Source organism: Porites lutea, chromosome 2, assembly GCF_958299795.1.
Source record: "Porites lutea chromosome 2, jaPorLute2.1, whole genome shotgun sequence".
Taxonomy (NCBI): Eukaryota; Metazoa; Cnidaria; class Anthozoa; order Scleractinia; family Poritidae; genus Porites; species Porites lutea.
In genome coordinates, this window is record NC_133202.1 from 42654240 (window position 1) to 42939931 (window position 285692).

The 285692-nt window shown below is 38.7% G+C and overlaps 23 protein-coding genes across 26 annotated transcripts in view; 15 read left to right on the top strand and 8 right to left on the bottom strand.

Moving 5' to 3' along the window:
- The window catches only part of LOC140928673 (uncharacterized), a 25632-nt gene extending 23069 nt beyond the window's left edge, over window positions 1-2563 (bottom strand). The window contains exon 1 of the mRNA XM_073378450.1: window positions 2464-2563. The gene's annotated coding sequence lies outside the window, so the exon portion shown is untranslated. The remainder of the gene's footprint in view (window positions 1-2463) is intronic.
- An 11437-nt stretch (window positions 2564-14000) lies between these two features.
- On the top strand, window positions 14001-19711 carry LOC140926241 (fibromodulin-like). The gene is made up of 8 exons (XM_073376015.1): window positions 14001-14290; window positions 14829-14894; window positions 16410-16481; window positions 16823-16888; window positions 17753-17824; window positions 18296-18364; window positions 18780-18851; window positions 19624-19711. The coding sequence occupies exons 1-8, from the start codon at window positions 14001-14003 to the stop codon at window positions 19709-19711; spliced, it is 795 nt and encodes a 264-aa protein (XP_073232116.1).
- Window positions 19712-25784: 6073 nt separating this feature from the next.
- LOC140928674 (uncharacterized) lies at window positions 25785-72003 on the top strand. Its single transcript, XM_073378451.1, has 66 exons — window positions 25785-25856; window positions 26260-26337; window positions 26853-26933; window positions 27052-27105; window positions 27220-27291; window positions 28824-28901; window positions 29534-29611; window positions 30410-30481; window positions 30586-30651; window positions 31803-31874; window positions 32527-32598; window positions 32862-32933; window positions 33865-33936; window positions 34484-34555; window positions 34698-34799; window positions 35521-35595; window positions 36884-36961; window positions 37049-37120; window positions 37389-37457; window positions 38276-38353; window positions 39043-39114; window positions 39231-39299; window positions 40069-40140; window positions 40268-40339; window positions 40853-40924; window positions 41770-41835; window positions 41941-42012; window positions 42521-42699; window positions 43066-43199; window positions 45195-45447; window positions 45573-45639; window positions 45850-46173; window positions 46593-46768; window positions 48462-48559; window positions 49172-49342; window positions 49665-49887; window positions 50605-50753; window positions 51404-51576; window positions 51947-52194; window positions 52496-52647; window positions 53052-53114; window positions 53258-53354; window positions 53670-53864; window positions 54586-54713; window positions 55272-55487; window positions 56058-56207; window positions 56854-56958; window positions 57390-57497; window positions 58248-58407; window positions 59000-59121; window positions 60796-60851; window positions 62253-62338; window positions 63000-63113; window positions 63287-63462; window positions 63962-64013; window positions 65114-65304; window positions 66193-66267; window positions 66700-66797; window positions 67467-67610; window positions 69129-69209; window positions 69320-69424; window positions 69771-69868; window positions 70514-70584; window positions 70687-70752; window positions 70935-71129; window positions 71826-72003. Exons 1-66 carry the CDS (start codon window positions 25786-25788, stop codon window positions 71940-71942), a joined length of 7395 nt encoding a protein of 2464 aa, XP_073234552.1. The 5' UTR covers window position 25785; the 3' UTR covers window positions 71943-72003.
- A 4720-nt stretch (window positions 72004-76723) lies between these two features.
- LOC140927049 (membrane-associated tyrosine- and threonine-specific cdc2-inhibitory kinase-like) lies at window positions 76724-89361 on the bottom strand. The gene is made up of 18 exons (XM_073376713.1): window positions 89033-89361; window positions 87075-87127; window positions 86712-86756; window positions 86466-86548; window positions 86297-86383; window positions 85298-85336; window positions 84929-85004; window positions 84663-84785; window positions 83675-83766; window positions 83379-83485; window positions 81867-81927; window positions 81430-81514; window positions 81092-81182; window positions 80755-80829; window positions 80568-80670; window positions 79161-79253; window positions 78577-78712; window positions 76724-78002 (listed from the first exon to the last, which is right to left on the bottom strand). The coding sequence occupies exons 1-18, from the start codon at window positions 89259-89261 to the stop codon at window positions 77967-77969; spliced, it is 1614 nt and encodes a 537-aa protein (XP_073232814.1). The 5' UTR covers window positions 89262-89361; the 3' UTR covers window positions 76724-77966.
- Window positions 89362-90123: 762 nt separating this feature from the next.
- On the bottom strand, window positions 90124-106095 carry LOC140928675 (1,4-alpha-glucan-branching enzyme-like). Of its 2 annotated transcripts, XM_073378452.1 has the most exons (14): window positions 105991-106095; window positions 104165-104247; window positions 101461-101549; window positions 100627-100793; window positions 99664-99779; window positions 98507-98862; window positions 97415-97624; window positions 96197-96440; window positions 95465-95563; window positions 95080-95315; window positions 94193-94424; window positions 92824-92954; window positions 91496-91613; window positions 90124-90916 (listed from the first exon to the last, which is right to left on the bottom strand). In XM_073378452.1, exons 2-14 carry the CDS (start codon window positions 104216-104218, stop codon window positions 90872-90874), a joined length of 2097 nt encoding a protein of 698 aa, XP_073234553.1. In that variant the 5' UTR covers window positions 104219-104247; window positions 105991-106095; the 3' UTR covers window positions 90124-90871. The 2 variants fall into 2 exon arrangements, with proteins under 2 accessions (XP_073234553.1, XP_073234554.1); XM_073378453.1 differs by lacking the exons at window positions 104165-104247; window positions 105991-106095 and adding an exon at window positions 102836-102990.
- Window positions 106096-108118: 2023 nt separating this feature from the next.
- LOC140927050 (transforming growth factor-beta receptor-associated protein 1 homolog) lies at window positions 108119-133554 on the bottom strand. The gene is made up of 31 exons (XM_073376715.1): window positions 133396-133554; window positions 132917-132969; window positions 128536-128629; window positions 127355-127418; window positions 127209-127243; window positions 126466-126501; window positions 126123-126179; window positions 125628-125735; window positions 124794-124871; window positions 124265-124327; window positions 123022-123185; window positions 122658-122706; window positions 121928-122020; window positions 121434-121529; window positions 121250-121354; window positions 119820-119901; window positions 119112-119167; window positions 118943-118984; window positions 117924-118046; window positions 117082-117152; window positions 116572-116640; window positions 116312-116384; window positions 115414-115551; window positions 114753-114853; window positions 113799-113913; window positions 112720-112809; window positions 112455-112522; window positions 111256-111328; window positions 110566-110700; window positions 109742-109797; window positions 108119-109286 (listed from the first exon to the last, which is right to left on the bottom strand). The coding sequence occupies exons 1-31, from the start codon at window positions 133522-133524 to the stop codon at window positions 109121-109123; spliced, it is 2682 nt and encodes an 893-aa protein (XP_073232816.1). The 5' UTR covers window positions 133525-133554; the 3' UTR covers window positions 108119-109120.
- A 552-nt stretch (window positions 133555-134106) lies between these two features.
- On the top strand, window positions 134107-136612 carry LOC140928676 (uncharacterized). The gene has a single exon (XM_073378454.1). It carries the CDS (start codon window positions 134240-134242, stop codon window positions 135080-135082), a length of 843 nt encoding a protein of 280 aa, XP_073234555.1. The 5' UTR covers window positions 134107-134239; the 3' UTR covers window positions 135083-136612.
- A 2985-nt stretch (window positions 136613-139597) lies between these two features.
- LOC140927051 (retinol dehydrogenase 8-like) lies at window positions 139598-142904 on the top strand. The gene is made up of 3 exons (XM_073376716.1): window positions 139598-139983; window positions 141188-141461; window positions 142132-142904. The coding sequence occupies exons 1-3, from the start codon at window positions 139662-139664 to the stop codon at window positions 142469-142471; spliced, it is 936 nt and encodes a 311-aa protein (XP_073232817.1). The 5' UTR covers window positions 139598-139661; the 3' UTR covers window positions 142472-142904.
- A 3591-nt stretch (window positions 142905-146495) lies between these two features.
- On the top strand, window positions 146496-152115 carry LOC140928678 (40S small subunit processome assembly factor 1-like). The gene is made up of 8 exons (XM_073378456.1): window positions 146496-146637; window positions 147900-147997; window positions 148096-148136; window positions 148280-148335; window positions 149509-149579; window positions 150299-150385; window positions 150716-150774; window positions 151380-152115. The coding sequence occupies exons 1-8, from the start codon at window positions 146577-146579 to the stop codon at window positions 151504-151506; spliced, it is 600 nt and encodes a 199-aa protein (XP_073234557.1). The 5' UTR covers window positions 146496-146576; the 3' UTR covers window positions 151507-152115.
- LOC140928677 (2-hydroxyacyl-CoA lyase 2-like) lies at window positions 152067-167496 on the bottom strand. The gene is made up of 19 exons (XM_073378455.1): window positions 167380-167496; window positions 165014-165067; window positions 164252-164356; window positions 164036-164114; window positions 163389-163480; window positions 163229-163305; window positions 162942-163003; window positions 161623-161696; window positions 160867-160904; window positions 160411-160511; window positions 159979-160088; window positions 159014-159137; window positions 158295-158389; window positions 157596-157635; window positions 157288-157402; window positions 156020-156157; window positions 155599-155773; window positions 155027-155125; window positions 152067-154074 (listed from the first exon to the last, which is right to left on the bottom strand). Exons 1-19 carry the CDS (start codon window positions 167494-167496, stop codon window positions 153889-153891), a joined length of 1881 nt encoding a protein of 626 aa, XP_073234556.1. The 3' UTR covers window positions 152067-153888.
- Window positions 167497-167675: 179 nt separating this feature from the next.
- On the top strand, window positions 167676-171248 carry LOC140927052 (tRNA wybutosine-synthesizing protein 2 homolog). Its single transcript, XM_073376717.1, has 4 exons — window positions 167676-167735; window positions 169215-170001; window positions 170407-170644; window positions 170750-171248. The coding sequence occupies exons 1-4, from the start codon at window positions 167689-167691 to the stop codon at window positions 171004-171006; spliced, it is 1329 nt and encodes a 442-aa protein (XP_073232818.1). The 5' UTR covers window positions 167676-167688; the 3' UTR covers window positions 171007-171248.
- A 2155-nt stretch (window positions 171249-173403) lies between these two features.
- Window positions 173404-177916, top strand: LOC140928679 (3-ketoacyl-CoA thiolase, mitochondrial-like). The gene is made up of 6 exons (XM_073378457.1): window positions 173404-173622; window positions 174879-175124; window positions 175666-175813; window positions 176070-176245; window positions 176757-176957; window positions 177264-177916. Exons 1-6 carry the CDS (start codon window positions 173437-173439, stop codon window positions 177501-177503), a joined length of 1197 nt encoding a protein of 398 aa, XP_073234558.1. The 5' UTR covers window positions 173404-173436; the 3' UTR covers window positions 177504-177916.
- A 3801-nt stretch (window positions 177917-181717) lies between these two features.
- LOC140928680 (uncharacterized) lies at window positions 181718-195618 on the top strand. Its single transcript, XM_073378458.1, has 13 exons — window positions 181718-181855; window positions 181953-181997; window positions 182537-182592; window positions 183910-183949; window positions 184835-184928; window positions 185422-185496; window positions 186047-186103; window positions 186581-186719; window positions 187748-187781; window positions 187943-188249; window positions 192711-193688; window positions 194399-194600; window positions 194910-195618. Exons 1-13 carry the CDS (start codon window positions 181718-181720, stop codon window positions 195160-195162), a joined length of 2418 nt encoding a protein of 805 aa, XP_073234559.1. The 3' UTR covers window positions 195163-195618.
- Window positions 195619-200157: 4539 nt separating this feature from the next.
- On the top strand, window positions 200158-223257 carry LOC140928681 (dnaJ homolog subfamily C member 5-like). 3 transcript variants are annotated; one of them, XM_073378460.1, is made up of 6 exons: window positions 200158-200284; window positions 208678-208759; window positions 209453-209509; window positions 211397-211507; window positions 216820-216861; window positions 218300-223257. In XM_073378460.1, the coding sequence occupies exons 1-6, from the start codon at window positions 200256-200258 to the stop codon at window positions 218573-218575; spliced, it is 597 nt and encodes a 198-aa protein (XP_073234561.1). In that variant the 5' UTR covers window positions 200158-200255; the 3' UTR covers window positions 218576-223257. The 3 variants fall into 3 exon arrangements, with proteins under 3 accessions (XP_073234561.1, XP_073234560.1, XP_073234562.1); XM_073378459.1 differs by lacking the exon at window positions 200158-200284 and adding an exon at window positions 205945-206090; XM_073378461.1 differs by lacking the exons at window positions 200158-200284; window positions 209453-209509 and adding an exon at window positions 205945-206090.
- LOC140927053 (uncharacterized) lies at window positions 212845-214795 on the top strand. Its single transcript, XM_073376718.1, has one exon. It carries the CDS (start codon window positions 213514-213516, stop codon window positions 214774-214776), a length of 1263 nt encoding a protein of 420 aa, XP_073232819.1. The 5' UTR covers window positions 212845-213513; the 3' UTR covers window positions 214777-214795.
- Window positions 223258-225605: 2348 nt separating the features above from the next.
- Window positions 225606-226932, top strand: LOC140927054 (uncharacterized). The gene has a single exon (XM_073376719.1). It carries the CDS (start codon window positions 225699-225701, stop codon window positions 226869-226871), a length of 1173 nt encoding a protein of 390 aa, XP_073232820.1. The 5' UTR covers window positions 225606-225698; the 3' UTR covers window positions 226872-226932.
- Window positions 226933-228694: 1762 nt separating this feature from the next.
- On the top strand, window positions 228695-232196 carry LOC140927055 (von Hippel-Lindau disease tumor suppressor-like). The gene is made up of 2 exons (XM_073376720.1): window positions 228695-229142; window positions 231866-232196. The coding sequence occupies exons 1-2, from the start codon at window positions 228791-228793 to the stop codon at window positions 231982-231984; spliced, it is 471 nt and encodes a 156-aa protein (XP_073232821.1). The 5' UTR covers window positions 228695-228790; the 3' UTR covers window positions 231985-232196.
- A 5847-nt stretch (window positions 232197-238043) lies between these two features.
- LOC140927056 (von Hippel-Lindau disease tumor suppressor-like) lies at window positions 238044-241404 on the top strand. The gene is made up of 2 exons (XM_073376721.1): window positions 238044-238434; window positions 241065-241404. Exons 1-2 carry the CDS (start codon window positions 238083-238085, stop codon window positions 241181-241183), a joined length of 471 nt encoding a protein of 156 aa, XP_073232822.1. The 5' UTR covers window positions 238044-238082; the 3' UTR covers window positions 241184-241404.
- A 534-nt stretch (window positions 241405-241938) lies between these two features.
- LOC140928682 (uncharacterized) lies at window positions 241939-244041 on the top strand. Its single transcript, XM_073378462.1, has 2 exons — window positions 241939-242009; window positions 242307-244041. Exon 2 carries the CDS (start codon window positions 242369-242371, stop codon window positions 243542-243544), a length of 1176 nt encoding a protein of 391 aa, XP_073234563.1. The 5' UTR covers window positions 241939-242009; window positions 242307-242368; the 3' UTR covers window positions 243545-244041.
- A 1111-nt stretch (window positions 244042-245152) lies between these two features.
- LOC140926242 (uncharacterized) lies at window positions 245153-250002 on the bottom strand. Its single transcript, XM_073376016.1, has 4 exons — window positions 249814-250002; window positions 249199-249264; window positions 247144-248384; window positions 245153-246434 (listed from the first exon to the last, which is right to left on the bottom strand). The coding sequence occupies exons 1-4, from the start codon at window positions 249853-249855 to the stop codon at window positions 245153-245155; spliced, it is 2631 nt and encodes an 876-aa protein (XP_073232117.1). The 5' UTR covers window positions 249856-250002.
- Window positions 250003-252922: 2920 nt separating this feature from the next.
- LOC140928684 (pleckstrin homology domain-containing family F member 2-like) lies at window positions 252923-261346 on the top strand. Its single transcript, XM_073378464.1, has 9 exons — window positions 252923-252978; window positions 253455-253519; window positions 255789-255926; window positions 256094-256157; window positions 256379-256504; window positions 256917-257023; window positions 257916-258078; window positions 259221-259348; window positions 260598-261346. Exons 1-9 carry the CDS (start codon window positions 252963-252965, stop codon window positions 260691-260693), a joined length of 903 nt encoding a protein of 300 aa, XP_073234565.1. The 5' UTR covers window positions 252923-252962; the 3' UTR covers window positions 260694-261346.
- Window positions 261347-261991: 645 nt separating this feature from the next.
- LOC140928683 (uncharacterized) lies at window positions 261992-263995 on the bottom strand. The gene has a single exon (XM_073378463.1). The coding sequence runs from the start codon at window positions 263820-263822 to the stop codon at window positions 262872-262874; it is 951 nt and encodes a 316-aa protein (XP_073234564.1). The 5' UTR covers window positions 263823-263995; the 3' UTR covers window positions 261992-262871.
- Window positions 263996-281338: 17343 nt separating this feature from the next.
- LOC140927058 (uncharacterized) lies at window positions 281339-284365 on the bottom strand. The gene is made up of 3 exons (XM_073376722.1): window positions 283981-284365; window positions 283129-283180; window positions 281339-281664 (listed from the first exon to the last, which is right to left on the bottom strand). Exons 1-3 carry the CDS (start codon window positions 284293-284295, stop codon window positions 281339-281341), a joined length of 693 nt encoding a protein of 230 aa, XP_073232823.1. The 5' UTR covers window positions 284296-284365.
- Window positions 284366-285692: the final 1327 nt, after the last annotated feature.

Sequence of the window (285692 nt, forward strand, 5' to 3'; positions counted from 1 at the left end):
AACAGTCATTCGCGTCACTTGTGGGTTTTTAGTCGCTTAGTTGGTTTGTTTACAACTATGTAATTGACAAGTCATGCAAATGACCTCGTAACGCTCAAAGCCATGCTAGAAAGAAACCTCTGTTCGCAGGGAAATCTCAGCTGCCTTTTTATTCCATTTTATTTTAGTCTGCTATATCCATTTTTCTTTTCCTTGGTATGCAACACCATCTAGTGTAGATGGTAATGCAATTACCAAAAACTGACATTTATACCTGTAAATCCGCAAAGATTTTGCAATATCCAGTAAGTCTGCATTTTTATTAAACCATCATTTGGGAAGCATTTCTTTGATTTGATGCACCAAGTCAAAAAATACGAATACGAATATGTAGTGTTGAATGACGTTCGCATGGCAAGACATTCGCCTTGCCTCGCTTGTTTACTTGCCTTGTTTACGTTAGCACGTATTGCGTGCCTATTGCACTTTTGCGTCAAAACAAGCCGTTTCGATTACTCTATTTGGGCCACGCCCAAATAATAAGGACTGCATGCAACTGAGTCTCAAGTCTCAATCGTTATGCATGCCGCTTATGAAACTTAGCATCATGAGTGATTAAAAGTTTTACTTCCTAACACGGAGAGGGGAGGGAGCTGTTAAAAGGCCACACAGACAACTCTCTCAAAGATGGAGACCTTCAATGATACAAAGATGACTTCACGATGACATCCCTGAGATTTTTCTAATAGCTTCAAATGCTTAATCCTTCTGGTCATTCTTTTTTCCTAATCCTTTTGGCAAATTCTTGGTCTTCAAATTGCATACCAAAACTACCGTTCTTTTTCGCTAAATTAAGAGAAACGTTGTCTTTCGTCACGATATTTTCAAATTGCGCTGTCGCTACCTTACAGGACCTGTCGCTTGTCGGATTTATCTTAACAAGGCATCTAGAGAGATGTCCTCCTTTGATGAACAGCTTTTTTCACGGCGCGGAAATTTTCGAAAAAACAGCTTAACCTTTGATCAGGCATCAATATATTTATTTTGTAGCCTGAATGCTAAAGCTGGCGTAGTGCGAAAGGGTCATTGCGGTTAAAAGATTGGGTATTTCATGTCAATAAACGCAAAACGTAATAAACTGATTTGGCTGTAGAAGAAGACAATGCGTAACACATCACAGGGGATAATATGATTATTACGCGGTCTAGCTTTATTTGTTTACATTCACAATAAATAAAATACAAATACAGACTCCCCACAAAATAGCGGAACTAATCGAGGCAGGTAGTATGGAGACGTGTCTATTACCCAATATATTATACAATATTCAATTTGACTACGGCGCCGTTGTAATACCATTTGTCACACATAACACGTTTATTTTATCACTGCAATTCTATTCAAGTTTCAGCAACAAAGAAGGGCCGACATGCTTGTGGCTTAAAGACACAAGCATTAAACACCCAAAACAAACAGTTAACATATAACGGAGTATAAATTTAGCTCTTGGTCCTCTGACGTAACGCTTGAACATCCTTCTGCTTCTTTCGGGATAATAGGGAGCTAAGCAGCCATGACCACGACGAAAGTCAAAACGTCACGACAAATTGAATCTGCATTCTACTTTATCGCGTCTATTTAGCATCTCATCAATTTGAAAAAATGTAGACGAAATTTCCTGGAGTTGAAATCTTAAGCGCTGTTATAAGCTCATAAGCTCGTCGTCCAAAAAACGTCGCAGGAGGCAGCTGTACACACGCAAGCGAAAACTTTTCACGTTGCAGCCGTGCAGTACACGTCAAAGAAATTTACCAAAAAGAGCTATAAGGTGTATTAGATCACAGTACTGCAAGCGCAGAGTTTTTGTTCTACTTAGAAACCGATTCTTTTTTACCTTCTCGTTGCCATCTTTGTGTTGTTTGCCGATAAGCTCCCTAACAGTAAATCAGCTTCCACTTGTTTCGCTAGGGCATTGCTTGAATATAACAGCCTGCCTGCAGACGTCCCCAGAGAGAGGGCTTGATGTGCGAGATTGCGGAAAATAAATTCCAAGCTTCAAAGAACGCAGGGGCGTATGACAAATGTGCTGTTTTTATTTTTTTATTCTTTTGTCACTTATTTTTAAAGGAATAAAAATGAGTGTGGGGTGTTTTGTCTACATTCTGACACCTTGAATTGCTTAGCAGACTGCCTTTATAATTAGTATTGCCTTTCTGTGCTCTGTCAGGGCGCTTTAAAGCGAAAAACCCATAAATACTGTGATTCATATTAACTCAAAAAGTATGTTATCTCATTTTTACGTCGCGTCTAAGTGATTTTGTATAATTTTTGCATGCTAGATCAGAACAAATTTGCAAGCAAAATAACTTGATTAATTAGGTGCCTACGCGAACCGGCTCTATTCAGGCCATGATACAACCACTGACATTAACACATCATCAGATCAAGCGTGAGAAGTTCAAGTTTAAGTTAAGACATAAATACCTTTTAAACTGGAGCTTGAAAGTGTATCTTCGCAGACGATATTATCACGCAACTAATAAAATAACATCTTACTCATTTGAATGCCGTGACTTGATGCATTACTCATCAGGCATGTAATCGATATTGGTTTGAAGCTGAGTCATGCATGACAGAAGATCATGTATGGCTAGCCTGCGTGGCAGGCGTTTGAAAGGGAAGGGAAAGGGAGTTTTAGGTGCGAGAGGAAAGCGAGCCACGCTGGCTAATGTATGGCCGATTTCTGCTTTCTCCAAAAAGAAGAAAACGAATTTAACAATAAGGAGCTGACGCTTATAAAAATAGCAACAAGATATCTGTAGGCTTCTCTGTTTCCCGTCATCTTTTGTTTCATCATATTTTTTTTTTCTTTTTTTGTCGTTCTTTTTTTTTTTCTTTTCCCTGCTTCCACGGCCTTAAATTCAGTCCTAAGTCAAATGTCAACAAATCTAACAAACAAACAAAAAAAACAGGGTTGCCCGTGGAAGTCTTTTTCAGTGGCAGACTGTGGAGGGGAAGTTAAAAAGCTCAGTCTCTCCTCATCTCGTTTCCAGTCCTCTTCGGGTTTTGTCTTGTTCAAACAAGACACAGATCCCATATTACTGGCTACCAAATGGTTCGACTCTAAACTGCCTTCTATACGCAGATGACGTGGTCTTCACAATGGGCAAATGAATACATACATACATTATTAAAGTATCTAATCGTTCTAGAGCCTATTGGCTCTAATTGGGGACACCTTTAAAACTAAATTACCTCATTAAATGAAACTAATTAAATACTATAAAACATATAAAAAAGCCGGAAATTAACACTATTCAAGCTAAGTACTCTTTTACACTTAAAAACTAAGTTCTAAATTTACTCTGTAACACTTTGAAGCTAAGTTCTAAATTTACAGTATAAAAACTAAATGCATATATGAGCTCGGACGCTGAAATGAATAAGTAAATATGCGTACGTCCAGTTAACCTAGGCATAAGCGGCATTCACTCTCACATCCTTCAACTGATGTTACATCCTTTTAACGTATCATTGTCCTAAAAGTTGCCAAAGTTCCAATATTTCTCTCCTCCTTGCTTAATTTTGACAACAATTGTGGTCCGAGAAATCTGAGAGAATGCCTTCCATAAGTAACAGTTTTAAACCGAGGTAAGACAAAATCTGCATTTCTTAGGTTAGGATTGCAAAACGTTTAAGGTATCAGCCACCCTTCAGGACCGTCCGCACGCGGATCGCTGTAGCGTTAGTTGTTTTTATAAAAACCCCTATAAACCATATATTTTTTAAAAGCTTAATAATTCCAGATTATGGATTTGAGCTAACAAAAACGATTTACTTAAATGTGTTCCGAAATTGGAACGCTTTGTGTACAAGTACACGTCTCTATAAATCATGTTCCACTCCCGCCGAAAATAAACGGAAGAAAACAATTAACACCGCATTCGCTTCTCAACACGTTCCACTAAAAAACTGTGTCTCGGATTTCTGACAAGTGCGTTTGTTTTTCTTTTATTAACAAATGAAGTTGGGGAAGGCAATTAGTCAACACTCCCTGTGGAAAAAAAGCTCTAGCTTTAAAATGAAAAGGAGTATTAAAATTCGCAGACACGGTTTTGTAGAAGAGATATATGGCATCACTCTGGCCAAATTTTAGCCAAATTGATTGAAAGGCTGCCGACTTGGAGTTCAAAACGTACGAGTCGATCGGCAAAATTTGCGTTCGGAGATAAGATAGAAAATACATTTTTGGCGGCATCCTACCTGGAATGAGATTATAACACCTGAATGTTTATTTTGATCGATATCAGAGAGGGATCAATTTTCTCTAACAATAGGACTATGACAGGTAACATGTAACAGTAACAAACTTTCGCGGCAAGCAAGTGAACAGTTTAATTATCCGTTGGAAAACTTCCACTCTTTTACACCACGAGAAGCACGGTTTAATTCTTTCTCGAGCAAAAGTTTTGCCTCTCCTTCGATATTTTTTGTATGATCCGCCCAGGCGTTTTTGTTAATCGGCGCCAGGCCAAGGAAACTAAAAAACTTTGAAGGCGCCGAATGTCCACCACCGATTGCTCGAAGGCCAAGAACTGAGGCCCGGTTATTTCAAACGCTATGCTCTTCTTGGAAGAATTAAAAACAGAATTTGTGTTGTGCGACGAACAGCTTTCATTCTCGCACTGGATTCTCCAGGTAGAACCAAGTCCATGCTTAGTCGCTACATTTTCCATGACTTGGACTCTTCCCTGGCAAAATCGACAAGATACAGACTCGTCCAGTTTCTCAAGCAGCTTTTTGCTCGATACGATACCTCGACTGCTTATTGTTTTCCACGTTCTATCAGCAGATGGGGTCGATGAGCTTAACTGGCTTTCTTCATCTGGCTCTTCAAGCTGGATTTTGGAGCGGCTTGCACTCTCAGCAACTGCAGCATTTTCGGTTTTCTGAATATCCAACCCCTCGAGCCACTTCTCTTGCTGATAAAATGAGCCTTTGTCGCTCTCTGCCAATTTTGCGGTCCATTCTTTGTCAAACTCGCTCTTCGATTTCTTTTTCGCTCTCGGTTTCGATGACGAAAACGGACACGACCTTTTCTTTTTTTTGGCGGCATTTTCACCGAAGCAAACGCTAAATCTAAAGGCTATAAACAACGCGAAGACAATTCGCACGTGTTGTGTCGAAGCACGCACTCGGTATCACGTTACTAGTTAACAGGGAAGTTAATTGATATATGACACTAGTATGAAAGATCTTGTCAAAGATCAATTAAGATAATTAACGAGAAAAAATCTTTTACCCTCGATATCTTTCGACAAAAATAATAGTTTTTTCTAATTTTTTTTAAAAGAATGCACTGAAGCATATCTATTTGAAAACGTTGAAACCTCAAATATGGAAAAATGGCAATTTTAAGGGTGGCTGATACCTTAAGATTCTACTTTTGACATTTAAGTGCTTATATGGTCAAGCTCATAATTATTTAATTGATTTAATTACTATCAAGAAGCAATCCAGGTACTCTCTAAGGTCAAATGAGTCTATATTCCTCGAGTTACCAGGCATTAAGACCCATCCAACTCTTGGCGATCGTGCATTCCAGTCAGCTGCACCTTATCTCTGGAATGCATTACCTTCGGCAATTCGCAACATGAAGACATTGGATACTTTTAAGACTGCTGTTAAAATTCATTTTTTTGTAATTTAGCTTTTAAATAGATTTAATTGTTGGCTTTTATTGTAGGTTTTTTTTATAGTTTTTAATACTTTTTATTGTAGTTCTTAATAGTTTCTCACGCTTTAGTCACCTTTAACATAAATATTGTAAAGCGCAACCGAATATATTCATATAGAGGTTTGCGCTATATAAATGTAAATTATTATTATTATTATTATTGTGCACACTTTCCAAATTCTGTAACAACTGGATGATGAATATAAACATCAAGAAAACAAAAATTGTAATCTTCCGGGAGAGAGCCCTGGGAACGAGGTTGGACCACTTTAAATTTAAGCACCAATTTTACATTAACAATGAAAAAATCGAAATCACTAATAGTTACACTTACCTTGGGGTAAAATTGTCTACAAATAGTTAAAGTTCCTAAAAGACAAAGCCAAGAGATCCATATTTGCAACTCGTCAGCAGGTTAACTTTCTTATACTTCCAATAGGTATTTCTAACAAATTTTTTTAATTCACTGTATCTCCAATCCTGATGTATGGATCTCAGGTTTGGAGCATCTACGATAAAGATGATTATAACTCATAGGAGAATGATATAATAGAGAAAACACAAATTCAGTTCTGTAAACAGGTTCTAGGTGTGAATAAACAGTGTCCAAATGTTGCATACAGAAATTAATTTGTACGACTACCACTGAAGGAAATAACTAACGTAAATATTATCAAATTTTGAAGACATTTAGAAAACAAACAAGATGATAATTATGCCGAGCATTGTTTAAAAATATCAAAAGATATGGCTGAGAAAAACCAGACGAGTCTTATGAAAAAAGTTAATACCCTATGCAACAATTCAAATCTCAATGAATTGTATTTAAATTATAACAACTCCTCAACATATATAAAGAGTATCCAATTAACTATTCGTGTAGAACTGACTTCACACCAATATAAACTAATAAGAAATAACTAGAAACTAAAATTTTACTCAATATTCAAAAATTACCGTCACAAAAGTCATTGCTTGAACATAATCACCAATATAAGCTAATATAAATCGCAAAAATTCAGACTTGGCAACCACCGATTACAAATTAAATGGGCAGACATACAGTACCGAAAACTCCAGAATTTGCCCCAGCTGTCATAAATGAAGTTGAACACTTTCTATTCAATTGTAATCTTTACGATCATGTCTTCGATCTAACTTGTCCAGAAACATTAGTAATAGATACCCTCTTTTTAATAATTTTGACAACAATGAAAAAACCGTCTTCATAACAATGTCGATCCTCATATCTACAGACTTACAGCTGCTTAGATACATTCATGTATGGAATATAGACAGAAACTTGTTCCTTAGTTACAGCCTTTATTTTGATTTAAGATTTATAACATAAATAATGTAGGTAATACCATGTACCCACGTGGGAATACTGAAATAAAAAAAGTTGTTGTTTGCTTGTTGTTGTTGTTGCTTTTTTTTCAACCTGTGGTAAGCCCCCCCCCCCCCTTCCCCCCACCCGGGAAGCTGCCCACCTTGGGTTGAAAAGAGCTATGTCACGCTATTTGCTATCTTTTCAGGGGCGGATCCAGGATTTTTTACGGGGGGTGCACTCGTCTCTTGCTCTACTTCAACACCAATAAACCACATAGTTTTTTTTTTGTTTTGCAGAATACCAGTTGTATTAGAAAACCGCAGGTCATCTCGGGGGGGGGGGTGCGCACCCCCTGCACTTTCCCCCTAGATCCGCCCCTGCTTTTTAAAAAGTGTACTTAAAACGTGTCTTCGCATCAGTTATTAAAAGTCTAAAACTAATGGTCCAGTTTGAGGAGTATGCTCTAATTGGGCCAATTTTTTTCAAGGTTCAATGCTATGCCGCAAAAATAAATAAAAGATGATTTATTATGGTTGGTGCTCCCTAATAAAATTGTGTTTGATATCTTCTTCCCCCGGGGGTACTCCCTAAAATAGCCAATAGGACCCCAATACGGGGCAGCCTCCCGGGAGGCTCCGCCAAAAGGGTACCTTTTTTAGGTACACTTCTTCACTTGTTAGAGTATATTAGCGGGTAGTAAAAAGGCCCAAAAGAGCTAACAGGTGCATTACAAATGGTTGTGAAAAAGTCGAGTTAACGTTCTGTTTTTGTGATTTATTCATATTTTAAAAACAGTGCCGTTACAGCAGTTAAAAGGGATGCAAAGTTCTAAACAAAGTATGTGAAAGGGGTATTATCAGTCAATAGAAGGTAGACGAAAGAAGTACAAAAATGGTATACTAAGGGGGTTGCATTTCGGGGCGGAACCCCCGGGGGGGGCACTTGGGTATTTTTTGGGTGGGTATGTGCCGTCCGGGACTCCAAATTGGCACCCCGTTCTCAAAAAAATTTCCCCTAAAATTGATACCCCCTTCTAGAAATGAGCCAATTTTTTATACCCCGTTCTAGAATTCGCCCTAAAACTGATATCCCGTTCTAGAAATAAGCCAATTTTTTATACTCCGTTCTAGGGTGCAATAAGAGTACAACAGTTTGCTTGTTAACGCATTGAACCGTATTTTTAAAAACAATCTGTCCTTGAATAATTTCAAATGGCTGCTTACAAAAACTGGAGCTTTCGTGCGTTCGAAATATTATACCCCGCTCTAGAAAACGCCTCTGAAATGGATACCCCGTTCTAGATCAGGAGCTTCAAAATCACGACCCCGTTGGGCGGCACATACCCGTATAGGTAATGTATGGGAGTACCCCCCCCCCCCCGGGGCGGAACCTAACCGTATAAAACTTCTTTTTAGTGCCTCCCCCTTCCGGTTTTCATAGCGGCATTGCGTACTTCCAGCCTGTTCTAACGTCATGTGATGCCGTCGTTTTGTATTCCTTCCTGCGATTTATTTCACCGATTCGTTTAGGCCCGTTTCAAACGTCGTGCTACTACCGTGCCAAACTCAATTGATCGAATTAAATTCGACTTAAGCACGGCTTTAGCGCGACGTTTGAACCAAGTCGTGCTACTGCCGTGTAGCACAGCAAGCCTTGCCGTTCTACACGGCAGTAGCTCGACTTGGTTTCAAACGTCGCGCTGCCGCCTTGCCGAACTCAATTCATACATGTAAATTACAAATGCATTAGAATACATTTAAAAGTTTGCTGAACCGTTTCTTTATCACTGTATTTTGTTTTCGGCAACAGCCGTTCTATTCGACTGAATTAAATTCGGCGTCTGAAATCAAGTCGTCCTGCTAGTGTCGTGCTGCAGTCGAGTTACAGTCGAGCCAGCTTAGCACGACGTTTGAAACAGGCCTTAGTAAGAATTGACAGGAGCCGATTACTTTAGTAATCGGCTACTGGAATTGATTAATTACCTCTAGTTTAATATTATATGCAGGGCATTATGCACCCTAATCTTTCAAATCACAAGGTTATCTACAATTTGCAAGAAAATGTTCCTTGATTAATTTCAGTTTTGATTTTACGCATATAAATATCAATATTGCAATATGATCGAGCTTTGGGAACTTTTAAAAAGATACCATTACCATTATTATCTGGCCTGGTTAATAATCTAACCTGTTGACACATACAATAATCGATCTGTCCATTTATTTACACGCGATGACAGCTTTGCTGTTATCAACAAAAAAACATGAAAGTTCTATTAACCTTTGCCACAGCGGATAGCAACGCAAGAATCCTGTCATGTTTGTTTAAGACATGAAAACTAGATTCTCCGAAGCTAAGCTATTCTTCAACTGCTTAGCCGTTTATCGGAACAATTACTTGATTTTTACAAGGAAGCAATGGCATTGTTCTTTCATTTAGGGATTTTGATAGCGGTTTATACAGTAGTAGCCACAGCTATTCCGTACCATGGTCCACAAAGATATCTGGGTTACGATTACTGGACTCGCAGATATCCTTCATTGGGCTACACAGACTGGGATGGTTTTTGGAATAATCACTACAGTGGAAGAACTAAGTACAACAGGGGTTCTTCACAAACGTCTGGCCAGGCATGCACCGGATGTCTGTGCGATACTTTAAAGGAAGAATTACAGTGCTCTGGTAACCCAACAGAATTGTAAGTACAGTTTAATCGTAGTGTTTACCGGCTCAAGACTATAAGTAATCAAATTTTAAACAGAAGAAAAAAGATCAACATAGACTAGTCGTGGCCACTTATTTCAGAGGCCGTGCAATATACCGCGTCTTACGGCATCAGACTCAAACAATTAGTTTTGTATGTAACTTGAGCAGTTTCTTCACTTTTTCACCTCGCTGCCACAGGCTGAGATGTGCATTAGCATATCAATTTTAAATACAACCGCTTGAAATTTTGTATTTTTCAAAATATAGCATTCTCTGCGAGGCATCTGGAGGCGTTTCAATTTTCGAACGCCGGATAATCTCGAAAAGGCCCTTTTTGCGTCAAGAAATTCCTTATTCTTCACCTTATTGCGGCGCTGACATCGGAATCCTTCTATTCATCGCCCTGATAAATTTTATCTTCTCTCATTTGTGCTTTCCTGGCTCGGTTATAACAATCAGTATGCCGACGAGAGGTAAAACATTGAGAGAAAAATGCTAATACTCTACTTGACTCCAGCAGTTTCTGATCACAGCTAGATCTGCGTTCGTTGCAGAGAAGTTTTTTTAATCTTTCAGGACCCCTGCTCCAGAGGTAGGTGAAATCCAGGGGTGAAATATACATTCCTTTCCCTACACGGCATTATATATTGTTATAAACACTTGTGAAAATCACTTCCCAGACGGCCAGCCCAGTATTCCACGGAAACTCTTTTTACTTTTTACGGTCTCCGCTTAATGCTTTAGTAATTTTCTGGAGCATGCCATTTAAATTCTCTGGAAAAAGAAAGAAAAGGGGAAATAGCAAACTCTACTATTGTAGCTTTTTACGCGGCAAAGTCCTTACTCAATCTCACTGAGGTATTAAGATGCACCTCCGTATGGCTCAATCTTTCTTTAGCTTAAGAGTAAGCCTGCTAGCCTCCGGCCTCGACGGATAACACCGTCCTCGATCTCCATAATTCTTCATAAGATACTCAGCCTCATTCATTAACTGTTAAATAATGTAATATGCCGGTTAGTTGCATCTCTTTAGAACTCTTTACTACTGGGCATGTACACGTTCTCTGATTGAACTTGGATTTTAATTAGCTTTAATTATACATAAAGGAGTACTTTATATATCTAAATTCTTAATTTTTATAAAATTCCTTTTAGCTATAAACCAGTTGTTAACTTAAGCAAATTCAGCTTAGTCCGGAAGCACTGTAGCTTGCCCGGTGAATTACGTTTCTGGCACCGCGCTCCAACAAAAGTGCCGGCTAGCAGGCTTACTCTTAAGCTAAAGAAAGATTGAGCTATACGGAGGTGCATCTTAATACCTCAGTGAGATTGAGTAAGGACTTTGCCGCGTAAAAAGCTCAATAGTAGAGTTTGCTATTTCCCCTTTTCTTTCTTTTTCCAGGGAATTTAAATGGCATGCTCCAGAAAATTACTAAAGCATTAAGCGGAGACCCTAAAAAGTAAAAAGAGTTTCCGTGGAATACTGGGCTGGCCGCCTAGGAAGTGATTTTCACAAGTGTTTATAATAATATATACTGCCGTGTAGGGAAAGGAATGTATATTTCACCCCTGGATTTCACCTACCTCTGGAGCAGGGGTCCTGAAAGATTAAAAAAAACTTCTCTGCAACGAACGCAGATCTAGCTGTGATCAGAAACTGCTGGAGTCAAGTAGAGTATTAGAGTATTAGAGATGCAACTAACCGGCTTATTACATTATTTAACAATTAATGAATGAGGCTGAGTATCTTATGAAGAATTATGGAGATCGAGGACGGTGTTATCCGTCGAGGCCGGAGGCCGAGGCGGATGACACCCTCCGAGATCTCCATAATTCTTCATAAGATACTCAGCCTCATTCATTAACTGTTAAATAATGTTATAAGCCGGTTAGTTGCATCTCTTTAGAACTCATTAAATTATTCATTCAAAATAATTCGTAGTTTAAAAGCATAGCTAAAACATGCTTACCTGCATCGATGTTAAGTTTATCTTCGATAGTTTACGTTTAGGTTTGTCCAGCTCCGCAAATATTCTCCACACAGCATATGTCGCCCTCCGAGTTGTCTTCTTGCTGTTTTTGCTATGTTTTTAGCCATTATTTCGCCTAGTTCCAGCCGTAGTTCTTACTCTTGAAACGAGTGAAGTGTCCGCCATTTTAGTTTTTACAACGAAAACAACTCAGTCTCGTTCCCAGGTCTTCTCAGTTAACGGTGCATTAACCTGTAGAAGGCTGCATTTTTGCTGTCATTTCCTCGTTTAACACAAAATTCTTCCAAATGTGGTCATCAGTAACTGGTTATGGTGAATTATGCGTGTGCTTTTAGCCAATCAGAATTGGGGAAATATCCATCTGATTCTGATTTTAACCAATCAGAATTGGGGAAATATCCATCGCAGTTAACTAATTTTAAGAATTCATGGCATTGTATGAGTTACTGTTAACAATTTTATCAAGCAATTTCTTGGTCAAAGATTTTCTGCGATCAAACAGACTCGTGATTTTCCCGTTGGGGAGATTTGCTACAAATAAAGCTAGCGAATAGTAGATATCAATCAGGAATAATAGTGAGTCTGACAGGTACTTCGGTAGATTGCGTAGCAAACGTTTCCAGGTCAGTTCGTCGAGAAAGTTGGAACGAGAACGAAAAAGAGGAAAAGCTTGTTACCCAGGCTATTACTGCGGTAATGATTAGTAAGAAACTTCGCAAGCGTATTCAATGACCGAACATAGAAAACAGAGCGAGAGGCACTTTCCAACTGCAGGAGGAAATCGAAGCGCAAGTGCGAAGTAGCATTTCCACAAACGGCTTTCACGTTTTCGTTCCATCTGAGATCGACAGAGATGTTAAGGCCAAGGACTTTTCAAGATGAGATTTTCTCAATCTGCTTTCCATTTAGTACAATGGGATCAAACACATCACTTGATTTTGAGAAACAGCTAACACGGATTTCCTCGCACTTATAAAACAACTTCCGATATTCTATTGCATTTTCCATTGCACATGCTTGACGAAACAGGCGTAGAAGGTCCGATTCACTAGGGGACGGACCATTAGAAAAATTATGGGGGGGAGGGGAATTTTTCGAGCGGCAGGAATATTTTTTCGTTATCAAATTCCTTGTATGAATTTTTAGGCCATAGCATGAATATTTTTTAGGATTAATTGGCGTGCAAGAATTTTTTTTCATTTAATTTCCACTTGCGCGAATATTTTTTCTGTACTTCGCCCGCCCCCGCCCCCCATGTTTTCTAATGGTCCGTCCCTAAGAGCGGATACTGACGGAAACACCCAACCTATCAATACTTGTTTCCTTTGTCTATTACCTCTTAATTGCATCAACGGTGCCTTATGGCTTATTTAAGTGCGCTACATTATACCCGTAATGGCGGGCTAGGATTCGTGAACTAAGGTTTGAGGAATTTGTAAAAAAATGAAGTTAAAGCCATGTCATTTCAACCAACTCCATGGCAAGTTCAAGACCTTTCAGTCAATCGACGGGCAAGCACTAAAGAGAAAGAACTTACTTAGTGCTGTCCCCACACACTTTTCCTCTCTTTTTGGAAACGATATTGCATTTATTTTATTTTAATATTTATTTAATATATTTTAATATTTTAATATTTATTTAATATATTTTAATATAAAATAAATGCAATAATGGCCTTTACTGGGTTTTTCAAGTCGCATAAAGTAAACCCATATACTGACACTTCACTTTTACTAGGAAGTTGAAAAGGTAAAATACACATCAGAGAGGAGTGATAGCGTGATTCAAAGGGCCTGCACACTCTTTCCCAAAAACACGATGCATCGAGCTGTTAGTTGTATAGCAATAACAACAATAACAACTTTAAGGTGGTTCGATACAGTTTTTCAGGGTCAATACTTATCGGATTTGTAAATCCGATAAGATATTCAAAAAAAAGATCCTATGTATATTTATTAAACTCTCCAAGGAAGTGTTAGTAGGGTTAAACACACAGCATGTTTGACAAAGTCAAAACCGTAATGGAAAATTCAAATATTTATGGAAAGTTTGACATTTTTGCTCTTATTCAATCAACTAACGCCTTTTTTGTGTGTGCCGCTAAATAGTAAGTAAATCACATTAGTTTGTGTCAATTAAACGTAGCAACCAAGGAATCTTCTATTTAAGCTCGGGTCGTGATACAGATCAGTACAAGATCGTGGTAAAAAGGAACGCAAAAAGTTCCATTTAAACAGAGCTACTTCATCTCTAAGTAATGTCTTGCATTCAAGTAACAGGACTACTGGTCATTTTCATTGCATCATCAAAGCTGGTGAAATCCTTCCCTAACCATGGTCCTCAGAAGTTCGTAGGGCATTCATATTGGGCAAATAGATATCCTACCTTAGGATATACAGAATGGGATGGCTTTTGGAATAACAAAGACTTGTATAGAGAGAAATACAAGCGTGCACGGTCAGAGATATCGGAGCAGGTTTGCCAAGGTTGTGATTGTGATACTGTCACAGAGGAATTAAAATGTGATGGGTCTTCATCAACAGTCGTGTGAGTAATACTTTAAGTATATAAGGCGCTAACGATTCAAAAACAGCGCCTTTTGCAATGTTTTTCTTAACTGCTTTTCGATACTGCGTCCTCAGAAACGTTCCTTACTCGCGTTTGAAACTGTAAAAAGATTGCATTTGAAAAATAAGTCTGATAGCTGTCGTAATCATGGTTGAGAATCAAGATATTGTGTGAGCCGATTTAGCCTGTCGAGTCCTTCTTGATACTACGTTATCCTTATCACTTTCTTTTGATCGATGTCCGTTACATACTACCGACGTCATTTTGTTCTCCCTTAGCAATGCCCTTCTCTTGTCAAACTTACAGTGAATTACTGGTCATGTTTTTACAATTCACTATGATTGATCTACTAAATACAAAGGACAATGATATGACGAAGGACTAATGCTCGAGACGAGAGCTTTCATATCAGTTCTCTGAATGCTGGCCAATTAGAATAAAGAAGTACTGCAGATAACTATGTACTATGTAGTTAATACGCTAGTAACTCAATGAATTAGGTTTTGTTTTGTTACAGGGAGGTAAGGAATAAAGTGATCAAGATTGTTAGAAGTGGACAGTTGCCCAAGAGGTTAACGCAGATGTAAGAACTGACTTTTTAACTTTTGTTTGATTTTTTTTTCATGGACTATACATGGCTTACTATAGGAGGAAATAAGGAGAGGAAAAATAGCTAAGGCCCGTTTCAAACGTCGTGCTACTGCCGCGTCGAACTCAATTGATCGAATTAAATTCGACTTTAGCACGGCAGTAGTGCGACGTTTGAAACCAAGTCGTGCTACTGCCATGTAGCACGGCAAAGCTTGCCGTGCTACGCGGCAGTAGCTCGACTTGGTTTCAAACGTCGTGCTACCGCCATGCCGAACTCAATTCATAAATTATAAATACATTAGAATATATTTAAAAGTTTGCTGAACCGTTTCTTTATTTCTGTGTTTTGTTTTCGGCAACAGCCGTTCTATTCGACTGAATTAAATACGACGTCTGAAACCAAGTCGTGCTAGTGTCGTGCTGCAGGCGAGCCTCAGTCGAGCCAGCTTAGCACGGCAATAGCACGACGTTTGAAACAGGCCCAAGTGAGAATAAAGGTGCTAGGAGAGGGAGTGAATCAAAATAATCGGTGAATAAAGGACACACGATTTAATGCAGAAATAGATAGATATACGGACCGGACCGGGACAGAGGGAGGGATGGAAGATCTTGTCTTTAAAGAGATACTTTGGAAATTTCATCCCGATCGATTCTGAATTTACGCCGAAGACAGTGTAGACATTAGGGCCGTTTATACGAGAGAAAATAAGCCGTGGCTTACATAAGACGCGAACCCCCCGTATAAATGGTACAAAATCTATGTTCACGGCTTATTCAACCCAAGGCCAGCTCAGGCCGCGGCTTATCCTGGCCGAGGGGTTTTGGGATGGGCTTATCCAAGCCGTGGCTTACCTTGGACGTGAAAGCGTTCGTATAAATGCACTCAAACGTTGTCCGCGGCTTGCTGAAGCCGTGAACGACTGCTGCGCATGCTCTGTTTTCAATTACATCCCAGACCTTCACGGCCAAGAGACGCGCGTTGCAATGGCGGGAAAATGAGTTTTGTTTACATTTACACCGTGGAAAATGGCGGATAGAGATTCATGTAAAAAAAGAAATGTGTGGAGTCCCCCAAAAGAAAAACAAATCCTGCTCATATGCGGCGAGCTTGAGATTGCGGGGCAGCTCGATGTCTGTGCTACTTCGACAAGCGTAAGTTTGCTGATTTTGATTTTAAATCTACGCTTATTAAAAGTACAACCTGGCCGCGAACTAAGCCGTGAACCATTTATACGAGCAGTTCGCGTCTAATATAAGCCGTACTCGTATAAATGGTTCCTTTCGCGTCTTATGTAAGCCGCGGCCAGAGTAAGCCGCGGCTTATTTTCTCTCGTATAAACGGCCCTATTGACAACTGATCTTGGCTATACTTCAGATAGATTGTAATGTATTGGTGAACTCTCGAGGTGACAAATACTATATTTTTGTCCTAACGACTCATTTGCTGATTAAATCGATGTGAATTGAAACTGTAATTTGAAACGTATTCTAACTTTTTTTGTGGCAGTAAGATTTTTAAGTCACAACTTAAAGACATCGAAGAGGAAGCTTTTCACAACTTGACGCAATTACGAAAAATGTAAGTGTTCCTTCTGAAATATTAAACATTTTATAAATGTTAAATCAACAGATGAAAGCATGTGGGGATTTGACCTTTTCAATACAATATTTTTTTTTTACCTTTGGTGTTTTTGCTGAAAATTAAGCAAAAACAGTCTAAGCGGTTTTAAATCTTGAGTGGACGAAAATGAACAGTCTTCAGTCGATTCATCGTCTTTGTCATTTACCTTTTCAAGCACAGTCGTTCTGAAAGTGATAACGAAAAACATTATAGGATATTGATGTAAACGCAGCAAAGTCATTGTATTATGGCTACTTTAAATCCCTGAATTTTTGTCTTTTTACCATTTTCTTTAATAGAAATCTTGCCATGAATGAACTGGATGACTTTCCTGACCTGTCCACAAACACAGCTCTGCAAGAACTGTAAGCTTAAAGCCGTAGCTCTAAGTACATGAGGAACCTCACGATCGAGGGCGACGGCATCGAGAACGGCATTCCCAGGGGCCCCACTCACATATTTTAATGACGGGGGGGGTCCGAAGGATTTTTTTGGGTCTGACATTTTGGCCAAAAGGGATTTTTTTGGGTCTATGAAAGACGACGGGATTTTTTTGGGTCGCGAAAACAACAGAGGGATTTTTTTGGGTATTGTATTTTTCATCAGCTCAAATCAAAAATAACATAAGCGTAATTTATAGTTTTGTTTTTGACCAAAACCAAAGTTGAAGTTGGCATGTTCTAGCTTTCCAGAAGATAAATAATAAAATTTGCTGATGCAAAAACACTGAGGGATTTTTTTGGGTAGACAAATTCTGAAGTTGGGATTTTTTGGGGTATAAAATATGAACCTCTGTAGGACCCCCCCGTCATTAAAATATGTGAGTGGGGCCCCTGGGACGGCATTACACTTTTTTGTACATTTCTTTGCCGTTGTTGGACGACTAGGACGAGAAACTTCCTAGTTTCACGTATGACGTGATTACAAGACAACTTTTTTCTTTTTCTTAACTTAACTACAGTCCTTTAAAATAAACTCAATAAACATTCCTCAACATTAAACAAATTATATGAAATGGAACAAGAGTAACAGGATTGAAAGAGCGTGAATTCGCTTTTCAGGTGACGTCGTTTTCGTTACCGTTGCCGTCCTGGTTGCTTAAGCTCCCAAAAATTAAACAACTAACTGCAACGTTTAGCCAAGAAAATTTAAGATTAGTCATGGTGTTATCTGCTCGAGCTCTATCAAACCCTTAAAATGCTGATTATTATAAATTACCTTTTTTTCAGAGATCTGTACAACAACAAGATTAAGCTATGGCGTCACAACTATACAGCTTTACCAAAGAATCTTGTTAAAATGTAAGTCCGAGAGGCAGGTTGCTGATGACTAACTGTGCATTTATTGTAGGAAACCTAATATTTAACAGAAAAATTCCCCTGCAAACCTGTCGGGTGCTGAGACCCGTTCATGCGGCGCCTCTCAAATCAATGCTATTCATTCGCAGAGTGATAACGTTGAAGGTATAACGGTAAAGGTATACCAATACCCCATTTTAGATAGTAAGACGTATAAAATGTCTTTCACGTCAGTTTGCAAGGCTTCCGTTCCTTTTCTTTGATTGTACATTGATGTATGTGAAAATGGTTGGAAGATTATCACTGCTCCTCTTTTATTTCAATGTCAATCGAAAAAAACAATCGCTGCTTGATTCGATTTCTAAGTAGAAGCGTCCAGATAGTTGATAGGGTCGAGAACTGACTTCAAGGTCTTGGATACTAGGAAGCCGTTTCTAGGCCATATTGGAGAGTTATTGTTTGCTTCTTTTTCAGAATTCTCATCGACAATGAGTTGGAATGGATTCCTGATAAGTGGTTTGATCTGCCGAATCTAAAGTACATGTAAGAAATTTTTATTATCTTTAGTTACTACTACTATTATCATCAGTAATGGTATTATTATTACTTTTTTTATCATTATCATTATTAATTGACCACTCCAGAAATACCATAACATACCATAATGCTCTTTGTTTGTCACTCCAAAATTTTGCATAAGCTTTGTCTTAAGTTTCTCTTGGGAGTTAAAATGGCCCCAAGAGAAACTGAAAACAATGCTTATGCAAAATTTGGGGTGACAAACAAAGAGCATTATGGTATGTTATGGTATTTTCTGGAGTGGTCAATTAGGTTTTCGTGTTGCAACAACTTTGTCGCCATTAACTGACAAACGTCCTAGTTTATTATAATCAAATTTAGTTGGTTACAATGATGTTTTTAGTGTTTTTCTAATGGAGTTACCTTGGTTTTTAATCAGAGCTTTAAGCATGAACAAGTTAAAAACGTTCCCTGGGTCAGCTTTTATCAACTGCAAATCCTTGACGTACTTGTAAGTATGAAGGCTATTCTTGTGTGATCATCTTAAAATGTAACAGTAAATAACTTAAACCGTTTTAGTCCCCAAGAGTGACCAAGGTCAACTTTCTCAACGTTACCAATACAATGTCAAAGGAGAGTTTATTGGATTTTGAAAATCAGCAACGGAAATATGCTTTAATCTATTATCAGATTTCCTCAACTAAATCTTTAAGAAAATATGTGGAGATCAATCTGAAGAATTTGCATGGGCATATTAGGAGTTAACTTCCATAAAAAAAATTGTGCTCCTTTTGTAAGGGAAAAAACACGAAAATGTTGTTATATATGCTAAGATGATAATTATTTGGTAACCGTAAGGTGAAGAGGCTGAAGGTTTGAGCACCTCGCAATGGTGGAGGGCATGGGCTCGAAACGTCAGCTTTTCAATTTCTCTACGTATACGGTGGCCAAATTACTTTATCAACTTAGTTGATGAAACCTCGTGTGTTTGGGCAAATTAAGTAGTGCACAGGGGCGGCGATGCAGGTTTCAGGGTTGTGGATGAGGGCCTAATCCAAACCCAAAAGGGTTGCAATCTAAGAGGTCTGGGGGCATATTACATCAGAAAGACTTTAAAATTTAGGTATTTTGAAATGGCTAGAAATGCATTTAGAATATTATGCTTTAATAACAATTCAGTGATAATAACAGTAATTCACTGGCAGTAATCGGGGATGCACTAATGCTGGGATGGTCCAATGAAATTCTTGCGTCATAACCATCTTTTTTCCTGTGTTTTTTAGATCCGTCGACTATAATAAAATAGAATCAATCACTTTTCCGAATTTGAAACCATTTTTTGGCAACGACTCTCAACTTTTGCATTTGTAAGTACTGCTTGAAATTTTATTTCCTAATTTTTCGTCTAACAATTCCCCACTGGTGCAGTGATCTCTGAGATCGTTTGGGTGGACAAGGGGTAGTCATGATTGCTCGATTGTATTCAAGAAATTATTAAGTAATCATAAGTAACGCTTTTCCACCCAAATGAAACTAGAAATCGGTTTGCCGAAAACCCATTCCCCTTACGGTTTCTGGAGTGGGAAATTCATCGGAGGCGCAGTGGCCTAATTGCTGATGCGCTGAATTTCGGATCGACAGGTCAGGATAGCGAGTCCTGGCCAGGGTAGGTAACTGGGCAAAACGCTCTTTCACACACTCTCACTCCACGGCTATGGGCAACCTGTGATAAACTAGCCACCCTGTCTATTTCCTCTCCCCTCTGGCCCAATCGACCTCTCGACTCGAACGTACACTCTGCCTACGTTACCATTCCTAACAATTATAAGATTGTTCTTACTATTGTCATTATTATAATGATTGCAGAAACTTGAGCAACAACAAAATTCACAGCATAGCCTCAGAAGCATTTCAGCATTTAAGTCACTTACAAGTCTTGTAAGTACCACTTCGTGTATGTCTAAATAATCTGAGTGTGTGTATATTTGTGTGTGTAATAAAGAAGTTGTAATTAGTCCCCCCGATTAATGGTGCAATAGTAGCCCGTGTTCAGGTATTTTGTTTTTACCATGCTCGATATTGTTTTTCATTATTAGTCTGGGAGCAAATGTGGTCCCGTGTGAAGTTCGTGCTGAAAGCAAGCACCTAGTGTAAAAGTGTTCATTAGGACCTACTAAACATGAAAAGTTTTGGTGCCAGCTTTGCAACTTGCTCAGACAGCTTTTTAAGGGGGGTTAAATTCTGACCCATGAAATCCAGCACGGAAACGAGGCTAAAACACATAATTCCTCATAACTTTGTTAATAACAGACGAAAATACACCAAACTTGCTCACATGATTGGACATGATCCTCCCTGTTGATTTATGCTAATTTACATAGGTCACGTGACCTTACGCATGAAAGCGAGGCTGAACACATAATTTCCATAAATTTGTCAAAAAAATCCTTATCATGCCAAACTTGCTCACCTTAGTCAGTTAGACATCTTGCATCGATTGGTGCCACTTTGTAGTGTCAAGTGACCCCATACATGGAAACGAGGCTGGATATATCTGGTAGCATCGTGTAGGATGGCATTTGTCTTGCCAAATGTATTAACAACTACTAGGCAGATACATATCTGGTTATCCGAGTTCAGATATATAAACTTCAACTAATCATTGTCCTATGGCCCATAGCACAGGGACAAGACGGATAAAGCAAATACTGCGGAGGCTCCCTTTGAGAATCTATCTTGTACACATAATCAATAATTTTGCCAACTTATGATACTCGGTTCCATGTATTCATTTTCGCATGTATATTGGAACAAGGGCAGAAAATGAAAATAGCGACTACTGCTATTTTATATATACAGTCATGAAAGTCTTACTGAATATCTATATACATTGTTCTGTTGTCCATTCCTATGGAATTTCCTGTTCGACTTCGTCTTCATCATACTCATCATCACTCTCTGCATACTCGTTCTGGCAATCTTCAGAGCACAGACAGAGATCAGTACAGACAAGTCCGGCTTTTTGACACTGACAACGGTTGTTAGAGCAACGGGACTTGGCGCACTTGCATCGGACAAGCTGTATAGTTGCCTCTGGAGCTGGTGGAAGATTTGTCATGACTGGTACCCACTTTCCATCTTCATCTTGCCATCCACAGCCTTCTGGTGAGGGCAACACCGGGTGTGCTACATGATCGTTGTTCCAAACAAGAAGCTGGTAGTGCGCTATCACTATGGCTTGATGGAGAGCAGCTTGTGTGGGCGGCAACCTCTCAGACTCAGCTTGATTTTTCTTAAAGAGGGACCATCTGAGGGCTTTGACAGTTTTGATGTCTGTCTTTGGTTGGTACATTCGATAAACCAGCTGTTCCACTCCACTTCTTGTGCCGTCATCTGGCTGTTCCCCACAACCGAGGTTAGCAAGAGCTTGCAAGATAGGAGTGCTGGCGTTATCAAACTCATCCCAACAAGTGGCTTTTCCCTTTCCAGAGAAACTCCCAGTAACATCAGCTCCGGTCAACGCATGAAATGCTGGCAGCGCAGCCGTCTTAGTGGGCCCAAGGGCGTCTGCGATTGACTTCAAGTTGATAACTCTCAACTACTGCCGGTCCCAGTAACAAAGCAAGAGTTCGAGCACAAATCTGGATACCGTCGGAGAGCCAAAACAAGAACACCAGTGTCAGGAGAATATATAGAGAGTTGGGTAGCACCTTGAGCAGAGGCATCCAGAGCATGTAAAATAATCAATAGCAAAATATACGTGCCGTCCTTTCACGATATCCGGAGGGAGAAACATGCCACCTTCACTCTCTATGCGCTTCAGAACAGTTTTCTCAATTTGTGACTCCACCCTCAACAAGCGATTGTACTCTACAGCCAAGCCAAACCCATGGAGGAGATTAACCAGCTCTTTGCTTCGTACTGCTTGGTGCATTGCTAGGTTAACTGCGAGGTGTTGGAGCATTTCTCTAGTGCAGTAGACCGCTTTTGATCTCTTATTGTCAACCAGCCTGTCCGTTAGACACAAAGCTATTGTATTCTGCGCTAATTGCATTGCTCTTTTGTGTACCTCATTGCACTTTTTATCAGATAGTGTCTTATTGGGACCTTGGATTATCCACCTAAAGAAGCAGGTAAGCTCTTCGGGGTAGTGATCATGTGTCATTGTATCCAGAGAGCCAGAGAAGACCCATTTCTCGCCTCGATTAATAGCCTTTCTCAGTATTGAAAAGGCATCGAAGAGAGTTTTCATAGATTCATCACTGTCAGCTGTGGATTCTACGATATGGATAGCGGCATCTCTACACTACTTTACGCTGACCCTCTCGGGCTCATTAGCTCTAGTGGGCTAAGGGAACTCAACTCCCTTTATCTCTTTCTGGATAAGCTCTTTAACTGAACGTCGACTTAGAGTCTTTGGAGTATTCTCGTTTGAAATGGAATCAAAAGCCTGTTCCAACTGTGCCATGTTGAGTATTTCTCCGCTATTGAGGGCAGCTTGGGTAAGGTTCAAAAACTCCAGCTTAGCCGCTGTCTCACTTCTTGACCTTTCCTCGTCATCTTTGATAGTTTTACGCAGGACCCGAGTCACATGCTACGCCCAGAAGCTTTTATGATATTTAATATCAATGGCATGAGCGTCAGTGCTGTCTAGAGCCGTCGAGAGCTTCACGAGCAGTTTAGGATCCTTTGATTGCTTTACTGCATTATATAGAGAGCTACCAGCAGATGATGTTGACACCAAGTGCAGAGGGTTCTGGTACTTCGCTTTCTCTTCACAAAAGAAGCACAGATTGCTGTCATAAGAGACAGTTTTCGACCTTGTAAGAATGTCAAGGATGTCATTAACTTTTCAGCAATTCCAAGATGAAAAACACAATAAAATAAAAAGTTAAAGTTATAAGCCATTACACCTAGCAATTACCTGAAGCGATTCACTTGTCTTTCTTCGAGCTTCATTTGGCCCTCTAACCTCTCTCTGAAACCTCTTTTTTACCCTCTTGATCTTTCCTGAGTGGGTGGTTTCTTGGTAGCACGACCTATTCCATGTTGCTTTTTCTTTAAGCTCTTCTAGTGGTAGATCTTTAAGTACAAGCCACAATGTTTTCGAGTTGATGTCCTTGTACTTTGAACGTTCTTCGATGGCTTCTAAAAGCTTTTGATGGGAAGTTGGATCTTCAACAAGATTGGCTGTACTTTTTTCTTGGCAGATTACACATAGCTTAAAATCTAAAGGGGCATTAGACCGGCCAAAATCCGTCATACTACAAGCACTGTGATGGCTGTAAGTACAACATGGCGGACACTCAAATAATTACCGCTGACCAGTATAATCACCCAGGCCCCCTAGGTTAAGAATCCACAGGAATTTATGCGAAATAGGATTGTAGAAATCGCCCATAATAAAGTTATATAAGGCACACGAAATACATTATCATTAAACCTTTTTAGCTTTTATTTTTTTCATTCAAATGCTATACATACAGCATTAATATGCATTACAATGAGTCAACGTTATTGTCCTGGATGATGTGTTCACCTTTGGCGTGTTTTGCAATCCAGCCTCATTTCCATGTATGGGTCACGTGACACTACAGAGTGGCACCAATCGATGCAAGATGTCTAACTGGCTAAGGTAAGCAAGTTTGGCATAATAAGGATTTTTTTGGACAAATTTATAGTAAATTATGTGTTTTAGCCTCGCTTTCATGTGTAAGGTTACGTGACCTTTGTAAATTAGCATAAATCAACAGGGAGGATCATGCCTAATCATGTGAGCAAGTTTGGTGTATTTTCGTCTGTTATTAACAAAGTTATGAGCAATAATGTGTTTTAGCCTCGTTTTCACGCTGGATTTCATGGGTCAGAATTTAACTCCCCCTTAAAAGCCGTCTGAGCAAGTGGCAAAGCTGGCACCAAAACTTTTCATGTTTAGTAGGTCCTAATGAACACTTTTACGCTAGGTGCTTGCTTTCAGCACAAACTTCACACGGGACTAAATTTTATGACATTTGCTCCCAGACTATATGCTCGATATTTTTGTTGCCAGCTCCCAGTTGGCCTGCTAACTAAACCGGTTAGAGCGCTACACCGGTATTGCAGGGGTGGGTTCAAATACCAGGAAGCCTGAATTTTTGAACTGCATAAGATGCGTACTGAACTGTGACTGATCTTCTCTGCTGAAAATTCTTTACTTCAAGGTTTTTATTGTTTTTTCTTTTCGAAGGGAGTTACATGACAATGAAATAGAGCTGATAGGCGCCAAGGTTTTCTACAATATACCCGAGTTGCTGCATTTGTGAGTTTAGTTCCATGATGTTCATTATAATGATAACTATGCTTTTCCATGTGCAGTGTGCTTGTGTAAAGAAATATAAAGTCAAAGTTAAGCTATGTTCACCCTATCACCTAATAGCTTTTCATGCTGACACCAAAACCTATCCGATACTGTATAAACATAACTGGACCAAGTCTTTGACACACATCGAATATCGCGCCAGAGCTGTTGGCCGCAAAATATTGAACAAGTTGCAAGTTATTAAAACGTACTCGATATCAAGTAAGAATTCATGCCTAGTTTGCATTCTGAGTATTTTACTTATTCCTGGCGTTGTGTTGGGCCAATGCACTGGTGCTCTACTCTTACCACCTACAAAAAATGTGGTTTCTATTTACGAAACCAAACGGTCCAAGTCAGTAAACCTTGTTGTCGTTGTTGTTTCTAGTCCTTTTTCCCGGGGCATTTGGCCTCCGTTTTTCTTCGATTTCTGATTCGGTGAACAAAGCTTTGATCGAGGTTTTTCGGACCGTGTAAACATTATTATTACATTGAGTAAGGATAAGTATATTCATTTATTAAAAAAAAGAGCTAGGAGATTGCTTCCTGTTTGACAACGATTGACGTTTGGACAATCAGCGCAAAATCAATTTCAGAATCATCCTCACAAGGACTAACAGCTCTTCATGTTTTTCTCTTGATTTCTTTTTCCAGAGATCTTATTGGCAACAAGCTAGAAAGCATCACAGCAGAAGGATACAGTCCTGCGTTTCAAGACCTTCCCAAACTAAAGTGCTTGTAAGTTTCAAAGTCCTACACTCTATATAGGAAGGATTTTTCGACATAGGTGAACAATCCACTGGTGTTTTTAACTGAATTAGCCAAAGGTTAATTGCTCAGAATTACTAGAGAGAAGAAGAATATATTCAATTTAGTACTGAAATTCTTTTTACGATGGGCAATGTTGAAAGGGAACTGCGTCTGACTGGAATACAAACAAGTGATCACATTAAACACAGCCTCTCTAAATTTTAGCTCGATCTGTGTATAATTATGCAATAGACTAGGAACCACTTTCCTGGTCTCTTGTAAGTACCTTTCTTTTGTTCACGAGACGGGCTATAGGTAGATGGCAAATCTTATCTTTGTTTTATCTTGCAGGGTACTTATGTTACAAAAAACAAAAACTCGCCACGTGATGTTCAACTCGTTTGTCAGAATTCCGCTTTTAGAAGATTTGTAAGTACTACTACCTCTCTAAACTTTGGCCCCTTTGTTGTTGTTGTTGTTGTTGTTTGAAAACGGAAATTTTTTTCACCGAGTTAGCCTACTGTCCATACGTGCACACGTGGTCCGGTGAAAACGGTCCCCGAAAAACTCATCTTTTCAATGACGCTCTCCAGAGTGCAGATTTTTGAAAACACCGTTTTACTGTACTCTTGTAGATGGAGGGAAACGAAGGTTTTTGAAAGCGACTACGTCATGGTTTTGGTCCAACCTCCACACATTTGCGACCATATTTCTTAAATTACCTTATCTAAATTTTTCAAACAATAAGATTGAAACAAGGGGCCCAATTTAGCAGACATTGTCTGTTTTATTGCCAGTCAAAAGATTGAAAGTAAACATTTACATCTTACAGGTGGTTGAACAATAACGGATTGAGGACTTTCCCACATCCATCATTGTCCTATGAGGAGAGGCCTGCTTTAAAATTTCTGTAAGTGCTTCACTGAATTCCTCAGTAACCTTAATAGCCTGCGAGCGAGCTCTCCAAGGCGCTCTAGCGGCGGAGCGGGAAAAGTAAGGAGAGCTTGTAACTACGTCTTTGGAATTTCTATCAATTCAACCTCCAATTTCCCTGTGGCTCCCCGTCCACTGAGCTGTCAGATTTCCGCCAATCGGCGCGAAACAGTAACGAGTGCGAATTTAAGCAAACATTGAAAAACACGTGCCAAAGGTAATGACGTCATTAGTAATGTCATCTTCGCCAATCAGCATTTCGCATCGATTTTCTCGATGCAAATATTCAAATTCCAGAGAAGTAGTTTTGCAAGGTCTCCTTCCTTTCCCGCCCCACCGCCAGAGCGCCCCGGAAAGCTTGCTCGCAGGCTATATCTTTAACTGTGAGTCTTATATTAAATGATTGGTTAACATCATTAGCAAAAACTAATGTTTCTCCTTCAAAAGTGGCTTTTACTATGGGACAATGTTGTGTCATGGTATTTCTCACAGGCGTATCGAAAACAATGAAATTGAATCACTGATGAGTTATGATAAGGGCGACTTTCCACCAGACCTGGAAAATCTCCATGGGTAAGTTGTGTTTTCAGATATTTTTACTTCAACTTCCTCCTTATTCTTATTGTTCTTAGGGGCCAGACTGTCATTCAAAAAATGAGTGTGTGACACATGTTAATATAATTTCTTTTAGTGAATTACAAAAGAACTACAAACCATTCGAAAAGACGAGAAACCTCGAGAAACTGTGAGTGTTGCAGTATAGTGCGTCTCATAAGCTACTTTAGCTGGTTCTTTTGCACTGAATTTGATTTTTTCATATTTTCCCAAACTAGTTTTATTCTGAGATATTTTACGATAGATTCCTGCATTCAAATCGAATCAAGGGAATGGGAGAGGAAGATCTTTGGATGTTAAGCAATCTAAAAGAGCTGTAAGTTAAACTTCAATTTCCATTTATTTACAAGGTGGATTATTATTCATTTAAAATTTTTCTGATTGGCTTTTAATTCTTCATAACCAACTAGCGCTTCCTTATATGGAAGATGCGAGGAATATACCATCGATTCGATGGTATATGTGATTGGAAACGATACGGCTTGGGCTATATCCCAAGACGAAAAAGCTGAACTTCTGACTTAATAAAAGAACTGAGGAAAAATATTAAATGTAAGGATATATAAAACATCTTGCTCGATGGATGTTATTCAGCTTTTGAGGCGTATCTGCAAGATAAAGCATCTGTTTTTGGTATATACTAAAACAGTGGATAGTGTTTTTCGCGCGCTCTTATTGACTACTCAATCAGTGAATATCCTGCATTATTATATGGAGGAGAGTGTTTTACTGGGAACTAAACCACTCGTAGATTCCATACGCCAGTTCATCCGGGACCCGAGTGGCGTATTTTCCGTATGTCACCTTTGTGAGTGTCGTATCGTTCAATGACGTCACGATTCCCGCCTTTTGCTTTTGTTGAATTGGTTTCTCCATATAATAAAAAGAACATTACACGTTGGCTCGAAGATATGAATTTATGTTCTCGTGGCAAGAACAATATCTCACTCGTTCACTTCGCTCACTCGTGAGATATTGTTCTTGCCACGAGAACATAAAATTCATATCTTCGAGCCACCGTGTAATATCCTCTATCTATTCACTGATTCGCCTCCAGTTCCACCGAGAGAGAGACGCCAAACTCACGTAAGTTGCGAGCAAAATGCCTTCCCTGTTTGCTGCCGTAAACAAACAAAGAAATTTCACAACTAATAAAGCAAGCTGTTTCCGAAATACACGAAGAAGGTGACGAAGTTCGGATTGGAAGATTTACGAGGTAAAGCTTTGTCTTTTTGACACGAATTTATCGATAAAACCGGTGCGTTACTTTATTTAGTTGAGTTGTTCATAAATAAGCTTAAAATTAAATTTTAATAATCTTTTTTTATACAATGATTTTAAATACAAAAAGAATTCACAACTCCCTTTGAAGAAATTTCCCCGCAAGAGCTAAACAAAAGCCTTCAAAAGTTTTAATTGTCGGCAAGAAAAAGCGACGGCCGCGGCCGCCCGGTCATTACGCGCCAAAATTGTAATCGTTGGCAACAGTATTTGGGTTAAAAATCATCATTTTTGTGCTCAATTATCTCACTGTTTTAGTATATAGTGTCGGTGGCTAGTCGTGGATATTTACCTCACTGCTTCGCAGTTCGGTAAATAACCAGGACTAGCCACCTCCACTTCGGTGAATACTTGTTATATATCCTGAAACTGGGCGAAGTAATAGGCTAAATTTTGACGAAAGGCTACGAGGAGGTAACCAGAAAGCGATGTGAAGAATTAGGCAAATCTCGGAGGCTGCTATCCACCTCGGCCTTCGATCTTGCATAATTCTTCACATCCTACTCAGCCTCATCCAATAATTGCTGAATATACCAAGTCACCAAAAATGCTTCTGTTATCTTTCAGATTTCTCAGTGCAAACAAACTCCAGAATTCCTCCGTCCACGCAGAGACATTCCGGAATCTGACAAAGCTTTCAGTACTGTAAGTAAATGACAGTTGCATCAAACGGCGTGTCATTTCTTATAATCGCCTTAGCAACCAATCATTGTGCACATTGGAATACCCGTCGTCTACCGATGGTAAGGTGTTTTGCCAAATCTTCTCTTATTTCCAATCGTTGGAGCTCTTTGAACCAGAAAGGGTTCGTGTTGTTTTGAACATCAGACCTTGCTGCGGTAGTTCCGGGCTCGATTCCTACCGGCTGAACCAACGCTGAGGGTTGATATTGTAGTCTTTTTAGATAAGGAAGAAAAAATACCCGGCCTCAAAGCAACAACAATAACAATTATAGTATACCAATTTGAAAATATTTGATGCTGTTGGTCGTAATAAAAAGAGCCAACGAAAACATTAATAGATCTTTTGCAGCGAGAATCCCTAGTATCTATTTTTCATAGGTTGTGGCCGGAATTAGGTAGGGAGGTATCTCGTAGAGGCTCTAAGTCAAGTTCGTGCTTATACCAACTCGGCCGGCCTGTGCTCCATAAAATGAAAGAAGATGGTTCCATATCATTCTCATTTGCATTTAGTGAAAACAGGTTTTTCTACAGCATTTTGGTGGTCAGTTATGGTTGAAAATTGTAGCTAATAACTTTGATAATTGACCTTTGCAGGCATCTTGACTGGAACAAATTTCATTATGTTCCCATTGCACTTCAAGGGAAAAGCAGAATTCCATCAGTGAACACATTGTAAGGACGATACGTCTCCTTGATTCTCCTTGTCATCAGTTACTTCACCGAGTTGAAAATCTCTCGTTTATTTGAGAACACAATGCCTCCAAAAACACTTTGTAGAGGAGTAGCCTAGGATCAGGGTCCTCAGTGGGTGAAAAACTTAAGCGAAACACTCCGCTTGCCGATTTTTTGATTGTCATTTAATTAATTATTTTTTTTTTTAATTTTTTATTTATTTTTTTTAACATTTCCCCCACTATTGAGTCTGGTCCCAGGCTAGCAGAGTAGTCAAACGCCTACACCCAAATAGCAGAACGATGTTTGTCCCATCAGGTTTCAACCTCAGTTAATTTATTGGTACATTCCCTCGATTCCCACACCACTACCCCACCCCTGTCTCCAGCTTCGCAAAGTAAATCACTCGTGTTTTGGAAACGTGCCCATTTAATGGAGGCTGTAGACAAGGAAAAGTGTTCAATAACCAACTCCAAAATGTCTCAACGTCTTTGTTGTAGGATGGCACTCAATGACGAAATTTAAGAAAAACCTCTTATGTTTCCCTTGATATCTCTGAGGTGGCAGCATGACATTTTAAACCTTCAAATTAACCTTCAAATCTTTTACTGGTTACTTTGGGCCATATTTCCCAGTAACAGAAGCTTGCTACAGCGCGGCTTTTCAGCAGTCTCAAAGTGGGTATCGATTTCACCAATAACATCGAATCTCCAAGGCAGATTTTCTTTAATCGATTATTGTAGGTTCGTTTTCCCACGCATCTGAGAAAAACCGTGTTATTTCCCTCCACCTTTGTAGAGACGTGCGGGGCAATAGCTTCACTTACATTCTTAGGGGAACGTTTTCTGAGCTGGACAAGTTAAGATACCTGTAAGTACATGGGTTTGTGTTGGATACGTTTGCTTTTCTGAAGCCATTTATTTCTTCTCTAAATTTTTTTCTAAAAAATGAACGACATTTGTGTTTTCTTGCAGTCATATGCCATACAACAAAATTGTGACAATAGAAAATGGTGCCTTTCATGAAAATATACAGCACATGTAAGTCGTCAAAAAATATAAGGTTAATAATATAGAATGGTAACAGTACTGAGCGGAGTCCAGTTGATACAATTCGGTTTGCAATCAACGAGTGATTGTTAACGATTAATCAAAATTAAAACAAAATTTGAGAAAGACATTTTTGTGAGATAACGCAAGACTTCACAAGGTATTGTTAGACGTGAAACAAGACCCAGTTAGAAGTACCACTGTCTTATTAGCGAGCTTGCGCCGGTAGAAAGAAGAGGACGGTAAAAAGCTTGTGTGTGTCTGTGTGTGTGACAAACGTGACAGGAATTTTACTTACGTGTTTTGTTGTGATCTTCACTTAACATAAATGTTTCTGGTCTTTTACAAAAGACCTGTTAAAAGGAGGGTGAACTTTGGCGGAACGCAATCATTGTCACGTTTGTCACACAAGGTTTGTCGTCTTTTTTCCTTTCCCATCCTGTTGCATAAATTCACTATTAAGTTGCGGACGACGGCGACGGCAGCGAAAACGTCTTCGTTAAAACTGTGTCGCGTTTACTCCAACCCGCTTAAAGTGCTAAGGACGCTAAGTGTTGGTGAATTTTCCTGGAGTTGAATTCCTGGGTCCGCACCCGAGTTTAGAAAAAGAAAGAAACATTCCTGTTTGCGTGTGTCTGTACCTTCTCCACAAAACACAGCATAATGAAATTTTACGTCCTGGTTGCCAGGGACGGCAAGGTAATGTACCGAACCTGCATGCGCGAAATTGTTGTTTTGCTTATCAAAGCTAATGCGTTTTTTACGTTCTCGTTGCCATCGTCGTCATCGTTGCTAAAGCTCCGTTTCGCTTTAGTATGACTCGTACTGTCCCATTCTAGTGGAATTAGAATAGTTGATAGCCAATCACATTTGAGAATTTTGTTATAATTACGATTATACACTTTAAAGTTTGATATATCTTAAGTTATACAGTGAAATTAGGTTGATAAAATTTACCGTTGCGAAAAGACTTGAAGTACTTTTCACGGTGGTAAATTGAAAGTAGCCCCTTCACTTGATGACTCACTCTGTTACAGATATCCATTCAAAATTATTTTGAATTTTTTTTGAAAATGACGAAAATAAAATGAACTAAAATTTACGAAAAGACTTTCACCTCGTTCACGTTGATCTTGTTTCAGCCACATGGAGGGAAATCGATTCACCTTTAAGCACGAGAACCAGTTCACGAACTTGACTAAGTTAACACAACTGTAAGTAACAAGAATACATTTTAAGATTAAAAAGTTATTTTCCAATATGGTATGTGTACGGCAAGCTCATATATCGTCTGTCTTAAAAAACGTGTAGTGCTGGTCTCCATCAGGTGGTTGTATTGATTTAGACCCTGTTAACACGGGTCCGGACAAATTTTAAACGAACAAAAACTTGCACGGATCCGCCTTTCGTTTACACGGGACGCAGGAACCGGGCAAGTTCTTGACCCGATCAGAGGTAAGTCAATTTTTTTTTGTAGGCACGGTGTTCCACTTTTACGCGGACTCGTGTAAACACCTGAAACGTGCGCGTTTTTGCACATTTTGCGCTGTAAGAGTCTGGAGCCTTGTTACGCGCCTTTGATTAAAATAAAGCCATTCCAATGCTGACACTAAAAAATTTGTACTGACTCGAGAAAACAGTAGCGTAACACAGTTTGCACGGGTAAAATTTGACCGTTCAAAAAATTTTGTCCGGATTCATGTAAACGGAGTCTTACTAACAGGAATACTGGAAGAAGCAAATTTTGCTTAGAGCACTTGAACGTCATTTAAAGTATTTAATATTGAGGCTTATCATTGCGCCATCTTAAATACTTGTGTGGTATTACTTGTCTTTCCTTTGACGCAACACATCGTTTGCTTTTAGAGGTTTAAGGAGAAATCAGATACGAAATATTCCTGATACAGCATTCCATGGACTTATAAGCTTATCATGGCTGTAAGTATTTCGCCAAAAAAATTAAAGTGTATTGCAATGATGGAAGCTCAATATAACGAAGTGAGCATAGTCCAGATGACTCCTAATAGGACTGATGTTGACAGTGTTTAACATAATACACCTTGCTCCCTACCCACTTGTGCAATGTCTAAGTTATGTTTAGGTTATGAAAAAATTTGGATGAGGGCAAACAACAAATTTTGAGACAAAAGTTGTACATTATACTATAATTTAATTTTCTTTACACCATTTACTTTTCGCAGTGACCTTGGTGAAAACATGATTGGGCGAATACTGAAGATTTCTTTTCGTGACCTTGCTAATGTGGCAACACTGTAAGTTCTCAGGAAGCTTCTCTGTGATTCAATATGCTTTTTTTGTTTCACTTACAACTCAAAAGAACCTTTTGACCTTTGCATTTCAATTCTCAGTTCTTAGTTCTGAGTTTATTACTCTCCTAAATTTAGTGCGACTATGTTAGGCTAATCCCAAGAGCCAAAATAGAGGAACGGAATAATATTGGCTTCCGCAAGTGTTCGTTCTTAGTTTTACGTGACACTATTTGCTGTCGTTTTAAAAATCAAAAACTTCTCTTCGGGTAAATCGAATCCCAAAGTAAAAATCCGTCAATTAAGTTATTTAAGACTACATTAAGACATTAAACCTGTTTCCTGTCATCTGTGGCAACGGTTGGCAAGGATGGACAGGGATTGAAACTTGAAAAAGTTGTCCCAACTATACCTATACCAAAAAATTATAATCTATGGTTATTGCTCCCTGATGAAATAAGTTTGCTATCTTCTTCATAATTCTTACTGAGCATTTTTGATGGGTAAAAGCACGAAGTAATGTCTTCGACACAGAATTGACCTAACGCAAAAATGTCCTAGTGCCCTTTTAAATAGATCAAAACATGAAGTCGTCGTATTGAAGCCAATGTAAACCATTAGATTGAAAAAAGCGTCGGTTGATTCTCGTATGGGCAGCCCAGTTTCTGCTGTCCCAAGCTGTACAGCTGGCAATGCGTCAGTGTTTTCCCCGAACCACTCAATAGTCAAACGCATTGATTCTTCGGCGTAATTATTTCAAGATCAAACACAAACCGCTCTAAAGAAAGATGACTACAAATTAAACAGCATAGCAATTTTTGTTAGTTAGTCATTTGTTTATGGTTCACAATTTTCTGCCTTGGCATTGCCCATTCAAGGAGACCCATCTTTTAGCATGTTCATTTATACTGCACTACTCTGTTGTCTTTGTAAACAGAAACTTAGATAACAATGAGATTGCGTTTATTGAAGATGGAACGTTTGCCGGAGTTCAACGCTTTGGTAATTTGTAAGTGCCCTGAATTTTCATTATGAGTAAATATATGCACTTCACAATCATAATAAATAAACTAATCAGTTAATAAATCAATAAATAAACAAATAGATAATGATCTTGTTATATACTCCTAATCGAATAGCAATTTTGAAATGTTTTAGTTTTGAGGAGAGGGAAAAACCGCATAACTCAGAGAAATTTCTGTTGAAGCACAGAGGTGAACCAACAACAAACTCCATGTTACTAACTAGAATTATACTTTTTTAAAAAAAAAAAAGATAAAGAGATTTATGGGACTAAAACAAGGATCATTTGGGAAATTTTTATAAGCGAAAGCTAGACCTAAGGGCAAGGAAAAATTGGGAAATTTCATGGAAAAAGTCATGGGACGTCATCATTGATTTTGAAGAGCTCAAAAGAATACGAACCCTGTTAAGTAAGCTTTGGCTGCTAAGATTTCGCTTGTTTTGATCGTTAATTCCCAGTCCCGTTTCACTACCCTGGGTCTCCGATAATGCTCAAATTGCGGCTAATACCAGCTTGTTTATTATGCAATTAGGAAACTGCAACACAACCAGCTTACGTCTCTACCGAACGGTGGTGATTTCAGCAACAAGCAAATGAATATTATGTGAGTAAGATTGTATTTCAGGTCATACTTACAACCTAGCAACTTCTGCTAAAATTTCCTTAGATAAAAAAAAAAACATTCTGTTTATATCTTGATATGAATTTTTGCTGGGCCGTGACAAAATATCAATTTTTTTTTTCAGAAACTTTTCGAATAACAGAATAACATCGATTGCCAATGGAACTTTTGTCAATGTGAGGTGTGTCTCGGGTGGATGCGGGCCTTACGATAAAGGGACAATATGGTAAGTGCATAGTATTCAATACATTTATTTTTCTTAGTTTAAAATTAAAGCCTGTTTTTCAATTACCTTTTAAACCCTAATATCAAAATTCAGATTCTCATTTGTTGTCCCTATACAGTCGTTGAAGTATCAATTAGATTCATCTTGTGTGATCATGTGCTTTATTCTTATCACCAATTTGCTTTAATATTATAAGGAGAAATTTGATGATTACTCTTAGGGCTTGAAGGGTTAAGACATTGTTATTACAGTAAAAGGCCACGAGGCGCGCCGTAAAAAAAGGCGAAATTTTCTCGCCTGAGCTTGCGGTAGTTAAACTTAGAGGTCCTAATCAGTCATTTTATCACAATACGCCTTAGAGAACTTCCATAAACTTTTCAGCTACTGATCATGCCTTTTATTTCCCGCGTAGGGCACTCTTTTCCGCGAAAATAGAATCTCCACCGTGTCTATGAGCGCGTCCAAAGTATAAGATATCAAAAACGAAAACTAAACGTTACTAAAAAGCAAAAAAATATATGTCATTTTTAGGTCTATAGGTTTTGCTGACTGGTTTGTGGAATTTAAAAGATATGCATAATTCGCGCCAAAACCGTTCTAAAAATAATCTGGTCCGTGAAAACGCCGTGACACGAGCGCATCTTAGTTGCTCGCTCCTGATTATGGGCTCCTGCTATCTGATGACGACAGTTTTTTTCTTTCTTATATTGCGTTGTTGTAGGAAGTTTGAAAACAATGAAATAGTGTCAATAGACGGAGGTGCCTTCAGGGGATTTGATGGCCAGCGGTGTACACTGTGAGTATAGAGAGAATTGAACAATAACCCACGTCAAGAGCCATAATAGGACTATTATGGCTCTTGCCAACGTTCGATATATTAAAATTCTAACATGACCCCGAGGCTTTCTGGTCATTTTTCTATATTTGGTTTGGTTTTCTTTGTGCTCAAGTCTCTTCTGAGAATTTCGAGACAATGGAGTCGTGAAAAATTTGCAATTCTGTCCCTAAAGCCTCGAAGTCATGTTAGAATTTTAATAGGGAGCTTACGCAACAGCGTTTTTGAGCGACTGACGTCAACCGGAGGCGGAATTTTCGCATTATTGGGCAGTGGTTTAGTTGAAACTCTCGGATATATCGTCTTTATAGGAGAAAAGAAACTTAGCAATACAAATGTGTTAGCTTCAAGGCAGAAGGCTTTACTTCCGGTTGATGGGCGTCGCTCAAAAATGTTGCTACTTAAGCTCCCTGATACTCAATATCGAACGTGGGCTATTGCCAAAAGGATCATCAGTACAGTAAAAACTCACGACTGAGAACCTGCATTTTCCAGAATTAGCCTAAACAGGTTCTTACTTAAATGGTAATTAGCACAAATTTAGGCTATTTAGATTTTTGAATAGGCTCTTCTCGGAAAAGGGCGAAAAACCACCGGCAGCTCTTTCACTGTTCTTATTCGGACTATAAAGAACGCACAGCTTTGCTCGTAAAGAGTATGAGAATTAGGACGCGGTTGTGTTGCTAACCTTAAACAAGTGTATATCTATGTGTGGTCAAAATCAGCTTTCAATCTGGCCCCAGTTTTTCAAAAGGTGGATAGCGCTATCCCCTAGATAAATCGCTACTTCGTAGGTAACACATTGGGCCACGTAGCAGCTGCTCGGAAGAGAAGTCACCAATGGTGCGTTTCCTTGACCTGAGATTAGATTTTCTTATAAACTTGCACACAGCTTAATTAATCGTTACCATTTGGAACTTATTTGACCTAATTTTAAGAGACGGGGGTTTTAGATAATCAATAATATAATTTGACTGTAATTATTAAATGTACCACAAAAATAGTCTGTTCAACTTCCATTTTAAAGCTCGCATTATTGAAAATACGATTAAAGTAAAAATTCTGCCAAATATCACAAAATTTTAAAGGGTACATTTTGAGAAATCGTCTTCTGTGTACATTGCTTTTTTCGCCGCCATGTTTGTTTTTCTAGTGCAAAACACGCGACGTCACGCTAGTTACCGCTGACCGCGCGCAAAACTGTGTTCAGCCACTTTAAATGTTTATTTTGTTTTTTTTTTTCCGCAAGGCAATTTGGAGGAACCGACATGAACTTACTGCGGAACATTGGTAGTGGTGCCTTCGACAATGTAAAAGCCTGTCAGATGTAAGTAATGAAAAAAGTGAGACAAATACCCAAAGTTTTGCTTTTACTGAGTAGGTGATATTCGCTTATTGCTCTTTACCTACTCAGCGACCTTAAGAACTTGAAACTGACGAAGATAGCACCGGAGTCTTTCAGAGATGTCTTCGTTTTCAACGATATGTGAGTAAAGCTTCCTTCCTTATTACGGTAAGATTGATTCCATTAATGCCTGAACCGCCTGCAGCTCTTAGTGGGGGGGGGGGGAGGGGGGGAGGAGGAGCAGAGTTTTTTCGTAGGCTAATGACAAGGTGTTTCGGGAGAAAACAGAGTTTGAGACCAAACGTTAATCGTCTTCTCATTTCCTTTTGTTCCTTTTTCTAGTTAGGTTTGTTTGTTGGTTAGTCTTTATTTGTTACTTCATTTTTTGATTGTTTGCTTCTTTTTAAAGCGAGCTTCAAGAAAACAAAATACAAACAATTGAGGAAAATGCTTTTCTAAGGATCAACACGAGGCATCTGTAAGTATTAGTAGAACTGAAACATGGTTGATATTACCTCCTGTAAAATAATGAATTGTATAATCCTTTTCGAATGCTCTTAATTTCCGACTAAATGAAACTTACTAAGCAGTACTGGTCGATAAAGACGAAGGATGGTCAAAGGCAAACTAAAGACCACTACTATGGCGGTGCAATTTTTTCTCTTTTTTTCTGGAGGCGATATTCCGAAAAGCTAGCAGGAAATGGACCGTTCAAAACTGTAGCGTTACTGTTAAAATCGACTTCACCAGCGTTTCTAGTCTACACTGAACGTATTCATATAACAATGTAGACAATACTAAATTGTATTCATATTTATAGAGATGACGTCTATAAATGTTCAAAATTTTGCAGTAAAACTACTCACCTGCGCCTCTCGATTACGCTTGAGTTCTAGACATTTTGACACCTTTTCAGTTATCTGTAGCTAGGCTGGAGTGCACGAATTGAAAAATTGTAGTCAGGTTTTATCTTCATCGTAAACTTTTCTACTCTTTCGGACACTTTCATTTGGGGCATACAACGAGCAAATTATCTTTAAGAAAGTGTACCATTCGCCACTCAGTTTAGAAACTAGCAGGAGACTGGAGCCGAAATGTGTCCCGCAATTGTTTTTGGGATTGTTACCGGGCACGCCCAGCTATTTGCCTATTTTTCTCCCTGTCACCAGGAACAGAAGAAGAAACTTTGCGAACGTAAGCTTGGCCAAGTTTCCTTCTCGTTTTTAAGGTAGCGAATTTTGCGTTCATCCACCCCGCAAATTTAAGTGTGATTTTTAGTTGTGTTTGACATCTCAGAAAACTTTATGGCAATGCTATCCAGGCCATCACGGTCAAGATGTTTGGGGACAGTGGATCGACAATACGAGGACAGCTGTAAGAATGAGATACGTTCATACATTATCTAGTATTTAACTGACATAGTAGAATCTTCAGTGTTACATCAGAATAAGAAAGTACAGTCGAGCTTCTCCATAACGGCCATCTTGGGGAGAGACGAAAGTGGCCGATGTAGAAAGGTGGCGGTTATGGGGTGGTAGGGGTGTAATGTGACAAATTTTTTTTAGGGAGCACATCATGCTTACTGTCTCCCATAATGGTAATAATCCAATCGTAAACCTCTCCTTGATCTCCATAATTTTTCAGATGATACTCATTATCATTAGTAGTAGTAGTAGTAGTAGTAGTAGTAGTAGTAGTAGTAGTAGTAGTAGTAGTAGTAGTAGTAGTAGTAGTAGTAGTAGTAGTAGTAGTAGTAGTAGTAGTAGTAGTAGTAGTAGTAGTAGTAGTAGTAGTAGTAGTAGTAGTAGTAGTAGTAGTAGTAGTAGTCGTCGTCGTCCTCGTCGTCCTCGTCGTCGTCGTTGTCGTCGTCGTCGTCGTCTGTAGTAGTATGTAACAAGGCAGTCCTAAGTGTCCACACGAAGAGTATTCAAATCGCTTTCGTCTGTCCCCACGAAAACGCTAAAACGATGGAAATACGATGGTATGGGCATGAGCTGTATATGATGTATAACATGTATGATTCTCTGATTCAATGGCTACTGGTGTTTCATTGTCTCTTTTAGGGATCTTGCAAACAATCAAATTCAAAGCCTGGAGGATGATTCACTTAAAGGCGTTACAGTTAATGGACAGATGTAAGATTTTGTTCAAAATAAGCAAAATTAGTGCCTTCAGCGTACAATTGATACGATAGATAATTTTCTGGTTTTGAACGAAATATTTACAATATTACCTTTCTTTTTGCTTGCAGAAAACTTCGAGACAACAAACTGGTTTTATTCCCTGCCAAAGCCCTGGAAAGGCAAAACCCAAATATCTTGTAAGAAGCAATAGTTAACTAATTATGATAAGGAGGAACGCCAGCTTGTTGAATCACATAGACCGTGCCCGGCTATGGAAGAAGAGGGCCCTTGTCGAGTCTATTTGGCGGATCGAAGCAAAACTGATTCGTGAAAGCCTCTCTACATGGCCTTTTCTGCTGTCCCAGGATGAAAATGCGAACTGAACGGATGAAACATAATAACTACGTATTGCATACAGTAAAAACCCGCGACTAAGAACCTGGTTTTTAAGAACCTGTTACGCTAAAATTTGCCAGTTAGGGTCCATCTATAAAAGAACCGGTTTAGCCTAAAATTTGAAAAAGGTTCTTATTTTCTAAAGTCAAAATAAAAAACTTCTGTACACTTGGGAAAATAACAGAAATCAACATCCAGAATCCTCTTTGGATACATAGATGTAGTTGTCTTTTTTTATCACTCCAAGTGCAATGCAATGGTATACAGATTTTATCAAAGGAACAAGCTGAATATTCCATTTGATACTCTTAGCTTCAATCTACTTTTTTCTGCAGAAAATAAGAACCTATTTAAGAACCTACATAGCTTAAATTTATGCTAATTACCATTTATGTTAGAACCTGCTTAGGTTAACTTGGGAAATGCAGGTCCCTATAGTCGCGGGTTTTTATTGTTAGTACTGCCTGTTTTTCATCCGTTTATATATGGCTCCCATGACTCTAACATGAATCCTAGTTAAACCTACTGGATTTTACGAAATTTTCATTCACGTTCAAATTCTTTTTTCAGAGAATTACGCAATAATGAAATTCCCTCAATACCAAGTGGCTGGCTAGACTCCTTTACGAATCTCAGGACATTGTAAGTTTCGTTTAATAATTTAAAATTTTTTAACAACTTCTTTTAATTAATTGTTTTGGTTATTTATTCATACGTATTTAAGAATTTCTTTTTGCACGCCAATGAACGGCTTATTTTTGTGTTGCAGGTATCTTCAGAATAATCGCATTACGTTTTTAGCAGCCAACTTATTTAGAAAGCTTACACTCCTTCATACTTTGTAAGTTTGCTCATTTACTAATTAAAAACAAAAACACGAAACATCTCGGAACACCTGGAAATAAGTTAATAAATATAAAAAATACAGAAAGAACATAAACGTGGATCGGAAGTCGAAAACGCTCTTGCTCCAGCGCTGTGCTTTTCCTGACTTTCACGTGATAGAAGGTCAAAAGGCCCTTGATCAGATTGCAAGCGATAAAAGGTACAAACGCACGTGATCAGTTGCGTTCTTTGCATTCCATTCATTCTTAGTGGAAATCCAAAATGCTGGCTACATACGTGCCAAGCCTGCGTAATAGCAACCTAGAGATTAGGACTGCGGGCTCCTCTGGTCGCCTGCAATTTCTTCTTTTCTTCTTTTCTTATTTTTTTCTTCACCCTTATTTAATTTTGTTAGTGGTTTGAGTCCTTTTGTTTGGATTATTTGGTGTTGTTTTGGGACTTTATTTGACCCATCATCTTTAAGAGCTCTTTTTTTTTTTTACTTCATTGGTGTTTTGACGAATGACAGAGATCTAAACAACAACAGAATCAGTGTTATTGAACCCGGGGCCTTCAATGGACTAGTGAAGCTAATAGGATTGTAAGTATAGAGATAAATTTTTTATCTAAGACACGTAAAAAGTTAAGCTTTTCTCTGAAGTAGCTGATCATATAAAAAGGTGATAATAGTTATAGGGTTGCAACAGGATCGGGTTTCTAAACCACTTTTACCTCTCTTCATTTGGTGAATAAGAAATGAGGCCCAGTTCACGCGTGGTGCTTCTGCCGTGCCGAACTCAATAATACAATTGCGTTCAACAGGAGCAAGAGAGAAGTACGATTTTGATTCAGAGGCGTTCTACCAGAGTCGAACTTGAAAATGCACATTTTTGAAATATTTATGAATTTAGTTCACACGGTATAAGCGCGACGTTTGAATCACTGCTGTGCCAGAGTCGCCTGCCGAACCAAATTAAAAACTTTGATTCAGACGTCGTGTTTCAACCATGCTTTTGTCGAACTTGATTTAAGAATTACGGTCAGCAGGGCAGAAGAACAACGTCTGAACTGTCCCATACTGTTAACCATATATCTTTCACAGGAGATTACTCACACTTCTATCATGTGAAAAAAAGAATGATCACGTCATAAAAGAGGCAGCGGTTAATAATAGGCCATAGTGTGGATAAAATTTTTTTTACCGTATCTTTTACACCGAAGTCGCATTTAAATAAGAGATAAAGGAGTACTCAAAATAGAGCAAAATGCGAAATCGAGTAAAAGAAACTAAAGTCTGGCTATGCAATGCGGTTATTAGAAACCCGTTTTCAACTAGTTAGAAATTAGAAACTTTCAGTTTCAAGTGTCCTGTTTAGGTTATCAGCCATTTCTCTGAAATGCAGATGGTGTAGTAATTATGTGTTTTGTTTTACTCAATTATTACAGGTACTTGTATGGTAATCAAATAGTGTTCTTACCAACTTTTCCCAAACTGGGCCTTCTTCGTGCACTGTAAGTATTCTCAGAAATCGTAAGAATAAATTTTTATGTAATAATATCATCTCAGTATCAGGATTCTATTTAATAGCTTCGTTATCCATATTGCCTCCTCTCCAGATGGCTTCAAACGAACAGAATAGAGAATCTTGGAAAAGACTGCTTTAATGAGCTCCCCAGTTTAGTAGACCTGTAAGTGAATATACTGCTTTAATTTATATAAAAGAGTAAGTTATTTTTTGCATGAACTATTTCTGTCGTTCTACCATTTCGTTCAGAGGTCAAACATTCTAACACGGTTAGCAAGAATCACAGTGAGACTTAAAAGTTGGTGAGAATGATACAGCAGTGAAAAAGTCAGTTTTCAATGATAATGAACAAATGGCTTATACGACGAAACCTGAGCAAAAGTTTAACCTTTCAAGAGTAGCATCTCATTCTGGTTTCATGAAGTCGGTAAAGAGGCAAGTAGCTGATATTTGAATTTAAGAAACATATATCGCGCAATCACTGTGGTAAAGCTTTTTAGGCCAAACTCTTCACTGTAAGAACTGTTTGTGTTTTGTCTTCATCGAGCTTGGCTTTAGAGCCACTGTCGGTTTTGCTCATGTATTGCGGCATGCCTTCTAACATTACGTAGATCTTCGTGTGTTTTTTTATTTAGTTTTATTTTTTCTTGAATTGTCGTTTCTTTTTACAGCAATCTTGCAGGAAACCAATGGGCCTGTGATTGTAATGTTTACAACTCCGTCGTTGCGGCAATGAAAGCTTTGCACGAGACCCGAGCCGCTGTCTGTAGTACGCCCTCACAAGTAGCAGGGGTTAGATTCTATCCTGGAGGCTCTTACGAGACAGTTTACCGCCAGAACTTTCTCTGCAGTAAGAAAAGATATATATTCAATAAATTTTAAGTCAATAGTAGTAGATGTAAATGGAATCTTAGGCAAATACCCACTTACACCAAATCAGTTTCTTTGAAAATAAAATTTTTGAAAGTATCAGCCTGCCGGAAGTTAAGTTTTGCTTCTCTTCAACTCCCGAACCTTAGAACGTTTTGTAATCTCTACGGTGCATTTTATTTCTTCAGGCTAACTTCTCCCACTTTTTACTTTAAGTGATTTAATGTAGTTGTCTGTTTTAATTGTTTCTACATGGCAACCCATGAGCCACTGCCTTCGATAAATCTAATTTTCGGCAAATCGCAAAATCAAATAGCTCACAGATTATGAATTTATATTATTTCAGACCCTGTCAACGTCTCGGCATCGACCCCAGGTGATTTTCAGCTGAATATCACATGGGACAGACCTAGCGAACTTCACTCGTTTATCAACTTCACGACGAACACCACACTAATCAGTACATGGCACGCTGTAAAGGTGAACAAATCTATCTTCAAATTCATCATCCAACAACGTCGGAGCGCTTTTAAGGAAGTGACAAAAATTACATGATAGCGGAGCTCCATGTGCGCGTGAAGCGCTCGCGAGCTGAGCTCCATACCTAAGAAAATTTGGTAATCTGTCCATCCGTAGACTACGAGTAGTCCCCCATTTTTCCTCAGGGATAGTAGAGCGAGCGAAACACGAGCGCGCGTGAAAATCACCCCACGCGAGAAAAGGCGACACGCGGCGGAGGGAGAGAAAAATGAGGGACTACAGACAAAGCCCAAGCTTTTGAACTACTTATGCTCATTTTTCTCTCTCCCCGCCGCGTGTCGCCTTTTCTCGGGTGGGGTGATTTTCACGCGCGCTTGCGTTTCGCTCGCTCTACTATCCCTGAGGAAAAATGGGGGACTACTCAGGTAGTCTAGTCCTTCCGAGCAATTTTGGTAATTACGTGACCGTACGTCCGCCCGTCCGACCACACCACAGGGAAACCAATATAAAATGACAAACATTCTAGATAGTATGGGAACCTGTAGCCTGTGGTTAACTTGATGATAGACATCGATATTATGGTCATCTGACAGCTGTCAAAACAGGGTATCTGCTGACCAGAGTCACATGACCATATCAAGGTCACGTGTTTTTTGAAGTTTTCCACTGACCAGTTATTAGCTTTTAATTGATCGCAGACTGAAGTTTATGTCTTTCAGTCATATGGTTCTCCCCTAAAGTTGCTGTATTTATCCGGCTATAAGCCGAGACCCTAAACTTTGAACTCGTAGAATCAGCATGACCAAGAACGAAAGATAAATCCAAAACCCCAGGCTATAAGCCGAGACCCATTCGTTACAAGTCTTTAAACTACTGTAAAACATAACATTTTCGGAAAAAATGTGACCTTCTCCAGGAAAACGTACAATTATTGTTGTTTGGATTAGTCGAACAAACCACATCAGTTCGCGTTGCGTTCCTCCGTGCTTAGTAACCGGGCAAATGTTTCAAATCACATGTTTGACCAAACATGGCGGATTGTTTACACATTTCTTGACATCTTTCATATGTTTTACACTTTCCCTCGTTGTAAAAGGCTTTCCAATGTGAGATTTTAGTTGTGAGACCTTTTTTTGGTCAGATATTTTGTCAATTTGGGACTGAATCTCTGTGCCCGAATCGATGTTTTGCTGCTATTTGCTTGGCTTATAAGTCAATTCATCCCCATTTAGTAGAGTTTCAATGCACTGAAAAAAACGTTTTGTCAAAAACTCTTGGTTATAAGCCGAGACCCCCTGTTGGGCTCAAATTTCACTGAACGTAAGCTTCAATTTTTGTAATAATCGCTCGGCTTATAGCAATGGTTTAAAGTCCATTGTCTGAAGTAAATTCAAAATGCATAAGCTTGAGCTTCGCTTTAAGCTCTGGCTAAATCTATATATCGTATAATAGATATTACGATATCAGGTGGTTCAAGTAAATTTCCCTACAGCCTACATGGAGAGGAACGTGGCCAAGTGTTTAATGTACTGGCTTGTAATAGGCCATTTTCACGATGACGACATTTACTACAACTACCAGAATTCATTTCGCTTTTGCTTTCTTACTTAAATTTGTCAATCCCGCTGAGGGTTAAAGAACAATAGCCTTAATTTGCACCAGAAAACAACAAACTGAAGGATTTTGTTAGTTGTAGTAAAATGACGTCATCGTGCAATTGTCCTATTGCAGTAGGGTAATCATGTGTTTAAGACTCGCTCTTACCACAAGCTAGAGTTGTTTATCAGCCACCCTGACTTCGCCTTCTCGGCCACAGTTGTTTTCTCAGGCTGTACCCCCCGACGATCGGGATCGTTAACCTTGTCATTATTTTTTTCTGCGGATTTGTGGGATAAACACCGCAGGGCAAGAAAAAAAATTACTGTTAAAATTATAATTTTCTTATTTATGCCTAAACATCTCCCAAACTTTTGTTTGTATTTTTAAAATTTTTAGGTTCAAAGCGTGAATTACTCGGTCACGTGTTTAAGTGACGATGCACCAACTTTATCAGGTACCTCAACGACAACGTTCCTACTTTTCACCAAAGTGGATGGTGTGAGGGCTGGGACCGACTATACTTGTCACGTTACCATGACAGTATCGGCTTACAACGGAACGTACCTTGGAGGGGGTCCCTTAGGATCACTGTGGACAAGAACAACACCAAAAAGCCAAACAGCCTCCATTACTACTTTGGAAGGCAAAGGTTGGTGTGGACCCTCTTGTTTTTGGCTTTTAACATATGTCATAATCAGATATGCTTTGTTATAGGATTATTTTATTCTTAGGAAATGCTACATTAATTTTCCTGATATGGTTTTCTTTTACTAGCTCCAGTCACAAACACCACGACCAACAGGACAAACTACTACTTGGAAGTGATGTATTACGATTTCAGGTGTGAGATCAAAGTATTTTTGTCAGTACTGATCAATTAAGGGCTTGAAAAACAGGTCCAGGCTCATGATTTCCTACATAGCTTGCTTATTTTCATTATCCTAAAAATAAAAAACTGCGGTAATGATCTTCCGGTTAAATTCTCTTAAAAATGAAAACTTTAGTCTACATTTGTTAAAAAAACTATTTTCCCATTTTTGGTTTCTTTTAGAGCTGCTGATGGTGACTTTGTGGGAATTCCAAGTAACTATCGTGAATTGTACAACCATCCGACCTATATTGCGAGTCCCTATATGAGCTGGCTTGCAATTTCTTCTGTTCCAACTGGAGATACATTCTCTGATTGGTTTAGAGCAGAGTCGCCACGAAACATACCTTACGAAGGGAAATTGCAGTTAAAAAAGCAACTGGAGACAGATTCCAATGGAAATGCAGTGTTTCGGTATTTTAACGAGAAGTTTTTCCCTGTTGACGGCCGTGGATTTGGAGCAGAAGGACAGAGAGACTGCTACACGAATGCACTCAGAAATTATGGGTATGTGATTTAGTCCAATATAACAATTCCTTTCATTTAAGAGCTCCTCTCCAGTGCAGAATTCTTACAGGGAGGCAGAAAAGTAAGTTTCGTTATGAGAAAAAAATCAGGCAGTTTATTTAATTTAACGGTTTGTATGCTAGGTGTCTTGGCGTTTGGGACCAAGTTAGATTGGGGATGGCAATATTTACCCAAAACATTACTTACATATCAGTCGATGTTTGATCAAGTTTCCACACTAACTTGTTTGGAAATACAATGTAAAATTCTTTTACAATGAAACAGAAGTAACTCGGACAAAGTTTTCTTAAAAATATATCTACGGTTATTTTAAAAAAACGTTTAACTATTCGTATAGTTTCAAAACATAAAGAGTACTAAATTGCTGCAAACAGCCTGAATTTATATTCTCTTTTTAGGTTCACTGCCGCAATTCGCACGTCGTTCAACTTTTCTGGTCAGGAAAACATGGCTTTTTCAGGCGGTGAAGAGTTATGGATATTCATCAATGGACAGTTAGCGATACAAATTTTTCACGATCCTTTGAACAGTACAATTCCATGTGCGACAATTGACTTAACCTCTGCCGTTAAAGGTGTGTAGTCCTTAGGGCAGGACTTGCAACCGCTTCTCAACACTCCTAAAGAGACGGCTGTCTTCCAGTATTCGCAGGCCCAGTTATTAGGAAGCTAAAGTAACGACTACGGCGACTGCAACGAGAACAAAAAATCAGTGAGATAAGATAAGCAAATTAACGACTTTGCACGTGCATTATTTTTGCCGTCTTTACTTGGCCTCGACGAAACATTTTCTGGATTTACGTTTTAAGGAGGACGTGAACACAAGACAATGACTTTCTTTTCATTTTCCTGAACTTCGATACAGTCTTTTAGAATTCAACTCCAAAAAACTATGCCTACATTTGACGAAATGAACGAGATGGAATAAGCGCGATTAACTTTGAGGTAGCGCGACTTCACTTTTTAAGTAAGGACTTTGCGATCCGACGCCGCGACGAGAACGAGAACGTCCAAACAACAATAGGTTTTGTAGGCAAAGCAACAATTTTGCGCGTGCATCTCGCTTTTTTGTACATTTCCTTGCCGTTTTTGTACAACTGCGACTTGAAATTGCCGAATTTTACTTTTAGAGAGGACGTAAACAAGCGACGACGAAATTTTATTCTCTTTCTCAACTTGAATGTGGGTCTTAGAAATTCAACTCCGGGAGGGTTCGCCTACATTTGACAAAGTAAGTGAGTTGGAATAATCCCGATAAAGACGGAAAGAACGCAGATTCATTTTTGAAGCGACGTTTTCGCTACCGTGGCGTCGTCCGATCGTTAAGTCCCTAATGACGTTTTTGTTGCCGTCGTCGTCCTTGTTGCTTAAGCTCCCTATTGACCATTTTAAAGCGGTGCTTGACACCGCGTGGGTCGGTGTTCTGTCGAATTGCACCATGGGACTGTTTTGAACAACTAATGTTGATCCGGTTGTCTGCGCAATCTCCGATGATAACAGGAACCTTTAGATTCTACGACGATGACGTTTACAAGGACGAGATTTTCTCAATACTAAGTATTGCGCGTATGAACACCAGCGTCATTCTGGCCGGTAAACTTGATGGCCGTCGTCATTCTACTGCGGATTTTAGCGAGAATGTCATAGTGGCGGAAACAAGTTATCAAATGTTGATGTTAAATGGGGAGAAGGCTTAACCTCCTTTAAAACAAAAATAACCGTGTTGACTTTTCTGGTGGAAAAAAGTACGATAAAGGTTTATTTTTTAAATAGATGAAAAAAAATTAAACTTAAATGTTGTCCTCGTAGCCGTCCTGGTCTTGGAATCTAAAGGTCTCTATTAACTTGTGAAATAAGTTGACACAGCGAACCCGAAACATTCCCATACAACACTGGCCCATTATCACCCTCAAAGTGACCAATAACGAAATTCATAGCGATTAGCCACTTTAAGTTCGTATTGCTTCGCTGTGTTTTACATTCACTTCTAGTTCGGATAAAAAGAAAAATTATATCTCCCACCAGTTTTTACACAAATCAAAGTAAAGAAAACTAAAGCAAAACCAACTGAACGGGTATCGCGGATTATTGCACTTTGCATCAGCAACATGTATTTATATCATTTCTGATCGGTTCGTTTCGCGTTAACTTCCCCTTTTTTAGAGCACATGCAGAGAAACTACTCTGGTCTTTGGTCTGCTTAAGTAAGCACTTTATCAATTGCCGCCTTAACTCTTTGATAACATTAATTTCTCCCGTTGTTTTAAGGTGAACTTGAAATTGTTCCCAAACAAGGAGTGATAATTGGTGGCAAGTGTCAAGAATCAGGATATCTCACATCCCAAGCCTTCAATATGACATTAAGAGTAAGTTTACCAGTCACGTATGGTCTTGAAAAGGACATGCATATCTTAAAGTGAGAAAAGAAACTGCTTTTAAATCAGTGACAAACCACAGCTTCGAGCAGAACAAATATGCCTCGCGAATGTTGGTACATGTAGCAGAGATGAACATCCATATCTGGGCAGTGACACGTCATCAGTATGGAATTTCTTTGCTCGTTCCTGAAACGTCATTTCGAGGGGAAACCAGTGGTGACGACGCGAAATGTTGGTTATTTTCTCAGAGTTTTGTTTTGCTTATATAATCGTTTCTTATTGGTCAGTAACGTCCTAAGATGACATTTGTGGGACGTAATGTTTGATTCTTTATAACTGAAAAGCCTGGACCGCATACCTTTCCAGAGAAGCTTTTCCCTGTCTCCGCTAGAAAACGCCATTTTCACGATAACGATATTTGACTACAACGACTAAAATTCATTTCGTTTTTCCTTTCTTACTTTAAGTTGTCAGTCCCGCTGAGGTTTAAAAACAATAGTCTTAATTTGCGCAAGAAACAGCAAACTGAAGAACATTCTGGTAGCTGTAGTAAAATGACGTCACCGTGCAATTGTACTATTCCGTGTTTTGTCTTTCCAGGTAGGTGAGCAATACCGTTTAGACGTATTTATAGCGGAGCGATTCAAGTGTGACTCAAACCTGTTCGTCCAGACCAGCGGAGTTCAATTCGTGAGACAATGGGAAGAAATACTTCCTGTTGATTACATAGCTGACGTCAGTGAAAACACTTCAGTTGGGTCACTGCTTCAGGTATGATGCTAATATTACAAGATCCCAGTGCCGTTTTAACTGTAAGGCCAGTCTTCTGAAAGAGAACCTGCAGTGAGATTTTTGTTAAACTTTACCGATTAAATGTCTATGTTGTGAAAAATTCAATTTTTAAATAAAATAGAGGGATTCCCATACACTTTAGGAGCAGAAGAAACAAACATTCATGTAGGCAATGATTTCCTTAAACACGATAAAAATGATTATATTTATGAAAAAAAAAGAAAATCAAGCGATGATTTAAGTTGGCAAGGATTCCAAGTAAATGCTTAAATTTTTTTTATGTCGTTACATCTTTACCCAGGAGTTTGCAGTCTCAGATGCATTTTCCACAGGACCCTATAGGGTCGAAATTTTGTCCGGCAACGAGCAAGGAAGATTCACCATTGAAGACGGTGCATATTCCCCGCCCTCCCCTTCCCCAACAGCAGCCCCTCCTTTTTTCGTATTGGATGGCGAAACAATTTTCTTATGTCCAAACGCGACAGCAAATACCACAATCCATCCAATCACAACTGCTATACCAGGTATGTCAAAATGAAGGGATTGTTAAAAGAGTCATATCAGTTACGAGGAGACATGTTTTATGTGATGTAAAGACACCAATCAAACAAAGGACTCCATGGTCTCTGGGTAGCCTGCGTAGCCTGCGTAGCAAGCGTTTCCGTGCGGTTTAGGAGCATAGAACGAGGAACGAGAGAGTTCCTCGGTCTTTCTTTGCTCCGAGACCAAACGGAAACGCTTGCTACGCAGGCTAATCTCTGGGTATCGGATGAAACACCTCTTTTTAAGTGCTTGATATTAAACAATTATTCGCTGAAGCTTATGTGATACCCGAAATAATAAAGGTCGAGTTAAGTGTTGGCCGAGGTTGATAACACTTACGGAGACCTTGGTTATTCCGGATATCTCAAAAACCGAGTCTAAAAATTGTGTTATTATACACTGGGTTTAAGAAAATAACGACAAACACGCCGTATAGAACGGAACACAGTTTGTCATTACTCTCGGAAATCATTCATTGCGCGCGCAACCTACAGATTAGTCAGTTTTCTGCTAGCAGATAACTAACTAATCTGTAGGTTGCGCTGATTTCCAAAAATTAACTGTAGGCTCTAAGGCATTGAGAAGACAGATAGTGAGTGCGATGTATAATAAAGTCTCTTAAGTGATCCATCATATAATTTTTGAAGAAAATAGTAATTAGTGGCCGATCATTAAACTTGCTTTTGTCTTTTTTCTAGCGAACGAGACCTTTACAGTCAACACTCCAACAGCGTGGATAGTTCTGAAGTTTGAACTGGATTACGAGCACACAAGAAGCTATTCTTTGACTTTAAGGATTACAGATACAGGAAAGGCAACACAACCGTCAGGAAATGTCACAGTCAAGGTGACGTTTTTATTTTTTTTTATTTTGAACTTTACTGTGCTTCAAGAAGACATAAGTAACGATAAACCGGGGTGATAACGTGTATTTTACGGATGTTTGGAAACTGAAATTAAAGACGTGTTGGATTTTAGGAGAATAAAGGGCGCTTTCCATTTAACCCAGAAATCCGGTTTGAATTTTAGGCAACTTCCAGTAGCGAATGTAACTGCATTTTCTAAAATTTCGAAAAAAGAGGACAAACTGGCGATTTATACCTAACTTCCCGCAAGTTTTCTTTCCATTCAACTTTGGTCCCGGAATCGGTTGAATGATCCGCATTTCAGAGAATTCAATAGTTTCCGGAATTTCTGGAAACTTTTCCGAAAATTTCTGTACCATTTGCCGCTGTTTCCGAATTTTCGAAAGTTTTGGTTGAATGGAAAGCGCCCAAGAGCTCTAATAATAAGCAATTCCCAATGGCATTCCACGACATGTAATACACGGTTAAATCCATTTTCCTTAATTGAAGAACCTACTTAATCAAGCCATAGTTTGGTAAAAAAATTTTTAGCTCTTTAATTTTTTTCATACAATATAATTTGTAACTATTCTCACATGTTTAGTTTTACAACCTTCATTCCATGTATTTTTCTCTTCTTCTGCTTGTGTAGATATTTGTTTTGGACTATAATGACCACTGCCCAGTGCTACCAAATGTGGACTACGACTTAAAGCCAATCCCACCGCTCCAGAAGGCTGCCTTCTTTGTTGCTTTAGCAACTGATGGAGATAGTGGGATAAACGGAAAGATTACTTATAAGCGGAGTCATATATTGAAAGCCATGTAAGTAAGAAATGCGCAAGGTTTTTCTTTGCCATTTTTTGTGGCCATTTCGAGTGTTTCCTCTTTTTGAGAAAGTTGAATAGAACTGACAGCAATTCTTTGATAAAAAACCTCTGTTATACATTTTCGGAAACGATGAAGACATAACATCGAAGTCAAAATAATTCAAAGCACTCTTTGTGTTAGTTTAGTAGAGGAATTTCTTCAAAATCATAAGTTAAATCAAGGTGTTATTGTATAGATTCGTTTTGCTCTGAGATCGGTGAAATGTTTGTACCGAGAGAAAGTCGTCAACTTCTGAGAAATTCAAATTGATACCATCGAAGAGTATTCATTACTGATTGTACGATCGCACTCGATTCCTTTGTAGTCCTCGAATTGAAGCCACTAGGTACGCGATAAGGAATGGAACGGAGTTTATTTGGAGCAATAAAACTATTGAGTGGACATACCAGTACTTCATATCTGCAGTGGACGGAGGGAAGCCGAAACGAGGGGACAGAATACCACTGACCATCTCTTTTAACGCTACTTGTCAAGAATCAGGAGAAATTTTCGTAAATGAGACAAGCGGAGAAGTGTTTTTTAGAGCGCCAGGCTTGACGGTGTCGGAGTATCGTAAGTTGTTAGACATAAATTATCAGGCTGTTTTTTCTTCACAGTTTGTTGTCGGCAATATTGCCCGGGAAGATTGGGCGCGCTATTAATTGACTATACATACACGTGTGAAGCTATGTTCACCAGTTAGATAGTTCCGATAAGAAAAAACAAAGATGTTTCGTACAGCAACAAAATTGTCATTTACCGCGTTGCTTGATGATAAAACTTCTACTTGATCATGACTCGAACCAATTAATTCTTTAAAAAATTCATTCAGGTGAACTGTTTAAAAAATGGTACCAATGTTTTGCCATTGCAGCCAGAAATTCGACCACGAAACCTAAGTGTCGACGCTGTAGGACTGGGTACTATTGTGCAGGAGACGGAACTGAGGAAAAATGCGGAGTGACGTCACCAACAGAGTTCTCATTTGGAGGAGCAACAAACTGCAGCGTATGTCCAGAAGGATGGGTAAGATTTGACGGAACCGTATACCTACAGACTTCAAGAAGATAAAGATAGAAGATCGAGACGCAGTTTACGTATCGTCCCTTGCCTGGATTTCTTAACTAACAGCGCCTAATTGCCTTGATGAAAGCAGTTACCTGTTACTTTAAAAATCGCTCTTAAGAAAATATGGTATTTGCATGATGGGGGCATTTTAACACTACAACCGGAATCCGTGTCGTTTTTTCCTTTCGTGTATAAATTTGGAAATCCCATTGAGGGTTAAATAACAAAAGCCCTAACTTGCACAAGAAAGCAGATTCTGGTAGTAGTATTAGTAGTAAAAGTCGTCATCGGGAAAATGGCCTATGGCTCTTTCAAGAGTATTATAAGCGTTGATGTGACAATGCTATCATTTTGTATTTCAGCTTTGTCACAATGGCACTGCCTTACCATGTCCACCCAACACGCATGTGAAATGTAACTCAACGGTGAGTTAATCAACATTAATAACGTCAAATTTAAAATGATCTTTAATTATGATCTTTTAAACGATGTTACACCTGTGGCTTGTGTTCGCAAGTAATTAACTGCAACTGATTTAACGAATTTGACGATTTGCCTCGTATGTCAGTGGTGTCCAGAAAAGTGTTTTCCCTGTGAGCCTGGGACTGTCTGTCGAGAAGGAAGACAGTATGAGTGTCTACCGGGAACATACAGTGATGGAACTGGTGAGCAATAACACATAAACTCTATTGGGTTTCCATTTTGAGGGTATTAAGTTTGCTCAGAGCATCAAATTCTCTTATTCATTCACAAACAGATGTAGGGTAATTCGCCAGGAAATTTAGCAGTTAATCAGAAGTGTCTTTTTCCTTCGCTATCAGCCTCGCTATTGGCTGAAAATCATAAGAATTTTAAAATGATGATAATAATTCTTGCACAAATACGTAACTTACATCCCTTATAAAATTCCGCGGCCCATGTAAGTGCATTTTTTGTGCCCTTTTTTAATCACCTGACGAGCTAACGTTATTTTTCTTTAGGTTTTCCTTGTAAAATATGCCCCCCAGGAAGTTATAACAACGTATCTAGGGCTGAGACTTGCTACTGCTGTAGACCAGGTTACAGTAGTACTTACATGAAAACGTCATGTCGCGCATGTCCTGCTAATGAGTACGCTGACCAGGGATCTTTTCCCAACTGCACACTTTGTCGGACGTGCTTCACTAAAGTGTCATGTAGGTAGCAAATAATATATATTAACTTTTTCTTACGTTTCTAGTTAATGTGTCTGATCGAAACATTTTTGACTACTATGTCAACAACAATCAGCCAGAGAGGAATACTCTTCAGGCCACGTCAGCAGAACGCCTGAAACTGCACTCTAGGAACCACTGTTGCAGGTTTTATCTGTTTCAGCCCAAACTTTGCAGGATAGTAGAACTTTGTATTCCAAAAAATCTTATGCGCTTTTTGTTCTTCGATTTTAAAGGTTTTTGGTGGAAAATGACATCACAAGATTGACAGCAAAATTCAAATTTCAACTAATTATGTAACAAATAGATAATTTTTAAAGAGAACCCTGGGAACGAGGTTTCACGATAGAATCAAATGTGAAAAAAAAATTCCTAAAACTCCAAAATTAGAGCAGACCCTGGAAGAATCGTGGAAGGCGATGTTTTCTGTTTTCATTTAAGACAAAAAGATTCCATTTTGCCATGCTCTGTTCACTTTAAGTTTATAGATAACGTAAAAATGTGTTAAAAACACTCGCCTTTGACGTCATCTGTTACTTATAACTGAACAGACCCACCCAAGGCAATCAAATTTGTTATAGTGACAACTTTTCCTAAGCTACTCATGGCACAATACATACGTAACTCTTGAGGAAACGGAACGTTTTAAATACTCCCTATTAAACAATTTTTCCTTTTCATCTTTTTCAACGACAAAAAACAGGTCCTTGCATGGCAGATCCTTGCTTTCATTCAGTTGAATGCCACAATGTTGGCAACGGATCTTTTGAGTGTGAATCTTGTCCTGAAGGCTTTATAGGAGACGGCCAAACATGTACAGATGTCAATGAGGTACTTAATACTATGAATGTGATTAATGTAACCTACGCCGAGGTATGGTGAACTGGTTGGTCGGTACAAAGCACTTCTGATTTACGTGCAAAATATTTCGGAAATTCAGGTTCAGAAACTAAAGCATACAGTGAAATCTGTATTATACGAAGTTCCCGTATTAAGCTGAAACCAAGTAAAGATCGGGCGGAAACGTCAGTAAGTCCTAAATTTTTTCACTTACTTTCTGCAAATTGAACCAATACTAAGCGGACAATAAATAGGGACCAGTGAGCTTAGTTTCAGATACAGGCTTTACTACAGCATGTAGTCCAGCTCCGATAAGGTATCTTAAATAACTCTTCGTGTTTTAGTATCGAAGTTGGCTCACTAACATGCCAACCGACGAAAAAAACCGATAACAAAACAAACAACCAGATTCAACCTAAAACTGCCATCATGTTCACTTTTGCAACAATGTGTGGCAATACGTGGCATTTGCCCATAAATACTAGTTCACTTAGCAAATAAAGTAACCTACATGTTCACTACTTATTGATGATAGCTTTTGTTCTTTAGTGCACTTTGGCAAACCCATGTTATGATCCCGGTGAATGTGTGAATCTGTCTCCCGGATATCGCTGTGGAGGATGTCCGACCGGTTACCGTGGTAACGCTCCTTCAGGCGTGGGCTTGAAGCATGCACAGAAGTACAAACAAAAGTGTGACGAAATCGATGAATGCGCTGAGCATATCGACACTTGTGATCCAAATTCAACCTGCATTAACACGCCGGTAAGTGTATAACGACATCACCCTCGACAAGTCTGTTAGCCTCAACTAAATAATTTAATGCATGACCCAAATTCACTCCAAGCTATCTCAATTGCTTTCGAATGTGCGAACGTTAAAACTACTTACACTAGCAAAAAGGATAACCTCTAGGATGGAAAGATAATAATTATCCGAAGAAATCCGACTTATAATGCGGTGAGGTATCATAGAGTATTAATGAACACTGTAGCGTCACAAGTGTATCAAGATCACTTATTTAGATGAGGGGCGGGGGGAGCTTCTCCCCATACATTCTCTTAAATGAAATCCTAACAATGTTTTCACAACTTGCAAAAACTATCATCAGGGGTCTTGCTGGCGGATTTGTTTACTGATTTTGCGCAGTACCTGAAAAACCAAAGATCAACGGTTTTAGGAAAGAGCAAAACATGGCAGTCGAAGGCGGGACTGTTTGTATTCAGGTCAAGTAAGAAATATTGTAGGCAGCCTTTGCCAACTTTTGCATGTCAGCTGGAAGTATTCATAGTGCTCCTCCAGTTTGACTCTCTGCCGATGTTTCCGTTGCGACAGGGAAGTTACAAATGCAGCCCTTGTAAACCAGGCTTCATTGGTGATGGATATCTGGGATGTTACCCTGGTGACCTGTGTACTACTGCACAGCACACCTGCCAAGTCAATGCACAGTGTTCCTCAACAGGAGCGGGAAGATACAAATGCACGGTAAGAACATTCAATTAATAGCTACTGTTACTCTAGCTCATCGCTATCTCATCGTAGGATTATACAGAACAGAGTTCTATAGTGAAATGTTTTCAGTCACCCATTTCAGATCGTCGATTTGCGATCCTCTTAAGATTCGCTACTCATCTTCTTGAGGCGATAGGTAAACTTTGCACATCTTAGCACAGTTTTGAAAGAGAAAGGGGCTAATTAAAGAGTGACTCAGAGTGACTCCATATTTTTATATGTAACTTTCCTTTTAATCAAGTATTGTTTTTCTTGTATTTATTATGGGAAATTCATATGGTATTTCTTTTCACTTGACAATAACGTCCGCTAACGTCGAAACGTTGTGTATTTTTACATTTTTTAAAACTTCTTAAAATACACGTCGAATTTTTAAGAAACGTTTTTTTCGCAAATTTTTATAGCTAAACGTTTTAAAAAGTCGCTTCTTTTTAAAGCTAATTAAAAGCCACTAATTTTTAACCTACCTTGCATCATCTTAATTATTAGACTTGCTAAGTTAGAATTTTTGTTTTTGGTAATTTAATTGTTTATCTCAACGACTTAATTAGTATCAGATTGTGTACTTGTAGTATATTGCTATGACATGTCAATCCTTTCTCATCGTTCCGCAACATAGTGTAGGGATGGATATGCAGGTGATGGAGAGGAATGTGAATTAGATCCCGACTTGGATAACATTCCTGTCAAAGGACTGAGCTGTACCCTTACGAACTGTAGAAAGGTTTGTTTAATCTCTCATTGATAAGGGATCAACCGTCTTCAACACACTCTACCCCCTCTCCTGCAAACTTTCGAAAGCTAGGCGCAAATTGTTAGATATTATACCTTGTAAAAGTAATCTTACGCGGAGACGGCGTCATAAAATCAAAATGATTCTATAAATTAAAGCTGAAGAGCTTTTAAAGTTGTTATTCCTATATATTTAGCCCTTTGCATGGAGATAATGTTTAGCGGAACGTAAAAAGAGGTTTTGCACAATTCTAGTAAATAGCTTGCACTGCTATGTTCTCTCAGAGTCCTTCAGGTATTCTCACTCGTCTTTGAATATTCATTTACTTATTTTGTCGATAAGCATAATCGCTCTACGGTTGCTTCCTTGTGTAAAGTACTTGACTAACCATACAATAATTTCTGGTATTTCCTGGCTTGCAGGATAACTGTCCGGGTGTACCTAACACGGGTCAGGAAGATAATGACGATGACACAGATGGAGATGCTTGTGATGAAGATGATGATAACGATTTGATTCCTGATAAGCAGGTCTGTCACATGTGAATAAGGGACCGTTACACCTCAAAAGGCGGTATAACCAGAAAACCTTCCCCGTTATCTCCTCTTCTCTTTAAGTTGGCCTATTTGACTTTTTTGAATCAAACAAACGGTAAAGGAGTGCCTAACTTTAAATGCTGCGAAATGAATCTTAAAGTAAAATCATGACGGACACTAATTGATCACTTAAACAAAAAACTAGCTTGGAGTGCCGTATAAGGTTGATAAGGTGAAAGAGATAACGTCTGGTGGTTTATAATTGGGTAATAGAGAGATTTTGAGTGACCTTTACGGGAAACGTAAATATACACCACGTGACCTTTTTTTTTTTAACTTTTGCTATACTGTTCATTACTTACCAAAATTAGTAGTTTAACGTTAGTTTTGTCTTTAGCAATAGTTTTGGGCTGTTTTTAGCTGCCTTGAATCTGACGTTTGCCGTTTGCCGTAAACTTCACTCTAAATCTCTATAATATATATGTTCCTCTAGTCTACATTATATATCCTCCTCGGCTCTGACACAGTTCAGAGTTAAAGACGCTTTTAACTGATTTTGGGTGTGGCCAAATTAAAAGTTGTGACTACCAATCGAGACTTTAGAATAACCGCACCAAACAATCTGAAATTTATCGAAAACTCTGCATCAATTGCGCTGTTACAGGTGGTTCATATCAGGAAACCAAGGATAACTCCATGGAAAACGTTGGAGGTCAAAATAATGTTCACGAACTTTTTTACTAGGACAACTGCATATTTGTGAAGAATCTGGACCAGACGGACGGTGACAGCGATGGAGTAGGTGACGCCTGCGATAACTGTGTGTCTATAAAAAATTCTGACCAGACAGATACTGACGGAGACAGCTTAGGAGATGAGTGTGATGATGATCAAGATGGTGACGGTAAATTGTTATCAGGCAAAAGAAACTTAAACCATAGCTTTAAGCCAGGGGAGTAGCCAACCCACAGACCTGTAGGCTCGGGCATACAAATTTTTGGTTTGATCACTCTACCGCCTGTAATAAATTATGTGTTTTTGGGGTGAGCTAAAAGGCCTAAGAGCTCAAAGAGATGATGAGGTCAGTGCGTACTAGTCGCGTGCGATTTTGAGGATATATGGAAATGAAAGTCAGCCAGGCCTACAACTAGTCGAAAATCTGGCTACGCCCCGATAAGCATTAAGGTTACCTTCGTTGGTCTGATTATATTCAGGAACAAGAATACGCAAACGTCTTGTTGCAAATCTCTTGTACAGTGATTTTTGTATTACATAAAAGCTAAATACATCGGAATATTTTATTTCAAGCAGTTAACGCAAAAGTACGTGATTTTTAGTGTCTATTCCATTTATTCGTATTCGCGAATACGGTCAATCGAACACACCCTTAATGGGTTGGAATCAATATAAAGGAGAAAGATATATAAAGTAAATATTAGTTAAGCTAGGGTGCAGGTTTGTGAAATAGATACCTATTTGTTGCCTCCTTCCCATAGGAATAAGAAATAACGCTGATAGATGTCCCAATTTAAACGCCACTGGAGACCAAGTTGATGATGACGGAGATGGCGTGGGTAACCTGTGTGACAATTGTCCTAACAATTACAACAGTGGTCAGGTGAGATATATATTTTCCACAGCAAGATATTTAATTAAGAGCATGACAAAAGCTACATTTCATTACAGTGAACTTTCCTGATCCCTGCTTAGAGCCCTTAAGATAACTTCCGTGAAAATAATGCACTATCCAGATTTTTTTTTTAATTTGACACAATAAATAGTAGCTAAGAAAGCAGACCACGCCACCAACGGTTTCCCCACGAAATGACCTCTGAGAAAGGAGCGCAGAAATTCCATACTGATGACGCGTCACTACCCAGTTCTGGGTGGTAGTGCTTCTGATTGGTCGTGCCGCTGGGAAATTTGCTTCAACCAATCAGAAGTACTACACAAATCTGGCAAGTGACGCGTCATCAGTATGGAATTTCTGCGTTCGTTTCTCAGACGTCATTTCGCGGAGAAACCGTTGGTGGCGTCGCTAAATGTCGTCTGTTTTCTCAGGCTAAATTAATAGTGATGTATGGAGCATTGCAAGACTGCAATAAAAAGATGAGGCCATCGTGCATGTTTTCGCCTTACGTCCCTGTTATTCTAAGTGTTTTTTACTTGGTTGCGAAATGATCGCAATTTGAACAACTTTCAAAAATCATTATATAGCAAAAACCATAAAAACTACAAAAACCGGAACATATCTCATAATCCCTGGTGCCTATAAATCTTGAGTTCTTAATGCAGAGTTTCGGCGTCATTTATGATAAGTACAAATACGGCTTCTAGTCCTTCTACCAGCCAAATTTTATTCTTAAAAATATATTTTTTGTGTAACTAATACGAGTAAGTGGTGAACTTACGCAACAGGACGGGAGAGGTAAGAAGACGGCAAACCTTGTGTGACAAGCGTGACAATAATTTGGTTTTGAAATATCTTTTCGCCAAACTTCGCTTTCCTTTCTGGTCTTTTGTAAAAGACCAGAAAACATAAAATGTTAAGTAAAGATAACGACAAACTCGTGTAATAACCCCGTCACGTTTGTCACACACGAGCATTTTGCAGTCCTCTTCTTCCTGCCGTCCTGTTGCGTAAATTCACTAGTAACACAAACAAAACTGACGGGTCATGCACCAAGTTCGTTTCATTGAAACAAGATGACAAAACGATAATTTCAAATTCAAATTATAATTTTACGCGAGAGGACTTGGGCAAGTTTCATAATTAACACCCTTTTAACCTGGAGAAGTTATCGTTATCGTTATTAAAGTCTTTGAAAAATTTTGACTTCAAAAGTCAACTTTTGTTATCTCTCTTTAGGCGGCCGGTGAAAATCGCTGCAACCTTAGATGTTGCGATGTCATTTACAGTAGGTGATGTGCAGTGTAAAAGAGAAAACTCAAATTTTATGCTCGCAAATACTTGACAAAACTCATTAGAAACTGCTTTTATATTTGTCACTGAAAGCTACTGGGATTTACAAAAACAATGAGAGGATTTTTCATCAGTTTCTTGACTTTGATTTATAGTTGACTTCGGGGTAGGGCCAAACAACAGAAATCTCGAGTTTGCCTTTAAAAATGCTAATGAGCAATAAAAAAAAGGCTATATCCTCGGTTATATTAGTGGAACTTTGTTTTAAAAGCGGTAAGTGGAGTTATAGCAGTCATAGCCAACTATTTGCATTTATTTGATTGGCTCAACAAAGTATATAGTGGGTTCATATGTAAATCTCTTTTTCAGACGGACAGAGATCAAAACGGTTTTGGTGATCAATGTGACGGACCAGGGAAAGATAAGTAAGTGATAGTTATTTAAAGTAGTTGCAGCGCCTGATAAAAAACAAATGTGACTTATGCACCTATCAATGTAAATCTTGTAGGGGGGGGGAGGAAGTGCGGGCAAGGGGCGGGGATTTGATGCCTGAGACTATCCCACTGTCGGGCTTTTGATCGTGCGAAGCGACCCCGGGGTAGGGACATTTGACTTTGACCGATAGAAGCCTGGTATCAATTCAGAAGCGGTAATCAAGTCCGTCCCTCGAGGCTTTCTGAAAGTCACACTGTTGGAGAAAGTTATGAGGTTTTCATTTGTTTTAATCGCCATAATCCGATACTTTACATGTACACTGTCATCTAAACAGATAATGTCTATTTTGAGAAAGTTTTTATCTTCAAGTTCCCACCTGACTGAAATCGAATTCTACCATGAAAGTGAGAGGATTTTTTACAGGTCACTGATCCGACCTGTTCCGACATGTGAGCCGATGTTATAAAGCATTTTACTTTTCATTAATATAATAGCACGGTCAATCCTCCTGGAGTGATTATGTTGTTCAAAATAAGAGATGCTAGTGGAGAGAGAAAATACTTAATTACGCTTTTTTGTACATTTCTTTGTCGTTGTTTCGCATGACTTCCTAGTTACACGTTTTATGGAGAAAATGTCTTATTTGCTCACAAAAAATTAGTTCACATTGTTGCATCTGTTCCCCCAAAATTTCGATCTTGTGTTCCTGTTCGCTTGTTTTTTCACTGCCGCTCATTTCTCACCTTGCTGGCTGGTTGCATTTCTCATTTTCTCACCGCTGCATAAAATTTTCATGTTGTTCTGCCAACGAAATTCGTTTCCTTTGTTTTTATCTCTTGCACTTGTTCTTTCTCTGTTATCCATCTCAGTGCAGATATCAAAATTTAGTCGAAAAAAAGATTTGTCGGCTTTGTTTTTGTTTTTTCTCTCTAAAATTACGGGTGGTCATGCGAGTAGTAAATGTGACATTTGACATCTTCTCACATGTATGGGGTGGACGGACGGACAGACGGTCATGTGATAATATATTTCTCAAATTTTGTCTTACCCATGGTGCTCTGCTGCTATCAATCCACGGGATAACGCAATTGGTTTACTTGAGACCTTCCGGTGGATAGAGCGATCCAACGTTTGAACTATCGGGGCCTGGGCCACGTTGCATAAAACCTTCTTAAGATAAGAGAGCTATTAACTTTTGTTCTGGAACAATAATGTGTTGTTTTGAAATAATAGTTACTAGTTCCCTTAATCTTTAGATGTTTTTGCAACCCGACCCATTTGATTTGAGTTAACTCATAATTCAGTATTCGACTCCAGTAATTATCCCGTGTTTTTTCCAGCAAGCAGAGAGACAAGATAAGAGATTTATTCCTCTTTGTTATTGTTTTAAGGGATGGTGATGGAGTCCTTGACGAATTTGACAACTGCCCTGATTTGCCAAATGGTGACCAAGCAGATGCTGATGGAGACAGAAAGGGTAAAAACAATTATAAAATAGAGAGATTTAGAGTCACGTTTTGGTACCACGTGACCACGTTTTTCCTTTACTTGTTTTAAAATGTTTTTCTTTTATTTCCACAAAAAAATTATTAGTTTCACATTATTTTCATCCATAAGAATTGTTTTAATTAAAAATGATTTGGAGAAACATTAAAAAAATAAATGCGAGTTCAAGAGGAGTTAAAGTACAATACAATACAATACAATGTTCTTTATTTTGAGAGGGTAGATACATGATTAACCCAGTAAAGAGTTTTCTAACACATGGCCCAAAGTACTCTAAATTTGCATGAATAAACGAAATACTTTGCATCAAACAATTAAGATCGCCTTTGAACGGGCAAACGGATTCAATCCGAGCTAAAGTCTTTGTCTAACTGTGTTTATTCATGCAAATTTGGAGTACTTTAACTCTTCTTAAAGACGCATTTATTCAGTCCATTCCTTGATAATGGCGTCATAATCGCGCCGAAACGTCGGAACATTATTTCGTTAGTTTTAACGACAAATTCTTTACCTGAATCTGCCGTTTACCGTTTGCCATTGGCCGTAACCGTTAATCTAATTCTCTCTAAATATCATTTACACATTTTCTATCTGATCGCTTTACTTACGTCACACTTTGCATTCCTTATTAGGTGACGCCTGTGATGACGACCAGGATAACGATGGGATAACCAACATTTGGGATAATTGCCCTATGATCAGTAACCCACATCAGGAGCATAACAAACTTTCATATGACGTCAAAGGTAAAAAAAAATTAATTTCCGTGGAAATATTAAGGGAAAATGTAGAAGTATAACGGGCAGGCGTTTTTCGACATTTTACGAGTTTTTGTTGTTTTGTTTGCTTATGTGTGGATCTATAATTAAGAAATCCACTAATGACCCAAGCCAGAGTAAAATCAATAATTTTTTTTCAGCTAATCCAGTTGGTGACGCATGCATAGATGACTATGATGGGGACAAAGTCCCGGATGTCGACGACGAATGTCCTCATGTGAAGCATGTCAATAAAACAAACTTCCGCGATTATTTCACAATAGACTTGTTTCCAGGACACCCTGAACCAAGCCCAGAATGGAGAGTAGCAAAGATGGTAACCATTTTCAAACTTATGAGTGTTTTACTATTAAGAATCGAAGGCAAGCTTGCATTATACGCTCTTACTTAATTTTGTGTACGTTTTCTGCACTTTTTCGTAACTTTTTTTTTGCACTCGTATTTTCCACCTATGTTGTTCTGAACGCATTTCTTCTGCTATTTACTGGAAGCTTTCTTATGCTGTGCCTATTTTATATAGTGAAAGCTCTCGTAAGCGGACACCCTCGGGGCGCGAAAATGGTGTCCTTACTGGAGCTGACCGCTTACGAGAAATCAATGCAAAAATAAAGAGTTTGTATGGGAGTCGAGAAAAACGGGCTTTTGTGAAGATGTCCGTAAGGAGAGCTGCCCACTTATGAGAGTCAGTAATGCTTACATTTTGCCCCGGTTCACGCACTTGTCAGGTACTGACTGTATCATATGCAGAACTTGCATATTGAAGTAGCCACTAATAAATTCCTCTGATATCAGATTTGTTGGTTTCATCTTTATAGGGCGTTGATGTTGAACACGTGTCCAACACAAATCATCCAGGAATGCTTATTGGTAAGTGAAACAGCCAATCATGATTCAAGCCTCATCCTCACGGCAAATGTTTTAGTTAAAGTATACCTACTCACAGTAAATATAGTCACAGCTTTTTAAGATTTTAAATTTGCCCTTGTACAAGTCGTTTGTTAAAAGATGCCAGCCTCTAAATTAAGGCTTTGTTCACACTATATCGGCTACCTTTTCGTGCTGAACTCGAAAATAGGGGCACCCAACGAGAGTATAGTTCAAAACCACTTAACCATAGCATTGTTAAACGTATTTTAGTATTTAAACGGTAGATATAGGCATATTTTTATCCCCTAAAAATTATTTTTCATCTGTTCGGATTTCCTAGCTGAAAGTCTGGTGATCCGAAAATTATAGGGATCAAAACTTACCTTTTCGAAAATTTCAGCTAGAAAAGAGGCTCCCGAAAATTCTAGGTGACCTTTTTAGGGTAAAAATCTTTTAAAAATGGGCAAGTATGCCATTTTTTTGATGTTCGAAAATCCTAGGAGAGGCAGGCAAGCAAGAAATTTTACAACAAATGTTTCGAAATTTCTAGATCTCAAATCGTCTTTCGAACAGATATTCTTCCGAAAATTGTCGTTGGGTGCCCCTGTCGAAAAGCTATACGTTATAGTGAGAACATCCATCCGATAGGTGACTCTTCACTTAAGAGTTCGGCGCAGCGCAGCTTCGTGCCGCTACAGAAATCGCGCCGAAATCATCGTTCTTACGTGTGAACAGAAGCCCCATCCAGTATGGCTACGCGCCGGCGCAAAAGCTTTCCGGGACAATTTGAACATCTATCCCATATGTGACTCTTCACTTTAGAGATCGGCGTTGCGCAGCTTCGTGCCGCTACAGAAATCTCGCCGAAATCATCGTTCTTACGTGTGAACAGAAGCCCTATTCAGTATGGCTTCGCGCCGGCGCAAAAACTATCCGGTATAATGTGAACATATCCTAAGTCTGGTGTATTGACCTCAGAGCAGGTTGCCTTGATTTTATAATTGATTTCAGAGGCTTAATTTTCATTTTAGAATTGCTGGTATTTTAGTCGTTAAAAACACAAACTGATTGTAATTTGTTAGAGATCTCTCTTTCTGTAGGATCTACGCGCTACGGACCAGTGGATTATAGCGGCACAATTTACGTAAAAGACATGGAAGGGTCGGACTATTTGGGTGTGGTGTTTGGGTACCAATCAAACCGTAAGTTTTACGTTGTGATGTGGAGGAGAGAGAACATAAACTTTGCAAAAGAAGACATCAATGCTGGAATCAAAGGAGTACAGTTGAAGGTGAGAGACACGTTCAAAAATATTTTTATTGCCGGTTAATCAACTTAATGCTGGAGCTAATCATACGTTTTTGAACAACAAAAAAAGCGGTTTCTAATTTCCCTTTTCCTATTCTAGATTTATTTCACTGGTGTGAGTAAAAGGAAATCTTCTAGATCGATATAGGAGACTTTTTTGTGAGTTTATTATGGGGCTTCCTCAACAATTGATGATGTCTTAGATAGGCTGTGTTTCTGTAAGTCCCTAGATTCCACATGGCGTGGGACAGTCTGGAATAAGCTTTTTATAGGGAGAAACAAAAATGAGGAAAATAACAAAGCCTGATTCTGTGATTTAAGTCCAAAGCATTTCTCAAATATCACCACACAATACACTGACATTATACCCTGGAAGCTCCTTGAACCAAATGCATATGATTATCTTTGGCACGGGGTTATCTCCACATACAAAAGTTTCAGATAATAATTTTGTTGCTTCCCTTTAGTAAAATTGCTAAGCTCTATGATTTCGAATTGCCGACAAAACCTTACGCCGCTTTCTTGGCCAGTCAGAGGTAAAACCAGAACTAATCTTGACTTGCTTAGTCACTCGTCTTTTCCCGCTCTCATTGATGCTTTGCCTTCTCCTTGAGCCGAAAATTTTGCTTTGGCTAAATTTCATTTTCGAGTGGTCTAAGATCTGGCTGTAGACGGGTTTAGATGGTTTTACCTAGTGCGGAATAGTGACCTTTATAGGAATCTGATTTACCTCGCCGCGAAATTCGTCACTATTAACTTTAACTTTAAAGAATAATTGTTAATTAGTCACAATTTCCGAACACACCTTAAACCCACAATATAGTTCTTAAGCCTCTTGAGTTCTTATTCTGATCAAAATAATTGTCGGTAGGTTGTTCAATCAACCAATGGACCAGGGCCCAGTTTAGCAAAGGCTTTATGGCACTCTGGAGACACCAGTGGTGAGGTAGGTTAACTGAAAACCTTTTATCATCATCATTATTTATTTGCCTCTCTGAAATGCAGTTGAGTCTCCATGTTCGACCATCTTCCATTAGCGACCACCTCTCATAAGCGACCACCTATCCAAAACACCAAGATCGTGACCACTTTTTCTTGACGGTTTTATAGTTTTCCACTGTTTTAACCTCCTTTAAGCAACCATTTGACGCATGATGTGGTGTTTTTGTTCGCAAGAACGCCGCTCAGAGAATACGAAGAACTAAAAGTGATAACACGGAGCTACACGTATACGTAATTTAGAAATTGCAGTGGAGACCCCCTGTGGTTCGACTGTCGTAAACGACCACTAAATCTTCGCATTTTTGTTGGTCGCTTGCAGGAGGCTGTACATTTAAAAAATTGCTTTACCTATTAATAGACAAGGATAAATTTACAGGTCACTTTGTTATGGGATGATCCAAACATGAAAGGCTGGAAACATCAGACTCCTTACGGCTTCCATGTGACGCATAGACCATCTATTGGACTTATAAGGTGAGAAGAAGTATTGCTGTCTTTTGATTTATCTTTTTTTTCGCTGGTATGCATTCCACTGAGTGAGTTGAATCGCCTAATCTTATTGGTTGCCAAGAGGTGGAACACACATTACTACTGTTTCAGATGGGACACATGCATTCTTATTTAACACGAAAAAGAACGCCTTCTGCAATTTTCTAAGGTGGGTGCCCGGACCCCCGTTTAAGATGTATTGTGTTGTAATTTATCGTTCTTATCTGCCACTGAATGATTAAGCTGCTTATCAATTAAAATAAAAATGATGTCCTCTCTCAAGTACAGTCTGATAACTGAGAAAAGAGGCGTGAGTTAACGGTCTGTTCGTGACCTATTTTATACCGTCCACCCATCGTCGGCTACTTAATCAGTTCACTCTTTAACAAATGTATTGCAGCTAGAAACAGTAAAATATCAAAAAAGAGGCAAATATTTTCAACATATATTACGATGTTAAGAATCCCAACTCGTAAGTGTCAAAAGATTTGTTAATTTACATGCGCGGCAGAGGAGTTGAACTGACAGAGTTTCCCTGAAACAAACCCATCAGTCAATGTGGTACTCGACTACAGGATCACCGCATTGTGAGTCCAAAGCTCTGACAACGTTGAATATTGGTTATCTTTTACGAACATTTTTTATTGTGTTTAGGGTTAAAATAAAACAGGGAGAGAAGATTATAACTGACTCTGGAAACATTTACAACACGTTACTGACCGGTGGGAGACTGGGAATGTTTGTTTATGGTCAGCATGACGTCATTTGGTCAAGACTTGAAGCCCGCTGTTCTGACAGGTATAATACTCCATAGTTAATAAAGTAGAACGGTTATGAAGCCCGGCAGACGTCTTTGTTATACGTTTTTGTTAGCTTTTTTAGACTTGACAGTGCACAACGTTCAGTAGGACTCCTATAATATTGAACTAAGTCAACTCAGGGCCTGTTTACATGGAGGTGGGGGACCCCAGGTAGGTGAGGTAACCCGTGGCGAGTCACCCCACCTATCATGTAAATGTGAACAAATTAAAATGAGAGATTATGTGGACAGACGGGTCACCCCACCTAAGCGAGTTACCTAACTACCTGGAGTCCCCCACCTCCATGTAAACAGGCCCTTACTGACCAATAGAAACATCGCTTTAATTATTCAGTCAAAAAACAAAGGATTGTGCTCGGCCAGGAAGCTTCTAACATAAACTGCAGCCCCGTTGTTTTCATCTTTGATGTTTGCCGGCTTTCATAACCAGTCTCCTCTACTGACTATGAATACTCCTAGCCCTTGTTTTTCTTGTCCACGTTTTAGTTTCCTTTTTCGCTGTGTATAACTTTCGTAAACTCAAACTAAAGGATATACAGTATTAAAACGCCTGATATAACAACATAGTGGATTGAGAACCTCCTGGCAGAAATTTGCCACTTTAATACCCAAAAATAAAACAGCCCGTTTAGCCAAGCAAGATCAAGCAGGTTCTTATATGTGGGTTATACTAAAAATTATGTTAAAAATTTTAACCAATGAGATTGGCTTTTTAGACTTTATTCTACAAGAAAATACTGTACCAAACTGTGTTGACAAATAAAACTGTTACAGATTGTAATTCCTACAACAAAAACACTTAATTGCCTTCATGGACCTTGCATAAAAGAGGTTTTCAATGTACAGGTGTGAATATATACTGTAGATTTAAGGATCAAACTCAAATTTCCTTATTTTTCTGGTAGTCAACAATTATAATTATCTCCTTCATAGATATTAAGAACCTATTTTAAAAGGACCTAATTAGCCTAAATTGTCAATCATATAAGTACCCCAAAATATAACAACCTATTTTGCCGGACTCCGAAAAACGTAGGCTCTTATACGCGGGCGTTTACTGTAATCGTGGCCTATGAATACAAACGTCCGTTGGTGACGTTTCGAAGGATAGACTCTGTCCTACGAAACGTTCCTAGCGGCAAAGCTAGAGTTACGGCTTTATTTGCAGGCTGGAATAATCTTGAAACAACAAGTTATAAAGTTGCAAGAATCTCTGACTCTGACTCTAACAATTTTTTATAACAGGGCCTCTATGAATCTGCGCTTTGGTTTCTTAATAAAATATGTTTGATAAACTTGACTTAGCCTATCCATAATAGATTTGTAAGGAAGTAGAGTAGTAGTAGTGGGTGGGAATCAGCGCGACCATTACTGCGTTCATATAACCTTTGCTAGGAAGGAAAGGGATTTGAAAACAATTCTTACCGGGCGATAAATTGATTTTGCAGGTTTTATTTCCTTTTTCAGTTGCAAGTGTTGTTCTTTTTCTTTTTTAGAGTAAATCAAGCCCTGTTGTTTGATGGTGAAGATGATCACGTGACATTACCGTCAATTCATAGTTTAGGTTTGACAGACAGGTACATAAATCGTGCGTTGCCATTTAATCTGGAACGTTTTGCCATTTTTCATCCACATTTTTTTCACCTAGTAACTAATGTCTTTTCAATGTACCTATTGTGACTTGCAGCTTTACTATAAGTGTGTGGGTACTCATGGCAGCGGACTACCCCATGACAGTCATGCCCATCGTCTGTAGTGAGGAAGGAACATTATGTTTTTACCTCAATGACAGGTTGGTGATTGGTAACCGAGCTAGGACTGAGCTAAAAAACTTTCACCGTAGAACGATCATAACGTCAAACAAGTTACACCGGGTCCATGATACCCATATTTTTATAAGTTGTTGTTAAGAAGAGGAAATCACTTTTCAGAACAAAAATCAGCACTCCTCAACAAGTAGACGACGACAGAACCCTCAGCGAAAAATCAAACAATTAAAATATCGTCGATTTGGCACAAGATTTCAACTGCCGTGTGATAAGAGCATAAAAATGAGGACGTATATTTCGGTCTCAACCTGTTATGTTTGTTTCCTCTTTCTGTGCCTTTATTTATTATTTATTCATTTATTTATACAGACGCGTTCATGGAAACTTAGGAACATCCACAGTGGAAGGAAGTGAAGTTATAGAGCCTGAGGAATGGCATCATCTTGTCTTCAGATTTGATGCACAAAGTAAATGAATGAAGTGCTTTTTACTCACACGAATTGTTTTTGTTTACGCGGTTCTGTGTACTTGCTTGATATTCAAATATCGAATAATGTTTTAAAAGTCCAGTTGCTGCCTCCTCCTTCTCCTCAGGCGTTTGGTCGCGAACAAAGGCGAGCGAGAAGCGCGAGCGACTGGTGCGAAGCGCAAGGGACCGCGGAAAAGAGAAAGAAAAGTGCGCCTGCTTTCTCCGTTCCGCCTTCCTTTTTGCGCAAATTTACTTTGGCTGAGAGACGTCTGGGTACGAGCTAGGTTCAGTGGCTAACTGGAGTATGTCATTGGCCTATTTTCATGCGTTAATGGCTTCTTTAGACTCAGCTACAAGAAGGAAAGCTATACACCTGTAGTCAAATTAACAGAACGGTAGGGGGAGAAGTGAATGGCCCATGTTTAGACTGTTTAACACTCGTTGTTGTCATGTATCATTCCTACCCTACGGGTACCAGAGGTTTTTTTCTCGCTCGCAGCAGGAAACTTCGGTGTCGGCCGCCGACACTAGGAGCGGCGAGGCTATGAAGACTTCACCGAAAAGTCTCTGGCACCCAGGGTTTATCATTCGTAATTTGTTCCGTGACTTGCGAAGTAATGGTTTTTTCTTTATTGATTCATAGGACATGAAATCGAGGTCTTTGTGAATGGATCATCAGTTGGAAAAAAGACCGAAACCAGGCCTTACGTTTGGGTAAAGAGTTTTTCAACTTTGCTGTAGTTTCCGATCAGTGATTATTCCTCTTAGTTTTTATCTCTTTACCTGTTTCTTGTTTTTTTTCTTCTTTTTTTTCAGACCCCAGGTGTCAAGATTTTTGTGGGCCGGGATCAAAAACACTTTTTTAATGGGATGATAGATGACGTAAGTAACAACTTCTTCAAAATGAAATTTCACGGTTTCTGTATCATTTTGAAGTTGCAAGGTTAGAAATATCTTTTGGGTGTCAACTTCATTCAGGTAACACCAGTGTTTCATATACTTAATTTCTCTTCAAGTTGCACGCCACAAAGTTCTACCTTATGTCTATTTTGATAAATCGATAGCTGACTTTGTGGGGAGTACGAGTTCCTGATTATGAAATTAAAAACTATATGAAGCTGGCGGGGCTAACATGGCCTATTCACAAGGGTCTGGTGCGAGCACACTTCAACATGGAGGACACTTCTGGTTCAGTTATATTAGACCAAGCAGGAAATAATTTCCATGGCAACCTCGTAGGAAGGCCTCTCTTCGTTCCGGTAAGAAACTGTATATTTTTGTGAAGAGCTGTTAAATAACTACCCTTGCTTCTCTTACGAGTGATATTTCCAGTCTCGCCCTTATCGATGTCTTGTAGTTAATTTTAATTACCTAAAATACAGACTTTGTGATTCACCTATAAACCCAGTTCAAACCCGCAAGTCAGAAACAGGTTCTAAACAGGTTCCTAAGGTACGGTGAAACGGGCAAAAACGTGCAATTTGTTTAAATTTGCAACATTGCTGCCGGAAAAGGAGTTGAATAGCGATGTTGCGTAAGCTGTCTTGCAACAACTCAAGTTGTTGCGATTGTTGTAGGTTTCGAAAATTTGTTTCAGAAAATAGCGAGTGGTTCTACTTTTCCGACAAAATCTGTACATGTTGCGCGTTTTACCGGCCCAAGGCAAACTTGTTTTGCCGCAAGTCTCGTGTATGGCGTGACACCCGCGTAATTTTATTAAATCAGAACTCAGAAGTCAGTTTTCACGCAACTTGCAAAACCCTGACCTGTGGCAAGACAGGTTTGATTCGTGGGTGATAAAACTGGCAAAACAAAGTTGCGCGTCTTTGTTGCCCGTTTTACCGTAGTTTGAAAAGCAGGCACCACACGACTCAAAGATTCCTCGACATCTTTAACAGCCCACACAACCCCAACATGATTGACTATTCCCCTTCTGTTTTTTTTTTTTTTTTCAGAGCACAGTAGATAAGAACCGTTTTGTTATCACATACCCAAACAACCGTCGAAGAAGAAGCGTCAAAACGAATCAGTCCCTTTTTAGTGCCTGGATCAACAGACATACTGAACTTTAAACCGCCGTTACCTTATTGTTATTGTTTTATAATAAAGTGGATATTTATTTGTTTGGTTTAATGCTTTACCTTTCCTGTTCCTGACTATAATTTTCCTCATCTCCCCACCCCAGAGGAAAGGACTCGGAAATGAGCTGTTTTCATAAGGCTCAGTCTGACACCTTGATGGCTATCAAACAAGAGAGATGTTTATTATATAGACACGAGTGTTTTACTGGAAAATATACCACTCGTAAAATTCATAAAACCTACATTTGGGACCGGAGTGGTTTATTTTCCATAATCTCACACGTGAGTTTATCGATGACGTAATTTCGGTCATTTCCCTCTATCATTTTATTATATATGTCTATATAATAAAAAGAACATTACACGGCGGCTTAAAGATATGAATTTTATTTTCGAGTGGCAAAAACAATCTCGTTCCCAGAGTCCGCGTTGCTTTGTCCAGCAGAACGAGCATAACCTGAGATCAGGCGTTGTTTTTTATTTTTATTTTTTTTGCTTCTTTGGCTCGAGGGGAAAAAAATAACGCCCTCTTCGCGTAAGAGACATAAAGGGATAATAGGGAGAGGGCATGATCTCAGGCTAGAACGAGCATCAATCCGATCCCGATCCCTGTCGCTGACCAAAAGGATCGCAGCCTCTGGGAACGAGATTGTTGGGAAAAGTGATAATCACAGCGACCACGAGTACGCGAGTAATTTAGTTCTTAGTCTGTTCTGGGCCTTCCGATAGTGCGGCGTCAAGTCAGGGCGGGAAAAAAGGCGGAAGAGAGGTAGCCTGCCAAAACAGCCGTCTCTCTTTGCTCCCCACCGCTAGGACATTTCCCAAGGGGAGGAAACCTCCCTAGTGGCAGTAACGAGGAGAGAAGGCTGTTTTCACAGGCTAGAAGAGAGGGAGAGAGGAGGGCTCCTTTGGTCTAACCCCTTGCTGTTTTTCCTGTTCACATCTCTTTGGGCGGTCCCCTCAACCTGAAAGCCTCAAGGTTGGCAATTATCGACAAGACCACTATGACCTCTGGACTGTTCTAGAGGTCATAGTGAATATTTGGAGCATATGGAAACCAGCCATACATGCACTGTTTACTGGTAGCCATTACCACAGCTGAAGGAGGATCATGAGGTTATCGCTATATTGAGATCTCTCCATACAGATAACCCACCCAACCAAGGAATGGTTGGCCACACCCCCAGGGTCTACGACTCCTACTTTTCTCGAACAGTATGGGTTCTTTTACGCCCCACAAAAACCAGATCAGTGAAAGTGCTGTGAGATGTGACCTGACCTTTTTTATCATAATTCGAGCAGACTAGAAAGTCTAACCGCTTGCAGATGTCATTACAAAGGTAGCTCTTTCTTCTCACTTATTTAAAGACCCTGAGTGTTGGTCTGGCCGGGACTCGAACCCCACATCATAAAGTCCAGATGAGGATACACAAAAGTAGAACTTTTGTCTTTTCCTCATGTTATTTGCGCTGTGTCAACAAGTGTGTTAAAAGCATGCTGCATTTAGATAACCGCAAGATTTGTAATTGTTTCTTTGGTCGCTATTCACAAGCTATTTATTAAGCCAAATAGTTGGTCAGTATCCAATGTATTCTTACAGACTATCAGGTAGCCGTTATCTCATAACTTGACGCCTATAATCATAGGCAACCCAAGCTCACGTTAGGAGTGTGGAATGTAAGTTTACTTTCTCGCAAGAGAGTCTGTGTCATGTTACAGGCGACCGTCGAGACGTGGTATGAGAAATAAAATACTGGGGTCCGCAAATGCTAAATATCATTACATTTTAACTTTTTTCTATGAAATATATAAAGGAGACTTACCTTTGATGTATTCCTGATGTAGTCCCTTTTCAGCAGTTACTGTGTGACCCCTGTCACTCCCTTCATAAAACGAAGACAAGGGAGGGACAAGGAAGTGACAGGGGTCACACAATAACAGCTAAAAAAATGACTAAATCGATGAATTCACACCAAAAAACATAGAAATACATCAAAGGTAAATCTCCTTAATTTATTTCAAAGAAAAAAGGAAAATATAATGATATTTAGCGTTCGCACACCTCAGCACAACGCCTCAACGTTTGCTTGTAACGCGACACCGATTCTCTTGTGAGAAAGTAAATTTATACATTGCTATTATAGAAATTTTCTGATTACGTAAGATATTATGGCAAACAAAGACAATGCAGATTGAAATATAAAAACCACCAGCGATATGGATTGCTAAAATAATTGCCCTGATGTACGTAGCACCTTTTGGTGTCAGTCAATGCATTTGGTACTAGTTACGCACTTGAAATGAGGTTAAAATCTTCACATTATCCACTGTTAAATATCCAACTAGACATCAAACCTAACACGCCACACCAAAGTAGAGCAATATCACATCCGTGTCACCAGTATTATGCACTGAATGCCAAAACTGCGGTGCCACTGTTATACAGCATCCTGGCTCTAATTCAAACTCCATATCATCTTTACAAGTCTCCTCGCTGGACCCTACGATGAATTTTCCTTGGCCTTTCAAACAGTAGAAAGTTTCGTACTTCGACGGGTGCACATGTCTCTCGACCGAAGAACCCGGTGGTATGATACCCTGAGAAAATCCAGTCATATGTGGCACCAAATCAGGTCCCACTAGTGATCTTTTTCTTACTGGTGACTCTGTAGGACCGTGTGATAAGCCAATCTCGGGCTGTTCACTGAGTCTGCTGTAGTAAATTCCTTTCGCCGGAAACCCCTGCTTTGTCGCCGCCATCTTTGACCTTCAGTTACGCAAATAGCCTGACGTTGACAGATTAATGATTCGTACACAAAGTAAGGGTTGGGGTTAGGGTTAGGTTGGGTTAGGTAAGGGTTGGGATTAGGGTTAGGGTTGTTGCTAGCAAATCCTCAGTGGTGTAGGGGTTAAAGTGATGCACTGCAGAGCCGATGCTCTGAGATCGAATACTACTTGTGCCATCTTCCTTAAAAATTGAAGAGACTTAGACTTTTATGAACAGAAATTTCTGAGAGAGAGAAATTTCATGTAAGAAAAGTGAAATGTCTTGTGAGAGCCACTGAGAGGAAAACGTCAGTTTGGCGGATGGAAACAAGTGACGACCGGCAATCGACCGGCAGGCGTTCGAAACAGCAACAAACCAAACTCATCCCCAGGGTCCTCTCGGCGCTAGAAAGTGTGATGTTTTGGGGCACCCTCCTTTCAACAAGAAATTTCGGTTTGAAATTTGGAAACTCCACGTTCCCAAAAGCCTGCGTAGCTGGCGTTTTTTTTGGGGGGGGGGAGGGTGTTTGTTCTTAGCCTGTTCCAGGCGTTCAGATAGTGGGGAGCGGTGCGAAGTAAAAAGGAGCCCGAAAAAATAAAAGCGAGTCCCCCTCTACTTTTCATCGCTTTTTCTACTTCGCACCGCTCTCCACCATATGAACGCTTGGAACAGGCTAATTTGTTCCTAAAAAAAATACACCAAAAACCCGCCAGCCACGCACATGTTACGCAGGCTACGTGTGCAATGGAACGGTACATTCCGGTTTCTCTGACCCAACCCAAGCCACCACGCATTTGGTTATTGTTTTTGTAAACCCTTGGCCTTGTAAGCAGGATGAAAAAGAGCGGTACTGGGGACAACAATTTTGTCAAACGGAAACGGACATTCGGGTCCGACCGACCAAAATGAGCCGACCGGTCGAAATGAACCACCTGTAAAGGTGCAAAGGTGGTCCCAAATATTCCGGTCGGACCGAACCGAAATTTCAGGAATTTTGGGCTGAATGAAAAGCGCTCTTTCTGGGCGCTTTCCATTCAACTTTCGAAAAATTGGAAACAGCGGCAAATGATACAGAAATTTCCCGGAAAAGTTTCCATAAATTCCAGGAATTGTTGAATTTCCGAAATGCGAACTATTCAACCGAAAATTCTCGAAATTCCAGGAGTTAAGTGGAATGGAAAGAAAACTTCCCGAGAAAAATTTTTCGAAAATCTGGCTATACCGCGCGAAGTTGACCTCTTGCTTGGAAATTTTGGAAAATGCTGTTCCATTCGCTACTGGAAGTTGTCGAACATTCAAAGCTGACGTTTTGGATGAATGGAAAGCGCCCAAAAAGTTCATGAACACAAGCCTAGCCTCGTCATGTGACTCCAAGTTTGCACCGTGATTAGGTAATTGCTTGTTTTGGTTCGCCGGTCAAAACGTTTCCTAAAGTGGAAAAGCTCAGGACTGATAACACTTGTTTGGACATTTCGTTGCCGTCACTGTACAACTACGGTGTATAAATACTATTTTCACGTTTTATGGAGGACGTGAACACGCGACGACGAATTTATCTTCCTCTCATTGCTTGCAGGAATTCTGTTCCAGGAGAGACCACGGGCTAGGGTCCGCCCACCTCCAAAGCGCTCTGCATTGACACATTCGTCTAGTTTACGCGTTTATAGAATCAATAGTATAAGAAAAAAAGAGAGCGCTGATTTGGCCTTGATTTTCACGAAGTAATGAGGCACAAAACGTAATCTCTATTGTACAAAATTTGAAAATATCACAACATCGAGTATCATGGATTTCCTTTGACTGTAATTCTTTATCATCTTAAAGCCCCGCGCAAACAACGTAACATTGTTGGCCAGCAAGTCCCAATATTGTTGGATTTTACATGTTCCGTCCGTTTGCACACCCTGTTGCATTTTGTAGCGTGCTGGTGGGAGTTCTTGCAACAATGTTGGAAGTTGTTGCGTCCGTTTGCACGTAGTTAAACGTTTGACCGGTTTCGAACTTTGCGCAACAACTCTCAAAAACCCGCAAAGACGTACAACAACATGCAACGGGGTGTGCAAACGGACACAACGTGCAACATCCAACAATGTTGTCACAATGTTGGGAATTGTTGGCCAACAATGCTGCGTTCGTTTGCACGGGGCATTACAGACACAAACACAACTGTTTGGAGGAAGAATAATCTAAGATCAGCAAAGAAAAGTCTGGAAGAAGTAAAATAGCGCGGCATTTCCTTTTCACTTCTTCCGCGCCACTTTCTGCAACCGATACTATCAGGATAATTTATTACACAATATGAGCCCAAGGCTCGAAGTTAACTTTTTAGTTCACTTGCAAAGTTTTGCTAGTAAGAATTTTTTCCACTAGCAAACTGGTGAGACCACTAGCAAATTCTTTCCCTTTGTTTGGGAGACATGGATGATTCTAACTCGCAAGCTTTTGCTAGTGGATATTTTTTTTCACTCGCAGATTATCAAAATCACTCGCATTTTGCGAATTTCCGAGCGTTAATTTCGAGGCCTGTCAGAGCACCAAATTGTGAACTCCATCAAAACTTGTGGGAAATGGGTACTTTCCCGAAACTGAACGTCCACTACAGTTCAAACCAAAAGGGCAAGTTTTGTATTTACACTGAGAACCGAAAAGCAGTAAGAAAGTATGTTACAAAATTTACGTTCTTGTAGACTTTTCAGATCGGCAAGCCATAAACTCTTTATACAACAATTATTTCCATTTTTATCTGTGTTAAAAAAAGACTATCATTTTAAATTGCTTCTTTTCTTAAACTGAAAGGTCACAGACACTGATGTATTTGTTGACAAATTGCCAAATACAAACGGCACCTGACTCTATGAGATAATCAGAATAATAAACGTTAATTTTTTTCCTGTGGTTATCATGATGCTTCAACTAACTTCTTACAAATTCTGCAGACTGATCTCCATACGTTTCTTTAACGAATTAGTTGAGAGAATTTGAAAAAAGATCAAACCATTTCCCTTTGGTCATAACCTCTTCTCATTAGGGGAAAACTGGTGTTGGTCACTCTTGGGTCGTAAACGGGTTAAACGGTAGGTTGGTTACGTGAGTTCGGGCACCAGTTATGACTTGTCTACATGGAGCTTAAACTGATCAAATGGTGGAGAGAACAAAATAACTCAAAAAGCCATAGGTTTTCTTCGGTCTCCATTACTTGAGGCTCTTCCTCCACTTTGTTTTTTTGGTACATATCTCAAACTTTCATATCACCAATCAGGACTATTTGCTGCATCTTCAAATACCTGGAACCAAGGAACTATCGTGAGAAAACAAATAATAACTTCGAAAGTTTTCGGGCCCACAACGTTGAGACACGAGATTTTTAAAATCTAACTGTGCTTTGTCAACGCAACACTGGCAAATATTTGAAAGTAACTTTGCCTCTATTTAACCTAAGTAATAACAGCATAAGATCAAGTTATTTTAATAAACTTGAATATTATATACCGCACATGTAACGATTCGCGGTGGAGTTCCATCCGTGAGGAAATAATGTTAACGTGAAACCATCTGTCTGAAATTTTGGCACAAATAGCCTTATAGATTATAATTGGGTTTTATTAGCCGACTGTAAGGCGTAAGAGAGAGGTGCCGAGGTACCGTATGCCTCCCGTTTCATCTTGGTTGGATGAAACAGCAGCTCAAGGCTGAGACATGCTTACAACAAACAGAAGTCGACCTTTCTAATTTGTAACTGAATTTTACAGGTTTTTCCAATTGTTGTTCCTTTTGTTTATTACTTAGGGCTCAATGTTCAGGCATGGCAGTGTACTTAGTCTTTGTAGATATCCAGCTGTCCATGAGAAAAAAAATTACCTCAAGCAGGTTTCTTGGGCCAGCTGCATTCTTAGTCAAGAACTCGTCTCCGTCAAACAAACGACCTTTTCTACTGGCTGATGGAGGGGTGTACTTTTGATGTTCTGGGCTACTAGTGTGAAACGGTGGAGTAATCCTGGAAAGAAAACACAAACATTGTACTGATTTTAAACTTGAACACACAAAAACAGCCCAATGCAGTTTCACTGCAACCCCACTTTACTGTTACCAATTTGTAACGGACAGTTCCATTTATGACGAGTCCCCCGACTAAAAGCTATATTTTCTCTTAAAGTACTTGTAAGCTGTGGTAACAAGGCTTGCTGGAAACCAGTGAAACAACATAATACAAACTTAACCTTAATTTAATAAGGCCCCAAGAGACTCCTGATCTAATATAAAACTCTCCCTATGATTCACAAAACAGACACTGCACAATTGGAGGGAGAATCAAGCAGCTCATCAGACGTCAAGTAGGGCCTTATTCCAGGCACTCTTTCAAAGTAAAAAAGCTCTTTCATTTTTTTTCTGGCAACTGAGCGCCCTAGGTTAGTCAGAAACCGAGTACTTTGTGCAATACCTACCTCCCTTTTTTTGAACACATTTGGGGAGTTATCCTTAAATGATCCATGTGGCTGCAAGGTGTCAAACGAACAGGTGAGCTGCAGTAGCCTTCGCTAGAAAAAAAGTAATCATATCTCTGAACACTGTATGTATATTGTTGTATCTCATAAACAGTTGGAGTCAACTTCAACACATCAGTTCTCCATGAAAAGAAATGAGACCATTGACTAAAAATTTTCATATTAATGTAATGGCCCTTGACAACTGAACATGTGAGAAATCAATCAGTTACTGTGAAAGACTGCCCTCTATTTTTTCTTTGATACTTCTAATATGACATTAGTGCACCTTTATACTTTTAAAGATTTTTAACCCATTAGCCCTGAACCGCCAATAGCTGACTGTGCAGGTCCTCATCCCTTGTTTCACTTGTGACATCATCAGTTTTGACAGTCAAGACCTGTCAACTTTGTCAGCTTACTTGTGGATCTTTCAACCCATACTAGAATGAGGGCGATTCAGTCAAAGAAAGTGGAAAAAGGCAAAAACAATGGAAATCAATGAAAATCTTAGTCCACTCACCAACCTACACTTCCTTCCACCTACTATCGTACAATCATAAAACTCTTATCCCAAAAGCGGTTTCCACCGAAATGAAGCCTAGTTAATGCCCCCAACAAAAGAGAGGGGAGGCGGGAAGGCAAATGGCAAAAGTCGAGACAGCTGGGTCACCTTTACACCCAAACTGTCTTGAATTTTTGCTTTCTGCACATGTTTAAGCTTCTGAAGCTAAGGCTGCTAAGAGCACGTCCTGTAAACGAACATTTTGTTTATTTTTAGCTCTTTATCATGTTTATAGCAAGGTAATGACCAGAAAATGGCTAACTAGCTTCAAAGTGAGTTTTTCGCCAAAATTACCAGGAGGCGAATGAGTTAAACATATTAATTCTTAAAGATATCATGTTCTTCATCCTAATTATCTCAATGTTAGATACATCACAGGTAGTACAGGGGCACCCAACGTCAATTTTCGAAAAAATATCTGTTCGGAAGACGATTTGTGATCTAGAATTTTCGAAACGTTTGTTATAAAATTTCTTGCTTGCTTGCCTCTCCTAGGATTTTCGAACATCTAAAAAATGGTATAATTGCTTATTTTTAACGGATTTTTACCGTAAAATGGTCCCCTAGAAGTTTCGAGAGCCTTTTTTCTGGCTGAAATTTTCGAAAAGGTAAGTTTTGATCCCTATAATTTTCGGATCACTGGACTTTACGCTAGGAAATCCGAACAGATGAAAAATTTTTAGGGGATAAGAATATGCCTATATCTACCGTTTAAATACTAAAATACGTTTAACAATGCTATGTTTAAGTGGTTTTGAACTATATTCTCGTTGGGTGCCCCTGGTAGTATTTCTTGTACATACCCATGCCAAGGAGGCTTTGGAATGGAATGTGTTAACATTTCTTCAAATGATATACTGCAGTTAGGAGTGCTGCTGCTATCATACAAGGAGGTATTACATGACTCTGGAAAAAAAATTACAACATCTAAAACAAATTCTCCACACGTTTATCAAAAAATCAAACCAGAGTAAAAGAATGGTCTTTTACCATCTGAAGAAAAGCTGTTGTCTTCATGGAAGGATATGTCTGTTTTTGATAATGATTTATCTGCCAAATGTAATCCTGATAAAAAAGAAAAGAAAAGAAAAAAAATCACACATAGCCTATTTAAAACAGAACGCTTGGAAGTCAAATTCAATTGAAATACAGTAAAACCCCCGTAAGCTACCACTCAAAATGTGCAGACTTGGGGGTCGCTTACGGGAGGCGGTTGCACATGGAGGTTGGATTGTAAATCTAATAACTTTTTTTGACATCCTAGGGGAAAAGCTGAGCATTCAACTTTGAGTTTTACATTAAAAAATGAGTAAGCAGATATTCTTACCTCCAAGTGAATTATAGGGCCATAGTAAAACCATCCATAACCAAAATAAAACAGCATACACCACTGAATACATTTTAAATGCCAATTGCTTCTATATAAGAAAGAAAAGAGAAGAGAGAGATTATTGTCATGACAAGAAGGATGGGCTTCTAACCAGTCCGAAATATAAAAACTTCTGTCCACATATCTTTAGGTGATACCTTCAAACAAAAGGAAAGACAATCAAAATTAACCAGATTCCCTTCAAGTCACACTTATGATTAGCAGCCAAAAACTGAAAATATATATTGTTCCCCATGATATATTTATGCTGTATGGAAAACTTGGTTTTACTGTACCATTGAGCAATAAAAGTAAACTCTCTGCCTTCTCTTCCATGCCTGTGTCACTGCTTGCTCTGCTAATATTTCATCTACTGTTGGCCTAAAAGTAAGATTTGATAACAATGAATTATTTATTACCAACTGAATAGGAAGTACTCTCACAGCAAAATTACTGCATCATAGACATTAGAGAGATTTTGAGTCATGTTTATGGAAAACGGCAAACACAAATTTGGACCAAGTGACCAAGTTTTCCCCTTACTTCTCTTTTACCGTTCTTTACTCCTACAAAAAAATTAGTTGTTTCACATTATTTTCATCCATAAGAACTGTTTTGGACTGTTTTATCGGATCATTTTCTATTGGTTTGAGAAATTGTCAACTTAAATCTGCCATTTGCTGTTAGCCATAAGCATGAGTCTTAATCCGTCTATTATTTTACTGTAACAAACCTATGCTGTGGTAAAGGGTTCATCATCCACACAATAAGCCTCCGAAGGTCTGGGGACATACCTGCAGTGATACAGTATAAAACATAAATCATTTTATTTATGCAAATATCAAAATTTGTAGCAATAGGCAAATCTTTGCTCACATAATTGTTGACATCTTTTAACCCATAGAAGGTGTCACTGTATGCACAAATGAAATTCAAAAGTTGCCGAGCAATTTTCAGCTTTTTGCAAGCAATAGCAAGGAGAATACATGCACCAATGGTGGAAACCTTGAAATTGATGGGTTGCAAAAACGTTAATGAGCCCATACATCCTTTGTAAAGTTTCAAGTTTTTCAAAGTTAATTTCTCCAAAATCATTTGGTATATTGGCATCAAATTAAAACAGATAATTAAAATTGTAATGCTCTTTTGATATTCAGAGATCTTTTTTATTAGCTTGATCAGAGAATGAAAAGCATATGATAATGAGGCAAAAATGCAAACAAAGATTCACTAACCTATGCCACTGATATTAGTATTATGAATGAAAATAAAGGGAGACGTAAAGAATCAACCATAAGAGGACACAAAAAAAATCTGAGCCCCAGATGGGATTCGAACCCACTACCCTCCCTCACATATCAATGTCGGCTTTTGATTTAAGTGACAGATATGTAGCTAGGAGTTTGACAATATTAATTTCTTTAATGTATAGAGAATAGAATAACAATGCCAGAATGGTTGTGGGTTTGAATCCCATCTGGGGCTGAGATTTTTTCTGTGTCCTCTTATGGTTGATTCTTTACATCTCACTTTATTTTCGTTTATAATAAAAACATCAGTGGCATAGGCTGGTTAGTTGGAGGCGTCTTCATAGGTGAGACATTTCTTGCTTTAAATGTGACTGCATGATGCAGTTAAGCCTTAATGTGTTGCTTGTGATTGACTGCGTGATGCGGTTCGCAAGTCCAACCCACAAAAATGACCCTTGCTCGCCAAAGAGTCCTCAGTAGCTCAGAGGTTAGGGCATCTGATCTACAACACTGAGGGTCGTGCGTTTGAATCCCATCTGGGGCTAACAAGTTTTTCTGTGTCCTCTTATGCTTGATTCTTTACATCTCCCCAACATTCACTACAGAATCATTTAACCATTTGCCAGGAAAATATAAACAAAAATGTCAGTTGAAATTTCAAATAGTAGTGCAATCCATCATCCCAGAGAAACCGTTCCAGAATGAAGAGAATTCTCACATGCATCTCTCTTTTTCCAGTCCAAGCTGGAAGGAATGGAAAATTTCTGCACGGAAATTAGCGACCAAAGACTTAACTCAAGGCTGTGCTGTAAGGAAAATTGAAGGGAGCCCAGTGCTCTGAAACTGTAAAATATAGGGTACCCAGCATCTGATTGTATAAAAAATATGACTTTCTAGTTGCCCAAGAGCAAATGTTAGGTGCGAGGGGCCACAAGGCTCTGCTAGAGCACAGCCCTGTAACTCTTATAATAATTTATTATTACCCAACATCAAACCTTCTGTAAACACATCAGGAAGCTGGCCATTCCTAAGTTGATGCCATGTGTCTCCACCTCTGGGTAAATCAAGATCACTGGCCAACTCCAGTAGAGTTATTCCCAAGCTGCAGATAGAGATATTAAATAAATAAAAATGCTATTATACAAAACAAAATAGTAAAAATGGATAAGTTGACAAAACTTCAGGAAAAGTTACTGTCTTTACAATACAGAAGTCGATTTGGCATGCACAAACGTGTGGACATGCATGCAAACAGCAGCTTTGAAAAAATAATAATTACATAAAAACCCACCTGAATATGTCAGCACTTTTAGTAAAATGTCCTTGCATTAACTCCGGAGCAAGATATTTAGGATCTCCCTCTAAAGCTTGAGTTGTATCACACTAGAAATATATAATCACAAAAACAAAATTATTTTCAATAAAGACTTAGTAATGGAGAAACAAGCAATCTCAGCCGATTGAAACCAATGTTTACAACTGTAGGTTTCCACATAACATCTGTTAAGGAATGTCTGCAACTCAGCGACATAAATTCCATACTAATGACGTAAATCAATGTTTACATAATAAATCCGGTAGTCATGGGTTCCAAATGCAAATTTGTTCAATTTTACAATTCTCCTGGTCGATTTTGGTAAAGTGTTGTGCTGATGTGTGTTGAGCTCCAGCAAAACTCAAATGCTTCTTCTGGAGAAGACTACATTCCAAAAACATTGACTGTTTTGTTAGAGATTCATCGTGTTTACTTTTGACCTTTGTGGCGTTTTGTCTTTTGACTGTCATTCAATGTAACTATTCTGTCGTCCAGTCAGCGCTTATGACCGGGTTCAGGACAGATTTTACGTCACCAGTGCTGTATGGAATTTCTGTCTCTGAGTTGCAGATGTTCTTGCACGCCAAATGTCCCCAGTTGCAAAGAGATGGGAGAAATAGTTGCAGTTTTCACAGGCCACTTTTGTGTCTAGAGAATCTCAACATTTCTTGAGGCAAAGCCACAAGAAACAATGAGAACTTTGGGAAACAAAATGTAGAACTTGCTTCCCAAGGGACCAGCCATAAGGTAACTATTTTGATTCACAGCCCACTAAGAAATTAAAAATTTTACCTCTAAGCAAATCACCATCTGAACTCCAGTGCAAAAGACATTTTTTACAACATTTTAGGGCATTGTAGGATCAGTCTGGCCAAACTAACTTTAAAAAGGTGCATACACGTTACAACTTGATTATGACCCATGAAAGTACATCAGCATTGTAAGAAGCTTCACTGTATCCCACCTTTGAAAGTTCTAACACCAAACCAAAATCTCCTATTTTACACAATGCATCAAGACCAATAAAAATATTGGCTGGTTTGATATCCATATGCACCATATCATTATTGTGAAGATGTTTGAGACCCTGAAAAACAGTACAGAAAAAAGAGAGAACCATCAATGCTTTCCACAAAAAACTACTGCAAATTCCAACAATGAGACTGTTTTATTGTTTTGGAAAACCCACAAACTCAAACCTTAGCTTCGGAGTTAAAGTTAAAATCCTACCAGGCTTAGGTCAACAAGAAATTCCCATACTACAGATTCATTTGCTGAATCATTATTCTCTAGGTGGTCCTTGAGACTGAAAAAAAAACATCAAATAACTATCAATTAACAAAAGCATTCTTTATAACTGGGCATGTCAGTTTTGCCATGCATAAGCAAATCACTGGACTGAACTTGAATCAACCTTTGCCAAAAAAGAGTGAAATGGCTAGTGATGGCAGTAATGGTGACAACAATGATACTGATGGTCATTATCATATGATATTTCTAAACATGACACGTACATTTATCCACTCATTTAAGAGGAAATCAACCTTCTCAAGATAAAGTACACATTTATATGTTATGAAATATAGCAGAAATAACTACCTCATTTCACATAACTCTGTTTGTATATACAGGTGTTGCCTGCAAGACAAAATTGATAGAAAAAGAAAAATAGAATTACACAATGCCTTAATGGAATACCTTAGTTCATGCATCTGACTTTACGATACTGGTCTAATCTGTAACTGGTAATTCCTTGTGAGGGGGCACCCTATTGCTGCAGGAGATTACCTAATTCAACTTTAGTTTTGCAAGACTAGAAATCATACTTACAATCCCAGGGGGGGAGGGACACTTGGGGTATATAATAATAGGGAGTTGCGAATATACACATGAAGTCCCATTATACATGTAGGTCATGTCCAGTACCCCCCTAAAAAAGTCCAATAGTCCAGACCTTGGTCCTGGAAAAAAGCTAAAAAAGCATGTCACTGTAACATGGTTTGTATCTGTAAACAAAATGACACAATGTACAAGAACCTCATGATCATGGGTTACTCATTTGAAAAGTCTGCGCCATAACTTCAGTATTATACCTGAGAACCCCTATATACATACATACATACATAGATACATGTTTTATTTATTTGGAGTCTTATACAATATATTGTATATCAACTATTTCCAAATAACTAAAATTACAAACAACAAAAAATTCCTAACCATATATGGCTAACAAGTTATTAATTAATTAAATCCTAGAGTATTTACTTTTTGCCTTCTTCCTCTTTCCTTTTTTCAAAGCATTTGAAAATAATATGTTTTGCTATTACATAACCCCTACCTTCCACCCCCTCCCTCTCCCCCCCCCCCCAAAAAAAAGGGCTTGCGATAGCACAGCTTACTGTTATTGGTAGAAGCCAGGATAGGATTCACCTCATTTTGATCAAACCTATAATTACTTGTTGCCCTTGTGCTAGTTAACAAGTATTTTTCTGTAAGCAAGGAGGTTTCTGTGCAAAACAAGGCTGACCACTCCATGGACAGAGTACATGTCAAGTGAAAAACTTATGTAAAAAAAGTCTCTAATAAGCCACTAACCTTTCTTCCCAAGCTTTAATAAACTGAACACAGTTTGGATGATGTTTTAGTATCTCATGTTTGTTGACCTCCTCTAGTTTATATTTCCTGTATGCAAAACACAGAGAAATTCGAGTGTTCAAGAGTTTGAATAGAAGGAAGAAAAATATATTTGGGTGGCAACCAATACCTGTCGGCATCACCACGAAATTTATCCCTTGACTTTTTTACTGCATAGAGACAGCCATCTTCCTTGCTCCTCACTTTATAAACCTATTAATTTTTTTAAAGACAAATGACATTTCATCAGTCAATTGCCAAATAGTTTGTCTAACAGCGACACTGGTTTCACACCTGGCTATCCAAGTTTCAAACAAATTGCACAAATCCATTAAAAGGTCTTGGAGTTAGATAGATGTGGTAGAAATAAACTTACTTCTCCAAATGAGCCTGCTCCAAGTCTACTGATTACATCAAAACACTGTGGAATCAAGAGACAAAACAAAAAATAATCTAGTTTTATTGTACATCACTGAGGGTCTCAATGTTATCAATATTAGGATGATTTACCAACAGAATGGGAATGTCAGCTGACAACGGGAAGGCGCCCGGAAAGTGATAACCATGACTTCCGGTGCCCAATTTACCGCACTGTCATTGGTCAAGCCAGTTGTTTTGGTTTGTGCATCCTGTCATCAACAGATGTTCCTGTTCGGTTGCTAAATCAGCTGACTGTTTGGATTAGGGTGCAAGCAAATATGATACACTCAATTATTGCTAAAATCTTCTCTTCACAAACCTGTTCAAAATAAAGATCCTTTGATTTTTCATTATAATGAGGGCTTTTTATCTCTAATTTGTCAAGTCAAGGATTTTATTGGCATTTTAGCAAATCGAATCTAAACCTACTGCTTAAATAAAATAAAGAAAGACTAATAAGACTGGTTATCTACTGAAATAAAAGAATTAAAGAGGCTACATCGAACTATTTGCTGTCTGTTTGAAAAGATAAAATGTGTCTTGGCAGTGCACCAAGTGAATTCTTAAAACAATAGTCCAGTCTTGTTATTTAAGACTATATTTAAGCAATGAAACCGTTTCATATTTTCTTTTGTTACAGATGGCAAGGATGGACAAGGATTTACAATTGTAAACATTGTGCTAATGTTTTTAAGTTTTAGTGCTATGCCTGCAAAAATCACAAAAAATATTATAGTCAGTGCTCACTGGTGAGATTTGCTTAGTATCTTCTTCATAACCCTAGACTACAGGAGCATTTTGTGTACAGGTGAATAGGGCTGTTACTACGAGCCTGGGGTAGGGATATGCTGCAGCTTATATGAGCATGACCCCTAACTATTTTCATAGGAAACAAAAAGGAAATCGAGCCATAAGAAATTCCTAGCTGCTAAACTTCTCACTGACTTATCAAAGCAATTTCCCATAGGTGATCTTTACATTAATTCTCACAAACATCTCTTGATTTATATATTGATATGGTGATGAGAAAATTGATGTTGATCACCCTTGATGCTTGGAGGGTTAACATATTCAATAGGTCTTTTGCATTAGTTGATCACGTGACCAACTTTCAGCAGGGCTGTCATTAAGAGCCAGGGAAGGGGGATTTCCCCCAGCTACTATGAGTGTGGTCCCCGGCTACTTTTATTGGAAAACAGAAGAAAAATGGAACCAAAAGAAATCCCTAGCTGTTTGATTCCCCACCTACTTGTTGTATTTCCCCAACAACTTATTATCTTAGTGACAACCCTGTTTCAGCAAACATGAAAACAGTTCGCTTTTGAAAAATTTTTTTAGCACGAGCTGAGAGAGCATAATTATTAAAATTAGGTAACCTGTAAATTTCCAGCCATATAAATCCTTCTAATTTTCAGCAGCCGTTGCAATTGCTACTTTGAGACATACGGCTGAAAATTTACAAGTTACCTAATTTTAATATGCTCTTTCAGCTTGTGATACCAAAATTTTTCAAAAGCAAACTGTTTTCATGTTTACCGAAAGTTGATCAGAAATAATTGTGAATTATTGTTATTTGTGAGCAAAATAGTTTTTAGGAAAGCTTTTAGGATCTTAGGATTAGGTGAAAGGAAAGGTAGGTGGGCAATGGAACAAGATTTTCATGGAGATTTTCAGGTCAATGTTACATGGTTTTTTGCCTCTTTCTCCAGTGTCCTTGACTGAATTGTGCTCATTCTGGTATGGTTTGAAAGATCAATTCACTCTGCACAAGTTAGAAGACAAATAATTTGTCCTTGACCGTTAAAACTGATTACGTCACAAAGGGTAGAAAGGACGTGGATCCGCACGGGCGGTTACGGGCGGTTCAGGGGCGAATGGGTTAATTGGACCCATGGGCATTTTTAATTTGGAGTGAAATTTTTTGCTCAATCGTTTTTCACAATGAACAATAAGCTTAACTGGTTTATGTTTAAGTGATAATACGACTGATTATTGCTTGCCGAAGCCATAAATGAAAAAGACAAGACTGAAGACGAAATAATCATAACATAACATTGAAATAAAACAATTCCCTGAAAAAACATCCTTAATTAAGCTTAAATTAAGTGTTTACAGCTTTCTGTTGCTCACTTTTTTGATAGGAAAATTAAATGAAGACTTTTTGATAGATGGGAAAAAACGAATCACAGATCGAAGCTTGCGTAAAGCCAAAAATTATGCAATCAGAGGTCAAAGTTTCAACTGCACACACTTTTCTGTAAAAGATTTAAAGGATACTACTTCCATTTTCTCGAAAACTGACTTGCAGTGCTCCTACTGAGTTTCTTCTCGTATGTTTAAAAACTCTACTTATCGGAGGCGCGGATTTCACAGGAGCTCGTGGAGGTAAACAATCTTCCTCGACTACCCTCCTCTGCTGGTTGACTTTCTTCGTCTTTCGGTGGCTAAAAGTTGCCTCGCTGACAATGTTTGGTATAGGGCGGGGACTCTTAAAAGTTCCTTCCATGTCAAATGTTCTTAACCAATACGAGAATACGACCTCCACCAGCGATAAATTGTAAAAACGATCACAAACATTGCTCGATTGTTTTTACTCGGCCAAAATGGCCGCCTCCAACAAAGTGACAACGTACAAAATTTGGCGCCAAATATAAATATGCAGAAATATGCACATAAATTTGCAAATGATTAGTTGCCAGGCCTTACGCTGCTGAAAAATTTTTAGGCAACTTTTAATATTAAATTTATGGCAACTCGTACTCACTAAAGTTTATTATCTTTTATTTCTCGACTATTGAAGTAATTCCTTCCTCTGGCCCCTACTCTCCTTCGCAGCCGCTCGGGCCGGAGTCACGCCATGCTTCCCGCCCCCATGGGGGCGAGTAGCATTGCGTGACTCCAATCCGACTAACTGTAGCCTGCGATCATACCCCTCCTTTACTAGCTTCCAGTTCCAGTTCAAGTTAGTTATCCTTCAATCAGCACTCTTGTTACTACGTTGACGGTCAATCCATGCAGCGATACCAAAATGAAACCGAATTCTGCTTCTGCCTCGAATTGACCCCATATATCCCTATTCTCTATTAAAGGTATCCTTCATCTTAAAGGTTTAAAGTTATATTTCACCCTGAAAATTCCGCCTTTTAGAACACATTCATTCCGGGAAAGTTGTATCTGACTGCTGCGACGGAACAGATTGCAAAAGCGCTGCAAAATGGTAGAGAAATGACTAGTCGAATTCTTGGACAGAACTTCGAAAACGGGCTTTCAAGATCACCAAAGGTTCAGCTTTGGAATTCGATTTTCTTGAAATGCGAACAGATAAATGGGCACAACTAGTCCATTGGCTTACGCAAGACACATCAGTCTTTCAATACCAAAGATTTATTGCTCATTCACGTACTAATCAGATCCATATCACACCCAACGGACCCAGGCAACGAGGCCGTTATAAGAAATCAGTACACGATAATCAAATGATACGATATATGTATAACCGCATGAAATAAACCCATGTTCCACACTTGTGACTTATTGAATCCCACTCTATTCAAAGTCAAAATACAATTTGGTTGCCTGTGAGTAATAATACGAAAGGTAAAAAAGTTCCCAAGAAATTACTATTGGACCAAAAATAACATTTGTAATTTTACCTCTACATGTTACATTGTAGATTGTCTTATCCTAACATACTACAGTTTTCTTAAAAATACTAAACGGTTTTCTTAAAATAACACTAAATTTATATCTCAATACAAAATACATATTCGGATAAGTTGTATCGCATTTATCAATTTTTAACAATATTTTACTAGAATCTGACATGATATATAAACAAACTTGCCGCTGATTTTAGCTTCTTTTCCTGTCGTATGATGACTCGTCACACAATTTTCATGATGGAAACTGTCAGAGCTCTTAGCAATATGTAATAGTCTATAGAATTTAGAACGATTCGTAGTTTCTTGTTCCCATTTTAACGGAGCCGTAAGAAGGGCAGAATAGGGTGGCCCTTGCACCCTGGTAAATGCTGATAAATACTCATAGGTCAGATATAAAGAACTAAATAGGAATGATAAAACAGGTATTTCTAACACAGTAAATTCTCTGGATTATTTATGCTGGTGCTAAAAGCAGGGCGGTGCGACAGGGTATATACACCTGAAAAGAGAAAAGGAAGTGATAAGAAAGTGAGCATCAAGCTAAGTTATCTCCTATCCAGAAATTGTGTTGAAGAAGCCGGTGTCACAGTGATATGGGCATCCCCGCGTCTTCGGCATCCCCATTCCCAAAAACCTAGTGATATAGGCATCCCCTGTAACCCTAACCAAAATCGCTAAGGTAATATAAGAAGGGGATGTCCATATCATTAGTGTTTTAGGAATGTGGATGCCCATATCACCGTAACACCGACTTCGTCGACAAGAGATATGGGTACGAGATTACAGGCCACGAACTATCGAAATTATGGCAGCAATAAAATCCTCGCTCGTCCGTGGCGAAAAAACAAATCTTCATTTTATCTATTGCATAAGATGGTCAAGGGTAGTAAAATAGCTGTAAACTCATCCACAAGTGAAAAAAGAAAAGTTAACCTGCCAGGCACATTACAAAAAACCAGCTTGAACAGGGAAAAGTGAGGAAAGAGGCAAACTTTTATCACAATTTTTTAACTTAGCTCAGCATCATGGAGATTAAATTGCCAAAGAAAAGCTGTTATGATCATGGTACTGTACTCACCAACAGCGAGAAGGGTCTCTCATGCCAGGGCTGACTGTCTACAAAGTATTCACAATTAGGGTCCACACGGCCTTGGCCTCCGAACTCCCTTGCATCTGAATTCAAAGCTACTTTGTATCTGAGCAGTACAGTTAAGTTGCAATCATCAGAAAACCCTCAGTCAATTCGCAATGCGAGAGACATCACTCGGTTCCTTAACACTTAAGGCGCTCTCCAAAAGTCAGAGCTGGCCGGATGAATCGTTCAGTTCGAAAATAAATTGGCCTTTTTTGAGAGTTTTCGCCAAAAAAGCCATCAAACCCATCCCTATTATTCAGGAATTGACTGATTTGGCTGGACAGTTCTGATAAGAAGTAAAATTCTCATGACGGCGGGAATGGTCTGGCCGGCAAGTTCTGACAAGTGGAAAGCGCTTTTAGCTTGTGTGGCAGGCGTAAGCAAGCAGAACAAGCGTACCCGCGGCGGGCGTGGAGAGCGAGACAAGCGCTCAGAAAGAAAGAATTTCTTTTCTTTCTATACGCACAGTTTTATTAAAACAAGCAACTAAGAAGAAAAATGAGGACCCCGAAACGTCGTGTTATAAATCTTTCATTTTTCTGCCTAGTTCCTTCTTTTCTTTCGCTCTCAATTTTGGGGCGCCTTTATTCCGCGCACGTCTCGCGCTTCACCTTCCCTTCCCTTGCCTGAACAACGCGAAAAACTAAGGTTTGTTCATCTGGCTATGTGGGTGTTCGTAACCGAAGGGGAGAAAGCAGGAGTGAAGGTGGCTTTTTTTTAAGTCTTGCATCCTGTCCTATGGCTATAACTTTCTAGCCTGGGGGATTTCGTAGTTGCAGCAGTAGGATCTTTCGTTGAGAATATGCCACCTATCGACATTCCAGTTGCAGCATGCCGGCTATTTGTCATTAAAGTCAAGTTTAATGACCACAGCTGCCACGAGTCTCCTGTTGCTCAGTGGTACAGCATCTGAACTATTTACCGCAAGGTATTGAATACTGCGCCGTGTCGTCATGACTGCGTGACTGATCCCAATGGTTTAGTTTTGCTGACGGCGGATCATTGCAAACTATTATTTCAGTAAAGATAAAGTTGAAGTTCAAGGTCTAAATTCGGTTCTTGTCGAGAAATTCTCTGAGTAACCTTCGCCACTGACTGAAAATATAATCCTTTCTCGATCTTCTACATCTTCGATAACGACCGAACAAAATTATTAATCCTCTATCTATTACCTGTATAATCTACAGAGGCAGTTCGTTATATCAGGCTTTATAGAAAATACTAATTTGAGGGAGAAATATATTAAGTATACTGGTTTGTATCAAGGATACTTTCCAGCGATGCTGGCGCCGATCCTGTAGTCAGCAAAACTCTTGTTTATGTGGAAGTTAAAGATCCATATCAGGTCGCCCCTTTCAAACACAATCATTTTGTCGTCTTCATGATGCAAGCTCACGTATGCCTAAAAAGAAACACGCAAAAAAAAAAACGATTGAGGTCAACTTTGAATTTAACTATAACAATGGCCTGGGTAATATGTGGTTTCGCTGAAGCGCAATGACGGAAACTGAATTCGCGGGAAGGGTGAAACGAGAGAGAAAAGGGAAGAGGGGGAAACAAATCAGTTGAGAAATTGGAATTCTATGACAATCTTGGCCGCTGGTGGCGGCCGAGTCGGCATGAAGCCGACCCGAAGCATCTCCGTCGCACTCAATCGCCGCACGCGAGGAAAAACCTCTGGTAGCCAGTGTAGATGACTGTGGGCTCAGTAGCCTGAGTTGAAGGTTCTGCAGAGTTATTTTGCCGATTAAAAACGCGCGATTTTTAAAGTCTGCTCCATTTGCTCGTAGTCCAGATTACTTGTGATTAATCAGTGAGTGATCTTCGAAGTCTGCCTATCTAATAAGCACGCTTGCACAGACGGAACAGTTCAGTGACAAAAATTAATTTCTAACTAATGGCTTTCCTTAGTGATAACGTCATATTGCTGGCTACTATAAATTTCTACGCCCACAATAGCCACTAAATCCGTAGAATACTTCACCGAAAATTTCAGATGTAAACGCTTTCCTTCCTTTCCATTAATTTGCAAAAATGCTGGCCAAGCGAGTGAAATCGCTCTCGTGACCTTTCCCCCAATTCATCTCCAGTGAGCAAACACAAACTAAAGAGGTTGAGACTTGAGGTGACAATGTCATAAAAATCCCCGCATTGTTTCACCCCAAGACTATGTTTATGCTATACCAGATAGCTATTGCACAGGCAAGAAAACCATATAGGATAGGGCTTTTGTTCACAGGTCACATGAGAACAGTAATTTCGAGCGAATCTACGCCGCGCCGATCTTGAAATAGACTACGAGCAGTCCCCCATTTTTCCTCAGGGATAGTAGAGCGAGCGAAACGCGAGCGCGCGTGAAAATCGCCTTTTCTCCAGTGGGGTGATTTTCATGCGCGCTTGCGTTTCGCCCGCTCTACTATCCCTGAGGAAAAATGGGAGACTACTCGTAGTCTAATCTTGAAAGTGGATCATAACATATCGGATAGCTTTCTGTGCCACTCTTTGGCGCAGTATTCGCTATATTTTTCATGCCGACATTAAAAGCTATCCGCTAAAATACAGACATCAGTCAAGCCTTAAGTTGGTGCCATTGTTAACAGGAAACCGAGAACTGTCTCTTAATTGCCTACCAACACTCACCTGAGGCTTCTCTAACCAGTGATATTTCTCCTCAAGGTGGTGCATGGCTGCATCAAACTCGTTTAGAAACCTGTATCGCAGCAAGTGATCGTCCACGAGTTGCCATTGTCGTCTGGCGTAGTGATAACTGCGGTTATTTCCTTCTCTTGGAAAGTCCAGCCATTCTGGATGTCCAAATTCATTGCCAATAAAGTTGAGGTATCCTTCTCCACCAAGGCCATACGTCACCAGTCTGCCAAGAAAAAAATTAAATGTGAGGGACGGACGGAGGGAGGGTGGGGTCTCGGGTGCCCCTGCAATCCCCTTCCTACCTCCCGAGGGAACTTTCCTTGGACAAATATTCGCGAGATGGAATTCAGAACTTTGTGTAGGGAAAAATTTGTGCAGCAATAGCGACACTCACGCTGGCGTCACCTATGGATATTCATCTGCCAACCAGAAGCGTATTGATTCTTGAAACAAAAGATTCTTTTATTTTAATCGTTACACATTTGAATAACAAAAACAATGTTTGTAGAAAGTGGGTATGGCTATAATTGACTAGTTAGAGCTGGCATCGCCCTGGATACTTTGTTATGAACACGAAAACGGTTAAATAAAAAAACGTAATGCACATACGTTCAGATTTCTAAAAGGGGGTAATGAAGGAGAATCCTCTTTTGTAATGATGCATAATATAAGCAACCAGGGACTACATTTCTGGAATGTTCAACGGTATGCAACACTGGATAAAATATTTAGTCGTGAGTGAATCAATATCGTGAGACCACGACAGATCATTTTGACTGACGACGGATGAGGACTGTCGTCAATCGTCGGCACTGGTCGTGAAACGACGACTGACAACTAAAACCAAGTCCGCCTACGTTGAATTAGTTGACATCTACCTGATCATCTTGTGTAGTGTCAGTCCTCTCTCAATGATGGTCGTCAGGGGGGTGGTTTCTGACATGAACCAATACATCTCCTTGTCCATTAACCAGAATGCAATGGTCTTGTCACCCACAAGGGCCTGGTCATGTGACTCAGCGTAAGCAATGGTTTTTTCACCATGGCGACGGTTTATCAGGGTCCACACAATATCCCACATGCGCCAATCCTCATCTTTCTTTTCTTTCAGAATCTAAGATAATTACAGGTGTATGTACAATCAAGTTATCACAAATTTTTGCAAGCGCAGTAACTGAAGCGCAATGCTACTGGTGCAAACTGAAAGAACCACGTACAAGCTGAAAGCGAAGTATTTCTAGGCGCTACTGTTTATACATGTACCTTGATCCATAGGTCAGGTATGGCCATACCAAGACGATAATCAAAGCCTGTTCCACCTTCTGCAATTGGACGACATAAGCCTGGCATTCCTGACACCTCCTATAAACAATTAACCTAGCTGAGTTAGTACTAGTGGATTACATTTTACTGTCACATGGCATCCACGAACTACAGGTCATAAAAAGGAAATCACAGACGACTAAATCTGCTACATGTATCCGAAAATGGAATTTGAAATATCCTAACACCGAATCCTCTTAAAAATAACTACCCACCAGTCCAACCTAGGAAAGAAGACCTAACATGTCTCTCCTTACACCCATCACCTCCTAATAGATGCAGTGAGTCTTATCTAACCACCCGGAAGGTGATGTTCACCTCCACGCCCAGCCTTGGCCAATAACACCCTCTTATCTATGCTAAATAATAATTATTATTCATATCATACTCATCCTCATCCAATGATTGCTAAATAATATCGTAAGAAACTAATGTTACTAGAGTTTAAATTACATTGTAACAAACAAAGTTAAATGAACACCTCCTCTGGAAATGTGAATAGTTTATGTGCTGTTACTCTTGATGTTTCACACAATGTTTAATTTAACTCTGCGATGGTGATGACTTATAGTTTAAAGTTAAAAACAAAGTTACACAAATTCCTGCTCTGGAAATGGGAATAGTTTATGTGTTGTTACTCTTGATATTTTAAACAATGACTGTTTATTTTACCTCTGCTATAGTAATGACTCCAGGATAAAGAGAATGAAGCATATCATTGGCTAACATCAGGTAGATAAGTGAATCTGTGTCCACCCCAAGTCCATAATAATCTGGGTAGTCTCCACCAAAGCCATGTCCAAGTCCATGGTCATGATAAATCATGGATGTGACACCATCAAATCTAAAGCCATCAAACTTATAGTTCTCCATATACCATCGAAGATTGGAAAGAAGAAATCTTAACACTTCCCACCTGATCATGCGGTAAAAAACAATAAAGTACATGTATTAGAAAAATGATAATTATCTGAGCTGCATGTGTCGGAAACTGGTCATTTCAATACAAAGGTGTTTCGATACAAGTCATTTCAATACTAACCCAAGCAGTGAAATTGCATAAAAATTTTGTTCACCTTAAGTATAGTTTGCGAGTAAACAAGAAAGACATTTTGGGTGAATATTCTTTGTTCTTTAAGCCAGTGCGAGGAACTACACCTCGACTGAAAAAACTTGTATTGAAACAACTTTGTATCGAAACTACAAAAGTTGTGAAGTGCTTGTTTCTTTATCACACGTTTTGGTCTTACAAAACCTACATGTAAAAATGTTGGAGGATGGATTCCATCAAGAGGTACAGTGTACATAAATTTTTGTACAGAGGTTTGATGAAAGTCAGTTCATTAGATCTGGTTTTTGAGAGAATTATTACCCTTTTTACTTTTGTAAGACTGCGTGATTTTCGAGGATTTCCTTGAGAAGGATTGGACAACTTCTACGATTATGAATGAAGTTCTAGGTTTTTCAAGGTCCATAGTGCATGTAAGACTTTAAGTCCCAAGATTGACCAACATTAATTTTCTCCTAACAATATCAATATACACTGTATCATCAAGAGAAAAGATTGGGAAAATTAATAAAACAATGACCTAACAAAAAATGGTTGAAACAGATGTTGAAAAACACATGCCAAGGGTAATGGCATCGTTACTAGTGTCATCTCCGCCAATTAGCATTTCACATCAACTTTTTTGACGCAGATATTCAAATTCCAGAGAAATAGTTGCAAGTTCTCCTTCCTTTTCCTACCCCACCGCCACAGCGCGCTGGAGGGCTTGCTCACAGGCTATGTATGGAGACAAGTGTGGAGAATTAGTGTGTGGATATTGGGACTCAAAGAGTGAACAACGGTCAATATTAAAAAGCACGTCATTAGATTTTACCACTCACTTGGTATAATCAAACAGCCGGCTGTCCCAGAGATCATGGAAGCCCCGTCCACCATCATGAAAATGACAGCTGTGAGTGCCGTCAAATTGATTGAGTCCATCAAGCACATTCTTTGCTGCATGGCTATGTACCACATCTAGTAAGACTAGAATGCCATTACCATGAGCGACGTCAATTAATTCCTTTAACTCCTCTGGTGTTCCATAACGACTGAGCGACATTAAACAACAAGAAAAAATGTCATTATCTACATGTAACTGAAGTTCTTTTCCAAGGTTGCAGTAAGGACTTTAAGGCACAAGTGGAGAAAATTGATTAATTAACATGCTTTTCAATAATTCTTTTTTGTTTGTGTATTCTGAGTGTCCCCACCAAGTTGAACAACCTTTTCACTCGTAATGGTGACGAAAGAGGAGTTTAACAAAGAAAACCTTACATTTTATTTTGTAACATCATTAGAAATAAATAGTACTATGTCAAAGTTGTTTAAAAGAAGCTTCGTTAATTAATGGTAACACAATAAGAATTCATAGACAGATTAAAAAGTGACAGTTATAAAGACCTCGCAATAAAATGGTGTAGGAGTAAAAAGGTAGCAAAACAATGATAAATATCAATATTATTAACAACACTAATATTGAAAAAATAGTCTGCATAATTTACCCTGTCACTTGGGCATAAATAAAGATGATCTGTAGCCTCTGGTTTCGAAACTATTTCACTTTCAAAACATGTGAAATGCCAAAAGCGTCACAGTTCAGGACAACTTACAAGTACATACACATATTAGGCCAAGTTGCTTTGAACTATCATTGGTTTTACAAGAAAGACTTGAAGAGCGGCAGTGTAGCCGAGAGGTTACAGTAATGCACTTGTAATACAGATGCACCAAGTTCAGGTCTCACCCTGACCACTAGCTGGACTTGTTCTCTGTAGTCCTGAGCTCAAATCGGCTGCCACGCTTGTAAATAGCCAACTGGTTCGCCTCCAGCCAGTTGGGATTCTTGACCTTGCTATTTGAATTATTTGTTTCATATCCCTGAAAAGCCCCAGAAGGGAAGAGGAGAATTATGCATTTATTGTTATAGTTACCTGGAAGCTGCAAAGAAGTTTGTTACTTGGTAACCGAAGCAGGCATAATATGCATGCTCCATAACAGCCATAAGTTGTATACAGTTATATCCTAGCTTCTTTATTCTTGGAATAACATTGTAAGCAAACTCTTTGTAACTGGCCACTCTAAGTTCAGGGGAGGCTATACCAACATGGCACTCATAAATGCGCAAGCCTGAAGTTTTCTTGGGTTTACTGTTTTGCCACTGGTAGGGCTGTGGTGGATCCCAATGAATTCCTACATACAGGTGTGTTCCATCATTTGGATCAACTGCATAGCGAATCCATGGAGAAACACGGTCCACTAGATCACCATTTTCAAGCTGGATTGCAACCTGAGATGGAATTACATGTAATTCAGTGTTCAATCTAGAAATTAGTCAAAGTGGGTTACATCTGCCACATGGCATTTTAAATTGAGTTCTGGGTCAAACTATGCTACTCGTTAGGACATAGACTGAAATGGCAGTCATTTTGCATGCTTATTTCAGGCTAGTGAGCACACCTTTTCTATTTTTAATATTGACTACTGCTTTGGAAGTACTTGAATTTGAGGTAACCCTTTTTGCATCAGTGTGACTCCACAATAATTTCATTTTGCATCAGAATTGGAATATTCTGTGTCAATGACACAAAAACGCTGCCTAGATTTAACACTGATTAATTAAATTCTTTTTTTCAATTGCACATAATATTTATTTTGTATCAAAAAAGCTTAAAGTTATAGGTATCAACTGATCCAGACTGTCCGTGCCAGATAGTCCAAGATATATAGATAATGTTCACGCAAAAACCTCCCCTAAACCCTTTATTTCTCATTACCGCTATAAAACCAACAATTTGTTCAAAGTTTAGCAGAGCTTTCGGAACACATCAGGATCCCTTTTATCAGTGATGACATTTGATGTTATTCACAGCCTCGTTTTTGATGAGGCTGCAAAATTGTTCCATAAATTGGGGGAAGGTTGTAGCCCTTATTGCAGTTCATTTTCGGTCGCCAAGTATGAATGTCTATGAACCTGCAGGAAGGCAACATTTTAAATCACACCAGAAAAAACAACTCAAATAGTATGCATTCTCCTTCGATGAATGCAATAACAACTTGTCTCCTTGGAAACTGTGATTAACTTACTTACCTTAACTTTTGATCCATGGGGAATAGGGGATGATCCATCTTCCTTATAAGGTAAGGTTAGTTCCCAGACCCCATACTCATTTCTTGTGCATCCATGAGAAGTCCTGTTCCATCCATCTAGAAAAAAACAACATCAACAAAAACTCTTTGCATCAGCTGACAGCCTACAAGTTACAACCATCCTGTAAAAATTTTGACTGGCTTTCAAGATTTTGACTCTTAGACCTGCTGTGAGCGCTTTCATTTTTACCCAAACAGGTGTCACTTAGGGTTACACAAAGAAATAGCTATGTAATTTAAAGAAACCACACTGAGGTAAAGCCTAAGCCATGACCAAACGATCAGGCCCTCGTTATTCAAACGTTGAATAGTGCTATCTAGCGGATAAGTAAATTAATATCCAGTGAATAGCTAACAGGGGAACCAATTGCTTTGTCAACTGGATAGAAATTTATCCAGTGGAAAGTGTCATACACGCTTGAATGACTGAGGCATGGTGAACATCCTTGTTGTGAATGAGAGTCTCTCCAACCCCACTCAAAAGAAAACCCCTGGAACACTCCTTCTTGTTCTTCACAGCAGCATTTCCTGGTACTAAAACAGCAGTCATATGGTTAGAGCGATATTAATATGACCTTGAAAAATGGTTTTGGTAAATGTTCATTATTTGTTTTATCAGCCAATGGATGAAAAGATCAAAACATGAACTTCCCACCAAAGAAAACCCTAATATGGAGAAGGAATTGTTTGATTGGTGTTGCAGCATGACATCAAAGTGAAGTATCGATTGATTTGTAAAAAGTTCTTTGGGCATGAAGTTTTTTCAGCTGAGCGTTCGCTTAACCAATCAAAAGTCAAATGCGATTTTATCCCTTAGACAAGCCAATCAAATTGATCTATTTCCATTTATTTGTGCGTTTTCATTTCAAGGTCATACGAAAATCACTCTTATAAGTTTGCTTACTGAAATCTCCTGTAAGGAACACTCCATGTGCTCCGGGGGCCCACTCTCTGTACTTCAAACCCTCAGGTGTTCTATTGATTCCAAGTCTGTCATAGCCTCTTGAAAACTTCTCTAAGCTACCTTCGTTGTCTTCAATTTGCTTCTTGAGACCACAAAACACTCTATACCTGTGGCAGGACAACTTAGATAAGAGAGTTTTACAAACAGGTCATTGGCTCCACCCAAGGAGCGAGGAGTGATGGCTGAATTTGCAGGTTATCATGCACGTGACAATTATTGTTTAGATTTTGCTCCTTTCAATTAAACAAGAGATAACCTTGAACTGGAAATCTTTTATAAAATGTACAGTCTGTAGCACTTTTATTTAAAACACAAGTGCTGTGGGGATTCACTCGTGATTGGTCCTGAACTGTGGGTGATACCTTTATGTTGAAAATTATCATTAATCTGTGGAGGGCAATGAGGAAAAATGGGAGATATGGGTGCATGTAATGGAAATCACACTAATAACAAAAGTTTATGATACCAGTGTATAACATAAAAAATTCAACTGCCTACAGAACTAAAAGTATATTTGAAACATCTATATTCCTCACTCCAGAAACTGTATAAGGGAAATGGGCAGATCAAAGCTTTTGGCCCAACAATTTCTGGGATCATGTGGGTGGAATTAGTCAATGGTGTCCAAGGCAACCATTAACAATTCATTTCAGTAACGCTAGTCCACCCACACCATCCCAGAAATCTTTGCACGGAAAGTTTGTACTCATTCCTCTTGTAGTTTCTAGAGTGGGGAATTCAGTGTCATTTTTCAGCGTTGACCTCAAAGTCTACCTTCTTTCAATCTCAGTTTGATATGGTTTAACATATGGGTCATCATGAAGAAATCTAGAAAAATGTGGAACTACTTGGTCATCTACCATCTACAAAAAAAGCCACAAAGATATAGTTACACCTTTGTTGTAAGTACCTCTTTATTTATAATACACACATGCAACTCTCAATATTACAGACACTTCCCACAGTCCTGAAGAAACCAAGGGACATTTCTGCAAATGCAAATGCAAGACCAAATGCATGCAAAGTGAAAATGTTTGTCCACTGCCATGCATGGAATATTGGAAGGCTCAAATATTATGCACACATATATCTAACTATGCTTTCTTTTGCACGTATTGGACATGTGCACCTCTCTTGCATTTGCATTATTAGTTTTTATCATCATTATTTTGTGCTGCATGTTGTACCAGCCAAAACACAACACTGTATTATGTTGACACTTGATTCTGTGTCCTAGGCTTCTTTTTAATAGGGATTTGAACAGTATCCCTGAAAAATATAGAGAAATAACTTACATGTATGCTTAACTATTAACCAAAGCATAATTTATAGAAAAATGTGACAAAAGCCCATCGAAATGGCCAAACAATTACAAAATAACGTATCCAACAACAATAAATCAAAAACAGTCACTTCTCAAGAACTTATTTTTCATCATTTTGCAGAAAACAAATCTCAAACACAAATTGTTATAAATACATGTATGATGCTAAACTGCTGTCACGCCACCTAGAAGAAGCAGGAAAGATATGAACTACTTCCAGCATGACAAGATGGCAAGCCAATCACACTAAAGATTTGCTCCAGTCATGCCTTGTATAGTTTGTACACATGTACATGAACAGGAGATACAGCTTCTAAGCTTTATATGTTAAAACAAAACTAAACAAAATGCATGTGCTTCTGCTTCATATTTCAAAGGTTAACAATACCATTATTTGTTTAAAATGTAGAGAATCTAGAGGACTGAGCAACAACTAACAAGTATATCAAAATAATGCTATTAGAAATGTAACAAAATGTGTTAATGCTTAATAATTAAACTATAAAAGATCTCCATAATTTATTAACCACAGACATAAGCCTCCATATGACCATGTGAGTAGTGTTAAATTCCACATGACATTATATAACCAGATAAAAGCAAGAGATTTATAAGAACTGCAAAAGATTGAATGTAGCTTAGGAACCAACTACAAACTCTTTATGAGAATTTTCAGCCCATTTAAAAGGCACAAGCTACAGTTAATATAAATTACTTTATTTAGCCTAAGACTCTGGAAAGTGCAGGTTAAATATAAAGATGATTTATATAACTCATGTTCTTCACAAGAGTAAAAGCCTTGCAAATTTTAACTACCAACAATACCTCTCTTCTTGATAATATGCTTGTCAAACTATGCTACTGTAAAATATGTGTTAAGTTTTAATCCCCTGGGAGTCTCAAATAGTTGAACTACAGTGGAAATTCAACTAGACTAATTTATGCATGCAGACACTGCCACATGAACAGTGAATAGCAATGAAACTCGAGTACACAAAAGACTGAAAGCCGGATGAAATTTGCATACATACAAAAGATATGTAAAACGATCTGACTTTCATGCCACATTACATGTACAGGTCACACAATCATTTTTTTTTTTCATCAATTTAGCAGCATTTTTCCATCGGTTTTAACAAGAATTATTCCCTTTTGTTAATGGCTAAAAAAGGAGGTTAACAGTACTGTGGCATTTTTTTCATAAACACAGGGGTTAATTTTATAATGAACAAGATTATGATTACAAATACAGACAACATCTGATAATATGTAAAAATCAGGCTTTCAGTAAGTTTTAAATTATTGCAGCAGATAGCAGAATGTTTACTTGGCTGCAAGAAAAGAACCCATAAAATTTATGGGTTCTTTTTCTTCTTATTTAATAAGGGAAAGGTATAAAACATTTTGTGGGCTGAGGTCATAGGTAATCAACTGTTATACAAACCCTTGCAATGGACGTGCAGTTTTAAACTAAAATAGTGTTTTGAAAGCTTTTTACTATATACACACAGTCAAGAATGTTGTTGCCCAAATGTAAACACCAAGAGTAAGTACTGATTTAAAAGTCACACTCAGTCAGCGACTGTATAACTGTAAAACTGTAAAATCTTTTATGTATGTGCATGAAAATAGGCATGGCTGATTTAAACTGTATTGTAGAAATTATCTATTCAAGCAATGACAAGCAAACAGCTTTCCAAGACCAAGCTAATCCGAGCTTCAAGGGTCACAAAATGTATAAGGTCAAATATTTGTACCTATATTGATACATTTGTATTGATGTTAAACATATCTATATTGCAACTGCTGCATGTAATTTATTTTACACAGATAATATATATTAAAAGTTTGAGAGAGAAAATGAAGACAGTTACTCAAAATTTATTCATGAAACTTGAGTTATAAATCTCTCAAACTCAAAAATGTTTAAATTTTCCTTGAATGTATATAAATCAAAGATCAGCAAAGCAATATACATAAATCTAATATTGCTTCTTTCAAGCCAAATTGATATCTGTTTTATATTAGAAGGTGCTGGTTTTTTTTACATATTCTTATTTTTGTTTTTTGTTATTTTTCTACAAATATATTGCAATTTCTTAAAAACTCTAGCTCACCAAGAACACTGAACCTAAGAAAAAAAATGGAACTTACCCTTTGAGCCCAAAAGTTTTGTAAGTTATGCCTCTGTTTTTTGGTTCGCTTCATTCTCTATCAATCCCCACAGAGAGAGACATCTGTGTAAATGGATCAGATTTGTTAAAACTACGGAATAGTTTTGACAAATAGCTTCATGCAAATAACATCTCGGCCCATGAGGTACATATCCAGTATTATTCCTTTTGTAATCATAAGTTTTCTGAGAGAGTCATGCTGTTTAGCTATAAGTATACTGGGATTAGCACATGAAGGCAAAGCAGTTTCATATATAGCTGTTTTAGGAAAATGTCCAATAGAAGCAACAATCCCGAAAGGCAGTCTGGGATATAATGAATATCCAACAATGCTTCAAGAAATTATAACAGTGATGTCAGACCTGCCATGGAAGGAAAGGTGGATTAAAGAGTTTCTAGCATACAGTGTAAGTAAAGGTTACTCTGCACACATGACCAAAACCATACCAGCACTGTGTCCAAAGTACTTTAACACTGGGGAAGATTTAATTCAAACAAGCAATTAATACTTTTATCATACATCCTACCATGAAATTCATAATCATAGAAAAAATACTGCAATATATACCAAGAGGGAACCCGTCAAAAAAAAAGATCAGGTCATGTCTGTGATTCATCAATAATTTTAATCCTCCAGAATTAATGTACATTTTAGGTACATTACTCGCTATTACTCTTCTTTTACAACTACCGTTCTCCAACAAGAAGTTAGTACAAGTAGCAAATTGAAACTTCCATAGGGTTCTCCAAACCCCCCACCGTCCTCCATTTGCACTCAGCACATCATAATATTCGAAGAGAAAATTACCAATTTCAAAGTGCATCTGCTACAGAGGGGTTACCCAGAGGATCTCATTAACACAACCCTCTCAGAGGTGAATTTCAAAGACAGGAAACTAGCCCTTCAACAGAAACCAAAGACAAACCTACCAATCTTGCCTTTTGTCACACAATGCCAACCATCAGTGCCTAACCTAAAGCAAATTCTCATGAAAAACTGGCATTTAATAGAACAACAACCATTACTGAGCGAAATCTACAAAAAACCGCCCCTCGTATCTTACAAAAGAGGGCGGCCAGACATACTCGTGAGAGCCAAACTATAAAAAGACTATTTTAAAGACGCGCTGGGGAGTCGTGTAGGCCTGTCAACCCCATTTTACACTGAACTCTGACACTATCACAACCTATCCTATCTTTAAGGATGTTCATATGCGATCAGCGTCTTTGGAACAATCTTTCCCAAAACAGCTGAATACAATTTCCAAGACATCCAAACCCCTCAACATGGATCTATCACTAACTAGTACATGCCAGCGCCATCAGTTATCATAAGATGTCTCACAAGCGGTTTGTAATCCTTTTTTAATACCTAATGCTAACGTAAGTTCAATAAACTGTAGTGGAAGTCACAATTCGTGAAAATTTATTGTTTATAAAGCGAAAATCCACATGGACGCGCGCAAATCTCAGGTTAGTTAATCCCACGTGCTTGGAAAATAATCATAAACAGCTCTGGCGTTACCTCGCGAAAATGTTACTTATTTCCATTTAGGCGAGATAAGAACTTGTTAGACTCTCTTTTTTGGGTTAAAAGCTTTCCACCGCCTTTGAAAAAGGCCATTAATTTGCAAACACACATACAACACCACATCAGACACATCGGCCCAAACAAGCAGAAGCCAGCCGACAGCGGCGCTAAGATCATACGCACGCACGACTGCGTTTTTAGGTGATGGAAGCTTTTTTGATATATCAATAGCACTCAAAACAGTGTAACTGCGTTGTCGTTAAGCAAAAACGTACCTTTTTAGACGTCGTGGGCTAGGCACACTAACGTGAACAACTATAAAGGAAGTGCCATAATCTGTGATCCAGACGAACCGAGATCAAAATGAGACTGGGTAGACTTGGTAACCTGGCCTTCCTTTTTGGCACCCTTATTTTGGCGTAATCCTCTGGGCGTAATCTGGAGTACCGGATAAACACCATCCAGATGCCTCATCGCAATGTTCAGAGGGCAAAAAAATTACAATCCTTACAAGGCAAAAACTCACTCGAGTTGGCGTTTGATAAGCTAGGATCTTATGAAGTCGCTTTAGTTAATCGTCCCGTACTACTTCCCTCCTTCTTCACTAAGCTGCTTAGGGGAGACGTTTCTAGAATTTTCCATATTTTGTGAAATTTTATTTCACCAGCTTCCAGAAGCGCAATCCTAAAGTAAATACATAAAGGTTTCTCTCTACCAGTTAAATGACGTCATCGTGCAAATGGCCCAATACACGTTAATTTGCAAGCGTTTTCATTCACGTGGCCAGTATGTTTGCAAATTTACTGGAACAAAAATAGAAGTGCGCATAAAAAAAGACCAACCCCACAGGATTTGTTTGGAACACCAACATGTACATGGCCGCCCACTTTATTGTTTCGGAACACCAATAAAGCCGCCGTGACGTCATGTGAAAAGTTTGTTGCTCTATTAATTTCATTTTTAAAATTCTGTAAAAACCTCGCTAAAACAATGTACGTTTGTTAATACTGCATTGTATCGGTTTTACTGAAATGATCCCTGCGGGGGCCAGTTGCATCAAGTCCGACGTTCAGCCCAGCCACAAACTTTATCTCAACGCCCAGAGAATTGTACCAGATTTATGGAATAAGCGCCCTTGTGCTTATTTAAAATTGCGGCCTGTGGTGGGGTGCTCATAAAGAAAGCGGGCGCTTAATCGAGGGGGGCGCATATTAATTTTTTTCTTTCAACGAGGCGTAACTTAATCTTTAATAGAAAAGAAAAGATGAAATTAAAAGTCTTGCTTTCGTTTGTTAGAATAGTAGTTGGTAACCAAGCGTATCGTAGTACCCATACACTTTACACACTATTGTATCGGTATACATGTTTATACAATGTCGATTATCTCATCATCCTCAAGATCATCCTTGTCAATGATCTGCATATCTTTGCATTCTTCTTGTATCCTTGCTAATTAAGAAAGACAGGCGGGGGGGGGGCGGGAAGGAGGGAGGCGCTTATTCTGGGAAGACCGCTTATTGGAGCATCGGCGCTTATTCTACAAAGTACGGTATCCGCTTGTCTTTGATCTTCGAGACCATAGTTAGAAGAGGAGACTAGTTAGGAAACCCGGCAAACATCAAAGTTGAAAACAATGGTGCTGTAGGTTATGTTGGAAGCTCCCTGACTGTCCACAATCCTTTGTTTCTTGTTCACAAATTATGACTGAATAAATAAATGCAATGTTTCTATTCGTCAATAACTTCAAAAGGATAGGAATGCTATTGAACGTTGTGCACGTTCATGTCCAAAAAAACTAACAAAAACCTATAACAAAGGGTTTCCCAACCATTCCACTTTAATTACCGTATTTATTCGAATAAGCGCCCAGCCTCGAATTAGCGCCCACCTCGAATAAGCGCCCACCCTCTCCTCCTCCCAATCAAACTCAAATAAGCGCGCACCCCTACCCCACCCACTTGAGTGAATAATTTTTAATAACAGACTTCCCCGAGGACGGAGTTTTCTTCAGAGTATTTTACAGAAATCTTGCTTTGTTACTTCTTCGCGTTTTGTTATTAGCATTTATTGTTTTGTTGCAAAATAAACATACTTCACTTGCTGAATATGGTGAAAATTTAATAAGCGCCCACCTCGAATAAGCGCCCACTCTCAAGGTCCAAAAATTTAATAAGCGCCCAGGGCGGTTAATCGAATAAATACGGTAACTATGTCAAGAAACAGTATAAAATTATCAAAGTTTTACGCAACTGGTCTCGCTGATCGACGTCAAGCGGGTGTGAGGAAGTGACTTAACTTATAACGGGCCTTGTTATCCTGGTAAAAGTAACTGGCTGGCAAGACTCCATATTTATTGTATCTCTTTATTTAGAAAATCATTTTCTATCTACCAATGTTTTTTCTAAAAATATATACATTTTATTTTCCATCTGTTCTATGTACAAATTCAGCATATTCATGGAAAATGATCGACTTAGGGTTCTATACATTTAGTCCGCTATAAAAATAATTATAGACAAACATTTTATTGTAAAATATTTCGTGGAAATGACTAAATTTCATTAAATAAAAGCACCAGGAACATTCTTGTTTGGGCTCAGCTAACACATTCATGCCATGCAAGATCTCGTGCGGATCTTGTCTTTGAGACTACGCATAAACTTCACTTTTAAAGTTATCACCATTAGCACTGTTCTAAAACTTTATACAGAGGTTACAGGTAGATGAATGTGATAATTCAAGATAAATTACCGAGCACTAATCTGTTTCTTCATGTCTTTATTGCCACAAAAAGGGAAGACCACATAACGTAACCTTCTCAATTTCTTTTTAGCGATGAGGGTTGACCTTTCTGTAAGTAGCCGCCATAGAGTGGTTTTCGTTTGAGTGTCGTAAAACCAAAACCAAAGTAATTACTCTGGCCAATCACATAGGACACAGACAATACATTCAACCAATCAAAACTCGAAGTAATTACATGTGGCTGACGCAAAGCGCGGGAAAATCGTGCGAGCGCGTCACAATTGGCTTTGGTTTTACTTCTGATTGGATGAAAAGGTGGCGCGAATCTTTTAAGCCAATCGCATCGTGTAGAAAGTGCAAAACCAATTACTTTTCGACACTCAAATGAAAACCGCTCTATCGTGGACAAATCCAAGCGATAAGCAGCACAAGTCAGACATACGAAGGCCGTATGTTAATCCGAGAGGAGCACGTAATAGAGGTATATACTTCATGGCTAAATGCCATATAGTCGTCTACCCCATATGACCCGAAAGCTGGATTCTGATGTACGCTTCCTTGGGCCCTGAAGGGTGACATACCACCTGCGTTGTTCTGCCCACCCTCGATCTGGGCGCGGTAGAGGCACGCGTATGGTCCAAGCACGTGAAATATGGCATATTATCATTCGCCACTTGGAGCCTCACTGCTTTGTTCAAGAGAAGAGAACACGTGACCGGTCACGGGACACACAGTCTTGTTCCTTGCACAGTGTATATGAGTTATTACGCCGTTAGGATAGCGTGCAACGGCCGGGTCATTAAAGGGCCTCCTGCAAGACTGACATAGCCTGAAGAACAACAAAAATTACTGTAAGCAAATAAATAAAAATAAATAAATACACGATTCAGTGGCAGCACACAATATGGTTCTTCTTCTGTTGTTTGCTTTTTTCCTAGCCTGAGAAAACAGCCGACGCCACCGCTGGTTTCCCCGCGAAATGACGTCTGAGAAATCCATACTGATGGTGACGCGTCACTACCCAGATCTGGGCAAAGCTTCTGATTGGTTGAAGCAAATTTTAACCAATAAGAAGCACTATCCCACACGTCATCAGTAGGAATTTCTTCGCTCGTTTCTCAGACGTCATTTCGCAGGGAAACCAGTAGTGGCGTCGCAAAATGTCGCCTGTTTTCCCAGGCTATTTTTTCCCTTGTATTTCTCTCCTTTTTTTCCAATCCTGTATCGTTTCTATTTTTAAATTCGAATTATAGAGCTGTGGTTTAGAATTGACCGAAGGATTACCTTTCTTCCGTCACCAAAAGATGGGCTTTGTGGGATATCATGTGAGAACTCTTCATCTAAAACGAAACCATAACTAAATTTAATCCGTGATGCATACAAGTACATGTTCAGAATACAAATTCGTCAAAACAAAGATCCAATAAATTGGTGCAGGCTTAGAATGGTCCAACATGTGGCATACTGCCACTTGATACCTATGATGTGCTGGTATTCATGGCTAGCCTTGGCCATTTCCGGGTCATAGAATTATTACTTTCTGGCTAATTCGCTAGAAAAAGTACGCCAGAAACTACGGTTGTTCACTACAGTCAAACCTGTCTATAACGCTCACCGTTAGGAAATGGCAAGGTGACCGCTATACACAGGTCAACTTTGCAGAAAATATAAGGTAATTGAAAATTTTCGGGAAGTTGTCCGGTGACCGCTATATACAGGGCCGTTATACACAAGACATAGCTTGACTGTATTTACAAAACGTTTACAGACAATCCAGTTAGAAAGTAAATGGAAGACGACAGTTTTTGGGTCGCTTCATCGAAAAATGATTTCCTGAAGAAACGGAACGTATGAAAAGGAAGTCCTGTTTCCCAAACGGAAATTCCTGTTCCATTTCGTTAAAGCCATCTTTGATAGCAGTTTTAGGCCTTTGCGCCTGTTAATTCTATTCCGGTTGTAAGCCCCCTGGGATATAAGCCCCTCCCCCTAATACCCGTTACAAGATGTATAAGCCCAGGGGTTATATAAGCGGCAGTAGACGGTATAATAGGATAAGAGTCTACGAATGCCCGAGGGATTTGTCCCAAGCAAGAGTTCTTATCACTTACTTTGATGTTTTCCCCTCGAGCTAGGGAACTCAGCATCTTAGTGGTGCGACTTTTATGAAGACTCAACCGCAATGAACCGCTTAGAAACTGAGAAATGAGGCCAATCGACCACTCCTCAGGGATAAGTTTCATCGCCTAAAAAGAATTGCAAACGACACAAACACTTTTAACTCATGGGCCGGGTTATTTAAAGGTGGGTTGAATTCAGATATAAAAGCGGAAAAAAGCCAATTCAGTTCAATTTGAGGACTGGATACTCTAAAATTAAAAAGAAAATTATCCTAGAAAAGCTTTTGTGTTTGTATTGTGTATTGTGTTGTCGTGAATTTCACTTTAAGACTCGCTTCTACTAATAGGAGGGTAGCAGGAAACTGCGTTACTCCCCTACAACAGTCCCATAGTATGGTTTGAAACTTCACTGACCCAGTCATAAGCGCAACTTCAGAATGGCCCATTTGCTGTTTGCACATCTTCCATAATAAACCTTGATACCCCCCACTCCCTTCCCCCCTTCAAAAAAATGCATGGACATTGTCCTTGATTTCTCTTGGGAACAAAAGTAATGCAAAATTTAGTGGGGGCGGGGGCGGGCAAACAAGGTGTATTATGGAAGATGAGCAAATGGCGAATTCTGTAAGATACTTTGCATGTTGGAAAAGGTGGTGGTTATAGAAGACTGAGTAACAATACCTCAGCAGTGTCAAAGTCCGCCATGTGTGAATTGAGAAGTGCTACAGCTGGCGCTATCAATGGCTCGTGTTCCCTGAAAATTGAGAAAAAAGATATGAAGCAGTTAACCTGGGATCACGCCCTACAGAAGAGTTTTACAGTGGAACCCCGATATGCCAAGGAAGCTGTAAAATTATATCATTATATAGAGGAAGCGTTATATTGAAACTCCCGATATAACGACATGGCCGTAAAATTTCCGAAAATATCGTTATATCGGGGCAAACTTAACATGTACTTTTACTGCATACATTATTTAATTAAATTTTGTAATGAGTATCTAATGATTTACAAATGTAACATTTCAAGCACGCAGCAATGTCCTTAAACAGTTTGCAAAGCACTAGAAGTTTTCAAAGTTTGTTATACACAGTAAATTCTGTGGGGGGAATCTTACAAGTGCAATAAAACTAAACTTAAACATTTGAAGTTGCGACTGTTAAAATCTTTGCTTACCGAGTTCGCGTGTTCATTGTTTTTAATGCATTATTGCGCACGACACACTTGCAACAGTCCTTCTTAAGTCGTTTTCGTTTCAATGTTTGTGTTATGAAAATTATGTACAGCCCAACTAGACCAAGTAAGTTGGTAGAAACGTTAGAGATTACTTGATTACTGTAATGTTATTGTGTAAAATTCAATGTTTTTCTTAATTTGTGACTATGTACTGATAATATCGTTATATCGGGGTTCTGTCCCATACATTTTCCTGTTAATGATATATGAAATAAATCATATATGAACTGCGGAAATGAAATGAAAATGAAGAATGTTCCCGTGAAAGAAATGAGTGTAACGGGAACATAAGAACCCACAACTGACCTGCTCCCAACTTCAGTGGCTTCATAGCTCAGTTGGTAGAGCATCTCACCGGTAATCGCGAGGTCACGGGTTCAAACCCCGTTGAAGTCCTTTTTTTTCAGGCTTCTTTACGCAATTGCATAAATTGCGTTCACTGCGACGATCATTTCTTCATTTTCATACATTTTACTGTTAGAATATTCATCGCCATACCGGGAACTTCGTTATATCGAATCGTTATATCGGGGTTTCACTGTATTTTCCACGGGAAATAAGACTGGAGCTTGATCTTGCTTTAACAAATACTTCACATTTTCAAAAATAAGAAAAACTAGCCAATGATTTCTTCATCTACTTACTCGTCTGGTGAAAGGTAGACTTCTAGCAAAGTCTGGAAAAGCTTCGTGCGAAAGTTTCTGTCCTTGCCCTAAAAGAGTCAAATGTAACGACGGTAACCCTGTTACGCTCCGAATTAATTATAGAGATATGAGAGGTAATCCGTGAAACAAACTCAAGCGGTGAAAACTATTCACAAATACTTTGATCTTTAGACTTCGCGCGCTGTACATCAGAAATGAAGATATCTAGCTATCTATTCGTCGATAAACGAGCGTTGATAATCACCTTAGAATGTAACTCGCAAAATCTTTCAGCTTCTGCGTAATCCTCAAGTTTGTAAACTAAAATCTTTAGAGCTTTACTGTATTGCTCCATCTGAAGAAAAAAATTCAAAATAAGCTTAGTATCAGCAAAATTGACGGCGCTCTTAAATATTCCCCTGTTTTCCTTGTAAAGTTCACGTGACTTGTTGGAGTAATGTGACGAGATATTCAACAATTGCCGCCATTGTTAGAAAATGTTAGAAAAAGGATGACTCTCTTTTTGTTCACTATACTCTTCTTTTTGTTATGCTACCCTCTTGGCTTTGACACCTTGCAAATACCAAATAAAAAAAAAACGAGAAAAAACAAGTAGGTCATAAAACCAAACCTCGAAAATAAGTTTATACTTACACGTACCAAAAATAAAATAACAGACAAGGGCAATAGTGTCGGCCGACAGTATGCTCACATGATCCATTAAAAGCAATGAATTGGTTCGACCATCATCAAACAATGAGACACCACTTACTGCAGTATTATATTCCATGTTTTACAGCCAATTTGTTGTATCGCGCTGCGTGTTTTGCAAACTTCGATGGGATTTTGGGTTTCTGTGTTCCGTCAGTCATTTGAGTTGTGGGGGGGGGGGGGAATGCAAATCATAACGCAACGCCTTCGCTCATGCCAGCTTCGCCCTCAAAAACGAAACTGAGAATGGCTCTAGACTGATCGATAATAGCGAAGGGAATCTCGATGGTGAATGAAATTTTTGTCGAGGGGAGGGAGACAGACTTTTCTTTATTCTTGCAAGTAAGGTAGACATTTGTACGAAAGATCAGAAACATGTTCGAGCCAAACTAGTCAATTATTGCCCGCAACAGGACGATCACAGGCAATGAACCTTGAAACACAGAAACAAACAAAACGGATCGAAATCCACGGATCACAGATCACAAACCATGACCTTTTGAACTCGTTCCAAGTACACATCTGTTTCCTAAACGCGAGGCGCGATATAACGAATTGGGCAGTTGTACAAAAGAATAAAATTTAAATGTCAAGTACCTATTGTACTCGAAAACTTAGCGTCTCAGTACCAACCTTTCCATAGAGAATGGCGGCCTCAGCATCTAAATCTGAATCATCATTAATCTTAGACAACAAGAGAGTCACTCGGTACAGACATGACCACTCCAACATGTGGCGGAGCTTAGTTCTAAAAGAAAAAAAAAATCAAGCTGTTTACAGGAGCTTCCCAAAAGGTGACAAAAGTCACGGATAGGGTAATCTGAGAAAACATAACCAGATCGCCTCTTTCTGTTGACTTTGAATTGCTATTTGGTGGCGACCGACAAGAAAAACGGGGACACTTTTACAAGAAGACAATTGCGCATTAGAGGCCTTTAGATTCTAAGACGAGTACGACAACGAGTAAGAGATTTTCTCAATACTAAGTAGTGCTCGCGCGTGAACCAGCGTCATTTTGGCGGGAAAACGTAGTAGCCGTCGTCACTCTGCTACGAGTTTTAGCGAGAATGTCGAAGTGTGGAAAACAAGTTATCAAATGTTAGAAGTTTTATCATTTTGCGGTTTGGAGAGGGTTTAAACTCCTTCACGAGACTAAAGGTAACAGTGCTAACTTTTCTAGTGAAAAATGGTAAAATGAAGCTTTCCGGGGAGTCTATATTTTGAGAATACGCGAAAAAAATTTAAGTCAAATCTCGTACTCGTAGTCGTCCTCGTCATGTCTTGAGATTGAGCGCGATTAAGAATACCGCTCCTTCCGGCGCACCTTTCGCTTTTTGCCCGACAATTACCGAGGAAATAGCTTTAGGACTATTTCAGCGGTAGAAAAATTTTAAGTACGCTTAATTCAGCCTGACCTTCTGACGATCTGTAGTTGCTCATGTATAACCTTAAAGCAAGAGATATGGCTGTGCGCATGCATAAAGTACTTGCGAGGTAGGTTGGTGTCTGAGTTTGACACTTACTTTGATTTTTTTCTAGTCTAGTAATTATTTATAGTTTTCCGGCTTGTGATAGCCCAATTCCTACCTTTGTACGTTCAGTTTTTCTAAGGAACATGACGGTTCTCGTCTCATTTTCAACACTTGTTCAAGATAAAGCAGCGCTAGATGGGTGTGGTACTTCTCTTTCTAGTTGAGAGAGCAGAGAGACCGATTAGTTCTGCCATTGTTTGTCTCATTGGTTCAAAGATACGGAAAATTTTCATAGAAGGCAGTTTGGGTTGGCTCAATTACTAGCCGCTGTTCGGAAAAATGAGCCCGCACTCCTCCTTTGACCCTACTCGAGAGATCGGTGGAAATCAAGGGTACCGTTGGGGAACAAAAACCTATTAATAGTCTCCAACTACGTTATAGGGGGGCCAAGTTGGTTGACCAAAATTACAACTTCTTTTCCCCAAAATATGTATGGAAAAAGAGTTTAGTTCCCAGCGGAAAGAAACGCTTTTGTTCTTGTCAAACAACATGGCCACCGTGACGTCAGATGCAAACCAGCAATTTATACACGATTTTTTTAAAATTAGTACACGGTTTCTTCGATAATGTAAGGTAAAGGCGCAATTTTATCCTCGGTCGAAATATCACTTCCTTTTGTTTTAGGATATGAAAAACACTATAATGAGTTTAAAACGAAAAACATAAAACTTCAACTCAATGACATGTATGAACGGCTAAAATAAAGTACAAATTACCTCATAATTTTTCACATACACAAGATGTTCTAGATATCGCTGTAATGCCACTGGGAATCTTTGAAGATATTCTACTATTAAGTCAGGCTTCATCTTTTCCTCTTTTGAAGACTTATCTGCTGAGCTGCTAGTGAAAATCTACAACAATGTAAAATAACAACAAAGTTTTTAATTTACAGACAAGGGTGTTGCCGCACAAGAATTCGCCACTTAAGAAACGAGGAGACTGGATCGAGTTAACTATCGCAAAGACTTCTGGGAAGAGGGACAGGGGATAAATTGGCCACTAGCTGAACAACGCCTCCACAGAAAAGATTTCAGAAATTTCGGCCCTAGTTTCCTTCTCTGTTCTCCCCTTTCTAAAGTGGCAAATGACAAATTCATGACAAAATTTGGGTATTTTGAAACTGACAAACGCGTCTAAGCAAAAATTTTCACCTGCTGCGTATTTCAATCAAAGAGTAATTGAAGAATGCTTGAAGTCTTGCTCGCAAACCTAGGCTGAGTCTCCAGCCTGGAGTGTCTCGATACGCCCAGTCGGGTGGGAAGTACCTCGGGCGCATCGAGACACCGAGCCTAATGTAAACCGCGCGATCGCGTACAAAATCCTACGTTTTCCTGATGGATATTTCAGTGGCTACGCGTTGAGACGAAGGAAGTGAGATATGTCAGTGATTGTCCTAAAAAGTACAGGATCGGTGGGGCAATCATAAACCATCAATTTTTTTTTAAACTACAAAAGTTCCTTTCTCACCCGTAAGGTAAAGGCTTGGAACGACGTCAGGGGATGGGGAAAGAGGAATAATGAAATATTCCATTCCTCGTCTCCTTGCTAAAAATGGAGAAGAGGCACAGCCTATCTTGGATTGCAGGTCAATGTTCAAACCGAACACTTTACCTTAACTGCTATATCTTGATCCTTTTCCATTAGCCATGGCACGTGATTCCACAGTAGTTCAAAATCCTGTGAACTAAATGATAAAACATAAATCAATTATTTGTTCGGCTAAACATATCTAACAGGATTTCACTTCCCTGTTGACTCGCCGTGTTTCCTGTACACCGTGGTATAACAAGCCCTAAAATCGGAAATCAAAGCATTTTTTTCCTGGCTTAAATTTTAAAATTCCCAGTATCAAAAAATACAAACAGTCTTACCTACAGAGGAAACTGACAACATACTCCATCCCAGGAAAGTTTGGATCTCTTATCTTCTCCTGGATAATCCTTTTAAAAAAGAGGAAAAAACTATCACTTTATAGCAAAAAGCAACTTTCTCATTTCCCTTCCTCAGTCCTGCGAGGGGCGTGTGGTTTCAAGGGAAGGATGCGCTTCACATGATGCCCTGCGCTGTCTGTTTTCCGCGACACAATGAGCCTAGGACGAAGTAGTTTTCTTTGGTTATCTGTTTCTTGCAACATGCACTTCTGGGAGGCTGGTGTAATTGAATTTGTTAAACCTGGTTTATTTAAGCATGTTTTGTTTGCTTCATAGCCGAAGCTAAAAAAATTAAATAAATAAATAACAAAGTAGTGGTCAACATTCGCAGGCACCAGTGTCTTTTGCCGTCACAGACCTTGCAGTGTTATCCTCTCAAAAACGTTTAACGGGAAATGGTAAAAACCTTTTTTCTCCTCTAGTATATTCTGGTACAGAGTTAGTGCATACTTTTTCCACACTTCCATAGCTTGAGCAGTTTGATTATGATAACAATAGAACAGGGCCAGAGCGTGGTACCTCTGTAAAAAACAACAAGGATATGAGTCACAAAAGCAACTAAAAGTATGCTCCGAAAAAGTGCTGGCGCTCTCGACGTCAGCTGTTAATTAACTTTTCTTCACCAACCCAGTTGACAAAACAAAATTTTTTCTGTTTACACTGAAACACTAATTTTTCATAACACAAAAATTATTACTCTTCAGTCCATTCAGGTACTCTAATTCTTGGACAATTAACTTGAGACAGTTTCCGAAATATTTGCGGAGTATTTTTTGCGACCCTACATGTACGCTAAAGTAGACGACGGACTGCACAATAGCCGAATATTTGTGTTGGCCAGCGAGGGAAAAGGGAGATTGGTATTAGGGTGGATTTCCTCTGTCGCGTAAGTTTTACGTGCGTTTGGCCGTAAATTTTACATGCATAAATATTATAAAGCGCGACCTTCCATACATTGCCTCTATTTTATTCACGCGAGTAAAATTTACGTGCGTACACACGTAAAAATTACGCAACAGTGGAAATTCACCTTAAGAAAGGGAAGCTATGCGCGCAAAGCGCAAAAGAATTCACATTTTCTGGGTTTTGCACATTACAAAAGGAAGCTAACTTAGGGAAACCAATTGTTTTTCAGTCTGACTAAAATAGATTAAGATAGTTTCTTACGCCAAAAAAAATAACAGAACAAACTAAACGGGCTGAAGACTAATGAAACTGTGTTTTGTAACAAAGAGTTTTTTTTTCTGTCGTATTTATAAACAATAGTTTATCGTCTAGACGTTTTACTTTACCTCATATTTCTGAAGCCAAGACACGGTATCTGCAACAGTACAGTAATTTTCGCTGGAAACCAAATCTTGAAGCGAAGGAGAATTGATTTCGATGTATAATTTCACAAGCGCTGTGTCAACTTCCTAGAGGACGCAGAGAAAATACTCTGTGATCAGATAAACGCTACGAACGAAATATTATTCAACTCGTTCTTCACTTCTATTACAAGAGGTGCAACAAAGGAAGAAACAGAAATCGCAGAACCTAAGCCCAACAAGTTGGACTCAGGTTTTAGTGCGCTTTTCAATAAAATGCGACTTCTAGAGTACAACTATAACGAACGGTTGCGTTTATCGCTTCCGCTTATCACAATGACCAAGAACCTTGAAAAAGAAAAATAATGGATCAAAATCTACCGATTACAAGTCACAACGTGACCTTTCGAACCCCTTGAAGACAACCTGTGTTTCTTAAGAGGGACGTTAATGTGATCGACCGAAGCGAAAAACGTACCCGTAGAAGATTAAGAGGAGATTTCCAAGAGAGGCCGAGAAAACGAAAGCGTAGCACACTCTCCACATATCATAGACCGACATCAGAGTAACTAAGATAGCAAACTACCTACAGAACATTTTTAGGTATGCCGGTCAGCCTGTGATTATTCCCTCCCTATACCTACCTACCTATTATGTCTTTTCGAGCAAGTTATGGGAGGTTTAAAGGTACGATGTACTCATCTATTGGTGGGACACCATCGTGCTAGGGGGCGCACTTGTGAGAGCTGGTATGGTCCCTCTAAATTGAACATATCATTAAGGCTAACCTACCATCAGACGGTCTTTTTTCCCTTATTCTCTGAAAGACGAGGGGAGAAGGACCTTTCCCTTCGCCGTTCGCCGACTATTTCGCCCCCCGAAAGAAAAAAAAAGAACGCCTGATCGCAAGTCATTTTATGGTTAAAATGTTTGGCTTTAATGAAAAGCGCATTATTTTAGCCAGTGTGTGTATCAAGAGAATCAGTATCCAGAACAGATCTTACCTCTTTGTAACCAGCATCATCTGCAGCCCTCCTTGTTTCCTCCTGCGTTTTAAAGCATTAATGAGATATTCAGTATGACCCCTTTATTCACCACTTCGTTAACAAGGTGACTAAAATTGCAAAACTGATAACAGCTCATGATAAAGGGGAAAGTAAGAACTCAGCTTACAAGGTACTGCATCAGTAACTGTTTAGCCTGTACTAAAAATTGCTTGTTGCCTTTCACTGCAAAAAATAAACTGCTATTAGTGAAATTGTTTGTCTAGCCTGAGAACACAGCCAACACTAGTTTCCAAGCGAAATGACGTCTGAGAAACGAGCACATAAATTCCATACTGATAAGGCAAAAGAGCTGAATTGCGAACGCGCGTTGCCTGATTTCCCTTTTAAGGACGATAATAGGCCAGCTAAGTACTAGGCAGAGAATTCAAAAAAGTTTCAAATTACATTTCTCTCGCGACTTTTCTCAAAACACTTCAACGTCTGAAACCCCGGCGGTGCAGGAAACTCAGCCCTGCATGCCTAGTGCATGTAGAGAACTTGCCCCATGTGAGGTACCGGGTAATCCTGCAATCCGCATTCTGGAATCCGAAATCCACAGCGTAGAATCCAGAATCCAAGAGAGTCTTGGATTACCTTACATGGGTGTACAGAAACATAAACTCATAACTCCGTGCTAGTTTCTAACAACAACGAATACTTTTTGGACTCTTAAAATAGGTTTTATGTCAAACGGGTTGGGAAAATCTAACCTGCGAGCAAGTTCTCCAGGGCGCTCTAGCGGCGGGGCGCAAGAGCGACCCAAAGAGCTTGCTCGCAGGCTAAGAAAATCATCATTTAAACAGCAAGTAATTTGTGGAGTAGATTTCAGACTTACCAAGGCTACTTAGTTCGATCAATTCTCTTGACGGTAAGTACTTCCAATTTGATGACAGCAGTGGGGGAAATAAAATTATTAGCTGAAAATAAAAATGATATGAGCATTAAAAAGCGGGGAGTAAATTTACTTTCTAAAAATCCTCTTCAATCCATTCTCGAAAAACTGTTACGACTTTTCAAGGATTTGTATAGGTAATAGCATGATTTGTAGTGATATTTGGCATAAATACCACGCGTGAAATTTCAAAATTGTTATACGTAATTTCACGAGCCGTAGGCGAGTGAAATTTGAGACAATTTTGAAATATCATTAGAGGTATTGATGCCAAATATCATGTACAAATCATGTTATTAACTGTTTATACTACTACCCGTGGAAGGTTTGTAATTTTCACATGTAGGTATTTCAGTTAAGGTGAAATACCACTGCTCTAAACCAATCAAATTGCAGAAATTTCTCATGTAGTAGTATAAAAAAATGAACGCAAGTATTTCAGTTTTTAAGGATAATAAAACTACAGGGCTGTGATCTAGTAGTTTCCTGTGGTAACTTACTCAGTTTTGCACTCAGAGCAACCGGTAGCCAGTTTTGTTTTGTCATGATCTTAACTTAAGATTCACTGTTTTCTGTTTTTTCTCTTTTTTAACTAAAAGATCCGACTGTTAAAAGGAAGGTAAAGTTTGGCGCAGAATTTTCCCAAACACAACTTTCGTCCCTTTGTCACAGAAGGTTTGGCCGTTTTCTTTCCTCTGCTGTCCCATTGCTTAAATTTACCCATCTTAACGTAGGACGTAACATTCAGTCCAGAAAAAAAAACAAAAACAAAAACAAAAACAAAAAAAAAAACATTCAGTCCAGATGTTACAGTTACATGTGACACAGAATTCATGCAACTGACGCCAGGAAAGCCCAGTATTTTGCACCAAACTCATACGCTAAGTGCCTTTGATTGAAAAAGGTTTAGAGCTCCGGATCTCAGAGCAGGTCCCTGATTTAAATCCAAGGGTTGCTTGTTTACCATACTGGTACCATTCCAGCCATGCCTGGAGTCGAGGAATGTATCACTATTTAGTAAAATCCAACTAAACTAGTGATCTACTGTCAACGCTGCGTTCTGATTGGTTGAGCTACTACTAGGCTATATGTTATAGCCCACTAGTAGCGAAAAGCGCCAGCTTTTTGGCAGCAAAAAAGGATTAAAGTCTATCTTTAACTAGCTAAAATGTTTTTATTCTCGATATTTTTGACCAACTAGTTGAATTTTACTTAAACAATTATTCCTCTCGCCCTTATGGCCTCTGAGTCAATAGCTTGACTCGGAGCCCATTCGGGCTTGAGGAATAATTGTTAAAAACACAACCTCGGTTCATTCTTGGTCCTACTATGGTAAACAAATAGCAAAGTCTGATAGAGACAACAGAATGTACCTCTCTTGGATCCAGTCCACCCTCCCTCATAAGACTAGCAGCTTCGGTGAAGTAACCTTCCGCCATGTAAATTAAACCTGCTTTCTGCTGAGTTCTACTAAGAAGCTAAGACAAAAAAAGGTGATGATAAGAAAAAAACTCTACAAACAGTCAGTTATGGTGGATTAACAATATACTCAAGTACCTTCTCATCTCTCTGAGGCCCATTCATGGTCTCCATGGCAACATGTGCCAACTGAAGAGCTTCATTCACTCTCTTCTCATTTAATAACATCTGAACCTGGAAAAAAAAATCAAAAAATCAATATGAAGCCAGTGAAGCTGTTTTCTGGTCATTATCGAGCAAAAAAGAGCACAAGTACCCGAAAAATAATTGGTTTTAAGTTGAGTGTGTTATGCTGGCATTTGTTCCTGATGCCAAGTGGGTGGGCATGCGCAGAGAGCACCTTTACTTTTTCCCTCTTCCATATTTCTAGGCTTCATCTCTACGCAAATATTTGCAAAAATGCATTGGATCCTTGTATCATAAATATAGACTTACCACAAGTCAACCTCATAAGATTCCTCACGTCACGATATTCTAAGCGGTGGGAGGCCACAGACCGGACGAGTGAGCAAGAGAAATTGGCATTCAAGCAGACTGGTATGAATGTCTACCTACCGCATAAAAATGAGTACCTGTTTTTTAAAGGGAAGCTGCACCAAACAGTAGACTTCTCTTGGAGAACAAACAAACACCTGGTTGTCGTAATTCAGCAAACATTTTCCCCCCTGACAAAACCAAGGCAACATGGTTAGAATTTCATAATTTGTAATATTTTAAACTTGAGAAAAACTAAATAACACATAAATGAGAGATTGAACAAGGTTATTGTAACATTCAAACCCTGGTAGGACTACCAACCAGTGCGTTAAAAAAATACTGGTAAGAACATGCTGGCTGTGTTTGAACCCACACTTCTGTTCAGAAAAAGGAGGGGAAGTTTCCATGGTGGTGTGGTCTATCTCTACATATGTTATCACTTCCGCAGCTGTCATTAAGGGCAAAATATAAAATGTGAACCCCAGCTTCCTTCATAAAAATTAGAAAGAAAGAAAGAAATCCCTGGTTGTATCATCCCCCTCCCTACTTGGTGTATTAACCAAGAAAATTGAAATCTTAGTGACAGCTCTGACTTCACTTACAGTCTGTATCACACATATCTTTCCTATAACCTAGGCGTCATTATTCCATGCGGCCAATGCGTTTCGGGTCACTGGTCCGAGCAAAGAAGTTATTTTGCCTCAGATATGTTACCAAAGTGAATTGACTAACAAGGCCTAGGAAAATGCCAAAGAGGGGCTATGCAAACACATATCATACACAGTATAAGCTCATAATGGGGCTGATAGTGGCAGGCAGTTGTACCTTAAATGAAAGTGAGTGCTTCTCTGACTTCTGGTCTTGTCCTATAATGCTAAGTGAACAAAACAGAAAAGTGGTAAAGTTCCTTAATATTTTATATTAGTAACTTGTAGCAGCACCCATTAGATTGACAAACCCAAAGCCAACTGTGCACTCATTTTAACCCCCTTTTCCCACCAGTGCTCTGTTTTTTGGGTGTGACTTGACGTCACACCAGAGAATTGGATTCTGATCTCCTGCAAAGAGAGCTGCATGCTAACGGACTATAATAATCCTTGTCCCTGCATAAAATACCCAAGACACTCTTCATAAGTGAAGCTATTCTTCACACATTTTGGGTGAGCATAGACAGCAAAGTATCGCTTACCTGTGAATGGAAATGGAACTTGCTCCCAGTGCAATCACATAAGGGAAAGAAAAGCCAAGAGCCAGCAACCTTTCTGACCAGCTGAGTGGAGCTCTCTGAGAGGTACCTTCAGATGTAACAAACATTCCCATGACATCTGTAGGACCATTTAACAGAAATTCTTCCTGCAACGAAAAATTCAAAACATGATGACCTTTGCCAAGTGTGCGCTTCAAAAGTGGACTACACTGGATTATTGATTGAACAAATACATGTAGGACAAGAGCAGAAAAGCCTTGAATTACATCCCCCTAAATGTAAATTATAAATAGAAAAAATTAGCAAGAAGAAGAAGTTAAGATTGGGGAAAGAGAGAAATTCTGGCACATTTGGCCCCAAGAGCCTCATGGGAAGAGGTTAATGTGAAAAATAGACCGTGGACCCTAGGGTTCATTTCTCAAAAGTGCAGTAACTTTTCAGATCAAAGCCATGTTTAAAAATCAAAATCATGTTAAAGAATGTCAGTGAGGATTCCAGCCCCCTAACCAGTCTATTTTGTTTCTTTATCTGGTAATTACATTGCACTACTTTGAAAACTGTGAAAAGCTTAATCTTGAACTTAAACATGGCACATGTAAAAAAAAAGCCCAATGGGCCTGGTAATTACTGGGACCTTTAAGAAAATCATATGCTCCTGAACTGTGGGTTATCCCACACCCAAAAACAACTTGTTATGAAACACTTTGCACGAGGTTGAGACCAAAAAATGGCATCCAGTCATGATACCTAAGATCCAATATCTTACCAAAAGACATTCGAAAAATACAAGTCATACAGATTAACTAACAGGCCCGGGTTGCTCGAAGCATGGTTAGTGCTAACCAGCGTTAAATACCATGGAAACCTATACATTTTGATACCTCTTAACCAACGGTTAGCGCCAACCAGGCTTCGAGCAACCGGCCCCAGGATATTAGCGTATTGCAGTTCATGTGTAGATAGGTGTGGCAAATGGTACTACTGCTACCATGTACTCATTTTCCCAGATCAGGCCCCAGTTGTTCAAAAGTTGGACAGTGCTATACACTGGATAAATCACTATCCAGTGGATAAGTGCTAGGGACACTGATTGCACTATCCAGCAGATAGGGATTAATCTGGTGGATAATGCCATCCAACATTTGAACAACTGAGACCAGATTAATATTTTTTGAAATCCTCAAATTCGTATGGCCATTCGCCAACACTCCTAGAGATAGCTTACCATTCCAACACCCATGACCAGTCCTTTTGTCATCTCAGCTTCATAATGAAACAATTCTTGAACCTAAGTGTCAGCACATAGCCAAGCAAAAGAGTAATTACAACTAGTACAATGTGCCTGGCATATGATACATATAAAATTATTAGCTAACAGCATGACAAGAACATAAAGAGATTCTATGATAGTTGAAGATGGATAAAACTAAATATAAAGAAGATCCTCACAAAAGAACAACTGCATTACAAAACCTTCTCTAAAAATTATAACCTTTGTCTGAAAAAAAAAACCCTTGTCTTTTTGCCGTGACTTTTTCCAGTTTGCAGGGAGGTCTATTCCAATCTCATTCCCAATGTTGTGTTAACCTTGTCCAGCAAAACCATGTTTCACTATCACCTGTTCCACTGGACAAGGGTAATGCCAACTCTGGGAACAAGAGTGGGTCTGCTCAAGAAAAGGGGTTATGACTGTATTTATTTCCTTTACCTCTATATTATACAGAGTGAATAAAAAGGGTAAAAAGAAGCTGTACCTGGCCTGTCTGAATGTTGACCATGCAGTACCTATGCTGGTTTGCCAATGCTACACACACAGCACCTCCATCCACTGCCTGCATGAGTTTTAAAATCAATGATGTAATTATACACAACAAAACCATTCTAGTGGCTCAAAACCACATATTAATAATCAATGGTTCAGAAAACATGTATTGTTTTAAATGTGGCTAAATTGTAATTTAGGCAAGGTTAACCTCAAGACAATGCTAGCGGGTCAGCGGTTGGGCCCAAGGCAGGCAGGCTTGTGTGGGCTGGTTGCTTGGTCTGCAGGGGCTGACATGTGATTGCATACCGTAAAATTCCGAAAATAAGCCCCGGGGCTTCTTTTTTTCAAAGGCCCTTTTTGAGGGGCTTATTTTTGGAGGGGCTTATATTCGGAGGGGTTATCTACAAAGGGAAATTTGCATTTCAAAATCGATTGGGCTAGCCTTATAGCTGCAAGTTAATTTACCCTTTTTGCTTTGTTTTACTTTTTACCAGGGGCTTATATTTGGAGGGGCGATTTAACGGAGGGTTTTTGGTGTTACCGGCTTGGGGGGCTTATATTTGGAGGGGCTTATACATGGAGGGGCTTATTTTCAGAATTTTATGGTATCTCAGCTTTGCTTTGCTTTGCTGATCATTGCTATTCACAGCCTATGATACTGGGGTCAGGAGTGTTTTTGAGGTGGTTGGTGCTCACTTGGTTGCCATGGTTAACTCCAAGACAATGCTTCCCTTTTACGCTATAGGCCCTTCCACCTTTAAGGCACCTGCTCCCAAGCTCATCTTTTTAATATCAACAGCAGTCTAATCTCAAAGTCACTTACCATATGTAATGGTGGTTCTGGAAGCTGAATTTCTTTTAGTGGAATGATCTTGTCTTCAGTAACTGATAAAATGTGAACAGCTCTCTTCTTAGAAAGTGCCATGCAAACCTATAAATACATGGTGCCAGTAAAAAATCTCTTTTAATTATTTTATATATATAAACTACAAATATGACATCATGAATTAGTGAGCCATTTTACAATATAAAAATAACTGGAGAGAGACCACATGCATTCCTCTTCAAACTACTCCAATTAATCTGTTTAATGTTTCAACCATAAAAGTTCTGATAATAGCAGCTTTGCAACAATATTATTATTCTCTTTTTTCTTTCTTTTTTTTTTTGAACAATATTCCATTTTTAATTATTGCAGAGACGTAAGGGAAATACATAAAATTGAGTAATGTAAAAGGGGAAAGGCATAGAATATACACAACTGCACTGCATCAATACAATGAAAATCTATCCAATGTTTTTAATAAAGAGGACTTACCTCAACAGCAAATGGATCAAATAAGTTTGGGTTATCATTTCTACAAATTGCAGTCACCTAAAAAACACAGGTCAGATTCAACATCAATTACTCCTGACAAAGTTTTAAAATGCATAATAGCCGCTAGCTTTAGTTGCCTCTACTAAAAATACATGTACTGAATTTTTCACTGCCATGAAAACTTGAAGCTGTTATAATTATTAAACATTATTATTGTTTATTATTATTGAAGCAGATTTTTTAGATGTATACACTTCTATAAATATGGTTCATGCATTTTTGCTTCTGGGCAATCTCCAAAAATCAACACCACTTGGAAATATATTGCTGTCGATCAACTTACCCCTTTAAATCTGTCTTTAAATCCTGTGGCCAAAAACTGTAAGAAAATTTGAAACCAATAAAGGCAACTGATTTATAACAATAATCAACATTCCAACCTGATATAAGTCCAACACCTTTAAATCTGCAGTTTTGGAAGTCAAATAATTTTACAACCCATTTGGAGGGAATGCTAATCTGACATATAAAGCTACATCCACAGGATGTATTGCTAAGGGAGTAAACTTGCAAGGAGTGTACATTGTTATTCCATCATAGGTAAGGTCATATGTACATAAGTTGGAAGTGAACCAGGGTTCATACAAAAAATTGCAACCATTTTTTCAGGACTTTTCAAGAACTTGTCAAGGACTACCTACTGGGAATGTAATTTCACAGATTGTACAAAAATGCACATTCCCAGTCCATTTTAACAAGACTTTAAGGCTTGAACTTGACCTACATTTTTCAGTACACTTGTCTTAAATTGATAGTTACTTATTGCATAAAATGTTCAAAAAATGCTTTACAGTATACTCCTCATGGAAAACCAAAAAGCAATAAAAAAACACTTTTCACGCTATTACGTTCAAAGCTGAAGGAAATTCAAGAACTTGCAAAGAACTTGCAAAGAAATTTAAGGACTTTTCAAGAATTTCCACTAAAATCCAAGGATTTTTTAAGAAGACTGTGCAAACCCTGTTAACTACGTGTACTTAAGATTATATGATACAAATGTCGGTAATAGAATATAATATAACTCACCTCTAAACCAAACATAGTGAACATCAAAATTCCACCTGCCAAAAGAAACATGAACAGACGACATTAAAAGTTTGGTGGATAGAGATATTCAGAATAATCAAGAGTGGGGTGAGTGTTATCCCCTCAGCAGGAAAAAAAAAACATACCATCACAGAGCACAAGAAGTCTGTTTATTGCTGGAGCTGTCAGCACCTGCACAACAGGCTTTTTCTGAAATCAATGAAAATGAAAAAGTTTATCATCAACAAAGTAGAGAATTCTTTAAAGGGACAAGTTCACGGTTCAGCACATGCACATTAATTAAATTACTTTTTTCCAATTGTTTATTAATTCTGTTGGTTAATAATCCCACTCACATGTATCTCAGTGATTTCAGAGTGTATTTCAAAGTAGAAGTGTATTTCAGAGTAACCTGAAGTAGGGTGGAGGAGTACTAAAATGGCAGAAAAAATTAGTGGATCATGCCAACACTGCTAACGTTGAATTTATTGTTGACCCAAAGGTTTTATTCCATGGTTGATAATTTACAGCTATTTGCACACAAGTTGATCAAGTGACTGCCAAGAGAGATGGTTCTTTGACAACATCATAACATGATCATATTGCTTGCATAGACGATACAGCATGTCCTGGCAGAAAACAGCATTTTCATTAATGAGCATGAGCTGAACCATGAAACCGTTCCTTTAAAATTAAAAATGAAATATTAATTTCAGACAAAAGGAAATATTGAAAATTGAAGATTGTCAAAGAAAACGAAAAACCTGTACAAAAAGGCTGCTTAATATTATCAGTTAATAAGAAAAGAAGGTAAAAATGGAAGATCATTACATTAAGTTCAAGGTTGACCTGGATTAATTTTACATTGTATCTGCCATTGTATAATGACTTCACACAAGCAAGGTGACTGTGTATCATGTTAAATTAAGATTAAAACATACACTGTACACAGCTGAACCGCCATTAAAGCGGCCACCCTTGGGGTACCGGCAAGTGGCCGCTTAATGGAGGTTGGCTACTCTTAATTAGCAAACTCCTCGGCAGAAACATCATCTTATTTTGAAACACACATGCAATGTGGTTGACAATCAGTCATTACCATCTACACTGTATCTAGAGCTGCAGTTTCCTTTAACATATTTTTAAAAAAGCTAAACTGCACTTAAGTGTATCAAGCACTTCATGGCCACTAATAGAGGTTTCACTTATTATTATTTTCTAAATTATTATTTTAGGGTATTATTACTGGCAGCCTCATAGATGGTGGCTACTTAAAAGGCAAACAATTTAAAGAAGGTTCAACTGTAGTTGTTTGTTATAAACAAACCATTCCAAGATGCTTGGATGCTTGCAGTCCTGACTGAAATGTTGTTTTACTCAGTGGTGAAACTCCTTCATCAATGATATAATGAAGAACAAAACTGGAGACAAAATAAATAATTATTTAAATCCCAACAAGAGTGGTAGGGAAACAGCTCTAGTTACAATAAATACGTTGCCAACACAATTATATAAAATTAATATCAAAGATTAGTTGTTGGCAGATCAAAGTAAAAAAACTGGCTTTTTTAAGTCAGGGAACTGCTGCGTTCTTCTAGAAAGAACAGTAGATCCTTCCAAGCATAATTCCTGTTAACTATTTGTCCTCTAGTGATGACATAAACAAGAGAACTCAGGGTACTAAAAATAGAAGAAAATAAAAGACAAGGGCACCCAACGACGGTTTCCTCCTAAATATATTAAAAACACTTTTTGGGCCATGCAGGGTACTTTTAGATCTCTAAAAATGTACTCTAAGCAACGCTATAAAATTTGTAGCTTTTCAGTCATCAAAGGGAAACTTGATTCTTTTTTAAATTACAAGTGGCACATCTAACTTGCGGAACCCACAGAACTCTCAAAACTTACGGAAAGCAAAAAAAAAAACGGATACATGTTCCTGAATATGGTCTAAATCATTTCCAGGGTAGCAATTTCTTCTTAATTCAACATTAAAATTCTCACTATTTTAAACTGATCAAGATACCGAGCTTAGTATGGGCACTAGTCTACCCACATGTAGCCCAAAATAAGGAGCCTAACTGAGATTCCCAATTAATGCACATAAATGGCATTTTATCAGTCTTAACTTAAAATTTAATTCCAAGTCATAAATCTGCAAAAATTAATTATCATGGAAATAATGTAAACACGCAGTTTATACCTCATCACACAAGGTCGGAAAAGATGTTTTGAAAGCTCCAGTTCTCTTTTGTTGTCATTTTTTGGCACATAATATGTTTCCATGAGTCAATTTGTAGATTTCATTTACCACTAATACGAATTTAACCCGTCCAAGAAGTGTTTCTTTTTATTCCGTGATCATGACACGCCGTATTTCCTCAAATGATAGCTGTCCCACAATTAATCACCTACCACAAAATAATCACCCCCCTTTGATGAAAATATTCAAAATAATCACTTCCCTCGAATAATCACCCCCCACCCCTCTTAAGTAAAAAATTGACACCTTGAATAACGAGCAAAGCTGAACTAGAGTCTGATCCAGCAAAACTGATCAGTGACGATGCAAGCTCTGATGCCGAGGATACTGACTTTGAAAATCAATCAAGGAACCAAATTTGGATGTGATTATTATTTTTTTTTATTTAATGGTATAATAAAACAAAATCTTTATTGCATGTTTTCCAGGGAGCAATATTTTGAAATAATCACTTCCTCGAATAATCGGCCCCTTTTGGTGCAAAAAATAATAATAATAATCGCCCCGAGCTATTATCCAAGGAATTACGGTAATCTTATTTAATTGATATTATCATTGTGCGTTTCATAATAATTGGTTACTTTGGCTAAATGGTTTAAGTCACAACACGCGAAGTTTTTTGCTTGCGAAAGGGTGCATGCTCCAACTCCAACAAAGGAATTTTATTTCTTCGTCTTCATTGCTTTCCTCTTCCTGTTCTATTCTATTTTTCCTGGCTTTTTTTAACTATCTTCTAATACTACTTTAAAATTATAACTACTTAGCCACAGCAATACCTCATTATTTTTAAAAAAGGGACATAATATACGATGGATCTAGGATGTATATGTTGTAGGTCAATTTTATCCTTGGTTGAAATTTCATTTCCCTTTGTTTTGGGGTTTAGTAATGCATGATAATGAGTTTAAAAATGAGTTTATAAAATTTAAACCAAGGATAAAATTGAACCACAACATGGAACCAAAATTAATGTAGTCTCCAACATCAATTTAAGTCTATTCATACATTAAGTATCTCAATATGAAAAGTCTAGTCTTGAGTCGCAGAAGTGCGAAGAGACGCGGAAAGAGGAAGGAAGAGATTTAGAAATGCTGAAAGAGGACAGTGGTATGCTTCACCCCATTTATAGTTTACAGTGAACACTCTGGTCAACACAGATTCTACATTCTTTCATGTGATCTGATTTGTTTCTCCTTGCAGGAGTCTATTTGTGTGTATTAGCATCTCTACAAGTATTTTTGTTTAAAACTAAATAAGCTCTATGAAAACATTTAAGCTTATTCTTAGGTGAATGAATTTTTAAGTGTACTGATCATTGAAAGGATAATAATTATTTAAGTTAACATAATGTTTAACGACATGGAACCAAACACAGAGTACGCAAGTATCCAATGTGGTTGAACAACTGATCTTGTGAAATACATCCCTTGCCATCTCCACATGGTGTAAAATGGAGACTCCATTAGGGAGTCTCTAAGTATTCTATCCCATTTTTTTCACTTCTTGATAATTATTGTAGTTTTAAATTCAACTGCTAAATAATCTATTTTACACAACTTTTGAGGGAACCTGAGTAGGGCTTTTTCTTTTAGGCTGCCTGTGCCTAGACCAGTGCCCACACTACATCTGGTAAATTGATCAGTCTAAAACAGTAAAAATCTTCATATTGTATTAAGAAGAAGAAATCCCAACCCTGGAAATGGTTTACGCCATATTCAGGAACATGCATGACCATTTTTTTGCTTTAATTTGAGGTTCTGTAGGTTCCGTGGGTTCTGTGGGTTCCGTGAATTAGATAAAACCAAAAAACAAGGGCTTTAGCATTATTTTACCCAAAATTTTAGACTCAATTTAACGTACTACAAAAGTGTGGATTCTACTGATTCCTCTCTCCATCACATTTTTGAAACTCAAATTTTATCTTTCCTTTTTTCTATTTTGTTAGATGGGCTTCGAAAACTGTACATGAATGAAATGGTCACCTAGAAATTCTTAGCCGTCCCCTTAGGTATATAGTTGACTTTAATTAACAAGCTACTGTTTTAAAGTTGTGCAATGCATAAAATTAGCAGTGCTGCTGGCCTCTCAGAGCCCCTACCCCATTATAGTCTATTCTGTGGCCAATTATAGATCCCATCTTAGTCACTTTTGGGCTAATACGTAATTTTCGCGATACCAACTTAGTCACTTTCTATTTTTATAAATTGACACATTTGTCAGATTGAATGAAGAATGCTTTACTCTTCATCTAGAGTACAAACATTCTGGTACATTTGCTAACTGTAAATAACAAGAACTGTCTTACCCAAAAAAATCCGAAAATGTCCAACCCCATTCTAGTAACTCTATTGAATTAATGTGACCCCATTATAGTCAATCAAGTTGAGAAAATGTGACCCCATACAGCAGCACATCCCCATTAGCCTGTTATAAGGAAGTATCTCCCACGGGTCTATCATACAGACCGGGGGGGAAGCTACTCCTCTGTACATTCTCTTAAATGACATCCAAACGATGTTCTTACAACTTGCAAAGCAATCAGCAAGGGTCTTGCCAGCGGATTTGCGTACTGATCATGCGCTTTACATCAAAAACTGTAGATCAAAGGTTTTGAGAAGGAACAAAAACGTGGCAGTCCAAGGAGGGACTGTTTCTCACTATTATATTTTGGTAATTTGCAAATTTATTGATTTTATGTTGCTTTTCAGACATAGTGTGTGGTTTTCTTTTTCTGTTAAACAATTTCCCTCTGCAGAGTTTGCAATATGCAACATATAGCTGCATATAGCTGACAAGAACCGCTGAAGAGTTGAGCTATCGAGCAGTGCTTTGCTGCAAACGTTAGGAAAGTTAAGGTCGCTTCAAGGTACAGAGCATTGGGTCGTAGTTGTGATTTGTTTATTTGAATCATTTTGAATTTTATCTTTGAATTCAAGGTGTTGACTGATCATAATAAACGAAGAGAAATGTTATGAAGTGTGAACGTTTATTCAGGTATGATATGTACAACTGTAAGCTCATATTTATGAGGCTCGCTTGAATATACTTACTTTCAATAAATTTGACGCTTTCTGCAGTAATATTTATCACCATCATAACTCATGTAATCTTCTGATGTCCTCCCCCGGGAAAAAATGATGTAACCTATCTATCGATCGAGCTCACTGTTGTTGGTTAAGATCTAACACGGTTGCACAATTTCAGTACCAAAGGACAAATACTGAAATATGCAAGAAAAATAAAGATGCATGATATTATTTTTTCAATTTTTTAATCATTTCCTCTGCTGGTTGGCTTCTCGCTTCTATTAAAATATTTACTGTGGGAAAAATTCTGGAATTATCCTCTGACCATCACATAAAGTGACCGCTTTGTAAGTTGTGAGAACATCGTTTCTCGGTCCCAGACCTACTCTCTCCCCCCCACCCCCCTGATACAGACATACCAATCCGTTGTTCCAATATATAAATTCTGAGCTGCACAGTCAATGCATTCCACCTAAAAGAGTATTGTTTTTTTTTTTTTAATGACAACATCATTTACTTTTATAATGAAGTTATTTAGTATACAACCGCTCGATGTGCTTCGTGTAACGTCAGTTTACAAGTGCTTTAAACTCACCTCCCCATCCCTACGAGGGCCTCGTAAATAATACAAGTTTTATAAGAAAAATCTCAAAATCGATCAAATTCCCACAGTGGCTCATCCTCGGTGTAAGAACCTGTGAAACTCACGAGTGACGTAAAGCAAAGGAATCAAAGAAGTCAACACAACAAAACCTAGGAAAACAAAAGGTGCAAAACAAAGAAAAAGATCATAGGTTCTTACACCGAGGTAAACCCCCTACAGTGTGAATCTCTTAATAATAAGAACCTTGAATGGAATTTTGTTCACATAATAAAATTATTACAACAAACTACTTACAGTTTTGGGCCTTTCTGCGGATGTAGTTACTATCCTTTCGATAACTGGTGCGATTTCAAACGCTTTAAAGCTCACTTTTGCATGAGATTCATACGCAGCTGTGTTCAGATGGCTGTAAAACTCCGCCATTTTGTTTTCATGGTTTAGTATGGCGGGCTCAAGTAGTACCAGTTCCTCGCGTTTTTTGAACTGGTGCGTGGGTGTCGTGTGGGTTCATTGCGTGGGCAACAATTTTCTCTTTTCTTTGAGTTTGCCTCATAAAAAAACGTTTTCATTCTCCTAGAAATGACTCATAGGAATGGCATTTTTCGTTGATGCTGATGTGTAAAGACCCTGCGAATAGTTCATTCTCCAATAAACAAAGGTTAAAGATTCCTCAAAAACAATTTGAAAATAATTACAGGCACAATAGCATTTTGTAGTTGCGCCCCTTTCCGCCGCAATGCTAATGAATTTACTACGGTAGTCATGGAAAAGTCTATCTGTAAATTTAAAGGAAAAACTACGCATTTTTGGCAAATTTTTGTTCTCTGAAATGAACGCACTATTCAGAACAGAAATTTAAAACAAATTTTAACTTTTTGATAAACTTTTCTCACGCTCAAAATGATTGTTTTGTTCAAAGCAACTAGAGCGGAAGACAGACTATGCAGTCATGGGTGGGGGCGTCCATATTTGGAACTCATGCGGTAATTTATTCGACTCGCATTAAATTACACGAATTGTTTGACTTTGCATGCCAAACAGGAGCAACTTTGTGAGTAAACGGTGGTTTAGCAAGGATTTTCACACCCGATAGCCTCGAACGCTGTTTTGAACTTATTCTGTACGATTGAATAATAGTATGAGCATGGAATTCGACGCTGACACGGTTTCCGCGCCGCGTCTTGTTGTAATGAAGAGAGGAGATGGTGGTTATGGTTTCAATCTTCATGGCGAACGAAATGTCCAAGCAGGCCAAACTATTAGTGCCGTGGACGATGGCAGCGAAGCCCAAAAGGCTGGACTTCGAGTCGGAGATAAAGTTATCGAAGTAAATGGTTTAAATGTTGAAAAGATGTCTCATGGCGACGTTGTAAAGCGGATAAAAACGAACCCGAACGAGGTCTCTATGCTCGTTGTCGATCACATCACGCAGGCCTATTTGAAGCAAGAAGGGAGACCGATCACGGCCGATATGGCTAATCTTATGACTGTTTATCAAGTTAAAGAAGTTTCAGCGGAGCCTGAAGCTCAGCCTGACGAGCCTGAACCAACTCCAGTAGTCGAAGAATCTGTTCCTGAAGTGCAAGAGCCTGATGCCAGTGCTCCGACGCCCACCGAACAAGAGACAGAGCCGCTACCGACAGAGCCTACAAAGGAAGATGCTACGACAACTGAAGCAGAGATTGCGAATGACGCGACAACACCTGAAGAAGTGAAACAGCTCAACGAAGTATTAGACAAAGAGGATGCAGACGTAGAGATACCAGCTCCCGCACCAGCGGAGCCACAAACAAACGGAATGGAACATCACCAAGAACCTCCAGAACTAACTCCTACACCTACCCCAGCTCCAGCGCCGGTTGTTACTCCTACGCCAGCTCCACTACCCGCTCGACCAACATCAAAACCGCTCCGAAGCACAATCAAACAGCAAAAGACTGAATCGTGGGACGAAAAATACAAAAAATTCCAGCAGCTGTGATCGCGTTTTTCCTTGGTGTGTTTCTTGCGAAAAGTAGAGGCCGTGGGAAAGAGGATAGAAAATATCGAATTAGTGATCGACTGCATCGTCGGAGTGGGTGTGAAGTATGTAAACTGAACAGTCGTACATGTACTGTATATACTTTATTCGTGATTTGCCAGAAACCACCTTTTGAAAAACATACCGTTCCTTTGAGATATATGAATCGATATTTTTTGAAATAAAATTTGTAGAACTAGTTTAACAAAAGCACAAATTTTGTACTATCCGTAGTAAGCAAGTGCTAGTTGAATATTAGCCTAAGTTATGATAGCGCCATGATGCAATGTTGATAGTCGGTGTGGGTTGCAAGAAGGGTTTAGGAATAAACGATCGATTGAATTATAAATGTCTGCGACAGTGTCAATTCAAAGATGTCTGTGTAGTTGTAAACTCGCAACAGAAGTAATTTAATTTTGTAGATTGTTTGGAATACACGATGACATAGAATATTCCAGGCGGAACGTTTCCTTTCCAAATTATATTCGATAGCCATAATTCTTCGCAATAAATAGCGACTTCCACTCAGTGTATATGACTTGATTAATTGCAGCTTCGCTACTAATATGGTCAAAAAGAGTTTGAAGAAAATATTTTTATTAATCTCTGTACAGCAGCTGTTCTGTCCAGCATGTTTATATTTTCGCAGTTGTGTTAAGGGCATAGGAAAAATGCCACGATTTATTTTTCAATGCCGTTTTTTAAGTCGTTTCGACGGATGTAACCTATCGTTGTAATGTTTGCAGCGTGCATATTGGCTGCATATTGGCTACTTTGTTTAATGGGTTGAAATTCTATCCTGGCCGATTCAAGGGGGTTATTTTGGCAAACAACTCATGGCCGATATTGCTATAGCTAGTCGGCTCATTCTCTCTAAGTGTTAAATTTGCCTCGCATTGTAATCGAATCCATTTTTATTAATGTTACCAAGTGACAACTTGTCATGGGTCAAAAATTTACATGCAGATAGTGTATGCCCTAGCTGTTGTACCCAATAAATATATATTTTTGTTTTAACTCCTGCAGCCAAAAATTAAGTTGAGGATGTCGCCGCATAAACGTTGCCTAAAAACTTACCATTTGAACTAATATAAACAAATTAACAGTTAAATAAAAACATTTATATATTTTGTTCATTCGAATTGTACTTTTAAGCGCAAAGTTAAAATCGACTCAAGGGAACAAAGCCTGAAAGAAAATTATTCCTCGAATTTTCACTATAATTTTTCTTTAAAGGTGCTTTTAAGTGCAGGAGTGTTTTGTTGACAACCTTATGTAACCAAGGAGGACGGTTTTTGCAATAATGCGATTTTTTAATTTAAATTTGCGATTGACTTTTTTGGATCGTTTAGCCTGCAAGCGTTATTTTGTCCTCTTTACTTTTACTTTTTGTGTAAATGATACAAAAATGTGAGAAAGTTTTGTCTACTTTGGGAATGTCGTTCTGATTTAGAGGCATTGTTGGTTCTAATAAAGCTCAATAGAAAATCATTTTCCATCTGTCATTCTAACTTTTCTTCAATTTTTATCAGTTTCTTTGCCCTGATTAATGTTTTCTTCAGTTGTGTTTGGGGATTTCATGTCTAAACTGTGTGAACCCTCCTTTGAGATGAGCAGATCAAGCTGTGTTATTTGAGCTACTTCTATTAATCTTTAGCATATACTCAGTCAACTGATTATCAATCTCCCACTCCAATTTATATTCTGAAAAACAGCAGTGGCCAACAGCTGCTGTTTTTTACACCATGCAATTCATGAGGTATATACTTGTCACTGGCACATTGCATGTGACATTCACAAAACCAGCCACAACACAACTAGTAAGGGGAGTCATTCTGGACCTCATTTATAATTTTAAAGTTCCTACCCCCTCTTGAAATAATTTTAAAATATCAACAGCACCCCTTAAAATTAAAGTCTGAAACTCTAAGGACTGAAGAAAGCAAGAACAAACCCTGCTGTAAAAGAGACACCTATTCTTCCAGTTAAAATAACAAACAAAACAATGTATTAGTATTATGTGTTAGCCTCTTTTATTTATGGCAATTATGTTTCATTAGTGATGGTAATAGGACTGAGTGGAGTACAATAATTAATCAGGGAGTAATCGGACAAGTAATCTTAAATCAAGCAAGCGCGTGCATGTGATGTTCTCAAGGGACTGCTCATAAAATGCATACATGCATGTGCACATGAAAAAGATGAAAGGCTCTTCTAATATCACAACTTAACTTTTTTAATAATTATCTCCTAAATTTACAATGATAATATCAATTAAACTAATAAATTGCTTTTTTAATGGTTATATGAAGCCATGTGCCAGGTATCCAGTGAAAGGGAACAATGGAATTGGGCCAACCTTCCCTCCCCCTTGCCCCCTCCTTTGTGCTTCTCACCCACCTGAAATCCCCTCCCTTCTTCCCCTTTGAATGCCTGCCTCACAGGCTATATAAGGTTAATCACCCCTGTAAACCAGGCCGGCCTGCTTTACAGAGCTATTCAGGCTCATGCTTTGTTTCCTTATAAAATCCCCACCCTTTTTTAAACCTCTTGTCTGAGACAGATTAGCCTGCGTAGCAGGCGCTTGGAAGCAGTGGGCACAAAAAAAAAAACGTGCGCGCGAGAAGGAGAAACCCCTCGCGTGTCTCCTTCGCGCACGCCCGTTCTCTCTTTCGCCCACTACAGTCAACTCTCGCCTTGCGGACACCCCGCTATAACGGACACCCCGATAATACGGACAGCAGCTAAATCCCCGGCAAAAACAAATTACAGATGTTTGACTGAAATCAACTCCCGCTATTACGGACACTCGCTAATGAGGACACTAACTCGAGGTCCCCACAGTGTCCGCTATAAAGGGAGTTGACTGTACTTCCAAGCGCCCGCTACGCAGGCTAGAAACAGATCCCTTCAGAGAGAAAGCATTCCCTTTAATATAGTACATTCGACTCCCGATAATTCGAACCTTTAAAGGAAACAGAAAAAAGTTCGAGTTATCGAGGGTAAAATTATATAGAAAACGATTTGAAGGGTAATGAAAATTGCTTCGAGTTAGCGGGAGGTTCGAGTTACCGAAAGTCGACTGTACCTCCAGGGAGAGTGGCAAATCTAATTTCCTATTTTAATGAACCTCATCGAAATTGCTGTCCCTTTTGGCTCGATATTGTTAGTGATGATCGGCAGGGATAGTTTTGATTAGAAAGGAGATAGAAAATGTATCAACGAAATAAAAGCACCTTGTTTAATGCTGCATAAACCACACCTCGTTTGTTCTGTACCCAGTCCCAGGGAAAAAGGTGGAAAAGCCCAGATCACTGATGATTGATAAGGGTTGAGGGGAGAGCTCCGAGCGAATCCAAACTCTCAAGCGCGAGTATGGTTTGGTCTCCAGCCCAAACTCATACCCAGAACCCAGAGTCTTCTGACTTAACTTTCGGGGGTAGTGAAGGGATGACATGTTAAATTCTGCAAGCAGAATACTGCAATGCTGATCGTACTACGTGAAAATTAACTCTGCAAGACATCAACACGACACCGAAAGAACTCAAAACAGGGCGGGATTGTAGCCATAGACAGCTGTTTCGCCCTCTTTGGGGCTCGTCAGTATGGCGTAACAACACAGAAAACTCTGGTGAAAAATATCCGCGACCGGAAATACGTCTGGGTTCTCAGGCTATGGGTCGGTGTGCGACTCGTGTGCCCGCGATTCTCTCAACTGAGATAGGTGTGGGAAAAATCGGTAGCGCACAGAGACACCAACTGAAATGGCTAAAAGAATCTTAAACTATCATGCGCAAATAAAAGTAACGCACAAACGTTCTATATTTCAGCTGTAGCTTGTTAAAGAAGGACTTGGGCGTGGTCGCGGCTCAGCCTCTTAACTGGGTTCAAGGGGTTTCAGTGCTCGAAAAGCTTCGCCGGCAGGTTCCTTGTCAATGTTCCTTGTTTTTTTTTCTCTTTGAAATCATACCTATCTAGATTTGTACTGGACAGTTTCAAAGAATATTTATGGCAATACTCATCGTCAAGAGAGAAGGTCATTCTCTCTTGTCATCGTTGAATTATTTTTCCACATACAGCGAGCAACATTTATAAGCGAAACTATTGAAATGCATTGTTGTAAAGTATTCAGAAAAGTGAATCCATTTTTGCAGGTAAGTTATCAAATGAACAAAACTAGTCGAGGTAATTTTCTTTCGACCATCTTGAAGCTACAATAGTTTAAGGGTAGTAGCGTGACAAGTTCAGCAGCGGGTGCTTACGTGGGAGTAGCCTGCGTAGCTGGCGGGATTCTTGTGCGCGGGGTACTTTCTTCCGCTGCCACTCGAAGCGAGCAGCCCCTCAAATTGACTTGTATAACCATCCTTCTCGCAGCTCGCCGCCAAAAAAATACAGCACTCCCACGCTAATCCCACCAGCTAGGCAGGCTAACGTGGGGGGCTTCAAAATTTGTAATTGTGCATGTAATTAACGTCGATCGTAAGTTGCAATCCACTGGCACCTTGGTAACAAACTTTTAATCTGAGCTGTGCAACTAAAGATGGGGCTAACAGGATCTCGCACGCGACCCATCACTGCTCCGATAAATGAAGTTGCTGAGGTGGGAACTCGCGTCGTTCTTATCACAGGTTGTTCCACTGGAATTGGACTCTCGACAGCCGTCATTCTTGCTGAAGATGTGAAGCGATTTAAGGTTTATGCTACCATGCGTAACCTTGAAAAGAAGTCTGAGCTAGAAAATGCAGTTGGAAAACATCTTGGCGAGTCGTTGATAATTAAAGCCTTGGATGTTCGCAATGAAGAAGAAGTGAACAGATTAGTGAAAGAGATCGAGACGGAAGAGGGAAGGATTGATGTGCTGGGTGAGTGATTCGATTTCAACGGGTCATAAAACCTTAACATAAATGAACAAAAACGATGGAATATTGATTTTATACAGCTGAAAAAAAAAATAGCTGAACTTTAAGTCAGCTGAAGATAGCTCTAGGGGTTTTATGTAAGATTCCAATTGTGAAAAGGAGCAGTGATCCAGTGACATGTTTTCAGCAAAGGAGTCAACCATATTTTGAAACAGATTGATTACTGATCAGTGTTTGATCAACCATCAATTTGAAGAATGTAACAACAAACCGCAAATGATAACGCAAGCAGTAAAGATATCAAAGACCCCCTGATTAGTCCAACAATGCAAGTGGATTCGGTCCTTTTTTGTTGTTGTTTAGTTCTCCTTCTTCCATTTTTTGAATCTGTAAGAGGTGCACGGCTGTGTGTTTATGTGCTTTTTTCGTGACTTTTCCATTATTATTTATTTATTTTATTAAACAAACGATACAACTAATTAACTGACCCCGGTTGATAAAAAGGTATATAGCCTTAGCCACCTAATATAAATCTATATCCAGCAGATAACTATTAGAGGAAATAATTGCGTTACTGAATGGAGATTTATCCAGTGAATGCAGGAGCCGATTACCCGGAGATTCCGTGTCTGCTATAAAGTAGAGTTAACCCTTTCCCGTTTTAGTCTACTTTTAGAACTATAATTTCCCAGGGAAAAACTCTGTTTCCACGGACGTCCGTCCACCTTTTGAACAACTGAGGCCTGGAAGCTATTTATTTCAATTGCACTCCTGTCTCGGTACCAAGAATAATGTTACATACTTACCGAAAGCAAATAGTTTTAGCTCCTGATCCAGCGCTAAGGTCTGTCCATCCTCTCCAATTCTAGCCTGCATAACAGGCGCTTTATGAGCCACGCGAGGCGAACGCGGCATTTTGCGCGAAGCGCGAAACAAGTGCGAGGCGTTCTCCTCCCCTCGTCTCGCGCTTCGCACTCGTTTCGCACTTCGCGCAAAATGCCGCGTTCGCCTCGCTTGGCTCATTAAGCGCCTGTTATGCAGGCTACTCCTATTCTAACCCATCACAACAATAGTTGCCGTGTAAAAGATAGGGGTGGCATAAATTTGAGATAGCAACGCATTATTATCCCGCCAGCTGGCTATTTTACTAAAGATATGTTACAAAACAACAACTTACAAAGATTTGATTTTTCTTTTACCTTATTAGTAAACAATGCTGGTCAAGGCCTGGTGAGTGTTTTCGAATGTATACCAATTGAGACGGCGCAACATGTGTTTGATACCAACTATTTTGGTGTAATGCGCATGCTCAAGGCGGTATTGCCAGGAATGAAAGCGAGGCGGAAGGGCCACATTATCAATATAAGCAGTGTGATTGGTGTAAATGGAACGCCTTTTTCTGAAGTATACAGCGCCTCCAAGTTCGCTTTGGAAGGTTTAACAGAGAGCCTTGCACCGACCTTGAGAAAATTTGATATCAGGTAAAGAACTAAAGTTTCACGCTATTCTGACTTAAAAAGGACAGCAACAACGACAAACTTATACATTTTTTTCTTATGTCAGTGCGCGGCCAAGACTACTTGTTAACAAAGTCTATATATGTGTACTTTCTCATATCAGTTTAAGAGTGGAGGACTGAACAGACGCGCGTTGTCATTTTTTAAAGCGAAAATGAGAATAGCAACGACAACGACAAGAAGAAGGATAAAAAAGGAAAAAAATGCATGAAAATGCGCTTAGCAGAGGAGTAAAATATTTTTTTAGGGTTAACTTGAAGGCAAATTGGGCACGGTAAAGAATCCAGATATTCAAATATTGACGTTGAATTCTTAGGGCAAATAATCGTCGCCTCTTTACGGCGCCATGAAATGTGGCCTGTAAGAAGAGCGGCCTCTCATCACCCCCCTGAGCTATAGACGTTTCCTTTGGAAGCTACGAGAGGGAGCTGTGTTTGCCGGCTACATAAAATACCTGCAGATGAGCTAGCTCTCTGTTTGGAATATATCGTGAGAGTCACGCGGCAGTAGTACACGAGTTACCTCTCGCTCGCGCTTTCTCTCCCGCCTTGCCTCGCTCACCACTCGAAATGGAGAGCTACCATAGCCTACAGGCTAGTCACACCAGTACTGAAGATTTTCTGTTGAATTATAGGTGTTCCTTAATTGAGCCTGGGCCAGTGACGACTTCTTTTACCCAGAATGCAAAGTTTTTGAGAGAAGGCATTGATATTTCGAGCGCTGATGAGAAAACCCAGCAACTGCTGAAGGCAGCTTTAAAAGAAATGTATAGCAATGTACAAACGCAAAGCCAGACACCTGAAGAGGTAGCTTCTATCATTAAAAGTGTCATACTAAGTGCCAACCCGCACCTGAGATATCAGACAAACAGCAAATACGGACCAGGCGAAATACAAGCTAAGCTGTCTGATCTAACTGGAGACAAAGCCATTCAACTGATGGAAAGGCGTTTCTTTCCGGATGTACAAAATTAACGATTACGGTTGAATAGTAGCTAGAGAAAAAAATGAGTCACTTTGCAATAACTTTCGGTGTCTTTATTTTAACATAATTATGTTAGCATGACATGAGTTAAGCGAGTTTATCTGGGCTGTCTTTCATATAAGTCTGTAAGATTATTATCTGTCCGTTATAATTCATTTTACGCGAATTAATATACAAGGATCGCAGCATCTGAGAACGAAGTTGTCCCACATATCTTACGGATGTCTTTGTTTCCTGGAGAAAAAAGGTTCTACTTCGTATATAGCTTTTTAAAGAAAATCCCCCTACAGTAAAGAAATCAACTTAAATAAGAGATGGTTATCATAATTTATGAAATACAATACTAAAAGGCTTTGTTGTGTAGAAAACTCAACAGCTAAAACTGATTATAAAATTGATTACTTTGCACATTAACTGGAGAGCCATAATATATCAGCCTCTTCCCTCCTTCAGCCTCTTCAATAAAATAAAGGCTTTAAATAAATAGACCAGGGTGTGTATTGATCAGTGTTGAAACGACTAAATACTCTACTGAAGAAACTCAACCTTGCACTTTCAGCTATTCCTTCAGGCCAAAGGGTTACGGCGTAATATAGGCCTGATCTATCATGGGTTAAGCCTACACAATAATCAGCACACTGTTCAACACACCTTGAAAAGCCCAGCTTTTCCGCCCAACTGCAAGGTGAAAACTAAGTGTGATGGACAGCCGTTCCTGCACTTACTGAAGTCTGTTATTTCCTTCTTCCTTTTGCTTGAAAAACCATTGCTCCTTTTGACAGTAGACAAACACGGCGAAGACAACTAGAATATAAGCAATAGGTACAATGAGAATTCGAATTTGCACTTCCATCACACTTTTTGGTACAAAGAAGTAGGCTTCCGTCGGTAAGCGACCATGGATGATGCATCCTAGTTAATCGACCTGGTTGTCTGCTCGGCTGGAGCAGCGTCTTTTGTGGCTATCGTGACCAGTTGACGTGGTATTGACAGTAGGCTGCGTAGCTGGCGGGATTGTCATATCTGATGTACTTTCTTGGAGGCGGAGCCATCACGCGAAGTAAGTTGAGGAGCCGTGAGGAATTTTCGTCACCACATACCTACAGCCAATCGCCCCCTTCATCCCTTCATGTGGTGTACATGGATCCTATAATGTAATGCACTTTTGGAGGACATCCGATCTTTGACAGGATCTTGAAAGAGCCCCCTCTGTAGACCTGGTCGAAGGTCTTAGTGAGGTCAATGTGAACGACGCACATGAACATGTGTTGTTCCTTGCACTTCTTCTGAAGTTGAAAAGATCATGCCTACCTTTGGCTACTCAGTTGGGAAGCCATACTGTGACTCGGGATAGACACGTTCTACCAGCTTCTGAAAGCGGGTCAAGATGAAGAAAGACTTTGCCGACAATCCTCAGGGGGGAGATCTCATTGTAGTTTTCGCAGTCATTTGAATCGTGTTTTTTTTGTAGGGGGTTATGACAGATCGTGGTGTCCATTATATCCCGCGATACTTCACCCTCCTGCCAGCATTGGCACATGATCTCATACAAGGCGAGAAAGAGAGTAGTATTGCAATACTTCACTGAGACTAGGAAACCAGTCGTTGTCTAGGGTCTTGCCTGAAGCCAAACTGTCAACAGCTTTGCTTAGCTCCTCTACTGTCGGCTCTGCGTCTAGCTCATCCATGATAGGCAGGCATACGCTGGAGTCGCGCGAGAGCTGATGGGGAAACAGAATTCTGTCTGGAGAAGAGGTCGGAGTACTGTTCCACCCATCTCTCTAGCCGCTGAACTTTTGTCCGTTATAACTTCCCCACTGGTGCATTTGTGTTGGTGCCTTGTTCTGAGCTGGTCCTAGTGCCTTCTTGATGCCATCGTACATTCCTCTAATATTTCCTGTAACGGTAGTAGTCTGGATGCTCTTGCTGAGCTTCGTCCAGTACTCGCTAGTGCAGCACCTGGCAGTCTGTTGCATGGACCTTGCTCCTGGCGGCCGTGAGAATTTGCAGGTTCTTTTCGTCGGGTGACGACTTGCTCTCGGTAGGGACGATGAACGTGGCTCCGATGACGGGAGTCATCTCGGTCGACTTGGCGTCAAGCCATTCGTGTGCCTTCAAGGTCCTCTTCCTAAAGGTAGATAGGGCTGTACCGTGTATGGTGTACCGTGCACGGCAAGATTTCCCATGCACCTCTGTGTGGCATCTAAGGTAACCAGGTTTTGAGGCATCGCGTTCCTTCTAAAACACATCGGCAGACTGTTGTACCAAGTCAAGCTGGAGCATTTTAATTTGCCGACGTTGAGCCTGATTTTGCAACACCTGAAGGAGTGGTCTATGTTGCAGTCCGCGCTGTTGAAAGAACATGTGTGAAGGACGTTCTTCAGGTCGTCATGGCTCACCAGGATCAGATCCAGCTGATGCCAGTGTTATGAACGCATTTGGCTCCAGGAAACCTTGAGCTGAGGCTTGGTTTTGAAGCAGGAGTTGGTAATTTACAGGCCATGGTAGGTGCACATCTCAAGCATCCGCTCTCCGTTATCGTTCTTTTTTCCTGTACTAAACTGGCCAAGCCAGGAGGGCCAAACTAAGTCGTGATATGCACCCACTCTGGCGTTGAAATCAGCCAGTAGAAGAATCTGTTCCTTTCTCGGGATACTCCCGATGATGGCTGTGAGGTTCTCGTAAAACTCATTCTTGCCATCTAACGTGGCCGACCGTTTTGATGCATAGACTCTGGCGCTAGTGACTGGGCTTTCAGCTGTGTTCAGGAGGGGAACCAGGAATCGCTCTGAGTCCTTGCTCCCCGTTTGAACCATACTCAGCACGCTGTTTCTCACAACAAAGCCTATCCCATTCTCTCCCCACTCATCAGCGTTTTTCCCCTGTCAATAGAATATGTAGTATTTCCCGTTTAGTGTGCCTGCGTAAGCTAGCAGTGTTAAGGCACTATTTGCTTCTCTTGACCTCATGAGATATTTCTGAGTCGGTGATGACGTCAAGGTTCACGGAAAGGCCGTCAACATTGTCTGGACATTCCACCTTCCCAGTTCTACAGATAGTCTCTTAGTTGTTTTCTATTCTCGCTTTGTGCGTGGGTTGAAAGCTGCCATTTGAGTGCCGTTATAGCGGAGCTCCAGCGCGCGCCATGCCCGCGCAACGGAGCATCATGAGTAAGAAGAATGGTAACCCATAAATGCGAGAAATTTTGGTAATCACTTGACCGTCCGTACGTCTGTCCGTCCCCTACATGTAAGACAATGTCAAATGTCACATTTACTACAAGCACTACTGCTAAGGGAACATTAACTGCAAAGGACCACAAATCAAACGAATAAGCAACAAAACGTAGGATCTAAAGAAGACCTGATCTGCAAAAATATACCAAGAAGGAACATTGTGAATTCTGCAATGCTGATCGTACTACTTGAAAATAACTTTGCAAGACATGAACACGACACCGATAGAACCCAAAACAGAGCGGGATTGTAGCTCTCGACAGCTGTTTCGCCATTATTTTGGCTCGACAGGACGGCGTGACAAAAATAGAAGCTCTGCTGAAAATACCCGCTCGCGCCCGATCACGTGTCTCCGGAGGGCAAGAGCCCAAGTATCGCGTTAATGTCTCGCAAAGAAAATATATAATGATGGCCAAAGCCAACCTTAAAAACATGGAAAAATCATGCAAAATTTACAGCATACCGAATCTATAAAATAGCCTGCGTAACATGGCGGTTTTGTCGGCGCTATATAAAGGCAACACGTACATGATCTTTGAGGGGCGGATCCACAACTGAATTTTTTTATTGGATGGAGGGGTCCGATTTATGCTCACCCTCAGAACCTTTTGACAGACTGTTTACAGCTTATCATTTCGAGTGATGTTAGTGAAAATAGTAAGAACTATGATGGTCACAAGTATTTTGGGTCGTTCGGTTTCCCTTCCGGACCCTTCCGCAGAGGGTCAAAAAAGCGAAAGAGGAATGGAAACTAGCAGAAAAACTTGGCACCAGTTTCCCCAGCTAACCACTTCCAATATGGCGGCCGGCATGGGATTTTATCGTCCATTGTCTTTTCGTTGAGTTATCCTGAGATAACATGGCTACAGGACGATTGGACGATATAGAAAACATTTTTAATTCAAGAGGCGTCAATAAAGGTACGGTATGGTTGAAATTACCCTGTAAGTTGATCTGTTACAGACGCTTTTTCACCAGTAAAAGTGAACTAGACTTAGCTAGCGTAGAGATGGTTTAAACCATGGATAATAGAAAGACTTTCTATTATCCATGTTTAAACCTAAGAGTTAAGCCGCTTACAGATAAAGTTACGATCGATTGTTGAGGGAAATGATGTGTTTTTGTAAACCTGTCAATGTCTAGCAAACGTAGCTGCCAAACTAAAACCAACCTTTTTTTCTATAAATTATTTCTTAGTTATGCCCCCCCCCCAAAAAAAAGGCTACATGGCCTACGTGTATTCAAATTTTACCACACAATACTGATGATTCATTACTAGGCCACAAAAGTTCGGTAACCAGTCATTGAGCCGCCTGATCTTTTAGTGACATTTAGTTTTAGCGCCAGTCATTAAGCCCCCAAAGATAAAGAAATTTGGCGTCCTGTAGGATGCAAAGGTCGATCGATTGATCTGAACATTTGTTTTTGTAGAAATATCCTGTTCTTGTAATTTCTGTGGCAGTTATTATAGCTGTTGTTTAACGATGCATATTTCTTTCAGCCTTTGTTGTGCTTTGAAATAGAAAGACTATATATTAATTTTAGCATACTGCAATACAGAGTTTTGGAATCTGTCTTCAGATTAACTGTGTGGTTACATAAAGACCTGAGCATTTTCAATTTCATACTCTTTTTTTAAACTGGGACTCATTGGTTCTCGACTTGGACTCATGATTTTTCACCATTGTTATTTATAACAAAATCACTGGCTAACTATTCATTTACAACAATTTCATTGACACAAAAGGTTACTTAGCGCACAAACTGACTGGGGCATGACTAAAAATAAAAATATACAATGTATACTGACTAAAATATACATTGTATGTTGGTGAGTCAGTCTGTTGCCAGTTTGAAATTAATTACACCTTAGTTGTCAAGTTCATTGTTATCTCTTGTATAGTTCATAGGTTAAACTAAATGAGGTACTGTTTATATTGAAACTATCACTTCTGTGATGAAACTGTTGAAACAAGTGTTCAAGAGGAGCTAAATGTCTTCAAAATAGGGAGCTAGTATCCAGCGGGCTGAATGGCAGAAAAATGAAAGTTATCCTGACATCATTCAACACAGCACTGAAACTCCTACCAAGAATTGCTGCTGATTGACATTCTGCAATTTTCACATACTGGAGATACTGAAACTTTTGAAGCAGTACATCCTATTCCTTTTTACATTGCAGATTCACAGGGCAATATAGCAAGGAAACGCCCACCACCCAAAGTTATTGAATTTGTTGAACCAGGGAAACAAAGAAAAAAGACAAAAGCTGGACCACCTGTATGTTGTGTCATTTAAATTTATATTTTGTTCTTTATTTATAAAAGTTAATCATAGCATGTCTCATCATAAAAATGAATCTCATAAATTTTGTTTAGATCAAAAGAAAACAATCAAAAGATAAGGACAAACCATCAAGGTAAACAGTTCTAAATGTTCTTAAATACTAATAATGTGGAACTCTGTCATTACTTATCAGTAATTGTACATGTAAGTGTAAGATTATGTGGCCATTTATTATAAATTCAACTAAATTTGTTTTTTTAAAAAAATGTTTTCTAGACAAGATCTTGATGAGATTGACTTTCAATCTATTGCAAGAGAAGTGAAAGAATTTGGTGAGTGGAATTTATATTTTATGTTAATTTGATGATTTTCATTTGGTTTTTATTTTTCCAGATTTTGTTTCTATTATACCTTTTGCACCTGAAGTTTCTGAACCTGACTGTAAATAGACATAAACTAAAATGGACTAGGCCAACCTGCCCTAAATCCTTTGGTCCATTTAGCCCCGATATCCACATACAAATTCTCCAGACTGATCTTGGTACATTTCCTTAACATAATGAACTAGTTGAGATAGTTTGATAAAAGATCACTGCATTTCCCGTCAGCGATCTTTTTAGTTATTCTCATAATCTATTCTCTTGTTGATGTGATGATGTTAGGAGAAAATTATTTTTGTTAGTCACTCTTGGGACTAACCTGGTCAATGAGTTATCGGGAGCTTAAGAGCCCTCACATAGTGTTTTATTAGGTACCCAACAGAGCTCAGCAAAAAATCTACTTGTCCTGGACTACTGGACATGACCTTTTCAAGCCCTGTATCCAAACAACCCACCTTAAGTGGCTGAAAAATGCACATGCTCATGTCTTGGTGATGTGAATTTAGACAATTTTGACAAAAAACCTCTCTGAGGGGGACATTGGGGTTTACATTTGAGCTTTTTTTTCAAGCAGTATTTCTGTAATTTCGATTTAAATGTGGGCTGTTACAGTATCATCTAGCCCTGCGGTATGCGGTTTTTTATCCTTTTGGCTGACAGTATTCGGTAGAACAAGATCCTTCATCATGGTATTGCAGTACCGTTCATTTGCGCTCTCCTCTCTAATTAATACAGTTCAATAGAACATGCAACACAAAACACAGTAAGCTATTCTTAGACATATTGATAATGGTAAATGATTACACAATTTCTGATGTTCAGTCTATGTTTGAATTGTTGTTGCACCCAATGACCAGGCTTTTCTATCTGTGTATCGATAAATTTGAGGTCTTCTCACATTTTCTCACAATGGCTGAGGTTGATTTCTTGGGCATACCTGCTTGAAATAAGCAAACACGTGAGATGGATACAACTTTACGTAAGCGTGACTGATCAGAAATGCAGCACTGCTCTAGTTCTTACTGTTGGTCATTTGACAATATTGACTGCTCAAACTAGGTTGTCAACTGCTACCTTCCTTCCTGCCCGAGCTAACAGCATATTCTGCTATTGCTATTATTTTAGGTATAACTGGCCTGAGTAGAAAAGAAAGAAGAAAATATGAAGACCAAAAGGCACAAGCTCTTGGTGGAAAGGTAGGGACACATTTAAATAATCTTCTATCTTCGTCAGCTAAGAGTGCTCTTATTATTCTACAATATTTGACACTTTTTTACCAGCCCCTGAGCAATGTTGTGATAGTTTTATTGACAGGTGGCATATAAGGCACCTTTGAGTTCATATTTTTAACTGAATCATTAAAATTTGTTAGCATTGCTGATGAAATACTGTTAAATCCTGTGAATTGTACTGAAGTTTGAGCCCCAGGGATCCGTTTCTTAAAAGTCCCAGTTATTACTGGGCCCTGAAAGCTGTTTTCTTTACCCGGAAGATTGAGGTTTCAGTAGTATGGTTTCAATGGTTTTGCAGATAAATATAGTGATAAAACTATCTGTCAACAAAACAAAAATAATGAACTGGTTTGTCAGATACAACCTGAGCATTTATTCTTTATTATTTTTAGCTTCAGGCCCGTAAAGTTCCCAGGACTTTTGAGAAACGGGCCCCTATTGGGAAATTTTCTTCCTTAGAGTAACAAGGGGTTTTAGTAATGTGGGTTTCTAGACATTTAAAGCATAATTAGTTGCATGTGGTACAAATATGAGTTATTTTGTTAATAGTCAGGTACATAGAATGAGTTTCTTGCTTCCTCCACAGTACCTGTTATATATTTCCTCACCTTTAATACCTGTTTAGAATTTAGATAGCAATTTATTTATTTTTCCAATCTCCTGACAACATTTAAATATTTAAGGCTCCTAAAGGACAAAAGATGCCTTATCCAATGTTGATGCGTCAAATAAAAAGAAGAAAGGAACAAGAGAAGGAACAAAGGGAAAGGGTAGGAAATAATTATTACTTTTTAAGAAAATTTGGGGAAAAGAAGTTGCCCTCTTACACCAAAGTTTAAGGTGCCCGTGGGAAATTAAGTTCATTGCCCATTTAAGTATCTTATTACTTACTGTAACATTAGCCAGGGAATATTCATTATTATTATTATTGTCAGTAAGATATGTGAATATGGGCCAGGGCCTTATATACAAATTTTACCACCTTTTGAACTCGGACAAAATGCGGTCCAAAATTAGGGGTTACCGTAACTGTGTAACTATAATATCACTTGACTTTCATATTTACTGTACGTGGGATTTTGTTTATGTTAATTCCTAAGGAACATGCGATGGGCATCTTCAAAAAGAAACCAGATAAAAGTAAAAAAGCTTCAACAAGGTTTGTATAGTTAATGAATATTGTTAACCATGACAGAACTTGAATGTACTTTTCTAGTCCAGCAGCAAGACTTAGTTTGCTTAGTTTTCTACTTATTGCAAAGCAGTAAATTCACTCGTTATTTGTTGTCTTTGAAGTCTTGTACCTCTCCCTCAAAAAAGTGGGCATTGTAAGCACCTTGTTGTTCGAGAGCTTGAAAAGTGCTGCTTACAAAATGACAACTTGTTCCCTCTGCTTACCAGCTAGAGTGCCAAAATGCAGCTTAAGTGTGCATAGGTTTCAGGCTTCATTTATATGAAAGGGTAGGATTTTCAAGAGTTGGAAGTATAGGAAAGGGAAATCTGTCATTTTAGGTATTTAATATTTTTAACTAACGCAACCTATCTAGCCATACCAGTTTTTTAAACCTACCATTTAGTGAAAAGAAGACTTACATGAAAGAGGCACCTTTTCTCAATGGAAGGTATATGAAAAGGGTAGCTTTTTTGCCAAAAGTGGTACACAAATGGGTAAGGGGTTGGACCTTGGCCCACTGCCCCAACCCTACCCCCAGGGTTTCTTGTAAATAGTTTAATGGTCTTTTTGTTGCATATCTTGGCTTACAGATCCTCTTTGGGTCGCTGGGTTGACAACTCATCTAAGGGCTTAGAAGCATCAGTTGGAAAATTCAAAGCTGGGGTCCAGCGTTTGTCCAAAGCTGATCTACGGAAGATTAAATCAACCAAGAGATAACAGAACTGCAAGATTTAGTTTCCTAAGCTGCCACGAATAAATTAATGTGCACATCTAAGCAAGATTAACTGCCAGAGTGCAAGGAAGATGGGCAAACAGAATTATAATAAATTATATTCATATTCATGACTACTTCTGGCAAAGAGAAGAGATTAATCAGAATCAAGGACTAGGACAACATTACAACAAAGTACAAAGTTTTTCAGCAATATACAACTGTCCAAGAGCATTAATTTTAACTTTGCTTTGGTACTGAATCTGTTTGGTCATGATTACAAAGACAAGCATATTTTTCCTCCTGTGAAGAATTGGTTCAGGAGAAGTTACAAGAAGATAGCACAGTTTCAGTTTCACATACATTTACACTCAGCCTCTCTTAAGTCGAAAGGTATAGTTATAAACCAGTTGTTATAAGTATGGTGAGTTGGAATGCAATGTACTCTTAACAATACAAAGATGACTCAATCCTTTCTCCACGCATCAACATTTCATGTCAATTAATGTTATTCTCCAGAATATTTCTATCCATGTGCTTAATAACAAAACACCTCAACAAGAAGTTTTAGAATCAAAAATGTATTTTTATTTTCTATTATCATTAATAAATAATTTGTACTAAGTTGATAACCTCAGGCTTAATATCTACTTCATTTAATAAAATCAATAAATCCTTGAACTGTTACTCAGTAATAATGTGATACAAGTGCTACTGTGTCCTAAGTATCCAACACTTTGTTATCCCTTGGTCTTCCTCCATACAGTTCAGAATGGCAGCAGATCAGGGTCGTGTAATTTTTACGTGCATATTTGCGTAAAATTTACGTTCACAAATAAAATAGAGGCAGTACATGCAAGGTCACTCCAAAGAGTAGAACTTAAACCTCGCTCAACTTCTTGTTTAAGCTCGGCACTTCTTATCTTACCTCTGTTCTATTTACGTGATTAAAATTTACGTGTTTTAACGTGCGTAGCCAAAAACACGTCAGTGGAAATCAACCTTAAGCGACTAAAATTATTGCGACTATTGAAATTTTGTCAGGTGACAGCCAGTGTCAAATTTAATGGCCAGACATCAAAATCCATTACATGACAAAAAAACCTCCGAGACTCTTCTGTTGTTGGGCAGCTTTAACAACCACGATGGCAACAACAGTGAAACCATCACTTACAAAGTATAATATTCCCCTTTTTCCAAACAATGTTGCTCTTTAATAGAATATATGAATTTAAGGAATTCAATGCAGTGGTACAGTAAAACATGGATAAGTGCATGAGTAAAATTATGTACCAAAACGTGTGCTGCACATTCAGAGGTGTTGTTTTGCTTATTAAGCTTATTGATTTTTTGATGTTCCTCTTGCCATTGCCATTGCAGTTGCTTAAGCTCCCTTTTATTGAAGCTGCGATTTCCAATACAAAGAAGGTCCTTGAGATGTCAGGTGCCCAGGCCTCTTATTGTAGCTCTGAGCACCTTAACTTTGAAGGAGTTGCTGGAAAATGGCACTTAGTAATTTATCTGGTAAATTGCTTGCCAAAAATTTGCAGCTCCTTCCAACCTCATCCATATGGTTATGTACCTCTTTAAAACTAATGTAAGTATATTAAAGATGAAACAACAACAACATGATATTAATTTGAGGAGGACTCGGAAAAAAAATCCGAGTCCCAGATGGGATTTGAACCCACGACCCTCCGTGATAATGTAATAATCTCCGTGATAATGTAATAATAATTATTATAAGTTTTTGATTAAAACTTTTTTCTTAACTGCTGATAAAGTGTACTTTATAATGTGACTGCTTAGTTAAGTCTGCCCATGTTAAATTCATGGCTGACCTTTAACCAATAGCAACATGATTTATTAACCAATTTTCTTGATCAATACATTATAAGTCAGCTTTAAGCTCCTATACATTGAAGGAGTTGCTGGAAAATAGCACTTAGTAATTTATCTGGTAAATTACTTGCCAAAAATTTTCAGCTCCTTCCAACCTCATCCATATGGTTATGCACTTCTTTAAAACTAATGTAATAATTATTATAATTTCTTGATTAACACGTTTTTCTTAACTGCTGATAAAGTGTACTTTATAATGTGACAGCTTAGTTAAGTCTGCCCATGTTAAATTCAAGGCTGACCTTTAACCACTAGCAACATGATTTAACAACCAATTTTCTTGATCGATACATCACAAGTCACAATTTTAGGTTTTCATGTCGTCAGTAAAGAAATGAAAATTGAGCAATACAATGAACATGCTGGTATTAAAAATTCTAAAAATATGAAAGTGCAACCTCAAATCTAACTATGATGGTGTTTTACTATTTTTTATTAGCTACTTCATTTTAAATGCTAAAAATATTGATATTTAAAGCTATTTTCTAGACTGAAATTGAACCCTCTCTAAAGTCAGTTTTTCCAATCAATGCATTGATCAGCACTGCAGTCCCATCTCTTGCAAGGTCTTGAGCTCTTGATAGTGTTGAATCAATCTCAGCTGTGGATGAGTTACTAAGCAACAGGCCTTTACCACCATATCCATCAGCTACTACATGATAGTTTGTAAACTACAGGGAAAAAAGAGGTCTTAGAAATAATATAAAGTAAATTACACATTATTCTGGGTATTTCAAATTCTAACCACACATTGAACCCGTAGGGTTTTCAACAGGGGTATCAGTGTGACCAATAATTAACAATTATTCCTCGAGCCCGAATGGGCTCTGAGTCAATAGCCCGCGAGGCTGAAGGCCGAATGGGCTATTGACTCAGAGGCCATGAGGCTATAGTAAAATCCAACTAGTTGGTAAAAAATCTCGGGAATAAAAAACTTTTAGGTAGTAAAGCTAGACTTTTATCCTTTTTTGGTGCCAAAGGCCTGCGCTTTTCGCTACTAGTGGGCTATAACATATAGCCTAGTAGTAGCTGAACCAATCAGAACGCAGCAGAGACTCATTTTGCATACAACGAAAGTTTGCAACACCTGACCAATAAGCCTTTTGTTTATTAAGATTCTCCTGTTTTTTGACCACTGAACTATTCACCTGTTCCAAAGTAATAACACTTTCAAGCGATATAATCCGTGGAAGAACCCGTTCTGGAAAAGCTTGACATACTTCGCACCAATTAATCTTTCCTAAGCTTTCTTCACAAAACATGCATGGCACCAGTCACACTGCAATTCTTATTCCAAGTTTCCATAGTCTCCACTTGGAATGCCTAGGACCATGAGCCCCCTTTTGGCACACGAACACACGAAAAACACACGAGAAAAAAGAACACTTGCATTTTTAGAGTCACGCTGCTAAAGCAAGGGCATTTAATGAAGGCAAAGGACCTTCTCCTCACTATACATGTCTCCTCTTTTTGCTACAGGTGATTACATCATGTGTCCTTGCATTTTTTGCTAGCTCTAATACCTCTAAAGAGATTAATTAAGGGACTATATTGCTAAAGACAGTACCGGTAATTGGTTTGTGAGGTGGGAGGTGGGAGGTTAGGAGATAAGAAAAAGCTTACCTCTAAGTCACATCCTATACTAGAACCAAACATAGGAACTTGCTCACGAGCAATTTGAGACCAACAGGCATCATTACCAACAAGAGCAATGACTGGTGTCTGAAATCAATTTAAATAAAGAAATAATATAATATATATCGCATGCCTAAATCAGCAACAATTAACTAATAAAACTAACTTATAAAAAATCCATAATTTGATGTCAACTTCAATTTCATTGAAAAAATTGGTTTCAAGAATTCATTTTGCTAACAGAAACATATGAAATGATTATAACAATTTCATATCTTGGAACCCGGGGATGAAGAAATAAATACACAGAAGATAAGTTCAGGGTTTTCACTAAGAATTCTAGTAGCAGGAGAAAAGTTTAATGTTACAGGAGAATATTTTGAAAGAGGCTCCATGTCTGAATAAAAAATAGTCAGAGGCTACTCAATGTTAGCCAGAGAATTCTGGGTAGTAAAATTAATGGAGAATTCTCCAATCTCCACTGCCTAGTGAACACCCTGTAAATTGCATCTTTTACTTTGATGATCTTGTTTGGATTTAATTAAAAACTATTATAGTACCTTGTGCCTTGTAAAAGTATCAAATTCAGCAACACTATAACCTAAAGAGCCATCTCCATAAATGACCCAGACTTCAGCTTCAGGTCGGCACAGCTTGGCACCCAAGGCAAATCCCCCACCCACTCCAAGGGTTCCAAATGCTCCTGGATCTAACCATGTCAATGGACCACGAGGCCTACAAGTAAAATGAGGAAATTAGTAATAATCAGTAAATTTGTACGGAGAGATGGTTAAAGTAGTTTTGGTGCACAGAATATATAATATGTAAAGGTAAATAAGATCTATTGTTATATATAGCTGGTTACTCTTGGTAAATCTGATGTCACATGACATCTAACAATGAAACTGTTTCCTGCCAAAATTTCTGAGAGGGCAATTTTCCATTACTTTCAACAAAGCTAACCCTAGGCTTTGTCAGTACCTGAGAATGTAAGCTGCAGTGCCTACAAAGTCTCCTCCATCAGTTACAATAATGCTGTTGTTAGACATGATGTTCTCCAAGGTAAATAACAGCTTCAGGGGGTTTAGGTGTTGTTTGACCGATTCCTGAGACTTGAGACTGTTCAGACAAAAAAAGAATACAGGCAGTTAGTCAGCCTTGAATTTGATCGACCTTTGGAAAACCTGAAAGTCCAAAGTTCATACAATTGTTCTTTAGTTATTTTTTGTTCACTGGTTTTACTTTGTATTTAATAGCAACTACCATATAATGATGAATAAATTATTATTTCTGTAACCTTATAGCATATTTTCCATGCCCTTCTCCAGAAATGTCCTACATATGAATTATTAATGTTACTGAAGAGGAAAATTTTCTCAACAACCAAGATCTTTCTCACTTGGTGATGATTTCCTTCTCAAAATAAGCAAGGAAAAAAAATATGTTATCAGTACCACAGAAAATGGATGGAGAAAAAAGTGGAGAATACCTCATGTATATGCATGCTGAAAACAAGGTTTAAGCCCATGGGAAGGGGGATACTCCCTTATTTGGCCAGGGTAAACAATTTTATATATAAGCATCTTGAACAGGATATCTTTCTTGGCTGGAAGCCTTGAACAGCAGGGAGTGAACACTGGCAGTGCACAGTCTTTGAGTGTTTATTTTAAAAAATTCAAATTATTTTGCCATTTCTGAAGTTTTAATCTCCCAACAATCAGCACATAACCAAATAATGAAAGAGTTCATGCTCATTGAAGACAAAATACATGTAGCTGAATTTTCTGACTAAAACTGAACAGAAGAGAATCTTGCTTGATGGATGCCATCTCTTTTTTGTGTATCTTCACAGGAAAAAAAATCTGTTTATATTCTGAAACCATGCTGAGAAAGAGACAAATGTTTTGAAGAAAGTTAATTAGGAGAGAAAAAAAGTTAAGAACGTTTTGAATGAATAATAAAACAATGTTTGTATTTTTCAAATATCTTATTCTGTCAAGTTATTGTTAAAAAATAATTCAGTATGCAAAAAGAAACGAACAGGGATCATGAAAAATGGTCTCTTGTGTTAAACAGCGTATTAAAATGAAAGGTTTTGCACATCCCTGATCAACATTCCCATGCATGTACAATGTAAGTGTCGCCCAGAAAATAGGGAGGGAGGGAGGGAGGAAGATGAAGGTCAAAAACCACCAGGTTATCAATGAGTGTCTTATTGAGGGTTTCAGAGCAGAGTCTAACATTGTTACCTGTTAACCTTCTCTTTCTCTATGTCTCTTTCTTTTAACATGTCCACCCAGTCAGCAGGACAGTTGTATCCCTTGAGAGCTTGATGCAGAGATACAATAAAGGTGGCCGGATCACCTGTTGCCATGACAACAACATGGGAAATTTGTGAGTGTTACTGACAGAGTATCATGTGTAATACAGTACTAGGTAGGCTTTTGCCATTCAAAGGCCTTCCTCATATTTTATGACTGTCTTAGACTCGCTAAAACACAGATCTTTCACTTGGGAGACATACAAGTAAAACTTCATAACTTGAGTAAGTTCTAACCTTGAATTGCAACAGTAGGCTTCCAAAACATATCTGAATTCTGAAAGGAAATAAATGCAAGTGTAATAAAGCAAATAATTAATACTAAAAATATAAATTTTATTGTAATGGCAAATCTACATCTACAGTCCAGCTAAATCACTTTCACTCAACAATGAGAATTCCATGTTATAGTACGTACTGAACAGAACTTTTTTTCATTTTGCCTCAATTTCTGAAGAAAGAGGTCAACATCACAAGGTAAACCCAAAGTTTTGAATATTCTCACCAGAAAATTTCTGGCCAATCCACTTTCTGTCATAACAAAATTTCCTGAAATTTGGAAAACTTAAGCAAGACAGGAACCTGAATAAAATGTTAAGGTTTCTAGAGGCAAAAAAGACTTGATTATACAACTGGAAATCTACAGTGCAGTCACAAGTGTGCAATTTTATTTCGTTTACCCTGGCAAAGCTGCAAACAATTTGTCCTTTTTGAAAGCACATACCCCTGGCTAAGTCACCATCCTGGCCAGAAATTGTGTTTAAGGCCCAATCTAAGACGCATTATCCCAAATAAGCCTGAATTTTTTGAAGCTTTATTTTCCCCAAGGCTGCATCTATAACAGCCATGATTGTCTTCACATGTAATCTTCATCTCGCAGATCTACTATATAGATCTAACATTCATGCATGCATTCATTGTTTCAAATATTTTTACCTTGAACAGCTGACTTTTGTTCCTATTAACTGCGATAATTTTGGATTTTCTATTCAGCACCCGACCATATGACAGTCTAAAATCACATACAGTTCCTATAAAACAAATGTAAAAGAAATTAAATACCATGATTATTATTAAATGTGGGTAGCACAAGATTGCCAAGGTGAGATGTGTATTCCTAAGTAGGCCTGTTGCTGATAGTGCTGTTTCAACAATAAATTAAAAACCTGTGAGTATCTAGTAGCCATCACCAAAATTCTTCACAACTAAAAATAGGGACGTTACGAAATTACAACAGCAATGGCAATGGGAATGTCTAAAACACAATAAGTAAAAAACAACAACTCTGCATGTCCATCAAACTTTTTTGTACATTCCTTTGCCATCACTGAACGACTCTGATGTGAAATGACCAAATTTTAAGTTGACTTGAAAATGGGAAAGGCAAGACAACAAATTCTACCATTTCTCTCTGAACTCAGATGCGGTACTCTCTCTTCAGTTCCAACCTAACTTCCCAACTTTCAAGTAACTGTGTTACTTGGCATAAGGGCAAGAAAGTTTCAAAGGTCACAAAGTCTATTTTTCAGTGACGTTTTCATTGGCATCACGGTTGTTGGATCGTAAGCCCCCTTTTAATGTCACAAATTTTGACTGCAATGATTCTTTCACTTAAATATACTATTATTGTAGTAGTAAGAATCATTAATTTTCACCTGCTAAAATAACAAGATCAGCGTCTTTAAGGGCATCTCTTCTTCGTTGGCGTATATGTAGATTGCTATTCCTTCCTAGCAGACCGCGAGCCATACCTCCAAGGAAACATGGGATACCTAATCCCTAAAAAATATAATGACAAGTTATCCTCCACTGATAAATAGTCACACAAAAGAAGAGACTTAAAGGTTGAACTTTTTCCACAGGAAAAAAAAATGGATTCCCATTTTTGGATATTTTAGGGTATTTAAAGAATACCCCCAAAAATCCCAAATTTGGAAGAGTGAGACAAGTCCCAATCAGGGAACTTGGTTGGGAATTCCCTAGTTGGGACTTGTCTCACTTTGGCAAATTTGGGATTTTTATGGGTATTCTTTAAATACCCTAAAATATCCAAAAATGGGAATCCTTTATTTTTTCCTGTGTTCTCTGCCGTGCAAAAAGCTTCCAATGCTCTGCCTGTCCGGGACAAGTTCTCTCTTATCTCTGACGAGTACTTGTCTGTTTGGAAGAGTGAAAAAAAAAATACAGATAAAACTCGTGAGTAAGAACCTGCATTTTCCCACATTAGCCTAAACAGATTATCAAATAAAATTATGGTAATTAGCACAAATTTAGGCTATTGAAGTTCTTGAATAGATTATTATTTTCTGGCTGATTGGCAAGCTGTAAAACTGACTTTCTTTGCACCCTGACTAAACATGTAAGTACGATATGATCAACTTTCTTCTAAATGTCAAAAATGTAATCCAACACTACTGCATACAAGAGATGGGGTGGGGCAGAGGGAGGGGCAAAGAGAAGGAGAGACACACTGGAGTAACACATTGCCATTGAAACATCCTGCCTTTCACCCTGCTATGAACGACAGCATGGCTTAAAGAAGAATTACTGAATAATAATTCAATAATAATAATAATAATAATAATAATAATAATAATAATAATAACAATGTACTACTTACCTCTAAAGCCTGCCTAAGTTTCTCGGCTGGTACAGGAGGTAATGTTGACTGGCTTCCCAGTATAACAACAGGATGGACAGACTTTGATACTAGCCTGACACATTCATCAACTGAAAACACATTTTAAGGAAAGAACTCAGTAAATAAACAGTTAACTTGAAAATCAAGGCTGTGCTCTCAAGAAAGGAGTAACAACCCTGAACACTCTAAAAAACCTATAATTTAAAGCTGCGGTGCACCACACTTTTTTAATTTAATATATTTTTGTGCAAAAATCTAAGTCTTGCTGGCCACACCAGAGGCCAAAGGTGAGAGTAAGTTGCCAGCTAAGGGCTACCAGGAACTGCTAGCTACCCAACAGTTCTTGAAGAGAAAGCTTTGTCTTAAAAATCTGTAAACAAATTCTGTTCATAATTTTCACATCATTAATACCTTGTGATTGATTTGGAAGTGGTATATCAACTGGTAGCGGATCTTTCGTTTGTGGATCCCAGGCCCCAGCAAACAAGCCATGAAGATGGTTGGAAATGTACCTTAGGAAAAAGAAAGAAACAAGCCTCACTAGAAACTGTGAAATTGATACCAAACATTTAAATAATTTCGTAACTAATTTTATTGTTATATTATAAAAACTTGAGTAGTCAAATTTGAGTATAATTTCTTGATTTGCATTCAGATCCTATAATACATCAAGAAAAAATAAAATTCCACCCTGTTTTGACTGTACCTACCTGTAAATTTATTCAGATCATTCCACGTGCGAAACTAACTAATGGTTATGCAATAAAGGTCATCATGTTCTTGACAACTCGACAATTTTATTATGTAAAATAATTTTGCCATGAATGACATTTTATTAATATTATTTGTTAATATTATTCAACATACCAGTTGACAATACGCTGAGATAGTCCACGTGGAGCCTCCTGAAATAATAAGGGAAAAGGAGTAAATTAATTCACTTACCCTGTATCTTGAATATTGGCCTGTGTTGGCATTGCCCTTTGCAAGTGTTGACATTGTCAGGAAATTCTGAGTTCGTAAAACAGCCTCTTCTACTTGAATCAACTGTAGTTATAAACACTGCATTGAGCAATAAATTGGAAAACCAAAGCCGTTTTGAATGCCTTAACCTCTTCAGAAACATGTGTTATCTTTTTGCTAAGGAGTGAATATTGCTGAATATATCAAAATAGTGAGCCCTTCAAATCTTTGTTTAAAACACCAACATCACTGAGTGAGATGATATTTGATTACTAGTCAGAACTACACTGACCATACACCATGTACAGGGTTTTCAAGAGCTGGCAGCTGGTGAAATTTGCTGGCTTTTTTTCGTGAACTTGCTGCCGACTTTTTTTTGGATTGAAATTACCCCATAAAAAGCCAAAATTTAATGATGTCTGTGTTCTGTTCAAACACTCTATTTTTTGCTGCAGAACGCTGGAAATGCATTCTTAGAGGCCCAGATTTCAAAATTTTTCCAGGGGGTATGCCCCCCAACCCCCCTGGTAACTTGCACCTTTGGTGCTCGTAGGTCGTGCCTGTGGTGTGAGTTTTTTCCTTCTCCGCCTACTCCAAAGCTTTTGCCGCCTACTTAAAACCTTATTGAAAACCCTGCAAGTAGAAAATGAAAGTAGGTACCTTCAATCCAGACTCCTTTTTCACTATAGGGTAAGGATAAAGTGTGTCAATGGGAAACTCCACAAATACAGGACCTGAAACCAATCAAGGAATTTGCAATCAGTAAATAAATAAAGTCAAACTTCCCTGACAATAGAAGAAAAAACAAGTTCTGCCTCGTGATAAAGTATTTAAGTATAAATGGGGTGGGATGGATGACCTGAGCAAAAATTAATATTTTACAATTTAAGAAGAAAAACTGAAACTCCTTGTTCTTTTAATAAAAATAGGTTATTGCAAGGCTGTGCTCTTGAAGAGCCTGGTGCCCCCTGGGGCTTGACCTTTGCACCTGGGATACTAGAGACGTGTTGCGAAGGCGTGAGTAGCCAAGCGGTTAACACCTCAAACTCTGGATCTGGAGGTCCGGGGTTCAAGCCTCGCCAGTCACATTGTTTCCTTAGACAAGGAACTTTACTCCACTCTATCTCTCTTCTGCATCCAGGTGTATAAAATGGGTACCAGTGACATACTGGCCGTTTGGGCCTTTGGCTTGTGTGTGCCTTTACCTTTACTTTTTTTAATTGTAAGGCTGTGATGTTGAAGTGTCTGGTGGCCCCAGGGGGCTTGACTTTTGCACCTACCCTGAATTTCACAGGCGCAGGGCACTGGGTTCCCTTCAATTTTTCGAAGAGAACATTATCAGTTTGAGAGTTTCTTAAAAGCCTTGTGTGTGTTGTTTATATTTAACAATAATTTTATTGAATTCGGTTTTCGTATCATCTGAAGAATTATGGAGGTCAAGGGGGGTGTTATCTGCCAAGGCCATAGGCGGATAACATTATTCCATAATTCTCCAGATGATGAAACAAGCTAAAACATGCATACCTCCATCAATGTTAAGTTCATGTTTGATAGTGCATGTTTATTGGCAAGTTTAGGAGATAATTGGTTCTTCAGGTGTGCAAATATTCTCCAAACAGCAGATGTCATCTGTTGAGTTGCCTTCTTGCTGTTTTTGCAATGTTTTTAGGCAATAGTTCGCCTATTTCTTACTCTTGAAACGAGGGAAATGTTTGCCATTTTGAAGTCACAACCAAAACAACTCAACCTCGTCCCCAGGTCTACTTGGTTAACAATTTTATATCATCTGCACTTTTGACATCATCAGTTCAATATCGCAAAATTCTTCCCCATTTGGTCGACAATAGTTGGTTATGATACATTATGCTTGGGATTTTTGCCAATCAGAAATGGAGAAATATTTAATTATTAATAATAACTTTGCTCCATAAATGACAAATAAAAAAGAGGTGCGGTAATTTAAAAAATGTAATGGTTACCTGGTGTTCCTGACTGAGCTATCTGAATGGCCTTCCTTAAAACGGGTACAATGTCTGCTACCCTATGGATAGAAAATACAGACTTATAAACCAAACACAAACAAAAAGCTGTGACTGTGGAAAGGAACAACATTTAGCTTATATTATATCAAGCTGAGTGTGTTTCACCAAACCACTCCTAATGATGGAGAGAAAATGAATAATTCAAGGCAGTGTCTGTAGGCATTAGTTACAGCTGTACATGTACATCAGCAAATAAACTCTAAAGTATACAAGATGGTCATTACCTTGTGACTGTCGCACAGTATTTACATAAAGGCTTGAACAAGCTCATCTGATCAATATCTTGCAAAGCTCCACGACCCTGGAAAAATACATAAGTTACCAAATGATAACTTACAACAAGCAATAATTCTTAAAGTATGTAGTCATTATAAAAACACAGACCTTTAAAAGAGTTGCAGCTGCTCCACCCAATAACAGAACAGGGGATTCTGCCATTTGTGCATTCTTAACAGCTGTCACAGTATTGGTTAATCCTGAAAGGTTCACAAGGTTGATTGTTATAACTCTGAATGTTTCTTTTTATGTGCCATAGATGCTATGAAATAATATATAAAAACAGAAATACAGCGATTTTTGTATGACCTAGGAGAACGGTTTTGGTAACTGTTCATCTGGGGGGGGGGGGGGCGTTCGTTATTTGTTTTGTCCGCCAATTATGGACGAAAAGATCAAAACATGGCCTCTTCGTTTTCCCGCCAAAGAAAATCCTAATATGGAGAAGGCATTGTTCGATTGGCCAAACGTGTTGTACTATGACATCAAAGTGAAGTATCGGTTGATTTCTACAAAGTTCTTTGGGCATGAAGTTTTTTCACCTGAGCATTTGCTTACCCAACCAAAAGCCAAGTGCATTTGTATCCATTCAATAAACCAATCAAATCGTTCTATTTCTGTTTGTTTGCTGTTTCGGTTTTGGTCGTGCATTTTCATTTCAAGCTCATAAAAAAATCGCTCTTAGGTCAAAATGTTCAAAAACTCAAGTGGAACCATGAGCTGCAGGCAAGTGGTACAAGGTTCATTAATCTTACCTGGTCCAGCAGTGACAGCAGCTACACCCACTACACCTGATAGCCTGGCGACAGCATCTGCTGCAAATACAGCTGTTACCTAGGTACAATATTCTGGGTTTTACTTTCTTGTTTAAATACATTGATGAATAGATATCAGATGAGTAAACAAAAACATCATTTTTTTGCTAAAGGGAGCCTAACTAAAAATTCATAGCATAAAAATAAAACGCCAACCTCATGTCTTGTATCAACAACTCTGACTCCAAGATTTTGACAGGAAACCAAAATTGGAGAAATGTGACCACCACAGAGGGTGAAAACAAACTTGACTCCATGAGACTATAAAAGGAACAGAATATTCACTGTAAGGGGAAAGTTCTTCAGCAGATGTTATTTTTCACATGCATTTTTTTGGAATATATCCAAAAAAGGCACGATAAAATTGACATCTGCTGTATTTAAGATGCTACTAATAGCGAGTTTGATCAACCACAATGATAATGATGGAAACAACAAAATAAAAAAGTAACAGCCTGAATGAGCGAAAAAAAAAATCTGAATATACAGCACACTTTCTGGCAGATTTTGCACAACCAATGCTCTCACACTAGATCGAAAGGGAAGGTGATCATGACTTTAATCAATAGCAATCATTGTGACTTGGATTTCATCGGAAACCCAAAGAGAGTCTAATGTAAAAGTTAATGACTATTGTATGAAATTTTAATACTCAGCCATAACCATTTTTTAGTGTAGTTTGATTAAGATTTCTTTTGTTTCCTAGCCCTAATTAGTTATATCAGACAAAGACAATGCTGGTTTAGCCTTAGAACGGATTTTTGCTACATGTAAAACAAAATCGCTACCTTACAAGGACTTATGCTGGTAAATCATTTGGATAATATATTGTGATTCAAATTATACTTGGCTGAAATTCTCTGTTTAATACTCATTATGAACCACAACATACACTGTAATAAAATAATGAAGACTTACCTTAAGCACTTCCCCAACTAACTCACCACCGTGCCTGTTGCTGTCTTCATCAAGCTAAAATGCAAGGAAATGTTACCGTTAAATAAAGAATTCTTTCCTACACAGCAGCTCCCCACTATTTTGCTGAAGGGTCATTTTCAAAATCTTGATTGGTTTGGGGGAGTCTTTTCAGATAAGAGAGCATTTCCTGGAAGGACACTTAAAAACATCACGAAAGTAGCACAAAGCAATAACACGTGAATTAAAATTGACTGTAACAACCATCAATACAGACTTTCTCAAAGCCTGTTTGCGTTGCTCGTCTCACGACTTTGTCGCTAGTTTTTGCTTGCTTATTGAGCATCCCCCTGTGGCAAGTCTACCATCCGATAGTTAACACTTACCTTAGGGACCGTTCTTTTTTAAGGGGAAGGGGAGACTGGTGGAATTTGACGGGTAGCTGCGCAGTATATGATGACCCCCCTCTTCACTAGAATTTTTTTAGGCACCCTTCCCTCCAGGTTGTATTCCAAAATAATTGGAGAAAATTTAAAGTCAAAACATCAAGTGTGTAGTGAACTACATACCACTGGGGTGGGGATGGGGGTCACTTTTGCAATGTGTAAAATTTATGGGGGTGGGGGGGGGGGGTCATTTCTAAAAAGCACTGATGTAGTGGGGAGTTGGTTTGAAAATCTTCTACAGGTAATAAATGACCAACCCCTGAAATTATGTAGCACTATCCACCATATAAATGACTACTTAGTGGAAGAGTATTAGGTAACCTAATATTGCATTAACCAGTCCGGAATATCCCTAAATTTAAGGACAGGGCCAACTGGTATATTAAATGTGAAACCTAGACGAGTACTGTAAGCTCATCTTTAATTCTGTCTGACTCCGTCTGTTGTTTTGAAAGTTTTTGATCACTGGGGCGATGTTTTGATTTGTTTGTTGATAAACACAAGTGCGCCTTCTCATTGGTTGAAAAGTGTCGCATGACCAGTTGGCCCTGTCCTTAAATTTAGGGATATTCCGGACTGTTAACCACTGGATAGAGATTTATCCAGATGATAGCATTATCCCCATATTTTTGAGTGATCATGATAGGATAAGCCTACCTGTGAAATTTTGCTTGCAAACCTTTTAACCTGCTTACTAGAGTAATGCTAGCACAAGAGTTAGCACAAGAGTTGGTAGTTTCGAAAACGAAGCACTCGAAAACGAAGACCGAAGCACGAAGCACCCAAATCTCGAAAACGAAGCACCCAAAACTCGAAAACGAAGACCCTAAATCTCGAAAACGAAGCACCCTAAATCGAAAACGAAGCACCCAAAACTCGAAAACGAAGACCCCTAAATCTCGAAAACGAAGCACCCAAAACTCGAAAACGAAGACCCCTAAATCTCGAAAACGAAGCACCCAAAACTCAAAACTCTTGACCCTTGTCGTTGATACCATTGAAAGGGTAGTCAGCTGTGAAAACTGCTCCATACACACCTTTTCCTACCTCCTCTTTGTTAAACAATTTTGAAAAGTCGTAAACCGGTAGTCCAGAGCAATCAACAGTTGTTCTTGGTTTGACAAGAGGCACTTTAAACTCCGTAATCAAAGCTCTACTCAGCGCATCCTGACACGAGACTCAGCGAGACTGAGCTAACTTGCGCAATAATTTAAAAAATTGCAGAGGTGTGAAAAAGGCAACCTGATCAGTGGTGAAAGTGTTAAACAACAAATCTCACTCTTAAAACTTGTCCTCATTAGTGCTACGTTTTTTATTATTCAGTGAGGCAGTGCAGCCGGTTGAAGTAGATAAAAAGCATTACAAATGGCATGTAACAAACGATAATATTTTTCAACTACAACAACGTGTGAGCAACGCATTAAAATTCATACAAAATTTCAACTACAACAAAAGGAAAATCAATTTCCGTTAGTGTTTGCGGTTTTCTCAGACCTGATTAGTCTCGTGTTTATAAAGGAAAGACCGGTTTCGAGTTTTTGGGTGCTTCCTTTTCGAGTTTTGGGTGCTTCCTTTTCGAGATTTGGGTGCTTCCTTTTCGATCTAGGGGTCTTCGTTTTCGAGTTTTTGGGTGCTTCGTTTTCGAGATTTGGGTGCTTCGTTTTCGAGTTTAGGGTGCTTCGTTTTCGAGATTTGGGTGCTTCGTTTTCGAGTTTTGGTTGCTTCGTGCTTCGGTCTTCGTTTTCGAGTGCTTCGTTTTCGAAACTACCCACAAGAGTTACCCTCTCTAAAAAAGGTCCTAAGTTATTCGATACTGCAAAATTTTTTTCAAATGTCATGTGATCGTGACACGTCTGAGATAGGCTAAATTGAGGTTCTATATATCAAAAATTTCCAGACAAAATTGACTTGAAACATTCTTACCTTGTAAATATACTTGTGTAAGATCCTAAGTTTGTAAACAAGGAACACAATCGCGAAAAACGCGGCTACGAAAACACCAAGAATTAACCCAACAAGCAGCACAGTCGACTCCGCCATTTCAAAAAATGAATGAGACAGACTGGAACTTACACAAAGTATAGTACTTGGTGTAAACGTACGTGATCTGTCCTATTAGTTCATGTAAGTGGAAACAATTTGTCTCCCAATTATGGAGTTAATGGCGGGTGTGATTTTTGTCTCATATAAGCTCTAAAGGCTGCCTTTTCTGCAGGACACCGTGAATCCAGAATGGCGTGGGTATTTGTCACGTCTAAAAGAAACGCCAAAACAGCGAAGTAAGTAATAAACCCTGTTTTTTTTGTGTTTTTTTTTTGTAATAACATTTGCTTTGAGCGGACTAGTGTAAGCTCAATTTATAGCCATTGCCATTCAATATACAGTCGACTCCCGATAACTCGAACCTTCAAGGGAAATCGAAAAACGTTCGGGTTATCGGGAGCTCGAAGAAAAAAGCCTAGAGTAAGGTAAAAAACAGTTTTTACTGCACAGTGAACACTTTAATCACATTTAATTGTAGAAATATCAAGTGAAAATTAAAAGGTACTTCTAGATTATAAATCATAATATCATAGGTGACGAATTACTCCTTAATTTTGGCGCGAAATTTCAGCGTTAATTTGTAATTTCACATGTGAAATTACCAAATTGCCATGGCAACCTGCCATACGTCTCCGTTTCAAGATGGCGAGGAAGTTTTGAAATGTCATGAATGAAGATGTCGGGGCATAAAAAGACGCTTTAGAAAACCTGAACACACGAAAGAACACATCAAGAAGGATTCTTAGAGGTGTGTTGTAGAAAAATTTTGAAAACTTAAGCCAAATTTTAGTTCTAAACGTTTGAGAGAGTGGAGTTCACGATCGATCGATACGATCCAGGATAAACAAGTCAAAAATCCTCGATTGCTAACGTAATTCGTCACCCATGATATTAATAGGTAATCAAATGGTATACTCATGAAATTAAGGAATAATTTCACTTGCGTTCTGTCCAAATCCTAATAATTTCCCTCGCCTAAAGGCTCGGGAAATTATAAGGATTTTGACAAAACGCACGTGAACTATTCCTAATTTCACTTGTCACCATTTGATTACACATACGAACGTAACGTAACAAAACATAGCCTAAATAGAGCATGTGTTTTCCTGTTTTGAGAAGTAAAGCTGCTTTACGTTAGCCTGTGACAATCAACATCAGCCTCCATTGGTAAACTATACTCCTACAACACGTTAATAGAAAATCCAAAATTCAATGTTTCGGACACCAGTAGATGGCTTTTTTCCTGACTTTTTAAGGGCTCAAAACATGGTTCGAGTTATCGAGGGTAACATTATGTAGAAAATGACCTGAGGGGAAACGAAAATTGGTTCGAGTTAGCGGGAGTTCGGGTTATCGAGGGTTCGAGTTACCGAGGGTAAAATTACAGTGAAAGTATGATGGAAATCCAGAAATCTCAGAAAATACTCTTTTTTCCCCAAAACCCTCAGAAAATTCCCCCTACGAGTCTAATAACCTTAAGAAATTTTTGTTTTTCTGCTTCTTACCCTCAGAAAAGCTGGCCTTGACCTTTGATCTTGCAACCCTCAGAAAGTTTTGCTTTTTTGCTAAGTACTTCCCCTCAGAAAATCTGGTCTTCAGTCCTACAACCTTTAGAAATTCCATTTTTGTGTTTACTTGTTTAGAAAATTTTGTCAACGGGGATTGTATGGAATGGCCCTTAAAAAACTGAAATATAACTGTCTTCTTCTTTCTAGAGAATACATTGAGAGAAAAGGTTATCATGATAAGGAAAGAAAAGTTTCAAAGCTTTCACAGGAAGAAGTAATGATTCCAATAAAAAGGGAACTTGCCGAAGAAATCCAACAGGAGCAGATGGAAGGAGTTAAAAGCTTTTTGTTTTCTCTGAAAGGGAAAATTCAGTACATCAATGATGAAAATGCAATAAAACGCAAATTTTCTCCTCAAGATAAACTTGAGTTGGCCATTGTTAAATTTTTGCAAACTAAAGATACAAACCTTGATGAAATAATGTATAAAGACCTTCCTTCTCACTGGGAACAACATGGGGATCTAATTCTTTTACCAGAGAAATCTTTTACCCAGGATAGATGGGAAGATTTTGGTGCTGAATTATGGCAAGTTGTAGCCGAAATGCTAGGTGCTAAAAGAATTGCCAAGAAATCAACAATATGTAGAGATGGATTTCGCACGCCGCAAGTGAGTTTGCTTCTTGGACATAGTGGCTGGGTGATGCACATTGAAAATGGCATCAAATACACTTTTGATGTTACAAAGTGTATGTTCTCTGCAGGAAATATAACAGAAAAGATCAGGGTTGGAAACTTTGATTGCAAAGGTCAAACTATTGTTGATCTTTATGCAGGAATAGGTTACTTTGTTTTGCCATATCTTGTTCATGCTAAAGCAGCAATGGTTTATGCTTGTGAATGGAATGAAAATGCCATTGAAGCTTTGAGGACAAACTTGAAGATAAACAATGTGGATGAACAGTGTGTCATATATGAAGGAGACAATCAAAAGGTAAAGAAAGATGTGGGATTTTTTTAAGTCACATGTTTTAGTAGATCTAGGTCATGTTACATCACCACCTGCTATTATCAATGTGCTAACCAGAAGTTTATAAGCTCTTGAAAGAAGAATCAAACTAAAGCCAAACCTCCCTTAATGGCCACCCCTCCACAACAGCCACTTCTCTACAGCAGCCACTGTTTTTACCCCAGCAGACAAATAAAATTAACTCTCTCTACAATATTGTCACCTCTTTATAATCAACCCTTCCTTCTGTCCTCAAGGTGGCCAGTGTAGAGAGAGGATCAACTTTATTAATGCAGTGACGTGTTCCCATTTACAATTCTCTTTGTCTTTTTTCCTACATAATGGTTTTGACGATCGACTACCTTGAACATTTTTCTTCTCCGTTTACAGTTTCCACTTCAGGGAGTTGCAGATCATGTCAATCTTGGACTCATTCCTACAAGTGAGGCTGGTTGGCCTGTGGCATGTGCTGCATTGCGATCCGACAGTGGAGGCTGGCTCCATGTTCATGGAAATGTTACTTCAGGGTTAACAAACCTTGAACTCAACACCTTTTCAAGCAAAAAAGAAAAGGAGTCTAGGTTGAATAGCCATCCATCTTCCATGGACAGCGTAGCTGTGATTTATGATAGAACAATGTCTACTTCGAAAAGTACAGCAAATAATGAAGATAGGTGTTTGAATGGTGCCAATGCCAAAAATGCACAAGAATTTGAAGATTCATTGTCTCCACCATCCAAAATGTCAAGCTTTTGTCGTCATTCACTGCATGATACAACAAGCCATTTACCATCTTGTAACAAAAAAATCAAGCCTGAATGGCTTGACTGGGCTGGCTATGTGGTTCAAAGTCTTTTAGGACATTTAAAGAAACTACATGACCCTAAGATCAACTGGAATGTTCAGATATGTCATATTGAACACGTTAAGTCATATGCTCCACATATTGATCATATTGTTTTAGATGTTGAGTGTCGTCCACTGCTTTAGTATGTTAAACACAAAGCTGCTACAAAATAGCTCAGAATACATCTCTCTTTCTAACATGGTGGAAATGAAAATATGTTGTTTTCTTTTACACTTGCCTGCAGGTCCATATTTTTGAAAGAATTTTCAGGGTGAGGATACCCTTTCTTTCACTAATGGTCCAAAGAGGTTGCATAAAGAGTAGGACCTGTTTATGCAGGTGTAAATGTAATGTTCTGCTTTGAAATGTGTGTTACAGTTGAAAATTGAATAATAGGTTAAAATTTTTAACCTAGGTTGATTCTCAATTTCCTTTCCTTTGATTCTCAATTTTCCTTTTGCCCTAATTTTTCATAAATTAGGGCTCAGAGACAAAGGAAATTAAGAATCAACCTAGGTTAAAAATTTTAACTTACATTCAGTTTTGACCAATAATATATCCAGTACTCTTACCAAAAAGAGTTTATTGACTGCAGCAGGACAAGCTCAGTTGGTAAAGTTCTTAACTGCAGAAAGGGGATGACGAGTTTGATCTATGGGGCCAGACCAATACTCATGGTATTAAAGTATTTTGTCTGCTATAAATGAGTCTGTTTCAAGAATTGATTTCTCAAAATAAACAATAAAATTCTTCAAATAAAAATTACACAAGTCTATCAACCGAGAAATGATTGTCCAACAAACCTTTGTGTGGCTCAGACCACGTGACGCATAAGGCATCGGCTGTGTGCATTTGTGAGGTCTAGGGACTTGGCAAGGTCTTGTAGGCTTTCGTACATTATGCTAGAATTTTTTCAAGCATTTTAGTCAGGCAAAAGCATTAGGCATTATTCGAACATTTTAGTGGCATTTTTGCGGGAAATTATTTTTTCTTTCTCACAAAAAATAAAAATTGAAAATGTTAAGAGAAAAATGATGATTTAAACTCAAAATTAAAAAAAATACTCAAATTTCACCTTATTGCAGCCATACAAAGAATCATTTTTTATTCGTATTTTAAAAGACTTTTAAAATTTAAAACATTGTTGTCATAGCACCTAAACATTTTTGTCAGCCTTAAAACAAAACCCTCTTAAAAAGTTTAGAATTAATTAAAAAAAAATCCCGTATATGATGAGCATTATCCGGAGAAATAGTTATTATATCTCTGCTTAAGTTTTAGTTTTATCAACTTAATTATTAACTGATTGTTATTCATTTCATCATTACTATACCACAATTATTTATTACCTGATTTGCACATATTTATTTATTCATTTTTATTCTTGCACTTTGCACTGGAATTTGCAAGATGTCCTTATAGGATTTCGCAAATAAATTATGTAGATGTAGAATCAATATTGCAATCGGCAATGCCATCTAGTCATGGAAATGCCACTAAATCTTGTTGTGATCTCTCTGGGGGGGCGATCGAGCATTTTAGTTGAAAAATGAAGCATTTGGTGGGGCATTTTGGAGGGGAAACAAGAGCGTAATGCACAAAAGCCCAGGGCCGAGTTGTTCAAAGCTGAGTTAAGATACCTTGGGGTTAGTGTGAGATTGGAATTCAGATTTGAAAGCTTAAAAAGAATTTCAGTTTTGATCCAAAAGGTCTAGATAGCAGCAACAATATAGATAGTCGTATAAACATAACAACTTTCTTTAATTTTCCAGACATGTTTCGACGGTACATCCGTCATCTTCAGTGTTACATATTTTGAAATCGCCGTTGAATTTAAAGCGCGCGCGATCTTACAAAGTTCGTTACATTGCGTTGTCAATATTGCGTACTAAAACAAAGTTAAATGAGTGACGCTTAGTTTTCGAACGTTTTTAAACATCTGCAGGGTTCAGAGTTTTGTAGAGCATCCTGCACACCGGATTGCTTCGAGATCCTGGACTCTGCAGCCACTAAGTACCAAGTGAAGCTTAAGGAATCCATGTTCATAAAATGGGAGAAGCCCGATCTCAACCAGCAGGTGAAACACATTAACCTGACTCTCTCCCTGTAAAGAACTAAGCGTCACTCATTTAACTTTGTTTTAGTACGCAATATTGACAACGCAATGTAACGAACTTTGTAAGATCGCGCGCGCTTTAAATTCAACGGCGATTTCAAAATATGTAACACTGAAGATGACGGATGTACCGTCGAAACATGTCTGGAAAATTAAAGAAAGTTGTTATGTTTATACGACTACCAATTTCAGTTTTAATTCTGTTTGTCTACAAGTTGATTATTGAAAGCTCTAAATATAACAGACAAAATTATCCGAGAAAATACTTTTGAACACAAGAAGGGAGACCCGGGTGAAATTTAACCCGGGGTTACGCTAATCGGCCTTCGGACAACTGGGCCCAGATTACACCCCCTCCCCACCCTCTTCACACCTCCAAATGGAACAAGGCTCGGCTACATTGCGTGAAGGACAGCAAAAAAACCCCTCAGCCACGCGATAGTTATACTCAACAAAAATGGCTGGTCTTGCACGTCCAGTGTATATTATAGCGGCGAAAAGAACGGCATTTGGTGCTTTTGGAGGGAAGTTGAAAGGCGTAACTGCTACTGTTCTCGGACAACATGCAGCTGAAGCTGCAATGGCCGCCGGCAAAGTTGATCCGGCGATAGTAGACTCCTCTGTATTTGGCAACGTCATTCAGGTTGGCCTTTTTATGCATTTGTGCACTGAAAAACGTATTTTTTTTTGGCTGCTAGTTTTTTTCCTTTGGTTTTGAGACGTCTTTAGCAGGTGCATCACGGCTAAAGTTTGTTCACATGATTTTTGTACCGCGATTTTTACACGCGATACGATGACAGTGCATTTGGACTTTGTACTCTGAACCAAAGAAAGAAACAGTCAGGTTTTGATCAACGCTGCTCTGTAAACCTCAGTAAGGTAGCTAATGGTTGATTTTGAGTCAGATTTCCGTATAACCCCATACATTTATTTTGCATGCAGCAATTTCATACTTTTTCTCACAAATAGTTTTACTATGAAATTGCTGCATGCATAACAAAATATGAATAGATCCGTCGAAACATGCATTTATGCATAATAAGTGTATGGGGTTATACAGAAATCTTACCAATTTTTGATGAATTTCTAGTCGTGATACAAAGAGGTGCAATTGCCAGATGCCCAGGCGATTCTGTGCAAAAAGAGTGGAGTTCAGTTCGGTCTGTATAATAAATCACAAATGATTTAATATGCAGGAGAGTCTGTTTAATCACTACTATGATTACATACTGAATTTGGAAAACATATAGTTCTGTTGCCATTTAATCGTAACTAAAACAAAAATTTGGTAAATTTTGATGTAGTGTTGTAAATTATTGTAAACATGTTTTTGTATGATTTTAGCCCCCCCCCCCACATACGTGATTGGCAAGAACTGTTAAACAATAATATTTGTTAAATAAATTTTCACAACAAAAGGATGTATATTTTTGTTTTATCCATTTTGAAACCACTGGTAATCTCTGCAATCTGACAATCTGATTAGCTCTCAGTAGTTTAATTTGTTTGCAAATCACACTATTTTTGCTCTAAATCACATCCGTTCTAAATCATGTCATTCTGTTCATTTTCGCCAGTATTTGCATCATTCCTGTTACAAGTACAAAATGAGATGTAAAAGCCTTTTTGTTTCCACTTTTCAACAAACCAGCTACTTGGTCAAGTAAAATAATATTAGAACTGAATGAATTCTTTGATTTCAAAATGACTGTAATAAAGTGATAATTTAACTTTGTGTCGTGCAATTTTGGTCTGAAATCATACTTGTGATTTCAAATTGAATTTGTGCTGCGTACCCGTCCAATGTTAAAATCACGTGTATGAGTTTAGACCAAATTGCACCCCACTCAGTTCAATTAATCCATCATAACCAATTTTTTATACATGATCTTTTTATAGAGTGCCTCTGATGCAGCATACCTTGCACGTCATATTGCTCTTAAAGCCAATGTTCCAGTCACAACCCCAGCACTAACACTGAACAGATTGTGTGGCTCAGGATTTCAGGCCATTATCACAGCAGCGCAGGAGATTCAGCTAGGGGAGAGTGACATTGTTTTATGTGGGGGGTCAGAGAATATGAGTCAGGCACCTTATGCTTTGAGGGATGCACGATTTGGAACAAAACTGGGACTTGATTTAAAGGTGAGGCTTCCCCTGCAGCCATGAAGTTCTGGGGCTTCATCCCCAGAATATGGAATAATTGATATGTGGTGATCAGTGTTTGGTGGTTTTATTCTGAGACACTGATCAAGAATAAGTTATCCATTCTACAACAGAATAAATTTAACAATAGCTTGATAGTGAATTGTCATCCAGTGAACAGGGTTTGAGGATATCATAGGTCTACTGTCAAATCCCTCATGAATGGCCATCTGCACCCAATTATGCAAAATGCCAATAAAACCATTCCTAAGCACATTAGCACTCAAGTGACCCTTGCTGGTGCCTGCTAAAGAGAAGTGTTAATTGGCTTAATGCAGATCAGTTTTATATAGGAAAAGTATTTTAATAAATATAAGCATACTGTCATGTTTGATTCAAGAAGGGCATGACTAGTGAATCAAGTGAATCTTGGGTCACTTAACTGCTGTCAAGCAAACCCACTAACAAATTCAAAAACTCAGACTGTCTAGCCTCTCAGTACTCAGTACAATCAGTTTGTAAATGTTTTTTTTTTCTGTAGTTGGAAGACACATTGTGGCAAGGTTTAACAGATTACTATGCTAAACTTCCAATGGGCATGACTGCAGAAAACCTTGCTGAGAAGTACAACATCACACGGCAAGAATGTGATGAGTTTGCACTCCTGACACAAAAGAGATGGGCTGAAGGTAACAAAATTAAATCAAAGTATTTGGAACTAACGGGGCAATGTCTCATAGAAACTACATTTATTTTGTAAAGCAGTCGTCATTAAGAGTGCTGAAACAACAATTTTTTAAAACCATGGCTCAACTCATCTAGCACATAGGGTGTTCTCTTGGATTTTTATGATGTTTTCAAGAAAAACGAGGCCATAAATTTAAGCCATTATCAGGAATTAAAGGGGTTTGATAATTAGACTGTATATTTTTTCACTTTTTCTAGCTAATGAGGATGGAAGATTTTTAGAAGAGATTGTTCCAGTTTCTGTGAAAGGCAGAAAAGGACCAGAGGAATTTAAGGTTGATGAGCATCCCAAACCAAACAGTACCATGGAGAGTCTGGCCAAGTTACCGCCAGTGTTTAAGAAAGATGGAACAATTACTGCTGCTAATGCTTCTGTAAGATGTTGTTTATTGAAAAGCAGAAAATAATATTTGATTTAGAATAAACAGAGTCGTGGATATGTCATGAAAACGTTCCTCGAAATAAGGATTATTTGCTTGCCTTTCGTTAGTGTTAAGGCTAGTTTTCACTTGCAACAGAGTCAGGGTCAGGGTAGTAAGCAGTCCGACACGTAAGAAGAGTCATAAGCACAAAGGAATGCGAGTCAAAAGAATCAGAATGTTTCTTTTTTCTTGTGACTTTGCTCATGACTCCATCGCTTATGATTGAGTGAAAACCAGACTGTCACAGGCAAAAGCATATAGTTGCAATGATGCTTGTCACCTTTGCTTTGTGATTATTTAGTTTAGTTCTTTTGCGTCCACTCTCGACTGTGACAGCCTGGTGTTCACGAGCTCGTAAGTCATAAGTGGAATCAGACCAGTTCCATCATGGTTGCCTTAACTCCCTGTCATCGCTCAGTCCGGTGTTCAAGGACCTGTCAATCATTAATTTTTTTTCTGACAGGGAATATGTGATGGCGCAGCGGCATTGATTGTTGTTAGTGAGAAAGCCCTCAAAGAGCACAACTTCACTCCACTTGCGAGAATTGCTTCATACTCTGTTGCCGGTGTGGAACCATCAATCATGGGAATTGGTCCTGTTCCTGCGGTAAAGGCAGCTCTCAATAAAGCTGGCAAGAGCCTGCAAGATATGCAGCTTATTGAGGTAACATTACTGAGTCATGTTGTATTAAGTAATTTTCAGGTGGACAATACTGTGTCCAATGTTTTTCGCAAATAACAATGATAATGACATTGCTATTATTGATTATTATTATCATTATCATAACAGATTAATTCTCAGATTTTTGGTTGCAATATATTCTAATAAGAGAGAAACTACAAAAAACAAAGACAAAAACAATAACTGTCATAAAGGCCAAAAATGTTTAGCGGCTCATTCTGCTCATGAATGCTCAATCAGGAACTGACCCCTAGTCTTAAAACGTTATCTTTCCTTTTGTTTGTGCAGGTAAATGAAGCATTTGCTCCACAATTCATTGCTGTTCAAAAGGAGCTTGAGCTGGATATAGACAAGACAAATGTTAATGGAGGAGCCATTGCTCTTGGTCATCCTGTTGGAACCTCAGGGGCAAGAATTACTGGGCACTTGGTACATGAACTGCGACGGAGGGGAGCTAAATATGCTGTAGGCTCAGCCTGTATAGGAGGGGGCCAGGGTATAGCTATTGTTCTTGAAAATGTACAGTAAAAAATTTCCTTAAAGATTTTTATTTTCTTTGAGGCTAGCAGTCACAACAAAACCACTGTAACCTTAGCAAGGTGAGCTCAACAGGAAAATAGACAAGTTTCTTATTTATACTGTATGTTTTATTTTTAAGAAAAAAATAGGTTTTCAATAAACTGTACAGCTAAGTGAAACAGCAGTTTTTTTTCTTGTTTTGTGTAGATCTATTCACAGTGAAAAAAAAAGAAAAAGGACAACTAAATACAATGTTGCAAGCTGCACATGTTCTGGTATTTTTTCATTCAACTCTGATAGCTCTTTACAGATCTTAAACTCTAAGAGTAACTGGAGAAATAAAATTGTGATGAGGCTCACAGTACTTTAAACAAGTTGTAAATGGTGTCCTTGATCAAATAAAAAACCCAACTGAAACAGAATTAACAGTCCATTAGAAAGGAGATCTGTGCAGCAAGTCAAGCTTTGACACAAGGTTTTTACAGGCAGAATGATTCATAGGGTCTTGCAGGAGGATGGTAAATACAGGAAGAATTTTTCAAGACTTTTGTTTTGCCATATGCCACCATCATTGGTCATTAATAATAATGTGACAGCAGAGTGAAACATATAAAAAGTGTTGTTAGCAAAAACAGTTTGTAGTTCATGAAAAATTACCCTTAAACACTGTACAAAGACATCTTAATTTATGATGGTAGACACTCTTTCCACTTGTACTCTTTGCAAATATCACCTATATATACATGATGCATTTTTAATAGCACATGATAACACTCTAAAATACTTTAACTCTATTTAGGGCAGTCCCTCTTTTATTTTCTCTTCTTTCTCTGTTGGTATGGCTGCCTGATTGCTTCCAAGGGTAATAATGTTATTTGGTATTTCATCTTTTCACCTCTCCACACTATCTTGTGCCTGAAACCAAGAAGGGATAAACATCCACAATGAGGTAGTTACAAGAGGCCTTTCAATCAACATGAAAACCTACCATCAGGGTTTGAAAAGTAGTCTGGTTGACTTCACTTCCCAAACATGTGCTCCTCTACATATTCTATTTAATTGAAATGGTCATTACAGGAAATAATATTATATGTAAAAACGTGACTGGTAAAAAATCTATTACTGGTAATTACATCAGAAAGTTAGTGGCTTGACAATGATTATTTTGTCACTTGGCCAGGGGTCAATTCAAATAATTAAAACTTTAACAAGTGCAATTAACAAGTGCAGCTATTGTTTTTAGACACTAAAACAATGGGCGCATTTGTAAATGACACTTGTAAAAGTTTTATTAAATCAGCCCAGGATGTACATGTATTTTACACATTGTTTTCTGAAGGCAAAACATATCTACATCTTACAAAAATAACATATGACAATGAGCATATATCTAAGCTTAGTTTGTTCACAGTAATCTCAAGAACAGAACTAACTGGACCTTGAACCACTTGGGCATTTCCACATATGAGTACCCTAAGTACGAATGATGTGGATCACATCGCTGATGATTGGCTACATACAAAGTGGAAACAACAGCAATGATGAATGTAGCAAAAGAGGGAAATTTTTTTCATACTCCAGATATGGGTTCCATAATCTACACAGTACACCACTCCTGAACCTCTCAAATGAAAGCAGAGGCACCCTCATCCAAAATTTAGCATGAAACCCCTAAGGACGACCAATCTAGGTGTGGCTCAGGCTTTTAATGCTTGGTCCCTATGTAAAGGGGACCATAAGACAAGAAAAAACAAAATAAGAGCTAATAATGATCTTAATAATACTGAGTGAAAAGATGTTGACATCAATGTTGTCATACGGATCATTTTACATTTCTGGGGAAACTGTCCACCTACCCCTCCCCTAAGCTAACATTAACACTTGCTTCTCACTTAGGTCGTTGGCTTAAGGGGAGGGGTAGGTGGGCAGTTTCGTAACATATAACGATCCCAATGCACTACCCCGATGACACCTGTATGAGTAAAATCTTGGCTTTCCATTCTAACCACCTTTCATGAGACCAAAACTTGCAATATTATACATCCCCCACCCCTCCCCCCCCCCCAAAAAAAAAGGTGTGGATGAGCATCCTCATCTCTTTCATATGGGTATCTCTCCTCTGGGAGTACAACCCTAGACAAACTTAAGTTACAGGTAAGTGTCCTCTTCCCTCCAAGGGGAGGGGGGTGAGGAGAGGGGTGACAGTTGTGCAATAATTACCTGAAGAGCGCCAGCTTCTCTTCTAAGCTCTTGTACTACAGATGCTAAAGCTTCAGGATTCACACCTGCTTCACACAGCTTAACACAAACAGCTAAAGATTCAGTGTCAAGGCCAGTATTTAGCAGCTTGGAAATCTCTACCAGTGCTAAAAGATAAAGTTAAGCCAAACATATTGTAACTCTGTACTAGTCAGTGTCCTGCACTTAAAATTGGCCATCCCCTCAAGGGGACCCCGCCCAAGGGAGGGGACTTTGCAAAGGACTATGTGAAAGTGCTTACAGTATTAGATTTTTTCCACCTTGATGGGGGTAAAGAGCAATCAAAGTTAAGAAATTCCCCTCCTAGAGGGCTATCATATTGAACAACATGAAACCATAGTAAACTTGAGATGCCATTATAATGACCCAGCTCACCTGATGAGAAAATAGTACTTTAAATGAATTTACACAATGATACATGAGCTGCTGAGTCTGCCATAGATTATTTTCACCATGGGGAGAGAGGTAAGCCCCCAATCTTCTGGAAAAGTGAACAACATGAAATCGATGGAATTCTATATACAATGCCCAAGGTTTTCTCTTGTGATGCAAGCCTATTATGAACCAAACCTTGCTCATTTTCCCCAATTCACGGATAAATAACTCTTTAAAATCCCCCTATAAGTCCCCATACAAAGTCGTATTTGTTCGGGCCGGGGTCCCCCCATCAGTGGATGGCCAATGATAGGTTCATGGCGCTGTATAAAAGTTAAAGCAACCCATAGGGTCACCCAGTGTGAAGTGTAAGAGTGCTCAAATTGTGCCCTAAAAGCATATAAGCCAACTCTCCTGGATATGACATCAATCTCCCGGTCTCGCACATGGGTCACCAAATCTCCCGGATAAAATCGAGTTATGAACTTTTCTGCGCTTTAATTGGGCATTTGTCCCATTTTCTCCAAAAATTCAACTTTCTATTATTCATAGTTTGGTTTCTGGGGCATGTTTGCACGTACGTCATCAGTGACAAAGATTATTTTGCCATTACAATCATACAAGTGAATTTTGATGGTCTCTAGCTCATGTAAGACTTCATATAATGTCCTAAGCCTTTCCCATGTGATAAATTAGGGACTCGATCGAATTGTGCTCATCAGGTGGTCGGGGTCAGGGATGGGGGGTTTGGTTGTGTTGATATTCGGGGGGGGGGGGGGGGGTAATGCAAAAGAGTGAGCCCATATTTTAGATTTCTAGAGGTTGGCATCTCTGCAAAAGTAACCTTGCATGTAATAAAATCAGCTGTAAAATGCGACAGAACCTTCTAACTTCTCTTGGCCCCCTACCAAAGTAATTCTCATGACATATGCATCATCAGCATACGAGGGAACTCGAAAACTATAAAGAATGTAAGGTTTTAATATACATGTAAAAGAATTAAAGAAACATAACTTAAGCCAAAGTTTTTTTTAGAAAATTATACATCTGAAAGATGTTTAGACCATATCATACACTAAAACGTTTACCAACTAAACGATCGAAACCCTCAAACGCAATATACATACCCTCTATTGCTTCCCGCGCTGAAGTCACTCTTGGTCTGTTGTCCGCCATCTTGGAATGTTGAGAGCAGTTTATTTGGGCAGCGGAGTTACCGTTCAATAATCTAGGGAGAAAATGATGAGCGGTCACTGGTTTTTTTCCTTGAGTAAACTCAGATCACCAATATATTCATTAAAATAACTTGATATTACTCCATATCAAAATAAAATGTTATGAGCTAAAAATCGTTCTGCCATCCTTGCTGGTTTTGCAAGAAAAATTTCCTTCGGTTTCTATACACTGTTCATTGAAAAAGAATATTGACCACTTTTCAGATTCTCTCTACTTGCAATGTTCTTTTCATGCGCCAGATTCAAACTTTATTTTTGAGTAGGTTTCATCGATGGTCATCCATTGGAATGTCAAATTTAGCTTAGAATTTTTGTGTTTATGCTTGAAAATATTTCGTTTTCAGTGAGATAAAAATGGTAGACAGTATGTGTACATTATCTTCTCTAGAAGTTACTCGAAATCCGTTCGATAGTAACCAAGAAGAACGAGTGAACTGTCCAGGTTTCAGTCCTTCCATGTTCCGTAAGCAAGAAACCCCCGCAAGTCAAAAGGTGAGTATAAATTTAGAATTCCGCGGGATAAATCACTAAGATTTAATCATCGCGTTCTTTTACCTTACATCGATTTTTTTTTATTTAATCTTCACAGAAATCAAGATCTTTTAGATGGTCAATAGATCAGATTTCCCGTTTGGTAAGTTCGCCCACTGATACACTCCAGTTTACCGTCCACTATCCAATCCTTTGCAGATCCGATCCGCGGTTTATATTTACCAGTAAGCTTATTGTTATCATTTAGTTTTAATTCCTCTTGTCCTTTAAGACTTTCAAAGCAATTTAAAGCCTATATCTCACAGACGGTCATTTTTGTAGAAGATCGTACAAATAGCGCGCGGGCTGAGAAACCAGTGGAACCCAGCGCGATTATTACGAGCTGGCACAGGATTGATATTGAAGGCAGCCCTTTCGCTGTAGCTCGCTGCGTGTACATGGCTATCAGTTTCCCGGCCTTCTTCGTCTAGCGAACAGCTGCCTGTTTTGCGGGTTCTATTGTGGGGATGGAGCAATTCTCTCTGATTCTCTCCACTCTCCATTTACCGCCACTCGATCTCCACCGTATTGTCTACATGTAACTCTATCTGATCCCTTGGGAAAGTTGGAACTCGCTGGTTTCGTCCAAGAGCTTTCAGCGTATTTGTTTACGGCCTATTTATTTCAATACTCGTTTTTCAGAATCCAGCTGATATTGATGAATTTCCATGTCAAGAGTATAGCAGCACATTTGAAAGGTTGGTTCTTATAAATTAGTTTTCTCAAGAGCCAATTAAAGCTAGGGATTATTAAAAGAAAGAAAGGCCGGCTTGATTTTTTTTGGACCTCTCATTTTAGCTCTTCCATAGATCAGCATAAAAATCAAAAAAGGTTCTTTCAAGGCTTGTGAGTTTATCTGTCAATTCATGTTAATTAACTGTTATGTTACGTTTTGAGAGGGCTGTGATTAAGGTTGGAACACACGAAGCGAAACAAGTTGCAGCAACACGTCAGGCGACAGATCACTCTGTGTGTGTACAGGTCAGGCAATTAATTGCAGCATCACGTTGCGGTGATCACAGCGACAAATCATTTTGTGTGTACTAGAGAATTTTTTGTGAAAATCTTTGTCTCTGCCACAAAATTTTGTTGCCGCAACAAGTCGAAGGAAATCAAATCAGTCTGAATTTGTGCGACTTGTTGAGGCGACAAAATTCTTTTGCAGAGAAAAAGTTTTCACAAAAATTCTCCAGTGTACACGAGGTGTCTTCTTGCTGGAATGCATTGCCGCACCATGTTGCTGCAACTTGTCGCCTAGTGTGTACCTTTCAGGTTTTAAGTAGATCAGGTCGTCAGGGAAGGTAGCTGGTCATATCCAACAAATCCACCTATATTTGTCATGTTTGACTAATTTTCAAACTGAGAGAAGCTGGCTGATGTTGCAGTAGCAGGCTAAAAGGGCTAGCTGTCAGCTACCAATGGCTGCTCTGGGTGTGCTGCTGGCACTTTGGAACCCTTGGCCTATACCAGGCCATGTTCAATGCTTACTGCAAATGACCCCTTTTTCTTTACCAAATTCCATTTGGTTTTCATTACCTATCCTAGACTCAAAAACTTGAAAACCCTACCCTAGAGAGTAGCACACACCTTTAAAGTCTACATATGGCTGTGCTGCCCCCTCCCTCCCAGGCGTAGCATTTATTTCTTGGAAATGAACCTTAGTATTAAGATATTAAGATACAACAGTAGGGCTGTCATTAAGAGCAGGGGGCTGGGGATTTCCCGGCTACTATGAGTGTGGCCCCCAACTACTTTCACTGGAAAATAGAAGAAAAATAGAACCAAAAGAAATCCCCAGCTGTTTGATTCCCCGCCTACTGGTGCTTGTTGTATTTACCCAGCAACTTGAAATCTTAGTGACCACCCTGCAACAGTATATTGGGACACTTGCCCTGGGAGGGGGAGTCCATTTGTTTTGTTTCCCAAGTGGTCACAATGGATCAGTGGCAGCTAATGAAATATTTTGATGAGTGATAGTTTATATTATTTCCTGATTTTGAATGAATCTCATTTAGGGAAGAGGATGAAATTGAAGCCCAAAGAGCAGTAGATGAGGTAGGTTTACAACAAAAACTTTGTAACATTCACACAGTGCAGTGGAGTTCACATCTTTTAAACCTCCTGGAGAAAAGGGAACTAGCCTGAATAATCTGGAGGTTCAACAAATTCGGAATACAAAGAAATACACTGTTTGACTCACTGATTAAGAGAGGGCATTTTTGGTTAAAATTATCAGGACCTTCGAGAAGCCAACTGGCAAGGGTTTTAGAAATCAAGATTCCACTGTAGTTCCACCAGCATGAAATAACTTCATGCTTCCTGATCTAGCCTGGGAATCATCCACCTCTTCAACATAGGAAAGGTCTTCAGTATTTTGTTCACCAGTCTGAAGTGATCATCCTTTGACACCCAGCAGCAGGTTTAAGAGTGGGTGAAAATTTTTTGCCCCCATTTTTTCCCTGAATCTTTGCTTCCCTTCTGTCCCAATGATGATTCCCAGTTTGACCACCAGTCTGCTGAACTTAAGAACCAGCCCTCCAAGTGAAAGTGTTTGCTTGGTTGCCATTTGGCAACCAATTCTTTTGGTTTTATAGGGAGACTTTTTTACAAATCAAGTCGCCAGCTTCAAAATTTTAGACACCATGGTGACTAAAATGGTCGCAACTTGGAGGGTTGAGAACACACATAAGAAGTGTGACAAAACCACTGGCAAGTCCAACCAGTGTCAACATTACTAGGGTAGCCGGCATAGCAGGCACATGAAGTAATAAGGGTGTAAGAAAAAAGGGGGCACATGAAAAAGACCTGCAAGCTTGCATGCTTCTCCCTTGCATGCCCTGTTCTTTGTTGCTCCCATATAACTTTCAAGCGCCTGCTATGCAAGCTATGTCATAATTTAAATTTCTTGCCAACTTGTCTTTTTCATGTTTCATGTTTCAGTATTTTTCTCAAAGCTCCATTGTCCCATCTCCATGGACACCAAACCATGCTGCAAAACATGTTAAATTTTCCCCACTGCCGCCATCTACTGCCTGTAAGTATGATCCAATGAACAGCCCCACATGAGACATATTCCACTCATTCCATGCATAACTAGAACCAAGTTGTTGTTGTTTGTAACTCTAGACAAACAATGTTTTTGCTCGCCATTTTATTTTGACTCTTCAATGTTGTATTTTTTTTATCACAATATACTGGTTATAAGAAATATAACAAAGATAAGTTGCAGTACTTCTCAGTAGATTGAATACATGTATGTAGGTCCAGCACCCTGTCTCCAGGGTTCTGTTCTAGAAATGCCTAGAAGATGAAATAACATGTGTGTATGGTTTGACAGCGCTTCGTACCTCGCTGTTGTGGCCTTGCTGTGAACTATCAGTAATTATAAAAAAAAAACCCTGCCACTACTGAATGTGAAAAAATTTCTTATCACCTTGTTATTCACTATGTACGTTTTCACATTGTTTAATAATATAAAATTAACACAGTTGAAGCCTATCGCTTTATCTTTCACTTTACTCTGATAGATATTGAAGCCATAAGTTCTGCTGAGTCTTCATATTCATCTCCTAGCTCATCAAGCTGCAAAGTTAAAGTAGATGGTAAGACAACTGATTTTCTCAAATATGCTTTTTGAGTCAAAATTACAGCCAACAGGAGAAGGCAAAACCTAATATTGCCATACCCCCATCCAACCTTTTCTCTCAACGTTACAGTCCTTTTCATTTTCATTATATTTTTTTGTTGTATTTCGAGATCACATGACATTGTTGGGGGAATTTGACATCTCTCTTTGACAGTAAAATTATGTGACTCTGTTTCATATTCCCATGATTATGCTGATGTTTGAAAGAAACAGTTTTCAAACATCACATGTTCTTAAACTTGAAAACAAACTTGGCCATTCACTTTTTTGAACTGTTTTCTGTCTGTTCCTAAGATTAATTTGATGATCATGACATTACAGTCATAAGAAATGTCGGCAATAATTTGCTTCAAAACAAATTTTACTGTCATGTACATCCACAAAAAGAAATGAAAAGAAAGAGTTGTCAAGAACGCTATCATAATGGCAGACTGAATTGCATAATTTAGCAAACATTTACAATGTAGTTCATATTTAAACCTCTTCTTTGTATTTTCCCTTTCAAGCAAGTAGCCAAACAAAGCTATCTCTACCACCAGACTTTGATCTGCAAAGTCATATTGGTAAGTACGCTACGATCTTGACAAATTTTCAAGTTAAAACTAAGAAAAGAAAGCAACCTTCACTTGCTATGGACACTGCTTAAAGCAAGATATTAAAGACAGTCTGTTTGGTACAATTCTGTATCAAAACAGAATTTATTACTAACTGAGTCACTGAGATATCTAAAATAACAAATCTGACAATTATCATAAATGAGACTGGCCATCTTTGCTCAAGATTTTCCATACTTGAAAGTGTTGTAGGTCAAAATAATAAATAAAGTTGGGTTAAAATTTTTAAATTTAGGTTGATTCTCAATTATTCCTTTGTCTCCCAACCCTAATTACTCATGAATTAGGGTAAGGACACCATGAAATATATTTAACTTTGATCAATAAAATGTGTATGGGTATTTTTTCATCAACTAGGGATTCATCAATTTGAGATTGTCAGGAACCGAAATGTTTTAAAATAATATTATCTTTCATGCATTTCAGATCCTACGTATTATAACCAAGATGGCCTTAATGGTAGTAAAGATATGTCAATGTCTTCACTAAGAAGAAAGTTGTTTTCTCAAGCAGGAACTTTAAATCAAACAGAAAAAGCTCAGCTGGAACCATCACCTAACATCAAGTAACTATGACACCTTACTACTGCATACAAGTTTTTATTGGCTTGTAGAGGGAACAAAAGGGTTTGCAGTGATGCAGCTTGCATTATTATTGTTAATTATGATTGATAATTTGCACAGGTGTTCTTTGTCCTGAAAACAACGACATATTTTTCTACTTTTAGTCTGGTCCTGTCCAGAGACCTTAGACTTAAAGGACCTTTCTCAATATGGTGGGTGTTCCAAGCAGTGCAGGCGTTTGCAAAGTTCTGACCCTACTTGGAATTCCAATTTCCTTCTACCTTCTAGCCTGTGTAGCAAGCATTTCTGTTTGGTTTCGGAGCAAACCAAGACCGAGGAACAGGATTTTCTGTTTTGGCCGCATGAGAATTGAAACAAGAGCCAAAAAATGAAAGAGTGGGGAGGGGAAGGAACGAAACCCTACCTCACCTTTCTTCTCCAACCCCTCCCTGCTCTTTTACTCATGCCATTTTTCTCATTCCTTGTTCTTCACTCCAAAACTGAATGGAAATGCTCATTATGCAGGCTAATTTCTTTCAAGCGACCCTTGTAAAATTGTGATTTTACAAGACCAAGCAGTTAGCAGATTTTAGAAAATTTTGGTAATTTTGGTTGCCGCATTCAGCTTTTGACGTTTTTCGTGCAGTTTCTTCCTTTTTCTTCTTCATTTTGCTGTTTTCAGATCCCCCTTACATCCTCCCCACCCTTAAACCAAGTTAGCCAATGGCCCAGTCAATTCCAAGCATACCCATCCCTCCCATGTTTATTTTTTCTCTTTTGCCATGTCTTATGGTAATTTTTTTGGCAGTACTAACCTGCAGTCGGAGGTCAGTTTTTCTTCTGAAGGAGAAGGGGGCAAGTGTTTCCTTTCCTCCCCTTCCCATTCATTTACAGTTTTCCGAAGAAAAAATGAAAAATGACTAAAAATACCTAGCGAGGGGTATAAGCGCTCTGAGTCATATTTGTAATGGCAAGAGTAGAAAATTAATCCTAACTATTTTAAGTTATGTAAAACTCCTCTGTTTTTCAGATCCATCCTCAAAAGTCCCAAAACTCCTATTTTGGTGAGTTAAAACCTGATATAATATTTTTACTTTACAGAGAAAAGTACTCTAGTTAATTTAATTACTTACTTATTTAAATATCAGATGATGATTTCCTTCGATTATTAAAAAGTGGAAATCAACTTTCTGACTTTCAACTTCCGGTTTGAACTGTACTTTAGATAACGTCAAGCCCGGTGTCTGAACAGTCCACACCAAAGCACACCAAACACAGACACTCGACTACCAGTACTATGTCAAGTCCGAATATCTCACCTATCAAGCCAGTAATGTCTGTCCCGGAGACTCCTACCTCCGTTAGACGTCCTCGTTTATCCAGGCACAGTTTCAGTCCCATGGAGTGCTCAGCGAATGTACTGGAATCATCTGGGATTGAAGTTATTGGGGACGCACTCCCGGATCTGTCTCCAATAAAAGGGCCTGAAGAAACAAGCATTGGTCGAGTTCAGAAAATGGACATCGACAACGGTAAGTTTCGTAATTTAAAGAAAATTTTGGGTCCAAATGTTGGCATGCATGCATCGTTTGGGAGCACGTGGAGCAGTGGAGAATCGCGTGCGCGGGAATCAATTTATGCGTTGTGTAATGAGCATATAGTGTCTTGGTGAATAAGGGAGTCTGGGAAAGACAACAATGTCACGCTTGAATTCCACACAGAGTGAGTGCTCTTTTGAAATGGCGTCCTTGATATTATTCTCTTTGCAAACATTCCAAATCGTCCTCAAGAGAAATTGCTTTCTTTTCAGTGACTTTTAAAAACATCGTAGAAACCTGGGCATATTTCAAGGAAATATTTTTAAAAGCAGTTTCACGAGGCTCATGGTTAAGTACATCGCGCATTTAAAATGTCGGAAAGTCTGAAAGTCGAGTCGCCACATTCCGCAGGTAGAAATTTTGATTCTGTAATTTACACTTTCGAGTTTGATTTGACGAAATTTAGTGTACACGTGAACTTCAGATTTCCAAATGTTGTTACCAACGGTCCATTGACAATACTGCAACATACATTGACCTGGTGAACTCCAGCGGGAGATCATCGGTAATGAGGGTGAGAAGGGTGAACACAGAAATTGGGAGGCTGCAATCTCTCTTTTTTAGAAGACCAATCCTTTGGGATGGCCTCTATAACGAAACAAGGACTCAAGATGATGTAGCTAGAGTTAAGGTAGCCTTTCATGTAAAGAAATGCAATCTGGAACAAATTAGTTTTATGAAGGGAACTTGTGTAGATTTAAATATAAATTTAGATGATTTCTTTTATTATTAATTTTTAATTTTTAACCTATGATGCTGTGAGGATAATGATAATTTTAGTATTACTTATATAGTTGTAATCATCTGTTGTATTGTAACTTTTATTTGTGTTCAGTTGTAGAAATTGTGTTAATCGTAACCCACATGAGGAGACACAAAGGGCTTGCACTGTAAGTATCCCGGAAGGCTCCATACAATTCCTTATAATTTTGTTATAAGGAATTGTATGGAGCCTTCCAGGAGACTTTTCTTCATTAGCTTAGGCGCGGCGGATTTTGTCACGTATGATCAGCGCGAGGTGTTTTTCCCGACACCCTTCTGTCAGGAAAATGTCATCATATGAAAGCAAACCAGACACGATCGCGTCGGCAGGCCGAAGCCGGCAAAAATAAAAGGCTTTTCTTCTTCCAGTTTTGTTTCGATGTGGTCAAAATAAATCAGGTTTGTAGGTTGTAAGTAATAAAATATTGTCTTATTCAGTTCTCAAGGACCTTTAGAAAACGAGATAATTGACTAGAGAAAGAAGCGTGAAAACGCTTTTCTGGAAGAAAATATATTTTAATTCTCGCAGCAATTTTGCGAAATCGCGAAGCGCACTATATTCAGTTTCTTCCAAAGCCGTCATGATTAAGCAGTGTAATGCCATCACAACTAAAAATGAATTTAGTTTGTATCGCAAAAGCCGCGAAAATAGAGATGAAACAAAAAATGGATCGGAAAAATTAATAAAATCACCAAAAAACCGTCTCGCGGGAGCTTTGTCAAACAAACCGTTGGTTTATTTAACCTAACCTGGAAAAGGAGACGTCTGCACGCAGAATTCATTTCATACTACATGTAGTTGTGATTTCGGGAACGGACCTCGGGAGCCTCATTGCCGTAATATCTTCTACATTGCAGAAACTACAGCAGAATCGCCCTGCTCGCGTGCTAACTTTCCGTTCCAATTATGACTATACAGTACCAGTGAATTGTTTCGAAATTTAAAGGGGCGAAATTTATTTCCATCAGCGCGTAGTTAGCTAGTTAAGTAATAATAATGCACAGCACTGTAAATAACACGGTTCTAGAATATCTGACGGCTTCGCGTTTTGTTCGTCGCTGCATGCGATTTAATCGCTTATAACCTAACAGAAAATGCATGAATACAAACAAGCTCGCTGTTCCACAACCCCGCACTCAATTTTAAAAGAGAAGCCTTTCTTATAACGGAAGAGTGTTGTAGAACAGCTTGTCTCTGAAGGTGCGGCAATAATTTTTTAAAGGAAAATTAAAAAACCTTAATTTAGATATATGTATCTTTACACAAGGCCTAAATGTGAAGCAGGTTTTTTATTGTTATATCGTTATTATTTTAGTTTTTATCTGGTTATATTTCTATACTTGAATGTAAATATACCTAAGGGAAATACCGTGTATTACCTTACCTTACCTCTGTGATGTGTGTAAATTTGTCTTTTGCTATGATTTTAGACAATACGACTTCTCCTGACTATCAATTGTGCGTCAAAATAATGTATCAAGCGCCCGATAAAGAAATTGTCTAAGTGCCACGGTGTAGCACTTTATGACGAAGTTTTAACTGGAAAACTTGTTGCCATCTCATGATGTACACCTGTATGGTTTATGTTTGTAAGCTCTACCTAAAATAATCACTGGGTTACACTGCACTCATGGGTGTGCCACCTAAAGTGCAGCCTTTGTTTGTTAGCTCTGCCTAAAGAATCACTGGGTTACACTGCACCCATGGGTGTGCCACCTAAAGTGCAGCCTATGTTTGTTAGCTCTACCTAAAGAATCACTGGGTTACACTGCACCCATGGGTGTGCCACCTAAAGTGCAGCCTATGTTTGTTAGCTCTACCTAAAGAATCACTGGGTTACACTGCACCCATGGGTGTGCCACCTAAAGTGCAGCCTATGTTTGTTAGCTCTACCTAAAGAATCACTGGGTTACACTGCACCCATGGGTGTGCCACCTAAAGTGCAGCCTATGTTTGTTAGCTCTACCTAAAAAATCACTGGTTTACACTGCACTCTGTGACGGACGTTTGCCTCGCGCTCTCTTCAGAGACAAAAAAGCTATAGTCTGTTTGGCCAAAAATCAAGCTTTTTTCCCCCTAAAAATTTGACACCATATTGGGCCCCGAAAGACGTTAGTAGTTCCTCCACAATAGAAGAGTGTTTTGCTAGAGGTTAGAAACATTTGGCTTACATGAGTTTCAATATAAGGGTGCAAAAACTTGTCAGCATAATTATAGCACACAAACATTGTCATCAAACTCCTGGCATGTAGCCTGAATAAGCCAAGAAAATATAAATAAAGCATATAACCAGAAATATTCGTCAAATGGTCTCGTTAAGTAAATTATACTTCACTTTGCGAAAGAAATTTATCTCTTGTATCCGTGTTACGCATCGAAAAAGCGAGGTAACAGAGGTAATACCCACGGGTTTCACGAATTCCAATTCCACGATTTTTCGCCGAGTAACAAATTTAAAACTTCAATTCTTACCTTACAGTTGTCGGTTCATTTACCTTACATTCGCCAACACTAGTAAACATGGACAAAACGATGAAATCCGGCACTCTTCTTTCAGAAGTAGCAAACCGCATGAGGTAAAATCCACCGATATGCGCTGCATTCTCACCACAAATATAAACATTTGTCGTGGAGAAAATACGACGAGGAGGAAAAAATGCCAGATCTTCGCCTCGGCAATGTATTCTAGCTACCAAGCCGGTGTATCTCCAGAAGGTGGACTCGAAGTGGGACAAACCTTGTGATTTTTTCAGGAGCGCTTTGCGCGCAAACTAATTTATTCTGGCGCGAAATGAAGATTAAGAAAATGTATCTGAAATCTAATACACGACAAGAAAATTTTCGCACTTTCGAGGAGCGCGACATATTAAATGGGATTAAGTCGGATTAGCTGCCAGCGGAGAAAACATCCCTGCGTGGGTTTGTACTTCCAGTAAAAAGCCTCTGTGTCCTCTCATGGTAGTATTGTAAATTGTGTTTCTAATGTATTTGTCATTTAAGGTCCACATCAGCCTTTGGCTGCCAACTTTTGACCTTTCAATAAAGTATGTATGTGTACTGTCGACTCCCGATAACTTGAATCTTCTATGGAAATTGAAAAAATTCAAGTTATCGGGGGTTCAAAGCAAATGGTCGGAGGGGGGAGTGAAGTTATCGTGCATGCTTCGCTTCAAGGGCAGCAAGATATATATCGATATTTTGAAAGATATATATAGATATTTTGAAAAAGGAATTTAGCAACAAATCTTGATTATATACAGGTATGGACACTCAATTTGAGCTGGAGTGACAAAAAAGTACAGACAAAGAAGACACGGTTATTTTGAAATACAAAATATTCAATGTTTTGGACTTCAGTATACTGTTTTTTTTTTCCGAGGGTAGAGTTATATAGAAATGTTCTGAAGGGAAACAAAAATTACTTCAAGTTAGCGGCAGGTTCAAGTTTATTCCAAGGGTAAAATTACAGTAAATGCATGAGGAAATACAGCAGAAATTGACTTTGGTTGGAGTTAGCGTGACGTTTGAGTTAGCGAAGGTTCAAGTTATCGGGAGTCGACTACAGCTATATGGTTGCTAGTCTCTGAGAACTTATGAATGATTAAAATTCATACTTTCTTTTCCTGGTACAGAAGACAATGTTAATAACTCCCTTGATGATGGAGGTCCACTTGAAGTATCATCCCTGTCTGTGAAGGATGATAACAGAGATGAAAAAGGGGAACAAGAGGCTGATTATGATGATGACAATGACAAGGGTGATGATGGTGATGATGATGATGATGATGAAATGCCACCGAAGATCACTATGGAAGACTTAGCTGATGATTTAGACTCAACCAATGAAAGCAATGCTAATCAAAGTGCAGATTCTCCTGGAATGGAGTTTGTAGAGTTAACTCCAAGGGTAAAATCAGATTCTGAAAAAATTGAAAGAGCTTCTGATGACAAAAGGAAAGAAGAAAAATTTGATCATCCTACTTCTACAAAGAAAGCAGATGTAAAGATGGAAGATAATGACTCACACATCAGTGATGAGCACAGTAATAACACACACTATAGAAATGGATATTTAAGATCAAAAATAGATACACTCAATAGTTATCATGCACCATCCACTTCCAGCCAAAGAAGCTGGCAAATGAGAGACTACAGTACAACAGAAAGCCATAAATATAGTCACCTCAATGAACTTGACGAGGATGTGATCATGATGCGTGCAAAAGCTGCACTAAGAAGAGCCAATAGATATTCACCACCAATAGGCAAAAGGGGCTACTCCTTTGATCCACAGAGTCTGTCACTCTCAGATTTGAGTTTAAATGCACCATCTGCATGGGAACCAGTCCGCATGTCAACGCCTTTAGTTCCACAAACTTCTGCATCCACAGACTATAGAAACCATTCAAATCATCACAGTCACTATGGTTACAAATCACTTAGTAGCTCTCATCGGCATGACTTTGCTGATGCTACGTATTTTGAGGAATCAGGACTTGGAAGGAGTGGTGGTGAAATGGCATCTCGTCGTCATCACTATTTTGGAAGGAAATTGTCCCCTACTATGGAAGATATAACTTGGCAAAGAAAACCTCATGGAAGTGCAGAAGGTACAGTGTTTATTCCTGTTTCATTTTGCATTGGCTACAATTTGTATTTATAGATGAATTCATCATTCTTTAATCTTAATGCGAAACAAAGAACTCGTCCAATCTTTGTCTCTTTTTCGAACTAAAGAACGCCGACATGATGTTTTGCATCTGTTATTTCTTGAAAATTAGGGGAAAATAGCGAAAAAAATACAGGGCAATGTTTTTCTACTGCATCAAAGGTCACATACAAAAATTCAGGCAATTCTGGCTAGAATAGAAAAATTGACATAAGGCGATTATTTATTCAGCTCTTTTTTGTTGAAAGGTTTAGAAGCTTCTGTTTCATATAGCATCTTTCTGTTCAGATTATTAAAGAATGGGTCATCATAATCCTCCTTTCTTGTACACTTTGATGACCACCCTAGCCTACATTGCAGATGTAATCTAACTCTAGTTAGTAATATCTGCGAAGCAGCACTGATATCTCTGGTTTGAGCCCCCAACAGACTCAATGAACTACCAGAAGTGCGTTTTAAGTTTCCCTTCAACCTGATTGGCAACTAGACAAGTGCATCTTCAACAGGCCAATCATGGCACGTACTCAAATCCTGGTACACAGCTGGGGGCCCAGGAAAAGGATTTTTTTTCACAGACAGATCTAACCAGAAGTTTAGTTCCATCTGTGACAAAGCAATGACCACCATTAATACCTTTATTTGTTTTTACAGGGAAGTATCCATTTTCTCATCCTTGGAGGAAGCCAAGTTCCCCTTTGTATGACAGTGGCTGGAAGTTCTCTCAAACTCATCCCATGAGTTATGTAGAATGGAAAGCTCTCTACTGGAGGCCTCCAAAGGAGCCTGTACTGTGGAGAAATAACCACACTCATCATCACACAGACCCATACTCTTATGAGCCAAACTTCAAAAGGTATGTAATTTTTAGACCTAAGTGACAATCTTATTGTTAATACCCAACAGCCATTTGGGTGAGGAAATAAAGGCCAGGGGTGCACGGAAAACAGCCCCAAATGACCTTTGATTAGCTGAGAGATTCACTTATCCAAATTTTCTGATAAGTAGGCATATTAAGTGGGTAAATTTTAGAGAAAACATATGAGCTTTTCATCAGACAAACAAAACTGTGGACATTATACATGGTTGTCCGTAGGGTGGGTTCCTATAACTTTCATATTTTAATATAACTATAGATCATCATTTGTTTAAAATTTTCTTACAGGGTGTCCTGGCCACCAAGACCTCTCTCATCAAAACTTACCTATGGTTCACGACCATTGTCTCCCCCTGTGGCTTTCCCACCAGCAAAGGTTCCCAGGGCGGTTTCAGGGGGGTATGCATCAAAGATTGCTTTACCCTCCTATCAAAACAGCAGTGATAGTGGGTATTCAGATTGGCAACGGAGTGCTAGCCGATGGGAAAACACAGGAAGAAGTCAGTACAGTTCTCTAGGATATGACTTCAGATTCTACTAGAGATCAAGCTTCATCATCTTAGAAGGATTTCTTCATTCATCTTCATTGTGATAAGAGAGAAAAGTTATCTCTAACACTGGAAGAGGATTCTTGATAAATCATAGCCCTAGACCGGTGGGGCTACTCCCTACTTAAAGGGGCAGGATACTTGCCTTTTATGATATAAACACCAATGAAATAGCAGTTGAGCTTTCATGCGAAAACATGATATCTTCACACATGAAAATAACATGTTTTCATCACATGTGAAAAGATCACCATTGCTATGGCTACATAATAAATCGTGCCTTTCACAGCAAAAAGCTATTAACGTGAAATGGTTTGGTGTTTCATTGGTGCTTATATAATAAACAGAACATTACATGGTCATTTGGAGATACGAGATTTCTCTTCTTGTGGTGAAATATTATTCACCACTCAAAGAGAAATATTATGTTGTATCTTTGCATGGCCATGTAATATCCTCTATTTCATGTAAGGGTGTAAATTGCAGACTTTGGTTGACTCACTTACACTGTAGTGTGTTTGGAGTGGCCATATTAGGCATCATATAGGGCTGTTTATGGTGAAGTTATGAAACCAGAGCAGGAGAATATTCAATGACAACTTTGTAAAAGCAATTTTAAATCAAAAAAGGTGTACATGTTTTTTTTTTAATAGTGCTTGTCCGTTTTAGATGGGTATCATTATGGATCAAATTAAGATTGAGCCATGCCCAGATGGTCTTGTTTTGAAGTTTAATTCTAATTTTCCTATAAGTGCCTGCCCTTTTGTGAGGGAGTCCTCTCCCAGGGTCCTAGACTGAAAACGCCATTTAACAGAATGTACCCAGACTGGTTGCTGCATGATGATGCAGGGTCACCCTTTCATGAAACTCTTGGACTACTAGACAGGTAAATGCAGTTAGTCTGATAACTTCATAATTATGAGAACTCTAGGAATCCAAATGTTCCCCAAAACAAAGGAGCTTGTTGTGTCATAAGCAAACAAATTTGTCAGACTCCTTCAAAAAATTTATGCTCTTCTCAGTGGTAGAAAATATTTCATAAAAAAGAAAAGAAACTTGTGCTGCATCAAAATAGTGATGGTCATTTGGAATGATATGGAGAAACACTATCAGTTTAGTTGTTTTTCACATTGTTTCTTCATTAAGTGTTTTAGTTTTTTCTATTTTTACCATATATTTTATATTTTAAGGTTGTTAACACTTTTCTATAAGATGTTGCAGGAAATTAAGTGTGTAAATAGTTAGCATACGTCTAGAAGAACTATTGCCTATTTGTAAGCAGATACAGCATAACTACTGTGTCAATAGGAGAAAGAATATTAAGCGTTTAAACCCTTAGCGCTAGTATTAGCATGTATATTCTCCAAACTATTCATACATTTCTTTTGGTGCTGATGACATGAATTTGTTTAACAATCAAGACCTTTTTCATACGTTGATGATTTTCATTAAAGGTTGGTTACTGTTAGGGATTTAAGGTTTAGGCAAAGAACAACCAATCGGAATGTTTACAGTTCAGTATCCACTGTATTCCCCAAGAATAAACTGTTAACAATTCTTTTTTTTTTTAATCAGTTAAGAGGGAGAGCTGTCACTCAAGACTTATGAAAGTGAGTGACCAGAACAGAAAATGGGGAATTTGTGTTTTCTCCCCAGTTTCCTTTGGTTCCTTGTTCACTTATAATATGATTGCCCACACAAAAATCCTAAGGGTACGCTAACAGTTTACATGGGAAATACTGGTACATGATATATTTATTTTGCTAAGTTTGGTATTTTCACTTGTCAAAATTTTGATTGGAGCTTGCTTGAGATGACACATATTTTATGACGCTTTTATTAATAACTTAGAATCAATGACTTATTATTTTATGAAGTACATCCATATTCTCGTAAGAACATTCTCTTTGCCACTACTGACATCATTTTACAATCAATTTTTACAATAATAGTCTTGTACTTACTTAATAATACTTCCCTAAGTATTATTATTTTCGCTTAAAAAGTTCAATTTATTGTTAAACTGTAAATATGTTTTTAATTGTCATATATTTATATGGGTGTTTTGAGCTTATGGAGTTATTGAATTATTGATCCTATCATTAACCATTATTTACATCAGTATTATTAGCAACAAGGCAAGGACATGCAAATGCAAAATACAACGAACACACAGCATTGTGTACATTTCACCCATGCTCACAATGTATAAAGCAGCACAATAAATTAATGACTTACGCATCACAAACAAAATCCTTGATTTATACATTCCTGTGCCTAAGTTATTGTGTTGCTATGTTGCTAATGCAAACCACACCTTGCTATGAAGATTTTACTGTACACTTTTTCATATGCAAAGTAAATTATTAAACAGATTCAAACTATAATGACATTGTACAAATATTATATTGAAACTGGACAGGTTCCCAAAAGATCTATTTTGAAACATTTGATTCAAATTATTTCATGGTAGAGGTAAAATTAATATGCTACACTTGTATAACTATACAAAGTTTGTAATAAAGTACGTTCGTCTTTTGATGGTTTAATTTATTTACCAGTTTCCCCAATATTCATTTTGAATTTTAAAGACTATTTCCGAGCTAGGACGTGAAGACTTTCTTTTTTTTCTTTTCCTGAACTTTGATTTAGTCAATTAGAATTCAACTCCAGAAAAATTTGCCAGCATTTGACAAATTGAAAAAGATATCAGCACAAAGTTTGAAGCAGTGCAAATTCACTTTTGAAGTGATGTTTTTGTAGTCAGTCTCCGTCATTGTTGCTTACACTCCAAAATGATATAGTTAGCGTAGGAAAGGTTGTGCAACATGCTACACCAGTTTCAGGTCCCTCGATCTGTTATCCTAGACAGCGTAAAGCCATCAGAGGCAATTTACCAAGTGGTAAAGTCCTAAGGCTTTTACTTGTCTCAGATTTGCGCAGTGTTTATCATCATTAACTGGTGAAAAGCACGTGCTTTGAGAGCAAAACTTAGACACCTACCGATTCATGATACTTAAAGCATAACAAAACATATAGACACACAAAAACACAAATATAACGTGAATCTAAAGTCACGTTGAGACATTAGAAGTTCATTGCGGAATCTACGAAGGATCAGATCAGATCGAGTTTGTGAAATTTCGAAGAAACGCATGTCGTCTTTTAATTCGATTCTACGCCGAGTTGCTATACTATAACTGACCATAACTCAGTAAACTCTAATGTTTCAACTTGACCTGTAGTATTAACGCAAACCAAACATAACTGACCACAGTAAGACAACACTGTCAGAACGCAACACAACAAAGGCATCGGCGTGCTGTTTTTGTCTTCATCTCAAACCAATGTTTGATCCGATAAGGAAAATAATGACTACTTCACTTGCCTCGGTAACAAAACAACCACAGTCAAAGACACAAGCAAAGATAGGTAATAAAGAATCAGTACAAAGTCCTTGCTCATCACTGACCAAGGTCTCAGACTTAAACTAAATGAGTAACGGAAAGTTGTGGACTCATTCATCATGGAGGAAAGTATCTTTTGTGGCAGGCGTAATCTGGCCGCGGGGAGACTGGATCGAATGGATTTTTCAGACCCGCGTACATGAATAGAGCTTAAAAATCGCAGAACGAAATTCTCCCCCATATATTCTCCAAAAATAAGCACCCCGGAAAGCTTCACTCTACAATTTGAAAATTTCCATTTTTTTTTTCATCATTCCTCTGTTTAGATTAGTGTTCAAAAAAGTGCTTCAAAAAGTCGCCGTAAAAAATTTATCCACCAAATCGAATGCTCAATTATTGGGAATTAAATTCAGATGTGCTTTAATGAGACCGTCCAGAGCATCACTTGCGCATGCAACAGTTAACTTGACCAGTTTGCACTGATCTGTTGTTTTAATTGGCTGTACATCTTTCAACTATTGGGTGGAATCATTTGCAACATACGTGTTAGCTGTCACATTTGCCTGCTGGAATTTTTTAATTGTTTTTAAGCCAGCCTTTAAGGTTTTGATTGCCATACTACCAGTTCAAAGTTTTTACGTTTTTTCAGAAACTAACTTGTAAAATTCAGGTCAGAATCTTCCCTGCAATTTGTAATGGGTTTTTTGATCTATTTTCTGTATAATTTTTAACATAACAGGGAAAAAAACAAACAAGACACATTTTAAAAGCTACTTCCTTTAATGACTGTAGTCTTTTTGTTAATTTTACATTAAAAATGGGATCAAAGCAGTGTCCAATAAAATCATGATAATTTCCAGGATCATCATTACAGCAACAAAATCCTGATCTGACTTTCGTGATAAGAGGAATACTGAAATTTAACACATTTCTAAATCATCCTGTGACTGAATTGCAATTTACCGCATCCACAAAATATGTCCAAGTGCGGGTGCAAATTTAATTACAAGACATTTCTTTATAAGAAGAGAAGATTAGCGGAAGGTATTCTTCATTTTTTAGTATGGAGAACTTAAGACGTGATCCTGGAAGAACAACTCGAAATCTACTCATGTAATTATAGTAAAAAAAATTTAAGTATTCATTTCAGATTTCACAGATCGGAGCAAATTCCGTGAGCTCTATTTAACGCGGGGAGTATTTTCAAATTGCGGAAATTCTGCCGCCATCTGCAGACGCGCGCTTTCCAGAATAAACTTTGAAAATTGCTACTTTATTATTGTTTAAATGAAAGAGTTTCTTTTTTAAAAATCATTGCATGAATATTTGAAATTTCAAACAAAGCGATTGTCTCTTTCCACTGTCTTTCTGCCAATCCTTTATTGAATTTTCGAAAGCGAAACAGTGCATCAAATTCAATTAAGATGATCACTCTGTAAACGAATGTTTGTCTTTGGTTGTGTTTTATTCACAACTCTTTCGTTATTGGGGAAACCCACCAAGACCCTAAACAGCTGGTATTGAAACCCATAAATGGAGGCAATCTTGCCTCACAGAGCATGCTCAGTCTTGGGTTTAACCGTTCGATCGACCAGGGAATATGGCGGTAACAACATTTTTGACATGAAAGCAAGAGCTGTGAAATTGCCAGATCTTTCGTTCAGCAAGAACTGGCGAGAATGGAATATGAAAAAATGGAGGATGAAAGGTAAGACTCAGAAGAACAATCGTGCTAGTATTATTTTTAAATCGCTGTTGATGTCGCTTAGATTTATGTTAAAAATACGAATATTATTTGAACCGACGACAACTTTGAACACTTCACCACTGATGCACTCCTCAACCGATTTTCCTTGTTCCCGATTTTTTGAAAATATATGATATAATTTCCACTTAACAAACCACTGTGGATCAAAATCGCTTAACCAGCTCTCAAGTAAAATTCTAATTATTTTCTCAGTATTTTTTGCTTTTTAACGAGCAAACTACTCGCTCGTGTTTACTATTACAAAAAAATCACCTGTTTATAGACTTGCTTAGGATTCAAATGGTTTCCCGTGAATGACGTCACATTCAGTATAGCTCAAGATAAATTGGCACTTCTCTGTCAATCGCTGATCCCTTACATACGGAACTTATCATGATGGGGGCCAATTTCGGGGCTGAATGTTAAATGTTGTGTACAATAATATGCTAATTTTGACCGGCTGGCAGCAAAACTGTATGAACCGAACATCAGGAAACTTAGATGCAGTCTGCATAGCTCAGTAACTTAGCTTTCTAACTGTGTCTTCCTACTCGATCCGATTCTGTCAACAGAGAAGAGAATCTGAGAGTTTTTGCGGAAATGGAAGTGTTAAATTTGCTAATGTGCCTTAGAATATTTAATATTCCACGTCTCTGTTTATATCAAGCAAGAAAACTTTTCTTCTCTGACAAATATAATTAGCTCAGCAACGAATGTACATTTTTATTATAGCGAGCTAATTTTATAGCTTTAAAGCAGGATAGCGCGTAGAAAAGCCATACGAATTTTTACTAGTATGTTATTGAAAATTTTATGTAGTTAGTTAGTAATTAACTTAACTTATTCGTCATCGGAGTAACTGATCAAGAAATAGCAATTTGCATTTCAAATTAACCTAAAGAAATAAAGCAAAAAAAAACTGCTCAGGCGCGAACGATTGCAATTGTTTCCATGTCTTTTTTAAGGCGGATTTTTGAAAAGAATTTTCGCTAGTTCGTCAAAGCTACTTAATTATAAAGCGTGCATTGGATGAGTGTTATGTCTTTTTGTCTCGGAGAAAGAATAATTGCAACACTGAATTGAAAAGAGTCTATTATACTTGTGCCCGGCTACGCTTGTTTTAAGTAAACTTCCGCGTTCTATGTTGAAAATAAAAGAAACCCGTATAAACATGGTTGGATAACATTTCAGTAACGGATCCAGGAGAGGCCTCCCCCTCCTCTTATTCTTCGACCAAACTGAGGCCCGAACGGCCAAAAAATTTATTTTGGAGACCCGCCCCCCCTATCACAGGGTCTGGATGACCGCCCCCCCCCCCCTTATCTTAAGGTGTCAGCGGTCTGGATCCTCCACTGCATTTACAGGAATATTCCTTTCATTCCTCATAGGCTTCATCAAATAGGCAACACAACTGTGAGAGAATATAGCTTATTTATACTGAGTCATCGGAGGCCGCCATAGCTTGCTATAATTCCGTTAACGAGCTTGTATGCATTTTGGGTGAATAATATTCATAGGAAGTCTTACTGCGTTTCTTTCCTATTTTCTCTGGAAAGAAACTCGAACTGACGGTGTAGCAACGAGGCAAGTTCGTTGTCAGTTGCCATAAATGAGACTCGGCGCTGAAAGGAATCGCGCGGGATGTACTTGCTCATTTTACCACAGTAGAAAGGGAGCATTCGATGCTGAGTGGGACGGTCTTATCTACAGATCTGCTTCTATTTTGTTGTTGTTAGTGATGTCACCAAGTGAAAACACGTGGTAAAGGTCTTGCCCACGCCACGATGTCCCTTATTTTGATAGTGCTTCCCCCGGTTGGGAAGACTAAAACTTCGACTCCGTGCAGGGTCTGCGCATGGGGAGGGGCTGGGGGGCAGCTTCCCCCCCCCCCCACCCCCACCACTTTTTGAACCAGTGGAACCTCGATCTAACGAAGGGCCAAAGGACTGGCAACGGGGTTCGTTTCTGACTCAAAATATCAAAGATAGAGGTTCGTTTTCATATTGCCAAAATTCAAAGCTGGATTTCTGCAACTTGCTTTTACATGGTCTCCCCAAGTATGAAATTAACAAAACTGCAAAGTGTCCAAAACGCTGCAGCGCGTGTGATTGCCTGCTTAAGTAAGTTTGATCATATAAGTGATACTCTAATGGAGTTGCACTGGCTACCAGTGGAGCAAAGAATAATCTTTAAGATTAATCTTATTTGTTTTAAGATACTCAACAATTTAGCTCCTGATTACTTGGTTGACCTAATCCATGTTTATGAACCTGCGAGGTACCTTCGATCATCTTCAGACAAGTGGCGTCTTGTTATTAAACCCTATAACTTAAAGACATACGGTTTCAGGGCTTTTTCAGTCATTGCCCCTATACTCTGGAACGATTTGCCTATTGACATTAGATCGATCGATAATGTAAATAAGTTTAAATCTAAATTGAAGACCTTTCCTTTTAAACGAGTTTATGAACTATCTTAGGTTTTTTTATTTTGTATTTTTGTGACTATGTATATATATATGTAATGATTTTAAGATTTTCATTTTTTATTTAGACCTTTTTGAAGTGTTGTAAAGCGCTTAGGGACCGGTCATTATTTATGAGGGGGGGTGGGGGAAAAAAATCATGGGGTGGGCCAGGCCTATTTTTTTCAGAGAAAAGGGGTGGGCCAAAAGAGAATTTCACGATGATTGGGGGTGGGTCATTGTGTGTTTTGTAAAGAATCACACTCACTACAATTCATGTGGAAGATCAAAATAAATTCTAATGCGATGCTAGACATAAAATATAACACAACTGGATGTCACATATAGCAATCCAACCTAAGTATGGAGAATCAGAGATGGGTGGGAACTAAATATCAATAAATAAACATAAGCCCTATTGAGAAGGCTTGCATGCTTCCTTTTCTTAATATAACTGTCGCAGTGGCCGCAGAGTAGGACACTGGTCCACAAGATATGCTGATTTCGTTCAGTGAATAGGAACTCCTTATAGAGGTATAGATTGAAGGGGGTTGGGGGTGGGTCACCTCTCATATAAAGTTATATGGGGGTGGGTCAAGAATTAACTAATGGGCTTAAAGGGGTGGGTCATGTTTTTCCTTTCATGCCAAAACAAAAAAAATCCCCCCCACCCCCCCACATAAATAACGACTGGTCCCTTAGCACTGATAAAGTATAAACGCTATATAAATATTTTATTATTTATTTATTATTATTTGCCATATATTTCACCATTACTGGGGTTGAAAAAACAGTTCGTTATACTCCGAGGACTTCATAATATCGAGGTACCACTGTATACACTTTCATATAAAAAGTATCTTCGCTGGAATAAGAATCTTCCAACAGCTAAATTTATTATTGGTCCGCCGTTTTGATCCTATATATTTCTGATGCGTAGCAGCCTCAAAACGCCTATCTTTCTGCGTTTTCAAACCAGCAAGGCTTAACACACTTAATTAAGCCCAACTGGAAATTTAAAGTTTTGATCAATGGTTGTGATACATGTTTCGATGACATACTGGACAAAATGAAGGAGTTACAGGAACTTCAGAAGATCATGATCTGCGATCTTCTACTGGTGAATTCTGCATGTGCATGCAAGCAGGTACAGCAGGAGAAAGGTACTTTTCAGCGGCTTGAAATTCATCGGAACATGGCTCCGTTCAACTATGACTCGAAAAAAGTTTCAGTAATTTCACAGTTATAAACAGCAGTCACAAAGAGAGAACAGGCAAATTTGCTGATGTGTGAGGTATATTGGTAAGCTGTTTGCCCCAGTTACCTAAAGCTCGAAGTGCGCCTGCTCTGCGAAGCGCTCCTGGTTCGGATCGGAATACACCCAGCTCGAAAATACTCCGGCCCCCTCGAGGTGCAACTGGTTCCCATTGCGTTTTACATATACATGAATATCCAGTTAACAATTCTGACCTTTAACTTCTTCCATAGATGGTTAAATAACGAAGTTGGACAAAATTTGCCCTGAGTTGGTTGTGTTCAATCCCATGTAGGCGTACACGACATGTTAGAAATCCGTTTTCGTACAAAGTACTTAATCAGGCGTTTTCCGATAGATGCACTTCTGCCCACTTAACATTATCGAGAATCCTAATTTACACCAATAATAACGTTGCAATTTTGACTCCTGCGTATGCTAATCTTTCGATTCTCAATCTGTTGTAATTGAATATAATCCATTTATCTTCGCTAAGTATTTCTTGTTGCATTTATCACTTCCTTAATTGAGCACGATCTTGATTCTGAGGAAGGAAAGTTATAGTCAGGAACATGAAAACTGTTAAATTATATCACGTACCAAAAAGGTCTTGGTTGTCAGTTTGATGTCAATTCATTCATCACTTGGGAAAGTCACCCCGGGGGAGGGGATGGGAATGCTCCGAATTTCAAGTGACGGGGCTGATCGAAGGATTTGGTCTTGAATTTTCAATTCCAGGATTTTTGGGGGGGTAGAAAAATTTGGCAAGTATTTTTTTGGGGTGGCTTGATTTATAAAGTAGGATTTTTGGGGGGATTCAAAACAATCTGAAGACTCGTGGTAGTGCCCGCGTATCCCAGCCGCAAACACAACCGTCATTCAATTTCTAATCAGGTTATTTTCGTGTTATATCATTTAATGCTTTCTGGAAAATTTTAAGGCTTGGAAATTCGGCATGGGATGTTTTGGGGATTAGTTTTTGGTTCAGGGATTTTTTGGGGTTTTGATTTTTTGCCCTCATTTGATCATCTCCGTCACTTAAAACCTGCATTCCCCCCCCCCCCCCCCCCCTGCGGAAGTCAGTTGAGACTAAGACAAGTAATAACATGATTTTCACCGGTATTGTTAAATAAACGATGTGATAAGATTGAAAGAGAACTTGGAATGATTTTCTGAATAAGTCTAAATGCAAATTTCAACCGACGTTTATTAGTCTTTGTGCGTTTTAGTGCAAGGCCCTCCGTTTTATAATTTAGTGTTCTTTGCCACGAGGACTTGGCAAGTACGTAAAATACGTTAGCGGATTAAAAACACATGAAACATTATATTGCATTCCAAAAGAAAGTCGACAATCGAAAATCAGCTTTTTTTTTACTTTTTCATTGTTTCGAATCATGTGCGATGTTATCTCACTTTTTACAGACTATAAACAGAGAACGCTAATTGTTTTTTTTTCTTTTCTCTTCGCTTTCGTACTGAGTTGAAGCATCTCATAAAAACACTATCCGGCGTAGCCACAGTAAGTGCATAAGTCATGGCTGATAATTTCTCCATCAATATGATATATTTTTTTCTCCTATCCACTGCACATATTGTGAATAATTGATGATCTTTAATGATTAGAACTAGCCGTCCAACTTTTCTTTCTTTGAAAACTTGAGTACCATGATAGTGTCACGTACTGAAACACTTTGAACCTGACTTGTAGTTTGCGGCAGTGAATTTTAAAAAGACTTTTACTTTTTTGCATTCAAAGGCGCTGTTTACGTCTGGCTAACATAAATTTTTGGCAGAACTTGTTCTTAAACTTATCTTTTAAATCTTGGAATAATATTTGGTAATAAATTAGCTCGAATCTCGTTGTCACGTGGTCCCGGTGCTACAAGAATGATAAGTGACGTCATGATTCGCGGGAGCTACTAGCTATGTTGGTTGCTTTGGAATGGAGTTCAACGAAGAAAGTATTTAGTAGCTACATCACTGGTAATGGCACCACATTCGAGTGTCAATGGCGAAAACAAAGGAGAGGAGAGGGACGATAGTCTAACGTAAGCAAATGATCCTTGAATTTTGCTTTGCGATAATAATTAATATTCTTTTGAAGAACACAAACACAGCATAAGCGCCCGCGTGTGTTTCAGTTGCTTGATCATCTTTAGAGTACAGTGATTTAAGACCTTCAAGTGCTCAATTTCGGGTATTTCATTGGTTTCCGAACGTTTTATGGTGCCTGTCAGTTTTGCGCTCTTTCGACAATTCGATGAAATCCTAACGTTAACCGGCATGTTTTATAGCGGTTTGCGGTTGTACAATACGAAAACGATTTTTGTTATTTGCTGATGGCAGATAGACCGTAACGTGCAATACAGAAACTGAACTTTGCTGGTAAATCATTTAGTTTATTGTGATCGACTCGCGTCCCTGCCATGCGGGGATCTTTGTTCAATATTGTGCACCTATGGATTCGTGACATAGGCAAAACTTTTTATTTTGACCGTTTGTAATGATTTGTGCTTACATACAACAAGCCATAAGCGTTTCGCACAATTGAAAAGGCGTGACTTCTCTACAGATTTCAAGTTTGTAATCGGCATTCTTCGGTTACAAACTCGAAACTGACTCTTCGTGGAACTATTTAACGCTTGTCTTTCCTCGGGAAGTGAAGTTTCACCACTATGTAACAGAAGTGAAGACGACAATGATAAAAATTGTGGTTCCTTGTGGATGCTAAATTAAGGTTTTAGTCTTCACACTTGGTCTTCACAGTTTTAGTTTTATAGATGTACAATCAACTTGTTCATGCGATATGGGATCTTTTGTCCTCTCTGCTATTCTCAAAAGTTGATGGGGCGTAGGATTCCATAAATAGCATGAATCATCAGGAAATGATTTTTGTCCTTAAGTTCCTTATGCATTAGCCAGAAAAAATATATTCTCGAGTTCCTATTCAGTTAGGTTTAAATAAGAGGAACCACTTGTATAATAAGCATTCTCATGCATATAGTTTATTGAAAGATACATGTCTAACACTTTAGGGTGTTGTATAAAAAGAACAGTTGATATTACAATGTCATGGCCAGAGGCAAAAATTATTTTGGTCTTGACAAGTTGAGCCTGAATTATATAAGGATGGATTTTGGAGCTTCACTTGCCCTTGTATAAAGTTCGGTAGACTCAAATTCTTGATCATTGATCATGGTACTTTTGACATATTTTTAGGGTAATTTGCCTTGAGACCAATTTTAAATACACTTGTTTAGCTTAACCATCAATAAACAGTAAGGCATATGGAGAAGAAAAGTAATAATATGATTTTTGTTTGAAGCCACTTGCTTTAAATTAGTTTTGAAAATGGTTGCAAGTTCAGAAGTGTTAACTGCCATTATACCTAAATACCTTAACACGATATATCTATATTTTTCTCTAAACACACTCATATACTTACAATATATTATACATGCCTTTTTTCTTTATTTTTTGATGCTGCCTAATATTTAAATTGCCTGTAGGGGGAAATCTCTTTTCCTCGTAAGCTCGGCTTCTTGGAGATTTCCCCGCCACAGTCACTCCTTCCAAGTTGTATGCTAATTTTAAATTTATTGTCAATTAACCTATTTTCTATCTTTTTTTATTCTACTAGTAATTTATTCTGCATGGCAAAATACTAGAATAAATTCATTAACACCTACCTTTTGAAAGCAAGAAATTTATTTATTTATTTTTACTGGGACAGAAAATGTAGCATTTTATACCAGGAGATGATTTTTCTGACCAATTTTCAGAATTATCTAAACTGTAAAAATTATTTCTAATGCTAAAATTCTAAAATTAAGAAATTGCAATGCAGTTGCAATGAAGTTGACATTGAAACGAGAAAAAATAGCTAAAATTAATAAGAACTGATAGGCATTTATACTATTTGTGAAAATTGCTGAAATGAAGCCTGTTTTCCTAAAACGAGGTAATAGATAGTTTATTGAAAGTCAGTCAAGCCTGTTACTGAATTCCTGTAATTCTCATTTTTATTTGAACATTAAGGCAATCATGTTTTATAGTTTAAGGATATTTGACCACAAAATAATATTTGAGGGTCTTTTACCCAACTTCTTCTTTTATACCTGGTGTTTATTTGGGTGCAACATTTATACTACTGTAGATCGTAAACGACCACTTCATAATTGACTGCGGCCACTTTTTCAGATGACCATTTTAGATGTTTCCATTTATTTTTACCTTTACTAAGCAACCACCTGATACAATGGTTTGATCCTTGAGTTCACCATATGTACTAACACTACTCAGAGAATGAGAAGAATGTTATTAGACAACAGTGATTTACATATATTAATAAGTTGTAACCTAAAAATCGCATGCAATACCTTTTCTTCAAAAAGTAGATGTGTCAAGACTTCTCCTCATAGAATACCTCCTGCAATTCGAATCCTTAAGTGAACTCCTCCTGTAAGCAACCACTAACTCTGCGTATTTGGTTGGTTGCTTACGGGAGCTTCGACTGTCGTTAAATACTATGAGTATATCTCAGTTCTATTTTGTTAACAAGCTGAACATCATGGCCTGTTAAAGGTTATTGCATCCATAATCATAACAACCCTTTGCTACTGTTATTTGCTGCAGACATCAGGGGGCTTCGCTGTACAATGTTTTGGGTGTTGACAGAAATGCCACCCAGGAGGAAATTAAGAAGGCCTATAGAAAGGTGAGTTTTGGAGGATTTTAGTGTTAAATTGAAAAGGGTGTGTGGATTAAAGCTAAAGGTGGCACTAACATTATTTCCCCAATTTACCATTTTTGTCACAAGATAATATAGGGAAAGTGAGAAGCAAGATTTAGCAATTTATTTCTCTGCAGTTGCAGGCTATACGCATGTATAAATACACAAAAATTCAAGGGCCTTGATTCCAGAGAAATTGCATCATTGTCAGATATCAAAATAGTGATTTACATGGCACGTCATTCCAATCACTGCCGAAAATAAATCGCATGCTCATCACAAGACCCATTTGTGTCCAGTGACGAGCTGTTACGGCATGTGCACGGTAGTTAGCAGAAACAGTAAAAGGGAAATGGTCTTATGGCGATGAAGAAGTAGCTAATTCTTCTAAAAAACATACCCAATTCAAGACTAGAGTGCACAAACCATACCCTATTTCAGACCAAAACAGCTAAAAAAACATACCCTTTGGCGCGGCACATACCTATATAGCCTATATAAGGGACTACCACCCTGGGGCAAAAAACGCGTTGCAGATTATGAGTCTCGCTGCTTTTGCAAGCGAGACTAATAACTATTTAATGAGGTTAAATGGAAGTACAAAAAGTCTATAGTGTAGTAAAGACGTGATCAATTTGGTGTGGACCTTTGCTGATACTTTAGTTTTCTTTGTTCCAGATGGCATTAAAACACCATCCAGATAAGAATCCCAATAACCCTGAAGCCACTGAAAAGGTAGGCCAAGCAGGGGACGAATGTTAATTAGGATAGCCAGGTGCCTTTGACCCCTCCTTTTTGAGGCCTTCCAAGGGGTAGGAGCAACAGGTGACATGGCCTGGAAAATTGGCAACAGTCCTCTCAGAAAGCACTGACAATCCATTTTTTATGTAGTGAAAGCGACTTCTGTTCACTTTGCCATTTTGGCTGTTTCAGCAGCAAAATAACAAATTCTCTTCTGTTATTTTCCAGAAATCTCTGTTAGTTTGTTTGGAATGTTTTCTAATCCTGGTATTCTTCTTGAAGGAAAAAGTGTATCAAAAATCAATTTTTTTCCAGGCACTAAAATACCTCTGCCTTAAATTCCAAATTGAGCATCAGAAAAAAATTTATACTGAACTGACAACAACATTTTTGTCCTAGCTTAAATGCGACAGCAGCATTTTTTCCTAACCCACCAGGTAACAGGCAGTCTCAGAAAACCCCCAAAAAACGATAGCTCCCCCCCCTCCCCCTCCTTGGAAGGCCTCCTTTTTGGAAACAATTTTATTTATTAACGAAAGATAGAGTTTTACTGTGTTGGATTACTGTCAAATAGCTATTAAGTTAATCTAGGCAGTACAAGAAAGGACAAAGGCGATGTTAAACACTTATTGCGAAAAGAAGGGACATCAATAAAAAGCAGAAATAATTGCTGGAAGTTTTTGCTACAGTTACATGTAAACTTCAAGCGTAGTGATTTGTTATAAATTTTTTTGAACTAGACTGAAATTAGAATAAGAGGTATATACAACAAATCATCAGGTTAACTTCCCAAAATAAGAAGGGCCAAAAGACTACAGATGTATGGTAATAATATTACCAGTTACCAATTATTACCAATTATTGTAATAAACAACAAAAAATTAGGGGTTCAAATTGAAGAGGAGAATTTGGAGACCAAACTTGCCTGAACACTCATTTTACAAAAGCAATGTAAAATTACTTCGTCCCCAGTTAGGATAGGCTGCGCAGAAGACATAATTTCATCTTCGTTAGCAACGTCTGTGAAGCAGCATTATTTATCCTTGTTCTGGGCCTCCAGTGGACTCAACAAATCACCGGAAGTGGGTTTCGAATTTCCTTTCATCTTGATTGACAAATTGACAATGGCATTTTTAACAGGCCAATCATGATGCATACTCAAAACCTGGTACACAGTTGGGGGCCCAGGAGGAGGGTTTTGGTGCTGTTTTACAGACAGACTCACCAGAGTTTAGTGTCATCTGTGGCACAGGCTATTTCGCAGAAACCTAAGTTGATTGAATAAGTCAACTTTCAGGATCCTCTTTGGAGATGCAGGTGCTTTATCATTCCAACTGCAATGTATTGGTATGAAGATTATATACAAGGGATAAGCTGAATACCACTTAATACTTTTAGCTACAATTAATTTTTTTTTCTTCAGAAAATAAGAACCTAATTTAAAACCCTAAATAGCCTTATAATTTTGATAATTACTGAACACTTTGGAAGGAAATCAACATGTAATCACAGTTTAATAGTCCTGGTTAAGTCAGTCTATTATCAGAGTATTTGCAACACAAAATGTCCTAACCGTTTTCTCTAAAGTAGGACTGTTTTAAACTGTGATTACATGTTGATTTCCTTCCAAAATGTTCAGAGCTCAGGAAAGACTACACCTTCATAGAGGCGAAGGAAGCAAGCTCTATAGCCTGCGATGCGAATGCAGACGAATTTCTGGTCATCACTTCTCTCCACCCGAAAAGTAGAAGGGAAGTGATGACCAGAAATACATCTGTGTTTGCAGGCTACAAGTTCCAGGAAACTTTTGTTTTTAGTCTTTTTGCCAAGTTTACTCCAATGTCTTTGCTATTTTAATGATGGCTTTTTATTATTTTTCAGTTTAAAGAAGTAAACCATGCACATAGCATATTGTCAGATCCCAGTAAAAGGGAAATTTATGATAAATATGGTTCTATGGGCCTCTATATAGCAGAGCAATTTGGAGAAGAAGTGAGTGTCGTTTTTCTTATTTTGTTTTGTTTTGTTTAATTGTTATTTTTATTATTGAGAAAAATATTCACTGATTGTTATGTAAAAAAAGTAAAAAGGAAAAGCTCTGAAATGGAGATTTATGATAAATATGATTCCATGGGCCTTTCATTGCACATCAGTTTGGAGAAGAATGGGTTTTTTTCTTTCCTTTTTTTGATTAAAAAAAATAGTTTCTGTTTCTGTTCGAAGAAACAAACAAAGCAAAAACAAAATCCAGTATTGTCTGTTGACACCACTGGTATTCAGCTTGGTGATTAATTTTTTACTCACTCATTTAGTCAACGTGGTTTACAACAAAGCCAAAACGTGGATCTAACACAGTTACCAATGATCTCAGTTTTTCTTTTTCTTTTATGGTTAACATATGCATGAGTGTCAGCGGTAATGTTAAGTGAAGTATTGTTCTTATTTCCATTTAATGGCACTTGTTGTGTTTTTAAGTCTGTGTATTACACTGTAGTTAGTAGGAAAGAAAACTGGCAAAAATCAAAGATGAAAATAACGGTGCTGCAGTATATTTTGAGTGCCAGTCTTTTGTTTTTTGTTCACAAATTGTGACTGAATAAAATTGTTGGAATGGATTGCGTGACAAGCTAAATTTTCTTACCCTGTGATGTAATAAGGGCGAGGCTGGATGGGTGGGTTTGGGGTCAGTGAAATTTTGTTTTGTTTTGAAATGAACAATAATGAGCATTTTTTGGAGCTGCAAGCTTCTCGCAACTTGTCTGTCAGTGCCTTCTGGGAAAACAGTATTTAACATTTCAGCCTGGCATTTTTGATGCTTTACGACGGTTTCGCTACTTTTCAAATTCGCTGCGTTCGAGTTCGCTAAGCGTTCGCTAAGCGTTCGTGGCAAAGTCCAAAACGTGCACCCTCGGAGGGGCAAGCTTAAAAGAACGAGAAATGTATTAAAAGCTTATTTTTTAAGAGCGATTAAGGGAATATTTTCAGTATTTTACAGAAAGTATATATAATATGTAGGGAATTTGTTGCGAACTAGGACGTAGCGAACTCGACAAGTAGCGAAACCGGTTGTTATCTTTTTAATGAGCACAATACTTTGTGCTGTCATGTAGCAAATACAAAGGAGGGCGTTTTAGCAAAACATTTGTTTCTAAACAAACTGTGAGTGATACAGACTGTGTGTTGCAGCTTGTCAATGAGAAGAAACAAATTGAACGTTTTTCAAAGATTGATTTTCGTTGTTCAATCTTATTGGCTGGCTTTGAACGAGTTTGAACTTGTTGAACGAAATGTAGACCATCTACTCCCGTTTATTAACACCGGTCGAATGTAGCAGCACCATTTTAACATAATGTGAGACTTGCCGTTTTATATCTAGATGTGCCTTCTTAGTACTTCAAATGTGAAAAACAAATTTTTGAGTTAAACGTTAAGAGTTTGAGACATTTCTATATTGTATTCCAATATAAATAGGAGTTGACTAATTTCTCGTTCAGGCCTTAACAGTATTTTAACCACAAGATTGTTTTGAAAAACGAGGAAATAGCGCCGACCTTGTAAAATCAAAATAGATTTTGTTAATTTTTAAAACAGTGCTTCATTTAAACATTGAATTTCCCATCATTTTAAATCCAATTTAATGAATTACACTTTCCGATTAATCTTTGGTAGATAACTGGAATGTTTCCCCTCTTTTGAGATTAACTTAATAATTGACGGTGTGCAATTCGTCGTTTATTTTCATCAGTTTCCTTGGTTATAATCAACGAAATTCCCGCAAATAATTTATTCAACACTTTTGATACTTAGGCCAATGGCGATTTTAGTTTAAAGATAATAGGAAGAAAGGAACAGTACTTTTAGTCTCATTAAATTTGCCGCATAGCGCAACTCAGGTGTTTCTTACGAAACTATATTTTCACACCGTGTCGATTAGATTCCTTCACTGCTTGAAATTTCGATAGAATAATTATTGTTAATTGCTGTGAAATTTCTTGTTAATGGCTTCATCTAAAAGAATAGACAGTACGCCAGCTGGAGTTAATCGACATTTATTTCTCCGGTGGAACAAACTTCAAGTGAATGTAATGGAAGATCCTAGTTTTCGAGTCGTTCCAACTGTTGAAACAGTCCCCAAGGTTACGAGTCAAGCGCGACTAATTTGGGGCGCCAAAAATAGAGTCTTGAACGCTCAAAAGGAATTAGATGAAAAGTCAAAAACAAGAGAAATCCAAGAAAAAGATGTTCATGCAACAGTAAAAAGAGTGATGGATGCCCAGAGTGGAAAATCCAACCCGTTGGAGTACTTTAAGCAGCATCGTTTTGACGAAGAAGTCGATTTGAACGGTTGGCATCTTGGGCCAGTAACCTCGCGTGAAATTGCCACCGAGTATTTTTCTTCCTCGACTATTGTACGCTTGCTCCTTGCCAATAACCGTCTCGGTAATGAAGGTGGAAAAGCTGTTGCCAAAGGCCTGGAGACGAATTTGTCTATAAGAGAGCTTGATTTGTCTGGAAATGTGCTTGGACAAAGTGCAATCTCCGCTATTGGTGAGATACTAAACAAGAAAGAAACTTTACAAAAGTTGAATCTCTCAAGAAACGATTTAACTGACCAAGATGTTGAGTTTTTTCTCCATTCTCTTTGCCTTAAAAGTGGTTTAAAAGATTTAGACTTATCTCATAACATTTTATGCGATCAATTTGGAGAACAGATGTCGGTCGTTTTAGAGAAAAACTTTGTTCTTGAAAAGCTTTCCGTCAGTTCTAATCAGTTGGAAGTATCGGGCTTGCAAGCCATGTCGACCGGTTTACGAAATAGCGCAACTCTTCGTAACTTAAACATTTCTTGGAATTACTTATATGACGCAGGAGCTGAAATTCTTGGTGAAGTGATGGCTCAAAACCAAAGTCTTATCGAAATTTCAGCCTGTGGGAATCTATTTACAACTCAAGCTGCAAGCTTCCTTGCCAAAGGGGTTATTAATAACTCCAACTTGAAAGTTCTTCGTATAGGTCAGAATTTGATAAGAAATTCTGGTGCCCATGAATTTTTAAATGTTTTATCTGTCAGTGACGCACCATCCACCGTCTTGGAAGTCTTAGATATAAATGGAACTGTTGTTGACAAGGAGTTTCAAAAACGGATTGAGACGGAGTTATGCGAGAGATTTCCTTCTTTGAAGGTTGCCAATTTTTCGCTTGTTGACAACATAAATAACAAGCTTGAACCTGTTGAGAAAAAAGCTCCGGTTAAGATATAAAAAAAAAAACGTTTTTCCACCGAAATTTGAAAAACCACTTTGTATTAAAATATTGATAAAACAAGATAAGACTGTTATGTGAGGTGATTAGAAAAAGAAATTTAATATTTTGTCGTTTAAATGAAATTTTATCCAGTTAGGTTATATTAATGAGTACGGTACAAAGTTTTTTCATTGCCTGGAGTGAAAAAGTATGCATCTACTTAAGTGTTTTTAAATTATATTCATGCAAACATCGTAATGAACCAGATAGTCCGGTATTTGTACCAACTGGTAGGCCTTTTGCATTAGTTGATCACGTGATCAACTTGCGGTAAACACTTAAACAGTTCGCTTTTGAAAAATTTTGGTATCACGAGCTGAAAGAGCATATTAAAATTAGCTAACCTGTAAATTTTTCAGAGACTACAACGACCGCCGGAAATTGGAAGGATTTGTATGAGAAAAACAACTCTTTCCACCCAGTCACGCTTGGGTGGTTTTCCACACGACTCCTTGTAAATTCTGAAACGAAATATTTCACGACAGTTTGAAAATCTCAATATTTACAAGGATTTGTATGGGTGCGTGATTGGGTGGCAAAAGTTGTTTTTCTCATACAAATCCCTCTAATTTTCGGCGGCCGTTGCAATCGCTACTTTTGAGACATACGGCTGAAAATTTACAGGTTACCTAAGTTTAATATACTCTTCCAGCTCGTGCTAACAAAATTTTTGAAAAGCGAACTGCTTTCGTGTTTACCGAAAGTTGATCACATGATCAACTAATGCAAAAGGCCTACTGTTCAGCTACTGGCTACGACAAGAAGCATTTACCATAAATGGTCGGTCTTGTTTACTACGCCTTGTGATTGGCTGATGTATTTTCGCTCCATTTTGTCAACAAACCAGGTGTAAAACGAGTAAAACTTGACTGCTGCACGCACTTTCCCGCGCTCAAGTTTGTTTTGTTTGTTTGATTCGCCACATACACAGATATTTGACGAATAATAAAAAAAAATTCAATTAAGCCAAAGCAAAAACAGTAACTAGAGAGGCAGGAGTGCCGTAAATGTTGTGGCCAATTATCGCGGACCTGTGGAAATTCATGAGAGAGATTTCAACCTCTGGAGATCTAAAATCTGGAGATTTTCTCTTTCGCAGTAACTCTCCCACCCACCCACATTTATACCAATCGACCCAGTCCCCAAATTTTTTTTTATGGGCATAGATCAGGCCGTTAAACGAGTCTTGATTGAGGTACACAGGGTTCTGATTGAATTAAGCAAATTTTCAACCAATCAGATGCAATATCCAGATCTGGGTAGTGACACGTCATCAGTATGGCTTTCTGCGGTCGTTTCTCTGACGTAATTTCGCGGGAAAACCAGTGGTGGCGTCGCGAATTCGCTTCTGCTTTCTTAGGCTACAGTGAGTCACTTCATGACAAGTTCGACGTTTGTCCCAGATTAAGTTCGTCTGACTGAGTTTGAATCGACATGTGCGTTCTATCCTTCCGTTTCAAACGGATAGATGGTGTTAAGATGCTGCGATTTATTTCGGTAGAAATATATGGAGCAGTTCACGTCGGGAAAACGAGAACTGCCCTTTACAAACGGATTTCTGCAACGGGGGGAGGGGGTGGATTCCACCTTTCGACTGTATACGTTTTCGTGCCATATTTTTTTTCTTTCCAACGGAGTGTTTAAGGTTTGGTCCAGCAGTCGAACTAAGCTAAATTAAGGTCCACTCAAATGACATTTTGGTTCGTCTCGTGAAAAACTGGACGTTTTGGCCGTGGCCTAAGTAAAGAATATTGTAGTTCCAGTGAGACCTTAAACTGCTTTAAAATAAAAAATTAAAAGTTAAAAATTAAAACTAAGACTGAAAGGAACTTGACTTTTTGTTTTTAATTATATGGTTAAAAGTTACGCCTGGTACTCCAGTCTGAATGTCCCCATTTTCTTTGTCGAGTACCCAGCAAGTCGAAACTACTTGATTCAGGTTTCCGCGGCTCTTGCGCCGTTCAATTTTTGACTCCTTTTCTTTTCTTTATGCTTTTCAGAATGTCAAATTATACTTTAGGCTTAACAGTGGCTGGTGTAAGGTAGGTGAAGATCTTATACCATGTTCCTAATAGTTAACAAATAAAAAAATGAACTGCTTGGTATGTAATATGTTATTTATCGTTGTTTACCAATTACATGGGCAAACCGGCGGTTCACCGTTTGGGCAAATGGTTAGCGATATTAAATTTCGTCACGGAATCGCGTTTACCATCGGTACAAATGAGTTCCATTTACCGAAAAACGGCCTCGAAGGCCTGACACGAGATGCGATTTCACAAATGGAACACGAATTTCCGTTTGGAACATTCCGTCCGGAAAACAGGACAATACCTTTGTAGTTGTTCTGTCTCCTGGAAATTTTCCGCTGGAACGATCCAAAAAGTCTTGATCCATTGGCTTTCCAACCGGATTTTCCGTAAACTTTTAGTAAATGCTAAATAACTTAAGGCTCTCTCAGTAAGCCAAAGCGACTATAAATTTTGTCATATCCTTCCCATGGCTATATTTGTCCATGGTAAACTCTTTTGAAATTCACCTTGTCGGAACATACGGTGGCCCATAGGTGCCGTCCCAATATTCTTGCAACCCATACAAATTTTATTCCGTTAAATTGTTTACCCCGTGATAATTAGGAACATGTAACGGACCCTTTGCAGAGAAGCACTCAGGGTCTTTAAATAACTGAGAAGAAAGTGCTGCCTTTGCAACGACATCTGCGAATGGTTAGACTTTCTAGTCTTCACCGATAAGGACGAAAAACCGTAGGTCCCGTCTCACAGCTCTTTCACTGATCAGTTCATGTCGGACGTAAAAGAACTCACACCGCTGTTCGAAAAGAGTAGGGGACGTAGTCCACGGTGGTCTGGCCAACCGGCTTTACGGTTTGTGGGATTGGGTAGGGATGGAACCTCGCATGGGACCTATGAGTCCCGTTTCGTGCCCATTCCCTCTGGGCAGGCCTGTGTCCAGAAAAAGCTGGTAAAGCAGTCAGATGCGACAAAAACAGCTAGCTGGATGACAAACGACGCACTAAGGCGAGAAACCAAAGAGATTACATCGTTCAAAAAACCAAAAAACTGATATCCTTTCCTTCAAGGCCCCACTGCATTGTTTGCCGTACAGCAAGGTGTTCTTGTACCATGTGACCGACGGACATTTGACAACCAGGGCCCGGTTCCTGAAAGGCCGATTAACGTTAATCCAGGATTAACATTTTGTTCCGTTTTTGTATTTTACATTCCTATGCGTTGCTTAGGGTAAAATTTTGTGTTACCATTACTGTGTCTAGTAGTAAAGGCTCAAGAGTATTTTGTAACCTCGAGTTGAATGTTCTTAGATGACAAAACCGTGCGTGAAATTTGGCTTAATTTTGGGTTTAAAGTTAACCATCTTTCGAGGAACCGGACCCAGAAAATAACAAAAAGAACCCTTTGAAACCGGGTGAATAATCACGTGTGCATGCTCTTTTTCGAACAGGCGCTGTTTATGTTCTGCGGTCTCATTACGTGCTGTTACTTCTGCTGCTGTTGTTTCTTTTGTTGTAATTTCTGCTGTGGTAAGTGTAAGCCAGTTCCCGATGAACAGTGGGAAGAATTCGAATTTGATGACGTCAAAGACGACGATGAACCAATAACGACGCAACCAGGAAGCAACGGAAATCACACGAGTTCCGAGCAGCCGAAGTCGCCTGGCGTTGATAGCGCGACTAGCAACAGCACGGCTAATTCCGCTATCCCCATGCCCTCGTCGTGAATGACGGTGCATCTTAGTTAGGGGAATGGGAAGTGGAATCGCTTGTGTCTGGCGGCCATGGTGAATTTCTGAAACTTATTAGACTGAGGGAAATTTTTGGCTCGTAAACAACAAGTGTGAAAACTATTTATTTGTAATACTATGGATGTTTATTGACTTTGGAATTGAGTACTTGTATATCAAAAAATCTAGTCTTAACGTCCATAAAATATAATACATTAAAACCATAGTAGAGGAGACTGGTTATGAAGGCCAGCAAACATCAAAAATGAAATTGGGGTGCTGAAGTTCATGTTGGACGGTCAGTTCTTATTGTTTGCGAAGTCTTTCTCGTCGCCTGTCAGTTGTGTAGTTGCTTTGTTTTATACTACGCGACTGACAAGCGACGCGAACGACTTCGTAAACGCTAAAAGCCGTGCAAGAGAGAAACCACTGCTGGCAGGGTAAGTCCGGCGGGCTTCATAACCATTTGACCTTCTTAACCCTTCAAGTCCCACTAGTGACCAACATCAATTTTCTCTTAACAATTTTCATAGATTGTCAAGAGATTAGGTTATGAGAATTAATAAAAAGATCACTTAAGCGAAAATACTTTGATCTTTTATCAAATTCTCTAAACTCATTCTTTACGGAAATATATAGAGATCAGTTTGGAGAATTTGTATGTGGATATTGGGACTTAAAGGGTTAACTGTGCTGAAACTTATGAACTAACAGCGATTATAAACCAATTTGTTGTCACGTCACAAAAAACACGAGTCATAAGACGACTTCGATTAGTCTCTGTTTTTGTTGATGAAGACTGCAAGATGTCGTAGAGGGCTTCACTGCGATGACAGTTGTGAACCTTGAGACTAGATTTAATATACAAGGATTTATTTGTGGTTAGTGAGAGGTGATTGTGTTCAGCAAGACTGTTATTGGGTAGCCTGTGTTTAGTTTTAGTTTCGTCTGCGACGCAAGTCACTTATTAGGCTATGACTATATAATTATTTAATTTGCGGCATAATTAACTTTTTGAATGAGAATAATACAAGCTGGGACGAGCGCAGCTGGTAATCATTATTTAGGGATTGAAAAAAAGTGAGACTCCCAAGGAGGGACCTTGGGAAGAGAAATTACCGTTTGCGAAGACTCAAGAACCATTTTTGAGAGTGCAAACAGTAATTTGATAAAATTTATCCACTTAAGCCTTTAGCCTGAGAAAACAACCGACGTTTCGCGACGCCATCACGCGTTTCCCCGCGAAATGACGTCTGGGAAACGAGTACAGAAATTCCTTAATGATGACGCGTCACTACTCCGATCTAAGTAGTGCTTCTGATTGATTGAAGCAAATTTTCAACCAATCAGACGCACTACCCAGATCAAGGTATTAGGCTGATTTAGCAACAGAGCGGGAACGTTAGTTGACAACGACGCGCGCAAATCAAACAACTGACTTGACCAATGGCAGAGCGGCAAATTGGGCACCGGAAGTCGAGTTTAGTCCTTTCCGCGCGCTTTCCCGTCGTCAACTGACGTTCCCGTCCTGTTGCTAAATCAGCCTATTGACGCGTTTACAGTATGGAATTTCTGCACTCGTTTCTCAGACGTCATCTCGCAGGGTAATCAGTGGTGGCGTCTCGAAAAGTCGGCTGTTTTATCAGGCTCAGAAGCCTTCTGTAATTTATTGTACGCGATGAAGAAAGTGTACATCCTTGTTTGTTTGACTCAATGATGGCAACTTGTTCATCATGGCCGTCAACACGCAAAACTTTGCATGAATTAGCTTTAGAAATTAAGCCAGTCTCATACTGATAGGCAAAATTATTCCTTGGCATCATTTTTTATTCCAATGTTTTTTCCTCCTATTGATCACAGAAGTATTTATGTTATAATTTGGGCGTTTCCTGCCTTTTATACTAAGTTCCAATGATGTCGTATTTACACTGCCTGGCAAGTCTGTTGCTTTACGAAGGCTATATCCAAGCGTGTCTGTTTAAAGGCAGACTATCTTTACTTATGCTCTTGTGGGGCTTCCATGTACACTTTACGACACTTTAAGTGGATAAGTTCGAAAACAGATAATAGGGAGTCCCTTAACAACCACCACGACGACAAAAACGAGAACGTCTTAAAACCTATAAAGGTTTTAACCCTTTAAACCCTAAGATCAAAATTTGAATTCTTATTTGTTGCCCCTATTCATTTCCTACAGAAGTAGTGGGGAGAAGTTGATAAAATATCAAGCAAATTCATCTTGTGCGATTATGTTCGTAATTCTCATGACCACTCCGATTTACAAAGCATTGAAATTACAAGGGAAAATTTGATGCTGATCACTCTTAGGGCTTAAAAGGTTTAATGAGTAAAACAACAACTCTGCATATTTATCACTATATTTGTTGCATTTCTTAGTCATCGCACGGCTACGGCCTGAAATTTCATTGACTTCACGTTTTATGGACGTAAACACACAACAACGACTTTCTATTTTCTTTTTCCGAACTTAGTTACGGCCCTTAAGAAGTCAGTGGGAGAAAAAATTTCACCAACATTTTACGAATTGAACGGGCTAGAATAGAATATTTGCGACGTATTTTTGAAACAGCACAAAGTCACTTTTTAAGTAACGTTTTCGTTTCCTTCCCCTTCGCGGTTGCTTAAGCTCCGTAATTTCAGTGTGCACAGCGGTAAACCACACATTGTTCCTATGGGTTGAAAAACCTGTACGGGTTCGTGTTTAATGGGGTTTGAATAAGTTATTTACTCGAATAAGCGCCGGGGTGCTTATCAGTTTTCACGCCTCAACTGCGGCGCTTATTCGAGGGCGGCGTTTATTTGAAAGTTGGAAGCGACAAAGAATTGTCTTAACTACACTGTTGTTATGTTCCTTATTAAACTAACGTCTTTTGATTTGAAACTGCAACACTACAGGAAGAGCGAAGGGTTCAGCAAAACTAAGTTTATGTGGAATTTAAAGCTTATTATTTTGCATAAGAGTTATCAAGTTTATGTGTATTGATAGTATTATATAATTGATATTTTTTTTATTCTTAAGAATAGGTTCGTTAGCTGTTAAAGCTTGGTAGTATGTACTAGTTTTCCTGATGGACTCGTATATTCTCCTTTAAGAGAGTCACCGTGTACTTATGAAGATAATACGTTTTTTAAGTAACAGAGGCCTTTATTTGTTGCCCTTTGGTGCTAAAAGGCAGTTAACGTAATATCGTTCTGCAACAAAATATGGAGTCGAAATTGTTGAAAACCTCAAAATATTGTAGGTGACAAAGATGGTCAGGTTTAGCGTGGAGGAGATGAGCAAGGCGTACAGATGAAAAACTTTTAACTTTCAAAAAACCGTTTGATGTCTCGCTTTCTTCTGTATCTTTATTCTTGACTAGGAACCTCTTGTGTACTCTTTAAAGGGCAATAACGCGAAATATTTTTGTCAAAATTTATTCTGAACTATTAAATCTAAGAGGTCAATTTATAACGGGTATCAATTTTTGCAACTTTTCCGAGACACGATGACGTGAACTTGGAAAAGTAAGTTTGAGTTTTGAACTTTTTCTTATTTCCTCAGCATTACCTTGACCAGACACAACCGTAAATGGTTCTAGTGCGTATATAACTTACTAACGTAGTTGTTAGCACCACTGGAGCATTTTTAAATTTATCTTTTCGTTGTAACATCTTTGCGATTTTCCAAGTAACGCCGTGGCAGAGTCCCTAGAAACCTCGTTAATTTCACTTCACTTGGTTAGTAACTTTCGAGTCTGTGCCGGGTCGGAACTCCTTTTCACTCGTTCAGATTCAGTATATTGACTAGAATTTTTCAATGCCCTTTGTATTATTATTGTTATTATTCAGAGATTATTATTATTATTATTATCATCATCATCATCATTATTATTATTATTATTATTATTATTATTATTATTATTTTTGGCAAAATGAAAGTTTGGTATCCTTTAGCCTCATCCGGATTAAACAGCTCTAACCTGAGATCAGGCCCAATTTGAGCGGTTCTCATACATTCTCTCTTTTCGTTTCGCCATGCCCGCCGGAATGTTATTTACAAAGCGAAACGAAAATAGAGCCTGATCTCAGGTTAAAACAGCTCAAATATCCGGTCGGTACACACTATCTGTACTGAAGAAGGTTTTTGAAAATCTTTGTCGCCGCAACAAGTCGCACAAATGCAGTCTGATTTAATTTTTTGCGACTTGTTGTAGCGGCAAAATTCTGTTGCGGAGACAAAGATTTTCCCAAAAATTCTCCAGCACACACGAAGCGATTTGTCGCTCAGGCTTGAGAAAATACGGTCAAACCTCTATTGTCGACTGACCTGTACACATGGAGTCATCCGTCGCCGCGAAGTGTTGCAACTGGTGTGTACCGACCTTTATGGAGCACTGTCAAAATCTAGTTCCGCTGGTGTACTCTATAACAAGCGGAGCTAATAGACAGATTTGAAAATACCATTTGACTGACGCATTCTTTATTTTCCTTTTGCGACTAAATGTTTTTCACATTCGCAAGATTTGCTATTCCATAGGTAACGATGTATTGATATTCTATAATTAAAGAATTTGCTTTAGGTTGTATAATAAGTTATAACAATTGTGAAATGACGAGCTTTCGCAAATAAACATGCGAATATTCGGATGGTGTTTTGATCCGAAAGAAAAAGGTTATTGATGTTCTGGTGAACGGGACACAGGATAAAGGGATTTTACCATAAGGCTTTTGAGTTTGGGAAATGGTTTCATTAAAAAACCGATCTAAGAAAAGTGAGCTGTATTTTCTTAAATGTTGAACGAAATTTTTAAATTTTGCCGTAAAACTTGCCCACACCATTGTCAACCCTGTCATACCCATTTTGAACGTACCACCTTTCATATTCTTCCACTATCGTAATCATTTTACCGGCGCTCCTCCTACGGCTCTGTCCAGGGGCACCTAACGTCAATTTTCGGAAAATATCTGTTCGGAAGACGATTTGACATCTAGAATTTTCGGAAAATTGTTGTAAAATTTCTTGCTTGCCTGCCTCTCCTTGGATTTTCAAACATCTAAAAAATGGCATAATTGCCCATTTTTAAAGGATTTTTACACTAAAAAGGAGCCTTTTTTCTGGCTGAAATTTTCGAAAAGGTAAGTTTTGATCCCTATAATTTTCGGATCATTAGACTTTCAGCTAGGAAATCCGAACAGATAAAAAATTTTTTAGGAAATAAAAATATGTCTATATCTACCTTTTAAATACTAAATAGGTTTAACAATGCTATGTTTAAGTGGTTTTGAACTATATTCTCATTGGGTGCCCCTGTCAGTCAGGGTTTTCTTCATATAACAAATTTGCGGATTAAAAAATATCCGGTTATGTGTGGACGGGCCCTGAAAATGCGTATTTCGTCCTTTTCAATACGTGGTATAACCTAAATACCTCAGTAAAACAGAAAACAAGAGTTAAAGAAAGAGGTGGCATTTATACCCGCCAATATAGAGAGGTTTTCTAAACAAATGTTGCAACTGCAGTAAATTTTGTCCTCCGGAACCGAAAAAGCGGAAAAGTGGCTGTTAAGTTTCACATGCTCTCTGAATCGTATCGCACCGTAAATGTCGACTACATGCTCTTGACAAGTGTACATAAAACGTTTAAGACAGTGTCTTTTTCCAATACACGAAAACAGTTACACCTGTAACACAGTTTACGTATTAATGTTCCTGTTGTTAGTTTTTGTCAGCTTAATAAAAATTGAGATGAAATGGGAGCAAGACTCGTCTACAACTTGACTAAATTGCGCTTTCGAACAAAATGTTAACAAACAGTTGGAGAATTTGCTGACTGATCGCTAAGCCTAGAAAATGCCTTTCGGACTTCATCAGGAAATGATTACCTTAACTTGTTTTTTTATTATTATCCGTTCATGTTTTGGTTCTTTCCATAATTTGTCTAATTAGGTCTTAGCGGTAATCATTGGCTCTTCAAAAACCCGCTTTACGTTTAAGCCTGTTTATATGCAATGCTAATTTTATAATTTCAACAGGGCTACAGTTTCTTTAGAGATCGTTACTTAAGCGCGCGTTTTATCTAAATTTCTGAGAGAGAGTCGGAGAGATAAAGGCATAACTACTGAACCCAGTGAACGTTTTGGGACTGTAGTTTAAGAAAGTGCTGCATTATTTTTTTTAGTTCTATATCTTTCCTCGAGTGTTTATTTTATTTAATTTATTTATCTATTGTTCTTTGCCAGACTGGACCAAAGCAAAAGGCTAGTGGAGCTTACCGATTAAAAAAAAGAAGTGACCAAAAAGTTAAAAAAAGAAATTTCAGATATCGTTATCTGAAACTGGGTGGTATTTCTTCATCTTGAGGACTGGTGCAATCACCAATGATATAGTATAAAAGATTGAAACGATTCTTAGCAGAACCCACAACACAACTGACACAATAGCTAACCTACAGTAGTTTCCACAACACCAAAAATGAACACCGAGAAAGGTAGAAAAATGTTACGTTCTTCTTTTATGAGACGCCAATGACCAGTGCATCCTGGGTCAGGAAAAACAGGTTCACGGACAGAGCATTCGAGTGGCGGCACTGAAATCCGCTTACGTCTCGCTTAAGACAGATAGACGACCAGTCTAAGTTTCTACCAAGGAGTTTACTACTGGAGACTAGCATTTCTGGGTAATGTGAAAAAAAAAACCCGTGGTTTAGTTTAGTTAACTCTTTTAAGGGGAGCTTGACTTAAGAGCTAATCAGGTCTTTTGCATTCTTCAATGTCTTAGCAATATTTACGGTGCGACTCAGTCAGGGAAATTGCAGCTTAACAAAACAGAAAACTGGCTTTACTAACATATTACCAGTGTTAAGACTTAAACTATAATAAAAATTACTGTTTTAAGAACATTACTCGGGTAAACAAAATGCCTGTGAGGAATACTTAAAAGAAGATAATCTAGCCACAAAAATCATCATTTATACTGCAATCAACGGCGTCGGAATACGTACAAGGCCAAACAAGCTGAATTTATATCCTGACATAGGATCGCGATCGCTTTGCAGCTCTTTTCAGTTGTAAAATCTTTGGCACTTGACAAAAGATTCAGGGGATTGATCGCTTTGAAAATGACGGCGTACGATCTGTCGTACGCTACGCGATGGAACCAGATTCAGGTGAGAGCCTTGAGTGACCCAAGACTTAGAGGAATTCCTAAAGTTCAACGATCACCAAGGATAACAAACTATATGAGATTGTCCTTTGGCTCAAGAAGTAGGGTTTTAAATATGGAAAATACATTCGAAAATGCGAAAAAAGACGAAGACGAACCTGTCAATGGGGAAAAAACCGAAAAGAGACTTAATGCGTTCGAGTACTTCAAGCTGCATCGAAGAGATGAAGATATTGATTTAAGCGGTTGGTCTCTGGACAAAGTAACTGCGTCCGGAATTTCAATGGAGTTACCCTCATGTGCAAACATTGTTCGTTTGTCTCTTGCCAACAGCAGCCTCAAAGATGAAGGCGGAAAAATTATAGCTAAAGGACTCGAGGAAAATTTGTCCGTGAGAGAGCTGGACCTGACTGGAAATATGCTTGGAGAAAATGCCATTTCTGCTATTGGAGAAATGCTAAACAAGAATCAGACAATAGAGAAACTGAATCTTTCGAAAAACAACTTAACAGACCACGACGTACAGGCCTTTCTGAATTGTCTTTGCCGCAAAACCTTTTTAAAAGATTTAGATCTATCCAATAATATTTTATGTGACCAGTTCGCGAAACAGATGTCCTTTGTTCTAGAAAAGAACTTTTTTCTTGAAAAGCTTTCCATTTACTCAAACCAGTTGGAAGCATCGGGCTTGCAGGCCATATCATCAGGGTTACGAAAAACAAAAACACTTTCTTTCCTAAACATTTCCTGGAATTATTTGCATGACGCTGGAGCTGAAATTCTTGGTGAAATAATCGCTGAAAATAGAAGCCTCGTAGAGATTTCCGCCTGCGGGAATTTGTTAACCACGAAATCTACCAGAAGTCTTGCCACGGGTGTTTCAAGTAACTCTAGGTTAAAAATTCTCCGTATTGGTCAGAATTTGATAAAGAATTCCGGAGCTTATGAATTTGTAAAGGTTTTATTTGAGAGTGGCAAACCAATCTCGCTGGAAACGTTGGATATCAACGGAACTATCGTGGACAGAAGATTTAAAGAACTTATAGAAACAGGATTACCCGAAAACTTGTCCTCCCTGAAAGTTGTTAATTTTTCGGTGGTCGAGTGTTTTGTGAATAAGACAACTTGAAAATAGAAAACTGAAAAAAACAAGAATTAAGGAAATTAAAATAATGTAAATAGCATGAATGAGAGACAATAAAGAAATTTCAAACTGTTCCTTCGTACTCTCACTAGTAACAACTGAATCCTTTTTTCTTCTTAGTACTCAAGTACTCAAAAGGCTTACAGTGGAGCCCCGAAAAAAAAAAGAACCGAGATTGGCCAGCTCAGAAGAAACATTGCCCTGAGTGCAAAAATCGGTACTTACCGTAAAATTCCGAAAATAAGCCCGTCCATGTATAAGCCTCCCAAACCGGTAACGCAAAAAAACACTCCGTTAAATCGCCCCTCCAAAAGAATAAGCTCCTCGGGGGCTTGTACTTGGAAAATTGCCCTCAAATACAAAGTAAAACAAGGCAAAAACAGTAAATTTACTTCCAATTATAAGGCTAGCCCAATCGGTTTTGAAACGCAAATTTTTCTCCGCAGAAAAGCCCCTCCGAATATAAGCCCCTCCAAAAATAAGCCCCTCAAAAATATAAGCCCCGGGACTTATTTTTGGAATTTTACGGTATTCTCCTAAGGAGGCTCAGTTTTATTATAAGCGCGAAGCCGGGAGGTGGGTCGGCGAAATCCGTTGATATACAGTGCAATATATTTCCTAATCCTTTCTCCTACCCTCGGTAGCGTGCGTACAGTCGCCACCTGCCCTAAAAAAGTCCCCGATTTTTTTCTGAGGCGAGTGGGGCGTGTGTACACAGACTAACCCTCTGGAGCGAACAAAGTCTTCTAACCTCAGTTCACTCATACTATATCCAAACCCTACAGGTAATGCGCCCCTTGCGCGTACTGGGTTTCCCAAAGCAGCCTAACCTCCCCAGTTTTTTGCAACATTTGGGGAGCAAACACTAGTGGAATCGAAAATACTCAATGGAGGCCTGCACTGGAAGCTTTGTTAATAATTTGAAGAGGTAAAAATGCTCACTGTCTGCGATGATTTCTATTGGAAGGTTTATCTTACAAAACGAGAGTTTAAAAAGGGTTTATTTTCTTATTGTGTCTTATGGTAAAATTTGGAAGGTCAGGACTTTCTTCTTCCAGGGTAAGTGCGAAATATCGGTAAAACTCTCAGTTCGTCGAAGTATAGTTTTTACAATGAAGAATAAGAAAGCACTCTTGCCAGTGTGTTTTTGGCATTTGCTGTTTCCTCCGGATTTATTTACTGCGTAGCGAAGTTTGTTGTCTCAAGAACAGGTGTTACTTTTCGCGTTTTTCTAGCGTGTTCCCAGCTCTCAGATAGTGGGGAACTGACGCGAAAGTAAAAGACGCGCTTTCTCAATTCAGCGGGCCCGACTATCTCCGGCCCGGGATCTCCGGGGGAGCCTGGAACAGGCTAGCGTTTTTCACGAGGTGCAACCAAAAAGATGGCTGTTCAGCAGGTTTTGCGATTTTTAACTTTTTTTCTCAAGAAGACATGACAATTGCTCTTTCAGGCTGGGTATGGGATGGGCAGGCTTGGAATTTTTTATCTAAAGTGACGACACCCAAATCCTGCTGGTTGAATTTGACTGGGCCATTGGTAAATATCCTTCTCTCTTGTTTACAATCAACTAGATCATTTTACTCTGTTTTACTCCGTTCTTTGTTTTGCTGAGCATCTAGCCTGCAGTGCAGGCGTATTTTGGGCGGGCGAAAGCTGCTTGTTTTTAATATGTTCGTATCAGTGTTAATCCGCAAAAAGGGCCGGCTCTGCACCATGGAATAATATGACCTATATTTCGTGCATCCTAAATGAAGTATTAGCTTTAATTTTTACCAGTCCACTGGCCACAAAAATAGTGTTGGCTCAGATCTTATCATGTCGTGACGGTTCTCACGGACGGACTCGGACAACCAAGAGACTGGCACATCAGCTTATACAACTTTCAAGTTGCGTCTGGCTTTAAAATGGAAGAACAAGAAGTCGAAGAAAATCCCCCAGTACGTCCTTACAAGTCTTTACACAGCTTTGTCGAGTCCCCTGTGCGATTCGTCAATAGAACGGGAAGGGAAGTACATGTAATCTGGATAAACTATGAAGGAAAGGAGGTGTTAAAAACTACTCTTCTTACAAACAAAAAACTGGATTTGAACACTTTTATGACCCATCCGTGGATAGCAGTGGATGCAAAAACGAATGAAAGAATGTTGTTGAACTTTAGAAAAACATATCTCCCCGGTGAACCGGAAGTACGGCGGATGGATTTTGAGCATCGTAAAGCTTATGTTGTAAGAGCACAAGTACTCATAACATTACCCGGTAAGGATGTTCATAGACTGTCGTTAAGATCCTGGCAATTTAAAAATATTCCAGGAAGTAAATTATAGTTGTGCGTCCTCGAAGCACCCATTATTGACACTTCTTGTTCGAATGCTACAAATCAACCTGTTTCAAGATCTAGATGAGCAGGGACGGGGGGGAGCTTATTTTCGTGACGCCGTACGTGATATCGACCATTTTTGGTGTCCGTGATACGTGATGTACTGAAAAATTGTCCAGTGAATCGTGATTGAAGTGATCTCCGTGAAACGCCTGAACTGCCAAAATCCTTGTTTGTGTATATGTACATTGAAGATCAATTATTGAAGAAATTCAATCGTTAATTTGGCCAAATAACCTTAACTAGCATGACTGGTGGCTTGATTAAGGGCCTGTTTACATGGAGGTGGGGGACCCCAGGTAGGTGCGGTAACCCGCTTAGATGGGGTTAAAACATAACCCTCCTTTACATGCACTCTTACAACCACGCCATCCCGGGCTGCACTTTCTCAAGATTCTTGGATGGTTGCTAAGCACGTAAACAAGAAAAATGCTGGAAAACCACGTGTTTTGGCAATTAATGCTCTTCAACACTCAGTTGCTGCTCTTGCTGCAACCTCCAGTGCTGTGGTTTTCTATTGTTACCTTTAATAATGATGCAAAGCCACCACCAAAGTGATTTTTGTGCGAATTTGATGTATCACAAATCCGACCCCGGTAAGGCGGGTTAACCACATTGAAACGTTACGTGGCAACATTTGACCCCGGCTGAGAGGGTAACCCAGTCTGGCAGACCGGGCTACCTGCCTTGGCGGGTCACCCCACCTATCATGTAAACGTGATCAAATTAAAATGAGAGATTATATGGACAGGTGGGTTACCCCACCTAAGTGGGTTACCTCACCTACCTGGGGTCCCTCACCTCCATTTAAACAGGTCCTAAAATTCATTTTTGAATTTTTTGATGTAACTTCACACTTCAGACTCACCTACAGCTGGCTTCCCTTGGGAATTTATTGGTTCTTAAAACTTAAGTAATCTAATCGAACACTGACTGCTTTACAAAATGGGACTAAAGTAACATTTTTGGCATTTTGTATGACCTCTATTTTTTGAGAAGCGTGAAAACATTAAGAATTGGTTTTGTGACTCGTGAAATGCAAAGTTGTTGTTTGTGAACTAGTGATGAGTTTTTAAAATAGAAGGACAGTGCCGTGAGGTTTTTGGTTTTGCCGTGACAGTTGTGGGCCACCGTAGACCCCCCCCTTGCCCCCCCCCCTCCTAGATGCCTAGAGGAATCTAATTTTTAAAATAGAAGTACAGTGCTGTACATTAATTTTACTTTTCATTTACTGTTAGCTTATATTGTTTTATGATACGGAAAAATTAAAAATTGAAGGAAAAACCCTGAATAAGAAAAACATTCCTTGATAAGGGTTACCTGGACATAAAATTTATGAAATAATAAAACTTGGCAGTTAAAGCCTACTTAAAGTTTTTTGCTAAAAATATTTATGCATATTGACTGAAAAGATGAAATTTCACCAGAGTAAAGTAAAATCTGATTCTAATAAATTTGAATGCACTAAAGATAAAATTTAAAACTGATACTGAAATATTGATAATCTCATGGTTTCAGTTTAAGGTTAAGAATCCCAACCAGCTGGAGGCAAACTACAAGGCTGTGCTCTAAGGAAAATTGAAGAGAGCCCAATGCTCTGGGCCTGTAAAATCTAGGGTGCCCAGCACATGATTTGTTTAAAAAATCTAAGATTTTCTAGTTGCCTGATAGGAAAAGTTAGATGCCAGGGGCTATTGAGCTTAGGCTGCGAATACAGCCGTTTCTCCTAGCTCCTTGCTACTATAAAGGGACATTTCGCCAGGAGGAAAATCTGCTACTCAGCGACAGAAATTCCATACTTCATGCTTCTCCTGGTGGATTATGGTAAAGTTTTGTAATCTTTTGTGAACGAGCTCCAACAAAACTCAGATGCTTTTTCTAAAGAAGAATCTATTCTAGGAATATTGACTGTTTTGTAGTAGATTCATCACGTTTACATTTGGCCTTTGTGGCTTTTTGTCTGTCATTCATAAACAATAGGTAAAACAATATAAAGTTCTAATGCATTGACCAATCAGAGCTCTTAACCAGGTTCGGGACAGATTTTATGCCATCAGTATGCAATTTCAGTCACTGAGGTGCAGACATTTTTCTTGGTAACAGTCCTTAGCAGTGAGGAGCAAGGAGAAACAGCTGTATTTGCAAGCTACATCGGGCTCTCACAACTCTGACCTAGTTGTTCATTGACAAGTGTGGTTAAGGATTTGAGTTCAGGACTACTGGGAACAAATCCAGCAAGCAGTCAGGGTCTTACTTGAACTTGAGACTTCTGCACACTCAGCCAGGCTGCCTCTTTTTATGTTCATAGGATTTTAAACCATTGCTTAATACATCAAGGGATTCAGATTTTCAAATACAGTGGTAGTTCAATCCAGGATTTAGTTCCCCTGTAAAAACATGAACATTTTACCACATCGGTTTTAGCATCTAGTCTTAAAAACAAATAATATAATCTAGGTCAGTTTTCTAAGTGTTATCCATTTGGTGTTGTAGCTGTCTTTTTTATTCAGAAGCAGTTTTTTTGTAAAATTTATGACACCAAAGAACGACAAGTAATGTTCAGTATTCTTTATTTCTTAAATTTCTATTTTTTTTGTTATAGTCTGCAAGCTTGAAGAATATTGTGTAAAGACCCTGAAGAACATTGTTTCTCCACAAGACATCTGTAAACTTCCTCTTCCACCACTGATTCTTGAGAAAATTTCTAGGACATCATCATGATTCAAGTCATTTTTATGTATGTGGTATGACGGGTCAGACCCAAGGAATTGCAATGTTTATAAAGCATTATTTAGTAAACTTGAATTACAAATACAGCTTTAAAGATGCCATTCAAAGGTGTCATAAAATATTAAAAATAAGCTGGTCATTTAGCATACAGCCCAAGTGCGAAATGTACAGTTACTTGCAAGAAGCATACCATTAAATTCAGCTAGGAATTTTTTTTAATATGCCAGTTGCACAAGTCCCATAATGCACCTTATTTGCCCCCCCCCCCCCCCCCCCTTAATTTTGCATAAGCATTGTTTTCAATTTCTCTTGGGATGGCTGTAATATTCAATAGAAATGAAAAACAAAGGATATGCAAACTTTTGGGGGGCAAATAAGGTGCATTATGGGAGACGTGCTAGTGGCGTATGACTTGGGTAACATAGAAGGTTGTGAGATTACAAATGACCACAATAGCATAACCATTCAATGTATTGCCATACATACCAGTATTTTAATATTAGCTTTTCAAATCAATTCGTTTACATGTGGCTGAAATCTCTGCCATTTTCCTGCTCTAAGATTATTAAGGAATCGTAAGGAGAATTAAAGATAAGATTAGGAAATAATCTTAGGATGCCATTCTTCACAGTCTGTCATTATTTATATTACTCATTGCTACTCATTTGTAATTGGAGTTTGCAGAATGAAAGGAATAGTAAAGAAAAATAATTTGTGCATGAGATTATCTTATCATTTTGTTTTGTTATCATAGGCTATGTCCTTCATGTTTGTTTGATTATAGTGTTGAGTAGTAACGTAAAACCTTTAGAATCCCCTAAACATGGAGTGTCCAGCTGGGAGGAGTAGTATAAACAAGTACTTTCCAGTATGTATGAAACAAATACTATTTATAAAATCTAATAAAGCTAATATTGGAAATACAAATATTTGACTATTAAGTTTAGATTCTCCTGTGGAAATGGATAAGGGTGTGTAAAGAGCAACAGTTGAGTAGGAGCTGCTTGTAAGGTCTCTCCTGATTGGTCTCAGAAAACAATGACATGTCATTCTTTCAATTGTTTCAGTATTGTTTGGAGTCAGGGTTGGGCACCATAGTGACTTCTCTTCTGAGCAGCTGCTACATGACCCCAGTTGAGTAATGTAAATCCCTCCGTGTACATATTGGAGGCCCTGTTACATTAAAATTCTCACAAGCGACATGGCCTTGAAACAGCAACATGAGAATGGATGAAGTGGTGAGAAACGACATTAAGATGGGTTAAATACCGACAGGGACATAGCCTACTCCTAAAAATGCAAAAATAATGACCGTCTTTGAAATTCAGGTTAGGGACATATGTTCCCCCCCCCCCCCCAACCCCCACTAAGAGGGCCTCATACCCAGTACATGTCAGCAAGGAAGTAAAATTTATATCAAACAAAGCCACCTCCAGCCCTGCTTCCACTCAAATAAACGGTTCCGTAATACCGTGAACAATCTTATTTCACCGAATACCGTCAGCCAAAATGATGAAAAACCGCACACACCGCAGAGCTAGATGATACCGCAATACCGCACGTTAAAATTAAATTACCGAAATACCGCATGAAAAAAAGCCCAATACCGCAATACCGTAAACCCCCATGCATTCACGACCGAATTATAGGGCCAATTCGAATTACGCGATGACGTAATAAAAGGGCTGCGATATCCAGAATTAACGTCGATATGGTTTACAAGCTAAAAACTGACGCTGAAACTCGCGCCTATGTACAACTTTTGATAAATTTCAAGGGGGTGCGTACTGAAAATATTTTTAATAAAGTGGATATTTCTCGTTCTTCACTTTATCCTATTGTTAAGGCCCAAACAATCACGGATAGGGTAAGGATTGACACGTAAGTGGGGACAGTCACTGGCCGGCCACGGAAATATGGAGCGTTAGTGAGGAGCGGCCGTCACTGCGTTCAATATCGAAACTACGGAAAAGTGAGGGTAAATTCATGGCCAATTCAATAAAAAACTAAGGACAGCGTAGCAAACATTTCAAGTGTACACGAAAACAATTACTTTCAATCCCACCTCGTGACACCCTGTGTGACATGATAACGCAACGCAAATAGCGTGACATAAGCGCATGTGTCTGTGTATTTCGACTGCATTTCTCAAGCGAAACCCTGTGTTTTTGTGTATTGTCGGCAGAGAAAATGAAAAGAGAGCTTTGAAACGTGAACTGGTATTTGACTCTCAAACAAAACGAAAGCTCAAACTGAGGAAAACACTGCTTCCTTCGTGTTACAACGGTTAACCACGTTTCGGCAAACGGAAAGTAACATTAGTCTGTTATGACCTCTTAATGTCGATATGTACTCTCGTGGTTAACCGTTGAAACTCCTTATTTGCACCACATCGCGGGAATTTTTCTAGCCAAGAATACGTATTGCGAAGCACTTTCTATATAGCGGAATCTTCTTTTGCCTTTTGTGAGGAATTAGCGCATAAAAAAGGAAAATTTCCCAGCGCACGGCCGTCATCGATCACGTGTTATTCCGCTTTGCTTGTCATCAGGTGAACTTCTGAGCCAAAGTAATTGCTGTTTTGGCGATGATACAAACTGGTGTGTCTATTTGGAACGCGCGCGGGGGTACAAGATTAAGTAATGACATACGCTTCGTACATTTTACTCTACGCATACTACAAATCAGGACGAAACTCTATAAATTGATGTTTAAAAACAAACAATTTGGCCCATAGAGTAACGTCATCGTACAAAAATCTAGCCGGAAAACACAGATACATATTTCAGACAATCAGGGACAAAAGTAGTTGACACAGTTGTTTAAAACGGGTGCTTTTAACAAACATTTAATTCATTTATTATTTCATTCCTTTTAAACGCCGTAAATCCCCCGACCCCCCGAATCAATGTTGTCTGAAGTAAAAAAGAGACTTGAGGGTCCAAAATTCAATGTTGTCTGAAGTAAAAAAAGACTTGAGGATCCAAAATTCAACATTGATTTTGGGGGCAAGGGGTTGGGGTAGACAGGGGAAGGGGATAAGTATATCCACTATGCAAAAAGGGGCCATTTTACGGAATTGTGTCAACACTTTTGTCCCTCATTGTCTGAATGTAAAGTTGTGCTACTGCACACAAGTTGAGCCGTGTATAACACCGATTTTAACTGAAATTAAAGGAATCAATGACATAATTATGTTATTGGTGGTGCCCCTCCTTACCGTAAAATTCCGAAAATAAGCCCCTCAATGTATAAGCCCCCCAAACCGGTAACGCAAAAAACCCTCAGTTAAATCGCCCCTCCAAATATAACCACCGGGGGCTTGTACTTGAAAAATTTCCCTCAGTACAAAATAAAACAAAGCAAAAACGGTAACTTTACTTCCAGCCATAAGGCTAGCCCAATCGGTTTTGAAACGCAAATTTTTCTCCGTAGATAAGCCCCTCCAAAAATAAGCCCCACAAAAAGGGCCTTTGAAAAGTATAAGCCCAGGGGCTTATTTTCGGAATTTTACGGTATTCTCCTATTAAAGGAGGCTCAGTTTTATTATAAGCGCGAAGCCGGGAAGTGGGTCGGCGAAATCCGTTGATATACAGTGCAATATATTTCCTAATCCCTTCTCCCACCCTCTGTAGCCTGTGTACAGACGTCACCTCCCCTAAAAATATCCCCGATTTTTTTCTGAGGGGAGGGGGGCGGTTGTACACAGACTAACCCTCTGCAGCGAACAAAGACTTCTAACCTCGGTTCACTCATACTATATCCAAACCCTACAGGTAATACACCCCTTCCGCGTGCTGGGTTTCCCAAAGCAGCCTAACCCCGTCAGTTTTTTGCAAGATTTGGGGAGCAAACACTAGTGTGTAATATGGGGGACTCGAAAATACTCGGAGGCCCGCATTGGACGCTTTGTTTATAATTTGAAGAGATAAAAATGCTCACTGTCTGCGGTGATTTCTCTGGGAAGGTTTATCTTACAAAACGAGAGTTTAAAAAGGGTTTATTTTCTTATTGCGTCTTATGGTAAAAATTGGAAGGTCAGGACTTTCTTCTTCCGGTTAAGTCCGAAATATCGGTAAAACTCTAAGTTCGTCGAAGTATAAGTATAGTTTTTGCAATGAAGAAATAAGAAAGCACTCTTGCCAGTGTGTTTTTGGCATTTGCTGTTTCCTCCGGATTTGTTTACTGCGTAGATTTGTTGTTTCAAGAACAGGCGTTACTTTTTGCGTTTTTCAGGAGGTGCAACCAAAAAGATTACTGTTCCACAAGTGATGTAGCCTCTCACGCAGGCGTTTTTAGGGGAGCTCAACGCCTGCGTGGGAGGTTACAGGTTATGCGATTTTTAACCTTTTTTTGCAAGAAGACATGATAATTGCTCTTTCAGGCTGGGTATGGGATGGGAAGGGTTGGAATTTTTTATCTAAAGTGACGACACCCAAATCCTGCTGGTATTGACTGGGGCGTTGGTAAATATCCTCCTCTCTTGTTTACAGTCACCTAGATCATTTTACCCTGTTTCACTCCGTTCTTTGTTTTGCTGAGCATCTAGCCTCAGGGCGGATCCAGGATTTTTTTTAGGAGGGGGTGCACTCGTCTCTTGCTCTACTTCTGTATTAGAAAACCGCAGGTCATCTCCCCCTAGATCCGCCCCTGAGCCTGCAGTGCAGGCCTATTTTGGGCGAGCGAAAGCAGTTTGTTAAAACCCGGGGGGGGGGGGGGGGGGGCACTTGGGTATTTTTTGGGTGGGTATGTGCCGCCCGGGACTCCAAATTGGCACCCCGTTCTAAAAAAAATTTCCCCTAAAATTGATACGCCCGTTCTAGAAATGGGCCAATTTTTTATACCCCGTTCTAGAATTCCCCATAAAACTGGTACCCCGTTCTAGAAATGTGCCATTTTTTTATACTCCGTTCCAGAAAGTTTGTAAATTGAAATAGCCCTGTTTTTTTAAAAAAGATATTTCTTTATTTGTTCGACTTATACATCAAATAAATGCTTCTTCATAATCAGCAACAATTTTAAGCAGACGATAAAGCCGTGATCCACAATTTTTTATACCCCGTTCTAGAAAACGCCTCTGAAATGGATACCCCGTTCGAAATCAGGAGCTTCAAAATCACGACCCCGTTGGGCGTGACATACCCGTATAGGTAATGTATGGGAGTACCCCCCCCCCGGGTTAAAACCGCGCGTCCGTAAAAACACAGGGTCCAGAGAAGTTTCGTGTGAATAAATGAATTACTTATTTAAAGTGTCACCTTGAAAAATGTCTATACCTGTCGCTTAGCACGATTAATTAGCCCAATGGGATCTTTATAAATCTACTGTAAACGATTTCTTCGCTTCTTATCTGATCCAGAATCAATAACCGCAAGCCATATCCTCGCTGGCGCACGGCACGTCGCCCGAAGGGTGACCGAAGGCCCGTCGCACGAAGTGCCGAGTAAAAGATTTTATACTGTAAGCCGATCCTGCGCCCCCTCTGTCTCTTGGTTTGCGGTCTATAGAATGTGTAACGAAACTGTAACGCGATCAAAATAACCCACTTTTTCGGTGGTTTTCGACGGGTTTTGATTTTCTAACGACAAACACATCTCGTGTGGACCCTGTGTAAAAAACGCCTGCACGGCACTGTGCGATAACATGACCCATATTTCGTGCATCCTAAATGAAGTAGTAGCTATATTTTTACCGGTCCACTGGCCACAAAAATAGTGTCGGCTCAGATCATAGAGTGTCGTGAAGTCGTGACTCGGACAACCAAGACACTGGTACAGCAGCTTTTTAATACAACTTTCAAGTTGTGACTGGCTGTAAAATGGAAAAACAAGAAGTCGAAGAAAATCCACCCGTACCTCCTTACAAGTCTATACACAGCTTTGTCAAGTTCCCTGTGACATTCATCAACAGAACTGGAAGGGAAGTACGTGTAACCGTGAGGTTTTTGGTTTTTCCGTGACAGTTGTGGGCCACCGTAGACCCCCCCTGCCCCCCCCTCCTAGATGCCTAGAGGAATTTAATTTTCAAAATAGAAGTACAGTGCTGTACGTTAATTTTACTTTTCATTTACTGTTGTGACTGGCTGCAAAATGGAAGAACAAGAAGTCGAAGAAAATCCACCCGTACGTCCTTACAAGTCTATACACAGCTTTGTCAAGTGCCCTGTGATATTCATCAACAGAACAGGAAGGGAAGTACGTGTAATCTGGATAAACTATGAGGGAAAGGAGGTGTGCTACTCTACTCTGCTTACAAACGGTCAACTGGGTATGAACACTTTTGTGACTCATCCGTGGATAGCAGTGGATGCAAAAACGAATGAAAGAATGTTGTTGAACTTTAGAAAAACATATCTCCCCGGTGAACCGGAAGTACGGCGGATGGATTTTGAGCATCGTGAAGATTCTGTTGTAAGAGCTGAAGTACTCATAACATTGCCCGGTAAGGATTTTTATAGACCGTCGTTAAGATCCGGGTAATTCAGAAATATTCCAGGCAGTAAATTATAGTTGTGCGTCCTCGAAGCGCCCATTATTCTCACTTCTTGTTCGAATGCTACAAATCAACCTGTTCAAGATGTAGATGGTGGGGGGGGGGGGAGGGGGGGGTATGGATGGCAAGCTTACTTTCGTGACGCCGTAGGTGGTATCGACCATTTTTGGTGTCCGTCAATCATGATTTACTGAAAAACTGTCCTGTGAATCGTGATTGAAGTGATCTCCGTGAAACTCCTGAACTGCCAAAATCCTCGTTTGTGTATATGTACATTGAAAATAAATTGAAGAAATTAAATCGTTAATTTGGCCAAACAACCTTAACATGAATGGTGGCTTTGTTAAAGTTCACTTTTGAATCTTTTGATGAAACTTCACACTTCAATGCGCTCATACTCACCTACAGCTGGCTTCCCGTTGGGAATTTATTGGTTTGAAAAACTTTAGTAATCTAATTGAAGCACTGACTGTTTTACAAAATGGGATGCAACGTTTTTGGCATTTTGTATGACCTCTATTGTTTGTGAAGCGTGAAAGGGTAAAGAATTGCTTTTGTGACTTGTGAAATGCAAAATTGTTGTTTGTGAACTCGTGATGAGACCCGTATGGTGGCCCACAACTCACGCGTCACGGCAAAACCAAAAACCTCACGGCAGAAACAAAAACATCACATCAAAACCAAAAACCTCACCGCAAAAACAAAATACCTCACGGCAAAACCAAAACCCTCACTGCAAAAACAAAATACCTTACGGCAAAACCAAAACCCTCACGGCAAAAACAAAATACCTCACGGCAAAACCAAAAACCTCATGGCAAAACCAAATACTTCACAGCAAAAGCAAAATAGCTTTGGTTTTGCCGTGAGTAATATTGCTTTTGCCGTGAGGTATTTGGTTTTTGGTGTGAAGTATTTTGGTTTTGCCGTGAGGTTTTTGGTTTTGTCATGAGGTATTTTGTTTTTGCCGTGAGGTTTTTGGTTTTGCCGTGACAGTTGTGGGCCACCGTAGACCCCCCCTTGCCCCCCCCCCTCCTAGATGCCTAGAGGAATCTAATTTTTAAAATAGAAGTACAGTGCTGTACATTAATTTTACTTTTCATTTACTGTTAGCTTATATTGTTTTATGATACAGGAAAATTAAAAATTGAAGGAAAAACCCTAAATAAGAAAAACATTCTCTGATAAGGGTAATAACAATAAGACATAAAATTTATAAAATAAATAAAACTTAAAGCCTACATAAAGTTTTTTGCTAAAAATAATATATGCATATTGACCGAAAAGATGAAATTTCACCAGAGTAAAGTAAATACTGATACTGATAAATTTGAATGAACTAAAGATAAAATCTAAAACTGATACTGAAATATTGATAATCTCATGGTTTCAGTTTAGACTAAATCAAACATTAATGGAGGTTAAGAATCCCAACTAGCTGGAGGCAAACTACAAGGCTGTGCTCTAAGGAAAATTGAAGGGAGCCCAATGCTCTGGGCCTGTAAAATCTAGGGTGCCCATACAGCACATGATTGATATGAAAAAACTAAGATTTTCTAGTTGCCTGATAGGAAAAGTTAGATGCCAGGGACCGTTGGGCTTAGCCTGCGAATACAGCCGTTTCTCCTAGCTCCTCACTGCCTGCAGGGACATTTCACCAGGAGGAACATCTACTCAGCGAAAGAAATTCCATCTAACTGATGATGTAAATTAATGTTTACATAATAAATCTGGTATTCATGGGGTTTCAAATGTAAATTTGTTTGATTTCATGTTTCTCGTGGTCAATTATGGTAAAGTTTTGTGATCTTTGCGAATGAGCTCCAGCAAAACTCAGATGCTTTTTCTAAAAATGAATCTATTCCAAGAATATTGACTGTTTTGTAATAGATTCATCACGTTTACATTTGGCCTTTGTGGCCTTTTGTCTGTCATTCATAAACAACAGGTAAAACAATATAACTACTACATTGACCAATCAGAGCTCCTAACCAGATTCCAGACAGATTTTACGCCATCAGTATGGAATTTCTGTCGCTGAGTTGCAGACATTTCTCTTGGCAAAACGTCCTTAGCAGTGAGGAACAAGGAGAAACAGCTGTATTCGCAAGCTACATCGGGCTCTGCTAGAGCACAGCTCTGAACTACTTGTTCATTGACAAGTGTGGTTAAGGATTTGAGTTCAGGACTACTGGGAACAAATCCAGCAAGCAGTCAGGGTCTTACTTGAACTTGGGGCTTCTGCACACTCAGCCAGGCTGCCTCTTTTTATGTTCATAGGATTTTAAACCATTGCTTAATACATCAAGGGATTCAGATTTTCAAATACAGTGGTAGTTCAATCCAGGATTTAGTGACCCTGTAAAAACATGATCATTTTAGCGTCTAGTCTTAAACAAAATAATAATCTAATCTAGGTCAGTTTTCAAAGTGTTAGCCATTTGGTGTTGTAGTTGTCTTTTTTATGGAAAACATATTTATTTAGAAGCACTAGTTTTTTTTTGAATTTATGACACCAAGTTAACCACAAGTAATGTTCAGTATTCTCTATTTCTTAAATTTCTATTTTTTTCTTATAGTCTGCAAGCTTGAAGAATACTGTGTAAAGACCCTGAAGAACATTGTTTCTCCACAAGACATCCGTAAACTTCCTCTTCCACCACTTATTCCTAAGAAAATTTCTTGTACATCATCATGATTCAAGTCATTTTCATGTATGTGGTTTGACGGGTCAGACCCAAGGAATTGCAATGTTTAAAGCATTATTTAGTAAACTTGAATTGTAAATACAGCTTTAAAGATGCCATTCAAAGGTGTCATAAAATATTAAAAATAAGCTGGTCGTTTAGCATACAGTCCAAGTGCGAAATGTACAAGTTACTTGCAAGAAGCATTAAATTCAGCTTGGAATTTCTTTTAATATGTGACTTGCACTGCATCTCCCATATTTTATGCACCTTTTTTGCCCCCCAAAATTTTGCATAAGCATTGTTTTCAATTTCTCTTGGGACGACTGTAATATGTAGGAGAAATGAAAAACAAAGGTTATGCAAAATTTGGGGGGCAAATAAGGTGCATAAAATATGGGAGGTGTGCAAGTGGCATATGACTTGGGTAACATAGAAGTTTGTGAGATTACTACGGAGCCCTGTTAGTGCCATACACGCGCGCGTACAGCATCATATTGGGAATGTATTCTTTTGTGTTTATGGCGAACACTTTCTTACCTTTGGCGCGACTTTTTCTCTCTGGCGCGACTTTTTTTTACCGGCGCGACTTTTTTTCTCTGGCGCGACTTTTTTTTGCTGGCGCGACTTTTTTTTCCTGGCGCGGCTCTTTTTTCATTAGCGCGACTTTTTCTCAGCGGCGCGACTTTTTTTCGCCGGCGCGACTTTTTTTGCTTTTTCTCTAGCGCTCATTTGTAGACCGCTGCTAGATTTTATTGCGGGCTCAAGTTACGAACACGTGCAGTTGTGAGCAAGATGGCTGACTCGGTTGACTCGGCTGACTCCGATCTAGAGAAGGTAAGTAGCATGTAATTTAGCTCTGAATACGGTCGTATTCCTAAAGGAATTACGAGAATGAATAGCGGGAAGGTAGCTAGTCTTATTATTTCGCTATTTTCTCTGTTGACAGAGTAAATTATTGCTCGAAAAACACAAAGCCTTGCCAGGCTGGAAAAGCACAACAGGCAGAACAAGCTTGATTCTTGCTTTACAGCACCCTTAACAAGTATCTAGTCCTGTAATAGGGACAAAAAATTATGTAAAAAATTGTGTTCAAGACCACGTATCAACCGTGTCCTCATTTATTGACGTTAGGTCTTTTTAACCTTCTGGGAGGAGCCGCTGTCCTAAATCACTGAGACATCGCGGATAACGACATGGCGGATAACGACCTTCGAAATCATATGATTGAGGAATATTTCCATTTGGGCTTCAATTATAAGGAAATCATTGATTGTCTCTTTTTAAATAATGGAATACCTTTAAGTCTACGACAGCTTAAAAGAATCTTATCGCAAAAAAATCTTGGACGACGACGCTTTAGCAACTTTGTCGAGATAGCAGACGCCATGGAAGAGGAGTTAAAAGGAAGTGGAAGCATTGTCGGTTACAGATCTATGTGGCAGAGATTAGTGGTTGACCATAAATTGTCTGTTAGCAAAGAATTTGTTAGGAATGCGTTAAGAATAATGGATCCTGAAGGGGTACAAAGGCGCTCAAGGCATAGACTCCAAAGGCGACAATATCACGCAAAGGGCCCAAATTTTATTTGGCACCTGGACGGATACGATAAATTGAAACCTTATGGGTTTTGTATACACGGTTGTATTGACGGATATTCGAGACAAATCATGTGGCTTGAAGTTGGGCGTACGAATAATCATCCCGGCGTTGTTGCAAGCTATTTTATTAACTGTGTACAAAATGTTGGAGGTACCGCCAGTGTAATTCGTGGAGACATGGGGACAGAAAACGTGAGAATCGCTGCTATTCAACGCTATCTACGACATGAAGGAGGAGATAGTTGGTCAGGAGAGAAAAGTTTTCTTTATGGAAGATCAGTTGCTAATCAGAGAATAGAAGCATGGTGGGGACAACTGCGAAGAGGAGCTTCTGATTGGTGGATTACTCATTTTAAAGATTTGAGGGACAGAGGACTATACTGTGATGCCAATGCTGTGCATGAAGAATGTCTACTGTTTTGTTACATCACAATTATCCGTCAGGAACTCCAAAGAGTGGCTAGACTGTGGAACCTACATCGGATTCGACCCTCAACAAGGAACAACAGTTCTCCCCATGGTCGACCTTGTCTCTTATACCATCACCCTGAAATGACAGGGGCCACAGATTGCAAGCATGATGTTGACATTGACGACTTAGATGTTGCTAGAGATATGTGTTGTGATGACCTGCCTCTGGAATCAACACCTGAATTCAATGCACTTGCCCAGGTCATCATGACAGAAGAAGGTCTTAGAATGCCAGAAAATGCTAACGAGGCACAGAATCTTTATTTGATTCTCGTGAACGAGATAGAGAAGTTATTGTAGCTTCACATTTATGAGAATGGTCGACCAGAAACATGTCGAATATTCCTGCCCCTTGCGCCTGTTCTTTCTCGCCAAAGAAACCTTGGCCAGGACTCTTCATTCATTAACAAGTCTCAATGCTGACTGATGCGAAGAGAATACTGTTAGAACAATAGCAAAAGCATCAACAGCCAAACATCAACTTTATTAGCAATTTTCTTTCTCAAACGATCCATTGTTGTCGTCTTTTTGTCAAAAGGAGGATGCACACGCAATAAGGAGAAAATGGACAAAATTTCTCCGCCAATATTCATTGTATACAGCAGAATATTAACATAAGATAATTATCTTAGGTGAAATCAGCTCAATTCAACTGAGTAAACAGATATCAAATAGCAAAACGGACTAATTCTGATGAACACGAAATGTTGACTATCATAAAAATTGATGTTAATGTGCACGTGTACGCACTGAATGCATTCACATTCGTAATAAACAGCAACCGTAACCCTTTAATACCCGAGGTGTCTCCCTCTTATCAGCTAGATAGTCTGACATTGGGCATTCTAAGTTAAACAAACAGTAACAGTAACAAAGAGTCTTTATAAAATATGCCACTGGGAAGGTGCCGTTTAACCAAACATCAAAAAGTATATGACTGAGATTAAAATGAACACAAGACTTGCTGTCATCAAGAGAAATGTCACCGAGTGCATTTACATTTGACACAGACGGCAATTTTTTACAGTAACGCCCTCCCGATAAGCCTTTGTAGGCGTTCACTCAAAAACAAAACTGGCGATGTTTGAGCCAGTTAATTAGCAGCTGACATGATTATCTTACGCAGGTACAACGGTTAAAGGCCATGTTACACGAAGCAATTTTTCTTGCAACTTGCAACGCAATGATGACGATTAAAAAACCTTTCAAGTTGCAGAGGGGGTGTCACACGTTTGCAACTTTTTTCGCAACTTGCAACTTGCAACGCGTACAATAACAACCAAGATGGCGAGCGAAAGATGAGCTCTGATTGGGCCATTCTGACTTAATTGCGTTGTAAGCTGCTGAGGGGATGTTACACGCGAGCAACTTGTCTCGCAACGTTGCGAAAAGTAGAGGGTCGTTCTACTTTTCTTGCAACTCGCAACGCAACAATTGCAGTTGCAAAATGGGGTGTTACACGTGAATTTTTTCATGCAACTTGCAACGCAACAAACGTTGCGGTGCAACTTGCAGTAAAAATCGCTTCGTGTAACATGGCCTTAAGTTGTGCGTGAGCCATCTAAAATTCGGAACTAAAGAAGGTACAGAAGAAGTGTTTGTTGAAGACGTTTCTTTACTCTTAGACTGAATTGAATGTAGAAAACTGCAAAAAAATCTGTGTTCAATTTTTACTTTTTCTAAATATGTGAAATTGTTATTTTTTAAGCCTGAAAATTGACAACTGAAAACTGAGTGTACATACTCGATTTCCAGGCTGACAAAAGAAATAAAAACTGAACATCCATTTGTTATTTTTCATTTCTTTAACTTTCAGAAAAAGCGACCTGATAAACATGCATTGTTTGGCCCAGCAACTTCCAATTCCAGTTGTCCAAAAATGGCTTGAACTGCACTGCACCTTGCTTGTCACGCAGTACCGAAACCCCGTGCATTGAGAAATCCAAAGGTAACATCAGCTTTGAAGCTTTCATAATCACTATGCACAACTGGAAGACGGAGGATGTTTGAACATGTATTTGCTGTGGGAAATCTTGACAACCCTTCATGCAAAAACTCAACGGTGACAGGTAACGCACGTTGTGGTAATACTTTGCAGCCAGTGGTAAAGAACAAAATGTCACTCAAGGTGATGTCAGAATCTTCCGCATCTTCTATGTCCTGAAGATAATCACCCCATCTGGACAAAACAAGACTCTCGGTTAATGCCTTTGAAGAACCAACAGGGCTTGACGTAGGCCTGAACAATTGTTCCATTCTTTCTGCTGTCAGCTTCTCGGGTACATCACAAAACAATGGCCTGAAACTATCAGGATATCTCTTGACTGCTTCTAGTACGCCAAGGGCTGAGAGGCCTTCTCGGAAGCTCTCAAGGGCTGGTTTACATCGCCCGAGAACAAACCACTGCGAAGTTGCTACAACCATTTTCTTGACATCATCCAGGGTTTGTATTGGCATTGCCAATGTTCCAGCCAGCTCAAGAACAGTTGACAAGTTGCCATCAACTGTGCAGCTCTTTGCTTTCTCTACAGTGTCACAGTCTATCAGAGATTTCAGAGAAGATTTCAGCTCATGATCATAGACATCTTGCAATGGCACTGTCAAAGGTTGGTCACTGAGAAGAGCTTGAAACATGACAGGGGATAGGAAGTGCGGTGCAAGTCCCCCATGCACGAGTGACATTGCAATCATCAGTCCTGCAACAAAGTAGTCATTATCTTCTAAACACTTTACATTGTATGACAGGAATCTGCAGCTCTCCGGACCACACATAAGTTGAGAATCATGGATGCATTGTAGTATCAGCGTAAAGAACTCTCTCATGGGGCCACCCCAGTCGATGGCACCTTCACTGATCCCAGTGTCATCAGTGAACTTAACAGATACCTTGTTAGCTGGCGAAAATACTTTGCGGGAAACTGCTCTCTTGGCTCCTTCCCATATGAAATTGCGAGCAATGTTGAATTTGGTGAGGCAATCAGCATTTATCTGGGCTGCTAGTTCATTCAGTATTTCAGGTGCTGGTTTCACTTGAGAACAAGTAACAGCTGGGACATTATCACTGTGGGTTTCACTTGCAGAAACGTCACCTTCACTGTCAGACGAATAACTTTCCCTGTGACATGTAGTTCCAGGTTGCTCTACCAGAATGGAGGCGTAGTAATTGTCCAACTGCATTGGAGTCATGGGCCTAGTAAAATAAAAGTAAACAAATACCATCACAGTGATTGGTATGAAGTCAAGAGTACACAATAGATATATATTATAATATTTATAATTCTACCTGCAAATAAGGGAACTTCCCCACATAAGTCTGGTAGTTTATTTACGGTCCTCTTGCCCCTCATTAGAGTATATAGGCAATATTTTCTAATGACTGTGGATAACATATAAATTAAAACTTGAATTTAAATATCATAGCATCATACAAGAAAGGGGTGCCTGTGACACAACAATCAAGTTCAAGTTTAAAATGAAAAGAATGTAGAGCAATCAAATTTTTATACAATATTGTCTTTATGAAACAGATTTCTGAGATATATCTCCTTGTCTGTAAATGCAACGCTGAAAGTCTGTCCTTGATATTAATTTCTTACATTTATGCCTGTTAGGATAACACCACACGAAATACATGTAGATACTATAATCCCTGCTCCTCCACAACATGTATAAGGAAGTTCAATGCTGCAGTTACGTTTTCCTTACTTAAAAAGACCAATTTAATGTTCCTTACTTTTAGACATAAATTTATTACTTCCTGATAAAAACTGAGCCCTTTTAGTGCCCAAGCATCATGTGTTAAAAAAATGAAATATTAGTGGGAAATTTTCAGTCTGACAATTTCTGATGACTGACTGTTATTTATATGGAAATTGGCAGTGGAAGTTTAAGTTACTTACACGTCAGTATTTATTTCCCTTCCTTCCATGTTGTACTCACAGTCTGGCAGTGTTGTGTTAATACCATTACTTGCATCTCCAAATCCCATGAATTGAATGTCATCATCAGACTCACACAATGATGGCGTATGTCTAGTAGTAGCCATAACCAAGGTACATCTATCCTCTAGTTCACTACTTGGTGGCAGCGGTGTTCCCACAGGGTCACAGAGTGTGAAATCCACTATGTCTGGAGTCAAAGAACCAGCCCAATCATATACTACTGCCACTCGACTATTTGCTGGAAACCGCCGAGAGCATACTCCCATTGTAGGGTGTCGGACCCTTACAGTGAGAAATTCTGTGCTGGGTTCTGCTAAAACTCTTGCAGCTCGTGCCTCTTGAACTCTTTTCTTGTGTTCAGCCTCAGCCTTTGCAATTTCAAGGGAGATTCTTTTTTGCTTGTCTGCTTTTAGTGAAAGTTCATACTCGGTGTCCTGCTCTCTTTTAAGTGATTCCCTTTGTTCTGTTGTACCAATCAGGCCTTTTCTGTCATCTTGTCTGTCCTCAATTGAAGTACCAGCTGTACAAGCCCTTTCAGAAGAATTGGTGTCATGACTCATTATCATGGGTGGTAAGCCATCATCACTTTCATCACTGAGAGTTGTCATCTTTTTGGACAACAAGTATAGCCTGACATCTTTCAATTTAAAAGCCTCTATGTAATTTCCAATATTGAAAGGTAGCTCTTTCCCATTCACTTCCAGGGTAACACCCATTTGGTCATTATGAAAATTTCCAATAGCAAATAGCATGTCTTCTGTTTTCCCATAATATGACACTCCATTAGGGAAAAAGATGGATTTACAAACTTTCATAATGTCTGTTCTGTTACTTGATAACAGCATGGTTGCATACCTACTGCCACCTCCCTTAGACAGAGGTACAAGAACATAGTCTTCAACCTCCTCTCGGAAGTGTTTCCATCCAACTTGTACTCGTTTAGACTTTTTTTTTTCCTTTTCAAGCTTTTTCTTTTGCTGTTGGTTGCCTGAAGCAGTTGTAAGCTTAGTCGACCTATCTTTCTTTGAAGACAAGAATGCCTCAAGGAGTCTTCGTCTTTTGGATTCCTTTTCTTCCTTGTGTTGCTTCTCTTGAGCGGTGCTACAAAAGCCACAAAGGCTTAATCTGTCCCCTGCTGTCGACAGCCCCATATCTTTAAGGACATCATCACTCGCATTTAGGACTGCTGAAATATCCATCTGGGATAAGAAGATTTAAGTTAATTAGTATATTAATGCTCTTTTCCAATGGAGATGTAATTTATTCTTGTTTTTTAGAATTGAAATAGCAGGAAAAGGGGAATGTAGTTTATTTTGTTGTGACAGCTTTTTAATTAACTCAAGGAGAGCAACACCATAGGGGTATTTCTTCTTCAGCCTTCACTGTTTGGCTCTTGCTGTAATGTGAAATAAAGTCATAATTTGTATTACATGCAAAAGAAGTCAGTACTTTAAAATGCCCCAGTGGTACATTGTGGGAGTCTATTAACATTTGCGATGATGTCAAATCTAGACCTTGTCTGGGTGTGTGTTTGTGAAGGGGAGGGGAGATTGAGTTATGTTATTGATCAGTACAAAACTTTGTTAGGGAGGGCTGATAAGACATAGTAAGGAGCCATGATGGTTTGAGCAATGGTTCTCTTTCCTTACAAAAATATATTGTTGTTGATGGCAAAATTGTAAGAAACAGACGTTCAACTTTTAATGTTTATTGTGAGCCGCTCGAATCATACATCTACCGTCCATGAGGTCTGACCCGTGTCATTGTAGAAACTGGGTCGTGCAATCACGTGTAATTAAATTGACTGGCTAATCATGCAGTCCTTAATTAGATATTAATAATAAGTCACACAACCTGTCACAAAGTGACACAAAGTGACACAAAAGTAGCCAGCTAAAGTCAATTGACTAGCAAGTGATTTTAGCTGCCTATGACAACACACAGGCACCTGCTTAGGCAGCCTGGATGGGTGCTAGTTATAAAACAGGATAAAACAACCAAAATTATGCTAACCTTTTCTTCCTCAAATTTGTCTACTACCCTTTCTTCCACTCCTCGTTGTCGTAGATAGTTACAAACCTGTAAGTGAATCAACAACACTATGACAAAAGCTGAAAGTACAACTTCGCATTGTTTAACACAGACTGCACTTCATAATAATATTTTTTTCATATAATCATTATTTATGTGCCAACTGATAAATCAACTGGCCCAAGGTTCAACACCTCACTACATGATTTTACACCGACAAAGTAAGATCTAAACTCCAGAATACCCGGTCACTTATTTATAGCATCTAATTGAATAAGAAAAGCAACTATTGTTATATACCTCGTTTTCAAAGCACACCGGCACATGTAAATAAAGTGGCTGGGTATTCTGAAGTTGCCTTGGACCTTAATACAGGACTAGACATCTATTAATTACGAGTATTGCTATACTTGAAATTTCTTGTCACGTATAAAAATAAAGTAAGAATCATGCTTGTTATTTTGTGTTTCGGTCCACAATTTACTCTGTCAACAGAGAAAATAGCGAAATAATAAGACTAGCTACCTTCCCGCTATTCATTCTCGTAATTCCTTTAGGAATACGGCCGTATTCAGAACTAAATTACATGCTACTTACCTTCTTCAGGTCGGAGTCAGCCGAGTCAACCGAGTCAGCCATCTTGCTCACAAGTACACGTGTTCGTAACTTGAGCCCGCAATAAAATTTAGCAGCGGTCTACAAATGAGCGCCAGAGAAGTCGCGCCGGCGAAAAAAAGTCGCGCCGGCGAAAAAAAGTCGCGCCGGCGAAAAAAAAGTCGTGCCGGTGAGAAAAAGTCGCACCAGTGAAAAAAAAGTCGCGCCCTCGAAAAAAAGTCGCGCCAGTAAAAAAAAGTCGCGCCAGAGAAAAAAAGTCGCGCCAAGGGTAAGAAAGTGTTCGCCATAAAGAAACAAGAATACATTCCCAATATAATGCTGTACGTGCGCGTGTATGGCACTAACAGGGCTCCGTAGATTACAAATGTCCACAATAGCAACTATTCAATGTATTGCCATACATATACCAGTATTTTAATATAACCTTTTCAAGTCAATTTACGTGTGGCTGAAATCTCTGCCATTTTCCTCCTCTAAGATTATTAAGGAATTGTAAGGGGAATTAAAGATAATACTAGAAAATAATCTTAGGATGCCATTCTCCACAGGCTTTCAATATTGCTCATTGCTACTCATTTGTTGGGGTGTGCAGAGTGAAAGGAATAGTAAATAAAAAAAAATATTTTGTGCATGAGATTATCTTATCATTTTGTTTTGTTATCATAGTCTATGTTCTTAATGTTTGTTTGATTATAGTGTCGAGTAGTAACGTAGAACCTTTATAATCCCCCAAACATGCAGTGTCCAGCTGGGAGGAGTAGTAAACTAAAATATAAAGCAAATACTATTTATAAAAACTAATAAAGCTAATATTGGAAATACAAATATTTGACTGTTAAGTGTAGATTCTCCTGTGGAAATGGATAAGGGTGTGTAAAGAGCAACAGTTGAGTAGGAGCTGCTTGTAAGGTCTCTCCTGATTGGTCACAGAAAACAATGACATGTCATTCTTTCAATTCTTTCAGTATTGTTTGGAGTCAGGGTTAGGCACCATTGTGACTTCTCTTCTGAGCAGCTGCTACATGACCCCAGTTGAGTAACGTAAATCTCTCCGCGCACATGTTGCAGGCCCTGTAAATTCTGACAAGTAACATGGCCTTAAAACAGCAACATGAGACTAGAGGGATTGATGACAAACAATGTTAAGATGGGTTAAATACCGACAGGGACATAGCCTACTCCTAAAAATGCAAAAATAATGGCCGTATATAAAGTTCAGGCCATTATGCAGGGACATATGTACCCCCCCCCCCTTCCTCAGAGGGCCTCATACCCAGTACATTCATGATCAGATGTTTGGGGAGTTGGCAGAGGCCTAAAAAGAGAGCCTGAGAGCAAGTGAGCGGGCAAACAAGCAAAAACAAACAAACAAAAAACGAGCAGGAGAGGTGGGGCCACGTGCCATTTCCAGTGAGCGCATAGCTTAAAGAACAAGCCATGCAATAAAGAGAATTTGAATTGCTTCTTGTACCAACCTTGTAAACATTGTCAGGGTCTTTCATCTTCCCATCATGGGTAACAATGGTAACAATGTTACCCTTTTATCTTGTTATTTAATATCTCTATGATCTACAGAGCATTATATTTTTTATGATAAGGCTAAGAAAGAAAGAAAGCATGCAAAGAAAGTACTGTCTGATAGCCTGGTGCTAGTGGATTTTGCTATTGGGCTAGTGAATTTTGCTCAGGTAAGTAAACTTTTTTGAGAAATTCAAATTACAGAAAAACTGTAATCAATCCTGCTTATCAAAAAGTTTTTGGGGTGACTTTTAGGCTAGAACATGCTGGCTACTGCTTACCCGAATGGCAAGCAGTAAAACTGACTTTCTTTGCACCCTGATGATGGTACAGCAAGCTCTTGTCCTACAGGGAAAGGCCTGATTCACAGTTGTATGCTAAACAACCTAACCAGGCTGGCAGTAAAGACCCAGTAAAGAAATACCTCACTCCATTGATACGCATTATAGCATGATTTGCATTAGAAAAGAAGTAATATTTATATCAAACAAAGCCACCTCCAGCCCTGCTTCCAGTCAGACCAGGATATGGATATTCGTAATTAGGACCTCTATGTAAACCACTCTTGTGATGGAGCATCCTATTAAAAGATTGTTATTATTATTATATTCAGTACACAACCGTAAATTTCCGGGTTACTCCGGATTGCAAGTGACAGGACTGATTGAAGTTTTTGGGGGGGTTTGAAATTTTTGATTTCAGGATTTTGGGGGGTTGGAAAATTTTGGCATTGAGTATATTTTTGGGTAGCTTCATTCAAGTAGGTATTTTTTTTTGTGTATTCAAAACAAGATAATCTCGTGATAGTTCCCACACATCCCGGCTGCGTAGTTCCGCGAATAAACTTTTATGGTTTGGAAGTTCGGCATGGCCGGGATTTTTTTGGGTTTTGTTTGAAGCGCTAGGGTTTTTTTTTTTGGGGGGGGGGGAGTTGATTTTTGCCCCCATTTGATCTTCCCTGTCACTTGATATCCGGAGTACCCCCCTTGGGTGTTAATTTTTGAGCCTGCAAATTGACTTACCGGTAATTGGATTTTATTTAAATTTCTTGCTGGGGCTCAGCATTTGAAATTTACATTCCTGTTCAATTATCTTAGCTTTGCTTATATGTTCTATCACTGATATTATTAGAGATTTTATTTCCTCTTTTGCCGCTTCCGGTTATCTGAACGTGAAGGTGTCCAACAAGAAAGCTGTTGCTACTTTGGACACTGAAAAAAAATGAACTTAATGTCTTTTACCTTAATGATTATTCATCAGTTACTTTGTTTTCCTACTTAATACGTACACTTGTGTAAATGTGTGAAGATTGATTGAAGTGTCCGAGGCTATTATAGAACAGAGACAAAATGTACTTAATTAGAGGTTACATCATCGCCCAATATTTTTTAAGTGCTGCAACCCCGCGAACGTTTGAAAAGCCACCCAGTTTCCTGTTTAAGGTAAAAATTAACGAAGACAACGTGAACATTTCCATACACGGTAAAATAGTAATATGAGAATCCTCCCACTCGTTCCAGCGTGACAATTTCCGGGCCCTGCCCACGCACCAATCAAAATAACCTGCGCTAGCATGTGATCTTTTAGCTGAGTCTCGGAGTCGCCGGACCAAGATGGTGGACAGGCTAGGTATGAAGGAATTCTGCATTTCTTGCTGTATTTTTGAGATCTCCTCTGGCTCAGAGAGAGAGAGAGAGAAAGAGTAGCATAATTATTTAATTTCTTTTTTTTATAAATTAACGCCGAAAAGACGGGTGTTAGACTCCATGAAGTAGCACTCGATTTGTGCTCCACAGGGTTGTGGTTTATAATGCCATTAGAGATCGACATTCGGTTGTTACGATAAATATATCGATGTAGTTGTATTGGGTCATGGAAAGCTTATGCCTTTCATACTTAAGAACAGAATCTAGTGGAGCAACAGTCAGGAATTAGCTGGCTTATTAGACAGGTATTACAACTCGACCCTGTCGAATGCATTTAAGGCAACAAGTTGAAACAACTTTAATGTGCATTGTTAAAGTTACACGAGTTAATTGCTAGAACCAGAAGCATATATATGCTTCTGCTTTGACTTTATTAATATTTCCTTATATTTACCGCAGCAAACACGGAAGCTAATGAAAGACGTATAAGAAATGTTGAAAATTGTTTTGGAACCTCGGGGCAGGTTAGTTGTTAGCACGCTTCAACACTCATGAAAATGTTTGATTTTTGTACATGTAGTAGTGTTCGAAAGGTCATAGGGTTGTTTTGCAACTTCTCCTGAGGTAGTATTTTATTTCAATAAATTTATGAAAGGTGGTTGTGGGCTTCTACAGTTTACAGAGACCTTGTGCGATGTGGAGAATGTTGAGCTTCGTATAATTATAAGGAAAACAAAGAACAATATATTCTGTACCCTATGTGTAGAGGCCCATCGATCTCTTCTCACAGGGTAAGGGTATATATTCTATGGGGCTTATTTCAATTTGCATTCCCTACTGCTAGCAAATTCCTTTGTACTATGTATTGGTGGGAATAAACATGTTAATGCATTTAGCACAAAGCACTGTTCCCTGCTGCAGTTGATTGCCGTTTCTACATGGTCACCTAAGCAATGCAAAAGTCTTAACTTTTGTAGGGCATGGGAACAGCCTTCTTCCTTAGGACGAATAGGCCACAAGTATTGGTCTAGCCTGCATAGCAAGCGTTTCTACGCGAATTTGTCGAGAACGTTGGGACAAGAGCAAAAAAAAGGGAATGATGAGGGAGGGGGAGGGAAGAGAAAGAAATGCTTGCTCACAAACCCCGCGATTTTGAAAAACTGCATTCGCCCACAAACGCAGCATTTGATTGGTGCTGGTAATGTTGATTACTTAGCACTCGAAACATCAATCAAACCAGGTATGTTTTGTTTACGGTGCGTCACAGATCTGGTCTGATCTGATTTGTGGTCGCAGATTACAAATGCTTTGGTCTGATATTTATTTGAATCATGTTTGTGCAAAGATTTATCAGATCTGAATCCCTTCGATCAAAAGTATAATTGGAGATCGAGTAGTGAAGACTAGTGAAGGCCAATTTATTGGGAACAACCGTGTGCTTATCTGACTGGAAAAAAATGGACTGTTTGTTGGAGATAACATCAACGTAAATCAGAACATCGGTACTAGACACTAGCTAGAGCTGCCATGGACAACTGATTGGAAATTGAGCAGCATGTATTGTAGAGAACTTTTCGACAATGGCTGGCCTATAGAGAGTAGCCGCTCTGCAAAACTCATAGCTGGCGGTGTAAATTGTTCTGGACAAATCATTTCTTTGCAACGTTTTGACAAGGTTTCCGATGAGATAAAGCCACATAACGTTCAAAATTTAACTTAACTATAAAGAACGAGAAATTCCGCAGCAATCACTTAGAGTTTCAACCTTCTTTTATCGTAAAGCTTCTTTTTATTACAGTTTTGCAATGGCGTGGAGCATGTTTTAGGGAACAAAGTAAATTTTTCAAATATGGTAATCTATTTGCTATATTTTGACGAGCTGTCAATTTACAAATGAACCGAACCGTGAAATATCAAGGGGCGTTTTCCAGAATCGTGGGGTTTGTGGGCAAATGTTCCTCTTCTCCCCTCTCTCTCCCCCTTCCATTTTCTCTGCTCCCGCTCCAACTTTCGCGCTATAACTAATCTAGTAGCGCTTGCTACTCAGGCTAGTATTGGTGTGGTACCAAAGACTGAACCTATAACCTTTAAGTCTCCAGGAGATCAGACTTCTACCAACTGAACCCACCCTGCCACAGTTACAGTTGAACCTTGCTCCATGGACACCTGCTTAATACAGAGACCTCATTGACTTTACCCCAGGGGAAAGCCCTTACACTTTCTCTAAATTCAACCCGCTTAATATAGACACCCATTAATATAAATTGTGTGGACAACAGACACCTGTTTCATCACGCAGACAACAGATTCACATAGAAAGTCAACCTCACTTATGTGGACACTTTTATTATTAACTGCGTGGTGAAATAGACCTTTCCTTTTTAAAAGTAAAAAAAATTTTCAGTGGACAGCATGTTGATGTTCTCAGTGCTTCAACATACTGGATAGGATGACGCTTTTGACTAAGTAATGTATGTGTTTAATGTTTTTAGCACAGAATCACAGCTTTGTGACGATTAAATATATTTAATTTGATGATGCTAATGCTCCCCAAAAGGTATATATTTTTTACATAAATGACATGACCTGCTTAATATGGACACCCTGTTAACATGTCTGTATTAACGGAGTTTGACTTTACTAAGATTGAAGGTTTGCTGGTCATTTCCCATTTGTGGTTGAATTAGAATGTATTTATGTAATGTGTTGTTTTTTGGTCCTAATTTAAAGGTGCTGTATGTTGGATCAATTGATTTGTCCAAGAGCTGATCTAATTTCCTTTTACTATTTCAGCCTTTGATGGTACCAGGAAGGGTTTTGGTTGGTGAAGGTGTCCTGACCAAGCTCTGTAGAAAGAAACCCAAGCCACGTCAGTTCTTTTTATTCAATGATATTCTTGTTTATGGAAACATTGTCATCAACAAGAAAAAGGTTAGTAGTAACAATACTCAGTTATTCTAGCACTTGTTACTGAGGGTAACTATTCAAGTAACAGTGATTACTGACCGGTTGTCTCCACTGGTTGTTTTGCTTTATAAAGAATTAGCAAACTCCCTGCAAAATAGCTGCAAACTTATATAATGATGTTTCAATTTCAGTATAACAAGCAGCATGTTATTCCTCTAGAGGATATAAAACTACAGTCCTTGGATGATGAAGGAAGTAAGTGTTCCAATTTTTTGGGTCGAGTGTTTTAAGTAAGAGCACTGCTTAATGGTACATTTTGTATAAGTGTCTAGGAAAATGTACCATCCTTGACATACAATGTCTGATATTAATGAGTGCAATATTATATCAGAAAATAATCTTGTTTAATGGTGGATGTAATATTTCTGTCAGTGATTGGTTTGCTAACATTCCTATCTGGTATACTGTACCTCTAGATTTAAAAAATGGCTGGCAGATTATTAGTGCAAAGAAGTCATTTGCAGTTTATGCAGCTACAAGAACAGAGAAGGCTGAATGGATGGCTCACATCAACAAGTGTATTCAAGACCTACTGGCAAAAAGTTAGCATACAGTGTAAATGTGTTTGTTTCTTTAAGTAGTTATTTGAACAAGCCTTGTTTTAACAGCTGTGATTTTCATAATATTGTATAAGCATAATCTGTAGAGCTGTACAGCTGTAACATGACCAGGCAAGTAAACAGAGATTTTACTGTTGCTCTTTTCTGACTGAATCTTTCGTTTTATGATGACTGGAAGATCCATGTACACTGACAGGCATAACCTTATGTACTCATAAAAGAGTAAACAAGTTTGCCTTGATTAGCTGCAACATTCTCAGGTTCGAAATTGTTTAATTCATTTGCGGAATAAAAAATTGTTGTCTTCCATACAGAGGGTAAATGTGGTTCTTTTTCACTTCATTGAGATAGAACTGCATTGTAACAGAGATTGTTTGGTCTGATTATTTTTTAGCGGGGAAGAAAGGCACCACTGAACATGCAGCTGTTTGGGTTCCTGATAGCGAGGCATCAACTTGCATGCATTGTTTAAAGAGCAAGTTCACAGCTTTAAATCGAAGAGTATGTTTATCAGTAAATTTGAATGATCAATGTTGTTTTATTGACACACTAGGGACCTTACGAAACTACAATGGCAATGGCAATGGGAACATCACAAAAGGAATATGTTTAATCAGCAAAACAACAACTCTGCACGTGCATCACGTCCTTCTGAAAATTTCTTTGCTGTCCTTGCACAACTACGACATTAAATGACCATCTCCCTCTGAACTAGAAGAAGATGACCGGGGAACATGGGATAATTGTGAAAAAAAGTGCAAGGATGTGAAGTCTATTTTTCAGCGACACTTTCAGGGGTGTTGCTGTTGACAGATCGTAAGGTCCGTAGTCTGTCAGAAGGCCTGATTGTAGAGAGTATGTCCTAAAATGATTGTTACATGAACAGCCAACAAACCATTTTTGGTCTGCCTCCCCTTTCCAGACATCTGTAAATCCCTGCAGGATCTTTCAATGCAATTATCTAGACTAAGTAACGATTTATTTTTGCAAATAATGTGTATTTAGAGACTTGAAACGTTTTATACACATTGTATAATTTGCACTTAGTCTTGATAATGGGGTTATGATGATGTCAAAAGGTTGGCTTTTTACATGTTTTTTAACATCTCCTGTGCAATTTTTGTGCTTACTGGCTTACAAGGTTCTATGCTATCGTTGGTGTAAGAATGAATGATGGTAAGGTCATTTCTTTTGTTATTGTATGTGCAGTAACACGTGACCTTCGGAGCCGGAGGGACAGGGTTTGATACATGTTATCTCCCATTTTTTTGTACTCTGTTTTATAAAGCGTAGTTAAAATATTCAGTTTCTTAAAAAGAAAATTAGAACGGAAAATTCAGTTTCTTAACATATAATTTGTTAAAATGACATTAATTGATTTATTATTCTTCAGCACCATTGCAGGAAATGTGGAGGGGTTGTCTGCAGTAACTGTTCAACCAAGAAGTTTCTCCTGCCTTCTCAGTCCTCAAAACCTTTGCGAGTCTGCGATAACTGTTATAATTTGTTGTTAAGTGGAAAAGGTGTTGTTGATCAGGAGGAAAAGAAAATGGCCAGTACGTTTCTTCTTATTTCTTGCTTTCTGGCAAATTCAATGTAGCTTTGTAAATTGTTAATTCTAAATATCTCATTATCCACTCCCCCTGGGGCTTTTTGGGGTTGATTTACAAAACTGGTTCCGGTTTTTTCTTTTGCCAGTATGCTTGTGGCACAGTTTTCAATTCATGAAGTAGAGAGTTATGTATGCCTTCTAATGTGAATGTGAACCACACCAGGGGCTGCACTTTAAGTCTCCTACCAGGGTTGGACGAAAGTTATTTTTACAGCTTGCCATTAGGGCAAGCTGAAGCTAACATTTACCAGCCCAAACATCATTTCAACTAGTCCCAAAAACGTTTTCATGAGCAGATTGATTTCACAGTTCTTCTGTAATTTGAATTCCTCAAAAAAATTCACTTGCCCATCTTGCAAGCTAATAAGTGAATTCACCCAATAGCCTGATAGCAAAATCCACTAGCCCTGGGCTATTGGACACTACTTTCTTTGCACACTTCCTACTCTTAACAATAACTTGTGGGTAGTCTGTCCTGCAACATTTGTATCTGGGGTTGCGCGAAGCGGCCCTATGGTTTATCAGCCTTATCCAAGAAGACCAGATAAGCTAACTACAAAGGCAGCTGTTTCTCCTCAGTTGCTGCTGTTGGTCTAGCAAAGGTGTGAACTCATGGCCTCCCACTTGGCAGCCCAACGCATTTTCAATTGAGTTGAGTGGGTGGTGGTTTGCTTTACCTTTCTCCACATTTAAAAATTTTAAACAATTTCTGGGGTGAGTGCTTTTTTATGGATTAACCCAATTTACTCCCAACAGTGCCCTGCTGCAAAATTTCAAAGTGCATCAAAAAACAAACAAATACAGAGATCAAAATAGTCTGCATGAAATTACTGTGAAAGAGGTGTCATTTAAGTGGTCACTCTATAGATTTCACTTGAAGACTCAAAAGTTATCTGGAACTACATCTATGATTACTTCAGTCTTAACTGGTACAGATGTAGTAGTCATAGATGATAAACTGCATTCATGGTTAGAGTATCTATTCATCAGATGGGCATGGAAATGCCACTTGATATCTCCAAAGGGATACTTTTATTCAAGGATGCATGTACCCTCAACTTTGTGAAAATTAATGTTCCTTTACAGCTGTCCCCACTCCACCTCAGAAGGTAGACAAGTCAGAGGATGAATCAGAGTCATCTGGAGAGTCTGATGATGATGATGAAGCTGGGTCTGAGAATCCTGCCGCATCTGAATACCAAGTGCCAACCAAGGTATGTGATGGTACAGAATGCTCTCATTTTGATGTACCATATTTTCTTGATCAATCCAGTGTTTGTGTTTGAAATTACAGTTTTTTGGGGCCAGTTTGTTATTAAGAGGGTGTTTACATGACACTGGGGTGACTTAAGCACCAGTGGGAGTTCACTCCGGTTCCCTCTCATGTCTCTGTATTTGTTTACACGGTACCATCACAAAATGTTGTGCCGGCACGAGTCACTCCGACATGAGTTCACCCCGGTTTTTGTACTGGAGCGAGAATTACACTCTGGTACGAAATTTCACAATGGTATCATGTAAACGCAAAACGACCACCTGTTTCAGCGTGAAATCGGTCTGCTGGTGGACTAAAATGGGTAGCTCTTGCGTAATGTTTGTGATTTTGAATCGCACATGTATTTTATCAACATGAAGTGAACCTTGAAATAACCGAGATATGAAATGACCCATCATCATGTAAATGCAATACAAAATCACACATTCATCCAAGTATGAAACTTGTGCTGGTGTGAGCTTTCCCATGTAAACACCCCCTAAGCAAGGATTTTACTGATTGTTTTTCTGATCTGTGTATCTTGCTCTTATGCGTTAAGTTTGTTCAGGGCTTGAATAAAGCTCCTGTCTAGTAGCTTAGGGTAATGAAATTTTTCTGGTGGACATGTAGCTCTTCATGCTCTCTTGCCCACTGGGCAAATGGTGCGCAAGTCGTCTTCTAACTAAAATCATAAACTAAGAAATGCATTCAATGACCCCAGGGAAGCAAAATGTGAGAACGGCTAGTCCAAAGGTCGAGGTCGAGTTGACCCTTTTAGTCCCAATAGTGACCAACGTGAATTTTCTCGTAATGATATCCATATGTTGCCAAGAGAAATAGTTTTATGAGAGTTAATAAAATGATCACTCTAGAGAAAATGCTTTGATCTGTTATCAAACTATTTCAACTAATTCTTTAAAGAAATGTATGAAGATCAGTGTGAAGAATTTATGTGTAAATAGTGGGGCAGGGTTAAAGCTGTTTTCGAGCCCTGTTGTTACAGTGCAAATGAATATCCGAGGGGCTTACAGCGGCACATCCAGACATTCAGAGGGGGGACCCGGTCTCCAAAAAATTTTTTTTGGCCTTTGGGCCTCAGTTTGGTCTAAAAATAAGGGAGGGGGGAAGGCCCCTGGATCTGCCACAGGCTTTTTTAGCCAGTAGGTCATCTACTTTGAAGGCTTAATGACAGTTATTTTCATTTCCAGCCAACATTTTACCAAGGCGACCAAGGTGCTCCAAAAGGGGAAGGGGATGGTGGAACTGTTGAACCAATGGAGACAAATGCAAACAATGAAGTATGATGCATGTGTGCTCAAAACAGATGTTCAAAAGAAGTTTTAACTTTTAGAAAACAACAAACTTGCCGTCTGGAATAATAATTATGAGGGCTTCTACATGCTCTCAGGAGCTGTTATAGATTTATACAATTATTTTTATTATCACTATTTTTTCCACTTTATACCAAAGCAGAAGTCAATTTATTTTTTCGAGTTTCATTATTTTCCTTTTATAACCAGCAGGCTATTTTGCTTGTGAATGGCAGTTTGAAAGTCATTGCCAGTCAATTTAACTGTATTAAGTTTAATGGAACCTAGATCATAATATTATACTGTTGCATTCTTTCTAGTACATGATAGGGAATTCTCTTCTATTATAAACACCAGAGTTAGAATGATATTTCAAAGTTCGTGAAGTTATCTTTCTCAAAACTCTAGCTGTTATAATTTTGTTCAAAAATGCCTTCTGATTGGTATCAATAGTATTGCAACTTGATGAATACTTTTGAATGGCTGACACATTTTGTGCCTTATGAGATTTGGCCAAGTACTGTTGGTGAGGAAATGATAGATAATTTTTTAAAACAGGATGAGTGTTAAATTCAGAAACTGGGAGGGAAGAATAATTATTGTTATCTGCTATTGTTTGCAGATTAATATATGTACATGCACTGGAAGAGTTTGATATGTTATTTTGAGTACTTGCTGTTTATTTGTTTGTTTACATCTTGGGAAAAGGTGGGGCAACCTTGAGAGACTAATCTCATTTTCTTAAAAAATGGAGTGTTGCTTGTTAAAGCAGCGTCTTTAGTTTTGAGAGCAGAAGACTGAGGTTGAGTGAAAAATTCTTGTAATAGGGTGGACAAGGTAAAATGTCAAAGTGGGGGAGAAGGGGAAGGGCGCCAACCTACCAACTTTGACTTATGTGTACCTCAGACACCATGAGCCAATTCCGGTGATCGCCCTCCACCCTTCCCTCCCCTATCTCCTCAAACAATAGCACCTATGCTGCAGGGTAAGATAACCAATACTGCATATTGTCATTGGCCTTACAGATTTTAATCTATAGAGCGGTTTTCATTTGAGTGTCGAAAAGTAATGGGTTTTGCACTTTCTACACGATGCGATTGGCTTAAAAGATTCGCGCCATCTTTTCATCCAATCAGAAGTAAAACCAAAGCCAATTGTGACGCGCTCGCATGCATTTTCCCGCGCTTTGCGTCAGCCACATGTAATTACTTCGAGTTTTGATTGGTTCAATGTATTGTCTGTGTCCTATGTGATTGGCCAGAGTAATTACTTTGGTTTTGGTTTTACGACACTCAAACGAAAACCACTCTATTAAGAAAAAGAATTAATATATATCAGCACTGTTATTTGTTGTTGAGAGGGTGAGGCAAGACTGTACTCTTTCGAGTAAATAAATTAGTGTTCGATAAGGACTTCAATCCCCCACAAACTTGAAAGAAAAACACTGGAAATAATCGTTCAAAGTATAGTACTTTTTATTTGATGTTCAAATCAGTTATTTTATTCCTTTGTAAAGATAACAAACACTCAATAGTTTTGAAGCCAGTTTGGCAAATAAAAATGCCTACAGAGAACAGATTCCCATGTTCGTGGGAAACGTGAATGTGTGCCAATATTGCGTAGACATTGTATTTCTTTTACGACGATTGTAAATCTCAAGAGAAATGAAAAAATGCTGTTGGAATGTTTGAGGGGCCAATGGAGTTTGTTATGAGACGATAGGGTAGTAGCAAATAAACCATTAGCCTTACATAGAGGGGCTTGTTTCGGGTATAAGTTTGAGAAAAAAATTGAGTGAGTCTGTTTTTCTTTCAAACGATCAGTGAGTTGGAGTTTTGGATTTTAAAATTCTTATTTAACCTTTCCCTTGCCTTGGTTCACGGTGAAAGTCGCCATTATTGCTTTATTGCACTTATAAAGTTATTAACAAAAATGGAGCATTTTAGTAACGTTTCATTTTTGCAGGTACAACTAATATATTCTGAATGGACCTGAATGGTCTCTCAGTCACCCCGCAGAGGCTTCCCTAAAGCGCTTTGTGTAAATTTCCCGTCTCCTGAACAGCCTCCAGTGGTACAAGCAGTGCTTAGCAGTGTGACAGTACCTTCGAAAATAATTGCGTGACCATGAAAATGCTCACATTAGCTTCTAATTGTATTAAAGTAATCCTTTTTAGACGAAGACCTCTCTACCCTCTGATTTATCCGTGTACTTTTCGTGCTGTTGGTCAGTTTTGGGCATTTCAGACATGGTTATATCGGCGGCTGCCCGTATTTCTCTGTTCCTTCGAACAACGTTCCAAATCAAGAGGAAGATCTTCCCAACGAAAAACGTGCATGACACGGCGAGAAGAACCTCCATGAGGGCGTTGTTTGTGCGACTCACACGGTTCAAATTAAAAATCACGCTGGTTACAAAAGCCCAGATTAAAACAGGATAAACTGTTAGAGTGTAAAGGAGGTGTTCTTTAAAAAGCGTGTTCTCTAAAATAAAAAATATCACCATCCAAAGAGCGAGAATTCCGAGAACAGTGGTGACAGCATATTCTTGCCTTATTCCGTGGAGATATGTCATGTTTAGTGCGAGGCTTCGAAGAGCAGCCACGGTCACCCAGGTCGCATACACTGCGATGCCGTTGTTAAGGAAGAGGTGTATAAACCAGAACTCGTAACGTCGAATATAGTACCGTTGCTTGTACAAACCAGAGTAGCTGCAGAAGAGGGTGGCGTAAAGGAAAACCAGTATTGCGAAAACAAACCCCGTCGCGGGGTTTATAATGTCCCAGCTCGTGAACTGCGTCCAAGCCATGTTAAAAACGGAAGCCATGGTGAAGCAGACAAAGAAAAGCGGCGTTAAAACGTCCGGAACATTTCTTTGGATGTGGGTTAGGCTGTAGAGAATCCACAATGATGTCCATGCGTTTACCAGCTTCCAGATCTCAAAAGCCCACGGGGTTGGATTAAACTCTGTATAGTATTTACGTGCCATTTGCGCCAAGGACTTGTTTCCAAATAGAATTCCGCTTTTGTTGTTGGACGCGTAATTCATGACCAAGAGAAGGGTGTACATGACTAGGTTTAAGATGATGCATAATGCCTTCAGGACACGATAGCAAGATGCCATTTACCCGGCGCGTTGGTTCGCGTACTTGTCACCGTTTGATATTTTACTGTCAAAAGAATGTCTAACAAACATTTTATCAGACCCCATCGGCAGATGAAAGGGGAGGAGACCGTCTCGAATTGCCTAAACAGACAATGTCATTCAGTTTGCAACACGAAAAACTGCGACTAATAAGAAAGGAACGACAAAACTTCAAACCGTCAAAGAGCATCAAAGATTGAGTTACAGGGCATTCGAAATTCTCTGCGTTCTTCTCCCGATCCCCCATCTTGCTCCGAGATGGACTTGGTCTGTCGACGCCCATTCTGACATTCTCTCATGTTTTCTTGAACCTGGGATAGAAAAAAAAATGAAAGACTGTTTTTTCCCCGAGCTGATGCCTTCGCTTCTCACGTCTGTGTCGTGACCCTCGCAGGAATAATCCCCATAATGCCCTTTCGGGGAGGCTCCGCCCGATAGGGGTACCTTTTTCAGGTTTCAGCGGTTATATGAAAGGGTAGGGATTTCGCTATTTGAGGGTTTTGAAAGGGCATGGAAATCTGCCATTTCGGTGGGTAAAAAGGCTTAAAATGGCTAACAGATGCATTTTATGACTGTGTGAGAAAGTCGAGGAAAAGTTCTGGTTTTGTGATTTAGGCATTTACAGCAGGGATGCAAGTTCTAAAATTGTGATGTGAAAGGGGCACCATTAATCAAAGAAAGGTATATTCGAAAGGGGTACTTTTTCTGTCAAAAATGGAAAAGAAAAGGGTGAGGGGGTTTGGGCATCGGGGCGGAGCTTCCCCGTATAAAACTTTGTTGGGTACCCCCCCGGAGATCGTGCTTTTTCTTTGTACATAAACTGACGCTAAAGCCTCTGTCCACAGTCAAAGACCATACAGCTTCATTAACAGGTAAGGCGGTGCGCGAGAAGACGTTGCTAAGCTTTTTGCAAAAATTAGCAATTATTGGATGAGGCCGAGAATGATCTGAAGAATTATTGAGATCGAGGAGGATGTTATTCGCCGAGGTCTATTACTTATACACTTGCAGGTCAGATGATATTAAAAAAAACTGCTCAAATCGCGTTGAAACTTACAAGGAAGAAAACAAACGAACGACACCAGGTAAAAATATTTATACTTTATTGTCAACTTTTACCCGATTTAGCTCATTTATCTGATGTAAGTTTTATTTCCATAACTGTAAGCTCGTTTCTCCCCATAAATATCTAATTATTTTAAAGCTTCACTGAGTCCCTTTTTCCTTGGTAGTTGTCAGAATTTCAAACTGTATTTCATTGTAAAATGGCCGTTTTTATGCTAGACTTCCAAACGTCGAACCGTTCATGAGACAAACCAAACGGCTCTAATTTGGGTCGACCTAAATTAAGATCACCTGTTGGGTCAGACGTCGAACTTAAGACGCCTCGAATCAATCAACTGAATCAGATAAGTAATAAATTTTCTCCCAAACGAGGCTAGATATACATTATCATACAAATTTTTAATCTATTAGTTTAGTTTGTCGCGTGTGAAGATCGATGTTTGTCCCGGAGACGATCTTCAGACGTTCAGTTCCGTCTAAAACAGACGGATAGAACGCGTTGGACAATCCAAACTCATTCAGACTGATGAACTTAACTTAGCAAGACGTCGAACTTTTCATGAACTTAACCCACTAACTTTAATTCGTCTCATGAAGAGTTCGACGTTTGGCCTAGGCGAAAGTCATCTTAGAGCGACTTCAACGTTTAGAATAAAAACGGTTAATACAACAGAAGCATTTAACGTTTGACGACATTAACGTCCTCTCTTTAGTTGCGTCTTTCCAACTCACTCAACACTCAGACGTTAACTGAATGCATCTAGTATAAAAAAACTGGACCCCATAAACTGGGACACATTTATGCCAAACCCGTTCAGAAATGACCGGAAAGAGTCAGTGTTTTTTTTAGCTGTCTTTTTTTTTTTTTTTAGACAAATCTGGGTTTATTTTTACCGCTGTTGTCTACTTTTATGTGTCTCGTCCTTTGACGTCTTAGATGCGTCTGCACAACTTAAACGTCTCTAGCATAAAAACTGCTTCTAGAAAAAAATTTATCCTTAACTGCAAAGTATTTGGGACAGTAAAAAGAGAAAACGCATCTGTCTTCCCTAGTGATTTGCTGATACCTCCCGAACTCAATCATAAGATTGTGGTTGCTTTATCGTGATTTCGTTAATGCCCACCTCTCTTTTAGTTTACTGGTGAGAGGCAAATATAGTGCCTCAGATATTACCGCATTTACGCGATTAAACTAGGTATATGAAAGGGGTACCATTTGTCAATAGAAGATATACGAAAAGCGTAACTTTTTTGTCAAAAATGCTACATAGAGGGGTGGGGTATGGACCTCGGGGCGAAGCCTCTCGTATAAAATTTTATTGAGTACCCACCCCCCCTCCCGCATAGAAACGGTCAGTTTGGTTGCTGCGAACGAGTATTAAAATTAGAGGTAGTTGGGTCGACGGCCACTTCTTTTAATAGCTTCCGCAGGTTCTGGTATGGTTCCACGGTTAAACTTATTCTGTGACAACATAAATGGCTGGACTAGTTGGTCCATGTCCTTTGATGGTCGAAGCCATTACTGTGATACTGTAGTTTGTCTTCGCTTTCAGTCCAGTCAGTTTCAATTCTAGAGCTGGAGCTTCTACCTGTTTTGTGGCCGTTACGTTTTGATTCATCATTGCATAAGTGACATGGTAACTTAAAATGTCCCCGTTCTGCTGATTGGTTGGGACCTGATACCACGTGACCAAGATGCTGCTTGACGTTTTGTTGGCTGCTTGAACATTTTGAGGAGGAGCACCGGGTACTAAAACGACACACCCAATTTGTCAATACAAATCAGTAATTAGCAGTGATCTCTTCAACAACCATTAGAAAGAAGTTACTAGCCTTTTCGAGACACACACTGACAGTCAGAAGAGAAAGGTTAAGGGGGGATTACAGTTGAATTTTGGGGGAATTGGGGTTGAATTGAGAATGAAAGAAAGAACTGGGATAAAGGAGGGTATACACGTAAACCATTTAGTCCGCTAATTGGCTCAGGGCCACCTTTGTTGTAGTGTCGGACTCTCTGGTCTTTTGTCTATAGCTATTAATTATTCACTTCAAATTTTAATTTTTAGCTAACCCTAACGCTAACTGTTTTCTCATTTTCCCATAACTTGTAACATTTGCTCTTCAAACTTTCATTGATGACAAATGTTCTAATATTCTCCAAAAAATTCTAAAAAAAATCATCGTTCCAAGAACTTCAGGATGAGTGATTTATTTTTAAAATCGAATGACATTTTGACAAGATTTTTAGGAAAAAGTGCAACCTCGTCCCCAAGGCTTAATCACAAATCAATTTCTAATGTATTTTTTCTGAAAAGCCGTCAACCAGTGAGGATGCAGAATTGACCACAGGAATTCATACATTACCGTTCATATGAATATTTAATGAAGACACGTGACCAGCCGATGCCAGGGCCTTCCCCCCCCCCCCCGCTCCACTCATTTTTTTAGGGAAAAGCCTTGGAGACGACGTTGCCTATTCCTATGGAGTTTGCAAAAATATTGAATGAATATAAGAGCTAACCATCCTCAATCAGTGCTTAACACTAATCATTATACATCCTCATTTAGCGAGGAAGACGTGACGATAGTGACGCGCAGATCTGAAAACCGACTTGACCAATAGCAGAGCATCGGAAATCGCGTTCAGTGCTTTCTCCACGTACGCTTTCGCGTTCTCATTAATGTCGCCTTGTCCTTTGCTAGATCTGCCTATTAACGCGCCTCCAGAGCCAGGGTATCGTACAGGAAGAAGCTATTCGCAACTTTATAAACGATCGAGAAGGAGGCTGGACCAAGTTAGCTTTCACAAAGACTTCTAGGATTGGCCAATAGCTGACCTGCGCTTCCCCAGCAACAATCCCAGAATCAATTGCGGGACACATTTCGGCTCTAGCTCTCTTCTCGTTTCTTAAGCGGCGCATGCTCAAACGGCATAAATACTTACTGTCCTGCTCCGTAACTTCTGACAATGGTTCACTGGCAGGTCCATATCCTCTATTAGTGGCGGCTGACACTGTAATGTTATAATAGGCGTTTTTTTCCAAGTTTTCAATCTTCAAATAGCGAATCAAGCCGTCGACTTCTTTGTTCTGTGTATTATTGTCATGCTCATACTTGTATTCTACTTTGTAGTGATGAATACGGCCGTATCTTTTACCATTAGGTACCTCATCCCACGTGACCAAAATGCTGGTTGAAGTCTTGTTGAATACTGAAACATTTGCTGGAGGTGCCGACGGTTCTTAAATGATAGAAAATTAGACACCTTTAGATAAGACCAGTAAGAGTACGAGGACGAGTTTTTTTTAACACGACGTAGTGTGCGCGTGGGAAGCTTAAGCTACAACGAAAGCGACGGCTACTAAAACGTCACTTAAAAAGTCAAGTCGCGCTGCTTCAAACTTTATCGCGCTGTCCATCTTGCGTCGTTCAGTTCATCAAATGCTGGCAATTTTCCTGCTTTGGAGTTCAATTTTTAAAGACTGTATCAAAGTTCAGGAAAAGAAAAAGAAAGTCCGATCTTGTCATGACTGTTCACGTCCTGCACAAAACGTGGAATTAGGCATTTTCACGTGGTGGTCGTGCAGTGATACACGTGCAGAGCTGTTATTTTGCCAATCTAAACATTTCTTTTTTTGCCGTTATCGTTGACCTTATCGTTGCTTAAGCTCCCTATTTTAGCTGGAAAACGTGACAGCCGTCGTCATTCTATTACAGGTTTTAGCGAATGTCGTAGTGGCCGAAACAAGTACAATGATTATTTAGTGTTAGAAGTAATATCATTTTGTGTTCGGTAGAGGGCTTATACAACCTCAATCAACCTCAATCCTTTCTTGTGTACGCGTAAAGTTAAGAAAAAAAACTTTTTACGCAAGTTTTAATTCCTTACCTGAATTTAATTCCCGGAGTTGAAAGGCAGAAAGTTCAGTAACATGATTTGAAATCGTATTGAAATCGTTGCCTAGAAATATTCTCATGCCATACTTGTTTTGGTGTTCACGGCAGTTACGCTAAACGCTCAATATCACAATGGCAAGCCAATCAAAACTCTGAAATAACTGCATGATGTACATCATTCATTTTTTCTTAAAAGAGTACATGGTTATCAATTTGTCCTATTTGTTAAGAGGACACTTAGAGGTCCAAGTGCCACTCTCTCTAAATGACGGTAGTTTAGTTTGGTTCGTTTAAAAGGAACACAGCAAACTGTTACAGGAAGAGAAATTTTAAAACAAGTCTGAATGTCGTAAGTGAAGTGACATTCAAGTGCAGCACTCCGGGATGTTAACAGAAATGGTACTTATTTGCTTCGCTGGCCCGATAGAAAGAGTTTGGTCATAGAGGTTACTCTGCAGAAATTATTAGCACTAGTAAAAATTTAAAAACCACACTTTCGAACTTACTGTCGTTTCGGGTTCTCAAGGTAACAGCATCGCTTTGGGGGCCATCCCCGTTCGTATTGGACGCAAGTACTGTCACTTTATACTTTGTGCTTGGAATGAGACCTGTTAGATTGGCGTATGGAATCAAAACTGTTTTGGTAACTGGGTCGGCTATCTTGTCCGCTAACGACGTGTAGTTCACTTTGTAGCTCTGAATCTCGCCGTTTTGCTCATTGCTTTGGACTTCGTCCCACGAGATGAATATGTATGTTTTCGTTGTCTTAATTTTCTGAATGTTTTGAGGACGGTCAACAGGCACTGAAAAGAATAGATATTGTTTAAGTACGAAGATATATTTTTCAGTTTAGTTTTCTATACTTCTTGATATTATTCCAAGATGAAATTAAACAAAGAATCTCCTTTGAAGGTCTTCAAGTTGACGGGGATATCAATTTTGTGTTTAGTTCAATAGGATTGGCTCGATAGAGCGTTTTTACATGACGTCACCTCCTTTTCACGTCTCAAAACTATAAAAAGGCAGCCATAGAATTCTTAGGTGTGACATCATCAAAAATAAATTTATGAAATATAAATTTGACTCAGTTCATAACACATTAGGAATCGAGTCAAATTTAGAAGGATTTGTTTAGAGTCATCGAAGCATAACTACGCTATTAAATATCTCAGAGACAATTTGCCATGAAATGGTAGTTTTTTTGGCAAGTAGGTCTCTTGGATATTGTTCTTTCAGAATATCCTCACAAATCCCATAATTTCGAAAATATAATTTTTATGACGTCATCACTATAGAACTCTATGCTACTGTTGTGAAACTGACCACGTGATTGAAAACCAGGGCATTATCGGGAAGTGTTTTCGAACTCACTTACTAAAGCTAAACGTTGAACAAAACTGGGTGACGTCTGTCTCAATTAAGTTCGACTAAATGAGTTTGAATCGACCGACCAACACGTTAATGTTGTATCCGCCTTCCTCAGAAATGTGTGGCTGATTGATCAGCCGTTCACAGCTTCATTAGTTTGACGTCTGACCCGACAGACGAGCTTAATTATTGGGCTGCCTGTGGCACTCAATTATGGAATGGGCTTATTTTTGCGGGGGGTGGAGGGGGAGGGGGGAGGGGGGAGGGGACGGATCATTTCAGGTCGTCTGGAACGAACAGAAAGTTATTGCGTAGAGTTATTGGCCCTGGGCTCCTAATAGTATATATATCTGTATCTCATTCCACAAGTTAGGTTTAGCTGGACACTCAGTCCGGATAAAAGTGTTATTATTATATACTTTTCAAGATATTAAACCACTGCATTGCACAGTCGGCAGCCCAGTGAGCTCACACTATATGAGGGTCTTGTTTACGTTAGCTTGGCCCAAAAGATTATACTTTGTTTTTTTGTTTCGTCTTAACAGAAATTGACAGTTTGGTCTTGGCCTAGCAACAAGAACGGAGGAAGTGTCAGTTACAGAATTTTTTTAAAAAATGCGGCTCAAATGCCTTCATAGATATTCTTAAATTTTCCGTGTTCTGTCTTTTTGGCTTCATTATGATGTGTTAAGAAAACGAAATATAAATATAATTTACCTGCCAAGTTGACATCAGGATTCCGGTCCGAACTCGTGTTATCATTCTGCTATATATTGTGCAGAAAAACCGGGTTAAGATAGTTTGTTATACAATTTTACAATAATTATTAACATCTCTTGTTATTAATCATTCAAAACATATCCCCGATTATTGGCTAAAGCACACGCATAATTCTCCATAACCAGCTACTGATGACCAAATTTTGAAGAATTTTTGCGTTTAATGAATCGATGACGTCAAACGTGCAGCTTTCTTGCAGGTTAATGCACCGTTAACCGAGAAGACCTGGGGACGAGGTTGTGTTTTTTTTCGTTGTGAAAACAAAAATGGCGGACAATTCACTCGTTTCAAGAGTTAGAACTAGGCGAAATAATAGCTAAAAACATCGCAAGAACAGCGAGAAGACAACCCGACGAGCGACATCTGCTATCTGGAGAATGATATTTTGCGGAGCTGTTTTTAAACTAGGAATTATTTTGAATGAATGATAAAACAATTATTGAATTCGGCTTTCGTATGAAGCATTATGGCGATCTCGGAGGGTGAAAAATGTATGTCACGTACATCGAAAGACGACCAAGATATAGAAATTAAAACACAATATAACGTAACAAATTAAAAGGTAGTGAAATAAAACCCCTAAAAATAATATTGACAATTGTATGTGAACGAAGACATTGCTTTATTCATGAAATCATAGTTATTAAAGTGGAATGGTTATGAAACCCGACAGACGTCTTTGTCACATTCCAGAATACGGATGTTTTGGACCTGAATGCGCACAACGTTCAATAACACTCTTATCGTTTTGATCTCACTTACCAATGAAAACATCGCATTAGTTTATTTAGAACAACAACAAAAAAAGGATTGTGCACGGTTAGAGAGATTCCAACATAAACTTCGGCACCGTTGTTTTCAACTTTGGTGTTTGCCGGCTTTCATAACCAGTCTCCTCTACTAACTATAGAGTGTTTTCACATGACGTCATAGCGGCCATATTGGTGTCCCAAAACAATGAAACGGCGGTCATGATGGTGTCCCAAACCACTCCTGTGGGAGTTGAAGTCTTTTCTTATGCAAACGCTTTCTTTTGTTCCAATAAATTAGCATAGATGCTGGCCACGTGAGTGAAAACACTCTATAAATGATAAAATATATAAAAACACTAGCCGCGAAAAAAGCGAAAGCACTACGGGTTTCCAGCAGAGTTTTGATGAACCTTGACATGACGCGATGAAACTGTTTTGAACTGGTTTGACTATAAACTGAGAAACGAACGGAGTTTGTTTTGAATTAACGTTAATCAAATATTCAAATGCGTCGTTGTAAAACAAATTGTTTTAAAAAGTGCTTTTAAATGTTTGATTTTGGTGAAGAATTTTTTAAAATGATTACTGTATATTGGCAGCCCCAAGGCAACATTCTTGTCAACTTTTCGCCAAATGCACAGACTTGCAGTTAAAAGGAACTAACTTTATACCAAATTACAATGGTAACAATCACGTTTCAGCCAGGGGTTAAAATCAAAGAAATGCGCACAAAATATACGTACATAAGTGATGATAATCCCGCAAAAAATAAAGTGCAACGTCAATTTTGGTCCCGTGGATTTAACGCCAAATCCATGAGCCCCCGATCATCGAAAAATAACGAATTTTAATATTTTTCTTTCTATCAAAAAGAACGAATTATAATACACTTCTTTCTACCGAAATGTGTCGAGAAACTTTTAGCGGACACTTAATTACGTTCTAAGTTCGCAGGTAAATGCTACTGGCAGTCGTTGGCAGGTGTACGACTTGCTCAAGTCGTTTACGTTTAATCAGTAAAGCTTGTGAAAGAATCAATTATTTTCTACCAGACTTTCAGGAAAAAGACTCTAGATAATATGGTAATGCTATGTAATATTGGACAGGATGTTCAAACATCTTTCCAAATATCCACCCATCCAAGAAAAGGTTGCTAAAATAACTATAAGTGAGCTGGAGAAAGCTTTTGAAAGGGACTGTGGGGAAATGTATTGAAGCAAAGATCAGAGTAGATCTCTCTTCTTGCATAAGATGTCATCGTTCTAAACTCTCTAAAAACATCTTTTTTGTTGGAAATTACTCTAAAAAGGGCGTTGGAAAGCGTTAGGAATATAAGCAAAAGCTCTGATATTATGGCCAATGCACCGCATTGTTTTAAAAATAAGGGTATAAATTGTGAAAACGTCTTTGGAGTGCACTGGTAATAAAATTTCTTAATGAATTATACATCGTAAACTTTCCACCCTTTAATCTGGAGTCTTTCAAAGAAAGGTTCCTGGTGATGACTTTCTCGTACAATGTAGGTTTAGATTTAAGTAATGTTTAAGAACCAAATGAATTTAAAAACCATCTTTAAGTTTTTAAAATGGTCATGTTTCGAAGAGTAAGGTTTCAAGAGTGTAATACTTACGCTACATTCACGTATCCTCTGAAATATAAAGTCGGGCGAGTAGATAAGGGACTTTTCTATATTGCACAAGTCCTGCGGCGCACAGGCGTTCAATTCACATAGTCCATTAGCTGCTGCCGATTTGTTATAGTTATATGAAGTACATCTTGGATCATAGTAGCAAGCGTGAATGCATTTTAACCAGTCATCAACGTACAACGTCTGATGGACATGACCCACCAAGATGTAACTGTTTTCAGTGGCTGGTTGTAATGCGGATATCTTCAGTCTCTGGCTTATAATGAATATAAGTTTGAGATAAAAGAAGTTCTGAAGCATTTTTCCAATGACAGAAGTTTTTTTGGTGGTTTGTTTTACAACAGCTTTCTGGTAACTGTTACCAGTACACACTCATGTCCTCTTAGATGACGTTGGAAATCGCTGTCATATAAAATGGCTGAACTGCAACATTTGCTGATTTTTTTATCCTTAGTGTAATTGTATTATTCAGGAACAAAAGCGACTGCACCTGGCATCCCTTCGAAGAATTTGCATGTTGTTCATGTATACCTAATTGCAATAAAGTTGTCATAGAAAAATGAAAATGGAGAATTAAATAAAGCTACGTAAAAAGGAATTAAGTGAGCTCATTCAGAGAACTGGTCAAAAGAAAGACTAAAGCTCAAAACGTCTTTAAAGTGCTCAGTTTACCTTCTCTTAACACAATTGATGCCAAATTGAAGCATTATACCTTACCCCAAAGCTGTTTTGAGGATTAAGAAAAAAGCACAATGTGATTTGCATGGCAAATTAGTTTCTATATGGCATTTAGGTTTTTTTTATTTTTGCTTTAATTTGTATGACAAGGTTACTGTATTTAAGCGTATACCATAACCTCTAACCGAGACCTTCGACAAACCAGTAATTGAATTTATTTTAAGTTTCTTCTCTTTCCTTTCACTGAAAATGACTATTCCTTCGAGGTGTAGTTGTAGAAGTTAGCCTTAAATACGTAAATACGTTTTTCCTGGCTAGATCAAATGACAGTAAGGCAATTCGACTGATAAGCAAATACAAGTAAGTGCCAAGGGGCGAAAATCGTCGCACTTAACGTATAAATCGACCAATAGAAAACGTGTTCGTCGCTGCTTATCAATAGGCCATCTCTAGGTTACAAGATCGCTCACTCCACAATGAAGCCAATTGTAAACCTTTTGAGTTTCGTTTTCATGAGCATAAAAAAAGAACTGATGTTGTCATAGCAGGGACTTTGTATTGTATTTAGCTCGTTTTGAAATTGTGGCTAAGGGGTACTCGAAAATGAACTATTGACAGGTTCAATACGTGTTGAATAACCAAGAAGTCAGGTATGGAAGCTGGTAATATGACAAAAAATCTAGCTAAAAAAAAAAATTCTCTAGGCTTGCAACGCGGGATTGATGCTTCAAGATGATTGGCTGGACAATTTGTAAGTAGACTGTGTTCAATGAACCATAATTATAATTGATAAGTGTCACTGCAGAAGTGCGACTGGTGACAGTCATATTCAGTTCTATTATTTACCGTTAATGAACCATTAGATAGTAGAGGATCATTAGGAGACCGGTGACCGATAAAGTGCAGTAGCAAAAGCGTTATGAACATTATTATTGTCTCATAACAAGATAGAGGAAAATGTGGAAATTTTAAATTGAAGTCAGAATTAGCTTGCGCCACAGACGAAACTGAATCGAGGTGAGATTAAGTTTGCGTCCCAGACTAAGTCCAAATATTTTTTATTCTTCTTGATTTTTTTTTTAATGCAGCTCATCTACCTTGGCTGATCTCAGTTCTGTGAAACAGAAAAAAAAAAAAAGAATTTACTCAGGTTTACCCTTTAGGCCCTACTCCTTATAAAAATCTTTTAGACTGATCTCCATACATTTTCTTGAAGAATTATTTGAGAAAATTTGATAAAAGTTTATAGTATTTTTGATGTAAAAAAGGGCAACGTACCAGTATAGAGTGTTTTCACGTGACGTCACCGCGGCCATGTTGGTGTTCCAAACCAGTCCTGTGGGAGATGAACTCTTTTCTTATGCAAACGCTTTCGTTTGTTCCAATAAATTTGCATCAGAGATGATGGCCACGTGAGTGAAACGCTCTCTTAGGGTTTATTGTCAAGATCCTAACCTAGTCTTTTACTCAGATCTCTTGTCGACGAAGCTGATTTGGTCCTATAACCCTCTATAACCAGCTAGAACGTATTTTACTTACAATAATGATCTATACCTGTGCCTCATCAGAACTTGACTCATTCTTCATTCAGAATTACAATTATCTAGAAAAAGAAACGATCCAAAACAAAGCTCAAAATAGCGACACACGAAAGAAACCTGTGTTTCTGAATCAAAACAGCCTCGATTTTACTTGGGAAATATTGAAGGAGCTAGTTCATTTGGAGGAATGAAGACTCGGGCAGAGTAATGATATTTAAGCCCTTAAATGCACTCAACCTTCGTATTCTATCAAGTCTGAAATAATCGGCTGCACGTGATACGAGGTTTAAATTTGTAACCTTGCCGTTAGTTAATTCAGGAGCATATAACCCTGAAAAATTTATAAGCTTCTGGTTAAAAATATGTACATATGCACACATGAAGAATGAGCACGAAATATGGGTATTGTCTATCCCTCGTCAGGGGCTGATCATACTCTCTTTTTACTTATATCATTTCAGTATGGGGTGTTTGCAAGCTATGCCCACGCATCTCTCTGGAATTGACTCTAAAGTTCCAGAAAAAAGCTGTCGGTTTGGCTTCGAAAACGACATCTGTTGCATGCCTTTTGGAAACCTCAGACCGAAAGTTATGGATAGACTTCACCAGCTCCACCATAGGGAGACCCTTAGATTAGGTTACTAATTCCTGTGTACTCCCACAAATTGGAAATGAAAGCCGTTACAGCAGCAGCAGCAACAACAACAACAACAATAACTTTATTTATCCACGGTTAAATCATCAGGTAAGGAGAACTACATCATGATGAAACGAAGTTTGATTAGTAGGGGAAGATTTTTCCGTCCTAAATCTGTTGTTTAGCGCAAATGGGAAAGCTCACATCAGTATCCATATATCGCTAGTGGCCGCTTATTAGTGAGTGCCTTCTCAACTTAACCTGGAAAGAGAACTACACATTCATTTACACATTTATGGTATGAACAGGTTAACTAACCACTGGCAACATTTAATTATTCGGCGATTACCAAACTTACTTATTATTCAAAAAGTACCAATTTATTATGCAGTACTGTATTTACGTCCTTTGCGCTTTAGCTCTAAATTTTTAATGTTATCACTAATATTTCATTGAATTGAATAAGACCTGGCTCTAAATTATTTCCCTATTTGCGCAACGCTTTGTGGGAGAACGTTTTGTGACGCCGAGGACGCCTTTGCGCAGCTGGGAGGCTGAAGACAGAAGAAAAGCAACTGCTCGGGAGGCGATGGAAAAGGGAAGGAAATGAAAGACACTCCTGTTTTTCTTCTTTCCATCGTCCCGAACGGGTCCTCTTTATAAATCTTTAACGAATTATTCTGGCTTTTTACACTCGTGGGAGCCTCTGCGCAGTCTCTGGCTTTAAAATGTAAGTTTTTGCTTTGTGTCAATTGTGATACGTAATTCTGTACCCTTGTCATGAAAATCATGGTAGTCTAACGCGGGAGCGGATCTGCGATTTTAATTAGGGGGAGGGAACTCAAGTTTTCGCTAAGGGTTAAGGAGATATTGGTTACACAAGTAAAGAACGCTTTTGCCTCTTGCACTAAAAATACTGAATTAAACAGACTTGTGGAAGACTGAAACACGACTTCGAATCAACTGCTTTCTACGTGGTCAGTTTCTACCAAGTCGCAATGACGCTCTTTTGACTCGATTTGGCTTCACCCCCGATTAAAGACGACAGAGTCAAGGCTTTCATTTAGGCGTTGAAAACACTATAGCATTGTTTATGCGATGTCATTATACGTTACAGGACGCTCTATCGGGATGTTCGCATACCGGGCTTAAATTAACTGAATATTCAGTACCACGGGGGCAAGGCTGGTGATAGACTTGTCCATTACTGCACTCATAGTAACTAAAACAACTGTCTGGATCTTTGAAGTACCTCTGATTGCCCGTAGGACACTGGAAACTACCTGTAAAAATAGATAGAGAGCAAATTAAATTTATTTTAATCAAAATTCGTAAGAAATTGGGAAAACTTACTTCCATCGCCCGTGGTAACAAAGATAGGATAACTTGCCGGCCCAGTTCCATTCTTATCAGAGGCTTGTATTGTTATGATGTACGTCACGTTTACTAACAGTCCCGTAATTTCCTCCTGATCATGAATTCCGTGAACTGTACTCTGTTGGTTTTCTTCGGCACTTGAGGCTGGACGATAATTTACTGTATACCCTGTGATGGCAGAATTTTGTTGATGATGCCACTGTAACCTGATGCTAGTTGTAGTTTTGTTGACTGCCCGAAAACCCAGCGGTGGACTGGGACCTGTAGTAGAGAATTTACAGGCATTCTGGTTATTTTTATGGGGGAAATGTGGTTGATTTGAGAGCGAAAGGATAGAAAAAGGTATACGTGGTGATGGTCTATCTGAAAACATAAAAAATAAAATAAAACACAAACAACGGTGATAAACGTTGTGAACTTTCGCATGTTTATAAACTTGACGTTTCGTATGCTAATCAACATACATTTTTAAAAGTGATCTAAAGTGACCGTTAAAGATAATAACGAGACTATATATACAAAAATTTACAAGGGGTCTGGAAATGAGACTAAGAATTAAAAATTCTTGTCAGGAATGAATACAAAAGGCAACAGCTAATAAAGCATCAGCTTTTCACTGCTGATGTTGACGTTAAAAGCTTGCTTTTAAAAGGTCTTGTATAAACAATGTTTGTTTTATCTTACAATGATAATCTGTTTTGCCAGGTGCTAAAATTCAAAATGATCCCACTTGATGTCATGATCGAACTACAATGACCCAAGAACAAAAGTCTCTATGATATGGTCTATTTGGTATTTGTGTTTTAAATGCCCTTCATTTTTATAAACTTGAACAACCCCTAATCGAGTATTTCAAGTTTTAGATAATTTCAAACATCCCCACTTTTGTTCATTAACCCATTCGCTCCTGGACATTTTGCCGAAAAACGCATTTTGAAGCTAGTCGCTAAAACTTACCACAAACCTGTTTACAGGTCGTACACTTGATGCCCTTCTGAACCAGATGCAAAATATCAGCTTGCGAAGTTCGGGTATGCGTAGAAAGCAAAATTTCGACACAGCAGTCTTGACTTTTACTTTTCGCTTTCTCTCCTCCCCTCTTTTTTCGCTTTTCTTGCCTCATTTTTTTTTTCTCTTGCTGGGCATTTAGTAGGCTTCATTTTGGTGGGAAAAGTTTTTAGGAAAGCTTTTAGGATCTTAGGATTAGGTGAAAGGAAAGGTAGGTGGGCAATGGAACAAGATTTTCATGGAGATTTTCAGGTCAATGTTACATGGTTTTTTGCCTCTTTCTCCGGTGTCCTTGACTGAATTGTGCTCATTCTGGTATGGTTTGAAAGATCTCTTCACTCTGCACAAGCTAGCGGACAAAGTTGTCCTTGACCGTTAAAACTGATGGCGTCACAAAGGGTAGAAAGGACTTGGATCCGCATGGGCGGTTACGGGCGGTTCAGGGGCGAAAGGGTTAAAAAATTCAAAAAAAATCCCAAGGGAAAACTTGTTGAAACCTGATAAAGGAAGCATTCATTTTCTAAAGTACAAGCAAGAGAGAATGGATCATTCTCTCTTGGTACAAGAGTATATACTCACTGTCTTGGCCTGTAAATATCGATATAGGCTCACTAGATGGTCCAAATCCCTTCACAGTAGCGGCTGATACTGTAATGTTGTAATGGGTGTTCTGTTTTAGGTTGATTATTTTCAGAGCGTGCGTTGAACTGTTGACTTCTATGCTCTTACTATTCTCGTTTTCAGCCTTGTATATCACTTTGTATTGCCGTATTTGACCCTTCCTCTTACCATAAGGTACCTCATCCCACGTGACCAGAATGCTGGTGGAAGTCTTGTTGAACAGGGTAACATTTGCTGGAGGAGCTACCGGTTCTAAAAAATGATACGTAAGGTCATTAAGGACTATTTTCTTTTGACTGAGAGAACGGCACCTCTCTTACATAGGTCACATGCGGGCAAAAATACCGTAAACTTCCACTTACAAGCCCTGGGCTTATACAGCTTCGTAAGGGGTTTTAGAAGGGCTTATAAATAAGGATTGGGAGGGTGGGGGACTGGGAGCTTATATCCGGACAAAAAATAGCTTTTCAAAACAAGCTGTATGGTAGTACTGATCAAAGGGGTTTTAGGAGAGCTTATAAATGGGGGGGGGGGGGGGGAAGCTTAAATCCGGGGGGCTTGTATCCGGACAAAAAACTGCGTTTCAAAACTTCGTCAAACAAGACGCTCTTAAAAGAGTTCAGTCGAGCTTCCTTGGAGATTAGATAAGAAATGAGGAGGCGATTACTTCTAAACGAAACAGGATTTCCTCGCTAAAAGTTTTCACGTCCTACTTTATCGATGGTCGAGTATTATTCAGGATATTTACTTGTTTCTGAATAGATTGCGCACGCTTGTAAAAATTCACGAAAATCAAGGAGCTCGATATGAGAGAAAATACATCATTGCCAAAGAGCAAAAACGTGATGAACGTCGCGCGTCATTTCGATCATCGCCAAAAAATAAACCACATGTTCGTCACAAGACTCATCTGCACACACTGGAAGTTTACTATACCCGATCAGTTAGTCTCACCATCAAAGTTTTGCTCATAAAGATTCTTGTTTTTTTTTTTACCATTGCAGTATTCACTTGTTTTTAAGTAATCAACGCTTTCAAGCTATAGAATTCGCGGACCGACCCGTTACGAAAAAGCTTGACATCTTTCCCACAAATCTTTCCTAAGCTTTCATCACAAAACATGCATGGCGCTCTGAATATGTTGTCGGTCACGTCGCGATTCTTATCCCCAGTTTCCACGGTCTCCGCTAGGAACACCTGGGACCATGAGTCTCATTTTGGCTAGCACACAGGAGAAAAAGAAACGCTTGCATTTTAAGAGTCTCTGACGAGCAAGCTCGATCACATAATGCAACAGGGTGTGCAAACGGACGCAACATTTAACATCCAACAATGTTGGGAGTTGTTGGCCAAAAATGTTGCGTCCTTTTGCACGGGCCTTGAGGTGCACAGGATGTATTTTGGGCCCAAATTTCAAATAACCTTTTTTTGCTCTAATCGTAATTAAGTGTTGACACAGTGCTTATCTTACGTCAGTTTTATGGTGAAATATATAGCTGACATGTTTTCAACAACAAACAATTTCCTAATCCTTATGCAAAGGTTTTGTCTAAATTTCTAGATTCTTTTACCAGCCTTTACCAGCTAGTGACTGAGATCTGTAAATTAAAAATCTGGCAATGACCTCGGACTTTGTTGAGACTCAATTAGTAATTGTGACAGGACTGAGTGGAGTCCAATTCGTTCTGTAATCATACTAGCGATTAACAAAATCGGACGACCGCGTAGCGGGAGTCCGATTTGTTTAATCACTATTATGATTACAGACCGAATTGGACGACACGAAGTTCTGTTACCAATTAATTATAACTTTCACAAAATTTTAAAAAAGGCTCTTTTTTAAATCAAAACACAAGAAATTCCAATTTTTTTTTTGCTAGCAGTGCAAAACAAGCCATTTAAGCGGGCGCGTGATTGCGCGTACTGTCCAACTAAACTGTCCTACTAAGGCTGAAATCAGGGCAGTTGATAGCCAATCAGATTTGAGAATTTTCGGCTATAGAAACAGGTACAACGTCACTATCTTCAAAGCAAAGGGATTGTTAATTGCTTAAGAACCTTGTTTGTGACTACCACTATATTTGGGTAGACATAATAAATAATACGCTTGGGAACCCGCTTTGCTAAAATAGTAAACACAACGAACTGATCTTACTGCCTTGATCTGTTTTTAAGACTACAAGCTCGCTACTGGGCCCATCTCCATACTCGTTGTACGCAAGTACTGTAATGTTGTATCTAGTGTTATGCAGTAGTCCAGTTAAGTTGGCATACACAGTGTAAACCTGAATCGTTTTTATAGCGGCTCCTGTTATCCTTTTAAACCGGATGTAGGCCACTTTGTAGTTCTGTTGCTTGCTGCTGTTGGTTAGGACTGCATCCCAAGCGATCAAAATGCTTCTGGAAGTCTTGTTGATTTCTCGCACATTTTGTGGGAAACCTGCGGGTGCTAAAATGAAATTCTAACTTTTAGTTATGGAAGATGAAAAATATGTACTGTTTCCAGCGAACAACAAGGGCCCATGATGCCGGGAGCACCCCTCTGTTATTTATGGGGAAGTTAAGCGACGATAACGGCGGCAGCAACAGAGACGGCGAAAAACCCATAAGTTTAGATTGGCAAAACAGCAACTTTGCATTTGCATCACGGTTTTTTTGTCCCCTTTTTTGTTGTCGGATCACGACTACGACGTGAAACGTCCTAATTTCACGTTTCGCCAAAAAATGAAAGAGAAGACGACTTTCTTTTTCTTTTCCTGAACCTAGATACAGTCCTTTAGAGTTTAAATCACTTGAATAGAACGTGATGGTATACGGAGCGATGAAGTTTGAGTCAGCTAGGATACTATATAGATTTAGCTAAGGCTAAAGGCAAAGCTCCCGTCAATAAATTTATAATCTACTTCAAATAATAAACTTGTAAACATTGTAAAGAAATCCTCTGAGAGTTGAGCCTGCAATCATTTGAAAACTAGTAATTTGTCAGCGATAACACTTGACCTCGATGGGTCGACACCTGAGCCCACGATAATGCCATGTGTAACTGGTCAGCGGATACCCTGTTTTGACAGCTGCCAATTGATCAGAGCATGGATGTGCAATATTAAGTTGCAGGCTCCCACACTAGCTTTCTAAAAAGTGTGAGATTTCACATTGGTTCACCTGTGGTGCGGACGAACGGCCGGGCGTACGGTTGGTTGACTACCAAATTTTCTTGGATGGATAGATAACAAAATCTTCTTAGCTATAGGCTCCCCTATAGTTTACTTTTTGGGTTAGTTTTCCACGCGGTCGCCGTAGTGGTTGTTTTAAGCCCGATAGGGCTTAAAGGGTGAAGTCAAGCTGTAATGAGTAGTCAGTTAGCAGGTCTCTTATTCAGTGATTACCCTTCAATGCAGATTGAAAAAAATATCCTCTTTTGACGCACTTCTAACAGAAGAAAATTTTAAGACAAAATAGTCATGACAGAGGACACCATCAAGAAAAAAGCTCCAACTAAAAGCTCACACATTGATGCAGACCAACAAGACTAAGACGACTTAGAAACAAAGGATTATATTTATCGGATTGACTCAGTTTTGATTTTGACTGTTTATAGGGGTAGCGTATGTATTGGTAACCCAGTAGGTTTCGTTGTGGCAACAGCGGAAACTCATTGAAACGCGCAGTTATTAGATGTGGCTGAGACCATAAAACACCTAGCGAGCCCGGCAGTTCCCAGAGCTAATGAACCTGTCCTGACCGACGACCCCAGTGGATTTAGGAAGTCACCCTGAAATAACGAGCCCCTTTTCTTTCTTTGTTTTCATAAATTTTAAAGATAGTTTGTTTGTGAACAACTGTTATTTGAATTGTTGCTCCCTTACGAGTCTGTTGCTTTAGTTTCTGTTTAACTCGGCGATGCAGACCTTACCTGATTTGCCAGATTCCTGTATTCTAGAAGTGTTACTGCTGGATCTGTCGTTCTAGTGCAGAATAGAGGCAGTCAAAAAAGATATTTGATTACATTTATAAGTTATCACATTCCCCCTCTGACACTTTTCATTATTACCTTAAGTCTTAAAAAGAGTTTTAAAAATATTCAAATTGGTTGCCTCTGTCCGATCAATTTAACAAGATGCGGTTCAATATTCAGGGGAGAAAAGTTTTAGTTCATGATTCTGTCAGCACACGGATTCGAAAAACAGGATCATGGTAGACGTGCCGAACAAAACTGATAAAAGATCGTCTTTGGAGAGTGTATTTTGACAATATTTACTTTGTATCTACAGTACCAATAATTATGCGAATTTTAAGAAATATACTTAATGAACAGGTGTTAAAAAGCGGTTTTAAAAAGAAAAAGTAAAGCACCCGAGGTGTTTAACTGAGAGGAATGATAAATTTATGACATTGGAAGCGAAAAGATTAGAAGTAAGTTAGTCTAAATTCTGGGGTAACCGAAAAACTAGTCGTTTTCATAGAAGAACACTTTTTTTATTATTAGAATTAATGATTTTGCTTACGAAAGGAAATCAGTAATAAAATAATAAGTACTTTGAATTACATGCAGTGCACGTACTGGCTGTGTTAAATGTTATTCACTTAAGGACTTTCGGTAAATAGTGCACTTTTGCAAGAAATATCAAACAATTACCTCATTGCGGGCCGTTTTCTTATTCATCAACCTTTTATAGCTGATGACCAAGAAGGAAAATTCATTTTGCACTTTCACGTCAAAATTTGAGAAAGATCTTGAAGTTCCGGTTACATATTGTTGACTTACCTCACAGTCCCGTATCTTCTGAAATACACAACCGGTCGAGTAAATAAGCAAGTTATCTCTGTCGCATAAGTCTTGTAGGCCACTGCAATAGTTTAGTTCACACAGTCTACTAGATGTGTTGTAGTTGTACGAAATGCACGGTAGATCGTCATGACAACTCAGAATGCAGCCGAACCAGTCATCAACGTGTATCACCTGATATACACTGCCAACTAAGACGTAGTTATTTACAGTCAGGGAGTGAAATCCCAGTACTTTGAAATAAAGATTCGAAACCCCGAACATTAAATTGAGAAGAAAGATATTCTGAAACATGATTAAAATGAACACATTTTTCTGACACGTTGCGTTGCAGGCTGTAACTGAGAAAACATTATATTGTCAGCTATTTCTAGGCCTTTAACCACCTTAATTGGCTCATTCACTCCCACCTGCCTAAAATTCTAAAATATGTCAATTCGTACATTAGCGCTACCTTCTAAAATCGAACGTGCTTTGCTGTTATTGTCTTTGTTCAGAAAAATTGAAAGCTAAGAAAACTGTAGCGAAGTCGGGTGAGGACATCATTGAGTATTTTAAATGATTTTGTTTCTTTTTTTTTTTTTTAAAAGTTAGCGAAAATTAAGCAACCAAACTCATCTTGAAAGTCTAAGGATTCCATATCAACAATACTGATTGCCCGTCGCAAAGTCACGTCCTAATAGTTAGTGACACCATCTGTAGCATAGCCCACTCGGTGTAGTAAGGCTATTCTTATCATAGCTTATAGTGACATAAAGATGCCTCAGATTTGCCAGTGCAAATGCCTAGAATTTACTTTACCATCAAACAACTTATGATTGAGACACCGTGGCGATAGAATTGCTCTGTATTTATTGATAGATTTCAATGGAATTTTGATAGCGTTCATGTAAAAATCAAAATGATCTATTTTATACTGACCAATGAACGTCTAAAGACTGTGTCATTTCAGGATGATCTTGCAGTTTTTAATTTGATCAGGTACTTCAAAACGCTACCGTTCTCTACCACTTCAGCCTCAAAACAGCTGGTCTCTCGTCTTCATTGGAACTGATATCAGATATCAGTTTCAATGTGAAAGTCCGTGTTGGCGTTAGCCCTAGGCGATTTCTTGAATTAAGGGCTACAATTGATATTTAGAAAATGGGATTTTGGAAACACAATTGTGTATTGTAATAGAAAATAGAAAAGTTTGACTCAAACCGATTTTAGTCGTAGCGACTTCGCTCACTTAGGCAAAAATTTCATCCATACTATGTGTGTCAGACAAATCTCTGCCCTACCAGTCAAAGGGTTATTTAAATGAACTCAAACCCCTGTTCAATAGTTGCTTCATTTTGATCAGTGTCAGGTGACGTATACCTTTCATTGAAATTATAATTCACTGAAAAAGTCTAAAACAGGCAAAGCTGTTTTCTTACTTAAAAATTTAGCAACCGCCGACTAACTGTGCACGGTAGCTCTTTATGGAAGACCCCTCAAAGCACTATGTCAAGTGATTTAACTTAGTGCCATGACTATGATCTTGTATGATATCCCACCGCAAAATATTGATATATTGTCAATAAAAGGAAGAGTGTACTGCCTCGCTAAATAAGCTCACCAGAAGTAATCTCAAGTGCGCCTGAATGCTCACTATCGTCTACAATAGCAACAAACTGAGGTGAAACAAAATGAATTAGTGTTTATTT

Bases quoted from the DNA above. Each gene is read 5' to 3' on its own strand.
- LOC140926241 (XM_073376015.1), top strand. From the start codon at position 14,001: ATGTCTTGCATTCAAGTAACAGGACTACTGGTCATTTTCATTGCATCA. The intron at 14,291-14,828 runs GTGAGTAATACT...GTTTTGTTACAG, and splicing joins GGGTCTTCATCAACAGTCGT to GGAGGTAAGGAATAAAGTGA. The intron at 18,852-19,623 runs GTAAGTATGAAG...TGTGTTTTTTAG, and splicing joins TGCAAATCCTTGACGTACTT to ATCCGTCGACTATAATAAAA.
- LOC140928674 (XM_073378451.1), top strand. From the start codon at position 25,786: ATGTTACAAAAAACAAAAACTCGCCACGTGATGTTCAACTCGTTTGTC. The intron at 52,195-52,495 runs GTAAGTTGTTAG...TTGCCATTGCAG, and splicing joins CTTGACGGTGTCGGAGTATC to CCAGAAATTCGACCACGAAA. The intron at 70,585-70,686 runs GTAAAGAGTTTT...CTTTTTTTTCAG, and splicing joins AAACCAGGCCTTACGTTTGG to ACCCCAGGTGTCAAGATTTT.
- LOC140927049 (XM_073376713.1), bottom strand. From the start codon at position 89,261: ATGGAAGGAACTTTTAAGAGTCCCCGCCCTATACCAAACATTGTCAGC. The intron at 86,384-86,465 runs GTATTGGTTGCC...TTTTGCATACAG, and splicing joins TTTCGTGGTGATGCCGACAG to GAAATATAAACTAGAGGAGG. The intron at 81,928-83,378 runs GTTTGATGTTGG...GTATCACTGCAG, and splicing joins TCCTGATGTGTTTACAGAAG to GTATGTCCCCAGACCTTCGG.
- LOC140928675 (XM_073378452.1), bottom strand. From the start codon at position 104,218: ATGAAGCGAACCAAAAAACAGAGGCATAACTTACAAAACTTTTGGGCT. The intron at 94,425-95,079 runs GTAGATGTCAAC...TTTTCTTGGCAG, and splicing joins ACACTACACAAGATGATCAG to ACTGGTGACGTATGGCCTTG. The intron at 91,614-92,823 runs GTATCCTTGATA...TGTACTGCTCAG, and splicing joins GGCGCCAGCATCGCTGGAAA to ATACAAAGTAGCTTTGAATT.
- LOC140927050 (XM_073376715.1), bottom strand. From the start codon at position 133,524: ATGGCGGAGTTTTACAGCCATCTGAACACAGCTGCGTATGAATCTCAT. The intron at 124,328-124,793 runs GTACAGCTTCTT...GCTGACACTTAG, and splicing joins TCAACATTCAGACAGGCCAG to GTTCAAGAATTGTTTCATTA. The intron at 119,168-119,819 runs GTAAGTCTGAAA...TATTTTTTGCAG, and splicing joins GATCGAACTAAGTAGCCTTG to TGAAAGGCAACAAGCAATTT.
- LOC140928676 (XM_073378454.1), top strand. From the start codon at position 134,240: ATGAGCATGGAATTCGACGCTGACACGGTTTCCGCGCCGCGTCTTGTT.
- LOC140927051 (XM_073376716.1), top strand. From the start codon at position 139,662: ATGGGGCTAACAGGATCTCGCACGCGACCCATCACTGCTCCGATAAAT. The intron at 139,984-141,187 runs GTGAGTGATTCG...TTACCTTATTAG, and splicing joins GGGAAGGATTGATGTGCTGG to TAAACAATGCTGGTCAAGGC. The intron at 141,462-142,131 runs GTAAAGAACTAA...GTTGAATTATAG, and splicing joins TTGAGAAAATTTGATATCAG to GTGTTCCTTAATTGAGCCTG.
- LOC140928678 (XM_073378456.1), top strand. From the start codon at position 146,577: ATGGCTACAGGACGATTGGACGATATAGAAAACATTTTTAATTCAAGA. The intron at 148,137-148,279 runs GTAAACAGTTCT...AATGTTTTCTAG, and splicing joins GATAAGGACAAACCATCAAG to ACAAGATCTTGATGAGATTG. The intron at 149,580-150,298 runs GTAGGGACACAT...TAAATATTTAAG, and splicing joins CACAAGCTCTTGGTGGAAAG to GCTCCTAAAGGACAAAAGAT.
- LOC140928677 (XM_073378455.1), bottom strand. From the start codon at position 167,496: ATGGCGGAGTCGACTGTGCTGCTTGTTGGGTTAATTCTTGGTGTTTTC. The intron at 165,068-167,379 runs GTAAGAATGTTT...CTTGCATTTTAG, and splicing joins TACACAAGTATATTTACAAG to CTTGATGAAGACAGCAACAG. The intron at 161,697-162,941 runs GTAACCATTACA...GATTGGTTTCAG, and splicing joins AGCTCAGTCAGGAACACCAG to GTCCTGTATTTGTGGAGTTT.
- LOC140927052 (XM_073376717.1), top strand. From the start codon at position 167,689: ATGGCGTGGGTATTTGTCACGTCTAAAAGAAACGCCAAAACAGCGAA. The intron at 167,736-169,214 runs GTAAGTAATAAA...TCTTCTTTCTAG, and splicing joins AGAAACGCCAAAACAGCGAA to AGAATACATTGAGAGAAAAG. The intron at 170,645-170,749 runs ATAGAACAATGT...CATTGTCTCCAC, and splicing joins CAGCGTAGCTGTGATTTATG to CATCCAAAATGTCAAGCTTT.
- LOC140928679 (XM_073378457.1), top strand. From the start codon at position 173,437: ATGGCTGGTCTTGCACGTCCAGTGTATATTATAGCGGCGAAAAGAACG. The intron at 175,125-175,665 runs GTGAGGCTTCCC...TTTTTTCTGTAG, and splicing joins AACTGGGACTTGATTTAAAG to TTGGAAGACACATTGTGGCA. The intron at 176,246-176,756 runs GTAAGATGTTGT...TTTTTCTGACAG, and splicing joins TTACTGCTGCTAATGCTTCT to GGAATATGTGATGGCGCAGC.
- LOC140928680 (XM_073378458.1), top strand. From the start codon at position 181,718: ATGGTAGACAGTATGTGTACATTATCTTCTCTAGAAGTTACTCGAAAT. The intron at 186,104-186,580 runs GTAAGTACGCTA...CATGCATTTCAG, and splicing joins TGATCTGCAAAGTCATATTG to ATCCTACGTATTATAACCAA. The intron at 193,689-194,398 runs GTACAGTGTTTA...TTGTTTTTACAG, and splicing joins ACCTCATGGAAGTGCAGAAG to GGAAGTATCCATTTTCTCAT.
- LOC140928681 (XM_073378459.1), top strand. From the start codon at position 206,029: ATGGCACCACATTCGAGTGTCAATGGCGAAAACAAAGGAGAGGAGAGG. The intron at 208,760-209,452 runs GTGAGTTTTGGA...TCTTTGTTCCAG, and splicing joins TTAAGAAGGCCTATAGAAAG to ATGGCATTAAAACACCATCC. The intron at 216,862-218,299 runs GTAGGTGAAGAT...TTTTTCGAACAG, and splicing joins TTAACAGTGGCTGGTGTAAG to GCGCTGTTTATGTTCTGCGG.
- LOC140927053 (XM_073376718.1), top strand. From the start codon at position 213,514: ATGGCTTCATCTAAAAGAATAGACAGTACGCCAGCTGGAGTTAATCGA.
- LOC140927054 (XM_073376719.1), top strand. From the start codon at position 225,699: ATGACGGCGTACGATCTGTCGTACGCTACGCGATGGAACCAGATTCAG.
- LOC140927055 (XM_073376720.1), top strand. From the start codon at position 228,791: ATGGAAGAACAAGAAGTCGAAGAAAATCCCCCAGTACGTCCTTACAAG. The intron at 229,143-231,865 runs GTAAGGATGTTC...TTTTTGTTATAG, and splicing joins AGTACTCATAACATTACCCG to TCTGCAAGCTTGAAGAATAT.
- LOC140927056 (XM_073376721.1), top strand. From the start codon at position 238,083: ATGGAAGAACAAGAAGTCGAAGAAAATCCACCCGTACGTCCTTACAAG. The intron at 238,435-241,064 runs GTAAGGATTTTT...TTTTTCTTATAG, and splicing joins AGTACTCATAACATTGCCCG to TCTGCAAGCTTGAAGAATAC.
- LOC140928682 (XM_073378462.1), top strand. From the start codon at position 242,369: ATGGCGGATAACGACCTTCGAAATCATATGATTGAGGAATATTTCCAT.
- LOC140926242 (XM_073376016.1), bottom strand. From the start codon at position 249,855: ATGGCTGACTCGGTTGACTCGGCTGACTCCGACCTGAAGAAG. The intron at 249,265-249,813 runs GTAAGTAGCATG...ATTCACTTACAG, and splicing joins CTGACTCCGACCTGAAGAAG to GTTTGTAACTATCTACGACA. The intron at 248,385-249,198 runs GTTAGCATAATT...TTCTTATCCCAG, and splicing joins ACAAATTTGAGGAAGAAAAG to ATGGATATTTCAGCAGTCCT.
- LOC140928684 (XM_073378464.1), top strand. The intron at 256,505-256,916 runs GTTAGCATACAG...ATTATTTTTTAG, and splicing joins TCAAGACCTACTGGCAAAAA to CGGGGAAGAAAGGCACCACT. The intron at 257,024-257,915 runs GTATGTTTATCA...ATTATTCTTCAG, and splicing joins TCACAGCTTTAAATCGAAGA to CACCATTGCAGGAAATGTGG.
- LOC140928683 (XM_073378463.1), bottom strand. From the start codon at position 263,822: ATGGCATCTTGCTATCGTGTCCTGAAGGCATTATGCATCATCTTAAAC.
- LOC140927058 (XM_073376722.1), bottom strand. From the start codon at position 284,295: ATGTTTCAGAATATCTTTCTTCTCAATTTAATGTTCGGGGTTTCGAAT. The intron at 283,181-283,980 runs GTAAGTCAACAA...ATTCTGCACTAG, and splicing joins AGAAGATACGGGACTGTGAG to AACGACAGATCCAGCAGTAA. The intron at 281,665-283,128 runs GTAAGGTCTGCA...ATTTCATTTTAG, and splicing joins ACAGGAATCTGGCAAATCAG to CACCCGCAGGTTTCCCACAA.